The sequence below is a fragment of the Hyperoodon ampullatus genome (assembly GCF_949752795.1).
Source record: "Hyperoodon ampullatus genome assembly, chromosome: 3".
Taxonomy (NCBI): domain Eukaryota; kingdom Metazoa; phylum Chordata; class Mammalia; order Artiodactyla; family Ziphiidae; genus Hyperoodon; species Hyperoodon ampullatus.
In genome coordinates, this window is record NC_136916.1 from 5,037,112 (window position 1) to 5,325,469 (window position 288,358).

Sequence of the window (288,358 nt, forward strand, 5' to 3'; positions counted from 1 at the left end):
AATTAATGTTGTATTAGGAATGCTTTTCCTTGTTTTGGCATAAATTTCCCGATGATTGCAATAGGCAGAATAATCGCTACCTTCTCCTCTACTATGTCCATATCCCAATCCTGGACCCTGTGAATGTGTCGCCTTATGTGGCAAAAGGGACTTTGCAAATGTGGTTAGGTTAGGCATCTTGAGATGGGGAGATTGTCCTGGAATATCCTGGATTATCCAGATGGGTCTGATATAATTACCATAGTCCTTTAAGGGAAAGAAGGAGGTGGGAGAATCTGAGGAGATATGACCTTGGAAGCAGAGATCAGAGTGAGCCAGGGGACCAAGAACAAGGAATTTGGGCTACCTCTAAAAGACAAGGAAAAGGCAAGGAAACAGATTCTCTTCTAGAACCTTCTACCAATCCATTTTGGATGTCTGACCTCAGAATTGAAGATAATAAACATACGTTGTTTTCAAGCCACTCAGTGTGTGGTCATTTGTCACAGTTATGATCCGGATCTAACACAATCATCATTTAAAATTGTTGCCTGCTGTTGTCACAGTGGACCATAGCTTCCCAAATCATTTCCTTGTTTTGAAAGAGCAAGCATTCGGAAACAGCAATGACGTCAGTGTAGCCAGATCTGCATGAGGAGGTTTGGTCTGTGCAGACAGAGTGGTCTGTCCACTGCCACCATTTCTTCTCTCTGAGGGATGCTTAATAGTGAAGAGGACTACAGAGCATCTGGCCCCATTGCCATCAGAAACACTTCACTGCAGTCTCGGGTAGCATAACTCAGGTAATGTGCAGTTGGACAGTCATGGGCCCTGAGTACAGAAACCATATTTTCTGAACCCAAAGTTGAAAGACAGACTATTGAAAGCTGGGCTTGTAGGAAACTTGGAACCTGTGGCTCTCAGATGTATGGCTCAGTGAGTGATGGTTTATGGTCTCTTTAGTTGGTGGATAATAACGTAAGCATTGCAGAGGGCAGAGCTCCTTCTTTTGTGCCTTCTTAATTAATTACCATGAGACAACGCCAAACAATTTCTCGTTGAAACACTGGACGTTTCCATTTTGTCTTTCGAAGTTGGCCTGAGTTCCAACAGATGGAAGGGCAACAGGGCAACAGCATTTGCAATGGATGACCATGGAGAGAGACATAAACAGAAGCAGAGGACAGTGATCAAGTTCCCAACCGTGGAAAGCACAAAGCTTCCTAGAATTCAACATTTATAGGGGTAAAAAAATTTCATGAGGCAAATGCTCCATTAAAGTCCATAAACTTATGGGCGGATAGGGTAGGTTAGGCCACATGAGCTATAAACTGTGATGGTGGTGTACACTGTCCGATTAAACTTGGTCCATCTGACATAGGTGGTGGTCTAGATCATTGTTAGTAGGCAGCACGGTGGAAGTGGAAATTAGGGAAAATGGCAATTCATTCACATGAATGACTTAATTAGTATTATTTGCACAAAGAGCCATTTTCAAACGCTTGTTTTCTTTTTTTCATTTTCTGAGTTCTTTTGCACTGGGAATCAGAATCACTATTTTCTGTCAGTTGAAGCTCCATTTTCCATCCAAATCATCATCCCTACCATTGTGCATGGCAAAGTCCTGAGTTCCCCCAACATTTGCCCTGCATCATCACCCAAGGGCTGAGGTTCCTGACACTTTATTTTCGTGATTCCGTGCTCTGCCCAGCACTTCTTCCATTCCCTGCACCGAATGTTCTGCCCAGTGAAACTTGTGCTAAGAGGCTTTGACTTGCTTTCCACACGCCCGGGTGGATGGGGATGTCAAGGGACATTGAGACTAAAGGACAGGAGAGGGCCCAGTAAACATGTTCTCTGAAGTTCAGGAGTTCGCCCAGGGCATGGCAGTGGGAGCAGCCAGCCCCAGAATAGGCAGTAAGAGGACGTGTGGTCTGTAGAGAAGTGGAAAGCCAAACTGGCTCAAAGGGGTTTGGCTTTCTGTTATCACCATGGAAGAGCAATTGTAAACAGCGCCATTGGCAAAATAGCCCTCTCCCCCGAAGTCTCTTATTGGTCTAAGTTCTAAACAATTGCTGTCGTTTACTGGTGAGTTTTGATGATATGTATGTATGCTTCAAATAAGAAAATATTAGCGTCTTCCTTTCCAATAAGCATTGGATTCTACATAGAAGTGAATTTGGAGAACACTCAGTTTTGTAATCGCCCCAGGCACACGTGGGCTCAACTATGCGTTTGTTTTCAGAGTAAGTTTGTCGTCATTCAGAAGTTTGGGGGCTCATCTGTGGCGTAATTTATGTGTCCAAACCCTATGATATAACATATTCCTGTGTTTAAACAATGAATTAAAATAAAGAATGATAGTACAGTGATTATAAAGACAAAGACAAAGAAGTTGAATGCTTCAATCTGTCATTCTGTGTGACCACTTGGGGATTTAATTTTGTTTAAAATTTCTTGACTGTGGGCACATTAGAAAGCTGTTAGGGGACTTCCCTGGTGGTGCAGTGGTTAAGAATCTGCCTGCCATTGCAGGGGACACGGGTTCGAGCTCTGGTCTGGGAAGATCCCCCATGCTGTGGAGCAACTAAGCCCATGCGCCACGACTGCTGAGCCCGCGTGCCACAACTACTGAAGCCCGTGCGCCTAGAGCCTGTGCTCTGCAACAAGAGAAGCGAATACAATGAGAAGCCCATGCACCGCAGTGAAGAGTAGCCCCTGCTCGCTGCATCTAGAGAAAGCCCGCACGCAGCATCAAAGACCCAATGCAGCCAAAAATAAATAAATAAATAAATTTACTTAAACAACAACAGAAAGCTGTTAGAATCTATCCCAAAGAAACAAATATATGGACAGTATTCCAATGTCTGGAATTCATTGTGAAAAATATTTTAATTTATTTTTGTTATTTTAATTTTTTCTGGCTTTATTGATATGTAATTTATGTATATCACTGTATGAGTTTAAGGTGTACAATGTGTTGATTCGGTATATTTACATAGGCAAAATGATTAACCTTAGGGTTAGCTAACACGTCCATCACATCACACAATTACCATTTATTTTTTGTGGTGAGAACACTTAAGATCTACTCTCTTAGCAATTTACAAGTATATATTGGGATGGCCAAAAAGTTCGTTCGGGTTTTTCAGTAAGATGTAATGGAAAAACCCGAATGTACTTTTTGGCTAGCCCAATAATATAGTATTATTGACCATAACCACCATGCTGTACATTAGATCCTCAGAACTTATTCATTATAACTGGAAATTTGTACCCTTTGACTAACATCTCTCTATAAAAAGGATTTTTAAAGTCTCTGTCAAACTTACTGTCTTTAAGACTTTTCCTAACTATTTGTGTATCTGTTGATTTATGTGAAATAAAATTTTTGCAATTAAAATCAATAAAATGTGCTTTGATCACCTATAAGCATAGATAGGTTGACAAACCTAACTAGGCTATCTACTGCATGAATACGCAAAAAGATTAGTTTTTTAAATTGAAGTATAGTTGTTGTATAATATTATACAAGTTACAGGCGTACAATATAGTGATTCACAATTATTAGAGTTTATAATCCACTTATAGTTACTATAACATATTGGCTATATCCCCTGTACTGTACAATATATCCTTATAGCTTGTTTTATACATAATAGTTTATACTTCTTAATCCCCGACCCCTATACTGCCCCTCCCCCGTTCCTTCTCCCCACTGGTAACCACTAGTTTGTTCTCTATACCTGTGAGTCTGCTTCTTTTTTGTTATATTCACTAGTTTGTTGTATTTTTTAGATTCCACATATAAGTGATATCATACAGTATTTGTCTTTCTGTGTCTGACTTAATTCACTTAGCATAATACCCTCTAGGTCCATTCATGTTGCTGCAAATGGCAAAATCTTGTTCCTTTTTATGGCTGAGGTGTATACATATACCATATATGTATACACCACATTTTCTTTATCCATTCTTCTGTTGATGGACACTTAGGTTGCTTCCATATCTCTGGCAAGTATAATGCTGCTATAAACATCGGGGTGCATGTATTAGTGTTTTTGATTAGAGTTTTTGTTCCTTTTGGATATATACCTTGGAGTGGAATTGCTGGGTCATATGTAGTTCTATTTTTGGTTTTTTTGAGAAACCTCCATACTGTTTTCCATAGCTTCTGCACCAATTTACATTTCCACCAACAGTGTACAAGGGGTCCCTTTTCAACACATCCTTGCCAACATTTGTTATTTGTGTTCTTTTTGATGATAGCCCTTCTGACAGGTGTGAGGTGATATCTCGTGGTTTTGATTTGCATTTCCCTGATGATTAGTGATGCTGAGCATATTTTCATGTGCCTGTTGGCCATCTGCATTTCCTCTTTGGGAAAATGTCTATTCAGTTCTGCCTATTTTTTAATTGGGTTGTTTGTTTTTCTGATGTTGAGTTGTATGAGCTGTTTATATATGTTGGATATTAACCCCTTATTGGTCATGTTATTTGCAAATATTTTCTCCCATTCAGTAGGTTGTCTTTTGGTTTTGTCGATGGTTTCCTTTGCTGTGCAAAAGTTTTTTAAAGTTTGATCAGGTCCCATTTGTTTATTTTTGCTTTTATTTCCTTTGCTTTAGGAGACAGGTCCAAAAATATAGTGCTATGATTTATGTCATGAATTTTATGGTTTCCAGTCTTACATTTAGGTGTTTAATTTCTTTTGAGTTTATTTTTCTATATGGTGTTAGAAAACATTCTAAGTTCATTCTTTTACATGTAGCTGTCCAGTTTTCCCAGCACCACTTATTGAAGAGACTGTCTTTTTTGCATTTTATATTCTTGCCTCCTTTGTCATAGATTAATTGACCCTAAGTGCGAGGGTTTATTTCTGGGCTCTCTATTCTGTTCCATTGATCTATGTGTCTGTTTTTGTGCCAGTACCATACTGGTTTGATTACTGTAGCTTTGTAGTATAGTCTGAAGTTAGGGAGCTAATTCCTCCAGCTCTGTTCTTCTTTCTCAATATTGTTTTGACTATTAGAGGTCTTTTATGTTTTTATACAAATTAAAAAATTTTTATTCTAGTTCTGTGGGAAATGCCCTGGTATTTTGATAGGTATTGCATTGAATCTGTAGATTGCTTTGGAAATTATGGACACTTTAACAAAATTAGTTCTTTCAATCCAAGAGCATGGTATATCTTTCCATCTGTTCTTCAATTTCTTTCATCAGTGTCTTATAGTTTTCAGAGTACAGGTCTTTTACCTCCTTAGGTAGGTTTATTCCCAAGTATTTTATTCTTTTTAATGTGATGGTAAAAGAGATTCTTTCTGTAATTTCTCTTTCTGATAGTTCATTGCTAGGGTATAGAAATGCAACATATTTATGTGTATTAATTTTGTATCCTTCAACTTTATGGAATTCATTGATGAGCTCTAGTAGTTTTCTGGTGGTGTCTTTAGGATTTTCTATGTATAGTGTCATGTAATCTACAAACAGTGACAGCTTTATTTCTCCCTTTCCAATTTGGATTCCTTTTATTTCTTTTTCTTCTCTGATTTTGTGGCTAGGACTTTCAATACTATGTTGAATAAAAGTGGTGAGAGTGGACATCTTTGTCTTGTTCCTGACCTTGGAGGGAATGCTTTCAGCTTTTCACCATTGAGTATGATGTCAGCTGTGGTTTGTCGTACATGACCGTTATTTTGTTGAGATAGTTTCCCTCTATGCCCACTTTCTGGAGAGTTTTTTTTTTTTTTATCATAAATGGATGTTGAATTTTGGCAAAAGCTTTTTCTGCATCTATTGAGAAGATCATGTGGTTTTTATTCTTCAATTTGTTAATATGGTGTCACTGATTGATTTGCGGATATTGAAAAATCCTTGCATCCCTGGGATGAATCCCACTTGATCTTGATTGTGGTGTATGATCCTTTTAATGTATTGCTGGATTTGGTTTGCTGATATTTTGTTGAGGATTTTTGCATCTTATTCATCAGTGATATTGGCCTGTAATTTTCTTTTTCTGTGGTATCTTTGTCTGGTTTTGGTATCAAGGTGATGGTGGCCTCATACAGTGAGTTTGGAACTGTTCCTTCCTCTGCAGTTTTTTGGAATAGTTTCAGAAGGATAGGTGATAACTCTTCTCTCAGTGTTTGGTAGAATTCACCTCTGAAGCTATCTGGTCCTGGTGTTTTGTTTGTTGGGAGTTTTAAAATTACTGATTCAATTTCAGTACTTGTAATTGGCCTGTTCATATTTTCTATTTCTCCCTGGTTCAGTCTTGGCACATTATACCTTTCTAAGCATTTGTTCATTTCTTCTAGGTTGTCCATTTTATTGGCTTATAGCTGTTCATAGTAGTCTCTTACTATCCTTTGTATTTCTGTGGTGTTGGTTGTAACTTCTCTGTTTTCATTTCTGATTTTATTGATTCAGGGCCTCTCCCTTTTTACTTGATGAATCTGGATAAAGGTTTATCAATTTTATTTATCTTTTCAAAGAACCAGCTTTTAGTTTCATTGATCTTTTCTATTATTCTTTTAGTCTCTATTTCATTTATTTCTGCTGTGATTTAGAAAAAAACCAGTTTTGATGAAGTCATTTAGACTTTAAAATAGAAACCGAGGCCTTCCCTGGTGGTGCAGTGGTTAAGAATATGCCTACCAATGCAGGGGACACAGGTTCAAGCCCTGGTCCTGGAGGATTGCACATGCCGCTGAGCAACTAAGCTTGTGCACTGCAACTACTGAGCCCGCACATCTAGAGCCCATGCTCTGCAACAAGAGAAGCCACTGCAGTGAGAAGCCTACTCAATGCAATTCACTGCAATGAAAAGTAGCCCCCACTCGCTGCAACTCGAGAGAGCCCATGTGCAGCAACAAAGACCCAATGCAGCCCAAAATAAAATAAATAAATAAATTTATTTAAAAAATAAAATAGAAAACGTAATGTTATTTGTTATTTATTATGCAGGTTGAACAGTATGTGCATATCAGTTTTCCTGTGTTTTTCAAGATAAAAGTATAAATCCAATTTAAAAGTATTAATCCTTTACTTTTCCCTTTTTTGTATTATTGTATTTACTTAAATTTGTATTAGCAATGTTCTTCTGGTTTGAGCATATATAGAGAGTTAAAGAAGTTTTTCACTGTTTTTTCCCCTCTGGCTATTATTATTATTTGTTTCTTTACAAGGATATTATTAAAAATAATTTCACCATGTTGGGGATGTATTGAAAAATTATGCTGTTAGTGTCAAATATGCTAGTTATGCTTCTGCTACAAGACGCAGCATCTGAAATTCTAGTGACAAAGGGATGAGAGGAAGAACAGTATTATAAGAAAGAGAAAGTAGGAGAGGACAAATCATCACTCTCTTATTTCCAGAGCCCCCATTTTGATGAGAGGTTGCATGCCTGTGTGAATATAAGAGGTTTCCTTGTAGGACCAGTATGATTTGAAAGGCAAGGAGATGGCCGCCCCTTCCTCCCACTTGTTGGGCACCCCATGGCATTCCTCAGGTTGGAAAGAAAGCTTTTAAGTCCACATGTAGAGATATAAGGCCTAAAAATACAGATACCATTTATTCCTTCAACAAATAGTTTGACTACCTATTATGTGCTAATGTTCTCATCACTGAGATCCAATAATGAACCAAACAAAGCCCCGCCCTTCTAGAACTTATATTCTTGTAGGAGAGATAGACAATGTAAAAACTAAACGAGAAATAATGTAGTAAGTTAAAATGGGATAGGCTTCATAAAGAAAAATAGAGTAGGGAAGAGGATAGGAAGTGTGGGCAAGAATATATATTTTTTCAACACCTTTTAGTGAAGCATAATTTATATACAGTAAAATGAAAAAATTTTCAGTGAACAGCCTGAGAATTTTATATACATATATATTTGACCACTGTAAATATATATGTATACACATATATACGACATCCATCAAATCAAGCTATAGAACAGTTCCACTATCCTAGAAAATTCTCGTGTGCCCCTTTCTAGTCAGAGCGCACTTGCCCGGATGCTACTACTATTCTGATTTCTAAGAGTATGGATTAGTATTGATTAATCTTGAACTCCATGTAAATGAAATCTTACAGTATGTACTTTTTAAAATGCCTGGCTTATTTCAATCATAATAGATAATGCTTTGGGGATTTATTCATTTTCTAACGTATGTGCCTTGGTTGTTCTTTTTACTGCTGAGTAGTATTCCATTGTGTGAATATACCATAATTGGTTTATACATTCTCTTGTTAATGGACAATTGAATTGTTTCCAGTTTTGATTTATTATGAATAAAGCCTTAATGAGCATTTTTTGACAAGTCCTTCAGTGACACATATAGTTGTTTCTCTTGAATATATACCAAAGTGTAAAATTCCTGGGTCATGGGGTAGCTCTATGTTTAACTTTCTAGAAATTGCAAAGTAAATTTTTTGAAGAGATTGTGCCATTTTAAATTCTCATCAACCATATTATTCCACCCTTCCCTACCAAATCTGCTGGGATCACATTGACTTCCAAGGTTAATTAAGGGAGAACTGACCTCTTAATGATACTGAGGCTTCCATTCCATGAAACTTGTATGTTTCTTCATTTATTAAGTCTTCTTTAATTTATTTAGGCAATATTTTGTAGTTTTGAGGTCTTACACATATTTTATTAAATTGATTCAAAAGTATTTAATGTAATTTGATGCTATTATAAATGGTAACTTTTAAAAGTTAAATTTTCTGATTGTTTGTTGCAGGTATATAGAGATATAACTGATTTTTGTGTGTTGACCCTGTATCCCACAATCATGTCAAACTCAATTGGTTCTAACAATTTGTTGATTTCTTTGAATTTCTCTGTACAAAACCATGTTATCTGTAAATAACAGTTTTAATTCTTTATTTCCAATTGTTATGCCTTTTATCTCTGTTTTGTGCCTTAATGCAGTTGCTAGACCCATGAGTACAATACAGAATAGCAGTGGTAAGAGTGGACATCATTGTTTTCCCAGCCTTGGAGTAAAGCATTCATATAGTCAATTATTAAGAATAATAGTAGCAGAGAGGCTGCCTAAAATCATAATAAGGTCACAGAAACCCCAAAACCCACCACCAGATGCAGTCCTGCCCACTAGAAAGACAAGATCCAGCCTCATCCACCAGAACAAAGGCACCAGTCCCCTCCACCAGGAAGCCTAAACAACCCACTGAACCAACCTTAGCCACTGGGGGCAGACACCAAAAACAACGGGAACTACGAACCTGAAGCCTGTGAAAAGGAGACCCCAAACACAGTAAGATAAGCAAAACGAAAAGACAGAAAAACACGCAGCAGATGAAGGAGCAAGGTAAAAACCCACCAGACCTAACAAATGAAGAGGAAATAGGCAGACTACCTGAAAAAGAGTTCAGAATAATGATAGTAAAGATGATCCAAAAACTTGGAAATAGAATGGAGAAAATACAAGAAACGTTTAACAAGGAACTAGAAGAACTAAAGAGCAAACAAACAATGATGAACCACACAATAAATGAAATTAAAAATACTCTAGAAGGAATCAATAGCAGAGTTACTGAGGCAGAAGAATGGAGAAGTTACCTGGAAGATAAAACAGTGGAAATAACTAACAGAGCAGAATAAAGAAAAAAGAATGAAAAGAATTGAGGACAGTTTCAGAGACCTCTGGGACAGCATTTAAACACACCACCATTTGAATTATAGGGGTCCCAGAAAAGAAGAGAAAAAGAAAGGGACTGAGAAAATATTTGAAGAGCTTATAGCTGAAAACTTTTCTAATATGGGAAAGGAAATAGTCAAGTCTAGGAAGTACAGAGAGTCCCATACAGGATAAATCCAAGGAGAAACACATATTAATCAAACTACCAAAAATTAAATACAAAGAAAACATATTAAAAGCAGCAAGGGAAAAACAACAAATAACACACAAGGGAATCCCATTAGGTTAACAGCTGATCTTTCAGCAGAAACTCTGCAAGCCAGAACGGAGTGGCAGGACATACTTAAAGTGATGAAAGGGAAAAACCTACAACCAAGATTACCCTACCCAGCAAGGATCTCATTCAGATTCGACAGAGAAATTAAAACCTTTACAGACAAGCAAAAGCTAAGAGAATGCAGTACCACCAAACCAGCTTTACAACAAATGCTAAAGGATCTTCTCTAGGCAGGAAACACAAGAGAAGGAAAACACCTACAATAACAAACTCAAAACAATTCAGAAAATGGTAATAGGAACATACATATTGATAATTACCTTACATGTAAATGGATTAATGCTCCAACCAAAAGACATAGACTGGCTGAATGGATCCCAAAACAAGACCCATATATATGCTGTCTACAAGAGACCCACTTCAGACCTAGGGACACATACAGACTGAAAGTGAGGGGATGGAAAAAGATATTCCATGCAAATGGAAATCAAAAGAAATCTGGAGTAGCAATTCTCATATCATACAAAATAGATTTTAAAATAAAGACTATCACAAGAGACAAAGAAGGACACTACATAATGATCAAGGGATCAATCCAAGAAGATATAACAATTGTAAATATTTATGCACCCAACATAGGAGCACCTCAATACATGAGGCAAATGCTGACAGCCATAAAAGAGGAAACTGACAGTAACACAATCATAGTAGGGGACTTTAACACCCCACTTTCACCAATGGACAGATGATCCAAAGTGAAAATAAATAAGGAAACACAAGCTTTAAATGATACATTAAACAAGATGGACTTAATTGATATTTTCAGGACATTCCATCCAAAAACAGCAGATTACAGTTTCTTCTCAAGTGCTGATGGAACATTCTCCAGGATAGATCATATCTTGGGTCACAAATCAAGCCTTGATAAATTTAAGAAAATTGAAATCGTAGCAAGTATCTTTTTTGACCACAACGCTATGAGACTAGATATCAATTACAGGAAAAAATTGGTAAAAAAGAGAAGCACATGGCTAAACAATACACTACTAAATAACCAAGAGATCACTGAAGAAATCAAAGAGGAAATCAAAAAATACCTAGAAACAAATGATGATGAAAACACGATGACCCAAAACCTATGGGATGCAGCAAAAGTAGTTCTAAGAGGGAAGTTTATAGCAATACAATCCTACCTCAAGAAACAAGAAACATCTCAAATAAACAACCTAAGCTTACACCTAAAGAAATTAGAGAAAGAAGACCAAAAAACCTCCAAAGTTAGCAGAAGGAAAGAAATCACAAAGATCAGATCAGAAATAAATGAAAAAGAAATAAAGCAAACAATAGCAAAGATCAATAAAACTAAAAGCTTGTTCTTTGAGAAGATAAACAAAATTGATAAACCATTAGCCAGACTCATCAAGAAAAAAAGGGTGAACACTCAAATCAATACAATTAGAAATGAAAAAGGAGAAGTAACAACTGACACTGCAGAAATAGAAAGGATCATGAGAGATTACTACAAGCAACAATATGCCAATAAAATGGACAACCTGAAAGGAATGGACAAATTCTTAGAAAAGCACAACCTTCTGAGACTGAACCAGGAAGAAATAGAAAATATAAACAGACCAATCACAAGCACTGAAATTGAGACTGTGATTAAAAATCTTCCAGCAAACAAAAGCCCAGGACCAGATGGCTTCACAGGCAAATTCTATCAAACATTTAGAGAAGAGCTAACGCGTATCCTCAAACTCTTCCAAAATATAGCAAAGGGAGGAACACTCCGAAACTCATTCTGCGAGGCCACCATCACCCTGATACCAAAACCAGAGTAAGATGTCACAAAGAAAGAAAACTACAGTCCAATATCACTGATGAACAGAGATGCAAAAATCCTCAACACAATACTAGCAAACAGAATCCAACAGCACATTAAAAGGATAATACAGCGTGAACAAGTGGGGTTTATCCCAGGAATGCAAGGATTCTTCAATATACGCAAATCAATCAATGTGATAAGCCATATTAACAAATTGAAGGAGAAAAACCATATGATCACCTCAATAGATGCAGAAAAAGCTTTTGACAAAATTCAACACTCATTTATGATAAAAGCCCTCCAGAAAGTAGGCATAGAGGGAACTTACCTCAACATAGTAAAGGCCATATATGACAAACCCACAGTCAACATCGTTCCCAGTGTTGAAAAACTGAAACCATTTCCACTAAGATCAGGAACAAGACAAGGTTGTCCACTCTCACTACTATTATTAAACATAGTTTTGGAAGTTTTAGCCACAGCATTCAGAGAAGAGAAAGAAATAAAAAGAATACAAATTAGAAAAGAAGTAAAACTGTCACTGTTTGCAGATGACATGGTACTATACATAGAGAATCCTAAAGATGCTACCAGAAAACTACTAGAGCTAATCAATGAATTTGTTAAAGTAGCAGGATACAAAATTAATGCACAGAAATGTCTTGCATTCCTATACACTAAAGATGAAAATTCTGAAAGAGAAATTAAGGAAACACTCCCATTTACCACTGCAACAAAAAGAATAAAATACCTAGGAATAAACCTACCAAAGGAGACAAAAGACCTGTATGCAGAAAACTATAAGACACTGATGAAAGAAATTAAAGATGATACAAACAGATGGAGAGATATAGCATGTTCTTGGATTGGAAGAATCAACATTATGAAAATGACTATACTACCCAAAGCAATCTACAGAATCGATGCAATCCCTGTCAAACTACCAATGGCATTTTTCGCAGAACTAGAGCAAAAACTTTCACAATTTGTATGGAAACACAAAAGACTCCAAGTAGCCAAAACAATCTTGAGAAAGAAAAACGGAGCTGGAGGAATCAGGCTCCCAGACCTCAGACTATACTACAAAGCTACAGTAATCAAGACAGTATGTTACTGGCACAAAAACAGAAATATAGATCAATGGAACAGGATAGAAAGCCCAGAGATAAACCCACGCACATATGGTCACCTTATTTTTGATAAAGGAGGTAAAAATATACAATGGAGAAAAGACAGCCTCTTCAATAAGTAGTGCTGGGAAAACTGGACAGCTACATGTAAATGAATAATATTAGAACACTCCCTAACACCATACACAAAAATGAACTCAAAATGGATTAAAGACCTAAATGTAAGGCCAGACATTCTAAAACTCTTAGAGGAAAACATAGGCAGAACACTCCATGACATCAATCACAGCAAGATCCTTTTTGACCCACCTCGTAGAGAAATGGAAATAAAAACAAAAATAAAGAAATGGGACCTAATGAAACTTAAAAGCTTGTGCACAGAAAAGGAAACCATAAATAAGACGAAAAGGCAACCCTCAGAATGGGAGAAAATATTTGCAAATGAAGCAACTGACAAAGGATTAATCTCCAAATTATACAAGCAGCTCATGCAGCTCAACATCAAAAAAACAAACAACCCAATCCAAAAATGGGCAGAAGACATAAATAGACATTTCTCCAAAGAAGATACACAGCGTGCCAACAAACATATGAAAGGATGCTCTACATCACTAATCATTAGAGAAATGCAAATCAAAAGTACAATGAGGTATCACCTCACACCAATCAGAATGACCATCATCAAAAAGTCTACAAACAGTTAATGCTGGAGAGGGTGTGGAGAAAAGGGAACCCTCTTGTACTGTTGGTGGGAATGTAAATGGATACAGCCACTATGGAGAACAATATGTAGATTCCTTAAAAAAGTAAAAATAGAACTACCATACGACCCAGCAATCCCACTACTGGGCATATATGCTGAGAAAACCATAATTCAAAAAGAGTCATGTACCACAATGTTCATTGCAGCTGTATTTACAATAGCCAGGACATGGAAGCAACATAAGTGTCCATCGACAGATGAATGGATAAAGAAGATGTGGCTCATATATACAATGGAATATTACTCAGCCTTAAGAAGAAATGAAATTGAGTATTTGTAGAGAGGTGGATGGACCTAGAGTCTGTCATACAGAGTGAAGTAAGTCAGAAAGAGAAAAACAAATACTGTATGCTAACACATATGTATGGAATCTAAAAATAAAAAAAGGTTCTGAAGAACCTAGGGGCAAGAGAGGAATAAAGACGCAGAGGTAGAGAATGGACTTGAGGCCATGGGGAGGGGGAAGGGTAAGCTGGGATGAAGTGAGAGAGTGGAGTGGACATATATACACTACCAAATGTAAAACAGATAGCTAATGGGAAGCAGCCGCATAGCACAGGGAGATCAGCTTGGTGCTTTGTGACCACCTAGAGGGGTGGGATAGGGAGGGTGGGAGGGAGATGCAAGAGGGAGGAGATATGGGGATATATGTATATGTATAGCTGATTCACTTTGTTGTAAAGCAGAAACTAACACAATGTTGAAAAGCAATTATACTCCAATAAAGATATTAAAAGAAATAAAATAATAATAGTAGCTATGAGTTTTTAATAAGACACGTTTTTATCACATTGAGAAAATTCCCTTCTCTTACGGGGTTGCTGGTGGTTTTTATCTATGACCTTGCTATTTTTTTTTTTTGTGGTACGCGGGCCTCTCACTGTTGTGGCCTCTCCCGTTGAGGAGCACAGGCTCTGGATGCGCAGGCTCAGCGGCCATAGCTCACGGGCCTAGCCGCTCCGCGGCATGTGGTATCTTCCCAGATCGGGGCACGAACCCATGTCCCCTGCATCAGCAGGCGGACTCTCAACCACTGCACCACCAGGGAAGCCTGACCTTGCTATTTTTATCTATGATCCAGTATTGACTTTTATCAAGGCCTTTTTCTTTATATACTGAATTAATTGCATATTTTTGCTCCATAAATCTGTTAATGTAGTGAATTACACATTTATTTGCTTTTTGAATGTTAAGCCAATTTTGAATCCTGGAATAAACCTCATTTGTTATTGTAGTACTATCGTTTTTATGTATTGCTAAATTTGATTTGCTTATATTTTATTAAGGATTTTCGTGTTTACATTTACAAGGAATATTAGTCTGTAGTTTTCTTGTTATGTCATTTTTAGGTTTTGGTATCAGTGTTATAGTGAGTATATAATATGAATTGGGAAATATTCTTTCTTCCATGTGAACTGAAAGAAATTTTGTATTATTATAATTACCTCTTCCTAAAAGTTCAGTAGCATTCACCAGTGAATTCTGGGCCTGGTATTTTCTTTCCAGGAAGGTTTTTTAATTAGGCATTCATTTTCTTTAACAGATGTATTACTCTTTAATTTCTATTTCTTCTTGTGCTACTTTTACAAAGTTGTATTTTTGAAGGAATTTGCTCATTTCTAGGGAATTTCTCAAATTTATAGAGAAAAAGTTTTTCATAATGTCCTTTTATGTCAAAGATCCAGAGTGATGTCCTTGTGTTCATTCCTGATATTTTTCTTTCTAGGGTTTATAAATTTTACTAATCTTTCAAAGGGCCAACTTTTGCTTCATTGATTTTCTCTATAATTTTTTTTTTTGTATTTTAGGAGTTTCTTCTTTTATCTACTGTTTCCTCCTACAGTGTTTTTGGTTTTATTTTCCTGTTCTGTTTTCTAGCTTTTTCAGGTGGAAGCTTCCTAGATCATTGACTTTGAATATTTCATTTCTAATAAACACATTTAAGTTATGTAACTTTTTTCCACACACTAATTTTGTTCCATCCTATGGATTTTGATATGTCATATTTTTATTATTATCTAGTCTGAAACATTTTCTAATTTCCACTGTGATTTCTTCTTTGATCCACGGCTTATTAAAAAGTATGCTGCGCCATTTAAAAATATTCAGGGGATTTTCTAGTTACTTTATTATTATTATTATTATTATTATTATTGAGTTCTGGTTTAATTTATTGGAATCAGAGAACATAGTCTTATAATTTCAGTCTTCTGAAACTTATCAGGAAACTCCTTTGAAAAAGCATATTATCTATTTTGTTTACTGTTCTCATGCACTTACAAAGAATGCGTATTCTCCAGTTTTTGGATGCAGTATTCTGTTGACTAGCTTGAGTTAGTTAATAGTGTTGTTCAAACCTTCTACATCCTTGCTTGTTTTTTCATCTGTTTATTCTATCAATTACTAGGATGTGTGTTAAAATACTCAACTATGTTTATAAATGTTTGTGTTTCTTCTTTTACTTCTATCATTTTTCACCATGTTATTATGTACATGTAGACTTAGGATAGTTTTGTCTTTCTGATGAATCAATCTATTTATCATAATGAAATATCCTCTTGATCTGTGTCTTGAAGTTTACTTTTTCTGATATTAATATAGGCACAATAGCTTTCTTATGATTGGTGTATGCAAGGAATTTTTTCCCATCCTTTTACTATGGACCTATCTTATGTTTAAATTGTATCTGTTGTAGTCAGCAATGACTGGACTTTGTTATTTATCTAGTTTAACTATTTCTTACTTTCATTAGAACATTTAGTCCATTTACATTTAACTACTGATATAGTTATGCCATCTTCTTACTTGTTTTCTATTTATCCCACTTGCCCTTTGTTCCTTTTTTCCCCTGTCTTCTTTTAGATTAATCTAGTAGTTTCTAGTATTACATTTTATATCTTCTATTGGCTTTTAGCGATACCTCTTTGAATTATTTTAGGGGTTACACAGACGTTATAAAATGCAAGCTTTACAAACTGAACATATCAAAATCCATCTGGAATACCACTTACTAGACAATGTAAGAAACCTTTGCAAACTATAATTTAACTTACTCCCCTTTGTGACTTTTATGGAATTATTGTCGTATATTTGATTTTGCACATGTTAAAAATCCCACACTACCTTATAGTTATGGTTGTTTTAAAGACGTTAAAGAAAAAATTTTGAAGCATTAAAAATAATTTTACATCTTTACTTACATATTTACCTTTTCTGATGCTCTTCATTCCTTCTAGGCTTTTATTCAGGATCATTTCTCTTCAACCCAAAGGACTTCTTTTGTATTTCTTATAGTGCAGGTGATGAATTCTCTCAGACTTTGTTTGCTTGAAAATTTGCTTATTTTGGCTACAGTCTTGAAGGACCTTTTCACTGAGTCTAACAATCTAAGTTGACAGTTTTCTTTTTCTTTTGGCATGTTAAAATGTCATTCCTTTGTCTTCTAGTTTTCATTGTTTTTGAATAGAAGTTGTTTTCTGAAATATAAAGTATCCTTTTAATCTGGATATTATTAAAGTTTTCTCTCTAAGTTTGGTTTTCTCTCTAGTATGGTTTTCAGCAGTTTGGCTATTATATGCATAGGTGTAATGTTCTTTCTTTGTCAAACAATTTTTGTTTGGGGATCTGAGATTCTTGAATCTATAGGTTGATGTCTTCCTTCACTTTTGAAAAACTCTCTGCTATTATCTCTTCACATGTAGCTCTGCCTTGTAATTTTCTCTGTTCTCTTCCTGGGACTCAAGTTACATATCATTCCATAATTCTCTAAAGATCTGTTCGTGTTTTCACTTTTTTTCCCCGTTGTGCTTTAGATTAGATAATTTCCATTGACCTGTTCAAGAACATTTATTCTTTCTTTTGCTGTATCAAGTTTGTTATTAAGCCTTCCCAGTGAATTTTTCATTTTAGATATTATATTTTTTGTTATAGGATTTCTATCTGACTCCTTTTTAAGGCTTTTCATCTTATAATGGAAATTTCCTCTCATTTTGTGCACCACTCCTTTAAAGTTCTTTAGCATATTCGTGATAGTTCTCTTAAAATCCTTGTCTCTAATTCTAACATCTGGGTCATCTGGGGACCTGCTTCTAGTGATCATTTTTTTTCTGTTGATTTAAAGTCATGTTTTCCAGCTTCCCTTCATATCTGTAACTTTCAATTGCATATCATTATGTGACAAAAGAGCATTAGAGATTGAAGTAGAGAATAATTTTTTTCCAGAAAAGCCTTACCCTTTAGGGTTAGAGGTTGATTTCTTTTCTCAGCAGTAAGTGAGCAGGGTCAGGATTGCATTGCTGCTTTACTTACTTTCAGTTTATTTCTGGTGCCAGTTGTTTTGAGAATGAGATCAGAACTTTAGAATCTATTAACAGACTGCTCTCTGCCTTCCAGCCGCATTTTCATCTTCCCCAAGGTGCTGTTTACTCAGCATTATTGCTGAGGCAGGCAGGGACAGCTAGTTCTGTATCTGGAGATCCTCTAAATTCTGTTCCACTAGACCAGCCAATGTAATCCTAGCTTCACTCACCTCTCGACTACCCCTGTATCTCTACCACGAGTCTGAGGATGAGTGTTTCTTCAGTTCTTTTTTCATACTATATTGTTTACAAATTTATAAAGTCTGATATTTGCATTTCATGTTTTGTTCTGACTTAAAACCAGCTAGAAAACAAACTTACAGTTACCAGGGAATAAGGGGGGGAGGGATAAATTGGGAGGTTGGGATTGACATACACACAGCTATAGATATAAAATAGATAACTTATAAGAACCTACTGTATAGCACAGGGAACTCTACTCAGTGCTCTATAATGGCCTATATGGGAAAAGAATCTAAAAAACGAGTGGATATATATATGTGTATGTATAACTGATTCACTTTGCTGTACACCTGAAACTAACACAACATTGCAAATCAACTATACTGCAATAAAAAATTTTAAAAAAAGAGTACTTGCATAGTGAGGATGTTTAGAAAATGCTCACACCACCACCTGTGTTATTGGATGCATAATTGTATTAACAAAAGAAGCTTACCTGGCTACTTTCTAATCATATTTTGAAGTGGTATTAAAGAGATATCTACACATTTTGGGGGTGTGTGTGTATGAGGGTGTCTCTGTATGAGATTAGCTTTTGAGTCATTGGACACAGTGAAGCAGATTGCCCTCCCCGATGCAGGTGACCAGCGCAGGTGAGCATCTGCCAATCCACTGAGGGCCTAAACAGAGCAAGAGGCAGAGGAAGGTTGGAATCACCATCCCTCTGCCTGACTGCTTAAGCTGAGAGTGGAGGGTCTTCTCCTCCCTTGGACGGGGAACTACATCTTCAGCTCTTCTGGTTCTCAGGTCTTTGGACTTGGACTGACCTATAGCACCAGCTTTCCTGAGTTTCCAGCTTGCAGATGGCCGACTGTGGGACTTACCATCTTCCATAATCACGTGAGCCATTTCCTCATAAGAAAATCTATCTATATACGTACATATCTTTATCTATCTATCTCCCTACCTATATCTATCTATCTATCTATCTACCTACCTACATCTATCTATCTATCTATCTATCTATCTATGTCTTATTGGTTCTCTTTCTCTGGATAACCCTGACTAATGCATGGTAATTACGTGTATTAGTACTAATACATGGTAACCAATAACTGGTAATGAGAAGGTCCTAGAGTTACCATAGTGGAAGTGACCGAGGTAAGATGCCTGAAAAAATCAATAGAGAAGAGGTGTTCAAGGCAAATGAGAGGGAAGAGAATGGTCCAGGTGCAGCAGCGAGGGGCAAAGAGGACAGTTAGCCCGTCTGTACGTCCAGTGGGTCAAGAGTGAGCGGCTGAATCACAGTGGCCACCACCTGGAAGAGCTGGAGAAGATGCAGCGTCCTCGGGGGGAAGGCAGGTTTGGGGTTCGGAGCAAGAATGGACTAGAGTCAGTTCTCCTCTATCACTTGTTCTGAAATGGGAATTTGTTCAGCACAGTTGACATATTCGGGAACCATTTGAGTCTAAGGTGAATGTTGCATTTGCTTAGATGCAATTTCATCTGTGAGCAATTCTAAGTGAAACTCAGAATTGCTCGCCAGGCTGACTGGAGCACCTCAGGCAGACACGAAGTACACACCCTCCAGCCTCCACCAGGGCCTCGGTTTCCCACGTGTGTTAGGATCCGCCCTCACATTAGGTGTTACAAATTCCCTCTGGTTTCAGCGGGCCCTTCTCCCACTGCCTCACGAGCACCGACAAGCTGCAGCCCGTCGACATCCACTTCCACAGGCACCTGGAAGTCTTGTTCAAGGTAAAATGCCACGTTCATTGGAACGTAGATGTCTTTCTTCACCATTTCACAGGTGTCAAGTTTTGCTACTGTTTTTCTTCGATTCCTGTGTTTTTCTAATATGTCACTGACAAAGTTCTTGAATGTTTTGCCCCCATGCTGTTTTCCCCATAAGCTGTGTGGTTTTTATAGGGCAGTTGTTTTGGTTTGTTTGTTTGTTTTTTATTTATTTTTGGCTGCGTCGGGTCTTCGTTGTGGTGCGCAGGCTTCTCACTGCGGTGGCCTCTTCCCGTTGTGGAGCACGGTCTCTAGGTGCGTGGGCTTCAGTAGTTGTGGCACGTGGGCTCAGTAGTTGTGGCTCACGGGCTCTAGAGCACAGGCTCAGTAGTTGTGGTGCACGGGCTCAGTTGCTCCGCGGCATGTGGGATCTTCCCAGACCAGGGCTCGAACCTGTGTCCCCTTCATTGGCAGGTGGGCTCCCAGCTACTGCCCTGCCAGGGAAGCCCTATAGGGTGGTTTTAAATAGCACAGTGATTTTTGTTGCATTACTGCAGTCCTGTGTTTAGAGATAGGCTGCCGTTGAGTGGATTTTGCTGATGAATGGACCGTACGCTCCAAAGAACATCGTGGAAGGGTTTTGAGGAGATAAGGACGTGCAGAAGGAGAGAACAGTAAAGGGATTATGAGAATGCAGGGTGTAAAGTGTGACCTGGGAGTCTGGAGCTGCTTGGGGATTAAACAAGAGACAAAGGGTACAGTGGGATTAGCGCTCCAGCCTGTGAGCCAGGCTGTGAGTGCTGAAGTTGGCAGGGGGGTGGGGGAGGTCGGGGGCGGGGGTGACTTTCTGGGCCCCTGTTCTTTCTGCCAAAGAAGTAAGGAAGTGAGGAGGTGAGGGGGTCGGGGCGGGTGGGATCTCTCTGGGCACAAGGGGCTCCCTGAGAGGATCAGTACTTGAGTTTGAGAAAGTTCAAGGTACAAATGAGATAATACTCGTTATTATATCTGTTCGAATAGAAGGAGGGGATTTAAAAGTAGGAAAAGTCAAGGCCTGAAAACTTGGGTGGAGTGGAGAAACTTATTCCGGTGCAAGAGGGAGAACGTAACAAAAAGAGGAGGTTGGAGACACACATAAAGAAAAATGATTTCACAGCCTTCCCGGTTTTGCCTCAGTTTATTTTCAGTGTCTGAGCGGGAATTGTGATGAGGACTTGGTATCATTTCTGTCAAAACTGTCAGGTACTTTATGAAATGGCTTGAGAAGGGAGAATCACTTTTTGAATAGAAAACATTCCTATTTTATTTAAAAAATAAAGTTAATGTTCTTCCAATAGAAAAGGGGGTGAAGTGCTGAAAGTAAAAGAAGAAAAAAAAATCTCATTCTCCACCAAGGAGTAGAAGCATGTCTAATATTTTAGCGTATTTTCCTTTGAATATTTTCAATATTCCATCTTTAATGTGAGTGGACCCCAAACTAAAAGCATGTACTAAAAGCAATAGTGCATATTCTAATTCTAATTATTTTTAATACACTGCTTTCTGATTTTAAAAACATTCATCTCAACATAAAAGTCATGACATATAGAAAAGTATGACAGAAAATTGAGTGCTAAGAACTCCATCACTCAGAGGTTTATGTATTTTCTGGAAGGTTATTTTACTTACAGTTTAATTTCACAATATACCATGCATGGCATGGTTATCCCAGGTCTATTTATAAGTTCTACATCCGTGATTTTCAAACTGTAGTCAGTGGGCCACCTGCATGCACAACTCCTGTGAGCTTGCTGAAATGCTGATTCTTGGGCCAGGATCCAGGACCACTGGATTAGTTGGGATCTCCAGGGGGTGGGCCCAGGAGTTAGCATTTTACAGCCTCTTCAGCTGTTCCTTACAGTAAAGTTTGGAAATATGATCTAGGTGGGGGACAATATAAAGGGAAACTTGGGTATAAATATCTGGTTGTTAGCCTCTTCCAGTTAAAACTGAACCACTGGAGTTATATTCAAGAGTGATAACACCAAAGTTTGTTAAGCTATGATGTGCCAGGTATTTGACATATGAAACCCCAATTTTCCCAGGACTCTGAGTACAAATTGAATCCCATTAAAGATCTTATTTCATGAATTTGTGCCCTTACCAGCCTAACAGAGTTCAGCCCTTCTCCGACCTTCCCAATCAGGTCTGGAAGCCCGTGTTGTGTGTCCTCCGTGCCCTGGAAGCACTCACTCATTGATGGTGCTTTAGTAATTCCACTGCTATTTCTCTAATTTACTATTTCTCTTGCCTGGCCAGTTTCACTGGTACCTGCATGCCTTAGGATTCTGCAGAGAAACAGAACAGGATAGGATGTATGCACGTGTGTATCAAAAGAGATTTATTATTATAAGGCCTTGGCTCTCCCGATTAGGGAGCTGGCAAGTCCCAAGATCTATACGGTGAGTCAGCGAGCTGGATGCCCAGGGGAGCTAATGGCGTAGCTCCAGTCTGAGACCGAAGGTCTGAGAACCAGGAGAACCGATGGTGTGTTTCTAGTCTAAAGGCTGGCAGACCCGAGACCCAGCAAGAGCTGATGTTTCAGTTTGACCCAAAGGCAGAAAAAAGCTGATGTCTTTGTTTTAGTAAGGAGGAATTCTCTCTTCCTTGGGAGAGGATCAGCCTTTTTGTTCTATTTCAGGCCTTCGACTGATTGGAGGAGGCCCACCCACGCTAGAGAGAACAATCTGCTTTTCTCAGCCTACTAATTAATTTTATTATTTAAAATTTTTTTTATTTTATATTGAAGTATAGTTGATTAACAATGTTGTGTCCGTTTCAGGTGTACAACACAGTGATTCAGTTTTACGTATACAAGTATCTATTTTTCAGATTCTTTTCCTATTTAGGTTATTACAGAATATCAAGAGAGTTTCCTTTGCTATACAGTAGGTCCTTGTTGGTTGTCTATATATCAATCCCAAACTCCCAATCTATCCCTCCCCCACCCCCTTCCCACAGTAACCATAAGTTCATTCTCTATGTCTGTGAGTCTGTTTCTGTTTTGTAAATAAGTTCATTTGTATCTTTTCTTTTTGATTCCACATATAAGCAGTATCATATGGTGTTTTCTTTGTCTGACTTACTTCACTTAGTATGATAATCTCCAGGTCCATCCATGTTGCTGCAAATGGCATTACTTCATTCTTTTTAATGTGAACCTACCAATTTAAATGTTCATCTCATCAAAAACATCCTCACAGAAACATCCAGAATGATGTTTGACCAAATATGTGGGCACCACGTGGCCCAGTCAAGTTGACACATAATTAACCATCAGGCTTTGTCTTTCTTATTCAATCCAGATGGTGCATGTGGTATTATATGAATAAGTTAAATAGTTTTTGTATTACAGCCTAATTATTAGAGATCACATATTGTTATGTACTAAAATGCTAATTCAGGGTTTTAAAATAAAACTACACTTTCACAAGCTAAATTTAAATATCAATACAATAATTCAGTCTAATATGAAAGGAGAGGCATTGCAGTTGGGAATATATTCTGATTCTTAAATTATTTTACTTTTTTTTTAATGGAAAACATTATCTTTGCCTATTCTTTTATTATTTGCTTGTGTTATTTCATTTATATGGGTTTCTTGAAAATAGCATATTCATTCATTTTTGTTAACAAATATTTACAGAGGTCTTTCCTATATGTAGTCACTGTAAGCACTGGAGGAACTCCTGTGACAGGCATGGAATTGCAGACCAATTGGGAAACACATATTAAACAAATCATTACATAAGTAACTTCTAGTAACGCTTGTGGTCTGAAAGAAAAATGCAGGATGTGACATATAATGGGGCCTCTGTCCTAGAAATGAGGGTTTATTAAGTTGTGGAAATTTCCTCAAGCTGAGGCCATAAAGGATGATCTAGAGTTAGCTTCATATCGGATGGAAATAAAGCTATTTCAGCAGAGGAAACAGAACGTGCAAAGCTTCTGAGGTAAGAAAGAGCTCAGAGCATTTGGACTAAGAGAAATCTAAGGTGGTGAAAGCCAAGAGGAGTCCATGTAGACTCATGCAGGCTTTGTTGAGGGTTTGGGATGTTTTCTTTCTTTCTTTTTTATTTAAATTAATTTTTATTGGAGTACAGTTGCTTTACAATGTTGTGTAAGTTTCTGCTGTAAAGCAAAGTGAATCAAGTTATATATATACATATATCCAATCTTTTTTAGATTTCCTTCCCATTTAGGTCACCACAGATCGTTGATCAGGGTTCCCTGGGCTAAACAGCAGGTTCTCCTTAGTTATCTATTTTATATATGGTAATGTGTATATGTCAATCCTAATCTCCCAATTTATCCCCCCACCTTTCCCCCCTTGTTAACCATAAGTTTGTTCTCTATATCTGTGACTCTATTGCTGCTTTGCCAATAAGTTCATCTGTAACATTGTCCTAGATTCCACATATAAGTGATATTATATATTTGCTTTTCTCTTGCTGACCTACTTTATTCTGTATGACAATCTCTAGGTCCATCCACGTCTCTGCAAATGGCACTATTTCATTCCTTTTTATGGCTGAGTAATATTCCATCGTATATATGTACCACCTCTTTTTTATCCATTCCTCCGTCGATGGACACTTAGGTTGCTTCCATGTCCTGGCTACTATAAATAGTGCTGCTTGGGATGTTTTCTTAAAACACATGGGAAGCCTCTAAAGGGTTTTAGGCAGATGCTGTGATTGGATGTGCAGTTGAGAAGATCACTCTGGATGCTCCCTGGAGGTTGGACTAGGGAGAGGGGGAGTGGCAGGAAGGAGATGCTTTGGGAGCCATGGAAGAAGGGAAGGTAGGATGACGGCTGGACGCAGGGCGGTGGTGCTGACGGGCAGCAGTGGATACTTTCAAGGGAGTCTGAAGACACAAACTTGACAGACTTGGATGTGGATGAAGGAGAAGGAGGAATCAAAAATGGCTGCCCATTTTCTAGGATCACTATCGGAGTGGATGATTTTGCCCTTTATTGGAGAGGGCCCACTGGAGGGATAGCAACTTAAGGGGGAAGATTTTGAGCTCGCTCCCGACTTCGGGTGTCAGCGGGATCGCCAAGTGTAGTAACATCAAATAGACAGTTTGGAGGGAGGGAGGAGGGTCTAGGCTACTGGTGTAGAAATGCTTTGGTTTTGACCCGATCTGGGCAGACGAATTTTCTAGAATGAAAAATACTGCTTGCAGACCTCCACTTACTTTTCTGCCCAGCTGAGTCTATGGTGATTCCAGTCTCCAAATGGAGTTTGGAAGAGAGGAACCGCTGGCACTGGAGTAGGGGTTGCAGTAGAGGTGAAGAAAGGCCAAGAGTGTTCTGAGTGTATCAAAAGGGCACTCAGGCAGAAGAGTAGCAGCTGCCCACTGCCCTCCGCAGAGCAGAGCTTCAATCATCAAACCTGGCAAATGATCCTAAGGCAGAAATAAAGAATCTTTCCTTATTCCATTCAGTAGGTCAGGCTCCTTTGGTTGCAATTCCATTGGACGTATATTAAGTAGAAATTATCTCCAGTACTAGATTTCTCTGGTGGTTTTGGTTTTTATTTTCTTCTGTTTTTGTGTGGCATATTTTAAGGGGAGTTTGGAAAGCTAGGTCAGAGGTGGCTAGATAGACATCATTTTGAACCAGTAGTCAAAGTTCTTCTTTTCTTTTTTTTTAATTTTGATTTTTAAAAAATTTTATTGATGTATAGTTGATGTACAGTGTTCTATTAATTTTTGCTGTACAGCAAAGTGACTCAGTTATACATACATATTTTTTCATATTCTTTTCCATTATGGTTTATCACAGGATACTGAATATAGTTCCCTGTGCTATACAGTAGGACTTTGTTGTTTATCTACCTTATTTTCTGATTAAACAAAATAATTTCGTATTTAGTTGATTCTGTATAACGGTATCACCACTGTCTTGTTTGGGGCATATTCTTTTTTTTTTAATTGAATAAAAGATTCAATTAAATTTTATAGTGCTTTGCAATTTTCAAAAGTTTCATACACATGATTTCATATAATCCCATAATAACTCTTTTTTCCCCCTATACCTATATTGCCACTCCCAGTTTCCCTCTCCCCACTGGCAACCACTGGTTTGTTCTCTATATCTATGAGTCTGCCTCTTACTTGTTTTATTCACTAGTTCGTTGTATTTTTTTAGATTCCACATATAAGCAATATCATACAGTATTTTTCTTTCTCTGCCTGACTTATTTCATTTAGCATAATGCCCTCCAAGCCCATCCATGTTGCTGCAAATGGCAAAATTTCATTCCTTTTTATGACTGAGTAGTATTCCATTGTGTACGTGTATATGTATGTGCGTGTATATATATGCCACAACTTCTTTATCCATTCATCTGTTGATGGACATTTAGGTTTCTTCCACACCTTGGCAATTGTAAATTATGCCACTATGAAAACTGGAGTGCATGTACTTTTTCAAATTAGGGCATATTCTTTTGAATCTAATCAGAAATATATGAAAATGATACTATGTTTTAAGTAATTTCCCCATATTTTTAAAGACAGAAAATGAAAGGTAATACTTAGAACTCAACAAACTCTTCAGTTTTTAAAATTTCTAGTTTAATGGATCAATGTTTAGCATGAATAAGATGTTCCGTTTTATCCCATTGGATAATTTAGAACCCAGAATAAAAAGTATAATAGTAAAATAATGGACTATTGCGTTTTCTTCAAATCAGGGAATTTGGTATTATGTTTAGGTCTTGGTATTTATAGAGCAGCAAAAGAATTCTATCTCTACCTAAGGAATAATTATTATTGTTATTATTACTATCATTATTATTATTTTATTTTTAAAAAATAATTTGTTTTATTTACATTTGGCTGTATCGGGTCTTAGTTACGGCACACAGGATCTTCGTTGAGTCATGCGAACTCTCTGTTGTGGTGCGTGGGCTTCTCTCTAGTTGTGGTGTGCAGATTTTCTCTTCTCTGGTTGTGGCGAGTGGGCTTCAGGGCACATGGGCTCTGTAGTTTGTGGCACGCAGACTCTAGTTGATGTGCGCGAGCTCAGTAGTTGTGGCACACAGGCTTAGTTGCCTTGCGTCATGTGGGACCTTAGTTCCCTGACCAGGGATGGAACCTGCGTCCCCTGCATTGTAAGGAGGATTCTTTACCACTGGACCACCAGGGAAGTCCCTATTACTATTATTATTATTTAGGCACTTTTTCTTTCCTACATATCAAGAGTACTGAGTGTAGCTTTCAACCTAATTCATAATTAGTGTCTAATTCAGTTGGTTGGGAGATTGCAAAAGATGGCATAGGCTGAAATGAATCAGGGTTTCCTGAACAAAAACATAGCAGACATAGTACTTCATTCATTTTTCTTGTTTCCCTGTACTCTTTGTTTTAAAACTCTTTCTTTTTTTTTTTTTTTTTTTTGCGGTACGCGGGCCTCTTGACTGTTGTGGCCTCTCCCGTTGCGGAGCACAGGCTCCGGACGCGCAGGCTCAGCGGCCATGGCTCACGGGCCCAGTCGCTCCGTGGCATGTGGGACATTCCCGGACCGGGGCACGAACCCGTGTCCCCTGCATCGGCAGGCGGGCTCTGAACCACTGCGCCACCAGGGAAGCCCTGTTTTAAAACTCTTGAAAAATATATATAATTATACCATGTAAAGTATTTTGGGGCATCAACAGAACATAAGCACTAGTTGGTGAAACATCAAGTTAAGTCTTCGTACAAACATAAAGCCATCTTTTATAGTTTTAATCTTTCTCTCTCTCTCTTTCTTTTCTTTCTTTCTTTCTTCCTTTTTTCTTCCCTTCCTCCCTTCTTTCCTTCCTTCCTTTCTTCCTTCTTTCCTTTCTCTTCCCTCCCTCCCTCCCTCCCTCCCTCCCTTCCTTCCTATTAACTGTTAGGCACAGAGCATTTTGCCTAAATGTATGGAGAGTATGTAGCTGTCTACAGCATGATGTTGGCTTTAAAGGACTTAACTTCTTATCTTAAAGAACAGATGTATGTGCACCTAATAAAACAGGGTGAACTAAGAGGTGGAGTGAGCTGGATGTGCATTAAATGGGGAAGGAGCCACGCCCTGCATTCTAAATGGAAAAACTGGGTTCATGGTTTTGTCAGGGCCGGGAGCAGGAAAACTGGCCAGATGGAAAGGGCTCTTTAAAATCACCTGAGTGACTGGATCAAGGGATTTGCTAACAAAATTCCCAATTTGGCACTAAAAAATGAGGATTATTTTTTTTTATAAATGTATTTATTTTTTTAAATTTATTTTTGGCTGCATTGGGTCTTCGTTGCTGCGCATGGGCTTTCTCTAGCTGCGGAGAGCGGGGGCTGCTCTTCATTGTGGAGCACGGTCTCTAGGCACACGGGCTTCAGTAGTTGGGTTGCGTGGGCTCAGTAGTTGTGGCTTGCGGGCTCTAGAGCGCAGGCTCAGTAGTTGTGGCGCATGGGCTTAGTTGCTCCACGGCATGTGGGATCGTCCCAGACCAGGGATTGAACTGTGTCCCCTGCATTGGCAGGCGGATTCTTAACCACTGTGCCACCAGGGAAGTCCCCAAAATGAGGATTTTTATGACTGAAAAATTTTATGAGTAAAATCAGAAGCCATTAAAAGCAACATTTAGGCCCAAATGACTTAACTCAGGGCCAGAATGCCTTTGTGGATCACAGTTGCTCATGTGCATTGTACTCAGAGGTGAATCTGGAGCCAGCACAGACGGAGGCCCAGTTGTTTCTTCTATAAAACCAGTTCCTCTAAGTGAACCAGCTGCTGTGCTCTGAGCCTCCTAACATTTTGAGCTGTTTTCAAGTGTAGCTGCGAGTAGGGAGAATTCAGTCTTGGCAGTGGTTCACTCAGCACTGTTAGGGATTCAAGGTAAAAATGTTGTCTGGGCAAACAAGCTTGGGAAACACTGAGTAAAACAAAGTTAAGCAAGGTTTTCTACGGCAGAGCCTCTCTAAGATTTTAACACCCTTATTCGGACTGTGAACTTGCAACAATATTTCCCAAGTTTATTTGTCCAGTGAACCCTTTTTCCTAGAGCATCTTCTAAGAGTTGTGTTCCACAAAATATGCTTTGGGAAACATTTCATTGGACTAATCTTTGACTATAGACTATAGCTGGGGTAACCATATAATTTACAATATTATCCAAAGTGGGAGTCTTTGAGAATAGGCAGGGAGTTATTGGTAATTATGTTTGACAGCAAGCATAAACTGGGACTGCCTTGGGCAAACCAGGATGTACGATCCTCCTGGATCATAGCTAATAGGGTATGTTGCAGTGGCAAATATTACCCTCTGGACATTGCATCATAAAAGCAACAGAACATAAATAGGTTGGGTCAGTTCACATCCTCTGAGAAGCAGGTCTCAGGGTGAGCTTAGATATGCCAGAGATTTATTGGGTGACCCTCCAGGAAAAGATGAAGAGGGAGGGAGGGAGGAGGAGGGAAGAGCTTCAGGCTGTGATTCAGGTCTGATCCCTGTGAAAGGACAGAGGAAGAAAGGGAAGGAGGGAGGGGGAAGGATTGGGTAGGAAGAGCCTCCGATTGTAACACAGTACTGAGAAGGACTTGATCACACGGATGGGTCCCAAAGCAAAAGGTGCGTGTTGAAGAACCCCACCTCGGGCAGGAATGGGCTAGCTCTGGTGCCCTTGCTGTGGGAACCAGACAGGGGAAGCTTGGCTTCAGTAAAGATACCATGCCAGGTCCCAAGGGTGGTAGCTAGATGCTCCCTTCAGTAGGTTCTCTGGAAGGGGATATGAAAGGCTCATCTCTGTGGCCACCACCTAGGTTAACTTTCCAAACATCAAATATTGAATTACCATTATAACTATTTCAGCTCTATCATTTTGTCCAAGGACGATATCCAAGGACCTTGGCCCTTGGCCCAGGTCCCCACAGCCCTGTAGAAGAGGCTGACATTTCTTCATAATTGGGAAATCCCTTAGCTATTGAAAGACCCCTATCCCAAATGGGCCTTCATTGGAGAAGCTTCTAGATGATTCCAGAAGATGCAATTCATCAGGAGAAATACATTTATGAGTAAGTAGGTGGGGGGATTCCATCCTGGGCTTATTTGCAGTCTTGTTTCCAATGAAATGCTATTACAGTAGATGTGCTGTATCGCAAGGGCAGCAGCACTGTCATCGCTCCGTGGTTTATGGGTACGCGGATGACTCCTGTTCTTGGTAAATTCCAGCAGACAGAGGAGAGAATTTCAGCAACTTTGAATTCAAGCCTCAAACCTTTTCTGGCCCTGACTTGGCTGTTGAAACATGGCTCTTGGAGAGTTCCGTGCACTCTCTGAGACAACATGAGTGTATTATCAGAAGTGATGGCCTGCACAATAGATTTCTCTGTTCTCCTCTGTGGCTCCTTCTAGGTGGAGATGGATTTTGACCCAGCAGACCAAAATGGACCATTTGTCTATGACTGTATTTCAAAAACCCAAATGATCAATTGTGATTATGCCTCTGTGATGGTTAATTCTATGTATCAACTTAGCTGGCCACAGTACCCAGATGTTTGGTCAAACTCCAGTCAGTTTGTTGCTGGGAAGGTGTTTTTAGCCATGAGTAACATTTAACTCAGTAGTCTTCAAGTAAAGCTGATGACCCTCCAGAATGTGGGTGGGCCTCATCTAATCAGTTGAAGGCCTTAAGAGAAAAAAGACAGAGGTTTCCTGGTGAAGAGGAAATTCTGCCTCCGGACTGCCTTTGGACTAAAGCTGCAATGTCACCTTTTCCCTGGGTTTTCAGCCTGCTGGTCTACCTACCCTATGAGATTTGGCATTACCAGCCCCATGAGCCAATCCCTTAGAATAAATCTCTGTCCTTGTGTCTCTCTCACTTCTTCTTTCCCTCTCCCTCTCTCTCTCCCTCTCTCTCTCTCTCTCTCTCTCTCTCTCTCTCTCTCTCTCTCACACACACACACACACACACACACGCACACACGCACACACACACAGACTATTGGTCCTGTTTCTCTGGAGAACCCTGCTCATTACAGCCTCTTAATGGAGAAGAGCCATGATATGCTTCATCCGAAATGGTGACTCATTCAAGTAGTTGGTATTTTACTTTGAAAAGCACTCTCTGCTCTCCCACCTGGTGTATCATCCTGATGATGAGGGAAACAGTAAATAATAACGTTGGCAGTGGGAGAGATCCTACTCAGAGTACCCTCGTGGAGTCCTTACTACGTGCCCGGTGTTGTTCTAGGCACTGCCCATGTATTAACACTTCGAGTTCACATTTAACAACCCTGTGAAGCGAGCGTGACTGTTCCCATTGTACACATGAGAAAACCGAGGCACAGAGAGGTTATGCAGCTTGTTCAAGGGCCACAGCTGGGAGGTGGCAGAGCCAGAGTGCCGATCGGGGGTCCTGCTCACGAGCCCGTGCTCTGACCCACTGCAGGCTGTGCTTCTCGGGAGGCACTGCACACGACACGGAAACCCTGCTACTGCGGCTGCCGGTCTCCTCCGCTCAGCTTGGTCTCTTGGTCCGCACCCGTCGAGGAGCCCCAGGCCTATTCGCTCCTCCCCGCTTCCCCAGGGGCCCAGGACAGAAGCAGCACCACACACCTGCCCTGTCCATCTCTACCTCTCCCCGCCCCTCCCAGAAAGCGGTGCTTCTGTAGTGATGAATAGATGTCACTGTGCTTCTTCCAAACCCATAGAACGTGAAACACCACCAGTGACCCCTAATGTAAACTGTAGACCTCGGGCGAGGGGTCAGTGTGGGTTCGTCGATTGTAACCAGCGCACCACTCCGGTGGGGTCTGTTGATGATGCGGGAGGGACCGGGCGTAACATGGGAGCTCTCTGTGGCTTCTCACTTTCGCTGTGAACCTAAAACTGCTCTAAAAATCAAGTCTTTAAAAAAAAGACATATTGAAGCCCTAACCTCAGAACGTGGCCTTATTTGGAAATGGACTTACTGCAAATCAGTTAAGATGAGTTCATACTCTGGTAAGATGGACCCCTAAACCAATATGACTGGTGTCCTTGTAAGAGAGGAGAACACCTGTAAATAGAAGCATGTATAGAGGGAGGGTGGCGTGAAGACACACAGAAGTCGGCCATGTGCCTGGAGGGATGCAGCTACCCGCCAAGGAACACAAAGGACTGCCAGCAAACACCGGAAGCTGGAAGAGGCAAGGAAGAATGCTCCCTTAGAGCTGTCAGAGAACATGGCCCAACCCATGCCTTGATTTCAGACTTCTAGCCTCCGGACTATGAGACGATAAACTTTCTTTTAAGCCAAGAAAAAAGAAAAAAATAAAAAGAGAGAGAGAAGAAAGGAATGCTATACTTTGATTTCTAAACCTCAGGTTCTGGAACTTTCTGGGGGGACCTCCAAATTTGTTCAGCTCTTTCTGGACCCTCTGAATGGACCTTAAAGATGGACGATAGCAACTGCTTCTTCACGGAATTAATGAGGCCAACTCCCAAGGGATGGGATGCTCAGAGATTGTTTGAAAGGGATCCAGGCTCTGCAACATGAGAGAGAAATGCATTTTATTTTATTTTACTTTATTTTATTTTTGGTTTGTACATAAATACTGTTTTATTTTTTATGTTTTTTATTTTTATTTTATATCTGAGTATAGTTGATTAACAATGTTGTCTTAGTTTCAGGTGTACAGCAAAGTGATTGTCATACTGAGTGAAGTGAGCCAGACAGAGAAAGACAAATAACATATGCTATCACTTATATGGGGAATATAAAAAAAAAAAGATACAAATGAACTTATTTACAAAACAGAAACAGACTCACAGATTTAAAGAACGAACTTTTGGTTACCAGGCCTGCAGGGGGTGGGGGGGAAGGGATGGGGGAGGGATAGATCGGGAGTTTAGGACTGACATGTATACATGGCTATATTTACAATAGATAACCAACAAGGACCTACTGTAGAGCACAGGGAACTCCACTCAATATTCTGTAATAACCTAAATGGGAAAAGGACTTGAAAAGGAATAGTTGCATGAGAAATGTATCTATGAGAAATGAGAAATATCATCTCTTCAGGTATCTGAATCTTCCTGTGCCTATGAATGTCTCAGAATGTTTTAAAATGAATTAAATACATAGGATTACAAAGGACACCAATAATATTTTTACCAAACTATTAAATATGGTTACCAAACTGTTGAACAATAAATTGCAATTTAATAATATAGGTGCTTTGTTATTAACATCATACCTCACATGATTTAGCAGTGAATCTCATAGTAGAATTTCAAGGTAGTAACGAGGTTAAGTGATCTTTTGGAATCTCTGAGAACTGTTGTGATATGAAAATAGATGATATTGCAACTGGTCACAGAGTCCCCAGTATGCTAATACTATTGTCGATTGTTGCCCACATTTATACTTGATGAAAATATTAGATTTTGGTTAAAAGATAGTGAAAATAAAGATGCAAGGGGTTTTTGTTTGTTTTTTTGTTTGTTTGTTTGTTTTTGCGGTACGCAGGCCTCTCAATGTTGTGGCCTCTCCCGTTGCAGAGCACAGGCTCCGGACGCGCAGGCTCAGCGGCCATGGCTCACGGGCCCAGCCGCTCCGCGGCATGTGGGATCTTCCCGGACCGGGGCACAAACCCGCGTCCCCTGCATTGGCAGGCGGACTCTCAGCCACTGCGCCACCAGGGAAGCCCAAGATGCAGTTTTTTTCCATGCAAGTTTCCATGTTCAGAACTATTGTTTTAAAAGTTTCCAGATACTTCTTATCTAGGTAGAGACCAAAAATTCACCTTTGCTGGTGACTTTTATCCTTTATTCTTGGAAGGGCTGGTTGGGTGAACTCTGCCTACTCAGACACACAGGGGCTTAGTTGCTCCGCAGAAAGGATCATCCAGTACATTTTGTTGCTTGACAAAGTCTCTACTCTAGAACTGGTTAGGTATTGGGGGGCAAAGGGGTGGAGAGAGAGGGACAGCCTTACCCAGGACTCAGGGAACTTCCAGGAAGCAAAGAAACTCCAAACTCTTCCGTTCTGGTTTTAAATGTGATGTGGTGAAGAGTACAGAATCTGAGCCAGACTTTTAGGTTCAAACCCCGCTTCTTCTAGTTCCTAGCTGTGCTACCTTACTTCTCTGTGTCTCCATGCTTTCATTGGAAAAATGGGGCAAAAATTAATATTTACTTCACAGCATCTCTGTGAGGGTTAAATGAACAAAGTGTTCAAACCCTCAAGAGAACAGACCCCAACTATTCATTATTATTATTGCTTCTATTAAAGGTCAATATGTCAGAACCTCTTTGAGGATTGACGGGGTGCTGACTGATGTCTGCTTGGCTTGCAAGGGTACCAAAGATTTCCAAGATGGAGCTCACATCAGGGAGAGGATGTCTGGAGTCACGGATTCCCCATGGCTCCTTGGGTACGGTGGGCTGGTTCCAGCACGACCTCTGGATGAGGCTACAAATCTCTTGCTTCTTCTGCTTGCCCGGGTGGGCTTGGGTCACAGTGGCAGAGAACATGAATGGAAATAAAATCACCACATTCATAAGAGCCCCGTGTTGAAGTACCATCAAGGGAAAGGGGTCTCTCTCATTGAAAGAAAACTTATGGATCTGGATCACCCGTGGAACCATTTAGACAGTGATCATGGCACGTGACCTTTGAAAAACTCTGGTAGCAACAAAAGCAATGGTGATGAAGTAAGGACTGATCAGATGGATAATTCCCTCTGCCTGCTATTTGAAAGCCAGACTGGACGTTTTATTGCAGTAAGATTTTACGGAAAAAAGCCCAAATGAACTTTTTGGCCAACCCAACGGAATGAAGAAACTTCCAGAATTCTTCCACAGTTCCAGGCAAGTGGGTATTTGAGTGATGAATTTGAAAATTACAGAGGTATAACCTTATCTGTGTCTGAAGGTAGCAAGATAATCATGCTACCAAAAATATTCTTTTGATGGATATTATAATTAATTCCAATTCTATGAGTGTATATAGACTTGGAAGTGATACCCAGATTGGGAAATAAAGGAGGGATCAAATCTAAGGTTTAAAATATGCTTGAACTTGTTTTACAAATAGTTTTCTATTAGCCACTGAAATACTGCAAACCATTTTCTAGTCCTTTGCAGCAGTACCAATAATCCAAAATTAATTCCATTTCTCCCCTGCAACTTCCAGAAACAGATGCAGAAATTCAAACCATAATAGATGCTTTCCAAAGTGTCAGTGAGTCATATCAGAAGGGCAAGAATCAGGAGAGGTAGGCTGAACAAATGCGTAGTCACTCATCTGATGGACTGTGCATCTGATCACGTTGAAGTTTGTCCTCCAAAGGGCATTCTTGTTTTCAAATTTATTCTAAAGCACATGGAAAAAAGCTATCTCTTTTTGACTAGTCTGTAAATTGCCAGCATCTTTTATGGCACTTGTATGTCTATGCTGGTTAGCTGGTGATCAATGACTTCACCTGTGCATTTCCCCCAACAGGCTGTGTCCTCTTGCCCCACCAAGATTAAGAGGATGACATCACATTGTAGAAAGGATGGGTATGTGGAGAAGAAAGAGACAGGTCTTGTTTACTCTGCACCCCACTTCGTGGCCATATGATCTGGGAAAGTTACTTACCCTCACTGGGTAAACAATGCTGTAGCTACTCAAAGCAGGAACTAGATCAGATAATCTTAGGGTCCTTCCAAAAAAGGCTATTTCTGTACAGCTCTTAAAATTTTATACTGTATATCTGGGTATAATTATTGTCTTTTAAATTTTCTTCTGGATTTTGCATATTATGCAGTGAGCATTTATTGCTAATTAAAACTATTAAAAAGAATTTGCAGTTAGTATTTTCGTTTTCCCAGTTAAAAAATCGTTGAAATGTTATCATTAAACACTTAAGAAATTTTGCTGACATAACTCTGGTTTCTGTATGTTATTTTTAAATTGTACTGGAAGCGTGATCTTCATCTTAAATCTTTAGCAACACTGTCAACCTGACTCTCTGGGATAGAAAAGAGGAAATTGTCTCTGGTGTTGCAAAGGCGACCAAAATTCTCGTTTTGAGTTAACACTGTGAGAATAAGCTGAGGGTTCCCACATTCCTTGTTGGTTGTGAGACCACGGGCCGTCCTCTTATTCTCTCTTTATTGCCATCTGTAAAATAAAAGTTGCTGTACAAATTAAATAATGACCATAATACATTATAGATAGCATCACTCTGTAAAAAGTAGATGTTTACTAGCATTTTGTAAGTTAACTGTGCTAACAGAAGGAAATTCTGCTCTTCAGTATTTTTTGTTTGTTTAAAAATATTTTTGTCATTTTTCACTTACAGTGTCTGACAATGAATTGCCAAACATAAGCTATTATTTAATATGTAAAAAGTTTTAAGTTGTCTTAAACTCATATCTCAATAACACCATGTGTTTGTTTTGTTTTTATATAATTATAAATAATTTTTATTTATCTTATAATAGCAGGACATAAACGTTTTCTAAGATAATTGAAAACACTTAATGAACATATGATTGACTGTCATATTCCATTGGATAGATAGGCCATTATTTACTTAACCAGCTCCATTGTTGAATATCCTGTTTCCCAGTTGTTACTACTATAAATATTGATGAATATCTTTTTTTATTGAGGCATAGTTGACATTATAACATTATATTAATTTCAGATATACAACCTAATGATTCAACGTTCATATTGATATATACTGTGAAATGATTACCACAGCAAGTCTAGTTAACATCTACCACCACACGTAGTTACAAATTGTTTTTTCTTGTGATGAGAACTTTTAATATCCTCTCTTAGCAACTTTAAAATATGCAATACAGTATCATTAACTATAGTCACCATGCTGTACATTACATCCCCATCACTTACTTATTTTATAACTGGAGGTTTATACCTTTTAACTGTAAGCTCAGTTTTTTTGTTTGTTTATTTTTTTAGATTCTACATATAAGTAGGATTTTATGGTATTTGTCTTTTTCTGTCTGACTTATTTCACTTAGCATAATGCCCTCAAGATCCATCCATGTTGCCCACAAATGGCAAGATTTCCTTCTTTTTTATGGCTGAATAATATTCCACTACATACATATATATGTAGTGGAATACATACATACACATACATACATATACATGCCATATTTTCTTTTGTTTGTTTTTTTTGTTTTTTTGGGTTTTTTTGATGTGTTAATTTTTTTAACATCTTTATTGAAGTATAATTTCTTTACATTGTTGTGTTAGTTGCTGCTGTATGACAAAGTGAATCAGCTATACGTCTGCATATGTCCCCAAATCCCCTCCCTCTTGTGTCTCCCTCCCACCGTCCCTATCCCACCCCTCTAGGTGGTCACAAAGCACCGAGTTGATCTCCCTGTGCTATGCAGCTGCTTCCCACTAGCTATCTATTTTACATTTGGTAGTGTATATATGTCCATGCTGCTCTCTCACTTCATCTCAGCTTACCCTTCCCCCTCCCCATGTCCTCAAGTCCATTCTCTACATCTGTGTCTTTATTCCTGTCCTGCCCCTAGGTTCTTCAGGACCTTTTTTTTTTTTTTCCATATATATGTGTTAGCATAGGGTATTTGTTTTTCTCTTTCTGACTTACTTTACTCTGTATGACAGACTCTAGGTCTATCCACCTCATTACAAATAACTCAATTTCATTTCTTTTTATGGCTGAATAATATTCCATTGTATATATGTGCCACATCTTCTTTATCCATTCATCTGTCAATGGACACTTAGGTTGCTTCCATCTCTTGGCTATTGTAAATAGTGCTGCAATGAACATGGGGATGCATATATGTCTTCATGAGTTAGTGTTTTTTGTTTTCTTTGGATAAATACCCAGAAGTGGAATTGCTGGATCATATGGTAGTTCTCTTTTTAATTTTTCGAGGAACCTCCATATTGTTTTCCGTAGTGCCTGCCCCCAATTTACATTCCCACCAAGAGTGCACAAAGGTTTCCTTTTCTCCACATCATCTCTGACACTTGTTATTTCTAGTCTTTTTTTTTTATAATAACCATTCTAACAAGTGTGAGGTGATAGTTTAATGTGGTTTTGATTTGTATTTCCCTGATGATTTGTGGTGTTGAGCATCTTTTCATGTATCTGTTGGCCGTTTGTCTTCTTTGGGAAAATGTCTATTCAGATCCTCTACCCATTTTTAATCGATTGTGGGGATTTTTTGCTATTAAGTTGTATGAGTTCCTTGTATATTTTGGATATTAGCCCCTTATCAGCTATATGATTTACAAATATTTTCTCCCATTCAGCTATATGATTTACAAATATTTTCTCCCATTTTTCATTTTGCTGGTCGTTTCCTTTGCTGTGCAGAAGCTTCTTGTTTTGATGTAGTCCCAATTGTTTACTTTTGCTTTGATGCTTTTGCTTTTTGCGTCTGATTCAAAGAAGTCATTGCCAAGACCATCTATCTATCTATGTATCTGTCATCTATATTCTATCTGTCAATAGATGAGCATATTCATCTAACTCTCTCACAGCTGGGCCTGCACCTGAGGTAATGTATTTGGTACCATTTCCCAGAGATTCCCAGTCTCCAGCTCTGGTAACTCACTTACTAACTTTGGCTGCCTTCATCCTCTGTATCAGTTTTCTCCCTCACCTGTCTGTGTTCCTTATACCACCTAGCAAACTGCTTTCCCTCCAATCCTTGGCTCAGGGTCTTCTGTGGAAACCTAAACTAAGATATCCTATACCTGCTTCCTTTTATTTTTCAGGCTGGCATGAGAAACCTTGGGAAGCAACTGTTTCTGTTTAGTATCACTTAGATGTCTGGGATTCCACCACACGGCCGGAGTTTAACAGTGTCCAGGAAAATCTTTCAGCTCAATTCTAGTGTGTCCACCCCTACTTCATCCTGTCAGAGCTGGTATCAGCCTTGTTGTTGCTTAGATTGTTAGCTTTTTATTTCCTCCCTCCAGCAAGCCACTTGCTTCCACAGAAGTTGTTCACATAAGTAGTTTTCTCACCAGTCCAGGCATATATCTCTTCATTGTCACTGGGGACAGAGAGTCTGTCTCGGTCACCCATGTATTACTCAAAACTAACTTGAAACAATAGCCACTTATAATTTCTCACGATGCTATGGGTTCTCTGTGCTCTGTTGGGATGCTCTTCTCTCCACTTGGTCTTGGCTGCATTCAGCTGGGAGCTCTGCTGGCTTCTTTCACATCTGGTGCCTCAGCTGGCCTGGAATGTCTGGGGCTGGCTGGCCTCTCTCTCTCTCTCCATCTGGTCCCTCATCATGGTTGTAGTCTAGCCCAAGCTTCTTTATATGGTAGCTGGCTTCCAAGAAGGTGAAAGTAGAAGCTACAAGATCTCTTAAAGCCGTGACTCAGAAGTCCCCGTGAAGTGAAGTCCCATCACTTCCATTGTTTTCTCTTGGTCAAAGGAAGCCATTAGGCCAGCCCAGACTCAAGGGGGAGGGAAATAAGAGTCCACCTCTCGATGGAAGGAATGGCATGCAGGTGCACAGATGGGAGGAATTGTTGGCGCCCGTCTTAGGACATGATGTACATGGCACTTTTTTCACTTTCAGGGTGATACCATGAAACTGTGGTCAACATCATGTTTCACCTCCTGTACCAGTGATTTAGCCTCACTTGGCCAGAGATTTTCATCCCATTTTCATTGGTTCTCCCATCTACCAATGCCAGTCCTTTCTAAATAATATGCCTCTTTACACATATTCCACAAGGCACAGCAGAACCAACAGCAGAGGTATCTCTCATGTGACAGTGTTGGTAGTACCCTTGGTAACACTTGCAATAGTACCTTTTGTCCTGAAGAGTCAAATTAATTATTTGAAAACAAAACTTTGCAAACATCTCTTCCAAATCTCTCCAAGTACCTGGAAAAACTGGCATGGCTCTTCAAGTGTTCTTGTCATATACTCCTCTTCTTGTTATTTTATAAGAGGCACGTGTAACAGGAAGTCTGAGTTGGCTATTTGCAATATTAGCCTCCTTTTCCTAGAATTGTAATGGGTGAGAAATCTAAGAAACTTACAGTTGTACTTTTGGAGCTGCCACTTGAAGGTTGTTGACCTCGTCCTTGGGGAGCCCTGTCAAGCAATTCTGTCTCATTATCTTGCAGAGTTTCTCCCAATGGAAAAGGACCCCCGCCCCTCAGAGAGTACTCGAATTAAAAACAAGCATGAGACTAGTCTTTGGGTGAAAAGCTTTTCTTCCTCTTATTATCCTCCTTCTTTTTCTTATTTTTTTCTGGTTCTATTAAAACATTGCCCTAGAGCCAAGAGAAATTTTGGACAGTGTTGTAGAAATGAAAAAGTCACAGTTTCTGTATCTTTAGTATTAAATGAAATGAAAGTATTTACAGTTTGCCCTCTTCTCAGCAGGGAAATCATTACTCAGATGACTGAAAGCTATGTCCTTTCACCTCATTTTACAGATATTTTGAAGCCTCTTTCTGCTTCTCTAAGGAACAGTTCAAGGAGCAAAGGAATTTGCATATTTAATTTGTCATGTTATAACTGTAAAATAGAAGCATCTGAGGAGGTTTTCACCCTCACATTGCTATTATTTCATCCCACATGACTTGCGCAGCTAGAACAAAACAAGTCTCATCTGCTGGATGGGGCAGATGCTGGGAAAATTCCAATTAGGGGCAGAATACAGTATTCTGAGGGGATGGCAGCCCAGTGGCAGGCAAACTCTTAGTTAGGGGGTCTGGCAGAAGTGTCTGAGTGCCCCAGAAGGCTCGCTGGCCCAGTGAGGGAGAGCCCTGACACAATAAATTTTGGAGCCCTAATTGTGGACCCTTAGACTTAGGGAAGTCTATCACAGCTAGTAAGGCCTCCAGCCACTTCTCAGGGGTTTAAGAGGGAGATTAGAATTTTCTAAGCAGTTGATTGGGAACAGCAAGGCAGGACCTTAGTCCAAAAAGAGCTAAGATTTTAGGCAGGTTTTCTAACTGGGAAATGATGTGAAGACCATTGATCAGACATGGAACACAGACATTCTTTTTTTGTTTAGCTTTTTATTTTATACTGGAGTATAGCCGATGAACAATGTTGTGATAATTTCAGGTGCACAGCAAAGGGACTCAGCCAGCCATATACATGTATCCATTCTCCCCCAAACTCCCCTCCCATCCCGGGCTGTATGACATCCCTTATATGCAGAATCTAAAAAGAAATGATACAAATGAACTTATTTACAAAACAGAAACAGACTCACAGACTGAGAGAAGGAGCTTAAGGTTACCGGGGGGAAGGATGTGCGGGGGAAGGGATAGTTAGGGGGTGTGGGATCGACGTGTGCACGCTGCCGTACTTAAAATGGATAACGAACAAGGTCCTACTGTAGAGCACAGGGGACTCTGCTCAGTGTTATGTGGAACACAGACATTAGAATGCTGTCACTGGTTGGGCTACAGCGCTTCAGATTCCGTCTACGTAAAGTGCCTGCCGTGGTCACTTTGCTTCAGCCACGGGACGATTAAGACTTCAGAGGTTAGAAGCTAAGCAAGCCTCACCCTCTCACGTTGTATTATCTCTTGCACCAACTGTGACAAGGTAGATGGGAAATTAGGGATTGTTTTAATCCAATGTGATTTTACAAATCAAAGCCTTTCTTGTGATCCGTATATCCCAAAATTCTAGGTGGGGTTTTGTCTCCAGAGAAAAAATGTTTTAATGGTTTAGGTACAGAAATTCCTTTGGAGAGTCTTTGACAATGAGAGGTAGTAAATGACAGTAATGGAGAGAGGATGACAGTGATGGGGTTGGATTGTGGAGAGGGCTTGAGGGTATGGAAGAGCAGATGAGGAGGGAAAGAACTTCACAGACTTCAGAGTTGCAGTGAAGGCTGGGATAGATGTGGACCGCTGCATTATCCATGTCCCATATTTGCTAGGCGGTATCCATCATTTCCCAACTTAACTATTTATTTATTTAATTCAAGTATAGTTGATTTACAACGTTGTGTTAATTACTGTTGTACAGCAAAATGATTCAGTTTTATATATATTTTTTATATATATATTCTTTTTTTAAATATCCTTTTCCATTGTGGTTTATCATAGGATATTGAGTATAGTTCCCTGTGCTATGCAGTAGGACCTTGTTGTTTATCCATTCTCTGTATACTAGTTTATAACTGCTAAGCCCAACCTCCTACTCCGTCCCTCCCTCCCCGCTCCCCCATGGCAACCACCAGTCTGTTCTCTATGTCCGTGATTCTGTTTCTGTTTCATAGATACATTCATTTGTGTCATATTTTAGATTCCACATACGAGTGATATCATATGGTACCAAATTAAGTATTATTCACTGAATGCAGGTACTTAGAGTTTTGTTACCTTAGACTTAGTGGAGAAGACAAGAATTAAATGAGTTGTACAATCTGATTTTTCACTGAGATAAATTTTAGAATTTGATAGACTGCTACAGGGAAAATTGTTTCTTTTGATATCATTTTTAAAAATTTCCTCTCAGGTGAGGAAAATGAGGTTGTGATTTCTCTGCAGTTTCATCTTTTCTGTCCTCAACTCTGTAATCACTTCAAGTCAACGAGTGTATATTAGGCATCTCTTATATGGTAAATTTTTTTTTTTTTTTTTTTTGCGGTACATGGGCCTCTCACTGCTGTGGCCTCTCCCGTTGTGGAGCGCAGGCTCTGGACGCCCAGGCTCAGTGGCCACGGCTCACAGGCCCAGCCACTCCGCAGCATGTGGGATCCTCCCGGACCGGGGCACGAACCCGTGTCCCCTGCATCGGCAGGCGGACTCTCAACCACTGCGCCACCGGGGAAGCCCTATGCTAAATATTTTTAGCAACGCCCAGTAAATTAATGAGTTAGCCCTTGATAAGTCCCATCCACTGAGGATTTACTTTGTCATACACCAAGCTTGTTGCTTTATGAACACGTCTCATTTAATCCTCATAATAATCCTTTGACGTATTGCTGTGCAACAAATAATCCGAGAACTTGGCAGCTTGAAACGACCATTTTATTATGCCAACAGATTCTGGGTCAAGAATTTAGACAGAGCACGGAGGGAATGGCTTGTCTGTGATTCATGAAGTCTCAGGTCTCAGCAGTGACAACATGAAATCTGGGGCTGGAATCACCTGGAAGTGTCCTTGCTTACATATCTGGTAGTTGATGCTAGCTGTTGGCTGGGGCACCTACACTTGGCCTTGCTGTGTGGCCTGGGTTTCCTCAGAGCATGGTTGTCTCAGGACCTCCAAAAGTGAATGCCCTGGCTAACAAGGAGGAAACTGCATTCACTTTCATGAATAGCCTCCAGTGCCATTCATCACTATTTGAAATGCAACCTGTTGATTGCCAGTGAACTGCAGGTCTGCCCTGTATTCACAGAGAGGGTGCGTAGACCCCACCTCTTGAAGAGAGGGGGTCAAAGAACTTTCAAACATGTTTGTGAACAGCTACAGGCACAGTTTTTATTCATGTACAATAGTGTCATCAGGCTTAGGCTTGAGGTATAGGGTCTCCTTATAAAAATCAAGTCCATACATGGATGAGACTCCTCAAGTACAATTTCTCAGGTATGGCTCTTCAAGACTGGTTCCTCTTTATCTTAAGACCTGAGGACCAAAGAAACAAACTACCCAGGCCTTCCCTGGAGGTCCAGTGGTTAGGACTCTGCGCTTCCACTTCACGGGGCACAGGCTCCATCCCTGGTGGGGGAACTGAGATCCTGCAAGCTGTGTGGCATGGCCAGAAAGAAAATGGAACAGACTACCCTACACACCCACCACGTACCATCACTCAGTGGTGGGGCAGCATAGGGTAACTGCTCTATACATTTTGCTTCAAAAACAGAGAGAATGGGAAGCACACAGCAGTCGCTGGCCCATAGCAATTCTGAAATCCAGTTAGGCCTGGGCTGCCATGCCCCTGATTAGAGCTCAGTTCTACTCGAGGAATTTTTCTCTGTGCTTCTTGACTTTTTCCTCTGAGCTCTTGGCTCCATCTTTTGAGTCATTCTTCCCTTTCTGTAATAATTGCCCCATGCTTATAACTAAGTAAACTCCTCATCCTGCTTCCTGTTCACAGGGGTTTGGGGTTTCAGTTTCAAGGCCTGTCTTCATTTTGTACTGTTTCCGTCTCCCTCACAAGCTGACTTTTTTTTTTTTTTTTTTTTGTGGTACGCGGGCCTCTCACTGTTGCGGCCTCTCCCGTTGCGGAGCACAGGCTCCGGACGCGCAAGCTCAGCGGCCATGGCTCACGGGCCCAGCCGCTCCACGGCATGTGGGATCCTCCCGGACCGGGGCACAAACCCGCGCCCCCTGCATCGGCAGGCAGACTCTCAACCACTGCACCACCAGGGAAGCCCACATGTTTTTATCAATATAATTTCCTTAAAACTTTGTGGGTTTTCTCTGAATCTTATTAGGCTTCACTACATTTGACAAAAGCTACAACCACAGATATCTTTAAAGCAAGCCCTTCTTTACCTTAAGGAACCTGAGAGGCTGCTGAGTGACAAGGTTCTTAAGATTACTGAAAGTCCTTTAGGAGTGAGGGTCTATGATATGTTCCTTTCAGGTCCTTAGGAGTCCTTTTGTATGTCTGAAAGATTCCATGTGGCACAGCCTTAAATCTCCTGCAGGCCTGAACAAATGATCTTATACACTTCCCCCTTTAGGTTTGATCTTTGCCCTAGAAATACTCTTAACTTGGCCATCATTTGCCATTTGGAGATGCCAGCAACGTGAGACATTTACTTTTGAGTCCAGCAACTTTCAGCGCCTCAAATTTTGCTTGATGCTAAGCAGTTTGCCTTTTAGCTCATCTCTCTCCTCTTGCATTTTCTCACAGGCAGCAAGAAGAAGCCAGGTAGCCTTGTTAATATTCTGCAAAAAATATATGCTTAGCTGAATCATCAGATTCCTTAGGTATAGTTCCAATTTTTCACATTACCACATATGACAGTTTGGCCAAACTTTGTACCACTAGGTAACAAGATTCTGCTTTCCTCTAGCTTCTTACACCATTCTCTTTGCTTTTTTTCAAATCCTCACCAACGGTCTCCTCTAGCCTTGTCAGGCTTCCACTAACAGTCTCCTTGAGATCCATTCAGCTGCTTCCAAAGAGTGGTCTCAAAGCCAGTGTCTCATGCTTTAGGGTTATGGTATAGTAGCATTCTACTTCTAGGAACCAAATATCTCTTCTAGTTATTATTGCTGCATAGTAAATTGCTCTGCAAATGAGCAGCTTAAAGCAACTGTTTTATTATGCTCATGTGTTCTGTGGCTTAGGAAGTTGGGTAAGGCCAACAGAAATGGCTTGTCTCTGCTCCATGATGGCTGGATCAGTGAGCAGGCAGTGACTTGACAGTTGAGGGCAGGAATCATTTGATCATCTGGAGGTATCTTCACTCACAGTCCAGCAATTGATACTGACTGTTGGCTAAGACCTCAGCTGGGACCTCCTACTGAAACATGTAAAATATGGCCTCTTTATGTCTCTTGGACTTCATCATAGCACGGTGGCCTCAGAGTAGCTGACTTCTTGGATGATAGCTCAAGGCTCCAAAAGTGAGTATCTCAGTGAACAAAACAGAAACTGCATTACTTGGTTGGCCTAATCTTAACAATTACCCAGTATCTTTTTCTCCTGTATTCTGTTGGTTACAAACAAGTCACAAACGTACCCAGTTTCAAGAGGAGAGTACGTTGACTGTGCCTCTGAATTGGAGGGTTGTCAAAGAATTTATGGACACATTTAAAAACTGTAATGAGTATTATCATCTTATTTTACAAATGACATTAAGTCGCTGAACCCCAATTCAGTTGACTCTGAAGGTAAACCTTTTGATCATTAAGGTAGATTGCTTCTAAATATTCTACAGTGTAAACACTAATCACAGAAGGGAGATAATTTGGGGCTAAAAGATACAGTTCTGGAGCTGAACTTGAGAAGAAGTGTGAAACAAGAATTTTCTGTATTAATAAAAAATAAGAAAACCAGTTGTTGTTGTTATAAAATGAAGTGCTCATAGCAGTAGTCATTAACAAGTTGATTTTCTCAATATTAACCCAGGCTGGGAAGTATGTTAGACCAGAAAGAAAGGGCAGCAAGAGTTATTTTCTGTGTGCTTTGGAAAGCGGAGAGGGGGAAAGGCTTGAAGGTGGGGAGGAAAGGGTAGGGCTTGCCCAGAAATACATTGTACAGATTCGCACAAGTGCAGGATACACCGAAGGCAGGATGGGAGATAGGGCTGGACAGATAAGATGGTGGCGTGGCGTGAAGGACTTTGAATGCCATGCTTAGGAACTTGAACTTTAATCCGTAGGTAGCACCATCTAAGGTGTCCGAGCAGGAAAGTAATATGATGTGATCTGTGTTTAAGAGAGGCAATTTCAAGGTGCTGGTGAGATTGCAGGCAAATAACCAGAGGATATTACGGATGATGCTACTGTACTTCAGATATATTTTTCTAAAGAGACATGAATCTTTTGTCCTAGGTATCCCCTCCTAAAAAAAAGACTCGAACTCTCCAAACTGCATTCTATAACTGAAGTAGTTATTTATAAGTTTATATCCTTATTTACTCTATGAAGATTTTGATATGGTTTGTAGGCAATATAGGATGTGAGAGTAATAAAAAAAAGATCAAGGTCAGAGAAAATACAGGCACCTTAGTAAGATAAGACAAGCTGGAGACTGTTTCGGAGCAGTGCAAGACATTTGGTTTCCCACATCTTGATTAATAATCAGAGCTTTGCTAATTAGCTTCCATAATGTCAGAAATGTTGACTAGATCGGGGCACTAGGTGGGCTCCGAGCATCCAGGAAGCCAAAGCAAAAAGGAAAACACACAGTACTACAAAACTTATATCATCCATGAGATACAATCCAGATCACCCGTGTCATTTCCTAAGGAGAAACAGAGCAACTGGTATCATGTGAATTTGAAGGCAGTTATCACACACGTAGAAGTCAAAGGAGATAGTTATTTGATTCTCATTTTAGTAATAGAAGGAGGACAATTGTGTAGATTTTCATGAGAAGTCCTCCACTGAGAATAGCAGAAACAGCACCATGATTCAAGCAGCATGAAGACAACGAGGCAAATGAAGTCCAAAGTCAGGGATTAGAGAGCTAGTAAACCTGTCGGTCATGGCTGGTCCTTCTCAGGGTCCGGTGAGAGGTCAGCAGAGACAAGGAGAGGTCTCATTCTCATTCTGCACAGTAAGACTGTATGCAAACTGGTGAACCACTCATTTTAAAACATTTTAGTGGGTATTTCCTGTGAGTTTGTAAGTCTTTTGTTATGCAACATTTAATTTATAACAAGTAAGAAATTAAAGGACCTGCTGATTTATTGATTGACTAGTAGCATAGAACCCTATCAGTGATGGTACCCTAGTTGAAAATTTGACTTTATAGTAGAAATCATTCCGAGGTCCATGGAAAGAGGCAGTATGCTTACAAAACCAAGGGCGTTTCTGTGCCTGTTCTGTGAATCTTTGCCAGCAGGATAGCTTTCATTAGTATTCATGCCTTATTGCTTTTGTCTTTACTTTTTTCAATAAACATCTTATTTTTGAAAAATAGTTATTCAAGGCAAATGTCCAGGGGTAATTTTCAGGGAAACATGTTTAAAACAAGACCTTTGATGGCCCTGAGCTGAGTGGTAATGATTATGAAGCAGGTGGCACTTTGAGTCTCTTGATAGACAGATTTCTCTCATCAAAAAAACAGCCTGTATCATCAGCATCCAACCCAAACTTCATCCACTCTTTCCATTTGTAGCAAGGGCAATTTGGTGCCTAAATTTATGGCTTGCATTAAAAGCTTAGGAATCTGAGATCCATAATTTGAAGTATACTACATCACTGTTAATATCTTTTTTTTCAAAGACTTCAAAGGAATGCTTTTTTTTCCCCCTGTAATTTTTCCAGTACATAAAGTGCTTTGGGTTTGAGGTAGGAGAATTCAATTCTATAGGTAGGAGAATTCAATTCTATAGTGTATTTCCTAGATTCCTACCTGCCATGTGCAGGAAGCCACAGACAGCAAAGCTGAGATAACAAAGGCTTAGTTCAGGAAATGGATAGTCCAGTAGGAGCTGTGACAAGGACACGAAGAATCACAAATCAAGGAGTGTACCAATGACAGTGGACCGTGGAGGCGTGGAGGTGGTTGCTTGCGTTCTAGGAAGATCCCACCCGATTGGCGTGGGGAGAATCAGGAAAAGCTTTCTAAAGGTGGTGAGACGTTTGGTATATAGAAACTTGAGGAAAATTAGCTTATCACACTTGTCAACACACAAAAAATGGGTATCTAATACTTAGGAAACATCTTCAGCTCTACTACAAACTTAACACCCAACCAAATTTTGGGTGAATAGCAGAAGAAATATTTCCTTGGTAGAGTTACGGAAGCCCATAACTGGAATGTCCCTTTGAAGTGCTGTCGGGAAGAAAATGTCTGATTCCTCTTTCTGGATCAACTCACGACTTTGCCTGGAAGAGAGTTCAGTTGGAGTCATTGTATTTGCACCTCCAGCTGTGTAGCAGCTCAGGAAAGGCACTGCCAGGTAGTCATCTTTAAATAGCAGGTCAGCGCTGCAGTGTTTAAAGTCGGGAAGACTGTTGCAGTGCATCTCTCGGCATCCACCTTTCTATTCCCCCCTCACTTCCCAGTACTTCCAGTCATGGTAGCTTTCAGGTGTTTCTTGATCATCTGCAATTCAAGTAACGATTATGCTAGGAATGACCCTACTTCGATTGAATTTTCAGGGGAAGATGAACTCACAGTCCAAGATAGTGTGATCTTTTATTTCAAATATGTCATCCAGTTGAGGCAATTGCTAAGGGAAGCTTTACCGATTTCTTGAGAAACAGCTTGTAAAGAAAGCTTTAGCTCATAGATCCAAAGTAATGGAAAGATGACAGAAAAGAGAGTATGGTGCACATAAAAATGATTAAGAACACTTGCTGGTCTTCATTTTAACAAGTCATTGACAGGATATTCATAACCTTAACACTTTAAAAAGAAGGCTTAGCATGAGAGGAATAGCTTCTGTATAAGATCCATCTGTTGGAATAATAGGAAAAACCCAAAGGAAAACCTGAAATCTTAAGCTGTAAGATAAACAAATCTGGACAAGTCCCTAGTCTGTGTTAAGATTCCTTATTGGTTCGAAGGGAAGCTAAAATGGTCAGAAAAGTATCATGTGATGGGAAAAGGAAGGTTGAACAGGAAGCCAGGAGACTCTTTTTTCCATTCATTTCCTTTGCCACTCTTTGAGTTCAAGTTTTCTCATTTGTAAAACTGAAATCATCTAGTGCCATAAATCTCACAAATCTCTCCCAAGGCTTTTGTTGGAATAAAATGAGATAAAAAATGCAGGAGCTTCTTGGAGAAGGGTGAAGAATAAGCTAATAATAATCATTACCATTTATATGCAGAATGCTTCACATATACCAGACATAGGCTTTCAATGTATTATCTTAGCCCCAGAACAATCTTGAGGCAGGTCACTATTCTATCGACTAGGACACTGAGATTAAGAAATACTAATAATTTGCATATGATCATGGCAATAGTAAATGGTCAAGCCAAAATTCTCTGACCCAATTGCTAACCAATTATATATCTGGTTTAGAACTGGAAGCATCTAATAATGGGCTACTTTGTTCAATTCTATTTACAAGGTGTGCCAATTTTCTTATCTTTCTTTTTCATTCTAAATCATATTTCTTCATTTTATACCAGTTCCTTTCCTCAGCACCACTGAACTTTATCTTGGTCCAAACACTCCCCACTCTCCACTCTGATAATTCTTAAACATCTTTCCAGTCTCAATTCAAACACATCACCATGAGGATGTGATACTGCACTTACCACTGTATTCCTAGCGTTAGCACAAAGCTGGTCCCCTAGTAGGTACATAAATATCCATTCAATAAAAGATTGAATGAAGGAAACAGACACAGAGAAATGAATTGAGTGGATCAGTGCCATGTGGCACAGCGGACATCCAGACACCCAAATCTACTGTTCTTCCTTCTTTCCCACTGGGTAACTTTATTTCCTGTCCAAAATAATGGATTTTGAAGCTGAATACTTTAATTATCATCCATTAATTAAAACCTCAGGGATTCCCTAAATTAGCCATGCACTGTAAAAATAGAATGATAGGGCTTCCCTGGTGGCGCAGTGGTTGAGAGTCCGCCTGTCGATGCAGGGGACACGGGTTTGTGCCCCGGTACGGGAAGGTCCCACATGCCGTGGCTGGGCCCATGAGCCATGGCCACTGAGCCTGCGTGTCCGGAGCCTGTGCTCCGCAACGGGAGAGGCCACAACAGTGAGAGGCCCGCGTACCGCAAAAAAAAAAAAAAAAATTGAATGATAATATTATTTTGGTTAAGAAAAAAATCAGTGTACAGGAACATGGAGAGAGCTAAAACAAGATTTGGGACCAATTAATGAGATGAAAATGAGAAGCTAGAAGCAATATGCACATATTAGAGAGAAGGCTCAAGGCTACTTCATATTAATTTTTGCAGCCTATGGGATACTTCGTGTCAACCCAGTTTGAAGAATATAAAATTCTTCCTCCTACTTAATTGTGCAATGTTCAATTTCAGCTTCTCCCTGGCAGGACACAGTGCTGTGAAAATAAACTGAAAGGTGAAAAAAAATGCAAGAGTGAAAATTACCATGTAAAGAGAAATTTTAATAAATTACGTTTAGGTGAGCTTGTAATGCAGAGGCAGAATAAACAATTTAAGTGAAAAGAGATATTTTTGTCTGTTAAGAAATGGGATAATTTCAAAAAGTGATGTCACCATGCCATAGCGTTGATAGATGGTATTCTCCATAGCAGTGGGACAATCCATTTCCTCCTTTGCCTCTTTAGTATAAAGCAATCACTGTGCCACCTAGTGTTTATTGAAATCATTGACAAATGATATATACCAGCATGAAAAGAAGTGTGTCACAACACTTACTGTATGATTTATTCTTTCAACTTAGAGCCCATTTTCAAGTGGCTTGGTAACCTGGAAAGTTAATCTAACATGCTCATTGTAGATGGACTGGTTCAGATGAACTCGGAATGAAAAAAAAAATGATGATGTGTGTTTTTTTAATTCTTCATCGTGGAAAATTTCAAACATACACAAAAATACAGAGAATTATACAGGAAACCCCAAGTTTCATCACTCACTTTGAACAGTTATCAACTCAAGGCCAGTCATGGCCCATTTATACTTTTCTCCCTCAGTAGATGATTTTGAGGCAAGTTCATTTAAAAAAAAAATTTATTGGAGTATAGTTGATTTATAGTGTTGTGTTAGTTTTAGGTGTACAGCAAAGTGATTCAGTTATACATATACATGTATCTATTTTTTTCATATTCTTTTCCATTATAGGTTATTACAAGATATTGAGGAGAGTTCCCTGTGCTATACAGTAGGTCCTTGTTGGTTATCTATTTTATATATAGTAGTGTGTGTACATTAATCCCAAGCTCCTAATTTATCCCTCCCACCCATGTTTCCCCTTTGGTAACCATAAGTTTGTTTTCAAAATCTCTGAGTCTGTTTCTGTTTTGTAAATCAGTTCATTTATATCATTTTAAAAATTAGATTTCACATATGAGTGATATCATATGACATTTGTCTTTCTCTGTCTGACTTACTTCACTTAGTATGATAATCTCTAGGTCCATCCATATTGCTACAAATGGCATTATTTCCTTCTTTTTTATGGCTGAATAATATTCCATTGTATATATGTACCACATCTTCTTTATCCATTCCTCTGTTGATGGATATTTAGGTTGCTTCCATGTCTTGGCTATTGTAAATAGTGCTGCAATGAACATTGGGATGCAGGTATCTTTTTTAAAAAAATTAAAAATTTTTTTTTGGGCTGCATTGGGTCTTCGTTCCTACGCACGGTCTTTTCTCTAGTTGCAGACAGTGGGGGCTACTCTTCGTTGCGGTGCGCAGACTTCTCATTGCAGTGGCTTCTCTTGTTGTGGAGCACGGGCTCTAGGCACTTCAGTAGTTGTGGCATGCGGGCTCAGTAGTTGTGGCACACGGACTTAGTTGCACCGCAGCATGTGGGATCTTCCTGGACCAAGGATCAAACCCATGTCCCCTGCATTGGCAGGCAGATTCCTTTTTTTAAAAAATTTTTATTTATTTATTTATTTATTTTTACAAAATTGTGCTAGTTTTATTTACATTGACCTAAATGCCTTCAATAGACCAATATTCTTTAATACACACATTATCTTAAAATTATCTTGCATATAATACAATCTAGTAGAGTTATGTTACTTGCGGCATAACTGTAAGAGTATTATTAATTAAAGCCATTATAGGTGTTGTGATCCAATACTGAGACACAGTTTAAAATTGTATAACGAATGTCTTCTTTCAATACTGTCAGTGGCTGTATCATTAAGGATCTGGCAGGCGGATTCTTAACCACTGCACCACCATGGAAGTCCCTCATGTATCTTTTTGAATTGTGGTTTTCTCCAGATATATGCCCAGGAGTGGGATCACTGGATCATATGGCAACTCTATTTTTAGTTTTTTAAGGAACCTCCATATTGTCCTCTATAGTGGTTGAACCAATTTACATTCCCACCAACAGTGTAGGAGGGTTCCCTCTTCTCCACACCCTCTTCAGCATTTATTGTTTGTAGACTGTTTTGATGACGGCCATTCTGACTGCTGTGAGGTGATACCAAACAACCCAATTAAGAAATGGACAGAACATCTAAATAGACATTTCTCCAAAGAAGTGATACAGGTGGCCAAAAAGCACACGAAATGATGCTCAGCGTCACTAATTATCGGAGAAATGTAAATCAAAACTACAACGAGCAAGTTCATTTTTTACTGAAGCAAATCTTACGATATTCTTGATATTCTTTGATCCAAAAATATGTTAATATGCATCCCTAAAGCATAAGGAGCCTTTTAAAATACAAGCAGAACATCATTAGTAAGTCTAAAAATATTAACAGTAATTTCTTAATAGTATCAACTATTCAATTAATGTTCGAATTTGTCTGAGTCATAATTTTTGTACAGTGAGTTTGTATGAATCAAGACCCAATTAAGGTCCATACATTGCAACTTGTTGATATATTTTTAAAGTATTTTTTATCCATAGATTCCTGCTCTCTCCTCCTCTCTCTTTAATTGATTATAATTGATTTCTTAAGGAAACTTGTGTATTTGTCTGCTAAACTTCCCATATTCTGAAATTTTCTAATTGCATCCCAGTAGTATATGGTTTAACATCTTTCTCTTTCTTGCATTTCCTGTAAACTGACTAGTGAGATTTAGAGCTTTGATCCTTCAGGTTCAAGGTTTTGATGGTAATACTTCATGAGTGGCTTTGTGTGCTTCCATCAAAAGGCAGCTTGTCTGGTTGGCCCTCTATGATATCAATAATCATTGATCATTACCTAGAACAATGATCAGTAATTGGTGATCATTGCCTAGATCTAGATTCCTTAACTCATTAAGGTTTGCAAATGTGGGGGTATTCTAATTTTATCACTCTCTTCATTTCTTATCTAAAATACTTTCAAATTTCCCCTCTTTGATGATTGTCCTGAGACAACTACTTGGCTTCATTTTACCCTCATCAGTTTTCAAAATAACTAATTGATTCTTCCCAAATGTGACTGCCTTCCAAATGTGACCAGTGAGATTTTTTTTTTAGTCTCACTACTGACAAATAGATTGAAACATGTCTGACATGTTTCAATTCATTGCAGTTAATATTTCTTTGATGCTCAAATTGTTCCCTTTTTGGCCAGTTAAAGACTCTTCAGTGTTGTTGACATGATGTTTTAGGCTCATCTTGTACATTTTTTGCCCTAGACCTGCAGTCAGCCATTTATCCAAGGGGCCCTGGTTTCTTTTAGTACAAAATAGTATTTATAGGCTATAACCTGGACTCTAGGGATGCTCTCTGCTACCTTATTGCTCTTAAGCCCTTTTAATGGACAGAACTATGACAAATATGTGCATATGTTTATATTTTAAATTTTTACTAATTGTATACAGTAGTGCATTTCCAATCAAAATTTTAGATTATAGAGTTTTAACTTAATTCCTTGATTTTATATATTTTTTCTCATGCTGAAAATCTTGCATCCTAACAACATTCATAGAATTACTTATTAGATTTCTCCTATAGAATATAAAATAGCTGCAGAATATCAATACCAATATTATTACTAACAATAGTCTAAAATTTATTTTGTTTGTTTTTAGGGTATATACCACGAGGGGTGTAGCACCAGATTGCCATATTTTAAAGTCACTTGAAATACTTCTTCTTTCTATGCTTTTGCCATCAACTGGATGAACAGTTAGGTTTCATTTCATTTTGCTTGGATTTACAGGGATTGCTTTTTAAAGAAAGTTTTGAATTGTAAGTATTTACAGTTGTTCTGTATCATATGACAGTTATAATCTACACAGTCTTCCTTGGCTGTCACTTAGTGTTAGTTTTTTTTTTTTTTTTTTGCGTGTGCCTCTCACTGTTGTGGCCTCTCCCGATGCGGGGCACAGGCTCCTGACATGCAGGCTCAGCGGCCACGGCTCATGGACCCAGCCGCTCCACGGCATGTGGGATCTTCCCGGACTGGGGCACGAACCCGCATCCCCTGCATCGGCAGGCGGACTCTCAACCACTGCGCCACCAGGGAAGCCCTGTTAGTTTTACATATAAATATATATTCAGTGCTCACAGCCAGTCATTATGCCAATTCTTCTTCAGTCATTTGGTTGTCAGAGTCATTTTCTAGTGGATTCTTCAGGAAGGGCCCATGAGAACCACATTCTTGAGTTCTTGCATGTTCATAATAGTTTGTATATGACTTTAAACTTGAATGTCTGTCTTACTGGATATAAAATCCTTGGCCACATTTTCTTAGCTTTTGTAATATAAATGTTACTCCATCATCCTGTGGCATAAAATGTTGCTATTGAGAAGTTTAATGTCACTTTATAAACTTTCCCTAATGAGGGGCTTGGTCATTTTGCTTTGATGTCCAAAGGGTCTCTTTTCCCTTTTATTTAAGTTTGATAGATATACTAAAATATGTCTCATTTTGGCCACTCTGGATTGATTTTCCAGGGTCCTCACATGCCCTTTAAATATATAGATTCAGATCTTCTTTATATCAGAAACATTTTCCTGAATAATCTATTACTTTCTCTCCAGTCCTTTTTATCTTTTCCTTTATTTCATTTCTATTTTTAATTTTCTTCCTATTCTAGCTTCTCTTTTCTTATGATGTTGATTTGTCCTTGTGCTCTTCTTACTTTTGTTCATTTCTGAGATTATTTTTTTGTTTTCCTTCTAATTCTTAACCTCCCTCAGCCCACTTTTCAAACTTTTCTTTTGTCCAATCATCTCATTTTCTAATCCTGACTTATGGCATTCTTCCATAGCGTCTATCATTTTCTCAAATTCTCTTGGCTCATTTGGAAATATTAGGTTCAGGTATTTATTGTTTTATGGTCATGTCTTTATGGCATGATTTCATTGTCTATAGGAATAGTTCTCTGTCCATTATTAACTTTCTTTCTTCTTAAAATAATATCACGTGGATTCAACCGCAATCACTGCTGTAGATCACGTTTGTTCTGTGCTCTTCCAGGGGAGGGTGTCTGGAAGATCTTTCCTAGATCGAACGCTCTAGGGCTCCATTTTCTCTTGTCATTTGGTGTGTTCGGCTCTTTCTGAGCTATGCTGCCTCCTACCTTAGTCCGGCTCTTTTCTTCCCTTTTCCCTTAGCGTCCCTGATGTGTTCCGTTTACATGCAACGCCCAGCAGTTTCTCTTCCATCTGGGGATTTATCCTGTAGTCGCTTTAGGAAAGTGATGCTGAGTATTTGAGGGCAGAAATATCCATACCTGTCGTATCTTTACTGTGAATGTTAGCTTTTAGAATTACAAAGCCTTCTTTATCTTTTTAAACGCCTTGTGATCCGAGCTATTTGAGAGTTGACAGGGCATCTGGAGCCTTCCTGCAAAGCCCCTTCATGGTTTTGGCTGCCCTTATCCGATGGACCTGAAGAGCTTCCCATGCTGAGAGGGGCCTCTTCCTTTCGGGAGTGGGTACCTGATGGCAATCGGTTTCTGGGCTGTTGGTTGGAAGCCCCTTGTCTCTCTGCTTCCTTCTGTAGTTGTCAGCACCCATCTTGTTGCTGTTACTGTTTTGACCCCTCCTGCTTATGGAAATACCTTGTCACTTTGGTTGCAGACGTTGTCTGCGGGTTTTCGTTTCGCTGTCTCAATTGTTCTGCCTGTTTTTGTTGGGGGTGATTCAGGGAAATTGAAAAACTGTGATTGCCGCCACTGCTGTCTTTCTGCCTCTGGGTAATTTGGGAGCAAATGTGCTGCTGTAGATATTTTAAAACGTGTAAAACCCGAGGTGAGATTTTTCTTGTTTTTCTTTGTAATGGCTTTGTTCCTTTTTCTCCCTTAAACATATTAGATAATAGACATCATACTGTTTGAAAATACTATGAAAATCATTGATTGGGATTTGGAAAATATCAAGGATCTCAGGAGAAAATGCTGTTTTGTCTGTGTTTGTAATATTATGGAATAAATTATTCCAATCCCCTTCAAAATAAATACTGAGAATTACGACCTTTTTTCCTAAGCTAAGCCTCTCAGAAATTCAAGCTCACCAAATGTATGAATAATAAGCCAAGAAACACAGACTGGAGGAATGAAAAGGAAGTGAACTTCCACATCTTAAAGATCTGCCTGTTGTTATTCTGTTGCTGTGTAGTGTGGGACTACCAACATCTTCTATCACTTATTTTTTATTCAAAGTGACTAATGGCAACTTCTAATTTCTTATCACATGGTATAACAATCAACTTATGTAATTGATTTCTTTTTTAAAAAAATTTCTTTGTCTGAAAAGGATCTGATTCATTTCAGGAAGTAAGTACAGTATGCAACACACAGTATTTCAGACAGAAACAGACTCACAGACTTAGAGAACGAATTTAAGATTACCAGGGAGGATGGATGGGGGGAGGGATAGTTAGGGAGTTTGGGATTGACACGTACCCACGGCTATACTTAAAATAGATAACCAACAGGGGACTTCCTGGGCGGTCCAGTAGTTAATACTTTGCCTCCCAATGCAGGGGGTGTGGGTTCGATCCCTGGTCGGGGAGCTAAGATCCCATATGCCTCGTGGCCAAAAACCCAAAAACATAAAACAGAAGCAATATTGTAACAAACTCAATAAAGATTTATAAAAAAAAAAAAGGTCCATATTAAAATAGATAACCAACAGGGACCTACTGTATAACACAGGGAACTCTGCTCAGTATTCTGTAACAACCTAATTGTGAAAAGAATTTGAAAAAGAATAGAAACATATATATGTATACCTGAATCACTTTGCTGTACACGTGAAACTAACACAGCACTGTTAATCAACTATACTCCAATACAAAATAAAAAGTTAAAAAGAATCATTTCAGTTAACAACCTCTCTTGTGTATACAGCTAGTGCCAAAGTCTCTTTGACTTGTCAAAGGTTCCTTAATTTCTAAACCAAGAAGACTCCTTAAGGGTTTTATTTCCAATTAAAATTCCATTTCTCGCTAAAATACATGAGCAAATGGTCCCCCTCCCTCAGAACACTTCGCCAGCATTCTTTCCTGAAAAGAAACTACTGATTTTTTTTCCTTTTTATATATCAATCTTATATTTATTAGTGGTTTACTCCTTGCAAGGCACTATACCAGATACATTTCAGATATTTTTATACATTTCCTATTCTCTCAACTATGCAATATAAGTATTACTATCTCCATTTTACAGATGAGACACGTGGGGTTCAAAGACTTGCAGTGTTTTGTTTGAGGTCATAGAACTAGTAAGTTGGTGAATAAGTTTGAATTCAGTTCTGACTTCCAAATCAGGGCACTTGACATTGCAGCAAGTTGCCTCATTTCATTTAGCCTTTCTTTACTTCCCTATTCCCTCCCTTCCTCCCCCCTCTTTCTGTCTGTCTCTCTTTTTCCCTCCCTCTTCCTCCCTCCAATCCTCCCCTCTTTCCTTCTTGCCACATTTACTCTAAGTCTGGCGCTGTTCCAGGTGCTGGGAAAACAGCAGGGAATACCCCATCCCTGCCCTCGTGAAGCTTACATTTGAGTTTGGCTTGTGTTTAGAGACAAATAAGCAAATTTGTATATGTCTGTGTGTTCAGTGTATCACATGATGACCAGTTGAGCACTCTCCTTTAGCACTCGCCTACCACGCCCCATCCTCGAAAAAAGACAGCAGGATGTGAGAAGTAGAGAGTGCTTTGCAGTAGAAGGTGGCTGCTTTGTGTGAAGTTCACGTAACTCCACGTAGCATGAGACCCCACACATATACTATTTACAGCAATTTAAACGCCTCTCCCCCAGCTTCTCTTGCAGACATATCTTTACACAAGTGAAAAATCATTTGTCATTCATATCATTCTTTTCTCTGAAAGTTCTAAGTGCTTTTAATGAACACGTAGCAATATTATTTATGTTATCTTCTGTTCAATGCTCCCTAAATATTGCCTAGGCAGCCTGTTGATAAGACAAAGTTGACTGCTTACCACAGTTAGGGGCAACAGCATCTCAACAGAGTTTTTATAGGGTCTCAAGGGAGGGAGGGAAGACGGATTTTATTAAGAATTTGAAGCTTGGTTTAAGGTGGGGCTCTCAAAGCAGAGGCTTGATAAGGATCTTGATGTAACAGTTTAGGATTGGTGGGAACAGTGAAGCAAGAAATCTGAGGCAAGGAATTTAAAGAGTCTCTGGGAAGCAGAAGTAAATGGTGATGCTTCCTAGGGAAGCCTTGATGGGTCTTCCCAGAGTTTCCTGTAATGATCAATCAAGTCATATCTGGGCAAAAGTGTCCTGGCATAGTAACATTATGCGAATAAAGTTATAAAGACCAGTGGGTAGTGAAGTCATGTTAAGGCAGACCCTCTGATTATATATGTTAAATACATAAAATCCGGGTTAAAAATCTTTATGTGATTCCCACACATCATCATATGGATAGTCTTTTTTAATTGTTGAAAAGATGGATTTGAAAATTATATGAAATGTCCCTATTAGAAATGGTAGTCAGTTTCAAATTTGTTTCCTCTATTTTCTGTTCTGAAATTTCAGTGGTGTTTTGACATCCATTCTTTTCATCATCTCGCCCCACCGTCTAAAATAGGGCAAGAATTTTGTTTCTGACCCATCTTAAATCTGTACGGATAAATTCCATGGCAGTCCAGTGGTTAGGACTCAGTGCTTTCACTGCCGAGGGCCCAGGTTCAATCCCTGGTCAGGGGGCGGTGGGGATCTAAAATCCCACAAGCTGTGCAGGGCAGCCAAACAAATAGAAGAATCTGTACAGATAGGTTACGTGGAAATATATCATTTGATTTGGCAACATTGGCTCTGGTTCCAACAGGGGAGATTCTAGGCCAAATGATTTTTCTTTGCAACTTTGTCATTTGGTACTTGTTCATGAGGTCTTTACTTCTCATCCCCCCCACCCCTTTTTTAAACATGGCCACAGTTTTATACACTGTTTCCTATAGATGTGGTCCTTTTATGATGGCAGCAGTGGTTAGACTGGGGGTGAGGAGGAGGGATGGAAAAGACTTGGTTGGCAAGTTCCCCAAAATACTTTTAAGACGCTCTGGCCAATTTGGAGAAGTGGGTCAGAATTCATGTGGTAGACTGGCTCATTCATCATCTTTGATACATTTCAGCTACAGCACAGCTGTCAGGACAAGGAAGTTATAAATCTACATGTTAGCATTCACATTTTAATTAATACTAATGGGCAAAGCTGTCTCTAGGGGCAGATGGTGAGTTGTATAATTATTTCATTTTATGTTACAGTGTAATAATAATAGGAATAAAGTGCACAATAAAAGTAAAAAAAAAAAAAGAATGAAGTCTGAGAAGCAGATAATAAAGGTAGGGTGTGAAAGTATTATTTCTGAATCAATCCAGGTTGACTGCCAACAGTATTACCCTGTGTTGATATTGTCCAGATTTTGCTCTTTAGAATGGCCTTACCGTGGTTTGGGTTTGGGATTTTCTAATGTCTAAACGACCAGACGTCTCTACCTTTCCGTTAGAAAAGACAAGAGAACAAACTCAGACCCATCAAATTGCTCAGGCAAGATTTTAGAACTTTTACTCTCATCCCTGACATCCATCAGTTTAATTGTAGCCCCAGACAGTTTCTTTTGGGCATTGAGCTAAGACAGTGCCCAGAAGCTGTGATTTCTAAATGGTCCTTGGGTTCAAAGTCATGTTGACTCAGCAGCAGTGAGCTATGCAGGCATTAATTCATCCTGCACTTTTACATGTAAAAAGGCAGCCTAAATGCTGACCTCCCTAAAATCCCCAAGACAAGTCCCTATTTAGGTAATGAACAATCCCTGCAGATTTCAGGAGAAGCAAAAACAGAGCACACCCAGGACTGTCTTATTTCAGTTGTGTTTAATGTGCAATATTATACACTGCTGGGCAGTGGAGACAAAAGCTTTATTTAACTTCTCTTTTTGGCTGTTCACCACCAGAACAAGTCAAAGTGAAGCCTGATGAGGTGACTCTCCAGGGAATTTCAAAATGTTCATCTCCTCTAGGTCCCATCTTTCCCCAGAGGCAGCCTCACTGATGAGTTGAGTAACTTGTAGCTACCTATAGGGTGTGAACAGACTGTCCCAGCCAGGTCCCATTTGGTTTAATTTATCTTTCTTTCCAGGATCTACTTAAAGTCTCTTCCCTTCCTTCCAGGTCTAAAAGTTTACTGTTAATAAGCCACTGTCTCCCTAACAAATTCCCGTGTCTGATTTTGGCTTCCTGTTAGATGGTGAGCTAGGATGGGTTGTTGGCTTTCTCTCTTCAAATCAACCTTAGGGAAACTAGAAGTGAGAAGAAGTCATGGATTTGAGACACTAACAAAAAATGGCATGAACCTTCTGGGGAGAGTGAATGAATGGTGTGGCGACTCCTGCACGTGGATGGGGTCAAGGTGGAGGGTGAGTTGGAGGGAACAGGGTTAGTTTGAGGAGGACACTTCAGAAGCAGTAAGAGGACAGGCTGGAGAAGAGCTCTTATGTTCTGTTCTTGCGTCTTCCTCACATGACCCTGGGTCAATGGTTGATGGATCCTTCATCAGAGAAATCAACTGTGAGCACCCAGGTCTCTAGTGCCAGGGCCTTTGGAGTGATATCAGGGCAGAGCGAAATCCTTACAGAAGTGAGGAATTTATAAAAATAGACAAGGAGTGCCAGACGCAATGTGCAACTGTCTTCACTTCTGTGCTTCTAAACCCCCAGGGCTAGTAGATTACAGCTGAGGGAGATGAATTATCACACTGCCTATTTTTAAAAGGAGTTTAAAGACGCATCCCTGACCAGCACAGATGCCTCATAAAGTGCCAAGTAGGATGTATACAATAAAAAGCAAACAAAAACAAAGCCCCTCACACCTAGATGCTAGAGTCAACTTAAGACCACCAAAGACAAAGCAAATTATAACAGTTTCTAGAGATAAACAGAAGATCGCCTCCAAAGAAACAAAAGGCACACTCCTCAATAGCAGCCCTGGGTACAAGAAAACGATGGCTTAATATTTCAACGTATTGAAGAGAAATGAACGTTGAACCAAGAATTTTATATTCAGCTGTTTTGGCATTTAAACTTGAGGGTATAAATAAAAATTTAAGTACTTCTCCCAAGGAGGTTGTTTGTGTAACAGCAGTTCAGGTCTAGTAGGGCAATTTCATGGCTTCTGGGGGCCCAGGCTCCTTCCATCATGTTGGTGAGAGACCCCTAAGGTGCTGGCCTCAACTGTTTGATCCTTGATGGCTACTCCAGCCATCACCATTATATCCATATTTCAGCTGTCAGAAATGGAGAAGGGAAAGCCATGCCATTTCCTTTCCTTTTTAAAGTTACAGCTAAAAGATGAACACATCGGGCTTCCCTGGTGGCGCAGTGGTTGAGAGTCCGCCTGCCAATGCAGGGGACACGGGTTCGTGCCCCGGTCTGGGAAGATCCCACATGCCGCGGAGCGGCTGGGCCCGTGAGCCATGGCCGTTGAGCCTGTGCATCCGGAGCCTGTGCTCCGCAAGGGGAGAGGCCAAAACAGTGAGAGGCCCGCGTAACAAAAAAAAAAAAGATGAACACATCACTTCCACTCATATTCCATTGACTGGAACTTAGTCACGAGGTCATATCTAGTGGCCAGAGAGGCTGGGAAAGGCAGTCTTAATTCTGGCTGTATGTGAGTCCAGCCCAAAATTCAGAGGTTTTGGAACAAAATGGAAAAGGGGAAAAAGGAAAATAATTTTTTTTGCCACCATTATATATCCCAGCCAAAAATACTCCTTTTAAGGTGGGGAAAAGACAAGAATGTCTACTAGCACCACTACTGTTTGACATAGTTCTTCTAGCGAATGCTATTAAAAAAGAAAAGGAAGTGGTAAAGAAAGAGATGAAACTTTCATTACTATAGGTGATATAATTTACCTAGAAAAAAACAACAGAGTCAATATATAAGCTACTAGAACAGTTAAGGGATTTTAGGATGGTTGCTGGATACGTCAATTTACAAAAATCAGTGATTTTTAAATCCTTGTGTTAACGGTCTAGAAAAATACAATAAAAAATAAGATGTGATTCTTAATTCCAATATAATTTAAAGATACTTAGGTTTTAATAAAGAATACACAAAACCTTTTTGAGAAAAAATTTTAACTGAATAAAAGGCAGAAATAAATCTAAATAAACTTTTAATGTCAATGGATATTAATATTATAAAGATGTCCTCCCAAATTAATTCTATAATTCTTCCCCAATTAATCTATATTTTCAAGGAACCTCAAATCAAATTCTTGGTTGAATTTGTTATAAAATTTATGTGAAAGATTAAGGGTCCATGAATGGCTAAATTAGTCTTTAGAAAAGAGAGAAAAGAGGGGCTTCTCATCTGACCAGATATTGACATACTGTGAAACCACAGTAATTTTTTAAAATTCAAAGTTTTAGAAGGCGATATTGGCATAAGAACAAGCAAATAGATTGTTGGAATAGAATAGACAATTCAGTGACTTAATATATGATAAAGATGTTGCTAGAAATTAGTGAAAGGCTGCATCTTAGATGACATTGGGAAAACAGACTCCCCATATAAAGAAAAATGAAAATGAAACCTTCTAATACCACATGCAAGGGTGGGACTCCATCTGGATTAAAGACCTGAATGTGAAAAGTATGCATTAAAATGTAATAGAAGATAATGTACGAGAATATCTTCTTTTTTTTTTTTTTTCTTTTTTGCGGCACGCGGGCCTCTCACTGTCATGGCCTCTCCCGTTGCGGAGCACAGGCTCCGGACGTGCAGGCTCAGTGGCCATGGCTCACGGGCCCAGCCGCTCCGCGGCATGTGGGATCTTCCCGGACTGGGGCACGAACCCGTGTCCCCTGCATCGGCAGGCAGACTCTCAACCACTGCGCCACCAGGGAAGCCCAGAATATCTTCTTTTAAAAAAAATTTTATTTTATTGAAGTATAGTTGCTTTACAATGTTGTGTTAATTTCTACTGTACAGCAAAGTGATTCAGTTATACATATATATATATATATATATACATTCTTTCTCATATTCTTTTCCATTATGGTTTATCACAGGATACTGAATATAGTTCCCTGTGCTGTACAGTAGGACCTTGTTGTTAATCCATTCTATGTATCGTAGTTTGCATCTGCATCTGGGAGGGATGTTGGATGAGGGTGGGAAGGATAAACAAAGGGAATCGATAGATGAAAGGAAAGAGGGGCCCGGCAGAGACCCCTACTGAAGCGTTTCTTTTGTTTTCTTCATGAAAACATTAGAATGGATCGGTCCCTCAAGGGTCCTGGCCCTGAAGGAACAGGGCACAGAACGTTTCAGCGAGGATGGGCGGGAGAGACGTTGTTTTGACACAGGTGGAAGGGGGAAGGGACCACCTGAAGAGGAACCTGCTACTGATGAGAATCTCAAAGGTGAGAGAGTCGGATGCCAAGGAGAGCACCATCTGTCTTCCTAGTTCTGTCTGCTCTTCCATAAGGAAAGTGCATAACATTTGGATTAAAAAAAGAAAATCCAAGGCCATGTACCAAGCCACATGGGGACATTTTTCTCTTTGAGAAAAAGAAGCTCAAGCGGGGTACACGGTGCGGACACCCAGGCTCACTTCACCGGGGAGTTTCTGACTCCACAATTAATTGGCTCCACCTGGACTGATTTCCTCAGGTGTAATTTGTCTCCATGAGAGGCCAACCTTTAAAATCTCACAGTGCATCAAATACGGCAGAAAAAATGAAGGGGAAAAAAAGTCATCCAAATTTTAAAATCATCTGTTAAATAGTGGTAAATGGTACAATACTTGTGTAATGTTTTATCTGCTTCTTCAGATTCCTCAGAAATGCTTTGTGTTTATACTTCAAAACTATTTTAAATCTTGTCTCTTAAAAACCTCCCTAAACCCTAAGATGTTATGTTTTTAGAAAGCTCTAATTTATTTCTTCCTAAAGCTGTGTTTTTCTTTCTGGTTTTGCTATTGAGAATGATTGCAAATTCTAAGTCACAAACAAATGGGATAAAGTAACATGATAAAAACATTTGGAGCATGGCTGCAATAGAAAGTAAATTTAAAAACACAATGGTTGGGCTTCCCTGGTGGCGCAGTGGTTGAGAGTCCACCTTCCGATGCGGGGGACACAGGTTCGTGCCCCGGCCTGGGAGGATCCCACATGCCGCAGAGCGGCTGGGCCCGTGAGCCATGGCCGCTGAGCCTGTGCATCCAGAGCCTGTGCTCCACAACGGGAGAGGCCACAGCAGTGAGAGGCCCGCGTACCGCAAAAAAAACAAACAAACAAAAACAAAACAAAAAAACCCCACAATGGTTCTATAGGATGCATCTTATATAAAGCCTTAGAAATACTAAAATCGATATTATTCCATTTACTATGAATAAAGATAGGATGGATGCTCTGTCTTGAATTCAGAAAAAGATACATCTTTTAAGTGAAAGTTTCAAGGGAAGAGTTGGTATTCAAGGTAGAATTTGAAAAATGGGTAGATTTTAGGTGGAGAAAAGGGCACAAGGCAGAGGGAACCATTTGAACAAAAGAGGAGGAATGATAAAAGAGGAGACATGTTTGGGAAATGGTGAGCAGTCCCGTTTTTAGGTTATAACGTGGGTTGTAACAAGAAACACCAATAAAAATACATACTAAGTGCTTGGCACTGTTCTAAATGCTTAATGTATATTAACTCATTTCATCTGTACACAACCCTAAGAGGAGACTTTTCAGGTGAAGACACTGAGGCTTGGAGAGAGGTGATCTGAGATCACCCAGGTAGTAAGTGACAAGCCCAGGATGCTGAACCCTGGTGTCCAGGTCCTGATAGTAACAGTGGAGTGTAGTTTGGGTGTTGACAGTAGAGTTTCATCTCAATTGGGAGGCACTTGAGAAATACTGAAGATTCGATTTTGGAACAGAAGTATGGGATGACCTACGTACAACAGGTTTAAAGAAAAATATTTGAGTAGTGGCATATAGGATAGACCAGAAGTGGAGCTAAGTGAAGTCAAGGAGCCTCGTCTTCTTTTTTTATTTTTAATTGAAGTATAGCTGATTTACAATGTGTTAGTTATGGCTATACAGCAAAGTGATTCAGTTTGAATCACATACATATATATATATTCTTTTTTTAAAGTATTCTTTTCCATTATGGTTTATCATAAGATATTGAATAGAGTTCCCTGTGCTATCCAGTAGGACCTTGTTGTTTATCCATTCTGTATATAATAGTTTGCATCTGCTCATACCACACTCCCACTCCATCCCTCCCTCTCCCCCTCCCCCTTAGCAATCACCAGTCTGTTCTCTATGTCTGTGATTTTGTTTCTGTTTCATTTGTGTCATATTTTAGATTCCACATATAAGTGATACCGTATGATATTCGTCTTTTACTTCACTTAGGATGATAATCTCTAGGTCCATCCATGTTGCTGCAAATGGCATCATTTCATTCTTTTTTATGGCTGAGTAGTATTCCATCGCATATATGTACCACATCTTCTTTATCCATTTCTCTGTCGATGGACATTTATGTTGTTTCCATGTGTTGGCTATTGTAAACAGTGCTGCATTGAACATATTTGGGGTGCATGTATCCTTTCAAACCATGGTTTTCTCCAGATATATGCCCAGGAGTGGGATTGCTGGATCATATGATAACTCTATTTTTAGTTTTCTGAGGAACCTCCGTACTGTTTTCTACAGTGACTGCACCAACTTACATTCCCACCAACAGTGTAGCAGTCATGGAACCTCTTCTGATGTTGTACTGGGGGAAGAGGGTGACAGTGGAATGGGGTTGAAGAGGTGGGAAGGGAGGGGAAGACATTGAAGATGAATCTGGGAAATCAAGGCTGAGCGGCCTGCCAGTGGCTTGACCTTGTCCTCACAGGGAAGAAGGAGGCCACGAGGAAGATGTGGTCTGAGGGGAGGAGAAGCAGATAAACTTGCAAGAAATCAAAGTGGAGCTATCCAGCAGGCTTCCAGAAAGAGGACTTTTCTCCTATTTAATAATGGGAGCGGACAACGCCCATCAAATTTAGGAGTTCGTTAAGGAGGAATGGAGCTAATCCATGTGTGCGCAAGTTCCCTGAGGACCACAGTCCAGGGGAAAGGACCGAGGACTGAACGTTAGGAGAAAAATGCCTGACTTCTGCAATGTTATTGACCTTTCTTCCGCCCCCAAAACCTGAGACACAAAACATGCTCATGTCACTTAACAGAGCCTTCAACTGATTGTCCTGAGACTCACGTTGGGTTTAGGATAAGGTAGCATAACCAGGGCTATCGTGAAGGCCACTCTTGGATGTTGATAATGAAACCCTCTTGTTTCTGTATGAGAATCATTCCTTTTCTGCTTCGTTCTGCGCAGTCCTCAGGTGTGGTTGGGTGTGGATTCAACGGTGCGTTCGTTTCTTCCAGTGGTGGTTCTTTCTCGTTTCTTCCAGTGGTGGTTCTTTCTCGTTTCTTCCAGTGGTGGTTCTTTCTCGTTTCTTCCAGTGGTGGGAGCCTTTATTTCCTACTTTCTGGCTTTCCTGTTCCTGAAGGAATGCTGCTGATACTGGTGCCACCACTTCTAAAACAGATCTTGTCTCATTTCCTCAGTAAAAATGACATTTTTGTCTAGCTTGCCAGTGGCCTCAGAAGAAAATATTTTGCTCTGTGTGTTTGCTGCTCTAGTGAATTCCACAGATCTGCTCTTTTCATATTCAAGAAGTCACTTCATTTTGTAAAAACTCAAGATAGTGTGAAATTTATTTATACTTGGAAGACATCATAAGAATGCATATTTTGCAGGTGAACTCTTAATCTGTGTTTTATATATGTCCTCTCATGTCATTCATTCTGCAAACATTTGCTGTCACCTACTTAAGTCACAGTGTGGTTCTCAGTGCCGGGGACAGAGGGTGAACAAGGCAGGTAACACTCGTGCCCTCAGGGAGCTTGGCCTTCCAAACAGAAAAACTATGGGCTTTATATATTTCCTTAAATGAAAAGCACTATTAAAAAGGATATAAGAAAAATCAGAAATTTTAAATTTCTTAAATATCTAGAAACATAAAAATCAGTGAAATAAGGTTAATTGGTCATTCCTGGAAAAAAAAGTGTGTGAGAACTATCATTTACTATTGTGTTTGGTTTAAATTAATTCATGTCAGTCCAATATCTGTATTGAAACATTATAAATTCTGAAAGTGTGTTTTATTAAAAATTAGCTGATCTGGGAATTCCCTGGTGGTCCAATGGTTAGGACTTGGTGCTCTCACTGCCCGGGCCCAGGTTCAAACCCTGGTAGGGGAACTAAGATCCCACAAGCCACATGGCCAAAAAAAAAAAAAAAAAAAAAAAATTAGCTGATGAGGCATTTCCCTTCCCTCAGGGGTGTATTGTGTGGTCTCGTTTCATAGCAGAGGAATCTTTCCTACCTGTGTTGGATGGTATTCATCTGTTCAGCTCTGCTTAAACTTGATGACTGACTATAAAAAGGTGTATTCTTAAAATGGCAACTCATCCTTCATCTGTCATTTTAGATTTTGCAGTCTCTTGTATTAAATTTTACTTCTCTAGCCCTCCTTGCTTTCAATTAAATACCTAGACATATTTTGGAGGCACTGGCCTATATCTCTATCCCTGTATCACTGACAAGTTCTTCTGTTAGACCGACTTAAAAAAAAAACTCAGAGTAAAAATCTTTTAATTTTTAAGGTATTTTCACTGAAAATATAAGCTCCAGTCATGCCCTAATGTTTTTGTATGCATTTAACCTCTTTTCTGGAACAGATTTAAAATAATTAGGGCAAAATCAGTACTTCCAAGGTGGAATGTAATCAGTAACTGCAGCAGCATGCAGCTGATTTCAGGAAGGAGCATGGAAAAATAAGGCCTTCCAACTTCATGGCACATGGGGTAATATCTAATGAGCACCCACAGAGACAGCAGAGATTCCTGGGTCCACAGCTGCTAATAACTTGCTTTGGGACTAGGGAAAAATCATTTCACTTCCCACTGGCTGGGCTTCTGTAGCTGAATTAGGCTGCTATTTGGATAAAGCAGAAAAGAGAATCCCGGCTCTGCTGGCGGGGTTCCAGTAACCCAGACACAAAGCATGGTATTGGCTCCAATGACCTGAGTAACTCCTTCAAACTTTTATTTTATGTGCACGTTGGAAATTTAACTGAGCAGACCAAAGTGGTCAAAGGAAACTGTTAAAGGGAAACAAAAGTGCCTGAGGAAGAAAAACAGTGAAGTTAATTGACTGAGAGGGTCAGAGTTAGTACCGCAAGCTCCTCGGAGAAACCACAAAAAGAAGACCAAGTCGTCTCGGCCCCATAATTTTAGTTATAATATAAATTTGATTAAATTTATATTTTAATTACATATCCATAAATGTTATTGAAAAGTCTTCATAGAGTTAATAAAGTGATAAAATAGCTTGTAAAACGTCAGTGATGTGGAACATGTAAGGTCCATGATCAAAGTTAGTGAAATATAAGTGTATCCTTTCTCTAACCCAGATAATCAACCTCTCAGCATCAGGTGCCTTTGAACACAGGTGGAAAATGGGACTCATTCAAATATGCAAAACATCATTAAAGGAACATTTTCCAAGGGAAAATTAATTAAGGTGGGTAAATGTATGGCTATCTCCTAATTTAAAGGTGAAATTACCATTGGCACATCATGTAGACTCTAAAAGAATAAGAATTCTACTTTACAACGTCCGTGAGTTGGAACAGTACAGTGGTCCATGTATTTGGTCTGGAGCCATGCTAAGTCATTCCATGAATGTAAGAGAATAAGAAAATGTTCTCTTAAACGATGGTGACTTAGAGGTGAAATATGAATATTAAGCAGGGGCCTTCCCTACCAGTGAATACTATTTCCATGTCCATATATAACAGAATGGAAAAGACAATGACTAAAAAAAGAAAGAGTCTGTAATGAAGCGTTTTATTCATCAAGGATTTTCTTTGTTATCAGAAGTTATCAGAATGGTTTTGACTTAGAAAGTCCAGTGCTGTTCTTGTGACTAGATCACACGACCAAAAATGCTTCCAAATGGTAATTTTTCATCCCCTACTCTAGTAGAGTACAGAAGAATAAATACTTAATTTCTGTGCTATTTTCTAATCATACTAATGCTATTTGCTAATCCCTAAATGACTACCTTTGATTTTTCCATAGAGACGTCCAATTTTTCATACATAGCTTTTGGAACAATTAGGTCTCCTGTGTGAGTGTTGGCTTTTACTGAATTGTGCTTTCCTAGGACCTCAGGATTGCTTTTTTAAAACATTGCTAGTGATCCAAGAAACCTATTTTCCCTGCAGAAAGAAATGGTGAGATGTACTGGACTGTGAATAATTTACAGTATGTTTTTAGGAAAGAAAAGTAAATATTTTATATATTTTACGGTAAATAAAACATGTATTTAGAAGAACAGCATAAATACTTGATAGGTTCCTGGGTTTCTTACTTTGGAAGACCTTTGCACAGGATGAGTTATATATTTAGATCCACAATAGTTCATGTATTTGCTTCTAATAAATATCTAACCTGGAGCGGTTTGTAAGTTACTGTGGCTTCTGTGTTTCACTAGTTCCTCTAGGTGAATAGATTTTTCTTTTCCAAGGAGCTTTGCTTTCCACGCCACATTCAGTTTTTCCTTTCCCCTTTTGGTACTGGAGAAAGGAGCAAGAAGATATTTGATGTAGAGATTGGGTTAGTGAAAGGGCTGGTGGGAGCAAAGCATGGAGAACAACGAGCAGATATTAAGCAGGTGATGGTTAACGAGATAAAGAAGCTATTACAGGTCATTGTTCCCTAGTATGTAAAACTGAGGGCTATTCTCGAAGTACTAAAGAATTGCTTTCAATTTTCAGAATGATTAGCTCAGACTGGACCACCTGCACCTTGTCTATCAATGTTCAGAAATGGAAAGGGTCCAGGTCTCTTGTTTAATGTTTAATATTTATTTTGTACTTATTTTTTTTTTTTTTTTTTTTTTTTTTTTTTTTTTTGTGGTACGCGGGCCTCTCACTGTTGTGGCCTCTCCCGTTGCGGAGCACAGGCTCCGGATGCGCAGGCTCAGCAGCCATGGCTCACGGGCCCAGCCGCTCCGCGGCATATGGGATCCTCCCAGACCGGGGCACGAACCCGTATCCCCTGCATCGGCAGGCGGACTCTCAACCACTGCGCCACCAGGGAGGCCCTATTTTGTACTTATTAAAAGTTAAATTGTGGGGCTTGCCTGGTGGCGCAGTGGTTGAGAGTCCACCTGCCGATGCAGGGAACACGGGTTCGTGCCCTGATCCAGGAAGATCCCACATGCCGCGGAGCGGCTGGGCCCGTGAGCCATGGCCGCTGAGCCTGCGCGTCTGGAGCCTGTGCTCCGCAACGGGAGAGGCCACAACAGTGAGAGGCCCACGTACCACAAAAAAAAAAAAAAAGGGTCTCTTCGTGAGGCTGTAGTAAAAATGCAGCTATGGAGCTGCCTCTGACCGTGTTCCCTGTTCCCTGGAACAGAGTCCTCTGGCAATAAAAGAGAAGGAAGTTTGCATGCAAATGGGGAGGATTTTAGGCAGAGACAATAAAGCATGTCCAGAAGCAAGAGAAAACAAGCCGTGTTAGCCCAATGGCAGGAGGCTAAGTGTGGCAGGAGTATAAGAAGGTAAGAGGAAGCTGGGCTGGTGAGCGTGTTCCATCCCAAAGCAATAAGGGTGGGTGTTAACGCGAGGCCACCTGAAGTGAGAGGAGGGCTTGTAGGAGTTGGGGGGGCACGTGTTTCGTGATGTGCCAGGCGGTGCTTTCGGTTGCCGGCATGCGTCATTGACATGGGCAGGAGTGGAAGCATTTTTATCGGCTCGTTCTGGAAATATCAGGAGGACTAGAGAACAGAGCTTGGAAAATGGACATCAACCAATGGAGACCAGGAAGCAGGGACAGTCTTGCCAGGGCTTTGCAATCGATACCACTCCTCGTGGATGCCACTGCCACCATGCTGAGTAATTTCCCAGCTGTCCCTGCAGCTTGGTATGACTTCCTCAATATGTCTTGAAGGTGAGTGTGTGATGGGCCAGACCTGGATCACAGGCCCATAAGAGGCTCCTGCAATAATCTAGTTAAAGAGAGGTGGTGGTGACCAGGGTCACAGAAGTGGCAGGTGGCGGCCTGGATGGAGAGAGAAGACTGGATTCAAGAAATGTTCATAATGTAGAACTGAAATGGTCTATTGATCAGGGACATGTGTGGTGGTGGTGGTGAGAAAGAAGAAGTGTGAAGGATGACACTCGGTTTCTGGCTTGGGCAACTTGCTGGCTGATGGTCCCCTCCACTTAGAGAACCCAGGAGGAGCAATAGAGTCCATATTAGCTTCGTTTACCCTACTTTCCGATGAAGAAAGTCAGAGAGGTTAAGTAGCCTGCTGAGAATCACCCCCAGCGAGTGGCAGAACCAGGATACACACCAGGTTGGTTTGAATAAAAACCTCCTGCTGCTATTCACAATAGCCAGGACATGGAAGCAACCTAAATGTCCATCGACAGAGGAATGGATAAAGAAGATGTGGTGTGTACACACACACACACACACACACACACACACACACACACACACACACAGTGGAATATTACTCAGCCATAAAAAAGAATGAAATAATGCCATTTGCAGCAACATGGATGGACCTACAGATTGTCATACTGAGTGAAGGAAGTCAGACAAAGAAAGACAAATATCATAAGATACTGCTTCTATGTAGAATCTAAAAAAAGGGTACAGGGCTTCCCTGGTGGCGCAGTGGTTGAGAGTCCGCCTGCCGATGCAGGGGATACGGGTTCGTGCCCTGGTCCGGGAAGATCCCACATGCCGTGGAGCGGCTGGGCCCGTGAGCCATGGCCACTGAGCCTGTGCGTCCGGAGCCTGTGCTCCGCAACAGGAGAGGCCACAACAGTGAGAGGCCCATGTACTGCAAAAAATAAAAATAAAAAAAAATAAAATAAAAAAAAATTAAAAAAAATAAAAAAAGGGTACAAGCAAACGTATCTACAAAACAAAAATAGAATTACAGATGTAGAAAACAAACTTATGGTTACCAGCAGGGAAAGGAGGGGGAGGGATAAATTGGAGGTTGGGATTGACATATACACACTGCTATATATAGAATAGATAACTAATAAGGACCTACTGTATAGCACAGGGAGCTCTACTCAATACTCTGTAATGGCCTATATGAGAAAAGAATCTAAAAAAGAGTGGGTATAACTATATGTATAACGGAGTCATTTTGTTGTGCACCTGAAACTAACACAGCATTGTAAATCACCTATAATCCAATAAAAATGTTAAAAAAAACCCTCATGCTCTTTCTCTTATAGCAGAGTGCTCTGAGTATCAGAATAGGAGGATCAGGGAGTGATCTATTAAAATGTTAGTTCTTTATTTACATATTGTCATCTTCTCCAAAGAAGTATTTCCAATTGAAATTTTTAACGGGAAGAAGTGTTTTCATAGGAAAATAACTTGTTGAAAATTTCAGTCTGTGGCCAGTACATTTCTCTAGGCTTTCATTATACTTTATTCTGCATTGTTTAGTACCTAAATCTTCTCCTTATATTTTGTACTTGTATTACTACTGTTATTCTGCCCAGCATTTCTAAAGACCACTGGAATTTTTAGCAGTAGTTGGGTTAGCTACAGAAAAATGTCTAGATACTCTAGAATTACATGCATTTATTTATTTATTTTATTATTTCTTTTTTTGCGGTATGCGGGCCTCTCACTGTTGTGGCCTCTCCCATTGCGGAGCACAGGCTCTGGACGCACAGTCTCAGCGGCCATGGCTCACGGGCCCAACCGCTCTGCGGCATGTGGGATCTTCCCGGACCAGGGCACGAACCCGTGTCCCCTGCATCGGCAGGCGGACTCTCAACCACTGCACCACCAGGGAAGTCCTACATGCATTTATTTAACAAATATTTATTTTGTACCTTCTGTGTGTTCTAGGCACCTGGAATGCAGGAATAGGGCAAAATAGGCAACGTCTGTGCCTTTATGAAGCTTCTCTTGTAATTAGGAGAGATTGACAATATACAAATAAATATATTATGTATTTGGTGGTGATGAGTACTGTGGAAAACATAAAGCAAACGAAGGAGGTAAGAAGTGCTGGTCATCTGGACCTGAGGGGTAGTTCTTATTTTATTAAGGTAATGTTTGATCAGACTAAAGGAAGAGGGAGTCAGCCATGGGCATATCTGAAGGAACAGTTTTTCTGGCAGAGGGAATAGAATTACCAGTGCAAAGGCTCTGTGGCCAAATCATTTCATCGTGTTTCACAAGTGTATCGTGTGTACAGATGGTCCCAGGCTTACAATGGTTTGGTTAAGATTTTTTGACTATACAGTGGTGCAAAACCTTCGAATTCTGAACTTTGGTCTTTTTCCCAGGCTAGTGACACATGGTAGATATTCTCTCATGACGCTGGGCAGTGCGCCCAGTCAGCCACACGATCACGACAACCATTCTGGACCCAGACAACCATTCTGTTTTTCACTTTCAGTACAGTATTCAATAAATTACATGAGATAGTCTACACTTTATTGTAAAAGAGGCTGTGGGCTAGATGATGCTGCCCAACTGTAGGCTGACCCACATGTTCCGAGCATGTGTAAGGTGGGTGAGGCTAAGCTGTGGTGTTTGGTAGGTTAGGGGTATTGGATGCATTTTTGACAGGATGTTTTCAACTTAGGATGCGTTTATCTGGGATGTGACCCTCGTGTAAGTGGGGGAAGAGCTGTGTCCCCTTCCTCACGCTGCAGCAGAAGAAGGCTACAAAGGAGACAGGAAGGAAGTTAGTTGAAGTTTATGCCTGATTCCAAAATATTTCTAAATATTTTCCCTCAATTTTGAGTTATAAGACCATGTTCTAGAGACACATCTGGGAGAAAGATGCCCTTAGGATTCTGACGTGCCAGTGAAAATGAAAGTTGACTCACTTGTGCCAGTACAGCTAGAAACTTTCTACTACATCTAAAATCTACGTGAATGTAGACGGGGATCAAACTGGTGATATAAATGAGTAGTAAGGAATAGCATTCTGCTTAATTGCTACTGACTGTAAAATCAGACTTATTTAAAAATTTTCTCTTCTCTAGTTTTAGAGATAGCTATAAAATCAATCCTAATGTTGAGTGCTAATTATCAAAATAGAACAATAGATAACTTGCAATAGATACTGTTTTTTAAACTATCAACGAAAGTGTTCAGTATTTTTACATGGTTCCATTTGGGTTCAAAGTTTTTAACTTTTTTTTTTAGTGTGTTGAGCAGTCAGTTGACATGTCAAGAACCTGCACAGGATCACAGATGCACTTCACTCAGCAAATATTTATTGAGACCTTGTCTCATTCCTGATTAGAGAGAAATTGTTTTTATTAAACAATTAATAAACCATGAGGTTGCCTTTTGATTCGTTTATTTTTTCTATCATTTTCCTAGAAGCTGCTGTCAAATCCTGTTTTACTAAGGATTTTTTTAAAATCTCAGAAATGTTGCTAAATTTTATTAAATGCCTCATTTTCCTTGGCTAAGATGATTGTGGCTTTCCTGCAATAATCACATAATATGATAAATAAAATTAGATTTTCCTCGTGGTGAACTATCTTTCCATCATGAGAATAAATGCCAGTACTTTTTTTTTTTTTTTAAAAACAAACTTCATATATGTATTTGTTTTTAAAAGACTTTTTTTTTTAAAGCTCTTTTAGGTTGAGAGCAAAGTTGAGAAGAAGGTACAGAGATTTCCCACATACCCCCTGCCTCTCCCATTATCAAAATCCCCCACCAGATGGTATATTTGTTACAATTGATGAACCTATATTGACACCATTATCACTCAAAGTCCAGAGTTTACATTAAGGTTCACGCTTGGTGTTGTACATTCTATGGGTTTAGACAAATGGGTAATGACATGTATCCATCATTATAGTATCACACAGTATTTTCACTGCCCGAAAAATCCTCTGTGCCCTGCCTATTCATCCTCCCCTCCCCACTAATTCCTGGCAGCCAGTGATCTTTTAAATGTCTTTATAGCTTTGCCTTTTCCAGAATGTCATAGAGTTGGAATCATACAGTGCTAATGGTTCTTTTAATGTAGTTCTTGAGATTTATGGTATGTTGCCTTGTTCATTCATTTTAATTGCTGAATGAGTAACTGGCAAAATATTTATCATTCTCCTCCTGAAGGGCAATTAGGCAGTTTCTTCTTTCTTACTTGGTATAAAATTCTAGGTTGGAAATAATTTCGGCTCAGAATTTTGAAGCTGTTAGTCCGTTGCCTTCTAGCTTCCTTGGCGGCTGCTGAAAGTATAATACCAAACACATAGCATGTGTATGATATGCCTGGCATTCTCCTAACGTCTTTGCATAATATAGCTCATTTAAGCATTATAAAAATAGGCTGATGTAGATACTATTATTATTATTATTACTATTTAAATTAATTTATTTTTATTTTTGGCTGTGTTGGGTCTTTGTTGCTGCATGCTGGCTTTCTCTAGTTGCGGCAAACCGGGGCTACTCTTCATTGCAGTGCGCGGGCTTCTCACTGCGGTGGCTTCTATTGTTGCAGAGCACGGGCTCTAGGTGCACGGGCTCAGTAGTTGCGGCTCGTGGGCTCTAGAGCGCAGGCTTAGTAGTTGTGGTGCGCGGGCTTCTCACTGCGGTGGCTTCTATTGTTGCAGAGCACGGGCTCTAGGTGCACGGGCTCAGTAGTTGCGGCTCACAGGCTCAGCAGTTGTGGCTCGCGGGCTCTAGAGCGCAGGCTTAATAGTTGTGGTGCACGGGCTTAGTTGCTCTGCGGCATGTGGAATCTTCCCGGACCAGGGCTCAAACCCATGTCCCCTGCATTGGCAGGGGGATTCTTAACCACTGCACCACCAGGGAAGTCCTGATACTATTATCCCCGTTTGAAATAAGGGGAAATTGAGGCACAGAAAGACTAAGTGTCTTGCCCCAAATTCTGTAGCCGATGAGTAGGACCCAGGTAGTTCACCTTGAAAGTTGTTTCTTAACCACTGGATTTCATCACTTCGCATCATGGGTTAATTCCTGATCCTTGGATATGACATGGTTTGTTATCTGGCACCCACTGCTGAGATTTCCATATTTGTGCAGGTGTGAACTTAGTTGCTCTGTATGTTTCCTGTTTCCTTCATGGGTCGTCTGACGCCAGGGTATGTGGTCCTATTCCTGGGTCGTCTCTGACGCCAGGGTATGTGGTCCTATTCCTGCCGGAACCCACCTACTGCTCACTTCCATGCAACCCGAGAGGGAGCTTACAGCTCAGGAGACGACACTTGACAGACAGACGCAAGCTGATGAATAAATGCCGCCCCTGCCTGGCCTTCCAATGGACCATTCTCAGGTGCATCTCAGATGGTTCCTTAGAGAGTGCCTGCCGGGATTAAGGGCCAGATTCCCGTAGAATGGACCAACCAAATCATGGTTTCTCTTTCCACATCCCTTAGTACTGCTTCTGGGGTCACTTCTCAAATAAGCTTCTTACTTGTGAGCCTTTGCCTCGGTCTTTCCTTCAGGTTGGCAAGGTGGTGGGCAGGTCAAGAGTTGGCATCAAAAGTGGCCCTAGAAAACATGAACCACTTACCAGTCAGACAGTAGCAGGGACCCATTGCTGGTGGTAGGTGGAGTGGGGAGCACCCTTGACATCACAGTTACCCAGACACTCACTGCAATGACTTGGAGCAAAGCGCAGGTGAAGATGAAACTTTCACTTGAGAGACAGGTAAGGCCTTTGAATAGTATGTGGCATGAATCACAGATAGGCTGGTTTGGGTTAATGCTTTAAGAGCTAACTATCAACTCAGTGCAGGCTTTGAAAACTGGAGCACCTCATGGCAGGACTGAAAGAAGATATCATCACATGCACCCCTATGTTCATAGCAGCAATAGCCAAGACATGGAAACAGCCTAAACGTCCATCAACAGATGAATGGATAAAGAAGATGTGATACATATATACAATGGAATACTACTCAGCCATAAAAAAGAATGAAATAACGCCATTTGCAGCAACATGTATGCAACTGGAGATTATCATACTAAGTGAAGTAAGTCAGAAAGAGAAAGACAAATACCCTATGATATCACTTATATGTGGAATCTCAAATATGACACACATGAATCTATCTATGAAACAGAAACAGACTCACAGACATAGAGAGCAGACTTGTGGTTGCCAAGGGGTGAGGGGTGGGGGAGGGATGGACTGGGAGTGTGGGATGAGCAGATGCAAACTAGTGTCTATAGGATGGATAAACAGCAAGGTCCTACTGTAGAGCACAGGGGACTATATTCCATAGCCTGGGATAAACCATGATGGAAAAGAATATTTTAAAAATGTATATGTATGTATAACTGAGTCACTTTCTGAACAGCAAAATTAACACAACATTGTAAATCAACTCTACTTTAATAAAAAATAAAATAAAAGAAGGTGTCATCACTTGTGGCTGCAGAACATGTTGGCCCAGGATTGAATTGTGTGGGTGGCCGAGCTACAAAGAGACTTGTATCTACAGCCTTGACAGGCTTCCTGTGCAAATGCCAAGATCATGATAGGACGGGAGTAGGATGTGGAGACCTGAGAATCTGGAACCCCCAGTTCCCCTGAACTCTCTGGGCTGGCAGAAGCAGCCCTCCACCCCTGCCCTGCCACCCCCGTAAGAGAGAGGAGCTTCACCTTGCCTAGATACAGGCGAAGACCTCGAGAGAGGCAGATACCTCTCATTCTGAGGTTCTTCCTCCTTAAGCTCTGCCCTTGCCTCCATCAGTGCCTCCAGACTACTAGCCAGGGTCGAGGCACAGCATGGCTTAAGCAAGAAAATGCAACAGGAGGAAAGAGCATACCTATCAAACAAATTGCAGTACCTACTGGCAGAAGCCAAGGGAGCACATTTGGGAGTGGATCTTGAAGATGCTGGAGCAGATAAGGCAGAATATACAATGGAAGAAGGGAGAATTTATTAATAAGGGAGCACTCTCCTGTGATGTGAAGTCTGGTGGGGTCTGGGTACCACTGCAGGGCACCTGTCACTCATTCTGTGCAATCTGAAAGTGCACTGTGCAACAGGGGCTGATGGAGAAACGCCAGCCCTCCTCCAGGTGGACAATTCAGTTAGTCCACATCTGTGGGTTCATGTATTGAAAATTGATCTGTATGAGGGACTTGAACATCCGCAGATTTTGGTGTCTGTGGGAGTCCTGGAACCAATCCTTCTTGGATACTGAGGGACGACTATACTGAGACATGCTTAGAGGTTCATCAGAAAATCCCTGGCATGATCCCTACATCTACAAGGGTTCCCAGTTCAGTGACGTACTTTTTTTTTTTTTTTTTTTTACAGAAAAAAATTTTTTTTTGTGGTAAAAGTCACATAATATAAAGCATACTATATTAACCATATTTAACTGTCCAGTTCAGTGGCACTAAGTACATTCACATTGTTGTGCAGCTCTCACCATCATCCATCTCCCAAATTTTTCACCTTCCTAAACTGCAACTCTGTCCCCGTTAAACACTAACTCCCCATTCCCCCTCCCCACCCCACGGAGTAAGTCAGAAAGAGAAAAACAAATCTCATGTATTCATGCATATATGTGGAATCTAGAAAAATGGTACAGATGAACTTATTTGCAAAGCAGAAATAGAGATACAGATGTAGAGAAAAAACATATGGACACCAAGGGGGGAAAGGGTGGGTGGGATAAATTGGGAGACTGGGATTGACATATATACACTACTATGTATAAAATAGGTAACTAATGAGAACCTACTGTATAGCACAGGGAAAAAAACAGAAGGTACAGTCTGTTTGTAGGACATATATTAAGTTAACCTTAAAAATGCATTCCAATATACATTAAGTACAGGTGAATACTATTTGATTCCACTTATACGAGGCACCTAGAATAGTCAAATTCATGGAGTCAGTGATGTACTTTTACACTGGCTCTCTCACCTCTGCTTTACTTTCCCCAGATTCTCCCTCCTGATCCCAGGGATTTATTTATTTTATTTTTTTATGAATACTTTTTTTTTTGAAATTTATTTTATTTATTTTTTTATACAGCAGGTTCTTATTAGTTATCCATTTTATACATATTAGTGTATATATGTCAATCCCAATCTCCCAATTCATCCCACCACCACCACCACCCCCCGCCACTTTCCCCCCTTGGTGTCCATACGTTTGTTCTCTACATCTGGAATACAAATTGGAAAAGAAGAAGTAAAACTGTCACTGTTTGCAGATGACATGATGATACTATACATAGAGAATCCTAAAGATGCCTCCAGAAAATTACTAGAGCTATGAATTTGGCAAAGTTGTAGGATACAAAATTAATGCACAGAAATCTCTTGCATTCCTATACACTAACAACGAAAGATCAGAAAGAGAAATTAAGGAAACAATCCCATTCACCACTGCAACAAAAAGAATAAAATACCTAGGAATAAACCTACCTAAGGAGGTAAAAGACCTGGACTCAGAAAACTATAAGATACTGATGAAAGAAATCAAAGATGACACAAACAGATGGAGAGATATACCATGTTCTTGGATTGGAAGAATCAATATTGTGAAAATGACTATACTACCCAAAGCAATCTACAGATTCAATGCAATCCCTATCAAATTACCTGCGGCATTTTTACAGAAATAGAACAAAAAATCTTAAAATTTGTATAGAGACACAAAAGACCCTGAATAGCCAAAGCAGTCTTGAGGGAAAAAAATAGAGCTGGAGGAATCAGACTCCCTGACTTCAGACTATACTACAAAGGTACAGTAATTAAGACAATATGGTACTGGCACAAAAACAGAAATATAGATCGATGGAACAGGATAGAAAGCCCAGAGATAAACCCACGCACCTGTGGTCAACTAATCTATGACAAAGGAGGCAAGGATATACAATGGAGAAAAGACAGTCTCTTCAATAAGTGGTGCTGGGAAAACTGGACAGCTACATGTAAAAGAATGAAATTAGAACACTCCCTAACACCATACACAAAAATAAACTCAAAATGGATTAGAGGCCTAAATGTAAGACTGGACACTATCAAACTCTTAGAGGAAAACATAGGCAGAACACTCTTTGACATAAATCACAGCAAGATCTTTTTTGATCCACTTCCTAGAGTAATGGAAATAAAAAGAAAAATAAACAAATGGGATCTAATGAAACTTAAAAGCTTTTGCAAAGCAAAGGAAACTACAAATAAAAAGACAACCCTCAGAATGGGAGAAAATATTTGCAAACGCATCAACAGACAAAGGATTAATCTTCAAAATATATAAACAGCTCATGCAGCTCAATATTAAAAAAGCAAACAACCCAATCAAAAAATGGGCAGAAGACCTAAATAGACATTTCTCCATAGAAGACATACAGATGGCTGAGAAGCACATGAAAAGCTGCTCAACATTACTAATTATTAGAGAAATTCAAATCAAAACTACCATGAGGTATCACCTCACAGTGGTCAGAATGGGCATCATCAGAAAATCTACAAACAACAAATGCTGGAGAGGGTGTAGAGAAAAGGGAACCCTCTTGCACTGTTGGTGGGAATGTGGATTGATACAGCCACTATGGAAAACAGTATGGAGGTTCCTTAAAAAACTAAAAATAGAATTACCATACAACCCAGCAATCCCACTACTGGGCATATACCCAGAGAAAATCATAATTCAAAAAGACACATGTACTCCAGTGTTCATTGCAGCACTATTTACAATAGCCAGGTCATGGAAGCAACCTAAATGCCCATTGACAGACAAATGGATAAAGAAGATGTGGTACATATATACAATGGAATATTACTCATCCATAAAAAGGAACAAAATTGGGTCTTTTGTAGAGATGTGGATGGATCTAGAGACTGTCATACAGAGTGAAGCAAGTTAGAAAGAGAAAAACAAATATCGTATATTAACGCATATATGTGGAACCTAGAAAAATGGTACAGATGAACCAGTTTGCAGGGCAGGAATAGAGACACAGATGTATAGAACAAACATTTGGATTTATTGTTAAACAAACTAGCTGCACAAAAGCTGCTGTCTCACCTTTGCTTTTGGAGATTAAGAAGAAAGACCTGGGTTAAGATAACCTATTATTTGGAGAATAGGTTCCTTTGCTTGATCTACCAATTTTCTCCATTTTGGGTTATATTTCACATTCTTTAGGTTTACTCTGCTTTGTTTCCCCAGCATCTCGACTTGGATGCTTAACTCATTGGTTTTCCTTTTTTTTTTTTTTTTAAACTTTTTAATATGTGCATTTAAGGCTGTACATTTTCCTGCTTTCACTACAGCCCACAATTTGGTATGTTGTCTTTCATTATTGGTTTTGTCTAAATATTTTGAAAATTTATTTAAGATGATTCTTTGACCTATGAATTATTTGAAAGCATTTTTAAGTGTGAGGATAGTTTTATTTGTCTTTCTGTTATTGGTTTCTGATTTTCCTGATTTGCGATCAAAGAGAGAATAAGATCTCTGTAATACCCATTCTTCAGGATTTGTCTCGATGTGTTTGGTGGAGTAGAATATGGCCCGTTTTCAGAGGTATTCTGGATTAGCTTGAGAAGACTGTGTTTTTTCAAATTGTGTTGTTCAATCCATTTTTTTTCTAATTTTTTGTCTCCTTTAGAGAAAGGTGTGTTGAATGTATCAAATTTGTTTTGCATAGTTTGAGGTTATGTTGCTGTTTGTTCTTTATAAATTCAGGATTTTTATTTTTACCTAGAGAGTTATGCCTTTTATTCTGAAACGATTTTCTTTTTTTCTAATAGTACTTTCTGTCTCCGTGTCTGTTTTGTCTGATATTTTTAAGCTTTCTTTTGGTTAGTATTTCTTTTGTATATCATTTTACATACTGTTATTTTCATCTTTTCTGTGCCATTTTGTTTATTTTTACCTAATCTGTGAGTTTCTTTTAACTGGTAAGTTTTGTTTATTATATTTATTTTAATAACTGATATGTTTGAATTTATTTATACCATCTTATTTTGTGCTTTATTTATTTTATTTTATTTTTTTTTTGCGGTATGTGGGCCTCTCACTGTCGTGGCCTCTCCCGTTGCGGAGCACAGGCTCCGGACGCGCAGGCTCAACGGCCATGGCTCACGGGCCCAGCCACTCCGCGGCATGTGGGATCTTCCCAGACCGGGGCACGAACCCGTGTCCCCTGCATCGGCAGGCGGACTCTCAACCACTGCGCCACCAGGGAAGCCTGTGCTTTATTTTTGACTTCTAGTTACTTTTTCTTCCACTCCTTTTCTGTCCTCTGTTGAATGGGATGATTTTTCTCTATTCTCTGTTCTCCCCCACTAGTTAAGAATTATCATATTTTTACTTTATAATGGATGTCTTTTTTTTTCCAGCTTTATTGAGGTATAATTGACAAATAGAGTTGTAATATATTTAAAGTGTACAACATGATGATTTTTAATATATTTTACATTGTGAAAGGATTCCCACAATTGAATTAATTAACACCTCATGTACTACAGTGGATGTCGTAACATTTAAAAAATGCATATTTGACTTAACAATGTATAACAGTAGTTACTAATTCTACTGACCTTCTAAATGGTTTAATTCTGGTAGCTCCTGTTCTTTCTTGTTATTACTGTCTATTGTTTTCATTCAATCTCATTTTGTAGTTCCTTTCACAGATGAGTCATCATTATTTTGTTTTATATAGTCACTGTTGGTTTGCCATTTTGCTTCTTCACCATTATTCTTCATCGCACTCCTTTCTTCTGGGGTCAATTTCTTCTTTTCTGGAATATACCATTTACAGTGTTTTGTTTTGTTTTTTTCCCAACAAAGGTCTGTGGGTGGTAAATTTTTTCAGTCTTTTAAAACACTTTTAAGTTTATCCTCATATTTGCATGATAATTTAGGCAGATATAGAATCTACGAATGACAGTATTTCCCCTGGCACTTTGAAGATTCAGTTAACTTTAGGTATTTATTTTTGCTGATAGGAATATGCTGTAATCTAATTACCATTTCTTTGTAAGTTACATGTCTTTTCTCTTTGATTGCTTCTAAGACTTTTTCTTTGGGGTTCTGAAGTTTTATTACAGTGTATCTAGATTTGGTTGTATTTTTAGTCATCCTGGATGGGGGCTGCTTGCCAGGGGAACCAACCATGTGATTGGAGGTCTGGAACTTTCAGTCCTACCTCCGACCTTGGAAGGGGAGAGGTGATAGAGGTTGAATCAATCACCAATGGCCAATCATTTGATCAGTATCACCTATGTAATAAAGCCTCCATAAAACCCCAAAAGGATGGGGTTTGAAGAGATTCCGAGTTGGTGAATGTGTCGAGGTTTGCGGCAGAGGGATGCACTCAGATTGCAGGGAAGCTCCGTGCCCCTTCCCACATACCTTACCTTATGCATCTCTTCCATCTGGCTGTTCCTGAGTTATATCCTTTTATAATAAACTGGCAATCTAGTAAGTAAAATGTTCCTCTGAGTTCTGTGATCTGCTCTGGCAAATTAATCAAACCTCAGGAGGGGGTTGTTGGAGCCTCTGATCCATAGCCAGTTGGTTAGAAGCACAAGGGACAACCTGGACTTGCTATTGGTGTCTGAGGTGGGCAGTTTTGTAGGCAGTCTTAACCTGTGGGATCTGATGCTGTCTCCTGGTAGACAGTGTCAGAATTGAGTTAACTGCTTGGCAGTGTGGGAAAAAGAACCACTCACACATGTTGGAGTTGGTGTCAGAATTGGATAGAGTCTAATTCCTCTCCCATTGAATATATGCTAGACTTAGGAACTTGTATGTCCAATAGAATCCAGCAGAAGTAATGTTCTGACACTTCTGAGACTAGATCCTAAGAAACTTGCAGCTTCTGCCAGGCCTCTTAGAACATCTTTGATGGGAACTGTTGGCCACTAAGTAAGAAATCTGGCTGCCCTGAGATCAGTGTGCTAGAGAGACTAAGTATGTGGGTAATCCAGGTGACAGCCTCAGCTGAACTCATCCTTTGAATTATTCCCAGCAAAGGGCAGGACAAGTGAGTGAAGCCACATTGAACCCTTCAGACCACATTTGACACCATGTGAAATATTCGTATCACCCAGCTGAGAACTGTCTGAATTCCTGAGCCACAAAATCTTTAGGTATAATAAAATGTTATTGGTGTAAACCACTAGGTGTTGGGATGGTTTGCAGCGCAGAAGTAGGTAACAGCAATGTGGGTCTTCTTTTTTTTTTTTTTTTTTTTTTGCGGTACGCGGGCCTCTCACTGTTGTGGTCTCTCCCGTTGCGGAGCACAGGCTCCGGATGCGCAGGCTCAGCGGCCATGGCTCAGGGGCCCAGCCGCTCCGTGGCATATGGGATCCTCCCAGACCGGGGCACGAACCCGTATCCCCTGCATCGGCAGGCGGACTCTCAACCACTGCGCCACCAGGGAGGCCCAATGTGGGTCTTCTTAAGCTTTTCTAAGGTCTTTTAATTTCTGTTTCAAGGTTTCCAACTCTTCATCTTTCAGTGGATAATTATATCAGAATGGTATTCCGGATCATCGATTCTCTCTTTAGCCATGTATAATCTTGTCACTTGACCCATCTGCTGATTATTTTGATATCACTGACTATACCATTGACGCTTGAACAACTCAGGGGTTAATCTAAGTATAACTTATGGTCGGCCCTCTGTATTGGAGGTCTCTCCAGATCCTTGGATTCAACCAACCATGGATTGTGTAGGACTGTAGTATTTACAATTGACAAATATCCATGTTTAACTGGATCTGTGCAGTTGAAACCTCTGTTGTTCAAAGGTCAACTGCATTTTTCCCCTCATAGTTCTCCTGGTTCTTTAGATAAAAGTTTGCTTCATTTATCATCACTCTTTTCTCAGTGTCTTGATTCACCCTTTCATGTCCTTCATGATGTTAAACTTGCTTATTTTATGTTCTCTTTCTGATTATTGTTTAATAATCTTTCCATTAGTTTTATCTACTGAGACATATTCATGGTGAATTCCTCAAGTGTTTTGTAATTTTTAATTTTATGCTCATTCTTAGTGAGATTCCTTTTCTTTGAGATTTTTATGGAACTAGAATAGTTAGCACTTTCCTGCCATGTTAGCACCATTAGCCAGGGACCAAGCTTTATCTTAATTTTAGGACCACTTAGGATGGGTAACATTTGGGTAAACCCAAAGGAAGCAATGGTTTTAGATTGAAATTCTTTCACCCAGATCTCAAGCAGAGACAAACAATTGCATTGTGCAGGTGTGGGGGTCTTTGTTTTTCTAGTTCACATATTTAGTTTTTAACAACAAAAAAAGCTTAAAAAAAGCAGGAATTCTAATTCCAACTCTGTCTCTCTGGGAACCCAGTCAGCCTCTTTCATTCCCTGCTTAGAAGTCAAAAGCAAACTTCTAGGTTACCAGGATGATAATGTATTACAGGTGAGCTGCTTCCAGTGCGAGCATACACTTCCTGCTCTTTTTTTTCCAGTATGTTCCTCATTTCTGGTAACTGGGGCTTTCCCTTTCTTTATTGAGAACTTAGCTATGCATTCCATTTTTATCATTAGATTTTATAAAACATTTCTAAGTGTTTGTAACAGATTCAAGTATTGCTTGAATAGGTATTCTTTGTATCTTTAGCTAAAACGTCTGAGTTTCTTTTTCCCTCCTTCTTTGGAAAATATTTACATATATATTCTCTTTTTAATCTTTTTTTTTGTGTGCGAAACCATGATTATCTCACCCTGAAAGGCAATGAAAGTAATGCACTTTTACTACATCCTTTACTCTTCTTGTTTTATATTTTCCACAATCTGCCATGAACTGGAATTTTCCTTCCCAGATTTATAATATATTTATTATATTTCTGTAGCAATTTTTAAAGAAACTGTAACAGTTTTATTGTGGAATTCTATTATTTAGGCTCAATTCTATTTTTAAAATGATCTGTTGCTTATCTGAGTTCTTTCTGATTACAACTTCTTCATTGTGAACTTCTTATTTTGATTAATTTTATGATTTGATTGTAGCTCAAGTTGATTTTTTTCCAGGATACATATAGAAATAGTATATATTCTGAGTTCTTAAATATTTGAAAATTGCATGTGCTTTTATATATAAAACTACCTTAGTTGGGTATGGAATTTTGGGGTCACATCTTTTCTGCTCAAAAACACAGTAAATATTGTTTGTTCTTTTGAGTCTAATGTTGTTGAGGGGAAGTCAGAAACAAGATTAATTTTTACCTGTTTCTTCTGTCAGGATGGTTTTAGAATTTTTTCTTTGTTTTTAAATAATCTCTGCAAGAGGATACATCATAAAGTTAATTGTTCTCTATTAAATTTCTCTGGATCCTCATGAGTTCACATAATGAGTTCAGACAATGAGAACACAAAACATCTGCATATTTAGATATTTCCTTATTTTGATAAAGTTTTCTTCTATTATATCCTTAAATGTTTTAATACTTCATTTTTATGCTTTTAAAAAACAACCCCTAATCTCTACATGATATATATCTAATATCTGTCTTTGATACATATGTTTTCCTAATCAGTATATTTTCCTTGCCCCTTTCCTTTGTGTTTTCTGCAATTTTCATCAGCCTAATTTCTGTGACACTGATTCAGATTTTTGCCACCTAAATTCTCTTCCTCAGTCTTCTAAAGGTAGTTCTAAATTCTGCAGTGGATTTTTGTGTTTTGTTTTTTACCGTCATCAGCTCACTTTCCTTCCTATTGCCTTGCTATCTTGTCTTTCAGTTTTTCTTCTTTGGGTTCTTCTTTCATAGTGTTTATATTATATTTCGTTTCCTGGGGAGTACAAAGTGATCCTTGCTTAAATTTTCTGCTGTTTCCTGCAGTAAGTCTTGTTCCAACATATATTCCTCATTTGCTTTTCTATTGGTTACATTTCTTTGCATTTGTCAAATATTTTGCAGAACTTTTGCATAATTTTTTTTCTGCTTACTCATCTTTGAAATAAGTTAAGACTGTTTCTTTCTGCTACTTGCCAGAAATATTATGAATGGAAAATCTTTGGCAGTTCTCCCTTTTTATTTGCCTACTTGTTGAAATTGAGTTTTGCATTAAGGACTTGCTATTGGATATTTTTGTTTCATTATTTATCTGCTTATAGTTTAGGTTGTATGGAATGAAGAGGTGGGGAAGAGAAGTTGAGGAGAGAAATATGGCAGGCTTGGGTATATTATCTAAGCACACACAACACCCACCCTCCAATTTTGTTGAAACAACTAGAGTTCTACCCAGTCTTGCAAACTCTGGAATTAGGCAGGATAGTCTGGGACAGGCTAATTCGGTATAAAAATCAATGTATCAAGGGCCATTTGTTTATTGAATAGGTGCTCATTTTTCTTTAGTAAATTGACTTTAATTGTTAGCTGGAAAATTCTTTAGCAGCACCTCTCTTCAAGATTAGCAGTATCTCTAGGTCATCATTCCTAAATGGAATGGCTAGAAAGCTGTATTCAGTGAAAAGCAGAAATATTGGTCACCATGTTTCTTTTAACATGGTAGCCCTGGCCATTCCCACTGATGGCTACTCATCTTTGTTGGGTTCTACTCCCAGCCTTTGCTCTTCCAAACTGAGTGTTAGTTGGACCTTCAAAAACTTTTCCATTTCTTTTCCACAAATCTAAGTCATAAATAGGGGAGATGAGTCTTGAACTTGGTATTCTCGTCCAATTAGTTCATCTTTAGTAGGCATTCTGGGGGCTTGTGGAACGGGATTGTAGCCATTTTATAGTTTCAGGATAAATGCAGAGTTTCCATCTCTCTTTTTTGGTCCTTTATGATCTTTTAAGTGGACTTCAGGGAAAGGAGATTTAGACGTTAAGATGTTTTATATATTAATGTCTATTTTATACTGTGCATAATAACTTTATTTTTTTGCTTTGTAATTTTAGTTATACTACCAATTGTTTTATATATATATATATATATATATCCCAAATGGAATTTGTGTATCATCCTAGGTGTTCTTATCTTTAAAGTGACTTTATACATGGAATTTCTTCAATTTTTAAAATATTCAATTAGTAACGGGAAAAATCTGTAACAAAACATATTTGAAAATGTAGCTCCCCCCCACAAGGTTGTTGATTCCTTGAAGTTATTTCTACTTTTATTTATATCCTCTGATTTACTGAAAATATGTAGCCTTGGTTACGCTATCCTTATGAATTTCCTCCCCCCCAAGGAGTAGTTTAATATTTATGAATGTGCCATTGTCCTGCAGTCCTCACAAATCTCTAACATTACTAAAACCAATCAAGCAGCCTGAAGACATCAGAAACCATTCTTTCTAAACAGGGAGATGAAAATGTCACCCAAATGAATGAAAAATTCTTTGGTGCATCAGTTTTCTCTGTTTCTCACAGTACTCCTTCCTTTCCCTGTATTGAAAGTTTCCACTTGTGTATTCTAGTAGATATAGTAGACACTTGATATTTGGGATTTTTCATGAATCCTCCAATCCATGCATTTGAAAATATTTAAAACCTTATAGCCAAAAATGAGAAACCCCAACTTCCAGGAAGATTTTCAATGACCTGGACATTTTTTATATATCAAAACTTCCCAATATTTTTTTTTGTAAGTTATTTGATGAAAGTAAAGGCACTCCTGATGACAAATAAAAAAATAACAAAGGCAAAATGAGAGGCAGATGCTGGGAAAGCTGGGAGAGGTAGGTTCACACACCAGGTGGGGCTTCTGCACACCAGCCTGAGTTTCTGAGGGTTCAGATATTTGGGGCTGCTGGTCAAACCTATGAATGTTAAGTGACCAAATGCACATTTTCCCAGTATTGGTTCTGTGGCTGATAATATTTAAAGAATTCTGTTTTTGTCAGGTTCTTTGATCTCTCAAGGATAAGCAAGATAATTCATATTTTACCAACCCACGTCTTCAATTACAAACCTTGTGGTAAAGATCCCTACTGTCAAATTTTAACACTGGGTTCAGAATTCCCATTGCAAATTTACACTTGGTTTTCCAATTAAAATGGGCTTTTGCGAGTCTCCTGCTGATAGCCATTGGCTTGATAAAAAGTAACTTCATTTGCAGAAAGGGTGTTTAGGGAGCCCAGTGCAAGGTTGACTCTTCTGCTGTTGCCTTGAGCCCAGTTGTGCTGAAATATTAAACTTTAGTAAATTAGGTGAAATTGCAGCTTCCTGGCTGATACAATAATGCCCTTTACTTTTTTTCTGGAAACCATCTTCAGCGTGAGTTGTCTGCACAATTCTTCAGCTCTAAGAGAAAGAAAATTCAGACTATTTTCCAAATCCAGACACCTTTTCCATTTTCAAGATAATTGTGCCCTATCCTACTTATCTAATAGTGCTTAAACTTTCAAACACATAGAATTGGATTACTTTATTATTTTAGCACCAGCTGAAGATAGCACTACTTTATCATACCCATCCTCAGATAAGCAGCTGGATCCCTAAAAATGTCAGTCTTAAGTAAAAGTAGCAACTTTTCCTTTATCGATTAATACATATTTTAATAGGAATAGTGAGCTATGGAAGGAAATCCTACTTCTAGTCACATTTATTTTCAGGGTTTTTTTCTTTTTCTCTTTAAGAAGAGCATTAATTCTGAGGCGTTTTATTCATTGACCAAACGTTTATTGATCAACTGCTATGTGCAAAGTTCTGGTGCGTTTTCACCCAAGTATTTTAAACTGGAGTAAATGCAGAATTAGTAGAAAGGAACTAGGCAGCCTCGCATTTCTCTTCTTGATATATGCTGTGATTTCTTCTGAGATGAAATCACTGGCGACAGCTTTATTGAGCTGTCTGGGCTGCTGGCTTCTCAAAGGCTCTCACGTTGGTTTTTCAGGTTAAGACCTTATGCTTCTAGGAGAGTTCAGTTGAAATATATTTTTGTTACTGAGGACACTAAAACCTTTGAAAGGACCTTTATCAAGGTCTTGGCAAGGTGGTAGAGTCCAAGGGTTGCTTTTGGAAAAATATATACAAAAGCAGATGGAATAGTCCAGTGAGCCCCCATATAACCACCGTGGAGTTTAGGGTTTATGGATGTTCCTCCAGGGTTCAGAGTCAGGGGCAAAACCCAGGGAGGTTGCACAGTGGGCCCTGGGGCCACGCGCAGACAGAATAGCTTAGGGCCGAAAGAGGAGAGGCCCACGCCCGGATAAATAACTGGGAAGCCAGACTATATCACGCTGTCATGGGATCACTCTCCTCTAGTATAATACATGAGATACTAACTAATCAATGAGAAGCTAACCAATATGATCCAGCCCAATATGAATTAGATCAGGGGTCTGACAACTTGTTCTGGAAAGGGCCAGAGAGTCAACATTTCCGGCTCTCTGGGCCGTCTGATCTTTGGGACCACGACTCAATTCTGTCCTTGCAGCGCAAAAGCGGCCCTAGATCAATAAATACAGCCACACGCGGCCATTGATAACACAGAGGAATGGGGCAGGCAGTTGGTCGAAGGAAGCTCTTCACAGAAACGGGCAGGGGACGCGGTAGTTTGCCCGACCCTTAGGGATGGCCTGGCCCCCCGGAAATCCATTCGCCGTCCCTCTGAATCTGCCTTCAAGCAAGGGGAGGTGCTTGGAAGTCCCTAGCAGCCTCTGCGCGTGGGACGATCCAGCAGAGCGACTACTCCGTTTTCAAAGTTTTGGAAGTGGGCCCTTCCCTTCTTCTTCTTCCGCCTCTCCGAGCCCTCGCTCTCCTCCGCAGGGGCGCAGAGCCAGGTGTGGTCCGCCTGGGCGGGCTGCGTGGGCTTTGGGGAAGAGCGCGCGGCCGCCCAGGGGCAGGTGAGGGCGCAGGAAAGTTGGAGCCCAAGCAGCACGGCGTCCAGCTCCCGAGCCCCAACCTTCAGGTGACCCCGCGCGGTGGCGGCGGCGGTGGCGACGACCAGAGCCCGCAGCAGCGCCGAGCGCCTCCGGGAGGAGAGGAGGCGAGCTGGGCCCCTCGCCACCGCCAGCCGGGCTGCCACAGCGATCCGGGGCTGGGCGGGAGCCGGGGGAGAGAGCCGGGTCGCGGCGGCTACCTCTGCCCGCCGAGAGCGGGCGAGCCGGGCCGGGGGCGCGCGCCGCCGCAGCCCCTCCCCGCCGCAGCCCCTCCCCGCCGCCTTGAACGCTGGAGGTGTGCGTGGCTGCGGCGGCGGCGGCGGCGGCGGGAGCCGCGAGTCGGGGCCGCTCGGGCTGCGCTTCGCCGGGGCAGCGGCGGCGGCGGCGGCGGCGGCTGCGCCCGTGGCTCAGGATGCGGCCGGGAGGCGCGCTGCTCGCCCTGCTCGCCAGCCTCCTGCTGCTGCTGCTGCTGCGCCTGCTCTGGTGCTCGACCGACGCGCCCGCCCGCCCCAGGTAACCCACCGCCGCGCGCCTCGTGGGGGCCCCGGCCGACCCCTCCCCCCGTTCCTCTCGGGCGCGCGGACTTTCGGCCGCTGTGAGGACGAGCCGATGGGCAGCGGCGGCCTGAGGGTGGGGTGGGATGGGGGCGTCCGCGAGGCAGGCTGGGTGAGTGGCGGGTATCGGAGGGGCGACGCTAGCCGCGGCCGGGCACCGGCTGGGGCGCCGGGGGACCGGTCAGGGCGGCGAGGGAGCTGCGGCGCCGGACCTGCCGTCGGGTTCCCCGTCGGTCACCCGGGCTCTCCTCGCGGGTCCGCGCTTTCCCTTTCTTCCCGCCCCGAGCCTCTTCGCAAACTCCGGGGTTTGGGAGCTGCGCCGGGAGCCAGGGCGCGCGAGGATGTCCCGGCCGCTGGGCTGCGAGCGCGAGGCCGAGCCTGCCAGCCAACTGCTCCCCAACTTAGTTTGCTTCCCGGCTGTGCAGGTTCTTGGCGGAGGAAAGCAGGGAGGCCATCCACGGCACCCGCGCCGCGCCGAGGACGCCCGGGAGCCCGGCGACCCGGCCCCTGCGCACCACTAACAGGTACCCGCGGCGCCGGGCGGCCGGAGGGAGGGGGCTCCGCGGCCGCGGCTCGGGGATGGGGCGCGGCTGCACCGCGGGGCTCGCTTCGAGGTGTCTGGTTGGGACCACACGATTGAGTGGATTTGAGAGAGAGAGAGAGAGACAGAGAGAGAGAGAGACAGAGAGAGAGAGGATATGTGTGCCTACGCGCGCGTGTAACTCTCACACTCCCTCAGCCTTCGCCTGTAAAGCCTGTCCCTCGATGTGGATGTTCTTCGAACCAAGGGAGATACGAAAGCAGCTGCACTTTGAAAAAAATGGGTGCTGAGTCCCCCTCGCGATAATGGTGTGCTGAAAACCTCGAGGAGCAGCTCAGCCTGTCTCTCGAGAGGTTTGGTTGGTTTGCTTTGTGTCTTTATGCTTTCAAGTGCACCGGTGTAAGATTCACGTTTGGGAGCGTGGAATTCTGTGCTCAGTGTTGAGAATGTTTTTGTCCTTACTGAATGGAGACAATTTTTTTCTTTGTTACTCCTAGGAGTATTTATCCATGTGCAATAATTATTTGGGTTTTATCTTTTCTTTTTAACCTGTCGTAAAAAAATCCATTCTTAGTGCAGAAAGTTAGATGACATGAGAAATGGATTTAAAAATATTCACTCGGAGTCCCACCACCCAGAGATCATATTAAGGTTTTGGTTTATATTCTTCCAGGAGTTTTTCCCATGTACATGTATTTATGAAATATACTTAAGATTGTACATTGTATTTTGTTCTGCCTTTTTTCCCTAAAAATCAGACATAAGTGTTATTACAATGTTTTTTTGCAAAACATTGCTTTTAATTGTTGCATAATTCATCGTATGAATGCGCCATAATCTATATAACTTTTTATTTTTGGACACTTAGATTGTTTCCTGTTTTGTTTTGTTTGCTATTAATAATTCTATGAAGTACATCCTTGTATGTAAATCTTTATCTGCATTTTCAGTTCTCCGAGGTGGATTGATAGAAGTTGAATGATTAGATCAAAGAGTATGTACATTTTAGGTACTCAATACATTTGGCCAGTTGCTTCCTGGATGGGTTGAACCATTTTACATTTTCACCAGCAGGATCTACTGCTTTGAGCCTCAACCTTGCTACTATTTTTGCTTCTTTTAATAAATTTATTTATCTTATTTATTTATTTTTTGCTGCATTGGGTCTTCGTTGCTGCACGCGGGCTTTCTCTAGTTGCGGTGAGCAGGGGCTACTCTTCGTTGCAGTGCGCAGGCTTCTCATTGCGTGGCTTCTCCCGTTGCAGAGCACGGGCTCTAGGTGCACGGGCTTCAGTAGTTGTGGCTCACGGGCTCTAGAGCGCAGGCTCAGTAGTTGTGGCGCACGGGCTTATTTGCTCTGCGGCGTGTGGGATCTTCCCGGACCAGGGCTCGAACCCGTGTCCCCTGCATTGACAGGTGGATTCTTAACCACTGCACCACCAGGGAAGTCCCTGTTTTTCCCATTTTGTACACTGTCTCTTTTCCTCTGTGTCTTGTGAATCCCTTTTCCCCTGTGTATCTTTCTGTGTATTCTTGGATCTTGGACCATCTTAATTTTCTGACTGCATGACTTAAGGCTCTGGTGTAGTTCCTGCATGACCATCAGAAGGGTTTGGGGGATCCCAGAAGGAATCTTGAAGTGCAGCACGACATTGCCTTCTGCAGCCTCCTACTGGAATCTCACAGCGTATCAGGGGCACTGAGAGATCCTTGGGTAACAAAGCTTTAGAGAAAAATATTAGCCTGTACTTTTACTTTATGCAGGGTTGTGTATTATAGGTAGTAGTTTTCCAGTGAATTGGGGAGCATTGTATCTTTTTCCAAGTCCTGGTACTGTTATACATTCTGGTGTTGTCCCTAGGGAAGACTTAGAAAGAATGTACTAATTAAATTATCTGGTCATAGGCCTTTTTGGAGGTAATTTTTGGATGAATTTTTCAGCTTCTTTTGGCGTACTTCTTTCTACTTGGCATACTTCTTGAGCTAATACAGGTAATTCATATTTTTTTCGGAATGCAGTCCATTTTATTAAGGTTTTAAATTTTGTACCATTCTGTTGTATTTTTCAAAGCTTGTCTTTTTTTTTTTTTTTTTTTTTTTTTTTGTGGTACGCGGGCCTCTCACTGTTGTGGCCTCTCCCGTTGCAGAGCACAGGCTCCGGATGCGCAGGCTCAGCGGCCATGGCTCACGGGCCCAGCCGCTCCGCGGCATACGGGATCCTCCCGGACCGGGGCACGAACCCGTATCCCCTGCATCGGCAGGCGGACTCTCAACCACTGCGCCACCAGGGAGGCCCCAAAGCTTGTCTTTTGATCTACTTTATATTCCCTTTATCATTTATGATGGATAATTTATGTGGCAGGGGTACAAATTTTAATCCCTACTACTCGGTTGTGTAGAGAAATTATAATTTTGATTTTTCTGTAGCTGGTCTGTTCTTCTTCCCAGAGCCCCAGCTGTAGGTAGAAGATATAAGTAATAGTATAATCATAATACTAAAAACAATAAGGATAGACAGCATTTACTGAATGCTTATTGTGGACACTGATCTAAGTCCTTTACATTTATTAGCTCGCTTAATCTTCAAAAAATACTAAGAGAAACTATTAAGATCCTCACTTTATAGGTGAGGAAACAGGCACAGGCCGATGGAGTCAACTGCCCAAAGTCACAGAGTTGACAAACTGTGGACCCAGGAGTCAGACCTAGGCCATATGGATCCAGAATCCCACACTCTTAATCTCCCTCCTGTGTAGTCTTTCACAGGTGCTGGGCAAGATAGAGCGTGTGTGTGTGTGTGTGTGTCCAGGTTAAAGCTTAGTCAGATGTGCCAACTTAAGCAACTCTTTCTGGTATGTTTATTCTCTCTGGGAGCAAATGCTCACTCTTTCAGATTGTTTCCACCATCTTTTCTGACTTTCAGATGATACCCAGATCTAAGGGGGAGAGAGGCTGAGGTGCGGTGCTAGAGTTAAGAAATGGGGTTCATGATCCTGGTGTCCTTTGACCCTCTACCCTCCAAGGGGATGTTGTCCATTTCCCATCTGCTGGATGGGTACCCTGATGATAGCCAGCGATGAAAGCTGCAGTTTGTGGCTCCGTCTTCTCCCTCAGGCCTTCCACCTGCTGGTACTCTCCACTGTCTTGGTCTCACCTGAGCTCCCATTAATGCTACATTTCAGGGATCCGGTGAAGATTCTCTTTCAGTTCCATCCTGAGCTGTCCTCTGCAACATTTGCTACAATGCTACCTCACCCAGCTCTAGCTGGCTAGTTCCAGCCAGTCTGCCCACTATTTTGGGGCCCTATCTAAACATACACGGACCAAGGCTGGTTCAGGAAACTTAAGTATCAGGACCTCCCTCTGTTTGCCCCACAAAGTGGATGTGACCCTGTGTTAAGTTAGTTTCGCGGTGGAAGACTGCCCAAGAAGTGATCTTTTTCCAGAGTCCTAACTGGGGGAGGAGACAAAGCCCCATCTACCCCTGTTGTTACCCTCACCTTTCTCCAAGCCAAAGCTCTCTCTTTCCTTTCTTTCTTCTCTTTCCATCTTTGCTCTAGGCTGAAAATGTGCAGACTTCCCCTGCATCATAGTTTCTTTTTTTTTGTCCTGACTCAAACCTGAACCTTAAGGGTACATTGTGGGGACTGGGAGTAAAAAAAAAAATTGGGAAAGCTCCAGGAGCTGAGTCTTGCAGGTAAGGTAGTTAATGTGCTAAAGAGGCATAATGGGAGGAATTTAGAGAATCTTTTCTTGGGGCTGTAGCACATCCTATTTCACTTGTCCAAAGCTGAATATTACCTTATTCTTTCTCTTTGCATTCTTTTAGGAAAAAGTCTTTATCTCTTTATACTCCTCCAAAGAATGCTTCAAAATAACTAGGGAAAAGTCATGTCAAAGTCAGAAAGACAAAAGACAAAAATATACAAACAATTCTCAAAATATGACCCCATCACAATGGATTGTTTCTCTTTCTAGTAAACTTTGTCAATATGCATCATTGGTTTGTTTGTTTTTCAAACAAACAGCTCTTGGATTTATTTCTCACTTCTGATGTATTTCCGTGTTCTATTTCCTTTATGTGTTGTTTTTGGTGGGTTTTTTTTGTTTTTTTTTTCTTTGTGTTTTTTTAATCTTAAAATATCATTCCTTTTTTTCCAACTTAATGTTTTGAAGTGAATGCTTCATTTATCAATTTTTCCCTTTTTCTTTGTAACAACAATATTTACTACTATGCATTTTCCGTTGAATGCAGCTTTGTACCTGTTCTGTAAATTTGGATACATAGTGTTTTGGTTTTTAAAAATATATTCTAAATTATTTATAATTACATTAGAACATTTTAATTTTACGTCCATAGTTCTTTAGGAAAGTAGTCTCCCCCACTCCCAGAGTAGCAGTTTTAACTTCCTTCAAGAACTTTCCTTTGCATTCACAGCTTGTCTGTTTGGTGCAAGAGGCCTAGCTTTCAGCCTGTCTTTTAGGAGGGTACTTTTAAATTTCCAAGTGGTTGGAATTTTTTTTTCTTAAATATTAATTTAATATGTGTTCTTAAATAATATTAATTTCATTTTTGATTATAAAAGACACCAAATAGGGCTTCCCTGGCTTTCACTGGCCCGTCTGGGAGGACTGGACTACAAGTCCACCAGAGTTGTGGGAATCCCACTTCCACTTCTCTGCTTTCCTAGAGAGGTTCACCTGCTATTTCCATTAATGACCTTTCTTTCCATTCCCTGTGACCCTTTCTCCCTGCAGTAGAACTTGATTTGTCCCTCTTGAGAACTGGGGTTCAGTAAAGGGCAGACATCAAAAGTCAGTCATGTTATATCCCAACTCATATTATTGTAGGGAGCATTACTGCAGAGATTTTATTGTATGTTTTTAGATGAACACACCGAAAAGGAAAACCACCTGTCATTTCAATGTTGAAAAAAATGCTAGTATTCATATTTTCAGTAATTTTATATGCACATATCTAGTAATTTTGCTATGCATATTTTGGTATGGATTAGTAACGTTTTTTTTAACAACATCTGAGCTTTTCTTCATGTCATTAGTATTCTTCTGCAACATAATTTTTAGAGCATGGTGTTTGAACGTATGCACGTACTGTAATTTATTTATTCTTCCCTTTGGTCACTTCAGTTGTTTATTATTTTTGATTTTGATGTGTACTCTAATATGAACAAATTTATAGCCTTACACACAATCTTTTTTTTTTTATTTATTTATTTATTTATTTATTTTTTTTTTTGGTGGTACGTGGGCCTCTCACTGTTGTGGCCTCTCCCGTTGTGGAGCACAGGCTCCAGACGCGCAGGCTCAGCGGCCATGGCTCACGGGCCCAGCCGCTCCGCGGCATGTGGGATCTTCCCGGACGGGAGCACGAACCCGTGTCCCCTGCATCGGCAGGCGGACTCTCAACCACTGCGCCACCAGGGAAGCCCCACAGTCTTAATTATTCAGATAAATTCCTAGAAGTGGAGGGGCTTGATCAAAGAATATGTGAAAATGTTGCTATGACTTGTCCAACAACAATAGTTGTTCCAATTTATTCTTTTGTAAGCAGTATATGAGAGTGACCATTGTCTCAAATTCTTGCTAGTTCTGTGCATTAGAGTTTCTTTTCACTTTTTGAAATTTCATACTCAAGAATAGTATTTCACTGTTGTCTTAATATGTATTTATTTGTTTACCATTGTGTTTAGTTTTTAAGATGTTTGTTGACCATTTACATCTTCTTTTAAATATTTTATTATTAAAAAAAAATTTTAATTGAAGTATAGTTGATTTATAAAGTTGTGCCAATCTCTGCTGTTCAGCAAAGTGACTCAGTTTTACACATACAGATATTCTTTTTTTAATATCTTTTCCATTATGGTTTATCCCACTAGATTGGATATATTGATAGTTCCCTGTGCTATACAGTAGGACCCTGTTGTTTATCCATTCTAAATGTAATAGTTTGCATCTAGCAACCCCAAATTCTCAGCTCATCCCTCTCCCCACCCCCACCCATGGCAACCACAAGTCTGTTCTTTATGTCTATGATTCTGTTTCTGTTTCATAGATAGGTTCATTTGTGCCATATTTTAGATTCCACGTATACGTGATATCATATGGTATTTATCTTTCTCTTTCTGATTTACTTCATTTAGTATGAGAATCTCTAGCTGCATCCATGTTGCTGCAAATGGCATTATTTTGTTCTTTTTTATGGCTGAGTAGTATTCCATTGTATACATGTACTGCATCTTCTTTATCCATTCATCTGTCGATGGACATTTAGGTTGCTTCTGTGTCTTAGCTATTATGAATAGTGCTGCCATGAACATAGGGGTGCATGTATTTTTTTGAATTATAATTTTGTCTGGGTATATGCCCAGGAGTGGGATCGCTGGATCATATGGTAAATCTATTTTTAGTTTTCTGAAGAACATACTGTTCTTCATAGTGGCTGCACCAACTTACTTACATTCCCACCAACAGTGTAAGAGGGTTCCCTTTTCTCCACACCCTCTTCATCTTCTTTTTTTAAATTGGCTCTTCATAGCCTTGTCTATTTTACTATAAAGATATTCTAGTTACTTGTTGATTTACAAGAGGTTTATAAGTGTCAGAAGTATCAAACTTTTATTTATCATGCATTTAAATTGGCTTTCTAATATAGTTAACATTTAATTATGTCTGTGGTTATTTAATCTGTAGAAGTTTTCAACTTTGCTATATTCATGTCACTTATATCTACTTTTTATTGTCAATTCTGCTTTTTTTTTTGCGGTATGCGGGCCTCTCACTGTTGTGGCCTCTCCCGTTGTGGAGCACAGGCTCCGGACGCGCAGGCTCAGCGGCCATGGCACACGGGCCTAGCCGCTCCGCGGCATGTGGGATCTTCCCGGACTGGGGCACGAACCCGTGTCCCCTGCATCGGCAGGCGGACTCTCAACCACTGCGCCACCAGGGAAGCCCTCAATTCTGCTTTTGAATTGATTAATTTATTGATAATTTATTGATATGTTTAGTACCCTGACATAAGTGGACATCTCGCATTTTAAAATATTTAAATCTTTCCTCCTTCTAGAACTTCTTTTAGCACATTGCAGAAGGGGTGTGCTTTTTATTAAGTTACTATTATTCTATTATATACTTTCTCCTTTGAAAATTACTTTTTTTAAAATTTGAATGAAACGATTGCTTACAAATCTAAAAATACCATTTAGATTCTCTTTTCAGTGTTTGACATTTGTCTCTAAATGATCCTCTCCTCATTTCCTTAGTTCTTTGTTTCCATTCCTTTCTTGGTCAGTTGGCATGTCTTCTTTCTTCTAATAGTTTTAGCTTTGGAATGTGGATAGTAGTGTTTCCATGAGTAGTGAATTATTGCATCACAACTCCACTTTTTAAAAATTTTCATCTTAAAACTTTTGTAAGATATTCGTCTATTTTCTGGCTGTTAGGACTCTGAGAGAGAAATAAAGGTAATATTATTTCTTCAAAAGTAACCTATTTGATTGTTTTACTGGATCCTGTCAGGATTTTTTCTTAAACTGAAAAGTTTAAAAATTCACAGTGCTATGTCTTTGCAGCTACTTCTTTTGATTAATTTTGACTATAAGCATTTTTAATCCACTGACCAGGTTATTTTTAAATTTAAAAAATTGTGTACTATACCTTTGATTATTCGATGTGTTCCACAGAGTCTGCTTTTATTTTGAGAAGACAGTCTTCACGTTCTATCTTCCGTCACTATACCTCTTACCCACCACCATCCTGGTCCCATGTAAACAACTTCACTTCTCTTTCTGAGTCTGCTTTTCTCTTTGTCCTTTTCCTCTGCTCTCTGGTATGGCTTCTCAAATGTGTCCTCTACATTCCTGAATTATTTTTCTCTTCGTGTCAATTCTGTTTTGCCCTGTCTAAAACAGTATATTTATTACATTTTTAGATGTTACAGTTTTTTCCTTCTTTCAGCCTGCTTCTTATCAGCTCAGTTTATATCTTAGAAAGCATCTAAGTCACGTTTTAAACCCCACCTTCCATTTCTTCATATTTTCTTCTATATTCTTGAGAACATGAAGCAAATGCTTTCTAAAGGTTTCTTCTGTTTCTTATAGTAAATGTTTTTCTGAAGTATGATTTTTCTCTGCATCTTAAGAATAATGTTCTATCCCTAAGTTAGATAATCTTTTAATAAGTTTTATAACTTGGGAGGCTTTTTTACATATGTTAATTTACTTATTGCATGCAATAGAACTGATGAGGTAGGTATTATTCTAATTCTTTTTTTTTTTTACTGAACTATAGTTGATTTATAATATTGTGTTAGTTTCAGGTATATAGTAAAGTGATTCAGATATATATATATATATATATATATATATATATCGTTTAAGATTCTTTTCCATTATAGGTTATTACAAGGTATTGAATATAGTTCCCTGTGTTATACATTAAATCCTTGTTGTTTATCTATTTTATATATAGTGGTGTGTATCTGTTAATGCCATACTCCTAATTTATCCTTCCTGGGGGGCTTGTTTTTTAATTTATATATCCCCACATGAGGAGTCCTTTCTCTGGCCTTGTACTCATCAGAAAGAGTGCCTTAGAACCCCTAGTGGCTCCCACCAAGGGCTGAAAGATTCCCCTCCTTAGAGCGTCCACCAGATGAGAGGCTGAACCATTTAGCCCTTAAACAAATGTCTGATTTTAAAAAATTTTGAATTGAACAACAAATCTGGCAAAATACAGGTACCATAAATTTTACTTATTTGACTTTTTAAATACTGTACCTTAAAGCTATCTCTTGCTCCCCTGTCTTGACCTCATGACTGTCAGAAAGTGCGTATATTCCTGAGTGATCCTAATCAACCTGGACTTCTGTGGCTGCCAGGGATGGTGGGGGACATATGTCACCGGAAATCCAGAAATGGCTGGGCTCCTGGGGCTCTCCCCATATCTGCCACCCCCTTCACATCCCAGGGTGTGTGAGATGGCTGATTTCCTTTCTATCGCCTTCCATTCCCTCAGTGCTGCTTTATAAATGATATGATATGATATGGAAATGACATGATATGGTAATGATACAGTATAGTATGATATGATATAGTGTGGAATGATGTGATATGGTAATGATATGATATGGTATGGTAATGATATAATATATGGTATAGGATGATATGATATGCTATGATATGATGGTGGTATAATCTCAAGAGGCTGTAGAAAGACAGCAGTGCATAAGCACTGGTACAGCAGCACCCAAACCAGCTCCTGCTGCCTCAGGAAGCAGGTCCTTCCTGTGTGGGAGCAGCCACCTGATTTTCTGGTTGGGGCAGGCTCTCCACGCTCAGGTAAATAAAGATAGGCAGTGGGAGGAAGATCAAAACCACTCTAATTTTTTTTCTCCCTAGACCTGCTCTGTTTCAGGGGTGAAAATTTACATCAGCTGCTGGTAATTTCTCCATGTGATGCCCTCTTGCTAATACTTTTCCTCTCCCAACCTGACACATTTCTAAGGCAGCTATCTGTTGCCATCAGAATGTGTGGTTGTCATTTTGTGTAGACGTGTGGACTTCCGTAATAATGTAAATAGTCTGGAAGAGGGAGAATCAGGCCTCGTTGCCTCGCTACTGTCACACTGGGATCATAACTGTGAGCTTCAGAAAATTCAAGATGAGCGTGAGCTAGAGGTTGTAAAAAAAGGCTGTAGAGCTACACGTAACTCTGGAACAGCTGCTGTTCACCCTTGTACCCCTTTCCTCTGCACCCCGCCCTCCAAGTAGATGAAGGCTATTAAATTTTACTTTTGAGAATTGGTATCTTTACTTCTTTGCTTTTAGAAGTAATGGTACTCTGTGTGTCCTGATTTTGAAAATTCAGTATGCTTTAAAGTTGCTTGGAGTCTGGTTGCTGGGTTCATTTGAAATGAGGCTTTACATCTTGCATTCTGCCTCCTTCCCTACTTCCAATCCTATGTGTTAATTGCAGCTCTTCTTTTAAAGGTATACAGGGGGTTCTCCTCCATTTCTGCACTTCTGGTGTTCCCTGTTTGAAAATGGATGTATGGTGCTTCCCAGATTGACGTTTTTTCAGTCCCTCCGTTCCCTGGTGCCTGTGTCATGTCTTTGGCTGCTCTGGTCTGTTGTAAGCTGCAGGGCACAATTGTCCAGGGGGAGGCAACCCAGAGAGAGGGCTTCAGAACACAGCCTTTAGTCCCTGCCAGGCTTCTGTGGGCACATCGACATGTGGACAGCAAAGCCAGGATGAACCTGCAAGACATGAAGAAATGTTCTGCTCTTTCCTTTGCTTTGTAGGGTAAGTGGACAGGGGATCAGGAGTTCAGGAAGAAATGGTGTGTGATTGGCCCAACTCTCACTTCAGAGGTGGTTGGAGATGGAATTTAATTTTCTGTTTCATATCACTCCATTGCCTGCTTGACAGGGCCTCTCTTCACCAAGAGCCAGGGTGTTTCTTTTTATGACTTCAGAGCTGACATTAAGCAGTCAGCAGACAATACTGTTTGCACCCAGCGCAGTTCCATTGCAATGTAAATCAAGGTGGCCTTAGCGCTGTCTGGACTTGTGTATTAATTCACTGTTCCCTTCATAGACATATTCCTTGAACCAGCAGGCATTAGGATGAAACAACAGAAACAAAGCCTGACTGCCTGGGGAAGGAATAAAGTTTTTTTTTTTTTTCAGGAGTTACAGAGAAGCACAAACATTTTGAAGGATTAGGTGCTAACAGAGGAAATATTGAGAGGTGAGGCTAGGACACAGCAGAAGGGATGTGACGAGAAGAAAAGGAAATAAATATATCTCCTCATCTGCCAGGAGAAGTTACTCTTTTTTGAGCCACTAATAGAAGCTGCTCTGTGGTTTCAGGGTGCAAAGGTTCTGCGACCTCTCATTTGGGGGCCGAAAAAGAGGCTCTTTAAAGAGCAATTGATGCTTTGAGTAAACTTTAGGGAAGTGTTCTTGCATCCTGGTGTCTTGTTTCATGTCTCCTTTTGCCATTAAGAAGATGGTTATGGCTTTAGTATACTTATCTGTACTCAGTAAGAGAGTTAGCTTATCCAGGGCAGTTAAATCTATCTTGTCTGTACTTTCAGATTTAAAAAGCTTTATTTTGTTCCAGTAAGTACTATGAATACATGCTGTAGATAATCAGTAATTTCTTGGGAACAGTCATATCCATGGGCATATTATTTCTAAAGATAATTTTATAGGGTATAACCTGAGCTTTTGAAATTATTGAAAAATAATTCCCATTATCTTGTTAGTTACAGTTGTTAGTTCTAAAAACACTAGAATTCTCTAACACATAATTTTTAAACTGTGGTATTCCAAAAAACTAAAGTTGTAGGTTGTAAAGACCATTAATTTTGAAATTGATTAAAATCTCTCACTGGTTCCTGGAATCTTGGTTGGATTCACGTGGTACCCTCATGTGCTGTCTCGGAAGGATATACTCAATATTCCATATATTCTTTTTGAGATTATACCTCATTATTTCCTTACTCTGTGGGATAAAATGTGTGATCCAAAATTTTGTGTCTGGAGTGTATTTTTTTATAGCATATGTGCTACTTTGTTATTTCAGGGGAACATCCGTATTTTGCATGTTTATATCTGTCACCATAGCTTTACAATTTGCACATTAAGTTTGTGGGCACATTTTTGTGTTTCTGATTTGGGAGTTTATCCAATACTCCTTGTTTATTTTGGGGCTGCAAAATACTCACGTTTTCCATGTCTGGGGAATTTTATTCATGAGATAGATTGAAGTTCGGTGAGGTCTGTGTCTTGTCTGTTTCTTTCACCAGAGTTATCTGGAACCCCCAGTGTGTTAGGATTTGAGTCCTCTTGCCTTGTGTCAGTAGTGGTACTAGGTTTTTGAAGGTACACGTTACCATGTTGCATTGCAAGAGAGCCATTTAACGAGCTTCCCTTGGTAAAATACCAATGTTAGCAAAACCCGATTTATAATTGTGTGGTTGTGTGTGATTATATCAAATAAAATTTTGTAATTGGAGGGTGGATTAAAACTGGAGGGTTGAAAACTCATATCTGCAATCATTTCTTAAAGGGAGAACATATTGATACATTAACAAAGAATTTGAATAAGTAGACGGGAACTTTTATGATACTTGTACTCTTAGGAGAATTTTTTTATAATAAAAAAATTAGAGATTAGTGATCATTTATCTCTGCAGTCCATCGTAGAACTGCTGCTTCTGTGGGGTTTTGAGAACTTTGAAAATTCACAGAGCATTGGAAACTTTTCATAGAAATGTAACTTTAGGTAAATAATGATTTTAAAAAATGCATGGCCAAAGCAGAGATTTAGTGTTCCTCATATTTATGCTGGACTTCTGATGGAAGATCCTTTTAAACCAAGATGCATATTCTAAGCTAGAAGGTCGCCACATAAAAACTGATTGTATAGTGTATTAAATACTCATGTATGTGAACTATGGGCTGGTTTCTTAGTAAAGCTCTAGCAATCTGAAAAAAAGTGTAGATTTTACAGAATTTTGAACACTATAGGATTTCCTCCATTTTTCTCAAGAGTGGTGAGAATAAGACATGTATCACGTTTAAAAGATTGTTTTATATCATCTTTACTATAAAAACAATAAAAATCAGTAGAGGGCTGGTGTTTGGGGGTAGTTTCAAGTGTGGAACTTTCAGGGTTTTTTTTATAAATGTAATTAATTTTGTAAGTTAATTTAGAAATCTATGAATTTTATTCAGTGTAACAAATTCTTTAAAATGAAACTTATTTAAATTAATTAACAAGTTTAGAGGCAGGACTTGCAGATGGTGGAGTGAGGGTAGTGTCTACATGCCCCTGGATCTCTACATGCAAAAAAATGAATTTAAACTCTTACCTGACACACAAAATTAACTCAGCATGGCTCATAGCCTTAAGAGCAAAAACCATAAAGCTTCTAGAAGAAAACACAGAAAATTTTCCTGGCCTCGGATTTGGTAGAGTTCTTAGATACAACACCAGAGGTGTAATCAATAGAGGAAAAAATTGATAAATTATATTTTATCAAATTAAAAGCTTTTGTGCTTCCACATACACCGCTAAGAATATTAAAAAGATAACCCACAGATTGGGAGAAAATATTTGTAAATTGTATATCCAATAAAAGATTTGTATGCAGACTATATCAAGAGCTCTCACAAGAAGACAACTCAATTTAAAAATGGGCAGAAGGGGCTTCCCTGGTGGCGCAGTGGTTGAGAGTCCGCCTGCCGATACAGGGGACACGGGTTCGTGCCCTGGTCCGGGAAGATCCCACATGCCGTGCGGAGCGGCTGGGCCCGTGAGCCATGGCCGCTGAGCCTGCGCATCCGGAGCCTGTGCTCCGCGGCGGGAGAGGCCACAACCGTGAGAGGCCTGCGTACCGGGAAGAAAAAAAAAAAGGGCAGAAGATTTGAATAGACATTTCACCAAAGAAGATACACAGATGATAGAAATGGCCAATAAGCATATTAAAAAAATGTTGAACATCATTAGTCATTAGGGAAATACAGATCAAAACCACAGTGAGGTTTCCACTTCACACCTTTTGTGATGGCTCTTCTAGTAGTTCCACCATGAGTGGGGCAGCTCCCTCCTGAAGCTCATGACAGTAGTCCTTGTTATGACCCAAGAAAGGTTTATTACACAAAGTGGGATGTCCCGAGGTGGGGGAGGGGAGGATGGCTCTCCAGGAAAAATTCAGGAACAGAGAGAGAGAGGGAGAGAATAGGGAGCACACAGGAGTTGTGTAGACGCCTTGTGAGTCCACAGATAATCCTAAGACCATGAAGCAATTTACATTTGAGGAATTATTACAAGAGTGACTAAAAATCAGTATCCCTCTGGCTCCAGGAGTTGTAATTTCTCATTTTTTCTTATTATGGAAACCATGAGCTTTGCCATCCTGACTCCTGTAACAATCGCTCATTCAAATTGCCATAATCAGTGGAGCCAGAGCTGACCTCCTATTGAAGAATGTTGGTGCTGGGAACAAAGTTAAGGTCTTTCTTTCCTCATAGAAAGATGCACACAGTGACAGGGAATGTTGAGCCTGTGTTTTACAGTTGAAAATACGTAAACGTGTGTCTGTTATACCACAGAGTATGATGAGACCCACTGTTGTAGTTTAAAAGAAGGCACCAAGACATCTGTTTCCTACAAAGGGGGACCTGTAGTTAGCTAACCTTTAAAATGGTCGTATCGGGGACAGGGGAGGGCAGCGGTCTTTGGCAGACAGCTTTCTTAAGGCGTATAGAATAGTCTGTTCAGGGGGGAAGGTCCCTCACTTTCAGTAGATCCCATTTTTTTATTTGCCTTCATCTGGGCTCCAGGTTTGAGAAAGGATGGCAGAATGGGCAGGTGTTATTATGTGGGAGAGGGAATTCTCCTTGGGTTTAATAGATCTGTAGGTGAGTAGTGTTCTCTCTTATGGCTAGAATGAGGAGAAGAGGGACCCTTGTTATATTTTGGTAGGATGTCATAAGACTTAAAAGTCAAGAGTTCCAGGTAACTGTGGCAGAGGGCAAAAGAGATTTATTTGGGAGACCACTGTCCATTTTGTAATATCATGAGGGTGTCTTTGAATAGGTCATATATCTCTTTATTAGGACTCTTTATTAGGACTGCTGCCTGTAGACAATAGGAAGAATGGAATTCCCAGTGATGCCTGTTTTAAGACTCATGACTACACTGAGTGAGTAGCGTGTACCCCAATCAGAGTGGATAATATCTGGGCACCTAAAGGGAACTAACAGAGTTTTGGTGAGACCTGCAGTAGTGGTGTCAGCGGTAGCATACTGGGAAGGATAAACCCAAAGTAGGCCCACATAAGTACTAATCACTGTGAGGCCATAGTGACTTATGCCCACAAACTGGGGCAACAGCTCAGTACAATCAATTTGCTAATGAATGAAGGGACATTTGCTCCTTGGTATAATCCTCATTGGCCATGATGCCAGGACAGAACAGGCCACAGAAATCGCATTGGGAGGCTAAAGTTTTGGTTACAGCCAGTGGCATTGGGATACCATGGTGTTTGATACCATGTTTAAGAATCCAAGGTCCACAATGACTGGGCCCTTAGAGCCAAGGAAATGGGAGTGCTATATGAGTTTACTTAATAAATGTGAGCAAGTTGGTCAGCTATGGCATTAAAGTGAGCCTTTTCCGTGGGACCTTTAGAATGAGCTGAGTCATGGGAGACTTTAATATAGTGTATTAAAGCAATAGTATATTCCCAGTGTGGAAGGCCCCATAGGGAACAATCCTGAATATGAAATCTAGTTTGTGCTTGTTGGTTAGACCAAACAGTGGACCCATTAGCTACCACCAAGGAGTCTGTAAAAATATGGACAATGCAGATACATTTATTGAGGGACTCCTTCAGTGCCCACGTGACTGACCTTGTGGCCCACCCTTTATCTACCATGTCTTGGCAGTGGGATGGAAAGAAGTAACTCCCCTGTGGATTCACATGGGATGGTGGTGCTCTTGTCTCTAAAATAAATGGGATTCCCTTTCTCCTGGACTCAGGGGACCTTGCAAGTGTCCTATGGGGCCGGGTGAGGGGCCATCTTTCTTGGGCAAGGAGACTCCAGAAAGCATGAGAATTAGTGTGTAGAGTTTCCACAGTAAAGAAACCACCAGATGCCACTGGTGGCATTGTTAGCTCGGTGGCTTTTGGGGTGGCCTCCAGAGCCTGTCATTGGGGTGATCTCCATTCAGATTGACCTGATTTTCTTGTGATTGCCTAAATAGATCTTAATGAAATGAGTAGATGGGATGTATGTTGCTTCCAGAAGCCAAATAGGCAAGTAGATATTGGGCTTGAGAGGCCGGGAAGTAGGGTTATTGACTGGAGATGGTTTGGAGCAGCCTTCTGGGGACCAAACGATGCCCCCAAATTAAACTGAGGTGGTAGAGTCTTGGATCTTTTGGGGTGCGGTGACCCAACTGTGGTTAGTCAAAATCTGGACCACAGTTTGAATGTCTTGTGCAATAACTTCATGAGTTTCTGGCCTCGGTAGAATATTGGCAGTCAAAGGCCATAGCTGGTGTTTGAGAACAGAGCAAACCCATGAAGGTCCTGTCTGCATACATGGTGGGGATATATATATATTTTTTATTTTTAAAATTTTATTATTATTATTATTTTTTGGCTATGCCCTGCAGCATGTAGGATCTTACTTCCCCGACTAGGGATCGAACCTGTGCCCCTTGCAGTGGAAGCGTGGAGTCTTAACCACTGGACCACCAGGCAAGTCCCCCATGGTGGGGATATTGATGTAGCCCACAGGTAACTGAGTGAGGGTATATCGGGGCACCTCATAGATAGATGCAAATTGCGACCGACCGTAAACCTGGAGAAATGGGGACAGAATAAACTATATTGGTGAGATCAGTAACTCCGGGGATCTACCTCACAGAGGGTATCCTACCACCCCCGCCGATGATGTTTATAAGCTTTCTTGTCTAAGGAGTCTTACTCTCAATTGTCAGGATTTGAGTTTTCACCCTGGGGCTTCTCTTTAGTGGCAGAATTAATTTGTGAATTTTCCTTTTTAGGGTTTAATAAGGATGTGACATGTTGAAATGCTACAGCCTTAAGAAGGCTTCATAATCTTTGTTTGTCGATGACCTTTAAGAATGCATTAGGTTTTTGTTTTTTGTTTTTTGGGTCTTTAGGAGGTGAGAAGATAAAGCTGGTTAACATTTGAATTTTAGCTCCTGGATGCCAAGGGCGAGTCCCTCTGTGCCCCTGAAGATCAGGATCTTTATGGCAAAATCAGGGGCAGGAACAGCTGCAGATGTACTTGGTGTTCTGAGTGTTCTAATTAACCATTTCCCGTCGGGGAATGAGCCTCAGAGGGCCACAGGGGGATAGCTCTGCATCCCAGCTCACCTGGGGACCCCCCACTGGCTCACTGGGACAGTGGTGGTGGTGGAATCAGCGAGCACCATCACACTTGTGCTGGAGGCGACAGACGCAGGTGGGAGATGCGACTTGGAGACAGCTGGCACTAGCCAGTGAACAGTGGAAGTGCAAGTGCTACGACTTTGAAAAAGAGTTTGAGGGGGACCTTTGAGATGGCAGAGGAGTAAGACGTGGAGATCACCTTCCTCCCCACAAATACATCAGAAATACATCTACATGTGGAACAGCTCCTACAGAACACCTACTGAACGCTGGCAGAAGACCTCAGACCTCCCAAAAGGCAAGAAACTCCCCACGTACCTGGCTGTGTGGCTGAGAGGGTCTTGGTGCTCTGGCCGGGTGTCAGGCCTGAGCCTCCAAGGTGGGAGAGCCGAGTTCAGGACATTGGTCCACCAGCGACCTCCCAGCCCCATGTAATATCAGTTGGCGAGAGCTCTCCCAGAGATCTCCGTCTCAACGCTAAGACCCAGCTCCACCCAATGGCCAGCAAGCTCCAGTGCTGGACACCCCATGCCAAACAACTAGGAAGACAGGAATACAACCCCACCCACTGGCAGAGAGGATGCCTAAAATCATAATAAGTTCACAGGCATGCCAAAACTCACCACCGGACACAGTCCTGCCCACCAGAAGGACAAGATCCAGCCTCATCCACGAGAACACAGACACCAGTCCCCTCCACCAGGAAGCCTACACAAAGTGAACCAATCTTACCCACTGGGGGCAGACACCAAAAACAACAGGAACTATGAACCTGCAGCCTGCGAAAAGGGGACCCCAAACACAGTAAGTTAAGCAAAATGAGAAGACAGAGAAATACACAGCGGATGAAGGAGCAAGGTAAAAACCCACCAGACCAAACAAATGAAGAGGAAGTAGGCAGTCTACCTGAAAAAGAATTCAGAGTAATTATAGTAAAGATGATGCAAAATCTTGGAAGTAGAATGGAGAAAATATAAGAAACGTTTAACAAGGACCTAGAAGAACTAAAGAGCAAACAAACAATGATGAACCACACAATGAATGAAATTAAAAATTCTCTAGGAGGAATCAATAGCAGAATAACTGAGGCAGAAGAACGGATAAGTGACCTGGAAGATAAAATAGTGGAAATAACTACTGCAGAGCAGAATAAAGAAAAATGAATGAAAAGAATTGAGTACAGTCTCAGAGACCTCTGGGACAACATTAAATGCACCACCATTCAAATTGTAGGGGTCCCAGAAGAAGAGAAAAAGAAAGGGACTGAGAAAATATTTGAAGAGATTATAGTTGAAAACTTCGCTAATATGGGAAAGGAAATAGTTAATCAAGTCCAGGAAGCGCAGAGTGTCCCATACAGGATAAATCCAAGGAGAAACATGCCAAGACACATATTAATCAAACTATCAAAAATTAAATACAAAGAAAAAATATTAAAAGCAGCAAGGGAAAAACAACAACATACAAGGGAATCCCCATAAGGTTAACAGCTGATCTTTCAGCAGAAACTCTGCAAGCCAGAAGTGGGTGGCAGGACATACTTAAAGTGATGAAAGGGAAAAACCTACAACCAAGATTACTCTACCCAGCAAGGATCTCATTCAGATTCGACAGAGAAATTAAAACCTTTACAGACAAGCAAAAGCTAAGAGAATTCAGCAGTACCAAACCAGCTCTACAACAAATGCCAAAGGAACTTCTCTAGGCAGGAAACCCAAGAGAGGGAAAAGACCTGCAATAAGAAACCTAAAACAATTAAGAAAGTGGTAATAGGAACATATATATCAATAATTACCTTAAATGTAAGTGGATTAAATGCTCCAACCAAAAGACATAGACTGGCTGAGTGGATCCCAAAACAAGACCCATATATATGCTGTCTACAAGAGACCCACTTCAGACCTAGGGACATATACAGACTGAAAGTGAGGGGATGGAAAAAGATATTCCATGCAAATGGAAATCAAAAGAAATCTGGAGTAGCAATTCTCATATCAGACAGAATAGACTTTAAAATAAAGACTATTACAAGAGACAAAGAAGGACACTACATAATGATCAAGGGATCAATCTAAGGAGAAGGTATAACAATTGTAAATATTTATGCACCCAACATAGGAGCACCTCAATACATGAGGCAAACGCTAACAGCCATAAAAGGGGAAATTGACAGTAACACAATCATAGTAGGGGACTTTAACACCCCACTTTCACCAATGGACAGACCATCCAAAGTGAAAATAAATAAGGAAACACAAGCTTTAAATGATACATTAAACAAGATGGACTTAATTGAAATTTTTAGGACATTCCATCCAAAAACAGCAGATTACACTTTCTTCTCAAGTGCTCATGGAACATTCTCCAGGATAGATCATATATTGGGTCACAAATCAAGCCTTGGTAAATTTAAGAAAATTGAAATCGTATCAAGAATATTTTCCGGTGGTGGTGGTGGTAGTGGGGTGGTGTGATGAATTGGGAGATTGGGATTGACATGTATACACTAATATGTATAAAATGGATGAGTAATAAGAACCTGTTGTATACAAAAATAAATAAAATTAAAAAAAAAAATATTTTCCGACCACAATGCTATGAGACTAGATATCAATTACAGGAAGTAATCTGTTAAAAATACAAACACATGGAGGCTAAACAATACACTACTAAATAACTAAGAGATCACTGAAGAAATCAAAGAGGAAATCAAAATATACCTAGAAACAAATGACAATGAAAACAGTACGACCCAAAACCTATGGGATGCAGCAAAAACAGTTCTAAGAGGGAAGTTTATAGCAATACAATCCTACCTCAACAAACAAGAAACAAGTCAAATAAACAACCTAACCTTACACCTAAAGCAATTCGAGAAAGAAGAACAAAAAACCCACAAAGTTAGCAGAATGAAAGAAATCATAAAGATCAGAAATAAATGAAGGAAACTAGCAAAGATCAATAAAACTAAAAGCTGGTTCTTTGAGAAGATAAACAAAATTGGTAAACTATTAGCCAGACTCATCAAGAAAAAAAGGGAGAAGACTCAAAACAGAATTAGAAATGAAAAAGGAAAAGTAACAACTGACACTGCAGAAATACAAAGGATCACGAGTGCTACATTTAGCTTTTTAATTAATTAATTTATTTATTGGCTGTGTTGGGTCTTCGTTGCTGCATGTAGGCTTTCTCTAGTTGTGGCGAGTGGGGGCTACTCTTCGAGCAGGAGCTACTCTTCATTGCGATGCGTGGCTTCTCTTGTTGCGGAGCATGGGCTCTAGACGTGCGGGCTTCAGTAGTTGTGGCTCACAGGTTCTAGAGTGCAGGCTCAGTAGTTGTGGCACATGGGCTTAGTCACTCCAAGGCATGTGGGTTCTTCCTGGACCAGGGCTCGAACCCGTGTCCCCTGCATTGGCAGGCGGATTCTTAACCAGGGAAGTCCCAAGCTTTCTTGAGGCACCAGGAGGCCTTTTGGGGCCCGGAGTTAGGTCAGGTTGGTTAGGTGATCTCTCCCTTAGAGGCTGAGCCTGGCTTGGCATCCCGGAAGTAGTTCATTGCTCTCCATATTTGCTACCACTGAGGGAAGACTGATCTCCAGAGGGCCGAAGGAGAGAGTTGGTGGATTCAGTATACGGTTGCCAAACTGATTTTCCGAAAAGAGTGAGGCATAGAGATCTTTTCATCTTGAGCCAATTTGTAAAGCTATATTAAAGTATAATTGACATGTATTAAACTGCATACGTTTGAAGTATTACAAGTTAGTACGTTTTCACCTAGGTATGAACCTCGAAACCATCCTCAGAGTTCTGATAATGCCCATGTTTACCTCATGGCCTGTTATTATCTCTCCTTGCCCTTCCCACCTCTTCCCTTAGAATAGATACGTTTGCATTTTCTTGAATTTATCTGATTGGAATCATAAACTGTTTACTGGGTTTTTCTTCTGGTTTCCTTTGTTTCATAATTATTTGAGATTCATAAGTGATATGAACGAATAGCTCATCTCTTTATTTTTTGATGAGTAACATTCTTATCTGGATGTACCACTGTTAGTTTACCCGTTCATCTTTTTATGGACGTTTAGGTTATTTCTAGGTTTTCACTCTTGAAAATAAAGCTGCTACCAAAAAAAAAAAAATATATATATATATATATATATGTATATATATATATATATATATATCAACAATATTTAAACCTCTCTCACCTCCTCGCTTCCAAGATGATCAAGAAAAAAAGGAATAATGGTCATGCCGGAAAGGGCCGCGGCCACGTGCAGCCTGTTCGCTGCACCAGCTGTGCTGGATGCATGCCCAGGGATAAGGCCATTAAGAAGTCCATCATTCGGAACATCGTAGAGGCCGCAGCGGTCAGAGACATTTCCGAAGCGAGCGTTTTCGACGCCTATGTGCTTCCCAAGTTGTATGTGAAACTGCATTACTGCGTGAGTTGTTCCATTCACAGCAACGTAGTCAGGAGTCGTTCTCAGGAAGCCCGGAAGGACCGAACACCTCCACCCTGATTTAGACCTGCGGGTACTGCCCCATGACCTCCGCCAAAGCCCATGTAAGGAGCTAAGTCCTTGAAGACTGAAGAAATACTGTCCCTGGGAAGACAATAAAGTGGAAATTATACTTTAAAAAAAAAAAAAAAAGGTAGGTACTGTCTACCTTTTTTTTTTTAATTTTTCAGATCTTTTATTTGTTATGTAAAATTCACATTTTAAAACTGTGGATAGAGGAATTACAACCACAATTCCTTGGCACCATGGTAGCATTACTGTGGTAGTACGCCTAGATGAGGGAATGGCATGTGAAGTTCACGAAGTACAAATTGACAGTTCTGTAATATAAACTCCAAAATTAGTAAAATGATTTTTAGATGAAAGTCAAAACAAAATGGAGCAACTTGTATTACTGTCATAAAAGCCTGCCTACAAAAAGCCCAAATCAATGGTGATGACGAGTTTTGAGTGGCAAAGCATTTAAAGGGGGACTAAAAATCATGGTTTATTTGTTGAATGAAACCAGCCTTGGAATTTAAGAAAATCACATTTTAAAGTTTAAGTACAGTTATAAAAAACAGTGTTTGAAAAATTTCATTTTTGCTTATTCTCATTTTCAGCAATCATAAAAATGTGAATCCAATCCCATCAGTATAAAATAGTTCCAAGAATATAATTCATGTCTCCAATATTCCTATCAGAGCATTAAGGACCACCTATAAATCAGTATGTCAGTTCTAACCGAAAACTGGATTAGGGAGAAGATAAATCTGAAAGTAAAATAATGGTTTCATACTTTGGCAGTTGAGAAAATTAAATAATTTTAAACCTCAATGGAAGAATGTACTGTGAGGAAACAATCCTAACAACAGCAACAAAAAATCAATATTTTTTTTTCACTTTTGCAGTTCAATTTATTTGCTGTTTTACAACTTATATTTCCAAAGGCTTTACAATGTCATATTTTCTTATTTTTTGATACAGTGCTTTAATAGTTCAATCAAGAGAGGTATCATATGATGCAATATTTAGCTCTTCCTTGAAGCTGGAACTCAGCAATTTGTTTCCTCTGGAGCTGCTGGGTATTGCCTAAACTTTATAACATCTGCCTCGAATCTCTGTTACTTTGCAGCAGAACTTGGTTTTTGATCTCTCACAGTTACATTCCAGTGATTTGTGAGAGGCTCTCCTGGACTCCAGTCCCTCTGGCTTGGGCATAGCGTGTTTTCTTTGGAGGCTGACACCAGTGCCTTCACAGCCATCCTGTCGTTTCAGCTGGTAAACCACAGGGATGACGCGCTCATATTCACCACCAGCTTGTAATAACTTGTACTTCTTTCTGGTGGGCCAGACCATCAGCTGGGGAGGAACAGAGCAGTCAGGTGGCATCCTCATGATCCTTCCAGCCTTCCGATAAGACCTTCCTTTGGAAGATGTCAGAGGGCCCTGTGGACTCACTTCTTCAAGGAGGTAGTCTACCTCATCCATTTCATCTTCAACTTCCAACTCAAGAGTCTTCTGAATCCTCAGCCACCCCATCAAGAACATCAGCGACACCAACTCCTGCCAGGTCAGTATTCCACAGAACCAAGTCATTCGGAAGTCAGAGCTGAAAACGGATGCCGGGGAAGAGTGCTGAAGACCCCAGTGGGTGGTGGAGCGCCCCCATCTGGCTTCACTTTTTGGACAAATTCTCCCCGCCTCCAAGGGCAAAAGGATATGATGAGTTTTCTGAAAAGTTCTCACTATTCGAGACTGGCCTGATTTGAAGAGCAGATTCCAGTGCCAGCAGTGACATAAGTGTCTCTGTTTACCCACAGTCCTACAAATGCTGAACTAATTTACGCTGACCGATCTTCACAGGTGTGCTGTGCCACCTCAGCTTTCATCTGCTTCTCTACTTTCTCCTGACGGTGAACCTTGAACCTTCCCTCTGAAGTGCTGTTAACTAAGCCCCATGAGGGCCCCTTGGAGCCCCTTCCTCCCTGACAGTGTCAGCTCTCAGTTCCGCTCCCTCTTTTCCTCCTGTGTGAGTTCCTCTCCTAAGTGCAAGCCTTTCCCCAACTTCTGTTCTCGGCCATCTTTCCTCTCGAGGTCCCGTGCACATCCACGATTTCAGCTGTCTTCCTCTGGAGGAAGCAGTGCAGTCAAACAGAAGGTAACTGTCAGGTCGGAGATGAACGTTCCGGGTTGAAGCCCAGCTTCCCGACTTCCTCCTTGGCTGCCTGGGTCAGGTCTGGCATCCTCTGTGCCTCAACTTCCACATCATTAAAGTGGGTTGTACTGTCTAAAAAAAAACAAATTAAGTACTTTTTTTTTTAAATTTTATCTTTGCCTGTGTTGGGTCTTCGTTGCTGCGTGCAGGCTTTCTCTAGTTGCAGTGAGCAGGGGCTGCTCTTCGTTGCAATGCACGGGCTTCTCATTGCGGTGGCTTCTCTTGTTGTGGAGCACGGGCTCTAGGCACGCAGGCTCAGTAGTTGTGGCACATGGGCTCAGTAGTTGTGGCACGTGGGCTCTAGAGCACAGGCTCAGTAGTTGTGGTGCATGGGCTTAGTTGCTCCACAGCATGTGGGATCTTCCCAGACCAGGGCTCGAACCCGTGTCCCCTGCCTTGGCAGGTGGATTCTTAACCACTGCGCCACCAGGGAAGCCCCCACCCCTTTTTTTGCAGAAGGACTCACACTTATGGGTTCAAATACAGTACCTAACATTTGCTAAACATGCACTTCACACTAATTGGTCACATTTCCACAGGTAGTCTATCCACAGAAAAGGACCCATCTCTTGCCAGATGGCAGGGTGGGAGGTAGCAGAGGGCCTGGGTAGCAGAGCCCGCCATTCATCACTTGGTCATGCAGGATTCATGGAGCCGGGTTGGTGGGCAGCCCTTGGCCGGCCCTTTGGGGACAAGGGCTCAGAGACATCCCGTTTACTTGACTCCTGTACAGGACTGTGGGTAGAGGTGGGCCTCGGGTAGGTAGCCAGGGCTAGGCTGATGGATGCACGTGCCGCCAGAGCTCCTGAAGGTGGGGTCATGGGAGGTGGTGTTCCCTGTGCCTTGGGTCATAGGAAGGAAATGGAGGCCTCTTCAGGGGGGTGGCTGGTCCCTGGCTGGGCAGGTGGGAAGGACTCCCCAGACATGGCCCAGACATTACAACACAGCCGCAAGCCCCTGTCGCAGGCCTGGGATGGCAACACAGACAAAAACACCAACACCCCAGGGCAGGCAGGGTTCCTTTCCCGACGGAAACATGGAAACAGAGCAGGAGTTACAGTATTCTTTCCCCACAAGATTCCTCAGAGAGGAATAGGCCAGAATGTCACTCAAGAGGTAGTTTTTTTTTTTCTTTTTCATGGAAATTTGAGTCAACAACATTATGACCTATTATAAGACATTTCAGAGAAACAAAAAGTTTAACTTTTTTTTTTTGAGATTAAATAGGCAAGTTTTATTGTCAAATGTAACAATTCTTCAACAACTCAGTAGTATTGTAGTATTACTGCCTATCTTAAAGTCTTTCAGAGCTTTGGGCAGACAGCATCTTAAGGCAGCCAAGTATAAAGAACTATTTTTCTGATCTTAAGCGCCAGTTATCACCAATTTTCACACAAAATGGTTTTCTTTTTTAATTTTTTATTTCTCCTACTGCATTTAAAGGGCCATTGCTGGTCAGTGAAGAGGGAATGTTTGGCTCTCCATTCAAAGTGTTAATCAAAGTGATGTAAAGTCGGGCTTCCCTGGTGGCGCAGTGGTTGAGAGTCCACCTGCCAATGCAGGGGACACGGGTTCGTGCCCCGGTCCGGGAGGATCCCACATGCCGCGGAGCGGCTGGGCCCGTGAGCCATGGCCACTGAGCCTGCGCATCCGGAGCCTGTGCTCCACAAGGGGAGAGGCCACAACAGTGAGAGGCCCGCGTACCGCCAAAAAAAGAAACAAAAAAAGTGATGTAAAGTAAATAAAAATAGCAGCCACATAAATCTGCATGGCATTACATCCAAGCTAAGGACAATATGAGTAAATTAAAGAAACGTGCAGTCAGTTAATCAAATCCTGTTTCCTCTTTGGAGTTACACGAGGCAGCAGTACTATCTAGCTAGTGTCTAATATTGCACTTTTGGAGCATAAACAAAGCTAAACACACAGTGCTAAACACTGACAGCATCAGTACCTGTTCTCACCACATCAGTGTCTACCTCTCAGTCTAGCATGCTGACTATAACCCTATGCTTTTAAAAGTTTTCATTATTTGACAGTTAAGGCATTAGAGAAAAAGTTTTAAGGCTATCTTAATATATACAAGCATTCACTTTAGTTAGTATATTGCTTTCTCGAATACACTGTTCAAATATCTCATTTTTGTGACATTAAAAACTATGGAATTCCTTATTAAAGTCCAAACCATCAATAATGGGAATAGTACAATATAAAACAATACATATAAAGCCACAGTATTCAATTACAATTCAAACTAGAAATTACTAACTACACGTAGCTGCTTCATTTTTGGTTTTACATTTTGGCCCCTAGTTCATTCCTATTTACAAGTGATGCCTACTGAGAAAAAACCCAACTTCTTAACTATGTACGTTTTGTGGTGGATGTGCCATTTCTTCTCACTTTTTTTTTTCTATTAAAAAAAACAGAAAATAACAGCTGTTTTTGAGGATGGGGAAAAATATAAACCCTTGTGCACCCTTGCTAGGATTATAAAATGCAGCAACCACTCTGGGAAACATGTGGCGGATCCTCAAAAAATGGAAACTAGAACTACCATATGGCCAAGTCATCCAAATTCTAGGTACATACCCAATGGAAAGCAAAGACTTGCTGAGATATTTGCAAACTCTGTTCACAGCAGCACTATTTCCAACAGTGGAGAGGTGGAAGCAGCACAGATGTTGATCTTCAGATGAATGGGTAAACGAAACACGGTGGAAACCCACAATGGAATGTTATTTACCCTTTAAAGGGAACGCCTGTCGCATGGAACAACATGGATGAAACTTGAGGACAGTATGCCAGTGAAATAAACCATCCGCATACAAAAAGTGCTTTAGAATTCCACACACGTGGTATGTAAAGTGGTAAAAATATATATAGAATATCAGAGTAAAATGGTGAATACTAGTGGCTAGAGAGAGAGAAATAATAAAGACTTGTTTTTTAAAGGATGTGGAGATCAGTTTTGTAAGATGGAAAAAGTTCTGCAGATCTATAGCATAACAACAAGAATATATTGGACACTACTGACCAGTACAGCAAAAACTGGTTATATAGTACATATTATGACTATTTTCAACTACAAAATTTTTGTAAAATGTAGTTTTTAAAATAATTTATTTGTTTATTTATTTTTGGCTGCATTGGGTCCTCGTTGTGGGCTTTCTCTAGTTGTGGCGAGCGGGGACTGTTCGTTGCGGTGCGTGGTCTTACTGCAGTGGCTTCTCTTGTTGCGGAACGTGGGCTCTAGGCACACGGGCTTCAGTAGTTGTGGCACGTGGGCTCAGTAGTTGTGGCGAGCGGGCTTCTCATTGTGGTGGCTTCTCTTGTTGCGGAATGGGTGCCAAGATAGAAAGGGCTTTTCCAGAAAGTCTCAAAAGACAGTGGGAGGATGAACCTCTAAATGTGCATATTATTGGAAATCTGCCTTTTAGTGTATCAACTCCACTGATTATCAAATTGGCTTGAAAATGTTTCTCATAGAAATGGACCTTTTGCTTATGGCAGAACTCAGATGACTTTGACTTTGCAAAAGGAAGTGGCAGAGAAACTTACAGCCAGTATAGGAAGCAAGCAGCGTAGTCGCCTTTCCATCATGGCCCAGTACCTCTGCGAAGTTCAGCACATCTTCACAGTTCCAGGTCAGGCTTTCGTCCCCAAAGCAGAGGTGGACTCGGGGTGGTGCATTTCACCCCCCTGACCCGGCCCAGGATAGAGTAGCCATTCAGGCTGGTGGAGAAAGCCATTCAGAATGCCTTTCAGTTCTGAAGGAAATACTGCCATCGAGGGCTTGGAATGTTACTCCCTGAAGCTCGGCAATTAGAAAGCACTGGGAAACTGTTACAGTTGGCAGATGTGGACCCTACTGTTCAACCCACCCAGCTCTCTGTCTTACATTTTAAGAGCCTCTGTGATGTATACTGAAAAATGTGTAATGAAGACCCACAGCTCTTTGCTTACAATTTCAGAAAAGAACTCAAGCAAAAATCAGAAAAAAGGGTATGACAAGGAGAGTTACAGACTGTAGCTGCTACTTCAGGGGCTGGCACCCTACTGGATGTTGATTTTCACAATGTTGAACTTCTCATACGTGTGCTTACCAGGTGTGACTTATTCCCCTTTTACAGCTTTGTAAAGAGAATAAATATCATGAAATTAAAAAAAAAAAAAAGAAAGAAAGGACCTCCCTGGTGATGCAGTGGTTAAGAATCTGCCTGCCAATGCAGGGGACACAGGTTCAAGCCCTGGTCTGGGAAGATCCCACATGTCGCAGAGCAACTAAGCCCGTGCACCACAACTACTGAGCCTGCGCTCTAGAGCCTGTGAGCCAGAACTACTGAGCCCGCATGCCACAACTACTGAAGCCTGTGCGCCTAGAGCCCGTGCTCCGCAACAAGAGAAGCCACCGCAGTGAGAAGCCCGTGCACCGCATCGAAGAGTAGTCCCTGCTTGCTGCAACTAGAGTAAGCCCATGTGCAGCAGCAAAGACCCAATGCAGCCCAAAAAAATTAATAAATTAAAAAAAAACAGCAAAAACCAGTGGCTCTCCATTTTCCTCAAAGGCGAGGCCAAAGCCCTGACATTGCCCATGAAGCCCTCCCAGCCCCACCCCCACTGCCCCCTGATCTGTTTCCTTCCTCAAAAAAAAAAACCTTTTAAATTTATTTATTTATTTTTGGCTGCATTGGGTCTTCATTGCTGCGTGTGGGCTTTCTCTAGTTGAGGCAAGCGGAGGCTACTCTTTGTTGTGGTGCGCAGGCTTCTCATTGCAGTGGCTTCTCTTGTGGAGCACAGGCTCTAGGCGTGCGGGCTTCAATAGTTGTGGCTCACGGGCTCTAGAGCACAGGCTCAGTAGTGTGGCACGCAGGCTTAGTTGCTCCGCAGCATGTGGGATCTTCCCGGACCAGGGATCGAACCTGTGTTCCCTGCATTGGCAGGCAGATTCTTGACCACTGCGCCACCAGGGAAGTCCCATAAATTAGTTTTTAAAAGTTGATTTTTCTGAACTTCACTGACCTTCATGGCTGTGGATTATCCTGAAATCCATAAAAGTCCTGGCAGCATTTCCTCTAAGCTCAGAACACAGTGGTGAGGTAATAACAACCGTACCTTTGCTACTTTTGCAACAGTACTCTGGAATTGAGCATAATAGGGGGAGGAGGTGGTAGGGGAATCACCTCTTCTGCCTTCTTAGTTTGCAGAGTAAAGTGGAAAATCCCGGGCTCAAATCCAGGACAGTCTGACTAGATCCCACTTCAACCACTGAACTCCAATAATTTGTTTACACGTCTTATTTAAGTCCATGTAAGTCAGTTGAGAATCATGTAGTACCTTTGTCCTACTGGCGCAGCCCAGCGCAGCGTAACGCCAGGTGAGGAGTTGTACCCGCACAGCCCAGCACCTTCCAGCGTTCTCAGGACCAGGCGCTCGCTGCTGCCCTTGCTCTGGATGCCGAGCAAAACACAGCCACCCCTGCCTTCTACACACTTCTCATCTTTCCCATTGGAGGAGGTCGCCTGTAGATCCAGGCTGGGCCTTACAGGCTGCCCGGTTGGAGAGTCAGTTGTGGGTTGAGCCCCACCTCACCTCTTTCCTGCTGTCAGCTGGAGTAGGTAAACAGCAGATGGTCATCAGAGCAGCTAAAGCCTCAGTTTCAGAAATTTTTTTTTTTTTTTTTTTTTTTTTTGTGGTACACGGGCCTCTCACTGTTGTGGCCTCTCCCATTGTGGAGCACAGGCTCCGGACGCACAGGCTCAGCGGCCATGGCTCACGGGCCCAGCCGCTCCGCGGCACGTGGGATCCTCCCAGACTGGGGCACAAACCTGTGTCCCCTGCATCGGCAGGTGGACTCTCAACCCCTGCGCCACCAGGGAAGCCCAAAGAGAAAATTTCTGATGGAGCTCATCCTCCAGTAGCTTCCTGAAAAAGGATGCATAAAGTGTTCCAGTGAAGGACCTTTTCCAGGACACTCAACAATGACAGTTGCCAAGTCCTGTAGTAGGTTCTGGGTGAGGAAGCCTTGACTCATGGGACATAACAGCATTGCCGGATGCCTGATACATTTAAGAAACCTGACTGCATAAGAAGCACTCTACATGGGCACAGGATGTTACCTGGAATCAGAGAACTAAATGATCCTGACTTTTCTTGATTTTAAATGGTAAAAAGTCTAACTACTTTTTGTAACAGTACTCTGTACTAATGATGGTTAGCTATTTATTTTTATTTGTATTATTAATATTCACAACTTATTTCCTAATTAAATATTTAAAAGTTCTAGTGCCAATTCTGGTGTTAAAACTTTTAAAATCTCTATAAGTCTGGTTTTGAGACAATTGATAGTAATTGACTTTCTTTGTTAGAACCAATTGCCGAGTAATAAAATTCACTTTTCAAAACAAAACAAAAAAAATCAAGAGGTTTAAATCTTGGTGATAACGCAATTGTCTGTAGAAGCAACTATATGCCAATAAAATGGACAACCTGGAAGAAATGGACAAATTCTTAGAAAAGCACAACCTTCCGAGACTGAACCAGGAAGAAATAGAAAATATAAACAGACCAACCACAAGCACTCAAATTGAGACTGTGATTAACAATCTGCCAGCAAACAAAAGCCCAGGACCAGATGGCTTCACAGGCGAATTCTATCAAACATTTAGAGAAGAGCTAACACCTATCCTTCTCAAACTCTTCCAAAATATAGCAGAGGGAGGAACACTCCCAAACTCATTCTGTGAGGCCACCATCACCCTGACACCAAAACCAGACAAAGATATCACAAAGAAAGAAAACTACAGGCCAGTATCACTGATGAACATAGATGCAAAAATCCTCAACAAGATACTAGCACATAGAATCCAACAGCACATTAAAAGGATCATACACCATGATCAAGTGGGGTTTATCCCAGGAATGCAAGGATTCTTCAATATACGCAAATCAATCAATGTGATAAGCCATATTAACAAATTGAAGGAGAAAAACCATATGATCATCTCAATAGAATGCAGAAAAAGCTTTTGACAAAATTCAACACACATTTATGATAAAAGCCCTCCAGAAAGTAGGCATAGAGGGAACTTACCTCAACATAATAAAGCCCATATATGACAAACCCACAGCCAACATCGTTCTCAATGGTGAAAAACTGAAACCATTTCCTCTAAGATCAGGAGCAAGACAAGGTTGCCCACTCTCACCACTATTATTCAACATAGTTTTGGAAGTTTTAGTCACAGCAGTCAGAGATGAAAAAGAAACAAAAGAAATCCAGATCGGAAAGAAGAAGTAAAGCTGTCACTGTTTGCAGATGACATGACACTATACATAGAGAATCCTAAAGATGCTACCAGAAAACTACTAGAGCTAATGAATGAATTTGGTAGAGTAGCAGGATACAAAATTAATGCACAGAAATCTCTGGCATTCCTGTACACTAGTGATGAAAAATCTGAAAGAGAAATTAAGGAAACACTCCCATTTACCATTGCAGCAAAAAGAATAAAATACCTAGGAATAGACCTACCTAAGGAGACAAAAGACCTGTATGCAGAAAACTATAAGACACTGATGAAAGAAATTAAAGATGGTACAAACAGATGGTATACCATGTTCTTGGATTGGAAGAATCAACATTGTGAAAACGACTATACTACCCAAAGCAATCTACAGATTCAATGCAATCCCTATCAAACTACCAATGGCATTTTTCACAGAACTAGAGCAAAAAATTTCACAATTTGTATGGAAATACAAATGACCCCAAATAGCCAAAGCAATCTTGAGAAAGAAAAATAGAGCTGGAGGAATCAGGTTTTCAGACTATCCTACAAAGCTACAGTAAGCAAGACAGTATGCTACTGGCACAAAAACAGAAATATAGATCAATGGAACAGGATAGAAAGCCCAGAGATAAAACAAATACTGTACACTAACATATATATAGAATCTAAAAAAAAAAAAAAAAAAGTTCTGAAGAACCTAGGGGCAGGACAGGAATAAAGATGCAGATGTAGAGAATGGACTTGAGGACACAAGGAGGGGGAAGGGTAAGCTGGGGCGAAGTGAGAGAGTGGCATGGACATATATACACTACCAAATGTAAAATAGTTATTGGGAAGCAGCCGCATAGCACAGGGAGAGCAGCTTGGTGCTTTGTGACCACCTAGAGGGGTGGGATAGGGAGGGTGGGAGGGAGACGCAAGAGGGAGGAGATATGGGGACATATGTATATGTATAGCTGATTCACTTTGTTATAAAGCAGAAGCTAACATACCATTGTAAAGCAATTATACTCCAATAAAGATGTTAAAAAAAAAAGTTTGACAGTTTCTTAGAAAGTTAAACATAAACTTGTCATATGACCCAGGAGTTCGACTCCTATGTATTTACCCAAGATCAATAAAAACATAGGTTCACACAAATGACTTGTATGTCATTGTTTATAGCAACATTATTTATAATATCCAAACAATGGAAACAATCCACATGTCCATCAACTGGTGAAAAGATAAACAAAACAGTGTATCTGTACATGAAATACTATTCAGCAATAAGAAGGAATGAAATATGAATATAATATAATATGCTACAACACAGATGAACCTCAAAAACATTATGCTAAGTGGAAGAAGCCATACACCAAATAACATATGAAACAGACACAAGTAGATCAGTGGTTACCTGGGGTGGGAAGTGGGGTAGAAATTAGCTACAAGGAATCTTTTGGGGGTGATGGATACATTCTAAAACCAGGATGTGGTGATGGTTGTGTAAATCTATACAGTTACTAAATATCATTAAATTGTGCACTTGAGCTTTTTATGTTCAGGAAACTTTGTGAGAACATACATGTTTTCATCCACGGTGTTTTGCGCTATGTGTAAGCTTTATGTAGTGTGTGTGTCTACCTGGGTGGAAGCTGACGCATGTAAATAATGCTGTACTGTACTGGCATGTGCAGAGGATTTCAGTATTTCTGAAGGGCACCAAGTTTAAAAAGTCTTCTTAGGTAATCTATGTAGTTACCCACAACATTGAGAAACAGACAGATGTGCAAAGTTCCCCCTTAGTGGTGGGTGTGTGTGTGGGAGGTACAAACTAGTGGGTATAAAATAGGCTACAAGGATGTGTTGTACAGCACAGGGAATAGAGCCAATATTTTGTAATAACTGTAAATGGAGTGTAACCTTTAAAAATTGAATAAAAAGTAAATTAATTAACAACAAAAAACTCTGAAGTTCCCCCATTAGCATTCAGATTTCCTATACTTTTTTCATGTTTTCTAAATAGTTTGTCAGGTTTGAAATGCTGTTTATTTAAGATAGAGAATAATCACCCAGATGTGAGTATGTATGATGTGTAGGTTGTTGTATTAAGCTCCACAAAATCAAGGAGGATTTTTTTAAAATTATAGAACAGCAATTATTGGGCTGCTCCCAGGTGCTGGTCTTAGCAGCTTTATCTGTACGACTTCATTGAGTTCTCACAGGGACACTCTTCTGTAGGACTCTTGCTATTCTTGTACAGAAGGAGACACTGAGACCAGAGGGCTTAGTCACTTGTCCCAGGCCACATAGCCAAGAGGGGCAGCTGATGGACCTCGGAGTCTGTGCTCCAGATGGAGAAACAGGGTCTGGTCACACTGCGTCCCATATTGAATGCAGGGTGATCTTTCCAGACATTTAGGGGACCGTGGGAAGAAATGTCAGGGAGTGGTCATGAACTACTGAGACATGTGGGGACGAAGGGCCTTGGGGACATGTGGGGATGAGAGCCTGGGAGGCAGGGGACCAGCCCAGAGGGGACCATTGAATCCCTCCAGACCACAAAGGCAGAGTAATAAACAAGGATGCAGAGTAGACCAGGCATGGAGAGTGCGGCTTTAACAGCTAGCCGGAGGCCCATGTCTCTGTGCTCCAGGATGCTAATCCAGGGCCCAGGATGCTAATCCAGACCCCACGATGCTAATCCAGGCCCCACAATAGTAATCCAGGCCCCACAATGGTAATCCAGGGCCCACGATGCTAATCCAGGGCGCACGATGCTAATCCAGGGCGCACGATGCTAATCCAGGGCCCACGATGCTAATCTAGGGCCCACGATGCTAGTTCAGACCCCACAATGCTAATCCAGGTCCCAGGGTGCTAATCCAGGCCCCAGTGTGCTAATCCAGACCACTCTTGAAAGGAACCCTCCCTCCCCCAAGAGCTTGTTCAGCGTGGAGTCCTCACCTTCTCTCTGGATGGGAGATTAGAGCCAGCTCAGTCTGTGTGGGTGAGCAAAGAGTCTGTGCCGACCTCAGGGACTGAGGCTGTCTGCCAGTGGCCACCTCCAGAAAGGAGCCCTCTCAGCTTACAAGGAAAACCACAAACCAGGTCATAGAAAGTACACTGAGACTCCTTGATTTACTTTACCCAAGTGGGAACTAACCAACGCAGATAGCTTACTTCTCCTCAGGTTTATTTAATATGAGAGAGAGAGAGAGAGAGAGAGAGAGAGAGAGAGAGAGAGAGAGAGAGAGAGAGAGAGAGAGTGTGTGTGTGTGTGTGTGTGTGTGTGTGTGTGTGTGTGTGTGTGTGTCTGCCCTGCAGTCATAGGCACAGATCTTCCCTTTGTTCCTACCCAGTACTTCATGTTTATGAGATTGTACTGTACATTGAGGAAGATCCAAGGAACACACACACCCACCACCCTCACCACAAATTTCATTAATAGCAAGTCTCCTAAGAATGAATTTGTATCCAAACGATTCTCTCCTGACTCAGTCACAAAAATATTTCAAAGAATATTTTGAATATTTGAAAATATTCTTCCTAGCAGTACTGCTTCTGGCACCCTGTTGAAGGTTCTTAATGGCTTCATTCATCCATCCAGCAGATATTCAGGCTGTAGGAAACTTCTGCTCTTATCTCAGAGCTGGATGGATATGCAGGTGGTAGCTAATTTGATTTGGATGAAAACAGCCTGCTTTCCTTAGGGAACAGTTGCTAAGTCCAGCTCAGCGTTTGTGGCAAAGCACATCCATCCTCTAATTCCAGGTGTTTTCTGAGGCTCCACTTTGGTCAACCAGGGGTCCCGGATCTGTGACCGCCCTGAATAAGCATCAGTCACTGCTCTCAAGTAGTCCTCAGCCAAGGGGGAGCGGCAGCCACCTGTGATGCCCATCCAGTGTAAGTGCTGTCATGGAAACATGTTCAGGGCAGTGTGGCAGCCCAGGGACGGTTGGACAGGTGAGGGTGCCAGCGTGGAGTCTTGAAGCCTAAGTAGAAATCCCATGAGCAGGCCAAAGGGGAAGAAGACATTCATGACATGTGTGAAGGCTTGGGGGTGTATGCACAAGATGTCTTGGTGAAGCTGAAGCTCTTTTAGGGAGGCTGGCCCGCGGGGGTATGAGCGGAGAAGTGGTGGGCAGATGGTAGAAGGCTGGTGTCTGCTTGCCTGCGGGCAGCATACCGTCCGTCCTTAACCGTTAACTCCTCCCTCCTGGTGGGGCTTTCAGTCTCTGCAGAACAGCTCGGAGATATCGTTAAGTGTATCCCTTGACGGGGAACCAGGACCCTGCCCCAAGGCTGCACTGTTGTTTCTTGGCTGCTCCTCCCTTGTCCCTGCATCCCCTCCCATGCCTGATGAGAAACTGTTTGAACCTGCTCCTTGGAGCTCAGGGAAGATCATGAAGACTGAATGAAGCCTATTTTCTGTAATCAAAGAAATGGGGGACACAGAAAGGCTTTTGTGCCCAGGAACCCCACAGGGTCCTGCTCGGTATCAGGAGGACCACAGCCCCGGCCCCCTGCCCTGTCTCCCAGAGACACCAGAGGCGGTTACCTGGTTGAGCAGGTGGCTGCACTGTGGGGACCTTGCCTGGCGCCAGGGGCCCAGCATCTGTGTGGTTGGGGTCTATTGTGAACATCCCCCCAGCGCCGTGCACGCGATGGAGTGAAAGGGGAAGGAACTGAGAAACAGGCAGGAGACCGTCAGGGCCTGACCTGAAACCCACGTGATGGGAGTGGATGGGAGTTTAAGGAGAAACATGAGAAGTCTGGATCCTCAGGTGTTGGTGATTGGCTAGAATTGAGGGGGCGAAAGGAACCTGGGCAAGGTCACGGGTGTGTGCGGTTATGGACCGTATTAGTCTGCTGTGGCTGATGGAACAAGTACCACAGACTGAGTGGCTTAAACAATGGACATTTATTTTCTCATTCTTTTTTTAATTGAATTTGGTTCTGGAGGCTAGAAACCTGAGATCAGACTTGGCAGAGTTGTTTTGCTCTGAGGGTTGTGAGGGAAGGGTCTGTTCCAGGTCTCTCTCCTTGGCTTTAGGTGCCCATCTTCCCTGTGTGCCAGTTTCCTCTTCTTGGAGAGACACTGGTCCTGCTGGATTAGGGTCCACCTGACTGGCCTCAGTTTCACTTAATTACCGCTTCAAAGGCTGATCTCCAAGTAAGGTAACATTCTGAGGTGCTAGTCAAGTCTTCAGCATATGAATTTGGGGGTGTGGGGACACAATTCAGCCCATAACACGAAGACGTAGACAAAGCTGTGAGCAGTGTAAAGTGTAAAGTTGTTCATTCTGAGGAATCATATAACAGGGTTTGCCTGTACTTCCAGTGACCTGAATGGGTGTGTGTTATTTGTGAGGTGGGAGGGCCTCTTCCAGGGAAAGAATCCCCTGACCTAAATGAAGGCAGCAGGTCTTTTTTTTTTTTTCCAATATTTTTTTTAATTGGAGTACAGTTGATTTACAATGTTGTTAATTACTGCTGTACAGCAAGGTGATTCAGTTATACATATATATATATGTTCTTTTAATATTCTTTCCTATTATGATTTATCATAGGACACTGAATATAGTTCCCTGTGCTGTACAGTAGGACCTTGTTGTTTATCCATTCTCTATATAATAGCTCACATCTGCTAATCCCAACCTCCCACTCCATCCCTCCCCCAACCCCCTCCCCCTTGGCAACCACAGGTCTGTGCTCTATGTCTGTGAGTCTTATTTCTGTTTCATAGATAGGTTCATTTGGGTCATATTTTAGATTCCACATGTAAGTGATATCATATGGTATTTGTCTTTCTCTTTCTGACATATTTCACTTAGTATGATAACCTCTAGTTGCATCCATGTTGCTGCAAATGGCGTTATTTCACTCTTTTTTATGTCTGAGTACTATTCCATTGTATGTATGTACCACATCTTCTTTATCCGTTAATCTGTTGATGGACATTTAGGTTGTTTCCATGTCTTGGCTGTTGTGAACAGTACTGCTATGAACATAGGGATGCGTGTATCTTTTTGAATTACAGTTTGTCTGGATGTATGCCCAGGAGTGGGACTGCTGGATCATAGAGGCAGCAGGCCTTAACATAGTTCTGGAAATTTAGATTTTCTCAAGGTGAGTGCAATTCCTCTGGCTTCTCATAGCTGATGTCTGGGAGAGACTAGCTGAGGGTCAGTGGGTTTCAGCAGGATATTTCAGGAGTGGTTATGGTCTAGTGGTTGGAGCTCTAGATGGGGTGTGTGTGTGATAGATTATTTTGAACCAAAAGGAATAAAACTGCTTAAGAGGCAGGGTGGAGTCAGACGAACCCAAATTCTCATCTCTCCTCAGCCCATCTCTCTTAGTCAGCTCAGGCTTCCATAACAAAGTACCATGGACTAGATGGCGTAAATGACAGAAATTTCTTTCTCAAGAGTTCAGGAGGCTGAAGTCCAAGATCAGGGGCCATGTTCCCAAGGGCTCCACCCTGATGACTTCATCGCCTCCCAAAGGCCCCACCTCCAAAGAACGTCGCGCTGGGGGTTTGGGCTTCAGCATATGAATTGGGGGAGAGAACACAAACATTCAGTAGTAACACAATCCTAAATGTGTGACTTTAGACTTTTACCTGCCTTGTCACTGACACCCTACATCTGTCTCTCAAGGTGGTTGGAAGGTTAAATGAGATAATGTGATGCACTCAGATAATGCATTTATTCTTCCACATTTCATCAGAGCCTGGCATAGAGGAAATAAATATTCAATCAGTGAGTCTCGGTTTGTATCACGGTAGAATCACAAAGCCAATTCTTCCCCATTATTGTTTGTCTGTGGTGTTCCAGATTATTAATGCCATGTGCTCTAATAAGAATTGAACTTTACCTTATAATTTAGAAACACCTAAATCCTGGGTGTAATTAAATTATATAGTTTGAGAGCCTCTGTGCCCTATTTTTAAGTCAATTTTTATTGTTTTCTAAGTTGCGTATTAAATAGAAAACCAAAGGGATACTATTAAATAATTTTTTCTAGAAAAAAGTATATATGTGGTTTAGACTATTGTTAGTGCCTGGCACCTATTAAGTGCTATTTATGTAAGTATTATCTATCAACACTAAAAGACATGATGAAAATTAGCAATTCTCTGCCCCATTTTCCCCACACCCTGTGGCAATAACTTCCAATCCATTAGCTATTTTTCTTATATTTACCTCCATATTTCTTCATAAGGTGCTTCAACTTCTGCTTCTTGATTTTTAAAATTTAATGAATTTTTAAAGTTTTTAAAGTGTCATTTCATAATTGAACTTTTACACTTAATTATTTCTTTGAAGTCTATATATGGCAGAAATAGATTTAATCCTCTTATTCTCCATGTGCCTCGCCAGAAGACAGACAGATGGACACACACACCTCTTTTTTTTAAGATTTATTTATTATTTTATTTTTTGGCTGTGTCGGATCTTAGTTGCAGCACGTGGGATCTTCGTTGAGGCTTGTGGGATCTTTCATTGCGATGTGTGGGTTTCTCTCTAATTGTGGCGCGTGGGCTCTAGAGCGCGTGGGCTCTGTAGTTCATGTTAGGCAAGCTCTCTAGTTGAGGTGCACAAGCTCAGGAGTTGTGGCACGTGGGCTTAGTTGCCCCGCAGCATGTGGGATCTTAGTTCCCCGACCAGGGATGGAACTCGTGTCCCCTGCGTTGTAAGGTGGATTCTTTACTGCTGGACCACCAGGCAAGTCCCCACACACACCTCTTCACACCTCATTCCCCCACTTCCATAGTAGAGTTGAATCCGTTTTTAAGTTAATTCTGTATTCAGTTTACATTATCATGAGTTTGTAAACATAAAGCTGAGCTTTATTCTGGACTGTGATTCCATTTCCTTTTTGTTCCCCCGTGCGTGTTTTAAGTCTTTATTTATTTATTTATTTTTTGCGGTACGCGGGCCTCTCACTGTTGTGGCCTCTCCCGTTGTGGAGCACAGGCTCCGGACGCACAGGCTCAGCGGCCATGGCTCACGGGCCCAGCCGCTCTGCGGCATGTGGGATCCTCCCGGACCAGGGCACGAACCCGTGTCCCCTTCATCGGCAGGCGGACTCTCAACCACTGCGCCACCAGGGAAGCCCCTGGATAATTTTTTAATAATTGGCACATAGCAGGTACTCAGTTAATACCTGTGATTTTGACATCACTTTACTTAACTGAAGAGGCCTAGTAGAATCTATATGGTGTTGCTCTGAAGATAATTTCAAGCTAAGATGTAGTAAGATTATTGCTTATGGAAATCAGGACCCATCATGGGTGCCTGAATGTGCGTGGAACAGTGGTCTATTTTCGGGGTGCAAAGAGATGGGAGAAGTGAGCCCCATTCCTGGACATGTCATCTTGTTTTCAGGATGCTGTCTGCTGTTGTATTCTTATCACAGTGGTAGCAGAAGAGAAAGTGAGAGTGTTGACAAAGCTAACAACAACCAAAAAGAGACAAGAAAATAAACCACTGATGTGTCGAGAAGATTATACACTCATTTAAAAAGTGTATTTGGGGGGCTTCCCTGGTGGCACAGTGGTTAAGAATCCGCCTGCCAATGCAGGGGACATGGGTTCGAGCCCTGGTCCGGGAAGATCCCACATGCCGCGGAGCAACTGAGCCTGCGAGCCACAACTACTGAGCCCGCGTGCCACAACTACTGAAGCCTGCGCGCCTAGAGCCTGTGCTCCGCAACAAGAGAAGCCACCGCAATGAGAAGCCCACGCACCACAATGAAGAGTAGCCCACCGATCACCACAACTAGAGAAAGCTGGCACACAGCAACAAAGACCCAATGCAGCCAAAAATAAATAAATAATTTATTTAAGAAGAAAAAAGTGTATTTGGAGAGGTACAAACTACCAGTTACTAAATAAATAAATTACAGTGTTGTAATGTACAGCACAGGGAATATATTCAAGATTTAATAATAAAAAAAGGTTTTTTTGGTGGTGAGCACAGCATAGCATACAGAAGTAGAAATATAGTGTGGTACAAGTGAAACATATCATGTTATGAGCCAGTAGTACTTCAGTTAAGAAAAAGGAGGAAATTAAGGTACAGTGAGGTCAGATGGGTGGATCCTAACCTAGTAAGACCCTTATAAGAGGAGAGATTAGGGCACACACATTTGGGTACTCAGAGAAGGGACCATGTGAAGAGAGAGAGAGAGAAGATGGCCTTCTACAAGCCAAGGAGAGAGGCCCCCGAATGAAACCAGCCCTGCCCACACCTTGGTCTTGGACTTCTAGCCTCCAGAACGACGAAGAAATAAACTTTTGTTGTTTAATTAAGCCAAAAAAATTCTATTTACACTATACTGTAGTTTATTACATGTGCAATAGCATTGTCTAAAAAGCAATGTACCTGCCTTAATTTAAAAATACTTTATTGCTAAAAAATAAAAATACATGAAAAGTGCTTTTGGAGCACCCGTACTGTATCACACACCCCACTAGGCATGCAGGGAACCAAACAGTGATGGGGTCTCTGGCCTCATGGAGCTGACAGTCTGCTTGGGGGAGGGAAACATTAATCACAGAATCCCAGCAATATTAAGTTATACGAAGGAGAAGAAAATAGGAGGCTCTGAAGACGTAACAAGGGGACCCACTCTGGAGGATTCCAGAAGGTTTCACTGAGGAGGTGATTGGGATTTTGAGAACAGGAAGGAGCATTTGTAAATACAGTAAATTTCACAAGCTTCCACTTACCTGTTTTACATGGTTGGATGTTGTGGGATGGCTTCTGCTTCTGGTGTGGTCTCAGTATTTTTAATTACCTGCTAATTTGCCTGCATAATATGTCAGGCACATATTTTTTGTTATCAAACACCCTCTGAGTGTCTGGTTGGCTCTGATGCTGCCAATGAATGGCAACAATATTCTATTAACAATTGCTCCCATGCACATTTATTTTCTGTTGGGTCGGAAGAGATTTTCATCACTTTCCAGTTGGCTCTATTCAATGTGAAATTACAATTGTCTATCATCCTGTCTGGTCCATATTGTTAAACAATTTCTGTGTTTTCTCTCATTCCCTTCTCTGTCTCTTAGCATGATTAATCTTGTCCCATATTTGTTTTATTTTTTGGGGGGAAACTTATAGCCAAATTTAGTGGATTTAAGTGGTGTCGAATCCCTGAAACCCAGGCATTTCTGATCATTTTCAAGTCCCCTTGGCTGTAAAGACATAGATATAGCACTGCCATTAAAGTAGGAGAAGATAGGGCTTCCCTGGTGTTGCAGTGGTTGAGAGTCTGCCTGCCGATGCAGGGGATCACGGGTTCGTGCCCCGGTCTGGGAGGATCCCACATGCCACGGAGTGGCTGGGCCCGTGAGCCGTGGCCGCTGAGCCTGCGCGTCCGGAGCCTGTGCTCCGCAGCGGGAGAGGCCACAGCAGTGAGAGGGCCGCGTACTGGAAAAACAAACAAACAAACAAAAAAGTAGAAGATAAACTGTTGTCCCTGAGAGTCAGTAAAATAGTTTTTTTTACAGTCCTGAATCTAAGTGTTTAGAATGCGTATTACCTGATTAATCAATGTGTTGCAAGATGTAAGGACCTCGATGTATTTCCCTGTTCTGCCTCAGTTAAGAAATTAAGAAAAAGGAGGAAATTAAGGTACAATGAGGTCAGATGGGTGGATTCTAACCTAATAAGACCCTTATAAGAGGAGAGATTGTGGGGGGGGCGGCAGGAAGGAGGAACAGCATTATCTTTGTGATTCACAGTAATTGCCTCTGACTGGCTAAATTCTGTCCCATAAAACAACTCTTAATTGCTACTTGTGGGGAGTTTCTTTAGGGAAAATGATAACCCAGAGCATACTTGCAATATTTTGGAGATTAAAAATGATATTTCCTAAAAGTTTAGAGTGGATGACCCTTTCAAATATGAACTTTCTCCCAAAGGTTTTTTTTTTCCCCCATTTATTTTATTTTTAATACCAAGTTTCTTCTCTTGTGGCATGATTTGAGACTGTTTCTGTTGGCTTAAAGACTGTTGTTCTCTTGATTAATATCATTGTTAGGTGCTCTTACTTTCTGTAAATAGATTTAAGATGGAAATGATCGATGTGCATGAAATTATAAATTCTGAAATATTAAAATTAATAAAATATCTAATAGATTCTGAAAAAGAATGTATAAACCAAACATTTGCCGAGTCTTTATATTTCTCCACTTGTTTCCTTTTTACTTTAGGGGCTGGATACCCAAAAAAGGAAATAAAATTCAACTTAAGACTTGTTCTAACTTTGTATGCATCCTTTAAATTCTTGGATCTTGCTTATTCAGGTCTAGTTAATTGGACAGTTTATATACATGATTTTTTGTGCATACCAGTTAGAAGCACAGATGAATTAAACTACATACTATATAATTTTTATCCTATTAGGGATCGTTGGAAGTTGGGTTCCCTGGCAAATAGACTCTGGGATGGAGCTTTATGTATAGGAAATTTATTAGGAAGTGCTCCCAGGAACGATGCCAGTGAGGGTGTGAGGGAAGCAGGGTTGGCAGCGGCAGAGCTTAACCCTTTAATGCTCCTGCAACAAAGGTCTTGGCCACAGGGAGTGGGAAGCTGGAGTGTCTTCTCTGAGTTGGGCTGAACTGAGGTGAGGTAAGGGGCCAGGCATTGATCAGTCATTGGATGCAGCCCACACCTTTGAGAAGGCAGCTTCTTCACCCGAGGATGGTTCCTAGGGAAGGATCCATGTGGGCATCAGCAGAGTCCCAGCAGCTGGAGGGATGCATGTCCCAGTTCTGAAGGAGGGGTCTGGATGCTACAGCATCCTCTAGGCATGTGAGCACTAATTTCATAGCATTTGAATATTTAAGCATTTATTTTTTTAACATCTTTATTGGAGTATAATTGCTTTACAATGGTGTGTTAGTTTCTGCTTTATAACAAAGTGAATCAGCTACATGTATACACATATCCCCGTATCTCCTCCACCTTGCGTCTCCCTCCCACCCTCCCTTTCCCTGAATATTTAAGCATTTAAATTGGTTCCAAGAAGTATTCATCAGTCTCTGTTCCTGGGGTGACCTTCAATAGAGGGTTTTGGGGGATGATCCCAAGTGATTCAGGTAGTCACATGACTTCATTCAAGTAGTCACATGCTACCTCTTTACAAAGCATTTCAGAGTCCTCGGTCTTTGAGATGATAATTCTTAAAGAATGATCTATCTCACGGTTATCACTTTATAACCTCATCTTTATCTGTTTGGAAAACATACGTGTCTATTTAAGGCTTGCCAGGTGGAAAAACTCTTTAAAAATAAAATGCTGATGATATAGATGCAAATGAGAAAAATTGGGAGGCATCTTGTCAAGTAGTGTGACTGCTGATCTCAGGTTCAGAGAAGGCGCATGGAAAGTTAATGTTAGGGTGTGTAACAAAGATGTGTGCAAAAGAGTGGCGCGTAAGAATGTTGTGGAAGAGGCTGAAAAATAGAATGAACCTCTGATGTTTTTAAGCAAAAAACAAACAAAAAAACGGATATGCTTGTTGCTTGGGGCAAATTTGGGTATTGTTCCTTGAAGTTGGGGAAATCGAACTGCTCCATTTCTATTTTGTTTCCAACTTCCCTTTCAAGAACAGTGATCTCCGAAAAGGAAACATCTGGCACAGTAAAGAGATTGGAAACCCAAGACAGGTGAAGAGCGACTCAGAGATCACCTTGTCACTTCAAGTAAATTCTGTTGTCCAGATGGAGACAATTTATCCGGCAGGAACTAAGTGTTCCTTGTCCATGTAATTGTGTACCCACTGCTGGTCATCTTCAAGGGATTTCAGACAAGAGGTGATAGAAAACTAAGAATGGAACAAATGTTATTTTGATATTTGAAGAGAGCATAAAGATATATTTTGGAAACCATAAATTGGTGAACTTGACTCACATTACCCCAAGCAATTAGAAGGGAAATGGTAGGAAATCCCCTGGCGGTCCAGTGGTTAGGACACAGTTAGGACGCAGTGTTCTCACTTCAGGGGGCCCAGATTCAATCCCTGTTCCAGGAACTAAGATCCCACAGGCCATGAGGTATGGCAAAAAAAAAAAAAAGGAAACAGTAATAGAAGGCTGCATCGTTTACTGGAAACAAGACATGTCCAGTTAACCTCCTTTATTTTATTTTATTATTATTATTTTTTTGTGGTACGCAGGCCTCTCACTGTTGTGGCCTCTCCCGTTGTGGAGCACAGGCTCCGGACACGCAGGCTCAGCGGCCACGGCTCACGGGCCCAGCTGCTCCGCGGCATGTGGGATCTTCCCGGACCGGGGCACGAACCCGTGTCCCCTGCATCGGCAGGCGGACTCTCAACCACTGCGCCACCAGGGAAGCCCCAACCTCCTTTCTTGTTTTGGAGGAAAGCAGATGTGTAGGAATATAAGCCCAGGCGCTGTAGGCAGAAGTCCTGGCTCTGAATCATCATTTTGTCCCAATTAACTGAATGAGTGTGGTTATGGGTTATGTCACATAATCTCTCAGAACTTCAGTTTCTTCCTATGTACATTATAACTCTCTTGGAATCGTATGGGCGCATAGAGGTCAACCTTAGGCTGGTCCGCAAGGAAGCACAGCTCAGCATGCAAAAAAGAAATTAAAATTGCCTTCTTATTTTCCTTTTTTCTTAAAATACATAAAAAGGGATCCAATTCAGAACCCTCAGCCATGCTGTTCATGTCCCGTTTACTCTGCTCAGTTTTTTGTCCCTCAGCCGCTCGAGACTCAGACTTGACAGGTGCTGGGAGAGCTCCCTCGCTCACACCTAGACCACGTGGGTTTTCTCCCCCTTTTCAGTGCTCCCTCTCCTCGCCTACTCACTCAGACCTCTATTCTTTATTATTTCTGGCTGACAACCAATTTCTCCAAGTCTTTCCCTTCCGAAGCCTTTCAGATCTATCTCCCTCTGTTAATTCTCTGTCAGTCTCTGACTCTGATGTATGAAGAGCCCAGGACCGGTCTGGCTGAGACAGCCCCTCCTTAGGAGACAGATGGGGTAGGGGACACATGGGGGATTGGGGAAAGCCATTAGGGCAGCCTGGCGGAGGGAGGGGGTCAGTGATCAATTTCACTCTTTCAGTGAGTTTTTAGTATATGCCAGGCAGGTGCTTGGTGCTGGAGATATAGCGGGGGGGCGACAGACGAAAGCTCTGCCCTCTTGGGCAGATACGTAGTGATAAGTAGTTTGCAAAAACAGAAAGTCGATGCTAGAGATGAGAGTAGGAAAAGTCACTTGGAGGGGCTGACATTTGAGTTAAGACCTGAAGGACAAGAAATAATGTTCCAGGCAGGGGGACAGCGAGTGACCAGACCCTGAGCTTGGCGTGTTTGAGAAGCAGAAAGAATGGAGCATGGGGAGGGAGGGAGGGATTTATCAGAGCAACCTGGTAGGTCAGGTCACGTTGTAGGACACAGGCTGTGGTGACAGTTTTGAGTTTTTTTTCTAATAAGTGAAATCACTGAAGGGCTTGAGCGAGAGAATGACACAATATGATTTACATCTTTGAAAGCTTCCCCTGGCGGCTGCATAGGGAGTGGATGGCAGTGGAGCAAGGTGGAAGCCCAAGGACCATTCGGGGAGGCCCTGGCTCCAGTCCAGACAAGAGAAAGTGTGCCTGGAGCCTGAGTGATAGGAGTCGAGATAAAGAGAAGTTGATAGATTTGAGGCAGAGCTGCTAACAGGCTGGATGGGGGAAATGAGCAAAGGGGAGAAATCAAGGATGATCCGTTTGGGGCTTGAGAAGTTCATTGCCATCCACTGAGATGGGGAAGCCTGGAACGGGAAAAGGAAGTCAAGGGTTATGTTTTGGATATGCTACATTAGACAAGACTATTAGACGTCCAGGAGGAACTGTCAGCCAGGCATTTGGAGCGTATAAATGAGTCTGGAGCTCAAGGGGGAGGTCAGAGCTGCACGTATAAATTTGGGTGTCATCACCAGAGAGACGGGATTCGAAGCCAAGAAACGGGATGAGCTCACTTAGCATTAGAAATAGCTGGAGACGAGGAGATGAACTGGCAGCAGCCAGTTCTAGGGCACGCCGGTCTTTGGAGGTTTGCAAGAGAGTCGAAGCAAGCGTAAGGAAACCGGGAGAGTATGATGTCATGAGTCTGATAAGAGGAGGGTTTTCAGGACAGAGGGTGTTCAGTTGGGTCACGTGTTGCTGAAAAATCAAGTAAGATGGAAAGAGATGTGTCCATTGAGTTTGGAGCATGGAAGATGTTTAAAAGCTTGAGGCAAGCAGTTTTAGCCAGATTTGAGTGGTCTGATGAGTGAATAAATTGTTGAGGCAGGGGAAGCAGTAATCTTAGAGAATTCTTTTGAGAATTCTTGTCTCCAAGGGAGGTAGAAAAATGAGTTGGGAGGTGGAGAAAGACCATGCAGTCAAGGGAGGAGGACCTCTGAATTCTTGGAAGAAGGATCCACAGGAGGCCCTGGTTACACAAAAGAAAGAGATGGGTGGGTCAGCGATTTTCTTAAGAAGGCGCTAAGGGCTGGGGACCCAGAGCCGGTGGGGGGCTACCGGGTTTGATGGGAGCAGGGACTTTGTTTCTGTTGTGACTCATGGTAACCTGAAGAGGATGGGCAGTGTTAAGGACTGATCTGTGTCTTCACCAAAATTCATATGCTGGAGCCCTAACCCCTCAATTTGACTGTGTTTGGAGACAGGGTCTCTAGGGGGGGTAGTTAAGATTAAATGAGGTCATAAGCTTGGAGCCCTCATCCAATAGGACAGACGCCCTTATAAAAGGTGGAAGAGATGCCAGAGGGCTCTCTCTCCACGTGTGCGTACAGGAAGAAGTCCACGTGAGGGCACAGTGAGAAGGTGACCAACTGCAAGCCAGGAAGAGAGGTCTCATCAGAGACCAATCCCAGTGGCCCCTTGATTTTTCGCCTCCCGGACTGTGAGAAAAGAAATGTCTGTTGTTTAAGCCACCCAGTCTGTGGTGCTGAGTAGGCTAATGGAAGCCCAGAAGGCGAGGGGTTTTAGATATAGTGGAAGATGTACGAAGGTGTTGCCCTTTGTGGGTTTCTGTTTCTGCAGTGGAGTAGGAAGTAAGGCTATGAGGCGGGAGGGTAGGGGTTAGGGAGTGTGGGAGGTTGGTACAGAGGGAAGAAAGGAAGTAATGACTCTGAGAGAGGAGAGTGACGTTTATTAGGGAAACATAGTAGGCTTGCCAAACTTCAGTGCCAACTTGAAGTTTGCAGAGCTGAATTTATTTTATTTTCACTTTATCATTTTTTTATGGAAATGAAATTCACATGCCGTAAAATAATCACGTAAAACACTTAAAAATGTACAATTGAGGGCCTTCTGGTACATTCAACACGTTGTGCAACCATCGGCGCTATGTAATTTCAGGACATTTCCATTTGCCTCAGAAGAAAACTCTGTAGCCATTAATCAGGCCCTGTCCCTCCAGTCCTTGCCAGCAGCTAATTTGCATTTTGGTTCAGTGGATTACCTATTCTGGAGAGTCCCTGTCCTTGAAATCATATAACATGTAGCCTTTTGTGCCTGACTTTTTAAAATTTAGCATAGTTTTCCTCTTTCTTTTATTTTATTTTATTTTATTTATTTAATTTATTTATTTATTATTATTATTTTTTTGTGGTTCGCGGGCCTCTCACTGATGTGGCCTCTCCCGTTGCGGAGCACAGGCTCTGGACGCGCAGGCTCAGCTGCCATGGCTCACAGGCCCAGCCGCTCGCGGCATGTGGGATCCTCCCGGACCGGGGCACGAACCCGTGTCCCCTGCATCGGCAGGCGGACTCTCAACCACTGCGCCACCACGGAAGCCCCTATTTTTAAAATTTTGTATTTTGTATTGGAGTATAGTTGATTAACATTGTTGTGTTAGTTTCAGGTGTACAGCAGAGTATCCATGTACAGTTCGTATACATATATGTATTCTCTTTCAAATTCTTTTTCCCATTTAGGTTATTGCAGAGTAATGAGCAGAGTTCCAAGTGAAGTCATTCAGCAGAGTTCGGTGATTTTTCTCCAGTGGTATTTGGCTGGTCCAGGGATGGCCCAGATGGCAGAGAGTTGGGTGCATCCAGGGCTCCACATTTGCCGGGCAAGGGCGACAGAGAGAGAGAGTGTTTTTGAGGGTGTGAGCTGGGGAAGGAGGGAAATGAAGACAGGAGTTTGTATTGGAGGGACATCGCAATGAGATGAATCACTGCAGAGAGAAATACTGGAGGAAGTGAGCTGGACAAGTAGAATGTATTAAGTTAACAGCAGTCAATTTGATTTATTATGCGAAACTGGTGGTTAAGACCCTTCACAACGTTACAGTAGCCAGGTCATGGGAGCAACCTAAATGCCCATCGACAGAGGAATGGTTAAAGAAGATGTGGCACATATATACAATGGGATATTACTCAGCCATAAAAAGGAACGAAATTGGGTCATTTGTAGAGACATGCATGGACCTAGAGACTGTCATACAGAGTGAAATAAGTCAGAAAGAGAAAAACAAATACCGTATATTAATGCATATATGTGGAACCTAGAAAATGATACAGATGAACCGGTTTTCAGGGCAGAAATAGAGACACAGACTTAGAGAACAAACGTATGGACACCAAACGGGGAAAGCGGTGGTGGTGGTGGTGGTGTGATGAACTGGAAGGTTGGGATTAACATGTATACACTGATGTGTATAAAATGGATGACTAATAAGAACCTGCTGTATAAAAAAATAAAATAAAATTTTAAAAAAATGGATCCTTCACAGCATTATTCCAAGGATTAAATGCAAATACTTGGTAAGCTGTAAAGTGAATTATTAGGCTGGTAAAGTAATATCATAGATATATCTTGATTTCCTTAAGGTACTCCGCTATAGCTGTCACTCACAAGCTGGATTGATGAGTGACTAATTGCATTGTTGCAAAAACATTTTTGATTCTGCTTGTTTTTCGCTCTGGGCCAACTCCCTTGGCAAAATGGTCAGTACTTCCATCTCAGACAACCCTTAAGTAAGAAGTTTCAGGTGGGACATTGGATACGTAAGGCTTTTTGGTGTTTTCCAGAAGCCAGAAATGACTAGATGGAAAAGATATCAAAGAATCATAATATTAATCTCAGGAATCTTAAGCGAAAAGTTGCAGGAACTCCGAAGAAATACCTGCAGACGGTACCTTTTATACTTAGAATTGCTCAGGCGGAATGAGCATGTGATAAGACTTGTAAATTCCAAATTACATTCAGTTGTATGTAATAAAGAGATTTAAGACGTTGAGAAAATATGTATTAGTACTGGGAAAGAAATAGAAGAGTTGAAAAAAATGATAATAAGTAGTTGAATCAGATGGAAGCGTTCATTGCCTAAGGAAAACCCCACAGCTATAAGAAAAATAATCATTCTGAATATCATATTTCTTGAATTAACAAATGCACTCATGTTTTGAGAGAATTGAAAAAAGAATGTTAGGTAATAAAATGCTAGCACTGTGTGTGCATGTATCTCAGCTTTTTCTGGATTCTCTTAATCAGGCAGACCTCATTTTATTGAGCCTCACAGATACTGCATTTATTACAAGTTAAAGGTTTGTGGCAACTCTGCGTCCAGCAAGTCTGTTAGTGCCATTTTTCCAACAGCATCCACTGATCACTTCATGTCTCTGTGTCCATTTTGGTAATTCTCGCAATATTTCAAACTTTTTTCACTAATATTGTGTCTGTTATGGTGATCTGTGATCAGTGATCTTTACTGTTACTACTGTGACTCGCTAAAGGCTCAGATGATGGTTAGCATTTTTTCACAATAAAGTATTCTTTAGTTAAGGTGTGTACATTGCCTTTTTAGACATAATGCTATTGCACACTTAATGGACTACAGTATAGTGTCAACATAACTTTTATATGCACTGGGAAGCCAAAAAATTCGTGTGACTTGCTTTATTGTGATATTCATTTTATTCGGTGGTCTTAAACCAAACTCACAGTGTCTCTGACGTGTGCCTGTATTCATATGCACTTAATTCCTGTAAAATTCTTGTAGATAATGTTCCCGAAAGGTCTGTATATCAGAAAAATGCAGGTTCGGACCAAAGGAGGATACCTCGACGCAGCCGTTTTGATGTCACAGTGCTTGGATTTCCTAGGCTCAAATTAAGGATTCATAGCAAATTGGTCTTCACTCAGGGTCATCCCTGTGCATGAACTTCTTAGGTCACACCTTAGCCCCCCCATGTGGCCTGACACTTACGCAGGAACGGGGGGGTTGCATGGTGTGGCTTGAAGAGCCCATTTCTCTCCAAAACTTGGGGCCTGCTTCAGATGCCGAATCCCTATCTTAGGGCCTCTGCTTGGATGATTCACCCCCTCTGAATCCCAGTTTTGAGTTCCTGGGGCCGGCTTGGCCAGTGGTCAGTCTGTGGGGTGTGGGTGAGGCTCTGAGCAGCCAGAGCGGTGGCTGGGAGAGGGCAAGTGTTGTCCAGGGCAATAGAAGCCAAATCTTGGTGATGTGAGGGCGGTCACAGTGACTGCCCACCATGTCCAGGCGAGATCCCCAAGGTGAAAACAGGGAAAGGCAAATCTGTCCAGTGGGAATTGGGTGGGAAGTTGAGAACTGGGTAGCTGTAGGTACCCCTGGGGGAGTAAGAGGGTCCACAGCACCTCCAGAGGCTCAGTGATTCAGTCCTCAGTCTAGACCAGAAGGGGGCTGTCTTTGCCACCAGGGTTGGGGATGAGGGCAGAAATACATTCCTTAAAGACTTCTTAAAAATTTTTTTTTAATTGAAGTTGATTTACAATGTTGTGTTAATTACTCCTGTACAGCGAAGTGGTTCAATTATACACATATATATATTCTTTTTTTTAAAATACTCTTTTGCCTTATGGTTTATCACAGGATACTGAATATAGTTCTCTGTGCTCTACAGTAGGACCTTGTTGTTGATCCATCTTCTATATACTCGCTTACGTCTGCTGACGCCATCCTCCCACTCCATCCCTCCCCGATTAAAGATTTTTTTTTTAACACAGGTATGTTCATTGTGAAGTGTGGTCCATTAAAAACTCATTAGAACTCATTACCATGTATGATCCTACTCACAAACTCTAGTTTTCCAGATGAGTAGCAGATGGGACTAGGAATTAGCCGAGCGAGAAGGACTATCCTGCAGGGGGAAGGTGTGTAAGGGGGGACATGAGATGTTGCAGGAAAGCAGCCCCGTGACAAAAAGAGACACACAGCGTGAGCCCTGCTAAGTTGCAGAAAATCCAGAACCAGACCCCGTAGCTCTGACTTAACAGGATTCGGATTATTCCAAATCTCCAGTAAAATAACAGCAGGACATTTTATCAGCTGGGAAATTGTGAATATGCCGATATGAGATTAATACACTGTAATGTAATCAAGAGTTCAATTTTGTTGAGTATTGCTCCTGAGTTTCGTGAAATGAGACTTGATCGACTGCACTGCTCAGAACCCAACACCTCATTTGAGTAATTGTATTTCCTCTTTTCAAGGATTATTACATTGTGCTGTTTCCTTGTTGAATTTCATCTGTTATATTGCTCCATTTTGAGATGGATCGGTCTCCTAGGACACTCTCATAACCCTTCCTAAGTATGATTTACCTAAACACAGTAAATTTGGTGAGCCAGTTCTCTGACACTTTTATCCATTATTAATGAGAGCATTTTGACATCATTTTAACTGCAGTAAAATCTCAGTTAAAGAGAATGAACAGAGACTGGGTTCTTCTGGTTAATTAAATCTTATAATTATCTGGGGGGTAATCTGAAGATCCTTTTGGTTCTCATTCTTCCTGTTGACTTTTATTTTCCTAGAATTTTATTTTACTTTTCAGTCTGATCAGCTCTGGAATCTCTTTTTCCCTGGATAAGTTATAATCTTCAAGTATCTCAGGTTCATTGATCATTTATTCATTCATCCATTTGCTCAGATTTATTAGGGAGCTACTAATAGGTAAGGAAGACACAATCACGTCAAAGGCAGACATAGAAATGTGTCACAGGGAATCAAGGGAAAATTCTGGAGGTTGCTTTATGAACAAATTCTAGTTTATAGTTTTTTTTATGAGAACAAAGGGAGCTTTAGAAGATCAAATAAAAAGTATAAATAGTGAGTCAGCACATGAAGTGGAGATTCCAACATTCTTTTTTTGCTTATGTTGCTTTTAATGGCATTTGAGATTAAAGGTCAAATAGAATTCAACACAGTAACCCTTGTAAAGCTTGATAATCTATATTTGAAGATTCTAACTATTCATCTCTTCAGCCAGAACTTCACTTCTCAACAAGATGTCTGTCTTTATTGCACTTTTCATGTCTGTTTACCTCAAATCCTAACCAGCAAAATGGGTACTTTAATTTTTTAATTAATTTTTATTGGAGTATTGTTGCTTTACAGTGTTGTGTTAGTTTCTGCTGTACAGCAAAGTGAATCAGCTAAATGTATACATATATCCCGTCTTTTTTGGATTTCCTTCCCATTTAGGTCACAGAGCATTGAGTAGAGTTCTCTGTGCTATACAGTAGGTTCTCATTAGTTATCTATTTTATACACAGTAGTGTATAAATGTCAATCCCAATCTCCCAATTCATCTCACCCCCTCCTTCCCCCCTTGGTATCCATAAGTTTGTTCTCTACAGCTGTGTCTCTATTTCTGCTTTGCAAATAAGTTCATCCGTACTATGTTTCTATATTCCACATAGAAGCATTAATATACAGTATTTTTCTCCTTCTGACTTACTTCACTCTGTATGATGGTCTCTAGGTCCATCCATGTCTTTACAAATGACCCAATTTCATTCCTTTTTATGGCTGAGTAATATTCCATTGTATATATGTGCCACATCTTCTTTATCCATTCCTCTGTTGATGGACACTTCGGTTGCTTCCATGTCCTGGCTATTGTAAATAGTGTTGCAGTGAACATTGGGGTGCATGTATCTTTCTGAATTACAGTTTTCTCTGGGTATATGCTCAGTAGTGGGATTGCTGGGTCATATGGTAGTTCTATTTTTAGTTTTCTAAGGAACCTTCATACTGTTCTCCATAGTGGCTGCACCAATGTACATTCCCACCAACAGTGCAGGAGACTCCCTTAGTATATAGTTTTTTCGTCATTGCCTTACACAACGTGGGTCACAGAAAAAAATCTTTATTGACAGCAAGATTCCGGTGAGCTTTGTGTTGACTGAATGAAGCCGTTCCCCTCTTTACATTTCAGAATTTCAAAAATCATCATTATTCTGTGATAAGGCCTGCCTCGTTTCACATTTATAAAATTGCCACAGTGAGATGACATTCCACTTGCTATTTTTGTTTTATTATGACATACTCTTCTCATAATTTTATTTCATATTTCAGGTGCCGCCAAATGTTTGGACATGATTTCTGAAAGATTTTTTGCACTGATTTTCATTCTGATGACACTAACCTGAATTCCACAAGTAAGCCCAAACAGCCTTTGTAAGATCCACCAGTTTTGATTAGATCAGTCAATTAAGATTTTGCTCGCTGATCAGATGTGTTCAGCAACTAGCCTTTGGAGTATTTCTGTTTTGGTAGCATATATTTCCCTGGAGTCTCCACACTGACTGGGCAGCTTCTCCATACTGGAGTCCAGTCTTGGCATCAGTTTTCATTGCTTCAAATTTTCCTTGCTCTGCTGCTCAGAAACCATTGTACCACCCTAGTAAACTTTGTTCATTTTGTTATTTTAAAGAAGATTCCATTCAGTTTTCTACATGAGGTCCCCAGCGTTTGACCCTAATGTTACCAAACCAAACTTGGGTCTCCTCACCAGCCATGCAGCAAAGCCAATCCACTGAGACTGGGTTGTGGTGAAGGAAAATACAGCGTTTATTGCAGGGCCCAGCAAGGAGAACGGGCAGATAATGCTTAAAAGACCTGAGCTCCCTGATGGCTTTCAGGGAATAGTTTTTAAAGGCAATGTTTGGGGGAGGGCTGCAGGGTGCATGACTCTCTTCTGATTGGTTGGTGGTGAGGTAACAGGGTGATGTTTCCAAAATCTCAGTCATCGACCTTCTGGCTCTAGCCAGTCTGGGGTCTAGTGCTTGTGGTCAGCATGTAGTCACCATCCTCCACCTGGGTGGGGGAGAGTTTCCTGAAGAAGCCCACAAAGATATGCATCAGATTATTATGCATATCCCTGGAGGAGGAATTAGGACTCTGTTTTATCACTGAACTCTTGTCATGACTTTTCTTGTTCAACTGCTCTTCCTTTGTTTCTGTGTTCGCTCACTTTCCTAATTAGTCACTGCCTGTGCCTGCTTTTTGGAACTCAGGGAAGACCTAGGAGACTAAAGTCTTTTTCTACAAACTAATAATGGGGAGGAGGAGCAAGGTAGGGCTTTTGTACCCAGGAGGGCCCTGCAGGGTCCTGCTTGGTTTCACTAATGCTTTCCTGAAACTGAGTATGAAATATGAATATATTAAAATGAGCTATGAACTTACAGGTTATAAGAAGGTTTTTGCTCTTTGATGGCTAAACTTGTAACAGTGGTTATGGTTCTAATATTTAAGTATTTTTAAATTCTCGAGTGCTGTCTCACACAGCACCAGAGAGTCAGTACGGAATGTAAATAAAAATTATTTTCTCATTAAAGGTCTTATCTCAGAATTCACTTCTCCCAGTTTTATTGAAGAGATATTTAGTTGCCAGAGGAATTTCCTCATTTGTTTTTTGGTTGGGACAAGGAACTTCGTGACCGGGGTTGCATAGCTGATATGGACACTTAAATGTGGATTTTACGGGCATTTTAGAGATGTTTCCAACACATGTCCGTTGGCCTTTTTTTCAGAAGGCATTGCATCCTCCAACTACATCCAGTTGGCTTGAATAATGCCCGTTGGAGCGGTGTGTTTGACGGGCTGGTTAAGCCTGAGTGAAGGTGTTAGGGATGGTGGGTGTGTGTTCTCTGTAGCAGAGCTCCCGGGAGGATGAACGCTGGGTCCGACTCAGGAAAGCAATTATGTTAAATATTCTCAGTACCGTACGTCTCCTCTTACAATATTTCCTTGGTTGAGCTCTTCCTCTGAAAAAGAAAAAAACCCTTCTTCCTTAGTGACATGGTAACTTAGCTCATTTTACTCTTGTGGTTCTGTCAAGTGTTTCATTGCTTCTCCCCACTCATGCTTCGGGCCATAGGACAGGCCCACATTTCTTGGAAGTCTTACTCTAGACTATTACGAAAAATCTATCAGAGCAGATGAACTTGATCCAGGAGGCTTATCATGCTTTGTCAAAGTGTGATCCTCAGTCCGGCAGGGTGGGCGTCACCTGGGAGCTGGTTAGAAATGCAGACTATCAGGCCCCATCCCAGAGCGGCATTTTAGTAAATTTCCTGGGTGACTCATGGGCACGTTGCAGTTTGAGAAGCACTGCTTCAAAAGGCATTCCGTGATCTTGATGGCCACCTTGAGGACTCCTGCTGAGCACTGCCTAAGTGGGCTCTCTGTTCCAGTCACCGTGCTGAGCGTTCTTCATGCATTATCAGTTACAAACTTTGCATCAGATCTGTCAAAGAGATAGTATCACCCCCATTCTGCACACAAAGCTGAAAGCATAGAGGGGCTAAATAATTTTTAAGGGGCCAAGCATCGAGTGTGTAGCAGAGTAGGCATCTGAGCTGTGATGTTCGCCACCAAAGTTTGTCCTCTTTATCAGGTAGTGTTTATTCAATTTGCAAATGCTTCCAGCACGCTCATTCAGAGTGTTAAAAGATAATTTTAATTAAAAGGTAAAATCGTGGCTCTCATACAGATATGAAAATGAACACTTTTAAAATTTTTATTTAACTCATCACTGAGGAAGCGGGTAAGGGGTGACAGCCCGTTCAAAGGAACAAGATGCATTTATAGGTCAGGAATGTTGAGATGAACATGGCAAGGGAGAAAAAGATTTTCCCACTGTGGGGAAGGGTTGTCTCTCCACTGGACGTAACCCCTTTGCATGCCCGTAGACAAGAATCGTCTTATGTTGCTATCACTTAACTTCAATACATAGGATTGCAAGGTAGCTCTGTTAAAGGACAGGCAGGCAAGGCAGATTTTATGCAGTACTACTGCAATGGGTGTAGGGACTCCTGCAGTGGAGTTCTGCTGTAGGGGAGAGAGATGGGACTCAACTCTGAATCCAACAAGGAAATGTGGGAATTTACAGCCAAGGAGCCAGTGGGGGTCAGTGGAGGGAATGTCAAGGGGAAAGGGATGATTCTCGCCAAACCAGCCTGCTGGGAATCTTGCCAAAGGCAGACCAGGGTGATTGGATATGGCCTGGGGGATGGTGGAGGATGAGGAATTGGGTCAGATAGCAAGGGTGATCCCACCTGGAGGATGGGGGATTCTGGATGAGCTGACTTAGCAGGGTTCTTGTTAAAACTGGTCTCTTAAGGACATGCCCACAAATGGGTCCTAGTTGAAGAAGACCTCAGAGGAACTTGACTAGAGTTTGGTCAAGGAGAGACCATTTGTCAGTTCCTGTAGACTCAGAATCAGGTAACCTGGAGTGGCGAGTGCTGTAGACAATGAACAGCTCTCCACTGAAGAACAAATGTTTCCCTATAAGGGGAGGTGGAATAGCACAGTGCCTAAGAACACAGACACGTAGTGTCTGGGTTCAAAACTTTACTCCAGTTCTAACAGAGTGACCTTACGTATGTTCTTTAATCTTCCAGTGTCTTATTTCTCTCATCTATAAAATGGGCACAGTCCCTACCTTGTATATTCATTGTGAGGAGTATATGACACATGAATCAAGTTGATGGCAATACATAGCGCCTGATGACCGTCCAGCGGATGTTGCTGTTATCATCTTCTTGCTTAACCAGGAAAGCATAGCAGAATTTTTGCATCAAGGAATCTGGATATTAGTATCAAAAATATTCTCAGTTTATCCAAGTTTTGCAAATGCAAAGCACATTAAAGAAAGGCCAGAATAATCTTGGCTGTATCAAGTAAGAAAATATTGTTGGAGGTGGGTTTTAAAAGACTTGGAAACACTGTACTGAGAGCAGTTCCATCCTGTCTACACTTTTGAGTTGATCTCAAGGCCCCAAGGATCTCACACTTAAGGACCAGTGAAAAGAAGCACGAATGGTCCAGTGCTGGTCACTTGTTTTCTTCCATTTGTTCTCCGTCTGCTCCTACTTTAGTTTACCTCTACTTTGACCCTCCTCTTGCCATCTGAAGTTTAAATCAGTCTCCGTGGGCCTCCCTGGTGGCGCAGCGGTTGGGAGTCCGCCTGCCGATGCAGGGGACACGGGTTCGTGCCCCAGTCCGGGAAGATCCCACATGCCGTGGAGCGGCTGGACCCGTGAGCCATGGCCGCTGGGCCTGCACGTCCAGAGCCTGTGCTCCACAACGGGAGAGGCCACAACAGTGAGAGGCCCGCGTACCGCAAAAAGAAAAAAAAAAATCATTCTCCATATCAGACTTGTCCTTCTGGTAACCCTTACTTCAACCTGCTTAGGTAAGGTGGTGCTCCCTGTGTGCCTCGGAGGACTTATACCTAAACCAGATCCACCTGTTCCCCTTGGGCAAGCTGTGGAGTGGAGGAGACTGCAAGTTAGATGGAGTGAAAGTCTTTTAGGTTCAGTACTCTTGATCCTTCTTTTAACTTTATAGTGGTAGGCAGTGGTACTGTTAATGGGAAGTTGTGTGCTTCAATGGATACATTGGCATTGTTCAGATCACACACCTCTGAGTTAGCTGATACTGATCCTCCTGGGAACAGTTTTACAGCTCTGCAAGATGTAGTTAGCTCAGAGCAACACAAAATAATTCTTATCTCTCAATATGCAAATTACATCCTATCTGGTAGCAGTCCAATGGACTTCCTTCTATTTGCACATTCATTTCAGTACTGATCTATAAGTCTGTGTGTTCTGTGGCTTCTGCTTTGAACTAGTTCCCTTATGGGGAATAAAAGAAAATCTTTAATGCATGTTCGTTTCATATCTGTATGATATTTATGATTGTCCTTTTTTTTTTTTTTTGCGGTACGTGGGCCTCTAAGTGTTGTTGCCTCTCCCATTGTGGAGCACAGGCTCCGGATGCGCAGGCCCAGTGGCCATGGCTCACGGGCCCAGCCGCTCCGCGGCATGTGAGATCCTCCCGGACCGGGGCACGAACCCGTGTCCCCTGCATCGGCAGGCGGACTCTCAACCACTTCACCACCAGGGAAGCCGAATGATTGTCCATTTTTGAAAACTATCAACAGTGGTGGAGGAACCAGAATACCGTAGGGTAACTGATTTAGTAAGAGAGTTAGTTAATTAATCATTGTCAAAGGTAACCAAAGACAGGTAAAAGTCAAGGTGAAAAACCAAGTTAGCAGAGATTATTTGTAGAAATTTCTGCAAGTTAAGGTGGCTGCGGTGTTCATGTATAAGGAAGTGAAATTCTAATGTAGCCATTTTCAAAGCAGTTCTTAATATTTTGAATTAAATGATATCCACCAAAACACAGATTCATGGTTTCTTGAAAGTAACGTGATGGTGGGAAATAGCCAGCATCCATTCTGCAGACTCAGCATGGTAAGCGTGTGCTTCCTGGTCTGTCCTCTGCACCAGACTCTTTGCTCCAAGGCGACAGGGACACGGTTTTGTCCCCGCCCTTTCTCCAGTAGCCATAGTTCTCTGTGGCACAGATGCCTGGTGAGTGACTGAACAAAGAGGTTGGCCAGGGTCTTCCCCTCACCTCTGTGGACACCAAGACTTGATTTCGTCAGTTCTTGGGTCTGATTTCAAAGGCAGACTTGTGTTCACCACACTCATAAACCAGAATATTAATTTGTCAGTTAAAAAGAGTAATCAACTCTCCCGGTAGGCTGGGATGCTTGCCTTTCTCCCTCGGGGAACTTGCATGGCATGGGGTGCACATGATAATTAGGTGTTTGCTTGATGAGCTTGAAGTGAGCACAGTTGACCCCTGTCCCCTCTGTCCTAGAGCTGGCAGGCCAGTTGTCACACCAGTGGACAGGGGGGTTTCTGCTGATGGTCAGGACGCACTCCTGGCTCATCAGCATCTCTTCCCAGGAATGGGGAAGGGGTGTGCAAGGTACGTAGATAGAACAATTCCTATTCTTTGGACTTTCCATTTTTAGGCTGTGTTCCCCATCTGTTAAAAATTGTTTCTTCAGAGAGAATAAAGTTGATTCTGTTTTAAGCTTTTGATTTAGATTCACAACTCAGTTTTTGCCCCCTTTCTGGCCACTGTAAATACAATTTGGATGTCCCAAGAACTTGGGACTTCCCTGGTGGTCCAGTGGTTAAGAATCCACCTTCCAGTGCAGTGGACATGGGTTCAATCCCTGGTCAGGGAACTGAGATCCCACATGCCACAGGGCTACTGAGCCCGTGAGCCACAACTAGAGAGGAGCCCATGCACCGCAACAAAGAGCCCGCGGGCCACAACTAAGACCCAACACAGTCAAAAATAAATAAATTAATTTTAAAAAAAGAATTTGGATGTTCTTGACACTCCTCAGTCACTTACATGCAAATTATTCTTTGGGATGTTTTATTTGTCCAGGGACTGAATGCATATTGCATTAATTAAAAGTCATTAACTCTGTGTTTTAGTGGACCTTGTGGATACCGACTAAATAATGATGACATTACTTTGTAGGGACTGAATCACTTGTTCTGGTTAAGAGATATTCTTTGCATTTTCAGAGCCTTATTAGTTTTCAGTACCCATTGTAGTCTCTAAGCTTCTTGCTATATTGTGAAATCTTGCCAGTTGGTTTTCAACTCAAGTCTGACTTATGAAGATAGAATTTCAGATCAGCCACATAGATAACAATGATAGCAGAAATGCTTATTTTTTGTGTATCTTTCCCCTAATCTTATTAAAGATTTTTTTCCCCTGTGACATACTGAAGTGATGAAAACGTGCTTGAAGGCTTGGTTGCCGGTACCAAAAAAATAAATCCTATAATTAAATAATAAAAGCAATCAAAATCCATAATCTAAGACTCACAAGGAATGGAAAAAGGAATTTGTACCATTTAATGGTTAGCAAACTGTCAGTAAAAGATGAGACTGGAATTACGGTCAAGGGCCAGGTCCTGGATGGCTCTGTGTGTCCCTCTGAGGCTGAGGGGGGGACACGGAAGGGAAATGACACGATCAAATGTGTATGCAGGACCACCCACCTCAGGGACCATGAGGATGGAGCAGAAGGGAAAGGGCCTAGCGTACTGGACACCATGAATTTATCAAGGCACCAACCCACCGACCTGAGTGATTTTGTTCCCAGCAGTCCTCAGGGGGCAGGTATAGGAATGCATTAGGCCAGAGGCTGTATTGCTCCATTATGGCAGATTTGCAAGGTGGATGTGAGAGAATGTTGAAGGAGCAGGAACTTGGGCATGCTTGTGAGATGCTTCCCATGCTACAAATGAGCAGACAAGCAATCTTGTCTAGTGACGTGCAAGCAGAGATTGTGATCTTGTAATGGAGCAATTAAAGAGACATTGGCAGGGCATTTAGAGCCATCTCAGCTCTCTGGTCTGGGATGCCTCAAGCACTAACTTGGTTCATCAGGTTCTAGCAGATCTCCAGGAGGATGGCCACCGTCCCTCCATGACTTGTCCTGGGGGGCTCTCTCCACTATATATTTGGCAGATTGTAGGTAGGCTGATTCTTTTCTCTTCTTTGGCTAATTCTGGTAAGAAGTTCTTTAAAATGGCTTTCACCAGCAAATTGAAATTAAAAAAAAAAACTATCAGTTGATGGAAAGATAATTATTATCTTTATAATAGATAATTATCTATTATCTTATTTTGAACCCATGAGAGTCTGGCCCCAGAGATTTTGGTTCTTAGAGGGTTTTTTTGTCTCCCAGACCCAACTGCTCAGACCGCCAAATTGAGTTAGTTTGTGGGGGGCAGGGGTCCCTCTCCGTTCATATCCTAGACTTCTACCTACATGTGAGATCCCTGGCAGCAGCAGGCTCTGATGTGCTTTCTCTGCTGCTTCCTTTACCATTTCAAGTTCTCCCTGAATATCCAGTCCTTTTGGATGGGCCATTCCAACTTGGTCCCCAGTCATCCGTCCTCGGGTTATAAATCAGCCCACATGACTTGTAGCCATCTCATCTTCTGCCAGCGTACTTGTGACCCCAGGTCTTTGGATTTCCTACTTTCATCTCTTTGTATTTCTCTCTGTCCCCTTTGCCTTGTCTGAGAGATGTCCCCAAATCAGAAGTTGAGGAGGATTTATTCTAATGTCTTCATCTGTGGTGGATGCCATCTTCTCAAATAGGATCATGACCTCTCTCAACTCAGACCTGGAAAGGTTTCCTCTTTTCCTGTCTCAAGAGCAAGTAACTCCCCTGTGGTTCTCCTCATGAGCTCAGATCTAAGGAATGTCTAATTCTCACTTATTCCCACAATGGAGAGGACTGATGGTCTAGCCCTCTCCCTGGAAGGTCTAATGCCTTCCCCTTCTCCACGGGTCCTGGCATCTCTTATGGTGTCAGGTCTTCAAGCATCTTAAAACATGGAGGTTATATTGTTAATTTGTATTTCTGTCACTTTGAATAACAAACATTGTTGAAAACAGCATGAGCTAGGAGTCTTGTCTAAGAGGCAGTGAAAGGGGCTCTATTGGCCAGGTGCCTAATGTAGACAAACATTTGAAGTTTATGGGTTCCACAGGTCAGTACTTTAGCGTTTTCCTAGGAAGATTTTAATGACATTAGATGAAAAGGAAGAAAACTAGGAAGATCCTTTGAATGAAAAGGGGGCAGGAGAGAAAGAGAGAACTCAAGGGGCTCCCCTTTCTGTTCCTTTTACTGTGAAATGACTTCTGTGGGTGGGAGAAGTATTACCATACCATCCCCTATTGTAATGACAACAACTGAGGAAACAACACAGAATGCATTTAGGAGAACAAGAACACAACATTTATTTAGTAACTTTCGTGTATCAGCTGTTTTTATACCCATCCCTTGTAATCCCTTGTCTTGGTCCATTCAGGCTGCTAGACCTGGACCGGGTGGCTTATAAATACCAGAAATTAATTTCTCACAGTTCTGGAGGCTAGAGGCCCAAGATCATAGCATGTACAGGTCTGGTGTCTGGAGAGCCCACTTTCCCATAGACAGCCATCCTCTCATTGTAACCTCACAAGGCAGAAGGGGACCAGGAAGCCCTCTTGGGCCGATTTTATAAGGGCACTAATCCCATTCATGGTCACCCCCTCCTCATGACTTCATCACCTCCCAAAGCCACAACTCCTAATACCATCACCTTGGGGGCAAGGGTTTCAACATATGAATTTTGGGGGGACACAAACATTTAATCTGCAGCATCCCTATAAACCACCTTATTGAGTAAAGATTTAAAAAGGAAACTCTTGGATTTAAAGGCCAAGGTCAGAGAGTGGAGCCCAGATTCAAGGCTGGCCCTGCTGGCTGGCACCTAAGGCCCCTTTTGTCCCTCTGGCTTCATTCTTCATTCTTTCACCTCCACTTGCCCACAGGTACCCTCATGTGCTTTCCATGGGCCTTCTGTGATTTCAGTTGGGCAAAGCTGTTTGGACTTTTTATTAACAAGGATACTCTCCGATTTAAGGAAAGTGCTCTGACACCGAACCCTGGGTGCCTGTTTGTCACAGTTTCACAAATTCAGTCTTGCGAAGCCATCAGAATTCAAAGCACTGCTGGCTCAGTAATTCACTTCATTAACGGCGCTGCCTGAATAAAATACACAGCAAATTAGAAATAAACAAATCCTTGGAAAGTGCGGTAATACATTCAGAAAGCACAGAAGGTGAGGCACGTAGACGGAAGGAGGAAGGCAGTGGGGAGGGGGAGAAAATCGTATCAGGATAAAGAGGGAGGGGCTTCCTGGTGGCGCAGTGGTTAAGAACCCGCCTGCCAATGCAGGGAACACGGGTTCGAGCCCTGGTCCGGGAAGATCCCGCATGCCACGGAGCAACTAAGCCCGTGCGCCACAACTACTGAGCCTGCGCTCTAGAGCCCGCGAGCCACAACTACTGAGCCTACGTGCCACAGCTACTGACGCCGTCGTGCCTAGAGCCCGTGCTCCGCAACAAGAGAAGCCACGGCAGTGAGAAGCCCACTCACTGCAACGAAGAGTAGCCCCCGTTCACCGCAACTAGAGAAAACCTGTGCACAGTAACAAAGACTCAATGCAGCCAACAAAAAAAGATAAAGAGGGATTTTGTGAGCCCATATGTATTTTGTGCAGTCTTTTTGGACCATACTTCTGCAGGATTAATTATGAATCTCTCTTGTTTATATCTTTATCTTGATATCTCCTGCTACCTCACCTCCCATATCCAACTTATTATGAAGTCCTGTCAGTTTTACCTCCAGAATAGATCTCAAATCTGTCAGCCTCTCTTCCTGCCAGTGGGCAAGTGGATGTGGGCTCTGGTCCACTCTCGGATCCTGATCGCCTCTTTCTCTGGGCACAGCGGATGATTGCCTTTTTCTGACAACCACTGTGCAGTCAGGTCGGGCATGCAGCTAGTTCTGGCCAGGCTGAAGCATCCAGATACAGAGTAAAACCTTCCAGCACTTTCTTCTCCTGCCACAGCAATTATGGAAGTGGGTTGTTGAAAGGAAGGTGCCCCAAGCGTGCAGTACGCAGTATTCCTAGGTCGCAGGGAGCACGGCCTCCCTAGAGAGCTACCCAGTGTCTAGTGGGCATTTCATGAATAAGAAACAGACCTGTGTGATGCAGAGCAACTGCCATTGGGTGATGTCTCTGAGCGCGTCATAGTCTGTTCCATCCTGGCTGGCAAAGCACGTTGCCGTCCTCTCTCTCTTGGAGCCCTGCAGAAGCCTCCTAACTTTCCCACCTTTTCTGTAGTCCTGCTTCCTCTCGTTTCATTTCTCAGTCAACCACTTAAAACACAGATGAGGCCAGGCCCATCCATCACTCCTCGCCCCTAACCTATTGCTCCCTGTGTCCTTAGGGTTCATTCTAAACCTGGTTCACCAGGCCTGTGTGCTCTGGCCCCTACTTTCTGCTCCAGACACCCTTGAGCCCCACCGGCCTCCTTTCAGCTCCTCAAACATTCTGGGGCCTTGGCACCTGCTTTCCCCTCTATCTGGAATGTTCCCCCCTCTTCCCAAAGTAACACCCTTGGATCACCCTGGGGATCTCCACCCAAATGACACTTTCTCAGAGGCCCCCCGCCCCCAGGATGCAGGCATCTCCCCACTGCACTCCTCCATGGCACCCACTGCTGTCTTCAGGATCCTAATAGCCACAGATCAGAATTCGGTATTCATTCCTGTGGTGGTTTGTTTGATATACATCGTTCTCTTTAACCAGACTGCAAGTTCCACTAGGGAAAGGGACTGTGTGCTGTGTTATCCAGCTCCGCATCCTAAGTCTCCTGTGCCCGGCTCCCAGCACATATTAGATCCTCAGCAAATACCTTCAGGGTGATTAAATAGATGCTCTACCAGGAAGTTGGAGTTGTGTGCATGTTTCTGAAGTGTAGGGAAAGTGATGGTTGATATTTTTTTGAGCATTTACTGCGGTAGGCGTGGTACCGGGTGCTTTTCATTGTTTCCTCTATCGTGTGTATATACATGACAATAGCACTATGGGGTAAGGACTAGAGATGCAGAAACAGGCCTCAATCAGTCCAGTAGCACACATGTGTCCGCAGGGCTCGCTAGGCAGCCCGACTCCATGACCCATCTCCTTAACTTGCTTTGTGATTTGGTTTTGTTCCAACTCCAGTTTTTCCAAGTTCATAAAACAATAGCAACAGACCCTTATATCACAGCTACTGTCATAATCAAAGGCCAGATTTATCTTGCCTTCTTTTGGGAGAGAATTACTGATCTCCTGTGTCTGCATGCTTCCTAGCCAGAGACATCTTTTAAAAATAAAGCCTGCTTACACACACAATGATTAAAACTATTCAATAACTTGTTCGTTGTACATACTAACCTCAAAATATGAGAACCTGAAAATACAGTCCCCCATGGAGTGTTCTTTTCTGTTTGACTTTATCATGTCAACTTTTTTCTTTTTTAATTTAGACCCTTTGTTGTAGGTGAAAATATCAATTTCCTTTTCCACAGAGAAATCCGATAAAGGGATGAAAATCAGACCTCAGTTGGGCCCACTTTATCAATTAAATCTGCTTTTTGTTAACCGTATCTCATAAGCTCTCCTTTTAAATCAATCTATTTTTTAATCTCTTTCACAAAACAGCACATATCTGAACGAGAAGTTCCTCCTGCCGACAGAGAGATGCCAGAATCTGCAAGCCGGCTTGGAGACTTTATCTAACAAAACGAGAAAGTAAGTTCTACTCTTTGCATTTAATGTAATTTTTTTAAATGGAACTTTATTTATTTATTTATGGCTGCACTGGGTCTTCCTTGCTGTGTGGGCTTTCTTTAGCTGTGGTGAGTGGGGGCTACTCTTCATTTTGGTGCGAGGGCTTCTCATTGTGGTGACTTCTCTTGTTGCGGAGCACGGGCTCTAGGCGTGCGGGCTTCAGTAGTTGTGGCTCGCGGGCTCTAGAGTGTAGGCTCAGTAGTTGTGGCGCACGGGCTTAGTTGCTCTGCGGCATGTGGGATCTTCCTGGACCAGGGCTCGAACCTATGTCCCCTGCATTGGCAGGCGGATTCTTAACCACTGCGCCACCAGGGAAGCCCTCATTTAACTTTAAAATAGGTGTTTTGTAAGTGTCAAAAAATGTTTCACGGCGTCTTTGAAATCATTTGGAAAATAAGACTGTTCGCGAGAAACCACATATCAGACAATAACGCATATATGTGGAATCTAGAAGAATGGTATAGATGATCTTATTTGCAAAGCAGCAATAGAGACACAGATGTAGAGAACAAATGTATGGATACCAAGGGGGAAAGGGAGTGGTGGTGGGAGGAATTGGGAGACTGGGATTGACACATATACACTATTGATACTGTGTATAATGTAGACAACTGATGGGAACATACTGTAGAGCACAGGGAACTCTACCTAATGCACTGTGGTGACCTAAATGGGAGGGAAATCCAAATGGGGGGGGATATCTGTGTGTGTCTGGCTGATTCATTTTGTTGTTCAGTGGAGGCCAGCACAACAGTGTAAAGCAACCACACTCCAATAAAAATTTTTAAAAAAAGATTTCACACGGAGGCATGACCTTGGGCTTGGAGAAGCTCCGTCAGGTGAGGGGGATGGTGAGGGGCCGAACAGTGCAGACCAGGGTCCGACCCTGGCACTGGGGACTCTATGTATCTGTCCCCGAATCCACATTCACTAGACACTCTGTGTAGTTTTACCAGCTCAGCTTTTCTAGGCCCTGACTCTTTTTGAGAACCCCATGGCATTCCAGACCCTAATCTAGAGAAACGCACACCTGTATCGAGCTGCTTACGTACAGTCCCATGAAGGTTAACAGGTTGACCCCCCAGCCCCGCCCCCGGCCCCAGTCCCCGCTGTGGTTCCCTCCCAGCTTCCCACACCTGCTGACAAGCCTGTACTTCAGAGAGTCTCCAGCACCGTCTTCTCTGAACTGGGGAAAAAGAGTTCGAAAAGCTCCAAGCTGCATGCGAGGAAGAGCTACTCGTGGCCTGAGGGTCCGATGGTAGAGGCGCTGCCTTGGCTGTCCCTGGAAGGGGGGATGGCGGGGCCTGGGCTGGCACCTGTAAATCTCCCTGGAAGGGACCCGTCAGAGTTGCAGGTCGCTGCGCGCTTGCCTGACCGAGTTGGAAAGTTGTGTGGGGTGAGAAGGAGAGCAGGTGCCTCATGGCAGTCGAGACCCAGCGGCCTTTCCTTCTCTTTTTCTTCCTAATAATCAGTCTCTCTCCTCTGTCTTCCTCTCCTCTCCTCTCTCTCTCTCTCTCTCTCTCTCTCTCTCACACACACACACACACACACACACACACACACACACACACACACACACGTGCGCACACACATCTCTTCCTCTTTTGATGTTAAAAACAGTTTATGGGAGGAAGCAGTTAAAGCTGCCTATAATCCATGTACTTCCATCCCTGGAGGGTGACCCGGGGGCGGGGGGTGGAAACTGCGGTAGGCAGCCTGGTCTAATCTCCTTTCAACTAGACCTCGGGTAATAGACTAAGAATACTTGCCTAGAGGAAGGGACCATTGTCCACTGAAATGTCCCAGCATCTGCTCCCTGCCTGCGGAATTACTTATATTGAATGGAACCCAGGATCCGTGAGTCCGGTCTCCCTGCAGAGCAGCCCATGGGCTGTCCAGCTCTCTAGGTGTACAGGGAAATGTTTCCTAGTTTAAACGTTCCTGCTGTGTAAGGAAGGAACCCAGGGACCTCACTTAGAGACCTCACCTACTCTTCTGGGCCGGAGGTGCACGTCCTGTGCAGGAAGCCAGGACCGAGGAGGCCACCTGGGGCGTCCCAGGTGCCTCTGCTTTGTCTGAGCCTCCCGACAGCCTGGATCCTTGAAGTTAGTGGGAAAGCCTGCTACCCAGTAAGATTTCTGATTTGAGTGAATCTGGTTTGACAGTCCAACCCTGTATGTTCCTGTATGTTAGCTCAGTTTATTACAATGGATAGTCCTCTGGAAATGTTTGTTTTCTTTTCCTTAAATTCCAACTGATGGGCCTAAGCGTCCTAGGGCAATCCACTGTGCTGCGTACTTGCATTTGCTGCACGTGACCCACTCATCTCCCTTCACCACGGTTTGGTCTGTGTCCCGCTTTGCCCTGGGAGGCCGACCTACAGAGACTTCATCCATAGGCTCCTGGCTCCTTTGTCAACTGGTTTTCTTTGCATTTGACTCAGAGGACAGCACTAGAAATGGATCAGGAACGGGGAGGAATGAAAAGAAGCTTTTCTCTTGTGATGTTGCTGCAGGCGAATTACATCCTTGACCGAAGGAAGGTGTTACATCCTTAATGAAGGTCATGACTTTTGTTAAGTGTCTCTCTCTCTCCTTTTTCACTTCATTCCCTCCACTGGACTCTTCAGCCTAGGGGTGAGCTCTTAATGGTCCCCTGATACTGTGTTTGGATTTTCCTACATCCAGCCCAGGACTTTGGGGAAAGTGCCTTCTTTAAGCTTTTCTTAAATGACTCAGTTTGAGCAGGCCACTGTTTTTGCCAGGACCCTGCCTTATGGTAGATGGGCCAGAACTAACAGGTGCAAACGCTTCTTTTCTTGCACAATAAATACGTTGAATTTTGAGGTGGACGTAAAGCAGCTCATGCATTATAGATGGCACCGCACGTCTGTTTTGATCATACCGGAGCCATTGTTTTGCTTGTTGTTTGCTGGGCTCTTTCTGAAACTTTTCCTGAGGGACTCAAATTCCAGATGTCTTGCGGCATGCCTCATGAGAGTAGGACTTGGAAAAATTGGTCCTTGCTCCGCATTCCCTGTGACAAGCCTGTTGTATCCCTTGCCCGACATGTGAGTCAGTGTGTGAAAGCTTCAACTGACTCTCTTCTCCTCTCTCTCTCTGATACGAACTGTCTTTGTTCCGCAAAGTGACAAAAGTGCTTAACGTAACCATGACCCATAGCTGTACTTTGGAGCAAAGCACTTGAGTCATCGTGGTGGAAGGTTCTTTAATCATGGAAGGTGATGTTGTTTTTCAAGGCAGAGAATTTTACAACTCTTTTATGGGCATCCACAAACATGGTTAACTGCAGCATGCTAATGAGATTGCCTGGGCATATGTTCTCATGTTTGCTCTCTCACTTTTTTCCTATTGTTTTGGATTTGGCGCTAAGACCTTTTCTCGGCTGTTCTTTCGAGGGATGCCTTTTCATGACCTGCACAGTTTTCAGCCAGCTCGTGTAATTAGCCTGCTCTGTTATTCTATTCGGCAAAGGTCTAGAGAAAGTAGGCATGAATTACCCATTGTTATGAAAGTGTTACTTTGCACTCAGGAGACTAATTTGTTCAGTTGTATTGTCTATTGTCCGGAACCGTGCGTTCTGCGACCCTGCTGTTACAGACGTACAGGGGACAATCAGGAAAGCTATTCGGTGCGTGGTGATAAAAGGCAATTTCATTTTCTTAGAAATAATGATTTAGCTCTGTTTTTTTTTTTTTTTGCCTCGGTGCGGCATGTGGGATCTTAATTCCCCGACCAGGGATCAAACTGGCGCCCCCTGCAGTGGAAGCGTGGAGTCTTAACCACTGGACTGCCAGGGAAGTCCCTAGCTCTGTTTTTTTCATGGTCTGTTAAAGAGTTAGAATTTTCTCTTTCCTCAGCCAATTTGTCCATTTCAGATGCTAAAATAGAATTTAGGAAGAGGGCACTAGAGTGGGAGGGAAACAGGGCTGTGTCTCCCACTGGTCTTGACTACATTTTTCAATAAAAGGAAGTTAAACAGTTGCCATTGGGAAGACCATCGGGATGGGGTACCATGTATCACAATTCTTTATTTTCTGTTTAAGACTATGAGCTCCAAGACTATGAGTTTGTGGTTCTGTCCATGGTGCCTGTCACAGGGCTCAGCACATAGTAGTTGCTCAGTAAGTATTTGTGGGATTAAACTAATGAATGAATAAATATACCTCTTAGATCCTCAAAGCATTTCCGCTACCATCTCTAATTTGTAGCTCGTAAAAAATTATCCATAAACTTCAGCTCCTTTTTGAAACCTGTCTTTCACTTCTCTGGCTCTGGCTCTTACTTTGAATCTGAAGTTTTCTGTTTTTTCCTATCTCGTTCCTTCTCCCTGAATGTTTCTCTGGGTTTCTCCATCCCAGACCTTTTTTACCAGGTGTCTCCCAGATAAAATATTATCATGAACTAAAATGCTACCTAGCCAGGGCTTCCCTGGTAGCGCAGTGGTTAAGAATCCACCTGCCAATGCAGGGGACACAGATTCTTGGTCCAGGAAGATCCCACATGCCGCAGAGCAACTAAGCCCTTGTGGCGCAACTACTGAGCTCACGTGCCACAACTACTGAAGCCCGCGAGCCACAAGTACGGAGCCCACATGCCACAACTACTGAAGCCCGCGCGCCTAGAGCCCATGCTCTGCAACAAGAGAAGCCACCGCAATGAGAAGCCCGTGCACTGCAATGTACAGTAGCCCCCACTCACCGCAACTATCGAAAGCCCGCGCGCAGCAATGAACAGTAGCTCACCGCAACTAGAGAAAGCCTGCGTGCAGTAACGAAGACCCAACGCTGACATAAATAAATAAATAAATTTATTTTAAAAACATCTTTAGCATACTACCTAGCCATCTTATCACGGCTAGTTTGCATTTTTCAGTATGGCAAAGATTATTTGTAATCTTTTGTGCTATGTGTATATCATTTTAAAATGTTGACCGTATGAATATCCAAGTTGTCCATCTTAGTTCACATTGTTTCAGACCAATGAGCTGGTTTTTCAAGAGCAGATACTTCAGAGGGGCTGATCCAGGAAATGAACTCATCCCTCCCCATCTTAGGTTTTGCTGCCTCTGTTCCTGTGCCTTGTTCTTCCTGTGTTCCTCTTGCATTTTCCCAGATGATCCTGGACCCCAAGAAATTGTACATCTATATTTCTTCAGTTTCCACCACCTGGTCAGGGTGGATGAACTACTCCAACAAAATCTCTGCAAACGCAGTGTCATAACACAGTCTTGTATTCTCTCTATGCAGCATTCAGTATAGATATTCCTTCCTGGTCAGGCAACTGTCCTCTGAGTACTGACTCAGGGATTCTGGCTCTTTCCATCCTATGATGCAGGCATCTTCAACAGGTGATCCCAGGGTTGCTGCTGAAGGAGAGGGTGCTATGGAGAAAGCACACCCAGCTTGGAGGGGACACACATCACTCCCGTTCACGTTCCACTGGCTGGAACTAGCCTACCTAGATGTTTCGGGTCATGTGACTGGGCTTGGCCAATAGAATGTGAGTGGAGCTGGTGTGTGCTTGGCGTGGGGGAAGTAGTGCCTGGCTGGGATGCTGCTTACAGCAACAGCTATGCTATGGAAACAGAGCGCCAATCAGTGACGTCAACCAGATATTTCTGCGCCATATGTATTAAATAGCTCTGCCATTCTCATCATTCTGTTGACTCTAGGCCCTTCAGGTCTTCTTTAAAGGTGGAAGGAAACATTTTTCTTAAACAACAGCAATCTCTTATATCTTCTGAACACTTGAGTAGTTTAAATAGTACTTCTAGTGAAAGGAGATATTTAGAGCTCTTCTTAGGCACAGAGTGTAAGCCACTGCCCTGTAACTTCCTGCACAATCACCAGGGCATGAAAAAGTTGCTTGTGTTCCGATAGCTTTTCTTGGTAAGATTCAGATTCTCAGAATTAAGGTTTGGAACACAGGCTTGCACAGGCTAGGTGTGGCTTGAACCATACACTGCTTGGTGAGTGCGTATGTTTGATGAGCTACTTCATGCCGTACCATTTAAAATTACTGAGAACAAGAGAATTTTCTGAAAGGATCATCTTAATGGGCCATCCTAAAGATGTCTGTTTGAAGGCTCTGTTTTGCAGGATGAAAGGCAACGTGAATTGAAGGCTGGCCCCAAGCGTTCTTCCTGTTTATTATCTCAGAGAGCACAGCATGACCTGAATTGCAGCTTGAAAAGAAGAAGTATACATTATGGCAGATCAGGCTTCAAAAAACCTGACTCTGAACATATCACTTGACAGCCTGTTAACAAAGCAAGTATTCCTAAGTTTTCACTTGTCTGTCAGGAAAAACGGTTTGTGGTCACATAACGGGATTTTCTTGGCATACAGTGATATATGACTCGTTCACCTAGCTTTAAGTCTATGGTGCTTTCTTTGCTTCTTAAAGAGATACCCACAGTTTTGTCTGTCTTTTCATCTCTGACCCTTTAACTTGCCTTTTGTGGTCAGCTTTTAAGGACGAGCCCTTAAAATCTAGCCCTACTTCCTTCCCTTGGTCTTGAGGTCAGAAAGAAGACGTTAACACAAAACAGCCATTCATACCAACTTGGTATGTTCTTAATATCTTGTGATATATCTCTTGGTAACCAAAGGAGTGGCTGTGTTTGCTCGTATAAACTTTTAAGTTGGGGTGAGCTAACATCGAGACTATGATAGAAATCTCTGAAAAGTTTTTTTTTTGCAGTTGTGTCAAGTCTATCCAAAGGTGGTTTAGCCATCATTCTGTGCCTCAAAGAATACATAAGAAATAAACCATCATACAATTTAAGAGCTTGAAGGAATAGTCTCTTAAATTCTTCTAATCTGTATACTTTTTTATGTATAAGTTTTGTTTTTCTAAAAACTCTAATTTCCTCAATTTAACGATGAAAGTGGGATTATGCCTTGTTCAGAGTCAGGCAACCCGTTAAAGAAAAGGTAGGAAATAAAATATTTTGTGTGTGGTTGTTGATGCTAGAAGGTAACTAGAGGAATTCTAGTCTGAATTCCTTAGTTAATACGTGGCAAGAGTTGCTTAGTATCATTTGTTACCGTGCTGAAGATTGGAATCGTGAATTATTTGATTATAAGTGTTTGTCGGTGGAAACAAAACCGAATTTTCCCTCAGAGGAAAACTGAAACACTGACTTTCTCGTTATACTGCAATCTTGATTATGTATTCACATTAGGCATTATTTCCAATTTTAGAAGTGGGATGGAGAAAGAGAGCAAATCTGTCATTGATACTTCTGCTCACCACTTTCAAATACATTAAAGGTATCGTCTCTTTACTATCTGTGGTAGCCAGACTTCCAAGATGGCACCCAATGATCATTTCCTCCTGGTATTTACTTGCTTTTCCCCTGCCTCACTGAATAGGGCTGCCCTGTGTAACCAATACGATATCGTAGAAATAACGATGTCGTATTTCAAGGCCAGGTCATAAAAGGATATGATAGCTCTGCTGTGCCTGCTCTTGGATTGCTTGCTCTGGGGGAAGCCAGTTACCATGTCATGGGCACACTGAGAGGTCCACATGGCAAGGAACTAAGATCTCCCACCAACAGCAGCCCCGCCTTTTCAGCCATGTCAGTGAAGCTCCTTGGAAGTAGATACTTCAGCCCCGACCAACATCTTGACTTTACATCCTAATGAGCTGCTGGGCCAGAACTCTCCTGCTAAGCTACTCATGAATTCCTGACCTACAGAAACTGTGCAGTAATAGTTTATTGTTGTAAAACAACTAAGCCACTAATTTTTTTCATAATTTTTCACATAACCACGGATAACTAATTGACTACTCAATTCACAATCTTTACGTTATTATATTTTTATCATAATGACAATTATTATGATTACCAAAATTATCAATAGTGGTAATAACAACTACCGTTTTTGTGGACCTACTGTATGCAAGATAATTTAAGTATATCTACAGTCTTTGCAGTATTTCTTCAGAATAGCTTTTGTTATTCTAATTCCACAAGTGAAAGAGATGAAGTCGGAGGGTTAAATGGCTTGCAGAACATCAGACAGTTAGAAAAGGCAGAGCCGGGGCTTGGATGAAATTCTGACTGTTTTATTCTCACTACTGTATGGTTCCAACCTAAATGAGAACAGAATTACAAGTCACAAATACAGGAAGAGAAAGGCATTTGACTTTAAAATGCGAAGCTACTGAAAAGCAATCTTCCTCCAACATACCATATACTTTCCTCACATTTTGTTGCTTATTTTACTTAAGCATCCATAATGTAAATATACACAGGTAGCTTTATCTTGTACAGCAACCACTGTACCCTGATTGTAACTCGGGGACCAGTATGGCTTTTCTTGGTAAGATCACGGCGGATGGCTAATTATTGTCATAGTTCAAAACTAATATCTGAAACCTTTGGGTGTTTTTATGTTCTAATCATATATTAATTTTCAGTTTCAGAAACACACAGCAACTTCTCTGTGTCCAGAACTATGAAGGGCACAGAGACAGTTATTCTCAACCTGGAGGTGTGTATCATACTCCCTGGGAGCTTTTTCAAAGGATGCGTGGTTGAGAACAGGTTGAGAACTCTTGCTTAAGGAACACAATGATAAAGAAATTATTTCTACTCTTTAGCAGCTTGCAGTATATTAAGAAAATCAGGGACTTCCCTGGCGGGCCAGTGGTTAAGACGCGGCACTTCCACTGCAGGGGCCGTGGGTTTGATCCCCGATCAGGGAGCTAAGATCCTGCATGCCACGCAGTACGGCCAAAAAATAGAAGGAAAAAAAAAAAAAAAACCAAACACCACCAACAAAAAAGTCAGATAGTTACAATACTTTAGTTTCTCCTTCTCGATCTTTGTAGATTCCTCCTCATCTCCCCTCACTTTTGACACTGGAGCGTTCCAGCACTCAGTCTTCAGACCTCATTTCTTTTCATCCTCAGACCTCAGGGACCTCATTTAGTCTCATGGATTTAAATACCATCTACATACTGATGATTCCCAAGTTTGTATTTCCTCCCTAGACCTCTTTCCAGGTTTGTATTACCTCTGCCCAGTGATCACCTCCCTGGGGTACTCATAAGGAATCTCAAACCTTATAAATCTCACAGGATCTCCTGGATCCACCCACTGGAACTTTGTACTTCAGCACTGTTCTCCATTTCAGTTAATGGCAAGTCTATTCTTCCAGTGCTCAGATCTAAATGCTTGGAGTTATCCTTGACGCCTTTCTTTTTATCCATCCCATTGCCTGTCATTAAATCTCACTGGCCACCTTGAAGTCATACCCAGAAGCTGATAATTTCTTACTCTATCACTTCCACCCTGGACCACGCCATCTTTATTCCACTCCTGGATTGTGGCCAACATCTCTAAATAGCTCTTCTGGCTTTCACCCCTGCTCTCCTAGAGACTCTTCTTAATGAAGTAGACAGTGGGAACCTTTCTAAATGTAAGTCAGATCAGGTCACTTTTCTGTTCTAATGTTTTCACATTTCACTCAAGATAAAAGACAAAATTCTTAAAGCAGCCTACTACAAGGTCCTTAGAGCACTTCTCAAATATACATGTAATATATTTGCCAGTAACAGCACAAAGGAGCTGTTATGGGTGGGAGCGGAGTTGCATCAGGCTAAGGAAATGACTCCAAATGGTAAAGTAATAATTATAACAATGTGTCGTTGGGTTTATAACATTAATAGATGTAATACTGTATAACAAAGATTCCACAAAAAGAAGAAAAAGAGGAGAGAGCGATACAAGAGTACTATTTTTATATAGTAGAGCAATTAAGCTAGTATAAACTGAAAGCTGATTCTGATAAGATGTGTATGGTAAACCCTAGAGCAACCACTAAAAATATAGTTAAAATTATTAAAGATGTCAAAATGCTACATTAGAAAAATTCACTTAAGGCATAGGAAAGCTGTAAAGGAGGAATAGGGGAACAAAAAATACATGAGACATAAAAAAAAAAGTAAAATGGCAGAGGTAAATCTAACTGTATCAGTAATAACATTAAATATGAGTGGATTAAACCATGCAATCAAATGGCAGAGATTGTCAGACTGGATTAAAAAGCACGATCGGGCTTCCCTGGTGGCACAGTGGTTGAGAGTCTGCCTGCCGTTGCAGGGGACACGGGTTCGTGCCCCGGTCCGGGAAGATCCCACATGCCGCAGAGCGGCTAGGCCTGTGAGCCATGGCCGCTGAGCCTGTGCATCCGGAGCCTGTGCTCCACAATGGGAGAGGCCACAACAGTGAGAGGCCCGCATACTGCAAAAAAAAAAAAAAAAAAAAAAAGCATGATCAAACTATGCTATCTACAGAAGACACATTTTTGGATTTGAATACACACATAGATTGCAAGTAAAAGGATGGAAAAATGTATATCTTGGCAAACAGCAACCACAAGAAAGCTTGAGTGGATATATTGATATTAAAAAAATAAACTTTTAAAACAAAAAGTGTTAGTAGAAATAAAGCAGATCTTATCATCATAAAAGGGTCAATCCAGCAGGAAGATATAACAGTTATAAACACATATACATCTAATAACAGAGTACCAAAGTACACAAAGGAAAAACTGACAAAGGGAATAAATAATTCAGCAATAATTAGAGATTTTAAATACTCTGTTTTCAGTAGTGGATACAATACCGGACAGAAGATCAACAAGGAAATAATAGAATTGAACAACACTATAAACCAGCTAGACTTAACAGGCATCTATAGAGTACACACCCATCAACAGAATATACATTCTTCTCAAGTGCACACAAAACATTGTCCAGGGTAAATCATATGCTAGATTATAAAACAAACCTCAATAAATTTAAAGAATAGAACTAATACAAAGTATGTTATGTGACCACATTTTAATGAAATTTAAGATGAATATTCAGGAAAAATAATTGAGAAACTCAAAAATCTGTAGAAATTAAACAACATACTCTTAACTGTGCAGTGGATCCAAGAAGCAATAGGAAGGGAAGCCAGAAAATACTTCGAGATGGATGAAAATGAAGACACAATAGGCCAACGTTTATGGGATATGCAGGAGGTGATAGCTAAAGTGTACAAGACGTCTTTCTGAGGTGGTAAAAATGTTCCAAAATTGACTGTAGTGATGGTTGCACATATCTGCGAATACTCTTAAAACCCACTGACTTCTCTGCTTTAAATGGGTGAGCTGTATGGCATACTAATTATACCTCAGTGAAGCTGTTAAAAACTTTAACAGGTCTGCAGATCTTTTGAGGATTTTATTTTAAGACAGAGCCTGATTCTGTAGGTGTGAGGCAGGGCCCGAGAATCTGCATTTCTAATAATCTTTCTATGTGATGCCAGTACTGCCAGTCTGAGATCCACACTTTGAGTAGCAAGGCCGCTACCATCAGATTTCCTGTGACCTTTCTGACCTCACCTCCTGCCACCTTCATGAGTGGATTCCTGAGTGACTCGTTTGTGATTTCCAACCAACCTGACCATCTTGCTGCTCCTCAGACATACCGTGCCTGCCTCTACCTCTGGCCTTCGCACTTGTCCTTCCCTTTGCATAGAATGTTCTTCTCGTTCCCAAACCCCCATATGTGAATCACTTGCTTAATCCCTTTCTTCAAGTCTCTGCCCAACTCTTACCCCCAGGGAGGTCTTCCCTGACCACCCCACTTAGATTGCAGCCCTATTTCACATACTTTCTTTCCCTCTTTTCCTGCTTTATTTTTCTTCACAGTACTAAGTACGTTATACTTCAGCATGATTTTAATTTATGTATTATTTGATGTACAGTTTCTTAGGGCTGCCATAACAAATTACCATAGACTAGGTGGCTTAAACAACAAACATTTATTGACTCACAGTTCTAGAAGTCTAAAACTGAGGTGTCAGCAGGTTTGGTTTCTCTGAAACCAAAGCCAAGTCTCTCTCCTTGCCTTCTTGCTGTATGTATGAAGCATACATACATGGTCTTTTCCGTATGTATGGTCTTTTCTGTATGTAGGCCAGCCTTCTGGTATCTCTCTGTAAATAAAAACTTCCTTTTCTTATAAGAATACCAGTAGATTGGATTCGGGCCACCCAAATGGTTTCATTTCAATTTAATCCCCTATTTAAAGGCCTTATTTCCAAATATAGTCATATTCTGAGGTACTGGGGATTAGGGTTTCAACATATGAGTCTGGGGGAACACAGTTCAGCCCATACATTGGGTTTGTTTTCCATAATCCCCTATTACAATATAAATTTCATGAGAATGTGGATTTTTTTAAAATTTATTTTGTTCACTATTTTTATTATTGGTCTCTAGAGCAATATCTTGCACATAACAGATGCCCAGTAAGTACTTACTGAGTAAATACATGAAAACAAAAGGTAAGTGCTATAGAGATATTTAGTGGATTTTTTTTTTTTTTTTTTCACGGTACATGGGCCTCTCACTGTTGTGGCCTCTCCCATTGCAGAGCACAGGCTCCAGACGTGCAGGCTCAGCGGCCATGGCTCACGGGCCCAGCCGCTCCGTGGCATGTGGGATCTTCCCGGACCAGGGCACGAACCCACGTCCCCTGCATCGGCAGGTTGACTCTCAACCACTGCGCCACCAGGGAAGCCCTTAGTGGATTTAGGGTGGTGCAAAGGACATGGGAGAAAGAGATCAACTCTGCTTATGTGAGTCAGAAGAATTTAAAAGGCAAAAGGTTCATAGCCATTCATATATGGTTTAAAAATCTTACCAGGTGTAATATCCATGCTAGCTTTTTCACTCTTGTAACTCACTCTAACTATATAATGTTATTCTTTAAGAGATGGAGAAACACTCAATTTATTGGTTCTTTCTGATTCCTTGCAATATATAGGATCCTAGTTCTAAAAATTGATAGTATAAGATCACTAAACTGTTACTTTCAACTCTGGATATCCTCTTATATGTGAAGATTTCTTTCCATAAACTTGAAAAGTGGGTCATCTTTCTTTCATCTTCAGAAATCATACAGCATTAGTGTTGTGAGGGAAAACGCGAGAATCTTAAATAGCAGCCTCAGTCCTTGTTTATTCATTCTTTCCTTCCTGGTGATGTATTTGCATGTTGCAGATATTTGTGAAGGGGATACTTTAAAAAATATATCTTTATTGGAGTATAATTGCTTTACAATGTTGTGTTAGTTTCTGCTTTATAACAAAGTGAATCAGCTATACGTATACATATATCTCCATATCCCCTCCCTCTTGCATCTCCCTCCCACCCTCCCTATCCCACCCCTCTAGGTGGTCACAAAGCACCGAGCTGATCTCCCTGTGCTATGCTGCTGCTTCCCACTAGCTAGCTATTTTACATTTGGTAGTGTATATGTGTCCATGCTACTCTCTCACTTCATCCCAGCTTACCCTTACCCGCTGTGTCCTCAAGTCTGTTCTCTACATCTGCGTCTTTATTCCTGCCCTGCCACTAGGTTCATCAGTACTGTTTTTTTTTTTTTTTTAGATTCCATATATATGTGTTAGCATACGGTATTTGTTTTTCTCTTTCTGACTTACTTCACTCTGTATGACAGACTCTAGGTCCATCCACCTCACTACACGTAACTCAATTTCGTTTCTTTTTATGGCTGAGTAATATTCCATTGTATATATGTACCACATCTTCTTTATCCATTCATCTGTTGATGGACATTTAGGTTGCTTCTTAAAATGATATTTTTTGTGGGACTGTGAGGTACTGCTTGACTTTGGCATTATATCAAATTAGTCCAGTGAAGTAAATTGTTACCCCAAAATAATTCTGATAAATAGCACCATGAATAGCTTTCCACTTATGCTATGTATTCCTATTTCATCTTCCAGATCTACTCTCTCTACCTTTTTCATTCTTGCTGTGCGCTCCAGGAGGCTGATTTCCTTGTGCTACCTTAGTTGGATTCTCATAACTTTTGGCTTCTGGTTAGGGTCACTTTCTGGAAGTCATTGGTATGAGAGTAAAAAATGGGAAGAGAGAAAGTTTGGGGTATTTATTCCCCTGGATCCCTCTCTGTGGGAGTGGTTTACGGACGACTTCATCCTCTACCAAAGGCCACCTCTCCAGTCCTGTGACCTTCTTCTACACCTCTAGCTATAGCTCTTTCTGGCTAGTGTATGGACTTAGGGTGGTAACAGCTTTCCTACTCTACCCCTATTGTAGCCTTAGTGTGCTTCACCAATCCGTGTAGGCTTTCCTTTACCATGTCCCACCCCTTTGTAAATAGACACCCCTTTCCCTCTTGGTTGGCTAAAGTTAGTCATTGCTTGCCGTATTTCCTAGCACGTGTCTTAAACATACAATTACTGTCTAAACCCCAAAAGTTAATGATCCAGGACAGAGAAAGTGTTCTTTAAAAAAAAAAAATCAATATCTGACTTTTTCAAATGTGGCAATTTGGAGATTTCAGTGGCGCTGTGAAGAAGAACATTGGCATCTTTAAGAATTCATTCCTAAAGCTGTTTTGGAATACTTAACTTGTCTGAGGGACACTAAAAGGTATGCAGAGAATAAAAAGTTTGAATCCCTTTCTCCTATACCAAGTGACAATAATCACAGCATTCTAATTAGAAGTTACCATCACGCAGAGTTAAAAACGATGTAAATTGAATTATCCTGCTTTTAGTGGTTGAAATGTCAGTATGTCAGTACCATGTGTAGCTCAATTCAGTCTGCTTGCTACATATTTCTCTTTTTTAGCTGTCACACATTCATCAGCCATTCCTTTAGCATTTGCCTTATGTATTGAGGTCCTCCTGTGTTGGGTGCATAAATATTTATAATTGTTATATCTTCTTCTTGGATTGATCCCTTGATCATTATGTAGTGTCCTTCTTTGTCTCTTGTAATAGTCTTTATTTTAAAGTCTATTCTGTCTGATATGAGAACTGCTACTCCAGATTTCTTTTGATTTCCATTTGCATGGAATATCTTTTTCCAACCCCTCACTTTCAGTCTGTATGTGTCCCTGGGTCTGAAGTGGGTCTCTTGTAGACAGCATATATACGGGTCTTGTTTTGGGATCCATTCAGCCAGTCTATGTCATTTGGTTGAAGCATTTAATCCATTTACATTTAAGGTAATTGTCAATATGTATGTTCCTATTACCATTTTCTTAATTGTTTTGGGTTTGTTTTTGTAGGTCTTTTCCTTCTCTTGTGTTTCCTGCCTAGAAAAATTCCTTTAGCATTTGTTGTAAAGCTGGTTTGGTGGTGCTGAACTCTCTCAGGTTTTGCTTGTCTGTAAAGGTTTTAATTTCTCCATCGAATCTGAATGAGATCCTTGCTGGGTAGAGTAATCTTGGTTGTAGGTTTTTCTCCTTCATCACTTTAAATATGTCCTGCCACTGTCTTCTGGCTTGCAGAGTTTCTACTGAAAGATCATCTGTTAACCTTATGGGGATTCCCTTGTATGTTATTTGTTGCTTTTCCCTTGCTGTTTTTAATATTTTTTCTTTGTATTTAATTTTTGATAGTTTGATTAATATGTGTCTTGGCGTGTTTCTCCTTGGATTTATCCTGTATGGGATTCTCTGCACTTTGTGACCTGAGTGACTATTTCCTTTCCCATATTAGGGAAGTTTTCAACTATAATCTCTTCAAATATTTTCTCAGATCAGCCATTCCTTTAAAAAGTATTGCCCAGTGGAAATAATTGGCTGTACTGACTGAAAATCTTATACTGCTGTATTGACGTGCAGAATTTATTTTCATGTAGACCTGAGCTCTTCAGGGGTTTTATAGAAACTAATTACAGAAGACTGTTTGATCTACACAGGATACCACTTAGAAGCCTACTGACTTAATATTATTGGGGTGTCTCCACCCATTTCAGTAGACAAAAGGATTGGCTTTCACCATGAAGAGATGTTATAGGAAACTAAATCAGTACCTCAGCTGTTTACATAGGACTGATAAATGAATATCTTCAAGATAAGGTCTAGGCATCTAATAAGTACCCAATAAACATTTAATGGTTAAGTTAACTAACCATAAATTGTGCCTTTTGAAAAGTCCTATTTATATCTTATTCGAAATAAAACTAGTCACAACATGTGGGTCTTCATCTCCAAAGAGACGTCTCTACAAAAACATTTTATTATTATTCTTTATTGAGGTATAGTTGATTTAAAATATTATGTTCATTTCAGGTGTACAATGTAGTGGTTCACAATTTTTAAAGGTTATGCTCCATTTATAGTTATTATAAAAGAGTGGCTATATTCCCTGTGCTGTACAATATATTTTCATAGCTTATTTATTTTATACACAGTAGTTTGTGCCTCTTAATTCTCTCCCCCTGTCTTGTTTTCCCCCTTCCCTCTCCTCACTGGTAGCTACTAGTGTGTTCTCTATAGCTGTGAGTCTGTTTCTTTTTTGTTTCTTTTATTTTTTTTAATTTTTTTTAGATTCCACCTGTAAGTGATATCATACAGTATTTGTCTTAGAAAAATATTTAAAATTTTAATATTATATTTACCTAGTATCATTTTTGTGTTATTTATAATCTGTATCTCATTTTGAGTATTATTAATAATGACTGAAATAGACATTATTTATTCTTTTGAAAATAACTTGCTTCATTATTTAGTATGATTTATTGTATGTCTTGGTACCAGAAAATACTTCTGATGGGATTGATTTTCAGTTTCATTCTGAAAATAGATGAGATGCAGCATGATATATTGGAAAGAGAGCCAGAGTGTGAATGAAAAGATGTGAGTTTAATTCTTAGTTCATCTGCTTGCAGTACAACATTGAGCAAGCTTTTTATCTTCTCAGAACTCTTAGTTTTGTCATCCATAAAAATGGGGGTGATATCATACGGGTAGCTGCCTCTCACAATTTTGGGGTGAAGACCATACTTTGCAATTGAAAACCAACTGTAACTGTAATTTGCAGCAAGTATGATGTGATTTAGAGCATTTTACTCAATAGGAAAATTCTATAGAGGCACATTTGTTTCACAAATTGGCCCACACTCGTAGCATCCATGTGATTTTTCCTTCTCTAGCCATGCTTCCACCTTACAAATCATGATGGTGCTGTGGTAGTCTTAATTATCTCAAAAAGCTGGTTGGTGATTTATTGTTCAGTAGAAAAGGACCAGCATATAGGGAAAAAAACATCTCTTTAACATTCCTTATTCTTTAGTCTTCCCCTTTATAATACCAGAGGATAATGCTTCATTTCTAGACATAAAAAAAGATTCTTTGAACACAGCAACTCCAGGAGGTAAGTAGCTTGAGTATTGTCTTCTGATTATAAAATGGCCGGGAGTATTTCTCCTTTTAAAATATTGATACATATGTCTGCTGTAATGTGTTTGAGTTGGTTTTAAGTATCAGGGACTATAAAGTCAAAAGCCCTTCTCTGCAGCTAACTTCCTAGTAAAATCAGATACATTATGATTGGCATCTTTCAATATTAAGTTACATTGGAGCCAGCTACAATTTATTGGGAGACATATGTCATGAAAACAAAACGTTTTTAAGACTATACATACTTTACAATGAACTTTTTTTCTAACTGGCAGTGGATGATCATTTTAATGTTCTAGACAGCTTGATATAATGGGAAGGATGATTGTCAAAATGACACAAACTCTGCTTTTCAAGTAAGCCAAAGTTAAAGTATAATATACAGAATAGTGCTTAAAACCTTTGGAGAAATAAAGTCACCTGTAATTTCCCAAGCTTGTAGTTGCTCCTTGGATCTAGTATGATAGTTTTGTTTCACGGAGGCTTAGGACCCCTCTGAATCAGTTTTCTTGATGAGTCAGGTGTGGCAGCAAAGTCTTATTACCTGGCCTTCTCGGCCAGCCTCCATAAGGCTCAAACTGGGGGAAGACTGGAAAGTTCTGAGCCAGTCTCACAGGTTGTGGAACAGGGCTGGAGAAGGATAGGGGTAGTGGTGCGCTCACATTTAACAACTAGCTTGGGGAGAAAGCCCTGACTTATCACATTTGCTGCTTCCAGTGATGTAAATACTCCCACCTTGGCTAATTTCAAGCTACCAGTGGTTTAACAACCTGCTCACAATGTTGCTGGACATTTACCAGGCAGTTCTTCCAAGCTTGTATGAGCCAGCTCTAGCACAATAATGAGAAAGAAAGTATGGAGCTAGGAAGAGAGGTTCCCCACACCCATCCTGCGGCAGCAAAGAGAGTTGAGAAAAGAGCTTACTCTCAAGTCCAAGAGTTGGCCAAAATGAGATAGGGATTTACTGTGTTTTTTGCTTTTAAAAGTTGCACAGGTAAGATCTCTCACAACGTAACCCCTTTCCTCTATTTTCTGTGTGAAATCTCAGCAAATTCTGCATTGATCACGATTGAGGGAGTTCAAAGTCAAAGGTGGAGGCAGTCATGGGTTAATCATTGCAAAAAGGGTAAAAGTGTAACCAGGTACACGTGCACACTCATTTTATTTCATGCTAAGAAATTGGGGGGCTTCCCTGGTGGCTCAGTGGTTAAGAATCCGCCTGCCAATGCAGAGGACACAGGTTTGAGCCCTGCTCTGGGAAGATCCCACATGCCGCGGAGCAACTAAGACCGTGTGCCACAACTACTGAGCCTACGCTCTAGAGCCCATGAACCACAACTACTGAGCCCGTGTGCCACAACTACTGAGCCCGCGTGCCACAACTACTGAGCCTGTGCTCTAGAGCCCACGAGCCACAACTACTGAGCCCGTGTGCCACAACTACTGAAGCCCGCACGCCTAAAGCCCATGCTCCACAACAAGAGAAGCCACCGCAATGAGAAGCCCGCGCACCACAATGAAGAGTAGCCCCCGCTCGCCGCAACTAGAGGAAGCCTGTGTGCAGCAGCAAAGACCCAGGGCAGCCAAAAATAAATAAATAAATAAATATATTAAAAGAAAAGAAAAGAAACTGGGAAAGTAGGAAGGATGGGTTGGGGTAATGGACTGGCTGAAGTGACTGACTAGCTACTGAGCTCTCATCTGAGGCTCTTCAGGCAACATGCTGAAGAAGGGGTGGGTGGTGTGTGAACAGGTCAAGGGAGTGCAGGTCAGCACTGGGGAGTGTTACTGAGTAGAAGCCATAATCCGTGGAGTAAGGAAATACTGCTTTGAACTTACAGTAGTTTATGACCTTATTACATTTTGTATTTATAATTAAATGACTCACGTATTTCCTGGGTTAACAAGAATAATCAGCTTGACCTGGGATTGTGTTCGTCTAGAAATGCTCAGCCATCGAGGCCCTGTGGGGAAAGGCATAGTCTAGAAGGGCAGCCAGTGTGTGAACACGGAATGAAATTCAATGTGAGAAAAAGGCTGTTATAGGAGTACTGGTCTAAGGACCCTGAGAACACATAGGAAGTAGCAACTTCTCAGTTCTTTAAAAAGCACATTCATTTAAATATATGGTAGGTTCAGCGTGACTAGAATTTTGAATTTTAGATATTTGGTCCTCAACAATGGCCAATGGATAATGCTCATTATCGTATTTATATCCCCATGGAAAATACAATTTTTTAGCCCAATATGAACATTTTTAAAGTGTTTTTTTTTTTTTTTTGAGGTACGCAGGCCTCTCACTGCTGTGGCCTCTCCCGTTGCGGAGCACAGGCTCCGGATGCGCAGGCTCAGCGGCCATGGCTCACGGGCCCAGCCACTCCACGGCATGTGGGATATCCCCGGACCAGGGCACGAACCCGTGTCCCCTGCATTGGCAGGAGGACTCTCAACCACTGCGCCACCAGGGAAGCCCTTTAAAAGTTTTTTAAGGGGTAAATGATGTACAATATACTGTAACTTAAGCGTGCAATGTGAGGAGTCTTGGCATATGCGTGTACCATTACTCCAGTCAGGATTAGGAAGACATCCGTCACCCACCAAAGGTTTCTCAGGCTTTTCTGTCATCCGTTCCTCTCTACCACTGCTGCCCGTCTTGTGCCAGCCCCCATTTCCAGGCAACCCCTCACGGGCTCTCTGTCCCTGTAGGCTAGTTTTCATTTTCTGGAATGGAATCTATGTTGTGTACTCGTTTTTTTGTCTATATTTTTTCATCCAGTGTACTTTGAGATTGACCTCTGTTTTTGCAGGTATCAGTGGTTCATTTCTTTTCGTCACCAAATAAAAGCAACACTATTCCTCTGTAAGTAGATACCACCATCTGTTCATCCATTCACCTCTTATGGATGTTCACATGATAGTTATTTGGGGCTGTTACAAATAAAGCTGCCATACAAGTCTTTTTGCAGATGTAAGTTTGCATTTCTCTTGGAATACCTGGCAATGGAACAGCTGGGTTGCATGGAGTATATGTAGGTTTACCCTTTGAAGAAATTACCCAGTGGTTTTCAGAAGTAGCTGTAGATTTGACATTCTCACCAGTAGTGTATGAGAGTTGCACTTACTCTGCTCTTTGCCAAACTGAGTGTGGTCTGGCTCTTCAGTTTGAGCCATTCTAGTGGATGCATAGTAGTATATAATTGTGATTTTAGTTTGCAGTTCCCTAGTAGCTAATGTTGTTGAGCATCTTTTCATGGGTTGATTTGCGACCTGTTTATCATCTGTGGTGAAGTGTCTGTTCAAAGCTTTGGCCCAACTTTTAACTGGGCTGTTTGCCTTATTGAACTTTGAGTTCTTTACATATTCTGGATAGCATTCCTGGTACTGCAGATTTGCTGGTATGAATTCCTTTAGCCTTTTTATACCTGAAAAAGTCCTTATTTTACCTTCATTTTTTGAAAGGTTTGCTCACTCTCGAATCCTAGATCGACAGTCCTGCCAAATCCTGTACTGTATTTTAATGACATTGTTCCACTGCCTCTGACTTGCATTGTTTCTGACAAGTGTGCTGTAATTCTTATCTTTATCTCTGTGTACACAATGTGTCTTTTTCCTCTTTTACTTTTAAGATTTTCTCTTTATCACTGGTTTAAAGAATTTTTTTTTATTATGTGCCTTGGTGTAGTTTTCTTCATGTTTCCTGTGCTTTGGGTTTGTTGAGCCTCTTGGATCTGTCGGTTTATAGTTTTCCTTGAATTTGGAAAATTTGCCACCATAATTTTTTCAAAATTATTTTGGTTTCTTCTCTCTTTCTAGGACCATAATTTCTCATTTAGGCCCCTTGAGGTTGTCTCACAGCTGAATGATTCTCTGCAGCTTATTCATTCAACCTTTTTCCCCCCTTATGTTTCATTTTTAAGTTTCTATTGCTGTGTCTTCAAATTCACTAATCTTATTTTCTTAGCTATACATCCTGAGAAATTTAATTTCTTTTTAATTTAATAAATGAAATTTAAACAAAACTTTAGACTCTGACACATTTGGTTTTTATGATAGGATAATAATTTCTCATTTACTGTACTTTTCATGATATATTTTATTTTGATGACTTAAGATACAGTTGCAGTTCTCATTGGTTTAATTAGATATTTGTATTTCGCCCTTCCCTTTCCACTTCTCTTTAGTTGAGCTTTGTGAGACAAGAACTCTTTTATAACTTTAAAAATTTTTTGATTGAAATGTAGTTGATTTACAATGTTGTGTTAGTTTCAGGTTTACAGCAAAGTGATTCAGGTATATACATATACATATACAACATACATATACTTTTTCAGATTCTTTTACATTATAGATATTACAAGATGTTGAATATAATTCCCTGTGTTTTATCTATTTTATATAAAGTAGTGTGTATCTATTAATCACAAACTCCTAATTTATCTCTCCCCGCCCTGCCCTTTGGTAACCATAAATTTGTTTTCTGTGTCTGTGAGTCTGTTTCTGTGTTATAAGTTGATTTGTATCATTCTTTTAGATTTCACATATAAGTGATATCATATGATATTCATCTTTATCTGACTTAGTCTGATAATCTCTAGGTCCATCCATGTTGCTGCAAATGATGTTATTTCATTCTCTTTTGTGGCTGAGTAATATTCCATTGTGTGTGTGTGTGTGTGTGTGTGTGTATATATATACATACATACATACATATATATATCTCACATCTTTTTTATCCATTCATCTGTTGATGGACGCTTAGGTTGCTTCCATGTCTTGGCTATTGTGAATAGTGCTGCAGTGAACATTGGGGTGCATGTATGTTTTCAGATTAGCATTTTTGTCTTTTCTGGATATATGCCCAGGAGTGGGATTGCTGGATCATAGGGTAACTCTATTTTTAGTTTTTTGAGGAACCTCCGTACTGTTTTCCATAGTGGCTGCACCAACTTACATCCCCACTAACAGTGTAGGAGGGTTCCCTTTCCTCCACACCCTCTCCAGCATTTGTTATTTGTAGACTTTTTAATCATGGCCATTCTGACTGGTGTGAGGGGATACCTCATTGTAGTCTTGATTTGCATTTCTCTAATAATTAGTGATGTTGAGTATCTTTTCATGTACCTATTGGCCATCTGTATGTCTTCTTGGGAGAAATGTCTATTTAGTTCTGCCCATTTTTCGATTGGGTTATTTGGTTTTTTGTTGTTGAGTTGTATGAGCTGTTTGTATATTTTGGAAATTAAGCCCTTGTCAGTTGCATCATTTGCAAATATTTTTTACCATTCCATAGGTTGTCTTAGGTTCGTTTTGTTTATGGTTTCCTTTGCTGTGCAAAAGCTTGTAAGTTTGATTAGGTCCTGTTTGTTTATTTTTGCTTTTATTTCTCTTGCCTTGGGAGACTGACCTAAGAAAACCTTGGTATGATTTATGTCAGAGAATGTTTTCCCTATGTTCTTTTCTAGGGGTTTTACGGGGTCAAGTACTATGTTTAAGTCTTTAAGCCATTTTAAGTTTACTTTTGTGTATGGTGAAAGGGTGTGTTCTAATTTCATTCATTTACATGAGGCTGTCCAACTTTCCCAGCACCCCTTGCTGAAGAGACTGTCTTTTTCCCATTGTATATTCTTGCCTCCTTTGTCGAAGATTAATTGACTGTAGGTGTGTGGGTTTATTTCTCGGCTCTCTATTCTGTTCCATTGAGCCATATGTCTGTTTTTATGCCAATACCATGCTGTTTTTATTACTGTAGCTTTGTAGTATTGTATGAAGTCTGGGAGGGTTATGCTTCTTGCTTTGTTCTTTTTCCTCAGGATTGCTTTGGTAATTCTGGATCTTTTATGATTCCATATAAATTTTAGGATTATTTGTTCTAGTTCTGTGAAAAATGTGAGATGACAATTCTTTTGTTACTTTGTATGATGGACCCTGGTACACACATTGCTCTGTTGGTTGTCCTGTTTCCAATGTGATCAAATGACTAAAAACCACACCTTGGTGGTAGATAAGACTTCTCCGAGAAGGCAGGAGAGGATAGTCACAATGTCACATCTCTCTCTTGAAGAGCCAGAAATTGAGAGAGCCTTGAGTAGGCTGCTGAATGTGCATGTCTTTTTTCTTTTTTTTAGCTTAATGCTGTTTTGTGGAAGGTCTTTAGATTAACTCTCACCATGTGGAGGCAGGTGATCCTCACTCCAGCTGGGAAGTGCCACATCTAGACAAAGCTTTGGGGCTAGAGTATAGATCTCTTGAGTCCCTTGGTGACAAGACTTGGGACCCGTGTGAGTGAGGTAAAATGGTTGAGGTTGGAAATCTGTATGCAAGTCAAACTATTTTTAATCTCTCCTGTGGTAGCTCTTTGCTTTGTTCTCCTTTAGTATTTTGCAAAGTCTTTCAAGATTTTCAGCTTTTCTTATCTGGTCCAATGGGAACCAAGAGAAGATATTTTCGATTAATCTTGGTGGCAACACTGACAGGCGAGATACCCAAAAGGTAGGTAAATTTCAAGGGCAAAGGAGTTGATTGGTTGACTACCTTCCCCACCTATAATAAATACCTCCTTTTAGAGACAGACTTTGGAGCATCTGCATTATACTGCATGGGGGTGGAGAAGGTCCTTTTCTGACAAGATTCTTTACTCCTTCCCCAAACACTCATCAACATATACTCTATATTTTTATTACAAAGCCTTGATCTCAAATAGCTGGCAACTAATGACTATGCTATTAACTGAAAGGAAATTTAAGGGTTTTTTCACTCAAAAGGATATATGCATTTTAATTGATAACCATTAAATATACTAGAGGCTATTTTGTGATTTAAGGGAGTTATTACTTAATGATGAAATTTCAGGTAGAGGGAGGTCTACCAGGGACTGGGATCCGGCCAAACTGTACCACTATGCCTGTAGATTTTTATGCCAATGTACATCTCTTTTAACCTGGCCCAATCTGGTTTTTTAATGTACTGTTCAGAATTAAAGTTTAAGATGATTATTTTGTGGAAATGTTATCCATATACCCCAAGGTAAATCCATCAACTTAGAGTCTGAAAAAGATGGTAAACTATATATTTATGGTAAGTGTCTATAAAAATATATTTATTTGTTAATGAGAAGCTAAGGTGAACTAGCCATAAGGTATGCATGTGAATTAGTGTGCTGTCGTGGTTGGTTTGTAATACTAAACTTGACTTATGAATGTGAAAATTACATATTCCTAAATCAACATAATAATTCTTTGTGAATTGCATGCTCCTAGAAGTTTTGAAATGGGTGTGGTGTTTACTTATTTCCACATCACCTTATTTCAGAAAAGATTTAGAGGGCTAAAATGAGTAGATTATAAGTGTCCTTTAGAAGACTTATATATTCATTTAGCAATAAGTGAGATCTTTATTTTCTAATTTCATTGACATTTGACTTTTAGGTATTCAGAGGATGAATATCTTCAGATTATCACAAATATCCAGAGCTGTCCATGGAAGCGACAAGCAGAAGAACATGAGAAGTTTAGGTAAAAAATTTCTTCATAAATAATATGAGATTTAAAAATGTTTTGTACATTTGCTTTGTCGCTAAAATAAGCAATGCGTTGTTAAAAAGAAACGTAGAAGGGGCCAAGCGACCATCAGGAACTTTTCGTTCTGAGATCCTCTCATGAGACACAAGGCCCTGTGTCCCCAGCTCTTAGACAGAAATTTGTAATTATGTTGCTGAAATTAATTACAGAAATCCCAACTTCAAAAAGAAAGTTTTTGTTGTACTCTTTATCATATTTTAGAGGATGTTGCTGCTTCTTTGTACCATTTGTATTTGACATTTATTTGTAAATAACATGTAGCAGTGTAAAGGAATTTTGGAAAATATAGAAAGAAAAAAAAAATCACCTATGGTCCCAACACTCTAGAACAAAAACTATGTTCCTTTCTGCATATTCCCTTCCCGTTTTTCTCATTAGCTTTTTAATCTCAGTACCATTCAGGAGCATGAGATGCTCCAGGTAACAACCCAGGGGGGCGCCATCAACCTGACAAGACCAGGTTATCAGTGGATGATTACAGAGCTGTCTTGTGCTTGAATACCTTGGAGCCCACCCAGACAGAAATAAATTGTGTCAAAACAGTACCCTGCGGGGTATGCCTGGATAGTTCTCTGGCACTGCTTCCTCCCATTATCTGCTCGTAGGGTGCAGCCAGGCCAGGTATCTCTTTGCATGCCTGGGCTACCTTGCTCTGCTTTTCTTTGCCACATTCTGATTCTTTGCATCAACACAGGTTTTGTCTTGTGCCAGGCTATTACAATTCGGTAATATGTTTTTATCTTTACTGGTTCCTGTTTTCAAAATTTACGTTAAGCATCAACTCTTCTAAAAACCTTATTAAAGAGACTTGGCCTTCCCCTGAGATTCTCTAACCCTGCTCAGTTCTGTTTGCTGTGGGAAGCCAGCTCTTCTGCACGCAGGGTCCTTCAGTCAGTACATGCTGGAGTCATTGGACCAGCTCTCTTTGATTCTGGTGCCACTGGAGATGGGTTGTGGGCACTCCCATTGGGTAAGAGAGAAACTTCATGATTGGGTTAAAGCTGAAAATGAACACTGGGTAGACACATGGCTGTCACGACCTCCTGTAGGATTCCATTGTCTTTCCTAACTGGGGGTTTAGAGTGTGGGATTCCTGTGTAACTATTTCATCTCCAGGACGTATTATGCTAGATCGTCCACTAAAGACTGAACTTGTCCCCTCAAAAGTCATAAGTTAAAAATCTGATCACCAACAGGATGGTATTCGAAGGTGGGGCCTTTGGGAGGTAGGAGGTGATTGGGTTATGAGGGGGAGCCCTCATGAATGGGATTCACGACCTTATAAAAGAGACTGCGTACTGCTGTCTCGCCTCTTCCGTCATGTGAGGACACAGCAAGAAGACAGCTGTCTAAGAACCCAGAAGTGGATTCTCACCAGACACCGAATCTGCCAGCACCTTGGTCTTAGACTCCCAGCCCCCAGAACTGTGAAAATAAATTGTTGTCTATAAGCCACCTGGTTTACAGCATTCTGTGATAGCAGCTCAGATGGACTTAGACACAATCCTACCAAAGACTAGATGTGAGAGATTCTCTTGACAGGAAGACCTGATAGAAAGTTGCAAGGGCAGTTGTAACCTAAGCAGTCACCGGGTCAATGAGTAGCAGAAGAGTCTGGTTTCGAGAGACCTTTCTACAAGTGAAGAGTAGGCAAAAAAAGAAAGAGAGAGCTATGGATGTATTGAACTATTGAGGATCAATCCCAGATAATTAGCTGGAGAAGGACTAGATGAGTAGTGACACCGACAATTGAAGTCAGGATAAAGGAGCTTCCACTTCTGGAGGTAAAGTTGATTCAGGGCAAACCTCCTGAGAATAATACAAACAAAACGAAGTATGTGAAACACTTCTTTTGAGGGCAATGGAGAGCTACCAAGGCAGGGGGAATTTCCAGGACTAAGATCCAGAAGAAGAGAGGAGCTGAAGGAGAAGAGACGCCTTTGGAGCTGCTTTCCCTCACAAGGAACTTGCTGGATGCAAAAGCAGAAGCATAGAGGAGAGGTAGAGACATAGAGCAGGGCTTCCAGCATACCCTAGAAGAGACCCGTTCTCTAAAAGACTGAAGCCCAATTGAAGTCATTTCCATCCTCCCTTGGATTTAGGTCTGCCCTTAGCCTAGATGCCTGATAAAAACAAAATAATCCTGGGGCATCATTTAATCCATTGAGGGTCCCGAATAGACCAAAAAGGTAGAGGAAGGGCAAACGTGCTTCCTCTGCTTGAGCTGGGACATTGATCTTCTCCCTGGCCATCAGCCTTTGGACTCCTACTGGGACTTACACCATTGGCTCCCTTGGTTCCCAGGCTTCGGGTTTAGACTAGAACTACACCACTGGTTTCCTGAGCCTCCAGCTTGCAGACTGTCTATCGTGGGACTTACCAGCCTCTGTAATCATGTGAGCCAGTCCCTCATAACAAACGTTCTTTCTGCATATCTAAATTAAAAAAAATAATCCTCTCTGGAAGAAGGTAACTCCTTCTGAGCCTTGAATGATCTCTGCAAGTTTTTACACACAACGTCTAGCTCAGTTAAAAAGAGAATTCTTTTTAAAGGTTTTTTTCCTTCTTTCCCTCTTGTGTGTGTGTGTGTGTGTGTGTGTATGTATGTGTGCACATGCACACACTAAAAATCAGGAGTCTCTTTGAATCCAAAGCCGTCTGAAAGTCACTGGTGCAAATGATAATGGATAGATGCTGTATAGATGGCTGGTATGCGGATTGGCCATTTTTCCCTTAGAACCATCTCAGTATAACAAGTGCATCCATAACTGTGATGATTACCCCAAGGTAATCATCGGTCCCTTCAGGGCCAATTTAAGTAAACATCTGGGACCGTAACACTTATTGTTTGTTGTCTTTGAAGAGATCAGTCATGGTGACACTTATTTATTTACTTGAATATGTATTATATTGGTACATTCTTTTTATGGGCATATTTGTGAACTAAATTATATAAACCCTCATCAGAAATCTGTGCAATTAAATCATAATAAACCATTCACTTTCCTCAGTTTTTACAGATATAGCTGGCCAAATCTGGGGAGTTTCTGGCTTATTTATAAAGCTGGCATTATAGAAATGTCCCCTATTATTATAGATGTCAAGTAACTAAATAGTATTCTATTTTATTTTATTTATTTATAGCAATTTATACCAAATTGAAAAAAAGTGAAAGGTGGTAATATTCTTTTAGCAGGAATAACAAAAGTGACATTAAATTCTGAAAAATATGAGCAAGTGAATATATTCTAAATCCAGCTGTAGCCTGATTGTTGAAACTCCCAAAAGTTGACACCTAGGGGCTATTTGAAGATTATGGGACTTTGTGGTCACAGGATCTCAAAATCAGAGAGCTTTTAAAAGCTTTCCTTAGATAAATATGCTACTTGCTAGCATAGGGCATACATTTTATTTATCAATAAATATTTGTTTCGGGATTACTCTGTCAAAGCACAGTAGGCTTAACCTGTTACGCAGGCTTAAAGTAGAACCTCAAACACAAAGTAGAACCACAAACACAAACCTCAGGCACAAAATAGAACCTCAGTAAATATGTATTAAATAAATGGATGCATGAAAACCAACAAGGGAATGTAGGGTTTTCTTACTGATTTCAAAGAAATTGAAACAGTTTGGAGAGGCAAGAAATAAAAGTGTGAATATTTATGATTTAGTGTAAAAATGAGTGACGTGTACAAATACCGTAGTATATCAATGCTCGGTCTCTGTGGGGTGTAATTTCTTGAAACGTTTTGTGGAAAGAGTCAGGGCTTGAGCTGTAGCTCTGGGGACACGTGGAAAGAGAGGGAGAGACCAGGAGCGATGGGACCAGGAATAAACATGAGTAAGTTTCAAGACCAGCTTCACTGTTGCAGTGAACTTGTATTAGAGGGTGCTTGGGATGCAGGGGATACTTACAGGTAGATGGGGTCGGCCTGATGATGCACAGGACTCTGATTATCAGAGTAAAATCCTTCCACAGGCTTTCTGTAGGTACCAGGAACCCAATAGGGATATTGCCAGCAAGGGAATTACATGATGAATCTATTATTTTAGGGAATGCATTCAGTCAGCAGAGTCTTAGGAGGCAGTGAATAAACTGAAGGAAACCAGAGCCGTCAGGGGCTGGTGGTAGAAAGATGACTCCAACATGATGAAGATCTAAAACATCACTGGTAGCTATAGAAATAACAAGGAAAGGACACTTGGCTGTGAGCTCCTTGAGGACATGGTTTATTTTTTTTAATCTTTGTATCTCCTGTGACCATCACATAGATGGTACCTAATAAACAGCTGTAGTAAACATGACTGAAAAAGGGGCAGGACTTGGTTGCTTATTGATTCCTAGTTTTCTAATTGAAGGAGAAAGAAAAATAGAGTCAAAGACCCATGAGAAAATGTGGGTCTGGTCGATTGGGGTAATAGTGGTGCTAGTGACAAGCAGAAAGATTTCAAGGGGAAATTGGTTTTGAGAAGATAAGCCTGTTTGGGGCAGGCTGTGTTTGAGATGACTTTGGGACAACCAGGTGCAGAAGATGTTTCCTTGGTCTGGGATAAACATGTAAGTGTTGAGAGAAAATGGGCTCTCCCAGAAAAGAAAGTTTAAAAGCTAGATTATGTAAGAAATATGGCCCTGGAAAAGCCTATCTTCTCAGCAGTCTTAATTTTTTTTCCATTTAACAATGTTTGTCCTATTTTCATAGATTCTTAACCTTTTAGTCATTCAGTAATTTAATTGTGAGTCTGAGAACTTGTACCTGGGGTCTGAGTCCCTAACTTCCCTCAACCTTTACCTGGAAACATCTGAGATCTATATTGGTGGTTCCATGAAGCCCTTGAAATTGTATGCGACACTTTGCACATGTTTCTGGGAAAAAGATCCCTAACTTTCATCAGACTCTCAAGGAGCCTGGGAGCCCCAGAGTGGATAAAATATTTCTAAGAACTCTTCCAGACCTGAGGCTCTGTTTGCTTTGGGGTTTGATTGTTTGTTTCACCTTCCATGTTAAGCATGATTATCGTTAGGTTTAGGTGTGGCTATAGCTCAGATTTATCCGTACTTGTAATTCTAAATTAATTAATTAAATTAATTCTAGACTTCAGTTATGAATTGTTATTTCTGTGAGATCCTAAAGAGGGATTTGAGTAAGAGCTGAAAATTTTCTACCACCTTTTTTCTCCCTTGGTGTATAATTTCATTTACGTATAACTGTACAAAGTTAAGAATGTCAAGCTGTCTGCCTTCTGCTTTTAAAATCATTAATTAGTTTTCCTATTACAATTATTTTCCCCAAGCACGAGTTGGTACACGTATACTAATTTGTGGAAAATCTAACCTGGATTTCAGTTTAAGAAATTATAGATGGTCCCCCATTTGCAATAGTTCGACTTAACAATTTTTTTTAATTTTATAATGGTGAAGAAACAATATGCATTCATTAGAGACTGTACTTCACATTTTGAATTTTGATCTTTTCTGTAGTGTCTGAGGACAGAGGGAACAAAAAGTGTCCACCGAACTGAGAAGGTATCTTGAGATTGAAGAATGAGGCAGGCAGCACCATATAATCGGTGGATCCGTTTATTATATGGTAACTTACATACAGGGTAGGATCAGGCAGATGTTGATCCAGAGCATATGCAGCTGTACTCTGCATCTCCGAGGGGCAGTTGGGACAATTTTATAGTTAACCTAGGGTACGGGGGTATGTGTTTACAGACGGCAAGTGCATTCCTAGGTCAAGATTTATGATGGGGAGCTAGTCTCATGGGTGCCAGGAATATGTCCGCGAAGGTCTTTATCACTGTTTGGAGACTAACACAGCATAGAAACCACCTGGACCTAATGATGATTAAACAACATCTGTGAACTACAAAGCCCTTGACAACAAAGAAGAGATTTACCCCCAGTACAGTCCTAGGTAAGGTCATTGGAAGGACAGGAGGAACCAAACAGGCCTGGATGGCATCAGTATGCTAACAGCCATGCACCAGGATAGCAATACATACCTGATATTATTTCGTGATGCTGGGCAGCTCCCAGGCAGCCTGGTGGTCACGAGTGTGAATAACCCATGCGCTGACAACCATTCTGGACCCAGACAACCATTCTGCTTTTCATCTTCAGTACAGCATTCAATAAATTACAGGAGATATTCAACACTTTATTATAAAAGAGGCTTTGTGATAGATGATTTTGCCCAGCTGTAGGCTGATCTAAGTGTTCTGAGCACGTGTAAGGTAGGCAAGGCTAAGCTGTGATGTTCAGTAGTTTAGGTGTATTAAATGCATTTTCGACTTAGGATATTTTACACTTCTGTTGGGTTTACTGGTGTAATCTCCTTGTAAATGGAGGAAGGTCTGTATTGGTTTCCACGCTGTCTCCCTGTCATGTTTAGAGATGGGTAGGTAATCATTTGCTTGAGCAGGACACTTGGATATTTGAGAATAATGGTACCGAGTCCAAGCTTGTACTTCTCGCCATACAACAGGCCAGTAAATTGAGAGATGAGTTGTTGGAGCAAGGATGATCGCCTTTATCTGGAAAGCCAGCAGACTGAGAGGATGCTGGACTAGTGTCCCAAAGAACCATCTTGCCCAGGTTTGGACGCTAGTTCCTGTTATTGCTGCAAATATTTTCTGGTTCCTGCCAGACTCGGGAGGGGATGTGTTAATTCCTTTTTTCCTGCAGCCACTCACAGGTGGGCCTGGTCAGGATGTTTCCTGTGAGGGAAACAAAGGTATTTTAGCTTAAGCTGCAGGCATGCGAGGCAGGGTTCCTAGAGATGGACCATACTTTTACATCCCTTGAGTGATGCTCTAGCAAAAGCAATAGAGCAATAGAATACAAAGGTTGAAGTAAAAGAAACAGATCCAGTATGGAATCAAATGTGCTTTTCCCTATTACAATAACATCGAAATACTTAAATTAAACGTGTTATGAAAAGCTCCCGACTCCTCTTCCTCATCTGCCTCTACTTTGCCCTTGAAAACTCTTTTGTGAAGCTCTGGAAACTTTTGGTAAGCAGGTTTTATCCCAGAAGAAGATCTTTTTTTTTTTCTTTTTTTTTTTTTGCAGTACGCGGGCCTCTCACTGTTGTGGCCTCTCCCGTTGCGGAGCACAGGCTCCAAACGTGCAGGCCCAGCAGCCATGGCTCAAGGGCCCAGCCGCTCCGCGGCATGTGGGATCTTCCCAGACCAGGGCATGAACCCGTGTCCCCTGCATTGGCAGGTGGACTCTCAACCACTGTGCCACCAGGGAAACCCCTAGCAGAAGATCTTTGAGCTTCAATAATCAGTCTTAGATTCCCTCGGTAACTTGCATGGTTATTACTGCATTAGCTTTCATGAATTGTTTTCTAACTTAAAAGAACTGTGTTCATTTGTGTAACCAATTATAGAAAGCTAACCAGGTATACAAGCAACAGAGCTTAATTTTTATTTTACTTTCACTTTTTTTTTTTCCAGAAATAGTCACACGATTATTTTGTTTTGGGTTTCTTTTGGAACCTCTAATACCATTGGATTTCTTGAGACATCCCTATGTTTCACAGACGTGAGTTTGAATACAAAAATGACTGAGCATTATCAGTATTTACTGAAAACATAGTGGCAGAAAATGGTGCTATTGTATAAAGGCCCATGTTTATTTTAAGGCTCATGCAAATGAGCTGCATTTCAAACTACTTGTAAAACAGGTATTTTTGTACCCGATTACTTTGTTACAGATAACTATTACATGGTAGCGGTTTTAATAAATCTCAAATTATCCCCTCAGGTTTGGTTCGATTAAAATTTCTTGAGGGCTTCCCTGGTGGTGCAGTGGTTGAGAGTCCGCCTGCCGATGCAGGGGACACAGGTTCGTGCCCCGGTCCGGGAAGATCCCACATGCCGCGGAGCGGCTAGGCCCGTGAGCCACGGCTGCTGAGCCTGTGCATCCAGAGCCTGTGCTCCGCTATGGGAGAGGCCACAACAGTGAGAGGCCCGCGTACCGCAAAAAAAAAAAAAAAAAAAAAAAATTTCTTGAAAGTAACTTTGTCTTTCTTTGTGTTGGATATAAAAGAAAAGATTCCATTGCTGTCTTAGTAGATTCCTTGATATTTCTAAAATAACAGCCAGTGTGTTGCTTTCATTTTTATTTGAGCTCCTTGGACAAAATACAGTGTTAAACAAAAGAAACTTACAGACTACATATCACATACGTTAATTTTTTTACTATGTGACACTTACCTGTTTGATGATTTAGCTATGTGAAAGGATATAAATTCTGCAAATAAGTAGATGGATAAGTTACTCAGTATTTTTCAAGAAATCATAAAACTGAGCAACCAAACTTAGTTTGACCAACGAAGTTTTCAATTATTTTCTAAAATATGTCTCCAAAAACAATAGCTATGGTTTGATTTTGGATAGCATGTGGTGAGCTTACTCCCTTTTTTTTTTTTTTCTTTCAGTCAACACTTAACATTTTTTTTTTTTTTAACTTTTTTTTTTTTTTTTTTTAGTTTCTGCTTTATAACAAAGTGAATCAGTCATACATATACATCTGTTCCCACATCCCCTCCCTCATGCATCTCCCTCCCTCCCACCCTCCCCATCCCACCCCTCCAGGCGGTCACAAAGCACCGAGCTGATCTCCCTGTGCTCTGCGGCTGCTTCCCACTATCTATCTACCTTACGTTTGGTAGTGTATATATGTCCATGCCTCTCTTTCCCTTTGTCACAGCTTACCCTTCCCCTTCCCCATATCCTCAAGTCCATTCTCAAGTAGGTCTGTGTCTTTATTCCCGTTTTACCCCTAGGTTCTTCATGGCATTTTTTTTTTTAATTCCATATATATGTGTTAGCATACGGTATTTGTCTTTCTCTTTCTGACTTACTTCACTCTGTATGACAGACTCTAGGTCTATCCACCTCATTACAAATAGCTCAGTTTCGTTTCTTTTTATGGCTGAGTAATATTCCATTGTATATATGTGCCACATCTTCTTTATCCATTCATCCGATGATGGACACTTAGGTTGTTTCCAGCTCCGGGCTATTGTGAATAGAGCTGCAATGAACATTTTGGTACATGTCTCTTTTTGAATTATGGTTTTCTCAGGGTATATGCCTAGTAGTGGGATTGCTGGGTCATATGGTAGTTCTATTTTTAGTTTTTTAAGGAACCTCCATACTGTTCTCCATAGCGGCTGTACCAATTCACATTCCCACCAGCAGTGCAAGAGTGTTCCCTTTTCTCCACACCCTCTCCAGCATTTATTGTTTCTAGATTTCTTGCTGATGGCCATTCTGACTGGTGTGAGATGATATCTCATTGTAGTTTTGATTTGCATTTCTCTAATGATTAATGATGTTGAGCATTCTTTCATGTGTTTGTTGGCAGTCTGTATATCTTCTTTGGAGAAATGCCTATTTAAGTCTTCTGCCCATTTTTGGATTGGGTTGTTTGTTTTTTTGCTATTGAGCTGCATGAGCTGTTTATAAATTTTGGAGATTAATCCTTTGTCAGTTGCTTCATTTGCAAATATTTTCTCCCATTCTGAGGGTTGTCTTTTGGTCTTGTTTATGGTTTCCTTTGCTGTGCAAAAGCTTTGAAGTTTCATTAGGTCCCATTTGTTTATCTTTGTTTTTATTTCCATTTCTCTAGGAGGTGGGTCCAAAAGGATCTTGCTGTGATTTATGTCATAAAGTGTTCTACCTATGTTTTCCTCTAAGAGTTTGATAGTTTCTGGCCTTACATTTAGGTCTTTAATCCATTTTGAGCTTATTTTTGTGTATGGTGTTAGGGAATGATCTAATCTCATACTTTTACATGTCCCTGTCCAGTTTTCCCAGCACCACTTATTGAAGAGGCTGTCCTTTCTCCACTGTACATTCCTGCCTCCTTTATCAAAGATAAGTTGGCCATATGTGCGTGGGTTTATCTCTGGGCTTTCTATCCTGATCCACTGATCTATCTTTCTGTTTTTATGCCAGTACCACACTGTCTTAATTACTGTAGCTTTGTAGTATAGTCTGAAGTCAGGCAGCCTGATTCCTCCAGCTCCGTTTTTCGTTCTCAAGATTGCTTTGGCTATTCGGGGTCTTTTGTTTTTCCAAACAAATTTTGAAATTTTTTGTTCTACTTCTGTGAAAAATGCCAGTGGTAGTTTGATAGGGATTGCATTGAATCTGTAGATTGCTTTGGGTAGTAGAGTCATTTTCACAATATTGATTCTTCCAATCCAGGAGCATGGTATATCTCTCCATCTATTTGTATCATCTTTAATTTCTTTCATCAGTGTCTTATAATTTTCTGCATACAGGTCTTTTGTCTCCTTAGGTAGGTTTATTCCTAGATATTTTATTCTTTTTGTTGCAATGGTAAATGGGAGTGTTTTCTTGATTTCATTTTCAGATTTTTCATCATTAGTGTATAGGAATGCCAGAGATTTCTGTGCATTAATTTTGTATCCTGCTACTTTACCAAATTCATTGATTAGCTCTAGTAGTTTTTCGGTAGCATCTTTAGGATTCTCTATGTATAGTATCATGTCATCTGCAAACAGTGACAGCTTTACTTCTTCTTTTCCAATTTGGATTCCTTTTATTTCCTTTTCTTCTCTGATTGCTGTGGCTAAAACTTCCAAAACTATGTTGAATAAGAGTGGTGAGAGTGGGCAGCCTTGTCTTGTTCCTGATCTTAGTGGAAATGGTTTCAGTTTTTCACCGTGGAGGACAATGTTGGCTGTGGGTTTGTCATATATGGCCTTTATTATGTTGAGGAAAGTTCCCTCTATGCCTACTTTCTGCAGGGTTTTTATCATAAATGGGTGTTGAATTTTGTCGAAAGCTTTCTCTGCATCTATTGAGATGATCATATGGTTTTTCTCCTTCAACTTGTTAATATGGTGTATCACATTGATTGATTTGCGTATATTGAAGAATCCTTGCATTCCTGGAATAAACCCCACTTGATCATGGTGTATGATCCTTTTAATGTGCTGTTGGATTCTGTTTGCTAGTATTTTGTTGAGGATTTTTGCATCTATGTTCATCAGTGATATTGGCCTGTAGTTTTCTTTCTTTGTGACATCCTTGCCTGGTTTTGGTATCAAACACTTAACATTATTAAGTCCAGACATTTTGTCTTATAGCCTAGATTTCTTGGAGAAAAGCACAAGTCATCTCTATCAGGGAATTCTTTTTTTTTTTTTTTTTTGCTGTACGCAGGCCTCTCACTGTTGTGGCCTCCCCCATTGCGGAGCACAGGCTCCGGACGCACAGGCCCAGCGGCCATGGCTCACGGGCCCAGCCTCTCCGTGGCATGTGGGATCTTCCCAGACCGGGGCACGAACCTGTATCCCCTGCATTGGCAGGCGGACTCTCTCAACCACTGCCCCACCAGGGAAGCCCCAGGGGCTTCTTTTGATTATACAAAACCATGTTCATTTTTCTGAACCTCTGTTCTCTTCCTCCTCATACCCTTTAAATTGCTGCTTATGATTCATGCAGGGTGACTCTGATGACAGCTCAAAGCAATACATATTTTTTAAAAATTTAAGAATATGTTTGCACTTTGTGATAGGTGTTTTGGGTCAGTTGTCAGATTGAAAAAGCTTCTTTCCCTCGTTTCCTGTGCCTCGAGACCATTTTTCAGTGTTAATATTCTGTCATATCATTTTCTATTTGTCATGCCGTACGGCCTGCCTGTGCATGTAGAAAAGCAACAAAAACCACACCATGTCATTACACCTGCTGTATTTAATCATAGAAACTGGCTCTGTACATTTAGGGACTAGTTCCTGTCTTAGTCTTCAGAATCTAAACTTCGCCATAAAAATGCATCAAACCACATGGGATTCACTGATCTTCTAAATTTTATTTCAAAAACGTATCTCCCACATTGTACTCGGTATTAACCACATTGCTTTATGCTCCTAGTTCGGGGAAGTCTTCTTCTAGACCACCCTGCCTTTCGAGCCCCCTGCTCCTTGTTAACGTTGCTTGGGGTATCTTCACTGGTACATTACATTGTTTAAACACTGGTACGTTACATTGTTTAAACACTGGTGCAGTGTCCCTGTATAAGTAGAGATCTCTCTCCAGTGTTTCAACATGATCTCCTTCACTTCTGAGTTAACATTTCAGTGGAGTTCCTGTCCTTTGCCTTGACAGTCATAGTCTTTCATATTTTATTTACCTTGGTTTACTTATATTCTACTCAAATAGATGAGCTGATCTTTCATAAACATCAAAATATCAGTGTACACATATAAGGGAAAAACTCAGTCATCTGAGATGCGGATGGAATTTGGTCTTTATTCGTTCTCTTCCGTAACCTGAAACTTGTGTGAATCCCATATTGAACAGGGGATCACATACCCTCTTGGATTTTCCTATGGCTGCCGGGTTATGAAGCAGAACTTTGAGTGGGTTGAGATAAAGCTAAAATTGTGAAATGAGTGAAACTGTCCATTTATTGTACATTTCAAAACGTATTGAACATCCAGCTCTGGATCAGGTGCCTGGGCTTCCTTCCACCCCGCCTGTTTGATCTCTGTAAATTATCCCAGTTCCTTCCTCATTTCTCTCTTTCTTCTCAATGCGATGCCTCAGGGTCCAGAGACACAATGGGATGTCAAGTTTCCATGTTCCCAAATGTTTTCTCCCTCATCCTTCCTCAAAACTCCACTTTCTCTGTGCCAGACCACCCCTGCCATGGGACGTACTAATTCATGTTACGATGTGAATGATGAATGGGTAGCGTTTTTGAATGCCATGCCTTCCCATTCTGTATCTAGCTGGATTCGTTAAGGACAGTCACCAATGTCTGACTTTCTAATTCCAAATGTCTAGGCCGTTCTGCCTTCCTAATTTTGTGAGAGAGCCAAGAACTGGAAAGTAAGACTCTGTGTTATTAGTGTCATGAATTAACCTGAATCAGGGATGACTGTCAATTCTCCCATCCTATCTTTCAGTGTGATGCCAACCTGATAATCCCACAAACTAATAACAGATCCACTCTGGGTTGCTGGAATTTCTCCCAGTGGTCTGGGAGGCTAGTTCAATCTCACGGGTGGTTCTGTTTTAATTTAGGTATAGGCATATTGCTAAAAGAGGTAGTGTCTATTTGAAGCCCTTAATTCTTCTGATCTGTTGGGGCTGAAACAGAATGTTTTCATGCCTTTTGAATCCCTGTGAACCACTGGAATTCTTAGATCATTGTATTCTTTTTTTTTTTTTTTTTTTTTGCAGTATGTGAGCCTCTCACTGTTGTGGCCTCTCCCGTTGTGGAGCACAGGCTCCGGACGCGCAGGCTCAGTGACCATGGCTCACGGGCCCAGCCGCTCCGCGGCATGTGGGATCTTCCCGGACCAGGGCACGAACCCGTGTCCCTTGCATCGGCAGGCGGACTCTCAACCACTGCGCCACCAGGGAAGCACTAGATCATTGTATTCTTAAAGGCAGTCTATTTTTTGGACTTCCCTGGTGGTCCAGTGGTTGACTCCACGCTTCCAGTGCAGGGGGTGTGGGTTGGATCCCTGGTCGGGGAACTAAGATCCCACATGCCGCATGCAGCCAAGAAATAAAAAAGGAAAAAACAACAACAAAACCAGTCTATGTTTTTAGTGTGAAACACATATTCATCGTGAGCCAGTTGATTCTAAAATCACGGTATTTTGACGTGCCATCTTGATTTGAGTTTTCATTTCACTTCTTACCCAAAGACCCTTCTCCACTGCATAATCGAACCCTGGAAAGAGTTGTCTATACTCACGCTGTCTTCCACCCACATCTTTAATGACAACATTTCACCTTTGTCAGCAGTGACCCCGCATGCTAAATCCAAAAGGCATTTTCCCTTCCCGTTTTGTTTGAGCTCTCACCTCTTATCAGGATCTGGAAATGATAAACCATTCCTCGCTCCTTGAAAGATTCTCAACCTGGGTTTCTGTGTTGCTCCATTTGTTCTTTTAGCTCCTTCCTCCTCATCCCCATATCCATTCATCCTCGAGTCCTGTTTGTATTTTAGAAACGTCTCTCTAGAATATGGGAATCTTTGCTGGTGCATAGGAGACACGCCATGACGGACTATGGTCGGGGGGACTCTGTTTGCTTCATCACTATTTCTCCTTAGGATTACTGCAGTGACCTTCACGATGGTCATCATCCATCATGCTGGTGCCCTTCTCCTCCGTTCTCTATACAATAGCTGGATGGCTTTTTCACAAAATTTTATTGGAGTATGGTTGATATACAATGTTGTGTTAGTTTTGGATGTACAGCAAAATGATTCAGTTATACATATGTTCATTCTTTTTCAGATTCTTTACCCACATAGGTTATTACAGAATATTGAGTAGAGCTCCCTGTGCTATACAGTAGGTCCTTGTTGGTTATCTATTTTATATATAGTAGTGTGTGTATGTTAGTCCCAAGCTCCTAATTTATCCCTCCCCACCACCTTTCCCCTTTGGTAACTGTATGTTTGTTTTTGAAATCTGTGAGTCTGTTTTGTAAATAAGTTCATTTGAATCATTTTTTAAAACTTAGATTCCACATGTGAGTGATATCATATGGTATTTGTCTTTCTCTTTCTGACTTACTTCACTTAGTATGATAATGTCTTGGTCCATCCACGTGGCTGCAAATGGCATGATTTCGTTCTTTTTTATGGCCGAGTAGTATTCCATTGTACATATGTACCACGTCTTCTTTGGATGGGTTTTTTTTAATGGAAATTGGGTGATGATGGGTGGTCACAACTCACTTCCACCAAGCCTATCCCTGCCCCAACCTGTTTGGAATCTGCTGGGTGTTGTTGTTGTACTGAGGGGCCACGGGGGGGGTGCATTCAAAACTGAGACTTAAACTCCCTTAAGGCCCTATATTTCCTGGCCACTACCTACTTTTCCGGCCCCACCTCACACCACACTCCGCCTGGCTCCTTTTGCTCCATTGCGTTGGTCTTCTTTCTCTTCAAATGTCTGATACTTGCTTCAGCCCCAGAGGCCTGACAGCTCTATCCCTTCTACCCCCCATGCCCCTGTTCATGGGCACCAACCTTTCAGATCCCACGTCCATCATCTCTTGTTCAGGAAGGCCTTCCCTGAACACCCTGATGAAGCCATTGCTGCTGTCCTGTGATGAGATTCTCCTTCAGAACACTGATCACAAGTATGGATTGGAATTTTGTGTGTGGGATTAATTTATAGCACTGGTTACCTGTGATCCATGTATTCTATAGAGTGCAAAATATTGATGGGAAAACATTTTCATCAGGAAGAACCAAGAATCTTTCTAGATGCTTCTAAAATGAGCCAGGGCTCAGTATAGGAACCAGGAGTTGGAAAGTATACTCAGGTTTCTGGGCTCAGAGCATAGGCTCAGCTTCACATTGGCTTCATGTGTCTTATTTGATTGACCTTTTGTTTGTTTTCCATAGTCATTGATTTTATGTTATATTTGATCTCCCTGTGAATGCTGAGTTCCCACTAGGGACCATTTTACCTTGGACAAGAGGCACCTGGGCAGTTGGTTATTTGTAGCATCGTTATCATTCTTATTAGGTTAAGTCACTTCTTTATCAGTTTGATAAAGATGAGTAATACCTTCTTTCATGAGTTTTTATGAATTTTCAATACATAGAATGTTCAGTACAGAGCCTGTTATATGTTAAAGTCTCAATACTTGATCACTATTATTATTCTCAGTTTAATATCATTTTCCTAGCTTACAATGGGTATTTTACTGAAACTAGTAGGTTGCGGTCTTCCTGTGCATCATCTGCAGTAGAAAAGGACTTACCTTTATAGGAACTGTCTGTGGCTTGTCCCTCCCTTTCAAGATGGCCGGTCAAATCGTGCTTGGCAACACGCTTCAGAGGTCCAACAAGGAATGACTTTGAGTTGCCTGAAAATTAACCAGCCTAATTCTAGGCAGTGCACAGAGTTCTACATCCCGTTCTTTCCCCAGATTACGTAGCCCCTCAATGGGGACAAAACCCTAACCGTAACCCTAACCCTAATCCTACCCTGGCAAGTTCAGGGTAAGATGCCTTTTCTATTGGGCAAAGCCTGAGGGCAGAGATGAAAAGTCAGGATGTGGAGGGAAACCAGAGGCCAAAAGCAAGAAAATAAGCGCCCAGGTCCCGGAGGCCAGGCAGAAACAGAAGCTGAGCTTGGGGCTGTAGCCAAAAAAGCAGAAGATGGTGAATTCCTCAGTGAGCCATGGGGGCTGACCTGGAAGAGTGCCTGAGAGGTGAGCAGCTGTGGTGGCTGCTGGGAGCACTTGCGGCCCATTTGTCCACGTGAGTCAGGCTCAGAAATGGTCATGATCAGAACCGGCCTCCTACCTGCCCCTGCATCTGTGCAGGACGGCGACTCCCATCCTTAGCACAGAAGGAGCCCTTTGCCAGACACATGCATCGCTTGTCACTGAAGCACACGATTGGGACTTGGTTTGGTCAGTTTAAAGGTCATGAAATAATGGGACCTTTTATAAAAGAAAGTAGTGTCAACACAAAATATATGGGGAACAGTTTCCTGAGGAAATGCTTCACAGACCAGCACGCTGGTGCAATTACGCGTGAGATCGATTCAACCTTGTAATGATAAAACTCTGTCTTCATAGGGTTCAGACTGTTACTTCAGGATCTTAAATACACTGCCAGACGGTGTCTTCAAAAAAAAAAAAAAAGAAAAGTTTCTTACTCCTTTTTTCCCCCCTCCAAAATATCTAACTAAATAGAAGTAGAAACGAGTGACTTCTTTGCATTTTCTTCACACATTGAGTAATAATGACTCTGACCTGGAGGGTTTTTTTGTTTTTTCTTTTTTGGTCTGCAAAGTAAAATATATTCCAAAATCTTAACATTCCTCCTAACAGCTGATTCTGTATTTTTAGAACTTGTGTTTTCCACACTTATATAATTGGCTGTTGACTTTAATGGAACAATTTTTGAAAGTCAGGAGCCAGTCCCGCGATGGGGCCCTGGGAGAGACTTGGGCAAGTTCATTTGGTCATAGCTTTGTGCTCATTCAGAGCGGCCTCTGGACCAGCCAGACGACTGAGTCTCTCTCCTGTTTTCCGAGGCTTCGCAACCCTCCTTCTTCACAATCTAACTTCTCATTCCACTGCTGCCTGCCGTGTGGTCTCATTTTCTCCTTATGAGACCTGGGATGAGTGAAAACGATGACAGGTTACTACAGTACCGCAGGGTGCAAAGGCCATGCCCCCATCTTGCTTTTGTTGAAGCTGCTGCCTGTGTCGGGGAAGGCATCGCCCCCTCCCAGTGGCCCCAACCGGAAACCTGTGTTTTACCCTTGACATCCCTTCAGTGCCCATTTGCCGTTCATCACCAAACGTTCATGGTTTCACATCCTAAGCATGTTGCGAAGCCATCTCCTTCTCTCTCTCCTCCACCAAAACTTGGGGCTGCATTACCGGGATGGTTAATTTTCTGTGTCCCCTTGACTAGGCTGTAGTGCCCAGTTATGTAATCACATGTGAGTCTAGGCATTGCCGTGAGGGCGTGGCTTACATCTACCCTCAGTTGACTTGAAGTAAAGGTGATGACCCTTGACAATGTGTGTGGGCCTCCTCCAATCAGCTGAGGTCCTTCAGGGCAAAAAGTGCGGTTTCCCAGAAAAGAAGAGATTCTGCTTCAAGACTGCAGCATCACCTCCTGCCGAGTTGCCAGCCTGCCCGCCTGCCCTGCAGATTTTAGACCTGCCAGCTCCCCTGACTGTGTGGGCCAATTCGCTAAAATAAATCTAGATAGATAGATAGATAGATAGACAGACAGACAGACATCAGTATTGATAGACTGTTGGTTCTGTTTCTCTGGAGAGCCCTAACTGCTAGAGCTGCTCTAATTATCTCTTAACTGTTACCTAGTTATTAACTGGTGTTCTTGTTATCTGTTGCTGCTTAATAAACTGCCCCAAAACCTGATGATTTGGGACTTCCCTGGCAGTCCAGTGGGTAAGACTCTGTGCTTCCACTGCAGGGGGGCACGGGTTTGATCCCTGGTCAGGGAACTAAGATCCCACACGCACGGCCAAAAAAAAAAAAACAACTTGATGACATAGGCAATGATTTCATATTCTCTCACAGTTCCACTGGCTGATTGGGCTTAACTGGGGGACTCTTCATCAGGGGCTTTCATATGGTTTGTAGTCCGGTGGGCGGCTGGGCTGGACCTCCACGATGGCTCCTTCTCACGGCTGGCAGTTGACATTGGCTTTTGTAGGAGCTCATGTCGGGCGGCCAGCTACAACACCTGCAAGGGAACCTCTGCGTGTGACTTGTGCTTCTTACAGCATGGTGGCTGGATTCCCTATCCAGAGATGGAATGTTCCAGGAGACTCAAGCAGAAGCCCCAAGACTTTTATGACCCAGAATGCCACTTGTGCTGTGTTGTCTCGGTCACAAGGGTCACAAAGTTTAGCGCAGATTCAAGAGAAGGAGCTTTCGAGTTTACTTCTTGATGTGAGGAACACCTCGCGTGCATGGGGAGAGAAGGAAGAGGTAGCGGTTGTCTTTGGAGACCATCTCCAACACTGGGTCACTGCTGTATCCTCCCAACTGATGGCACCAGCTTATTCAACGCCCCCGCCCCCCGCCATCTGTCCTCCCCACTGAAGTCAGGGGACACACCCTAAGATCTCATTGTAACGTTCCGTAACTAGACCTTCCCTGACTCATCCTTTCCCACAGGAGGAAGCTGAGTTGTTCCCCCTGTCTTGCTTCTAAGACTTGTCATGGTGCAGTTCTGCAGCGTTGCCCACCTAGGACACCACTCACTGGGCCAAACAGAGTTCCTTTCAACACGTTGCATGTTCCACGTTCTTTCTCCTCCCAGCCTTCACACTCCCTGTTTTCTGTTTCTCAGTGTCTTCCTCCCTCTCTTTCTCTTGCCTTACCTGGCTCCCTTTATTCACCTTTTGGTTTTCAGCTTAAACTTTGCTTCTTCTAGGGGCGCTGAGTCCTGACGCCCCAGGTTCAAATGGAACAGCTTCCCCTGGGCTCCTGTCCGCAGGGTCGGCCCAGATCTTGGTTTTGCATGAATATGGGCTTGGACTCAGTTAGACTTGCTTTCACTTTGCTTTATTACTGAATCAGCAAAATGTAAACACCAGGTTAGGGATTCAAGTGAGCGGGTTGTCCCACTCAGAGCAGCACCTCAAGTTCTTGTAGTTTATACAACCCTTGGGCAGTGAGTAAGCTCACACCACAAACTGTGGGCTCCCTACCTTACACTGACAGCGTGCCAATCTCAAAGGTTCACACTACTGTCACAAATGGAGGTTCCATTGGGCTACAGTCTCACCCTTCCAGGATCCTTTTCTTACGCATCACTGGTACGTGGCAGGCCTGGCATCAGTGGTACGCGGCAAGCCTGGTATCAGTGGTACACGGTAAGCCTGGCATCACTGGTACGCGGTAGGCCTGGCTTGGCCTATCCCAGCTCCTGACCCTCCTGACTCTTTTCTCTGTTATATCCCTGGTACTGAGAACAGTACTAAGAGCTTGATTTGCTGAATAAATATCCATGCAAATGAATGAATCTTCAGTTTACCCTAAACACTGTTCCATGTCACTAAACTTGATTCCTGACTCTACCCTCTTGGTGTTGGCTGTTCATATCTGTCCTCTTTAGTGTCAGACCCTGCCATTGTCTTAGCAGGTCTGTTTTGGTTCCCAGCCCTAAGCAGCCTGTTGCCTGGGCAGAAATTTTGACCTTGGCCTTGACTCCATGGACCCCAGTTCCCAACCCTCAGTGCTTTAACCTGTATCCAGCTGGGTTTGCCCTTGAGGAAGGAATTTGGATGCTGTTTCACTCTTTTTTGCGTAGTTGTGGAAATTCAGCAAGTTTAAAAATATTTAATCACAGTTTACAAAACATATTGAGTTGTATATTCCCATGAAGGTCATGGAATTTATCTACATGTCTTGTGACAGTGGCTGTGTGGGCTGTGTCGGTGGCTTTATTCCCTCTGTGTGTCTCTGTTATGGTTTATTTGTGTATAATAAGGTGACATTTAGAGAGAGAATAAGGCACACAGACATTAAGACTTAGGTTCAGGGCTTCCCTGGTGGCGCAGTGGTTGAGAGTCCGCCTGCCGATGCAGGGAACACGGGTTCGTGCCCCGGTCCGGGAGGATCCCACATGCCGCGGAGCGGCTGGGCCCATGAGCCATGGCCGCTGAGCCTGCGCGTCCGGAGCCTGTGCTCCGCAACGGGAGAGGCCACAACGGTGAGAGGCCCGCGTACCGCAAAAAAAAAAAAAAAGACTTAGGTTCAAATCTCAGTCACCAGTTACCAGCTGTGTGACTTCAGGCAAGTAGCTTAGCCTCTCTGTGTCTCAGCTCCCACATCTGAAAAATAAGAATAAAAAGTTGTGATGAAAATAGTGTTCGCCTCCTGGCACCTTGATGAAGATTTTATAAGTTACTATGTCAAGCGCTTCAAAGAATGTCTGGGGCAGAAATAGAGTCACAGCTGTAGGAAACAATTTTATGGTTACCGGGGGGATGGGGGAAGGGATAAACTGGGAGACTGGGATTGACATATACACGCTACTATACATAAAATAGATAAGCAACAAGGACCTACTGTATAGCACAGGGAAATCTACTCAGTAGTCTGTAATGGCCTATATGGGAAAGATCTAAAAAAGAGGGGATACAGGTATATGTGTAACTGATTCACTTTGCTGTACACCTGAAACTAACACACCATTGTAAGTCAACTATACTCCAATAAAAATTTAAAAAATAGAAGGCCCCTCCCCCAAAAAAGAATGTCTGGGACATAGTGGGCACCATGCGCGTATTTACTATCATTTACGCATGAATATTCTTGAGCCACAAACTCACGTTTTGCTTTTTATGTTCCTGTCTGGGCCTCTATCTTGGGGCTCATTCTGACCCCTTTTCTGTCGAATGTGCTGGCTGTGTGAACGCAGGCTTCTGCGTGATCGTGTGAGTGTTCACACTGCTCTCTGGATCCTTTCGGGTCTTGGTGTTCTGGCTGTGGGCACGTGACTGTCTCTCGCTTTCTGTCTCCTCTCCTCTGCTTTCCCCGGATTTCACATGTATGTTTCTGTCTCTTTTCTTTTCCTTCTTGGTCTCATGCTCTGTCCACGTCTTTCTCTTTTTCCCTTGGTTTTTTGTGGCTTTAGCTTCCTCTTTCTCATTAACCTGGCTCCCTCTCTTCTGCAATTACCTGTCATAGGAAAACTGAAAATTGAAAACTGTTGTCTGCATTGATTAAGTAGCTTTCCATTCTTTTTCAGGAATTTAGAAGCTTAGGAATACGATAGTTTCCTTGCTCTCCAGAGGGGGCATTACACTGTCCTTTGCTTATACAACCTTCTGAGGACAGACTTTCCTTGCAATTCAGTGACACTTAATACACAAAAGATCCCCCTATTGAACAGAGGTAAGCCACTATTCATCACCTTATTGCTTTGCCGGAAGGCTTCTTCCAGTTTCTACTTCTGTGCTGCTCCAAGTTCCAGATGACGGCAGGGCAGAGTCTCTTTTATTCCTTGAGCTGTTCCCAGGGTCTAGCACGGCGCCTGAAACACAGGATGCTCTCGATTGTGAAACGAGTGAATTCCACCGGGGAGTGTTGAGGGTTAGGGAGAGACCGACACGAGCATCGTGTGACGGAGTCATGGTTCTGTCTCCCGGCAGCCTTACTTTAATCTCTTCACTTTGTTCTTTCACCTACTCGGTAGATCTAGGTAGGTCTCACATCTCCCCCACCCCAGCGTTTGCACCCTCACATCGCTTGCTCTCTGTGGGCCCTTTCAGTCTTTAACTAGGTGAACTCTAACAGCAGTGGGCCTTCCTCCCTCTGGTCTCCTTCCCTTACTGTCCAGTGACTTGCCCCAAACGTGGGTTCCTTCATTCACTGAACACATACTTATCCTGTGAGCCCTATGTGCTGGGCATGTACTAACACCTTCTTGGAACCTTCCCTTGCCCCTCAGGCTAGTTCAAGTGCCCTTCCTCTGTGCGCTCAGCACAGCCTCTTCTGATGTCTATCTGTGTCACGTTGAAATTATACTGAAGTACCAGTCACATTTGGTGTCTGTCTCTCCTGACGTAAGTAAACTCCCAGAGGGCAGGGTCCATCCATGCTTTCCTCATATTTGCGTTGAAGAATTTATAAGTTGTAGTCCTCATGACCTTGAACTATGGCCATTACTCAGTGGGTGTTGGGTAACTACGGGCTGAATCATTCCATGCGTTGGTCCTGGTTTGGTGTCTCGAAGTTACACAAATCCAATTCCTCCCAAGTCCGTACAGTGTTTGAAGACAGCTGTTGAATGCCTCTGAATCTCTTCTTCTCCCATCTGGACAGTATGAGTTCCGGACAGGCCCTGGTTTCTCCAGGTGCCTCTGGAAGCAGAGTTTCTACACCAGACCCAAGCACAGTGAGTGTGGCTTGAGCATCAGAGAGGAGAAGGCATCTCTCCCCTCTCCTCCCAGGTCACTATTCTTTTACTTATATTGTTCAGTTCACAGTGGGATTTTTTAGTGAGCCAGTGCTCACTGCTGAGTTATACCAAGTCCATTTAAAACCTGGGAATCTTACTCCTTAAATGGCTTATGACTTATTCTCAACTTCCACCACCAAATTATTCTTCCTCTCCTCCCTTCCCCCGGCCCTTACACCACAGAGCTGCACACACAGGCCCACATGCAAACACACGAACTCACCCAGAGTCCAGTATGGTCGCTGGGGTGTGATGACTGTGTGTACAGAGGCTGGGCTGGGGTCTTGTACGGGACGCGACATCAACACCTACACGACAGAAAAGGCCCTTTGAGTCCATTGCACCCTCTTGCGTTTTGTAAGTGTGCTTTCAATTTTGAACTTGTAGATTCTATAAACATCTTTTGGGCAGTGAGATAGGGTGGCTCGAACAAGCACATGTTACTGGTTAAGATCATAAACAGCACAAAGGCAGAGACGGTGCTTATTTCATTCACCAGTGCGTAGATGGCACAGTGCTCAGTGCCTGCCTACATGCTAAATAAATATGTATGAATGAATGAATGGGTGAGCGAAGGCATGTGTGATATGTGACCGGCTTACCTTTGACAAGCCTGAGTTGTCCTCAGTTGGAAGGTGAGTATCAATGGAACCTATTTTGTAAGGTTATGGTATCCCCTAACTGAGACAATATATGTAAAATATTTAGCACAGAGCGAGAAGGCACTAAATATTTGAGATTGTTATGATTGGTCCATCAATAAATTATATAATGTGGGGGAGGGATAGAAGAAAGGCAGAAAAGGGAGCATCCACACAAGAGAGGTGACTGGTGCATTGCTTGGCCCAGGTATGCTGTGATCTTGGTGACAGAAGAGAAATGTGGCCACGTTAGAAAACACAGGAGTCCTTTGAATGTGTGCGGGTGCTTATGTTTTAAAGCCCCTTTTCCTAGGAGCCTCATTAGAATCTTAGGGAATGGACGCCAGAAGAAAGGCAGCTCTTTATTAATTCTTGGAAAGTGCCTTTAGCCTTTGCCTCACCCTGGCTGCTCCAGACTCATTAGGGAGTCTCAGGAGTTTGATAAACAGAAGAGAGGCCTGTGAGCCCTGGGCTGGGACACTTAGGTGGTTAGTATTCAGAGTGTCCTGTAGGGTCTTGTGCACTGCAAGCCTTAAACCGTCCTTAACATTTCATGGAAATCCAGGAAGCATCCCGCTTAGAACTGAAGAAGAATTTTGACCTGGGACTTGAAATGAATCAGAAAGAAAAGAAACAAAACAAAAACAAAAAAGCAAAGATAAAAACCAAGGAAGCACTCAGCACCTAGGGTGGCAAAGAAAAACGAATTTCTACAGTCTGAACAAAAATCTCTCTCACAAGTATTTCATTAGACCAACTGTGATGCAGAGATGACTTTGGACATTTTCAGATTCTGTCTTTATAGATCAAGGCGAAAAGTATTAAGCCAGATTCTCCCAGGACCAACCTACTTTTTTTTTTTTTTTAATAGATCTTTATTGGAGTAGAATTGCTTCACAATACTGTGTTAGTTTCTGTTGCACAACAAAATGAATCAGCCATATGCACACACACGTCCCCATATCCCCTCCCTCTTGAGCCTCCCTCCCACCCTCCCTATCCCACCCCTCTAGGTGGTCACAAAGCACCGAGCCGGTCTCCTTGTGCTATGCGGCTGCTTCCCACCAGCCAGGTATTTTACGTTCGGTAGTGTATATATGTCCATGCCACTCCCACTTGACTCCCACCTACTTCTTGAGAGTTTAAGCACTTTTGAAAGAATGTGAACTCTTTCCAGTTCTGGAAATCAATGCAGTACAGAGAGTCCCTATTCTTTTCTGGGAGCGGCGGGTGGAAGGGACTAGATTTCCTTTTGGAACTGGATTGCGTAGAGGAAGTTGCTGAAGGTGTGACACAGCAAGGGTTAGAGCATCATTAAACCAGGGGTTTCTTCTCCATTAAATCCGAGGACACATTGTCTGGACCACTTGACAACCTTGATCCCATCCATCGGGAATCGTGTAACCCTCCATGTAAAATAAGAGCCTTGAATGTCTCAGTTATATAGAGGGTTTGGAATATTCACATGTAAAATTTTTTGCAGCCTTTGAGGTATGTCTGGACAAGCTGTCAGTGGGGTGCTACCAGCATTATTTTGGGAACTGCTATGTTGTTTGGTGCCACTATGGAAAGCATCCCAAAGGAAGAAGCTCAAATGACAGCATTACCCACACAAGAGACTCTAGTGTAAACTGCAAAGAAGTGAATGTCAAAAGACATAAGCTGGAGTCACGAACAACCTGGGCACCTTGGTTCTAACCCATAAACTCTCTCAACTCCAGTTTTCTCATCTCTAAAACGGGAATGGGGGCTTCCCTGGTGGCGCAGTGACTAAGAATCCACCTGCCCATGCAGGGGAAAATGGGTTCGAGCCCCGGTCCGGGAAGATCCCACATGCCACGGAGCAACTGAGCCCGTGCGCCACAACTGCTGAGCCTGCACTCTAGAGCACGTGAGCCACAACTGCTGAGCCCACGAGCCACAACTACTGAAGCCTGTGTGACGAGAAGCCTGAGCACTGCAATGTAGAGTAGCCCCCCACTCACCACAACTAGAGAAAGCCCTCGCACAGCAACAAAGACCCAACGCAGCCAAAAATAAATGAATAAGACTACTTACTACTTTAAAAAATAAATAAATAAAATGGGAATAATTATATTTTCTATCTCCCCGGTTGTTGTGGGCATCAGATGTCATAATAGGTGTGAAAATGCTCTGGAGAGTACAGTGCTTTACCAGGGTGAGGTTTGTGAATGCTGATCTGGTTGGATATTTACTATACATTGGAAAGGGTGAGCTTTTTGACTCCATCTATCGATTCAAATGCTAATCCTTCCTGAAACATCCTCACAGACACCCCCAAAAATAGTTTCACCAGCTCTCTGGGCATTGACTTGGCTCAGTTGACAGGTGAAATTCACTATCACATCTAGTGAATACCAAGTGTCCTTCATTTCTTAATGTCTCTTGCTCTTTTTACACAAGAAGGGGGAAATTGCCATGCCCATTATTGTGAGCACATCTAGTTGACTTTGGAGTCACCAAGGATTAGAATTGACTCTCTTTTTAGGGATGATGGGAAATGGAATAATAGAAATAAAATTCCATTTTGTTTTGTTTGTTCTAAGCATCTCAGCTCTATACTAACGCTGGCTATTTATGGGGATCTTTACCATGCAGATGAACTGGGAAATGACAAAGAGCATAAATTTATAATTCTGCCACTAACTATAAAGGCTTAAAATGTCCCATTAGTCAGTGACCCAACATAGGCTGCAGAAATGACATTTTGGATAATTATTCCGATTTTTTCCTGGGATGTTATTAGGAATGATTAGGTATTTAACATTGATTTTTGATAGTGATTTTTTTAAAAGTGCAGGGGTGGGGGTGGCTAAATCAATTCTGGTACATTCAGACAGTGCAACACTACTCTAGCAATAAAAAGGGATAAATTACTGACATACATGGCAACATACGTGAATTGCAAAAACATTTATGCCAAGTGCAAGAAGCCTTACACAAAAGCATGTATACAATATGATTCTTTTTTAAATTAATTTTTAAAAACATTTTTATTGGAGTATAGCTGATTTACAATGTTGCGTTAATATGATTTATATAGATTTATATTTATTTATATAGATTTATGTATATGTTTATATAGATTCTGGAACAGGCAATACTAATGTTTGGTAAAAAATAATCACAAAAGTGGTTGCCTTGAGGTGGGGGAGGGCTGGAGGTGGACTGGGAAATAATTTGAGGGAATTATCTAGTGGGGTTGGTAATATTCTATACCTTGACAGGGCATTGGGTTACAGGGGTATATGCACGTCTCAAAACTCATTGAATGCACTTGGGATTTTATTGTATGTAAATTCTACCCCAAAATGCAAAATAATGATAAACATGCTGATGTATTTAGGGGTGAGGTGTACTGGTACCTGTAATTTATGTTGAATTGCAGTAACTATAACAACAAAAATGGATTGATGGATTAATACACAACAAGGCAAATAGAGTAAAAAATTACTTGTAGAGTTAGCTGGTCATTATTCAAATGCTCAGTGTCCAATTCTGTCAACTTTCCTGAGGGTTTGAAATTTTTATAATATAATAATTGAAAATAATTTCAGAAAAAAACAATTTTTATAAAACATTTTGGCCACACTGCACAGCTTGCAGGATCTCAGTTCCCCGCCCAGGGACTGAACCTGGGGCTACAGCAGTGAAAGCGCCGAATCCGACCCACTAGACCACCAGGGAACTCCCAGAAAAAAAACTATTTAAAAACCGAAATAGACATTTCTCCACAGAAGATATACAGACTGCCAACAAACACATGAAAGGATGCTCAACATCTTTACTCATTAGAGAAATGCAAATCAAAACTACAATGAGATATCATCTCACACCAGTCAGAATGGCCATCATCAAAAAATCTAGAAACAATAAATGCTGGAGAGGGTGTGGAGAAAAGGGAACACTCTTGCACTGCTGGTGGGAATGTGAATTGGTACAGCCACTATGGCGAACGGTATGGAGGTTCCTTAAAAAACTACAAATAGAACTACCATATGACCCAGCAATCCCACTACTGGGCATATACCCTGAGAAAACCATAATTCAAAAAGAGACATGTACCAAAATGTTCATAGCAGCCCTATTTACAATAGCCCGGAGATGGAAACAACCTAAGTGTCCATCATCGGATGAATGGGTAAAGAAGATGTGGCACATATATACAATGGAATATTACTCAGCCATAAAAAGAAATGAAATTGAGCTATTTGTAATGAAGTGGATGGACCTAGAGTCTGTCATACAGAGTGAAGTAAGTCAGAAAGAGAAAGACAAATACTGTATGCTGACACATATATATGGAATTTAAGAAAAAAAATGTCATGAAGAACATAGGGGTAAGACAGGAATAAAGACACAGACCTACTAGAGAATGGACTTGAGGATATGGGGAGGGGGAAGGGTAAGCTGTGACAAAGTGAAAGAGCGGCATGGACATATATACACTACCAAACGTAAGGTAGATAGCTAGTGGGAAGCAGCCGCATAGCACAGGGAGATCAGCTCGGTGCTTTGTGACCACCTGGAGGGGTGGGATAGGGAGGGTGGGAGGGAGACGCAAAAGGGAGGGGATATGGGAACATATGTATATGTATAACTGATTAAATTTGTTATAAAGCAAAAAAAAAAAAATAAATAAATAAATAAATAAATAAAAAATCAGAGCAGGGGAAAAAAAAAACCCACAAAGGGTACTTTGCTTAGTGTTTTTTTTTTTTTTAATAATTGCATTTAAATTTATTTATTTATTTATTTTTGGCTGCATTGGATCTTCGTTGCTCGCACGGGCTTTCTCTTGTTGCGGCAAGCAGGGGCTGCTCTTTGTTGCGGTGTGCGGGCTTCTCATTGCGGTGGCTTCTCTTGTTGTGGAGCACGGGCTCTAGGTGCGCGGGCTTCAGTAGTTGTGGCACGCGGGCTCAGTAGCTGTGGCTTGCGGGCTCTAGAGTGCAGGCTCATTAGTTGTGGCGCACAGGCTTAGTTGCTCTGTGGCATGTGGCATTTTTCCTGGACCAGGGCTTGAACCCGTGTCCCCTGCATTGGCAGCCAGATTCTAAACCCCTGCACCACCAGGGAAGCCCTGCTTAGTGGGGTTTTTTTGTGATGCAATATTCTTTCAAGCACCAAATATCCTTAGAGAAATTAAGCTACTTGTAAAAGGTAAATGAGAATCTATTCCATTGCCTTCCTCAACATGCTGCATAGAAGAGACATTTAAAATTATAAACACATAAGGATTTCTGAGTTTGCAGTATGTCACATGAATGGTTATAAAATTAAATTTATAATTACAAATACTTAGTATCATATTTTTGACTACACATCATTTCATTTTCAATTTTTTCTTTTGTTGGTCTGGTCTCCATGAGCTATTAGAAATGGTAGGTTCTGAAATACAAAGAGAAATAATAAGCAGGTGATAGAATTCAAGTCAGAATATACTATTTTAATAATATCAGCTAACTGATATGCGCTAATTTGAAATTCTTGATTTTTAGGGTACAAATAATATCACAGCACTGACTTTTCATACCCTGAGAATTACTGGCATTCACGAAGACTGGAATATAATTCAAAATGACTGTGACGGATTAAAGCATTGTATTCTTTCAAAAGAACCAAATTCCGTAGGAACATGTATAAAGGTATACCCTTCAGGACCAAAAACCAGTAAAAAAAAAATATGCGATGGGAAAGGGCCAGTTAGGAATTCAGGGTATCAGTACTGACCACAGTCAGCTCTGTCTGCTGCATAGTCACTGTTCCTTGTGCTGTGGTGGGATCCAACTTTAATATATATATATATATATTTATTTATTTATTTTATTTATTTTTTTTTTTGCGGTACGCGGGCCTCTCACTGTTGTGGCCTCTCCCGTTGCGGAGCACAGGCTCTGGACGCACAGGCCCAGCGGCCATGGCTCACGGGCCCAGCCGCTCTGCGGCATGTGGGATCTTCCCGGACCGGGGCACGACCCTGTGTCCCCTGCATCGGCAGGCGGACTCTCAACCACTGCGCCACCAGGGAAGCCCTAATATATATTTTTAAGTAAAATGGAGAAATCAGTAAAGGTTTAAAAGATGAACAAGGTGACATTAATGAAAAAGCTGGTCTTATGGAGAAAATCTGAGAGAAGAGGAAATTCTCTAAATGCTTCAAAATTGAAAAGGTTCAAGTTGTGCTTGATGATTACCATTTTCAATTACGTGAAGTGTTTTTTTATGGAGAGATTCTATGAAAAACTAACCAGGGAGGTGGATTTAAGTGAAGAGAGTTCAAGTGTGCAAATCAAAGAGTCTCTTGACTTCAAGGTTGATTAAACTGTGGAATAATTATCAAGAGACGCTATGGAGTCTACATCCCCAGAGAATTACATAAGCAAAATATAAATTCTGAGTGGTTCTGGATTCACCTGCCAGAGGTTGGGGGCAAATTCCAACAACCCCTGGAAGGACCTTTCTGGGTCTGCATTCTGACAATAAGGTTTCACTCCATAGGAATAGTTTCGAAATATAGCTCAGTACTAAATTACATTTTTCTGGGCTTTCTGTAAAGAATGGCAACTTTAAATTCACGTCATTTAAAAATTCAGTCTAGGGGCTTCCCTGGTGGCGCAGTGGTTGAGAGTGCGCCTGCCGATGCGGGGGACGCGGGTTCGTGCCCCGGTCCGGGGGGATCCCGCATGCCGCGGAGCGGCTGGGCCCGTGAGCCATGGCCGCTGGGCCTGCGCGTCCAGAGCCTGTGCTCCGCAACGGGAGAGGCCACAGCAGTGAGAGGCCCGGGTACCGAAAAAAAAAAAAAATTCAGTCTATTAAAGTACAGCAGTGTAGTTGTCGTTTAGCAGTACTGTATTGCATACTTGAAATTTGCTAAGAGGGTAAATCTCAAGTATTCTTACTATAAAAAAAAGAAGAGGGCTTCCCTGGTGGCGCAGTGCTTGAGAGTCTGCCTGCCGATGCAGGGGACACAGGTTCGTGCCCCGGTCCGGGAGGATCCCACATGCCGCGGAGCGGCTGGGCCCCTGAGCCATGGCCGCTGGACCTGCACGTCCAGAGCCTGTGCTCCGCAACGGGAGAGGCCACAACAGTGAGAGGCCCGCGTACCACAAAAAAAAAAAGATTAAAAGGTAACTATGTGACATGATGGACATGTTGATTAGCTTGTTTATGGTGATGATTGCACAGTATGTATGCATATTAAAGCATGAACATAAACAATTTGTATTTGTGAATATTTTTTTTTTTGCCCGCACCGCGAGGCTTGTGGGATCTTAGTTCCCCGACCAGGGATCGAACCCCAGACCCCCTGTTAGGAAGCACAGAGTCCTAACCACTAGACCGCGAGGGAATTCCCCATACGTATTTGTGAATTATACCTCAGTGAAGCTCAAAAAAAAGCACTGTATTGAATGATGCTTCTTTTCGTTGAACTTGTCTCATAATAAATGATTACATATTGCTTTGGTGATGATTTGTGACACTGGTCTTAATTTAGTTTCTGTACTGTTTAATAAAATAATTAGAAGGTATTCTGTCGTTTTCTCTTTGTTGTTACAACATTATCATGAGAAAGAAGTCTTTGTATTTAAACCGTTATATAATCAGTATTTCCTATGGGTGACTCGGTCCCTACCTGCGTGTAAGTACGTTGATGTTCTTTGCTATTTAATCCTACCACAGCACTCTTGCACCATCCAGGGACAGTTAGAATGGAATGAGATAAAAATGTCATCTTTGCGAATGAGGTATCTTCTCTCTGAAAGTCAGTATGGCAAAATCCTCTTCTGCGTTTTCCATCGTCGTCTCTATTTTGGGTTTCTTAATCTTATTCCTTGATTCACTTTTATCCTTTTCCTTCGCAGAGTGGAACTTGCTTCGTGTTGTGATGCCGTTCAAAACTTCGTTGTTTCTCAAAATAACACTCCCGTCGGGACGAACATGAGTTACGAGGTGGAAAGTAAAAGCAAAATCCAAATCAGAGGGAACATTTTTGATATGTTGCCAGTGGTGAGTGAGAATTTCTTGTGGTTTGTGTCACCATTTAAGGTGAATGTTGGCTCAGATTAGGATATAAGAATGGAGCAGTTAATTCATTAAAATGCCACACTCTGTTGTGTAAGATACGCATGGCAGTCCATTTTCAGAAGGCAGTTTTGAATACTTGTGGCTCTGCGGGGAATGGTATTTATATCTTAAGTGATAAGCTCTTCCAGCCCTTGAGTCTTCATGACTCATCCTTGAATGAGATGAGGTACTTGGGCTTTCTGCATAGTAATTACCAGGGCTTGGGAAAATGACCATTTTTCACCTCCAGTAAGACTCCTCCAGTTGTCAGTTTCAGTGACTAAATCAGTTCCTTCACAATGAACTGTAGGTTTATGTGGCTAATCTTTGGGAAGTAAATACATAAGAATTTGCGGTCCGTAAAGGTAACCTCCACAAGACAGGGATTTTTATCTACTGTGTTCTTATGTATCCCAAGCTCCTAGGACATTCCCCAGTGCACAGATGCATTCATTACATATTCGTTATTTAAACTAATGAGTAATGATGCTGTATCGTTACACTATAAATCCAAATTTGGGGGGAATTTTTCTACTGAAAATATCCCACTGCTGATGAACTACACTCTCAGGCATCTTTTTTTTTTTTTTTTTTTTTTTTGGCGGTAAGCGGGGCTCTCACTGTTGTGGCCTCTCCCGTTGCGGAGCACAGGCTCCAGATGCGCAAGCTCAGCGACCATGGCTCACGGGCCTAGCCACTCCATGGCATGTGGGATCTTCCTGGACCGGGGCACGAACCCGTGTCCCCTGCATCGGCAGGCGGACTCTCAACCACTGCGCCACCAGGGAAGCCCTCAGGCATCTTTTTATGATTTGATGAAAAGCAATTAGGCCAAGTCAGTGGTCAAAATGGGATCGCTTTATATATGCAGTTTACCAACTGTAGAATTTTCAGTTCTTACAATTAATTCCATTTTGCTGGACCTTTGACTTGTTTCAACTATTTTATTGTCATGTAAGTTCCACTTTTTTTTAATATTACAATTCAAAGGAAGTATAATTTTCTGGGAATGAATGAAAAATCAATACACAATGTTAGAGAAAAAAAATATTGCACATTTTCCGGAAGGGAACGGGGACCAAAATAATAACTCATACGGCATTCTGAAAGTCCCCTCGTGAGGCACTGAAATTACCAATAGCTGAAAAGATAGCAACTAAAGAATATTTATATCCCTTATCAGGGAAGACCTTGGGGAGTTCCACAGAGAACAACTAACTCTTTCACCTTTGCCATTTTTGCTCGTGTTTTCCTTGCTTTAGGCTGGTCAGAACAGAGGAGCTGCAGGTACTTTTTTGCTTCTGATTGGCACCTTGAAAAGAATAACTTAGCATAGGCTTGATAATTCTGGATGCAGTTAACAACAGCATCCATTTTCCAAATTAATACTGACTTTTTAAAACTAGGGGGAGGAAATTCTGAAGTTAATACAGTAACAGCTGCAAAGCGAGGTCACTTTTCTGTGTTTCTTCAACATCCCCTTCCACAGACACAGCATCCGAGGTTGCTTCCCACACCCCAACCCTGCTTTGTTCCGTGGGGCACACAGCAAGGAGATCGCAATAGATGCTTTGGATGAAATGTTGTGAAGTCACTTACTCCAAAGCTTTGCTAAGTTACTTGAAAGGAAAACAACAAAGCTGGTTTTCAACCAGAGTTAGCAACAAGCAGGCAGTTGAGTCGCCCAGATTTGCGTTTTCTTAGGAGCCTTATTGTAAGGAACGTTGAAATTGTCATTTATTTGAACGCTTACTGAACGTAAGATACCAAAGCATGTGGATGTTTTCCTCCCAGTTCACCAAGAAGCCAGAGAAATACGTTCATTACTTTGAGTGCTTAATTGGAGATATGTTCCCCTCAGTAATCTTTTCTATTGTACCATAAAGAGCCTATTTGCATTCTGCCCTGTCTGTAAAATTCAGAATTTACTGTGGTATCGGTTAGTAAACACGGTCTGGAAACATCTTGCGCTAGAAGTTCAGTGATTTGAAGTAGCCCAGGGCCTGTGGGAACCATTCATGAAAGAGCCAGGCACTCTGCTGGGCGTCACATCTGTGCAGGGAAATAAGGCACATCCTTCAGTTAACCTTTCATCCCTAGAATGACAGACAGCACCTGTATAATGTGTTGTGATTAAGACCATGGACTCTGAACCAGCCTGCCTGGGTTTGAATCCCAGCTCTGCTGCTTTCTAGCCCTTCCTTAAACTCATGCCTCCATTTTCCCATCTGTAAAATGCCCTCAAGGTTGTTGGATGGATTCCATGTGTTAACAAGTTATGACTTGGGAAAGTGCTTCTCGCACCAGAAACACAACATGATTTTTCATTTTTATGGACAAACGCAGACATGCTGAAAGAGAGTTCTCATCACTCGTTTGGCATCTCCCAGTGCAGATTCAGGAGCACACGGGAGTCAGGGTGATTCAGGATCTGTTGGGCAGCTCAGAACCACACTGGTCCTGGGGCATTGCCAGTGGGGCTGGTACACTGGGCAGGAGGGTTGCCCTGATTCCTAGTAGTATAAATATCCCCATCGTGGCGATTGTAATTTACCAGTGGTTTCACAATCGGCTGACAAAATTCCTGAATATTTACCGGTTGGTGCCCGTAAGCTGGTACAGCTGGGTTCCAACATGGCACTGGGGGTTGCACCCAGGTGGCCATTGGGCCAGTCGTCACCCATCGAAAAGCAGTGGTCCTCTAGGCGAGGTCTGCAGTAGAAGACGGGGGAAAATGAAAAGTAATAAACATGCTCTCTGCCCCTGAGGACCTACACTCACATGCTGGAGACAAAGCAGGTGAATCAGGACCTCATCATCGAGGAACTCTGAGCGGACACCCTTGCTGCTGGTTAAGGTCACATCCTTACCTCCGGAAAAGTGACCAGCAAAGGCAAAGTACACTGTCAAATTGAAAAGTTACGTTTCAGACCGCGGAGGATTTGGTAAAAGTGGGAAGTCTTTTGGGGTCTGCCAGTTGGGTCCTTGGAGGAAACAAAAATGATTCCGGCCTTAGAAATGAATTTGAAACAAATCTGCACAGAGTTACTGGGCGTCCCTGAAGCACCCTGGCTGATCATTTACAGAGATCGCAGGCATAAATCTCCTGTCATCACTGAGCCGGAAGGTCTAACTATTTAAGAAGCACAGAGAACTTTCACTAAATTATCTATTAATTTTCTGGCCAAGAATAGAGAGTTTAATGCTACTTTGGAATTGCTTTCTTTTCTATTTTTGGCTGGAAATGGTCCTGTTGGTCGGAAAGGCCCATGTGGGATTTTGCCATCCTCAATTTATTTACTTAATTATGTGATGTAAAATACGTTAAAGTACATTTTAAGAACAAGTGTATTATATTTTGTATTATTACATTATGTTTGTCTGTGATATGCTATATATTCCTCTCAAGAGAAATGAAACAGGTTTACAGGATTTTTTTATGATGTCATACGTTGATTAACACGCTGTGGTATTGCTTCTTGTTCTTTTTCTTTCCTTAGCATGTGTGAAGATTAAGCTACTTGAATTACGCTGATGATGTTTATGGCTCTAAAACTAAAGCTATTTTGTGGTGGTTTTTCCCTTTCTCCTGATAGACTCAGCCTTTTGTGGGGTGCCCTTACAATCAGTGTGCCGTGGTTGGAAATGGGGGGATTCTGAATCAGTCTCTCTGCGGAGCCGACATCGATAAATCCGACTTTGTTTTTAGGTGAGCTCTGTCAGATTGGTTTCTTTGACATCCAAGATCAGCTGGATATTTTAAATGAATAGGCTAAAGATACTCTGTGTAAATTTTGGCCTTTGAACTCTGCTGCTTAAGCCTGCAATTTATCTAGTGTGTTTCCAAAAGTGTTAAATGGATCATGAGTTCCTCTGAATGTTGCTGTGGTCACTTAACTTTCCAGAAACCCTGCATGAGATCATAGTCAACAAGGGTCTTCACTGCAGGACTTGTCAGAGCCTTCAGTATATTAAGGATACTTTTTTTTTTTTTTTTTAAACAGAGCATTTCAAGAACACTTTGTTCTCAGGTAATACTTGTGAAAATGCTGACTTAGATGTTGTATAGCCACACAACATTGATGTTTATTTAGGTTTCTGGCCTGAAATTTTTAAAAAATGTGCAGCTTCTAAATTCTGATCTTTTAAAATGTTTATATCTCAATACAAGCTAGCTTGCCAAAACAGAAACAAAAGCGGTTCCTCTGTGTGTCTGAACTAATAAGACAAGCCACAGAGCATCTCCACTTTCAGAATATGATGGAAAGAGGATTCATCCCTGTGAAGGTGGATTTCAATTGAAATGCACCTTTTTATAAAGTCGGTTGAAATCCGTTTCTTCCTATTTCAGGTGCACCGATTGCGTACATCAGAGGAGATCCTTTGATCTTTATTGATTTAATGCTGCCCATTTTAGCACATGAAAAAGAAACACGACTCTGAATCAGTAGCTCCCCCTCACTTTAATTTTATGCTGAAGATAATAACAGAACAACAGACCTGGCAGCCCAACAATTATTGAATGTGTTCGTCATGATGAATGTGAAAATGGCCAATACCTGCATGATTTAGCCATTTTGTTAAAGTACTCAGTATGGAAAAACCGTAAGGAAGATAAATAATTCTTCTTGTAATAGACTTTTTTATAGACTGAAAATACCCAAAACATCTGGGGTGAATATTATGCCTAAACATCCATTTTACTTTATAGCAGATATAAGAAATACAAGTTTAGGTTTAACAAGCAGGGAAAAAACCCAAAAAATCAAAAAACCCAACAGCTACTTAATTTATAACTCTAAAGTAAATGCGTATATTTCTAGATTCTGCATTTGTTGATGCCAGCTATTTTTCTGAATATAGAGTTCCTTTTGAAGTTAGCCTTCCAAACTGAAAGGTCAAATTGGGGCTGTACATGGTTGGTGTCATTAAAATTTATTTAGTTTTTAAGCCTATCTCTATTTTGGTTGTACATGTTTCATAGTTTATAAAACCATCTAGAAGCTGATTATCATTTTTTTTTTTTTTTCATTTCAGAAGATTGGGAGCTGTCAGTTAAGTGTGTAAGGAGCAAAAATAGGCGATGAGTGGCTTTACTGTACTGTGTATATACAATACCCAATATTTCCCCTAGGGGTCTCCAATGATACCATATTGGAAATCATCTTTGAGTCTTCAAAAGAATATGAGACTGGGCTTCCCTGGTGGCGCAGTGGTTGGAAGTCCGCCTGCCGATGCAGGGGACGTGGGTTCGTGCCCCAGTCCGGGAGGATCCCGCATGCCACGGAGCGGCTGGGCCCGTGAGCCATGGCCGCTGAGCCTGCGCGTCCAGAGCCTGTGCTCTGCAATGGGAGAGGCCACAACAGTGAGAGGCTCGCATACGGCAAAAAAAGTAAAAATAAAAGAGAATATGAGACTGTTCTAGAAAGTAGATTTGTTACAGGAAGCCCACTAATGAAGACATTTCTGTGGCCTATTATCTAAATTAATATTTATTTTTCCCAAGGTGCCATATTTGTTTTCTGACGTATCTTTTTTTATCATTGAGAGAAGTACGTGTTTCATTTATTCATATATTTCATAGAGCATGGAATAGAATATTTCAACCTCATCTTACAGAACACATCAAGTTTAAACAGCCTTCCTCAGAGATGCTCCCTTTGTATGTATAGCTTTAAAGAAATGGTCTACTTGAAATTCTGCAAATGATACTTTCTCTTTTCTGTGTGACAAGAATATACTTACTCAAAATTACAATTCTTAATTTGTTTTCCAATTTAAAAGCAAAATAGTACTCAAAAGAGGATGAGAACATCAATATGAAAACGTCATTATAAGAACATTAAGGTTTTATTTATTTATTTATTTATTTTTATTTATTTTTTTTTTTGCGGTACGCGGGCCTCTCACTGTTGGGGCCTCTCCCGTTGCGGAGCACAGGCTCCGGACGCGCAGGCTCAGCGGCCATGACTCACGGGCCAAGCCGCTCCGCGGCATGTGGGATCTTCCCGGACCGGGGCAGGAACCCGTGTCCCCTGCATCGCAGGCGGACGTTCAACCACTGCGCCATCAGGGAAGCCCAAGGTTTTATTTATTAAACAGCTTAATTTGGTGGAAAAACAGTCCATATGGGAATCAGGAAATTTTGATTTTTTTTTTATATAGCCTTTGCTTCTGGCAGACACTATAACCTTAGTCGCAGTGCCTCAATTTTAAAAAATCTGTAAATTGGTGATCATACCTCTGAGGGAATCTAATTAATATAAATAATAATTTTTTTTTTTTTTTTTTTTTTTTTTTTTTTTTTTTTTGCGGTACGCGGGCCTCTCACCGCCGTGGCCTCTCCCGTTGCGGAGCACAGGCTCCGGACGCGCAGGCTCAGCGGCCATGGCTCACGGGCCCATCCGCTCCGCGGCATGAGGGATCCTCCCGGACCGGGGCACGAACCCGCGTCCCCTGCATCGGCAGGCAGACTCCCAACCACTGCGCCACCAGGGAAGCCCCAATAAATAATAATTTTAATAAAAGGATCATGATCTCTTCAAAAGCTAGGCAAGGTGTAACTGTCATTTCTAGTTTTGTTACTTATAAAGATCTTACATAATACTGAAAGCATTTATCAAATTCATTTATTTTATCCAATATTGAAATGCCAGCTAAGAGTTCAGTACTTATTAAATGTTTTTCGATGGAAATCAGATGAATTCTGAGAATCCTCTTAACAACAATAATTTTCTCCGATAAAATGAGAATGATCACATGTATATGTGTGGATGTATGTGGATGTACTTTTTTTTTTCACAAGTTATATTTTGAGAATAGTTTTCCTTCCACATTTCAGGTGTAACCTCCCCCCAACCACAGGAAATTTTACCAATGATGTTGGCACTAAAACCAACCTGGTGACTCTAAATCCCAGTATCATAAGACTAAGGTAAGTACCTCAAATTACATAACTGTTCAAGAACATTTTTCTCATTATTTAACCTGTTTCTTAGTCTGAGCACTAATCTTGTTGCTGAGGCTGACTTCTAATACAGCTGGAATGGCTTTTTAGGAAAATATATAAGAATATATTGGTAATTTAGGTTGTGGCTCATAAGAGGTATGTCCAGTTGTACTTCTAATGTCATAAGCTGAATGTTGCTAATCCAATGAGAACTTTTTAAACAATACTGAAGTTCCTCTTTTAGATTTCCTTTAAGAATTTTAGTGTTACTCCTGTCTTGATAGCGCTTTCTTGAAAAAACTTAGTCTATTTAGAAGCTTCAGAGAGTAACCCTTAGGAGAACCTGGCAAAATCAGGTTTTCACTTCGGGCAGTTTATTACTAAAAAATAATTCCTGTATTTTATTTTCCACAATGTAACTACTACAAAATGTTGGCTGTTTAATGAAAATCCCATATATAGTTTTATTCAACTATTTTCATCCGAAGTGACTAATAATTGTTATTAGTAGAATACACCCCTCAAATAGTTCTAGTATGGCTTAAGAGAATATAAAATATTGTACCTGTCTCCCCAATGCTTATTTTCTAAACACACACAGTCGTGCACACCAGTATATTTACTGAGGTATTATTTAAATTAAACACACAGAGCTATCACAATCCATGGAGGAAATTTAAGATGCGTGTGTGTGTGTGTGTGTGTGTGTGTGTATGCATATAGATATTTTAGGCTTTCTAAAGGAAACTGTTATTTTATAATAACATGTATATACAAATGTACAGCTCAATGAATTTTTTTAATGTATAGATATTTTAAGAGTGTGTTATGTTCAAGAAAACATTTCAGCATTATACATTTGGAAGGTAATTCATCATTAAAAAGCAACCTTCGGAAAAAATTACTGAGTTGGAAGATAAAATAATATAAAAAATGTATGTCCAGTAAGGGTATTGGCCCCTAAGAAGGTAGAAATGAAAGCCTAGATATGCCAAGAAAGAGAAATGAAGACCTCACCCCTGATATTTACAAGATGCTTACTTAACACAAGTTTTCTCTGAGTCTGCAGTTTGTCTCTTTTATATACAGTGATAGAAATGGGTCTGTTTCTTGGCTAATGGTGAATTCAGCCTCATGTTACCAAAACTGCTCCTTTGATGATTACTGTTAAAATCATGATGTTTTAAAACTTTGGCAGATATGGGAACTTAAAGGAAAAGAAAGCACTATTTCTGGAGGACGCTGCAGCCTATGGAGATGCATTCCTCCTTCTGCCGGCCTTTTCCTTCAGGGCCAACACTGCGCCCTCTTTTAAGGTGTACTACACACTGAAGGAGTCTAAAGCAAGACAAAGGGTTTTATTTTTCCATCCCAAGTACCTGAAAAACCTTGCCCTCTTCTGGAGGACTAAAGGTGTGACCGAGTATCGCTTGTCCTCCGGCTTGATGATCACAAGTGTGGCAGTTGAACTGTGCGAGAACGTGAAACTCTATGGGTTCTGGCCCTTCTCTAAAACTGGAGAGAACACACCTGTCAGCCATCACTACTATGACAACAAGTTACCTAAGCGCGGTTTCCATGAGATGCCCAAGGAGTATAGACAAATTCTCCAGCTTCATGTGAAAGGAATCCTCAGATTACAATTTAGCAGATGTGAAATAGCCTAAACCAGATGTCTCTAAATGGGAATCATGTTCACACAATGCAGTAGGTGAGTGTCAGTGCTCCAAACACCGAAAGAGGGGGTTGTACGGTGTCGTAGGAAGAGTCCTGAAATTTGGTTGGATCAAAGCTCTGGCACTAGGTTTGCAATCTCAGCAACTCATTTCATTGTTCTGATCTTCAGTTCTCTTCCTGTAAAATGGGGACCATGATCTCTAACTCATATTAGGAGAATCTGATAATCTGTGAAAACTTTCCGCAAGTATTTAGCATGAGGTAGGGACTCCATAAATATCCCCTCGTTGATATTTTTAATAGCCGTTTTCACCTTCACCAGACACAATAAAAAGGCAGGCTGTCTTGAAGACTCTTTCTGAAGAGAACAGCTGAACTGCCAGTATCCACTGGAATTCTTTCTCTGACAGGAGCCTCTATTATCCGTAATATCGTTCCCACCTTTCTTCCTGTCTTAAAGAGGGCATATAAGAAAACTGTAATTAAACAAGAAACCGGTGGTTATGTGGGAATGAACGCCTTACGCCTCTAATTACATTCACTTGTGTCTTGAGCTGTGCTGGTGTCGTGGTTGGATTTAGGCCAATCCTTTTCCTCCTTTATCTACATTTAAAAATCACTCTTTAATATATGTATTAACTTCCTATCTCACTCTTAAGCCTTTTCCTCTCCCACTGACAGGATTTACTTCAAGGACAGGAAATAGTTATAATTCTACTTACCTGTTGTCTTGTCTGTGGCAGTCACTCATACAATTTACTTTGCTAAGGTTGTTGAACAGCTGCTTCATGCTAGACCCTTTCCCAGGCTCTGCGAGAGGGATATGAAAATGACTAAGTCCTGGGGACTTCCCTGGCGGTCCAGTGGTTAAGACTCCGTGCTGCCACTGCAGTGGGCCACGGGTTCGATCCCTGCTCGGGGACCTAAGATCCCACAAACCGTGCGGCGCAGACAAAAAGAAAAAAAAAAAAGACTAACTCGTGCAGGAAGAAACAGATGTGCGTGTTGTGAACAATGAAAGGGTGTGCTCAGTGTTCTCACAAAAGCTACAGGGAACAGAGGCAGGAATCACTCAGTCGATTTCAGTGGAGTCTGTTTCAGAGAAGAGCTGGTTTCTGAATTAAGCCTAGAAAGGGAGTAAGGCTTTACCAAATGAAGAAGATTCTAGGTAGAGGGAATATGATGGGGAGAAGGCTGTCCCCTTGATTCTTTTTTGTTGTTGTTGGCTGCGTTGGGTCTTTGTTGCTGTGCGCACGCTTTCTCTAGTTGCGGCGAGCGGGGGGCAGCTCTTCATTGCGGTGCGTGGGCTTCTCATTGTGGTGCTTCTCTTGTTGTGGAGCACGGGCTCTAGGCGCGTGGGCTTCAGTAGTTGTGGCACGTGGACTCAGTAGTTGTGGCTCGCGGGCTTTAGAGTGCAGGCTCAGTAGTTGTGGCGCACGGGCTTAGTTGCTCCGCGGCGTGCGGGATCTTCTCGGACCGGGGATGGAACCTGTGTCTCCTGCATTGGCAGGCGGATTCTTAACCACTGTGCTGCCAGGGAAGCCCTGTCCACTTGATTCTGATTCATGAAAATGAAGCTGTTTGAAGGTAAATCATGGTCTTTGCCCCAAAATCTGCCCTGTGAGGGTAGGATATAGCACATGGCGGTGGTGGCTTAGGCCCACATCTGTGAAATGGGAATAATACCAAGCTGATTGATTTCATAGGAAAGTTGTAAGAACTAAAGCACAGAGAAACTTAATTCTCATAAGGAAAAGTGTACATTTACATGAGAAATAAGACATCAATATAAAATAAATCTTAAGGAGACATTGAATATTAGCATTTCGCAAAACTTCCTTACATCCTGATGATACATGTTAATAGAGGTCATAAGTGCATCCATTGCATAAGTTATTTGACTTAAATAAGTAATTACGTGCACACTTTTGTGCTCGTCTTTGTACCAGCACGAGAAGAGCAGAAACAGGAGCAGAACAGACTGAGCAGCATGACAAATTAATGACAAATGTAATTCTGAATTCTTACCTTAGCCAGATTATTGTTTTATTCAGGGTTCACTTGTAAGAACACTCTGCTGTAAATTGCTTATTTTGATAAAGTACATCTTTAATTCGATTGTAGTTGCCACTTGTGATGCCATTCTTAATTTACATTTTCATTTGTTCTTCTTTAGCAAATGAAACCTATTACCGCCATAAATTGATTTCAAAATTCATATGTAGATATTTTCTAAAAGGAACGTGCTTTTAGTTACATAAAGTCTAATTCATTTTTCTTTCTTTTTGTAGTGACGAATAAATGACTGTTTTCTACTGCTTCTAATGGGTTTAATTAATTTCTGAAAATCTGCTATCAGGCTTGGTAATGTTTCTATCATGTTACTAGCAATGATTATGAAAAATAGATCGGAACACTCTAATATTTTATAGTTTAGTAAAACGTTTCCCTCAAAATGTTTTCTGCTGGGTCGAGGCATAAACTTTGCTTTTTAATGACATGGGAAATACATGATTGATGAGAAAAATAATAGAATATAGTGAAATAAATCATTAGATATACAATATGGAGACTTAATAAGTTATTTAATAAAAATAACGTATGATTAGGACATTTAGAGCCTACTTAAGTTTTTCCCATATAACTTCCCATTTTAACCTTGGATATTTTGTCTAGAGTATCAAAACATCAGTAAAATTTTCAGTGTCACTGATAAGGATTTCGGAAATATTCAAAATGGTGTGAGAGCAAGGAACATTGTCCTAATGATACCCGTGTTCCGGTTAAATGTCAGTAGAAAAACTTTTAAGTTGTGGAGAACATTTGTAGATCTTTTCCCATGGACACAACCAAAGTTGGTTTCCTGTTTAACATTTGTATTAATGTTTGTGTTGCCAGCCTCAAAGCATGTTGATGTTTTTACAGCTGTCCCAGCTAGGTTCACATTAGCCAAAAGCCTAGGTCACAAAGAACACGTGCGCTCTTTCTGTCTCTTTCCTGAGTTGAAATCACAAGAGCTTGCGGTTACCTGCCATTGCGTGAAACTCTCCTTCACCATCTGTAGTGTCCTCAGCGTTTCTTTATTGTGGAGAAATAAAGGGAGTGGGAGGATGGAGTTCATGTGACAGTATCAAAGTTCATGTTCTATTATATTTTAGAAAGTAAAAAAAACATTCTGTTTTGGAACAGAAGAACATTATAGGTGCATCACAATGGAACACGTGGAAGGTCATCCTCCACCAGAGAGGAAATGTTATAATGTAACCTATCAGCTATGTAAATTGGAAATAGTAAGTCACAGTTCTTTAGATCCAAACAAAAAGAGAAACTCTGAACTCCATCCTGTAGATTTAGAGATTAACCACGTCTGACCATGACAGTCAAGAAATCCCTAGGTGTAATGAGCACTGGTTAAATCTTGTCACGTGGATGGATTTGATCTTCTGCTTTTCAGCTTCAAGTACATGTATAGGCATGGAAAACAGGAAGTTTGAATACTGGTGCTAGCCAGTTCTAAACTCTTAGTTAGGACTCCAGCTCGTAATACCACCCGCCACCAGTTTCTAAGGGAAATACTGGCTTGCTTGATTCCATTTTCTACTTGTTGTTTAGAATCAATGGGGCAATGTAAGTGAATAACAAGAGTCCAAAATAGTTTCTATTGAAATCCAAGGGTAAGGCAGAAATATTTATTTAAGCATATAATAATGCTGTATGGCCCTGGGAAGGGCTCCATGAATAATTGCGTGGAGTTAAGTTTTATACACCATAATAGTCCTTGAAGTCTCTGGTGCTTTTTCCTCCTAAAGAAAGGCAAATGCAAATAGATCATGACTTTCACGAAGGAAGATTTCCTTCTGCATGTAAATTCCAACCCGGTGAATATGCAGGCACTCAGCCAGGTAATCAGCCAAGGACATTTTTTTGAGGACTTACTATGTATAGAATACTGAAGTAAGCCATAAATCAGATCTGTTTGGGACAAGATTTTTCCTTGCTTACAAAAAAATTTACCAGTTAAATGCTATATCATGTCAAGCACCCTAAATCATTCCATGAATTTCCAAAAGCTTTGGGAAAATTGGAAAGCTTTGTGGATAACAGGTCTGCTCACATTCTAAACAGCTAAGTATGATGCAATATGTAGTATAGTTATGACATTAAAAGCATTTTATGTATATAACATGACACGGAAACACATTGTTTTGCTAATAAACATTGAAGGAATTGCAGGAATTCACAGGAAATATCTGAAGCACTTGACCTAATAAGACTATTTCTTTCTTTATTCTTGGTTTTTAAAAATCCCTTTAGAGCTCCTGGGTGAGTTCAAGGTTTCCTACTTGCATGTGGCTTCAGAAGGCTGAATCCATAGTGAACAGTCACCATTACCCTCCTGAAGATGGATGGCCAGGGATATTTTTCTTGCCCATCTCATCTGGGTCACCACCCTTCCAAGAGCATTCTTCCTTTTACCAAAAAAAGTGTGGTATATGATAGAGATGCATCACTTCATTTTATATAATGGAAAAAAGATCAACTCTTTAGCAGATAGTATTGCAACACTGGCTCATAATAGAGAAAAAAACAAATTCCTACATTGCACCATAGAACAAGTTGGACTCCAGGTAGATTAAAGAGGGATTAAAAGATGACTGCAAAGCTAATAGAACAAAATGTAGGTAAGGGGCTGTACCCCTTAAACATAACCCCCAAATAATGTGTTAATCAGGTTGAGAAATGATGGCTATGGCTACATTAAAATGAAGAATTTTCTAATCAGTGAACAACACCTTAAAGCTAATAGAGAGTGACAGACTAGAATAGCTTTTAGCAACGGGTAAAATTAATGACATTACTATAGAAACATTCCCGGGAGCTGCAAATCAACAAATGAAAGACAGGAAACTCAGTATAAAAATGAGCAAAGAATAAGAATGTGATCTACAAAGAAAAAAGCTGAGTAGCTAATAAGAATAGAAAGTGATGCTCAAACTTGCTAATAGCTGAGAAATGATAATTAAAATGAGATATATTATATTGCCAAGAATTCATAAGATTGTTAATTCCAAATGCCAATAGAAGTATAAACTGATTCAACCATTTTGGAAAGCAGTCTCGAAGTACTGAGTTAGTAGAAATTAATTATTTGGCCTATGGCCCAGCAATCCCACCTTCAAGACCTATGTCCCAGAGAACTTCCTTTGTAGGTCCACAAGGAGACAAGATTTAAGATATTTATTTCATTATTGTTCGTGGTAGCAGGAAGTTGGTTACACAGGTACCCATCTCTAAGGGAGTCAATGAGGTACCTTTGATAAACACATAGTATGGAATATATCAGTTAGAAGCAACTTACTGGATGTGTATAGAGCTAGGATAAGTCCTTAAAATACAGCAGAAAGGGGAAAATAAGAGCTATAGCACAATGCCATTGAAATATACGTTAAAGCATATATATATATACTTACATATATGCATGCATACATGTGTACATACATATTAAAGGGCATATATTAAATACTAGAAGAGTGCCAATTTAGGAGGGCGTAATGGGAGTGGGTTTAGAGATAAAGGAATAAGTAAAGGGATAAAGTGAATAAATAATTCAAGAAAAGGATCTTGCAGGGACCATAGCTACTAAGTATGCCATAAATGAAGAGCCTGGTTAACAACTCACAATCTGAAGCAAAATTAAAGTCAGGAGAGAATGAATAACATATGTTAATTTAAAAAGAGTAAAAGTTCTAAACTAACATCAAAACGGATTTCCTGTTTTGTTCCAAGAAAGAGAGGACAGACATCCTTTGGTAGAAAAATAATAGTGCTAAGGAGGTAGGTTTTACAGAAGGGGAGACACGGTACAAAGGAATAGGAGAAGAAAATACATACATGGAAGTGAACGTTTGTATGGTGCCAAGTATGAGGCACCATACTTTATGCTGAGTACTTTACATATGATATCATGTTTAACAAGGCAAGCCTTTGACACAAATATTCTTATCCTCACATAACAAATAAATATACAAGATGAGACTCAAATAGGTAAGTAACTTTTGTACAGTTACATTCTAAGAGTAGCGCCACATTCAGTCTCGTATGTCTGACTCTAAAGCCCTGTGTTCACTCATAAAGCCATCTTCACAATCAAGATGATATACACAATGATAATCCCAAAATGTTTTCTTATGCTTTTTTTTTTACTCAGCATAGTAATGCTAAGACTCACTCATGTTGTTTGTGCGTCAATAGTTTATTCCCCTATTTACTGATTTCTGTCTATTATACGGATGTACCACGATTGGTTTATCCATTCACCCATTGAGATACATTTTAGTTGTCTCCAGTTTTTGGCTGTTACAAATACAGCTATCATGGGCATTCATGCACAAGTCTTTGTGTGGACGTATATTTTCATTTCTTTGGGGCCAATATCTAGGGTTGGAACTGCTGGGTCACATGGTCTGTGCATGTCTAATACTTTTTAAAACTACCAAACTATTTTCCAAAGTTGTTGTAACATTTCATGTTTCTATCAGTGGTCTATACCAGTTGTAGTTACCTCACATCTTTGGTAAAATTTTGTATGGTCAATCTTTATTAATTTTAGACATTATGTTGGGTGTATAGTTGTTTCTGATGATTTTAATTTGAATTCCCCTTATGATTATCTTCTCAGATGTTTATTTGCCTTCTATGTGTCTTCTTTGGCGAAGTGTCTATTCAAATATTTTGACTATTTTTGATTGGATTGCTTTATTATGGAGTTATAAGAGAATTTTTATAAATTACCGATACAGATCTTTTGTTAGATATATGTTTTGCAACTATTTTCTCTCAGTTTGAGATTTGCCTTTTCATTTTTTTAATAGTGTCTTTTGAACAACAAAAGTTTTTAATTTCACTGAAGTCTAATTTGTGGATCTTTTAATTTTATAGTTTGTACCTTTTGTTTCAAATTTAAGAAATCTTTGACAAACCCAAGGTCACTAAGATCCTCTCCTGTGCTTTCTTAGAAGGTTTTACATTTAGTCTTATGAGCCACTTTGAGTTAATTTTCTGTATGTGTTTATGGTGTGAAGTAAGGGTCATTGGATTTCATTTTTATACTTGGCTTAAGGTAATTAATATGAGACTTATTTTTGTTTTTAACATGGGAGTTTAATGCTGTAAATTTTCCTCCAAAAGCTGCTTTCCACAAATTTTGATATGTTATATTTTGTTCTTCATGCAGTTCAGAATACTTGGACTTTTGTTTCTTGTTTGTACCAAAAGTTATCTAGAAGTATATTATGTAGTCTCAAATATTTCTGAATTGTTCCAGATATATTACTGTAGATTATTTTAAATTAATTTCAGTGTGGCCAGTGAACATACTTTGTATGATTTTAATCCATTTAACTTTATTGAGACTTTTATTTTTATGGACTAGAACATGGTCTTTCTTGGTAAATTTGCTGTGTGCACTTGAAAAGCATGTGTATTCTGATGTCTTCTTGAAAATGTCAGATATACTTACGACTGTTTGTGTCTTTTTGTACCAATTCTGTCATCTGTGTAATTCTTGAATCTGTTTCTACTGATAGATTTTTCTCCTCAGTATGAGTTGTATTTTTCTGCTTCTTCAAACATCTGGTGGTTTTTTTTAATTGAATGCCAGATATTGTAAATTTTACTTTGGTGTGTGTTAAATATTTTGTGGTCCTGTAAATATCTTAAGATTTGTTCTGGGAAGAAATTGAGTTACCTGTAAACAGTTTGTCCCTTTTAGAGGCTTACTTTTAGTCTTTGTTAGTTGGAATCAATAGCAGCGCTATCCTAGAGCAAATTTTTTCTCACTCTGAGGCAATACCCTTATGAACACCCTACTCAGTGTTCTATGAATTACAAGGTTTTCCTTTATGTTTGGTGGGGACATGAATTATTCCTGGCCTTTTTAACTTTCAGGAATTTTTCCTTCTCTTTTCTGGTGATTCTTTTCCCAGGTTCAGGTAGTTTCCTCACTTAAATGTGCTTGTCATTCCTCAGCTGAAGACCAGAGAACACCCTGCAGAGATTTCTCTGCATGAAGCGTTCTCCACTCTGTATCTACCTTGGCATCCCGAGACTCCTAGATCTATAACCTCTATTCTCAGAGACCACTGGACTCTGCCTGAGTTTCCCTCCCTGTGCTGTGGCCTGGAAACCATTTGGCAGTAAGTTAGGGCAATTGTAGGACTCAACTCATTTGCATCCGCTTTTCTCAGGGATCACCATCCTGAGTTGCCTAATGTCCAAGTGTCTGAAAACCATTGTTTCACTCATGTTGTCTGCTTTTTTTTTTTTTTTAAGTTGTTTCAGGTAGGAAGCTAAATCCAGTACCTGTTACTCCATCTTATCTAGGAGGAGTAATTCGATATGATTTTATTTCTATAATGTTTGCCACCTGTCTTTTCTTGGAGTTGCTGGAAATATCTTTGAGGATTTCCCTTTGCCCATCTGAAATTTAGGCCTGCTTTTTAAAACCCAGTATTCTATAATAGACTACCAGATGTCATCAGTGAGATCTCTTAGAACTAATTTTATTATGTGAATGTAATTAACATATTTAATTTAGGGCTTACTATACACTTGGCACCTATACAAGAACTTGGCTTACGTTATCTTATTAAAACCTAAGTCTGTGAGGTAGATTATATTATCTCCATTTGATATATAAGAAAATGGGCTAAGAGTGGCTAAGAAACTTGCCCAATGTTATATAGTATACAGGTGTCAGAGCCAATTTTCAAATTTAGGTTGTATACCCAAAGCTTGTATGTTTAATCAATATTTTAACCTCTCTTTAGCTTTATTATCGTTGATGTTGTTTTGTTTGGGGAAATAAGATTATCTAAAATTTTTAGATTTTAGAATTTTACCTTCATTACATTGGGTCATTTTTAATTGTCTTATTCTTCTCAATAAATTCTAAATTTTAACTTTTCTAAATTAAGGAATTATGATTCAAGCTTACACTATAAATTTTTATATATTCTACTATATTCATTTTAAAGTTTATTGAGAAGTATCCAGTATGTTAAATTCCCCTGAGTTCTTTTTGAAATGAGCATTTAATGTGATAAATTAATTTATTTTATCAGCCTGATTCTCTTTTATTTGTTTTGAGATATGTGTATGTACCTGTGTTGTGAAATCCAATAAAGTACCAACGGCATTATTATTCTATTCCTTGTCTTTGGGGGCCTCAAGAAGATTCAGAATCCTTACCTCAGCTATGAAAATGTGTTCGTTGGAGGCTAAGATCACAGTTTTATGTGATATGGAAATGTGAGCAATCAGAAATTAAGGCTGTTAAAGATTTGCTGAAGTTAATTGTTAGCAAAGTTAATAGCAGGTATTCAGTGTGCAAGGCAAGCAGCACCTCAAACCTGATACCATTTATTGAAAGCTAGTATTGCACCAAGCACCATGAATAAAATTTTACCTATATTTTGAATTCTTGCAAGATTGCAATGGAGCTATAAGTCTGATTTCCACAGATGAGAAAATGACTCAGGAAGATCAGAGTGCTTTCAGCTGAAAATATCAAAAGCCTCATCAAACTGGCTTAAACTTTATAGAATTCTTGGCCACAGATGTAGAAGTCCAGAGACAGGGCAACCTGAGAACTTTGGTTCTGGCTTCATTTCCCTGCAAGAGCTTTAGTCCAGCTTACCTCTGTGTGTTGACATCATCTTAAGACTAGTTGTTGAACAAAAGCAGCACATGCGGGCCTCATACATGTGCATCTGTACATCTGTACATATCCAGAGAAGAGGGGAGAGTTACTTCTGGACACTGTCCCAGAAGATAGAGGAAGATCTTTCCCCAAAACCTCAGCAATCTCATTGGTTCAGATTGGTCACATGTACATTCCTGAACAAAATCATTGGCAGAGGGAATAAACGGGATTTGGGGTTAACCTTTATAATTAGTCCTGTCCCTGGGAAGCATGAGCTTCAAGGGGGACAGGTGTGTACCTGAGTACATTCAGGGTTTTGTTGGGAAGGAGGAAGAAAAGATTTTGGATGGACATCTAACCATATTTGCTACAAGCAATTTTCTCTGTGTCACTTACCTACTAAGTGATTGAACTAGAGTATGAACCCAAGTAGTTGTGACTCCAAATTCTGTGATCTTTCTCTCAAGCCCTAGAGACTTTTAGTATGCCATTCGGCTGATCATAGAGAAAATACACTGTGTGTGACATTAAAAAAATATATATTTTTTGTATAATCAGTTACTAGGGATTGAATGCATTCACTTCAGAAGCAATTCTTACGTTAATGACTCCTTTTCCATTTTCGTTTTGGGCACTGATCCCTCTTCTCTATTCATCAGAATGTAATATGGAGGCTCCTGTTCTTTTATTTGTTTTACTTGTAAGACAATGACTTGATTAATTTTCATCAAATATGTGAAATGAAATGTTTCATGTGTGAAGTCTTAGAAATAGCTATTAAGACTTTTTACCGTAGAGTACACTTTCTGTGCTTACTGATATTTGGGTAAATAGAGTGATATTTTAACAGCTTTGTCTAAAGAGCCCAAACCTGATGCTTTCCCAGAACGATATTTACCCATTAATTATTTCCCCAAGTTGCTCTTCTAAGAATCATGAAATTCCCTATATGGTAGTTATGGTCATAGAGTCTAGTTATAAACATCTCTGAAGAGAAAGCTTTCTTCCACTTAGCATCTGAGGCAATGAACTAAGGCAATAGTTCATGGAAAGTTTATTCTTAATAATGGTATGTCCTGGTTTGCCCAGATAGTCCCAGTTTATCCCCCTTTATTCTCAGAAGTGTCCAGTTTGAATGGTAACATAGTACCAGGTTCTTGGAAATTAGAATTTCTTACACAGGATTCAGTGGGGCTGTAAACCATATACGTTAGTCCAGAGTTTAAAGTTCGGGTTTTAAAATCTTAGAGATGGAATGTTTCCACCTCTCTGGAATATTATTCCAGTGACAGAAAGGGTGATGCACATGTTCTGGAACAGACATTAGAGGGGGTTATGTAACATGGTGAATGTACTTAGTGCCACTTACATGTACAATTTAAAATAATCAAAGAGTTAAATTTTAAATGAACATTCTATCATAAGCAATTTAGTATATGTAAGAAAAAACACGGGCTTCCCTGGTGGCGCAGTGGTTGAGGGTCCGCCTGCCGATGCAGGGGATGCGTGTTCGTGCCCCGGTCCGGGAAGATCCCACATGCCACGGAGCGGCTGGGCCCGTGAGCCATGGCTGCTGAGCCTGCGCGTCCGGAGCCTGTGCTCCGCAATGGGAGAGTCCACAGCAGTGAGAGGCCCGCGTACCGCAAAAAAAAAAAAAAAAAAAAAAAAAAAGAAAAAACACATATTAAAAATGGCCTTGGGGAGGAGGGAAGGAATGCTCCAGGGCTGCTTCTGGCACTGGGGCAGCTCATCACCTGAGATTCAAGAGAGCCATGGTACCTGGTCCCACTGGAGTGTAAAGTTCACGAGAATTGCTTGGCTTTTGAATGCTTCTTGTCTCCACGGGGAATGGATTTTGTTTCCTGAATGTGTAGCTCGCTCTCTAGACAAGGACATAATTAGAAGGTTACGCCGTCATTTGCAATATACTCCCTGAGTCCATTCTAGTACCAGCTTTCTTTTGGGGCTGTGAGTATATTTAATCTCCTTTTCCTGTGCTAAGAAATGTGGATAGAGGTACCTGTCCCATCATAAATTAATGGAATGCCATTAATGGAATACCTTCTATATTAATTTGCTCAGTGTCTTAAAGGCAGAGAACCTATCCTTTTCACTTTTTAACATACTTAACTCTCGTCAGTTTGTCAAAATATTTCTAGGTGAAATGAAAGGTAGACATTGAAGTTGCTCCATGACGGTAAGGAAAATGATCCATTGTAAAAAAAAAAAAAAGCACCGGTCTTCAATATAATGCTGGTATCAGCTTACTCAAGAGGAGGTGCTGATACTTATTTTTTCCCCACTACCTTTTGACACAGTGATAGCAGTAAGTGGCTTCATTGACAGTAAATGCCCAAAACAGTTATGAACATTTCGACTGTATCTAGGAAAACTTAAGGAAACATTTCTTTGCTTCCTGTGTTTGTCTGTCTCTTCTGTTTTTGTTTTTGAGAAACTGCTCAAAATTCCACAGTTTCGAAGTAAATTTTAATGTCGGATACATTTCCAATCCATTCAGTCTCGTTTCATGAGGATCTTTGGATGTATGTAGTTGTTTTATAATTAAACAGAGCTCTTCAATGATAGCCTGCTTTTTAACGTTTGCAGTTATAAAAGTTGGGTGTCATTGAGCACTGATGATTTTTTTAATAAGGATAGCATCAGCATATTTTATTATCATAGTGGATGTCATGGAGGTAGGTCCTCAGTTCCTTCCAGCTGGCCTAAACCAAAATGCGTGATCAAGCATGAGCAGAAAATAACTTTTAAGATTTGTGTCATTACTACCTTTATTGAGTTATTATTCCATTGAGTTCTTTGACATTGTTACCAGTATTATTCTCATTTTACAGATGAGAACACTGAGGTTTCAAAACAGCAAGTAACTTGAACTAGATTATACAGCTGAGAAGCAGAAGACTAGAGAATTTTTAAAAACTTTTTATTTGAAATATTTCAATTTACAGAAAGTTAGCAGATATAGTATAATGAGTACCCCAGTGACCCTTCACGTGGAATCACCTATTGATCTAAGGGTAAAGTGTAGATCTCATGATCCTTTGCCCTAAGTCAGCCTGTATTTTCTAAGAACAAGCACAATTTAATTAGTAATGGACTTCAGGAAACAAATTTCCTTCTTAACTAATATGCTAGATGGTCTCCCCAGTCTAGATGAAGAACAAGACTGTTATTTACATATACAACCACTGAGTCTGTGCACGGATTTTGTTCCTGAGAATAACGTTTTCTAGTTTTGTTTTCTAGTTTTTGCTGTCCTTTGGCATATTTATAGTCAAACAGCGAGTGCTGTTGTGAGTTGTCAGTAAACGCAGTCTAAAAACCGTTCACAAAGTTCTTATTATTATCATTCATTTTGAGTGGCTTTTTAACAGCCTTTATGGCCTTTGGATGCAAATGAGGAGACAGAGTAAGAGATGGGAATCCTCACCTTTCCTCTCCCACAGTTTTATGCAGTAAAGTTACTGCTGTGAATCCAAACAGAATCCTTGAGTCTTCAAACATCTCCAGCTCCTATATGCCTTCAGAAAACGTTATCGTGGTTCATTCTGTCACAGGCTTTCTGAGGATGATGACGAAAGACTGGAAGGTTTTATGTTTCCCCCATCGGCACTCCCTTTCCAGAAAGGTGTGCCTGCTTTAAATATTTCCTTGAGCAGGGAACTCTGACAGCTCTTAAGGCATGTATTCTGGGATGTTTTCCTTCTGCTCCATAGCATATGTTGGAACTAGTGAATTGTGACCCTTGTGACTTCATACAATGTCCTGAGTCAGCCACACACTTACTGCATTTTGTGATCTCTTGACATTGGCACCACTGCAAAGGCAACTCCCCACAGAATTCATCACAAGTGATAAATTTGGCTTTTATTTCAAGATCCTCAGTTGATACACAATAAAAGTGCCTGTATGATATCAGATGCTTGGAAGTGTGACCTGTCAATCTCTGAGATACATGGGATTGCAAAGCACCTTTTGTTTAATAGTGCAGAGTGTGAAATGGCATTTCTTTTTTTAATATTTTACTGAAGTATAGTTGATTTACAATGTTGTGTTAATTTCTGCTGTCAGCAAAGTGATTCAGTTTTATATATATATATATATATTCTTTTCCATTATACTTTATTACAGGATATTGAATATAGTTCCGTGTGCTATACAGTAGGACCTTGTTGTTTATCCATCCTATAGACACTAGTTTGCATGTACTAACCCCAAACTCCCAATCCATCCCTCCCCCACCCCTCCCCCTTGGCAACCACAAGTCTGTTCTCTGTGTCTGTGAGTCTGTTTCTGTTTTATAGATAAGTTCAGTTGTGTTGTATTTTAGAGTCCACATATAAGTGATATCATATGGTATTTGTCTTTCTCTTTGTGACTTACTTTGCTTAGTATGATAATCTTTGCTGCATGAAATGGCATTTCTGACACTAAACATAACGTCAGTCTTTCCTCAGACACACTTCATACAAGGTAGATTCCTGAGGAGACAGTGATCTGACATAGTTTTCATATATGTAAGATCTCAAAGCTTACAACTGTCGCATTCTTTGAGTTTCCAGTGTTTCTACTCTATATCAGATCCACTGAAGTTATGAACATGACTCCCTCCCCATAACTGGCAATCTGCCAGGTCTCAGCAGAGGTCTCGGGGATGCATGCTTTTAGGGGTTTGCTGTCCTCACTCTAAAGTTCTTTACTTTATTCCCCCCCAAATCAGCAAACCAGGGAAGAGTATTTTGTCCAAGACAAGAAGAAACAAACAAACCAAAAAAAAAGGGACATTTTAGAAGCAAGATAGCACTTGGAATAATTTTAGATACAGCTAATTATTTCTTCAAGTTGCCTTTAAAACTTTTGGAAGTAATTGACTCTAAGCTGTAAATATATATATATATTTTTCTTCAATATTAAATGATCTAAGAGCTAAAATTAGTCCAAACTTGAGGAAATGAAGAATTCGAACTAAAATAAGAGAGCATATTGTTTTTTTACTGTTAACTTTGTCTTAAGGTGAGACATGTGATACTGTTTCATGCCAAATAACCATGCGTAGTTCAACTCCTGGGACTTCATGTTAAGGACACTCTTTTAGAAAGCTGTCTTTGATGGTCCAATACCATTTTCCTCCATTTCCTATCAGCTGACTTCTGAAATGTGTTGAGATTTTGGTTCTCAAATGTGATTGATAGAAAACAAGTTTTTTAAACGTAGCATTGTTTATATGAGAATTAGTGTCCCTTTCATTAATTTGCCAGAAACTAGTAGAATGTCTGTTATGGGCTGCTTATAGGGATAGAAATATAGGACAGTTTGTTCTTTAGAAATTCAGATTCTAGGAGAAGGACTAGCTTGTTAAAGAATTACAACATAATGCAGTGAAACACTCAGAGAGCTCTAGAAACACAGGAGAGATGCCCTAACTATTGCCTGGTTGCTGGCTGGTAGATGAAGGTCTAAAATCCATGTAAAGGCACATGCCCAGGTATAGGCAGAGGTTATAGACTCTTGCCAACCTTAATTTTATTGCTTTAATACTTATTAGCGGCACAGGCGTTATTTGTCTTTTCAAAATGAATTGATTTTAATCCTACCCCTTAAAGAGAGTCTCTGGTATAGGTTTCACTTTCTTAAATTATTTTTTCTCCTCTCCCTTTATGACCCTCAGTTTCCTCATCAAAATAAAAGTCAGGACCACCACGTATGGCTTTGGAGGCTGTTTGCACAACTCCAAGAGGCACCATTTACATGGACCAACGTGTGAGTGGCGCCCCCTGGAGTTTGCAGCTGTTATTAATAGTACTTACCCACAGCGCTGTGGGGAGGGTTTTTGTTTTTTTTTTTACCAAGGTGGAATCCAACTTTTAAAAATTGAAGTATTGTTGATTTACAATATTAGTTTCAGGTGTATAACAGTGATTCAGTATTTTTACAAATTATACTCCATTAAGTTATCACAAGATAATGGCTATAATTCTCTGTGCTGTACAATATATCCTTATTGCTTATCTATTTTATATGTAGTAGTTTGTATAAATCTTTTTTTTAATAGCTTGCTTAATCCCCTACCCCTATCTTTTTTTTTTCAGAGACCAGACACCATCTTTATTATACTCTAGGATGTATGTCCAAATTTATCAAACTGCAAACTTTCAGTATGTACAGTATACGTATGCTAAGCACACCTCAATAAACTGGAACAAAATACTGTTGCCCTCCAGGAAAACATTCACAGAGTTCTAAATGGACAAAACTGTGGCTTCAGAATCACTATTACTGAGACATTAAGTATTCGTTTAATAATAAATCTCCACTCTGAGTTGGCCTTTACGTTCCCCTCATTTTGGTTGATCAAATACAAGAAAAGAATCTCTAACTGTATTTATTTGACTTATGAGAAATGGGAGGCTTGAGAACCTGGGGGTATTCTGAAAAGTTGTACGACCAGCAAATAGGGAACCAGGCCCTGTCGATTAACCCCTCAGTTCCAAATCCTGTGGCCTTTCTCTGGTGCCTCTGCTTCTCGGGACAGACTCTAAACTTCTCCTGTGAGTTTGGCATGTCAATTGTGACTTTAATCCTGGTTCTCAATCCTTGTGTGGGATGCTCAGCAGGCCTGAGATTGCAGTAATCCCAGCCCTCGCTCCTTCAGATACTTTAACATTAAAGGGGGACTTTCTCAAGGATGCCTCCTTCCTGTCCCTCTCCACATTCCCAAAGCTTCTTTTTGTTATTACAGGAGGCTTCAGAATTAATCCTCCCCCATCTCAGCTGGGCGCGGGGGCAGCATTCCTTCCTTTTGCAGGAGCCCCAGGTGAACCCACATGTCGCACCCAGTTCTGGAGGAATCTGAGAAAGGAGGATCCTCCAGGGATAAATGAAGGAGCTTCACTCCAACTTTCACCAGCTAAGGTCTAGTATTTTGCTTCAGAAAATGTTGCCAAGAATAGGAAATGCCATTCTGATGTGGAAAATCAGTCTCCCATCACTTACGCCAGCCCTGGTTTCTGTGTGCTGGGCACGAAACACTGTACAGAGATCTCCTTCAGGGACTGAGCGTCAGGGTAGGCACTGGGCTCCCTTCCTGGGAGGATGAAGGGGAGGTTATGCCTTGCAAGGTGGGGGGAGGGGAGCTCAGCAGTGGGACAGGAGCGTCGCCACTCATGTCCCTGTCACACCTGCCAGAGGAAATAGCGTCTGGGTTTCTTCTGAAGCCTTAGCAAGTAACAAGTCAAGGGAGTTGTTTGAAGTCAAAGCAAATATAAAATGAGGCAGAGTCTGACGTGAGGATCCTTTTGTTTCAGGGCTCCTGTGTGAAATGCATGGCATTTTAATAGAATTTGATTGTCCTACAGGACTAGGACAGTCTATCTGTTATCTATTTTATACGTAGTAGTTTGTATACATCTTTTTTTTAATAGCTTGCTTAATCCCCTACCCCTATCTTTTCCCTCTCCTCTTCCCTCTCCCCACTGGTAACCACTAGTTTGTTTTCTATATCTGTGGGTCTGTTTCTGTTTTACTGTATATATTCATTTGTTTTATTTTTTAGATTTCAGGTATAAGTGGTATCATACAGTATTTGTCTTTCTCTGTCTGACTTAGTTCACCAGGTATAATATTCTCTAGGTCCATCCATGTTGCTGCAAATGGCAGAATTTCATTCTTTTTTACAGCTGAGTCATATTCTATTGTATCTATACAACACATCTTCCTTATCCATTCATCTGCTGATGGACACTTGGGTTGCTTCCGTATCTTGAATCTTGTAAATAGTGATGCTGTAAACGTTGGGGTGCATGTATCTTTTTGAAGATTAGTGTTTTGATTTTTTCCTGATACCTACCCAGAAGTGGAATTGCTGGATCATATGTTAGCTCTGTTTTCAGTTTTCTGAGGAGCCTCCACACTGTTTCATGGTGGCTGCACCAATTTACATTCCCACCAACAGTGCACAGAGGATCCCTTTTCTCCACACCCTCTCCAGCCTTTGTTATTTGTGGTCTTTTTGATGGTAGCCATGCTGACAGGTATGAGGTGATATCTCATTGTGGTTTTGATTTGCATTTCTCTAGTGACATGGAGTATCTTCTCATGTGCCTGTTGGCCATCTGTATGTCTTCTTTGGAAAAATGTCTATTCAGGTCTTCTGCCCATTTTTTGTTTGGGTTATTTGTGGGGTTTTTTTGATACTGAGTTGTATGAGCTCTTTATATATTTTGGATATTAACCCCTTGTCGGTCATATCATTTGCAAATATTTTCTCCCATTCCAGAGGTTGTCTGTTTGTTTTGTTGATGGCTTCCTTTGCTGTGCAAAAGCTTTTAAGTTAAATTGGATCCCATTTGTTTATTTTTGCTTTTACTTATTTTGCCTTAGGAGATGTATCCAAAAATATCACTGTGATTTACGTCAAAGATTAAATGATCTATGTAAAGTGGTAAGCAAAGTGGAGAGCACATAAGGATTCAATATGTGTAGCCATTGCTGCTATCATTATTATATTATTATTATTTCACATACATTCTTTTTATATCCTTTAAAAATGTGAAACGGAGATGTGTCAGTGAAGAAATCCTGAAAGCTGATGATATGCAAACATAATTTCTAATGAGATAAAGCCAATATTATGTATTTAAAGAGATGTCACTGCAATTATATTTTCATTGCAATTAATCATGACAACATTGTAAAGTGTCTTATACCTTTTTTGTGGTATATAAATGATTGTCTTCTATTTTTTATTTCCAAGTGGAGGAATTTTAGTAGGTACCCTGAGCTTCTCCTACATTATTTTTGTTACAGTATAATTGACCCTATAATAGCTGCTTCTCATAGGTTTTAGAAATCTATACTTGAATTAAGTTATTTTTCAAAATAAATGAATAGTAACTGGCCTCAAAGACATATTAGGATGACTGAGTTTTTACAATATTAATGTTTTGTAAGAGACAAAATGCATTGCTGCTTGCTTTTAAAATATAAATCTGATGTTAAAATATTTCAGTAACTATGCTTTGTGCTTAAATCCTTGCAGAGCTGTGAAAATGCATTTGCTTCATTATTGATCATTTCCTTACAACTCTGTACCTATTATTGATATTTTAGTATCTGTGTTTCATAATAATAAAGATATGCTGGACACGTTTTTGTGCTTTCATTGATGTAAATTCTAAAACAGCATATTTGTCTAATGAATTTCTCCAGGTATTTAATTTCAGGGACTATTGCTAGGTAGAATATACTTACTCTCTTGCCATTTACATTTCAGGAAATTTCTGACATGAAGCACATTTGCTTTTATCAGAAAATTATAAGAAAAAGTTAAATGAATTGGGAATATTAAATACTGATTTAGGGTAAGGATAAGCAAGTACAATCAACAAACCTCAAGATGTGTAATGGTTTAAAAAATACTGAAGTTTTTTTCTAATTTTTTGTAAAGTCAATAGTAGGTATTCCTTCCTACACTGTTGGTAGGAATATAAATTGGTATCGTCCCTACGGAAAACAGTATGGAGGTTCTTCAAAAAGCTATAACTAGAGTTTCCATATGATCCTTCAGTCCCACTCCTGGGCATATACCCTGAGAAAACCGTAATTCAGAAAGACGTGCACCCTATGTTCATTGCAGCACTATTCACAATAGCCAAGACATGGAAACAACCTAAATGTCCATCAACAGATGACTGGGTGAATATGGATAAAGAAGATGTGGGGGCTTCCCTGGTGGCGCAGTGGTTGAGAGTCCGCTTGCCGATGCAGGGGACATGGGTTCGTGCCCCGGTCCGGGAAGATCCCACATGCTGCGGAGCAGCTGGGCCTGTGAGCCATGGCCGCTGAGCCTGCGCATCCGGAGCCTGTGCTCCGCATTGGGAGAGGCTACAACAGTGAGAGGCCTGCGTACAGCAAAAAAAAAAAAAAAAAAAAAGAAGATGTGGTACATATATACAATGGAATACTACTCAGCCATAAAATAAGAATGAAATAATGCCATTTGAAGCAACATGGATGGGCCTAGAGATTATCATACTAAGTGAAGTAAGTCAGAAAGAGAAAGACAAATGTCATATGATATCACTTATAGGTGGAATCTAAAATATGACACAAATGAACTTATCTATGAAACAGAAGCAGACTCACGGACATAGAGATCAGACTTGTGGTTGCCAAGGGGGAGGTGGGGTTGAGGGAGGGACTGGGAGTTTGGGATGAGCAGATGCCAACTAGTATATATAGGATGGATAAACAACAAGGTCCTACTATACAGCACAGGGAACCATATTCAATATCCTGTGATAAACCACAATGGAAAAGAATATGAAAGTGAATGTATATATGTGTATAACCGAATCACTTTGCCGTACAGCAGAAATTAACACAACCTTGTAAATCATCTATACTTTAATAAAATAAATTCTACAAAAATAGTAGGTGTTCCTGATTGGTAGGAAACTCACCTGCAAGTGGTAATTCTAAGACTCTGACTCACTGCATTTTGTGTTTTGCTGTCTTCAACACATGATATCTAAATTTGTCCATCTACATATATTCAGCAAAAAAGAAACAAACATGGAGAAGTACAGTTTTGAGTATTTTTTATGGGCCAGATATAAATATGGTGCCCAGCACTTCTGCTCACATATCATCTGATGGTGACCTGGTCATACCTAACTGCACAGAAGGATAAGAAATGTCATCCTTGGGCTTCTCTGGTGGCGCAGTGGTTGAGAGTCCGCCTGCCGATGCAGGGGACATGGGTTCGTGCCCCAGTCCGGGAGGATCCCACATGCCACGGAGCGGCTGGGCCCGTGAGCCATGGCCACTGGGCCTGTGCGTCTGGGGCCTGTGCTCCGCAATGGGAGAGGCCACAGCAGTGAGAGGCCCGCGTACCACAAAAAAAAAAAAAAAAAGAAATGTCATCCTTGTTTTTAGGAAGGAGAGAGGTTGAGGTGAGCAGCAGAAAGTCCCTAAAAATCAGTCATCTTTTGGGCACACTTTTTTCCACATATGGAACACACTCTGTCCCCAAAGAGGACAACCCAAAGTATCATATATAGTGGGTACTGTGGAATTCCTCTTTGGTGGATGTATTGCTTTTTTTTTTATTTTTATTTTTTTATTTATATGGTTGCACCGGGTCTTAGTTACGGCAGGCGGGCTCCTTAGTTGCAGCTCGCCAGCTCCTGAATTGTGGCACCTGGTCTCCCTAGTTATGGCATGCAAAGTCTTAGTTATGGCATGCAAAGTCTTAGTTGCGGCATGCATGTGGGATCTAGTTCCCTCACCAGGGATCGAACCCTGGCCCCCTGCATTGGGAGCATGGAGTCTTATCCACTGCGCCACCAGGGAAGTCCCAGATGTATTGCTTTTGTAGTCCACTTCCTACTTGTGTAAATTGAGATGAAGGACAATTTTAAGGAATGAGCAATCAAGGGCATTCTTTTATTCTGGGCTCATAATATTTCTCTGGCACTGTGATTCCTTCAACAACTTAAGAAGCCTCTGATTTGTTTTTACTTCCAGTCCGTGTTTTGTGTTAGGAACCAAACCCACCTTCTTTCCTCGATGTAATCATTAAGACTAATTTGTTCGCTTCCTCTGTTGCCTCTTTCTCTCAACTTTTTGGGGTTACCTGATGGCCATGAGAAGCAGATGTAGCAGGCTGGAAAGACTTGTTAGGCTGAACCAAATATTTGGCAAAGCTGATACTGCATCAGCTGGGAAAGCAGACCACATACCTGCTGAAGCCCTAGCTCCAAGGCAAGAATTAGGAAAACAATATTAGGAGTGTTGGTTGTTGTCACTTATGTTTAGCAAAGGATTACAAGAAAGAGAGAAGCTCCCGTGAGAACTGGTTGGTTTGAGACACAGATGGAAGGGAATAGAGTGAGATCATAAAATCTGGTGACTCGAAAGATGGGAAAGCCCCTGCTTTTGGACCCTATGCAAGCAGTGATAAGGCCCAAACATTTTTTCTACAATTGCCACTAGCCAAACATCATGATTTTAAAGTATTGAATGCTGCTGCTAACTTCTCAGTTTTAGGTGAAACTTGTCACACTCATAAATATAACTTGTAATCCCCAGTTTATTTAGTGATTGTATAAATAGCATAAGCATATAATGAAATCTAATGTAATCTTCATTAGATGATATTCAACGGCCCTTATTATAATAGTAATCTAAATTCGGTAAGTGATGAAAATGTATTATCTTCATCTACGCACACACACACACACACACACACACACACACAAGATCCCAATGGCCCATTAGCTATACCACTGAGAAAGAATATTCTGGGTTACTAGGAAAGTATGTTAGCATAAACTAAACTGTGTTTTCTACCAATTTACTACTGTTTTCCTCTAGTAACATACTTTAAAACCTCTCCAGTATTTGTCTTTACTGCAAGTGTATTCCCATTTCACTCATAGGGAAAGTGACAGTAACAATGGCCATCATTTATTGAATGTAATTGAGCTGACGTTTTACTTGAATCACTGAATGCTCACAATTCCCTCATATATAGCTACTATTATTTCTATAGTGGATGTGGTTATTTGGATTTTATTGGCAGGAAATTCACATTAAATCTAAAACAAAAGAGGGAAAATGACTGCAATGTACGGTCTCCCTCAAGAGCGATTTGGAGGCACGTGAGAGTTAAAGCAAGCAGTGGAAAGCCGTTGGATACCCGGACAGCCATTTCTTCAGTCTTTGCTCCCTGGTTCTGAGTGACACTGACTTTATCTTCCTCTCCCTGGCTCCTAGTTTCCTTTCTCTTTGCTGTCTTTCTCCGCTTCCCCTTGCATGCGCTACCCCATCATTCTCTGGGTCCAGCCTAAAGCAGAGACATGTTGACTGGTGCTGCATCTGAATGATAACTTCTAGAGTGGAAATCTGATGGTCCGGGTTTCGGTCAACTATCCACTCCAGGCATTAGCCCCAAACATGACCACTGATGCCCCAGTTTCAGGAGGGGCCTAGAAGCGGGGAGGGGTGTGCTCTGGAGAAGAGTGCTGTCCGGGGCTAAGCAGACACCATAAAATATGTGCACTACAGGGCTTCCCTGGTGGCGCAGTGGTTGAGAGTCCGCCTGCCGATGCAGGGGACGCGGGTTCGTGCCCCAGTCCGGGAAGATCCCACATGCCGCGAAGCGGCTGGGCCCGTGAGCCATGGCCGCTGAGCCTGCGCGTCCGGAGCCTGTGCTCCGCAACGGGAAAGGCCACAACAGTGAAAGGCCCGCATACCGCAAAAAAAGTGCACTGCAACAACATTCTTAAAATAAGGAAACTGAGATGCCGAGAAGGTAATGATGTAGCCAGAGCTGCTAATAAGAGGAGAAGCCAGCAGGATTTCAACTCAGGTCCTTGTACATCCAAAGCTCATATTGTTACATTTTGCTACTCAGCTTACTGTGTAGAGTGTGAATCAGCAGTTCTTTGAATCACTGTCTTCTGCTTTCACTGTCTTTGTTCAGGTGTATATAAATCCTTAATGAATAGATCGTCCATTATGGTCATAATAATAATTATTAGAGATCTTAATCATTTTTCAAGGACCTGGTCTTCTCCTTTAGGATTTCTCCAACACTAATACATGCTGAAGATATAAAGTAACACTTTCAAGTCTTTCTAGTCATTTATTTTCCCATTAAGTTCAGTTTATTTCCCAGAAATTCAGTGCCAGAAATGTTTAATTCATCAGTAGGCAGAAATCTGAGACCCCTCGAGTAGATGATGTGGTGCCACATGAGGTGACACTTTTATTCTGGGGGCTGGTTGTTGATTATCTTTGGACCCTTGTCATTCTCTTTTACCACCAACATGAAGGAATGCACTTTGAACCATCTGGTTTCCTAGTTAGGATACTTCTGTTCTGCAAGGGAAAGTCAAGGTGAACAGAGGGTGACATGTTTGCTGTCATCAGCAAACAAAGATTTTATGATTCTGGGAACACAAAAGTAAGAAGGGGAATACCAGGTAAAGGATTGGGTTCAAAAACGTTTCCACTTTTAATCTAACGAGGAGAGAAGTGATTCTGCTCCATGGTGCTTAAACCTGTCTAGATGGAAACAGGCTGTCCTATAAAATCAGCATGAATTCATATATACAGTGGCTTTTTGGTATGGATTTACTAGCCTGTAGGGCTCTCTAGGGACTGCACTGTCATCTCCAACACCGGATTCAATCAGACCCACGAAGGAGAGGTGAAACAATGTTTCAGGCCACGCGGGTCTTCACCTCAATCTTACCATCAAGAGATTTTCTTCAATATGTTACTTGACTTCATTCACTAAGTGCATAACAAATATTTGAGGGGTGAAGGAAGGGAGCACAGTCATATCTTCTTCAAGGATGATTATTTTTTAACTGAGAATAGCTATTGGGACAGACGTTTCATAATCACCACCATCTCCTCATGCACTGTGGCTAAATCAGATTGGCTCTTTTCCTGAAATAAAGTATTAGCAGAACTGCAGGTGCTGAAATGGCAATTTGATGTCAGCTTCAATTTTCTGCAGTTTAAAAGAGGTGAGAGTAGGGCTTCCCTGGTGGCACAGTGGTTAAGAATCCGCCTGCTAGTGCAGGGGACATGGGTTCGAGCCCTGGTCCAGGAAGATCCCACATGCCGCGGAGCAACTAAGCCCGTGCGCCACAACTACTGAGCCTGCGCTCTAGAGCCCATGAGCCACAACTACTGAGCCCGAGAACCACAACTACTGAGCCCACGTGCCACAACTACTGAAGCCCGTGTGCCTAGAGCCTGTGCTCCGCAACAAGAGAAGCCACCACAGTGAGAAACCCGCGCACCACAACGAAGAGTAGCCCCTGCTCGTCGCAGCTACAGAGAGCCTGCGTGCAGCAACGAAGACCCAATGTAGCCAAAAAAAAATGAATAAAATAAAATAAATTTGAAAACAATTAAGAGCAATATACTTTAAAAAAAAGGAGGGTGAGAGTAGTTGGCAGTCTACAGAACGCAGGGTGTCCAGTCTAATGCAGAATGCTGACAGCTGTTTGGAAATGGATCTGCTCTAATCGATGATTCTTTCTTGTACACAGAATGCTACTAACAAGCTCCAAACTCAGATTGTCTAACAATTGGCACAGCTACTTCTTAGATTTTTGCCATATTGGGACTCATTAAGAATTAAACCATACTCTCCAGATTGCAAACTGGTGATTTGGGGTAGTAGAAATTTGCAGCTTCTGATTTTCAATTTCATCTTCTGATCCGAAGATGTTTTGCTTTGCTCTGGGCTCAGTACTCCTTTGTGGTTCACAGGAAAATGACATTCTCACCTCCAAGAAGTGGGGACAATTTTACACTCTCAAATAAACGTGCAGTGGTGGAGATTTCTTCCATTCACTTGCTTTGGCTTTTGCTTATAAAGCCTCCAGGATTCATAAATTGCAGCTCATGTGATTTTTACTGTAGACAATTAAGAAAATTCTAGCCTGGATCTCTCTTATGAAATGGGTATTCTGTGTTACAAATGATTTACTGGGAACTAAAAAATATTTATTGATTCATAATTTCATGATGTGATGCAAGTGATGGGGGAAAATGAAAGAATACGTGTTTCTTTTTAAATAAAATAGCCCTCAATAAAAAGTTAGTTTTCTTTCCCTCCTTTCTCAGGCTGGACATTAATTCTATGATGCTCCTGTCATTCTGAAATACAGTCGTTCAAAATAAATCTTTCTTTCCGTGCATATATGTGTGTTTGAATGTATGTAAGCCACCTTCTTTGTTTTTAACTGATTCTGAATGTTACTGGCAAATCGGTAATAGTACATGCTGCAAAGCGCCCTTTGACCAGGGTAAGTGATATTGCCACCAGATTATAAAAACGAATAATCACTTCTTACCCTTTAATTCTTTCTAGGAAGCCTTCAGGGTGGCAGCTCTTAATAGTTAAAAGAACAACTTTGGGCTTCCCTGGTGGCGCAGTGGTTGAGAGTTCTCCTGCCGATGCAGGGGACACGGGTTCATGCCCCGGTCCGGGAAGATCCCACATGCTGCGGAGCGGCTGGGCCCATGAGCCATAGCCGCTGAGCCTGCGCGTCCGGAGCCTGTACTCCGCAACGGGAGAGGCCACAACAGTGAGAGGCCCACGTATAACAACAACAAAAAAAAAGAACAACTTTTATATTTTGGATTAAAAAGGAAAAACTAACTCTACACCACAACAATACTGACCCAATATTTTTTGAAAGGACTGTTGAGAGGGCAGATAATTTAGACTTGCCCAGTGTGTGCAGCAGCAATCTGTTCTTGCAGACTGTATTTTGCGCCTACCACGGAAGTATGGGCATGCCTCGTTCAATTGCGCTTCACTTTATTATGCTTCGCATAATGGATTTGCATTTTCTACAAATTGAAGGTTTGTGGCAACCCTCCATGAGAAAGTCTGTCGGCGCCATTTTTCCAACAGCACTTGCTCGCTTTGAGTCTCTGTGTCACATTTGGGTAATTCTCAAAATATTTCAAACTTTTCCATTATTATTCTATTTGTGATGGTGATCTGTGACCAGTGATCTTTGATGTCACTGTTGCAAAAAGATTACAACTCACTGAAGACTCAGGGGGTGGTTAGCATTTTTTAGCAATACTGTGTTTTTAAATTAAGGTATGTCCTTTTTTTTAAAGACATAATGCTGTTACACACTTAATAGACTACAGGAGAATATAAACGTAACTTTTCTGTGCGCTGGGAAAGCAAACAATTCCTGTTACTCACTTTCTTGTGATATTTGCTTTATTGAGTGGTCTGGAACCAAACCCTCGATGTCTCTGAGGTCCGCCTGTACAAGAAAAAGTTGAATTAGGTTTATTCAAACTAGAAATATTTATCAAGTACCTTCTGTAGTCTGCATCAACTATATATACATCTAACTTGAACTCAACACAGTTTATTGTGTTGAGGTACATATCTTCTCCTCCTAGTTTGCTGAGAGTTTTTTCTGGTGAAAGGATGTTGAAATTTGTCAGTTTTTTTCTGCAGCTAATTAGATGATCATATGATTTTTATCTTTCAGTCTGTTAATAAAGTGTATCACATGAATGGATTTGCATATATTGAACTATCCTTGCATCTGAGGGATAAAACCCACTTAATCATAGTATGTGATCCTTTTAACGTACTACTGAATTCAGTTTGCTAGCATTTTGTTGAGGATTTTTGCATCTATGTTCATCATCAGGGGTTTTGGCCTATAGTCTTCTTTTCTTGGAGTGTCTTTGTCTGGCTCTGGTTTCAGAGTAATAATGGCCTTATAAAATGTATTGGGAAGTGTTCCCTCTTCTTCAGTTTTTGGAAGCGCTTGAGAAGGGTTGGTGTTAATTATTCTTTAACTGTTTGGTGGAATACACCAGTGAAGCCATCTGGTTGTGGGCTTTTCTTTGTTAGGAAGTTTTTGATTACCTTTATCAATTATTCAAGGTTTCAATATTCAAGTCTATTCAAGGTTTCTATTTCTTCATGATTCAGGCTTGGAAGGTTGTATGTTTCTAGAAATTTATTTCTTCTATGTTATTCAGTTTATTGGTATATAATTGTAATAATCTCTTAGAATCCTTTTTATTTCTGTGACATCAGTTATAATGTCTCTTCTCTTTCTTTCTTGATTAAGCTCATGAGAGTTTATCTATTTTATTGGTCTTTTGGAAGAACTGGCTTTGGGATACATTCAACCTATTATCATGTATTTTTTTTCTATATCACTTTGCTATCTTAATTCCTTTTTATGCTCTTTTGTCTTTGATTTTGTTTCCAATTTCTTAAAACTAGCATTACATTTCCTTAGTTTAATTTTTTTCTATAATTGTGGAGGTATTTGTGTAGGAAAGTGGTAACTCAGCAGGTCTGGCCGCTTAATCTCTGCACATTCCCAAGAAAGATCTGTCTTCAGGACTGGCCCTTGGCTGGCTGCTGGGAGATGAACTCTGAGCCTTTAGAATATTCTACCTAATCAGAATGTTTTTGCATATCTGGAGCCTTAGGCTATGCAATACAGTTCAATCAGTTTATTCTAACAGTGTGATTTTTTTGTGAATGCCTGTCTTTGCTCTGGGAGGTTGGAGTCTGAATAGCTGAGGTCAGTCATGCAGCCACTATGTGCCTGTGTTTCTGACCTTGAATAAAGCCCTGGACACCAAAGTTCAAGTGAGCGTCCCTGGTTGACAGCACTTTGCATGTGTTGTCACACATCAGTGCTGGGAGAATTAAGCGCATCTGTGTTACTCTACAGGGAGAGGACACCTGAAAGCTTTCACCTGGTTTCTCCTGGACATCAACCCATGCACCTTTTCCCTTTGCTGATATATATTTTTTAAATAAATAAATACATTTATTTATTTATTTTTGGCTGCGTTGGGTCTTTGTTGCTGCGCACAGGTTCTTCTAGTTGTGGCGAGTGCGGGCTACTCTTCATTGCGGTGCACAGGCTTCTCTTTGTTGCTGAGCATGGGCTCTAGGCACGAGGGCTTCAGTAGTTGTGGCACATAGGCTCAGTAGTTGTGGCTCGCGGGCTCTAGAGCGCAGGCTCCATAGTTGTAGTGCACGGGCTTAGTAGCTCCACAGCATGTGGGATCTTCCCGGACCAGGGCTCGAACCTGTGTCCCCTGCATTGGCAGGCTGGTTCTTAACCACTGTGCCACCAGGGATGTCCCCCCTTTGCTGATATTAATCCCTATTTTTTCCTGCAATAACTGTGATATGATAGTTTTTTTGAGTCCCTCTAGTGAATCATCAAGCCTGAGAGTAGTCTTCTGGTTCCACTGAATACAGTTTTCACTGTGTTCCGGAGGTTTTAGAATGCAGTGACCTTCCTTTCATTGCTTTCCCTATCATTCATGATTTTGTTTTGATTGTTTTCTTCTGTCCAAGATATATTTAGAAGTAAATCTCCTATTTTCTGAGTCACAGAGGCATATTTCAATTTTTTATCTCATTTTACTGGATGATGACCAGAAAACGTGGTCTTTAAAATTTCAGCTTTTGAAAATGTTAGGTTTTTTCTCTTTGTAAAAAGTATATTCATAATCAAACATAATTTCTTTACTATTATATGAAAATAGTATATTATTGCTTTATACTTTGGATACTCTATTTTGCCACTGTTTTGCCCCATGCACCAGAAAGATGATAATTTTTGAATACTTTTAACTTTACTTAACCCTCTCCTGTCCTCAACTCCTAGGTTTTGTTGAATTTCTAACTTTTTAGTATCAGGCTGTCATTAGCATGTTGCTCACAGTTTGTGGAAGAAGGAAACTCTGTGCTGTATATGGATCAGCTCTATCAGAGGCAGCTTGAATTATCTCTATAGCTGTTGAGAAAAGAACTGGTTGCAGGGTGGGTGAGGCTAGCTTTCTGAAAAACAGGAGAACATGCAGTGTGATGGATTCATTATCACAAGGCCGGAAAGTTCACATCCTGAGTGGTAGGTTGTTTTTCCCAAGTCTGATGAGTTAACTTACAGCTGAAGGGAAGGAAATCAATTTCCTATAACAATGTTTTCAGGCTTTGTGGTTAAACCATTATATTTACAAGCCTGCTTGTCAAATACTTATATTTCTCAAGGAGTCTTGTTTTTTCTCTTAATTATCAGTAAATTTCAGGACAGCATCTCTTCCTGAGTCAGTTTAATCTCAAAGACCATGAACCCTTCTAGGTAGTTTCCAGCACTGTTGGTTTGTTTATTTGTTTGTTTAGAGTCTCTGGTAGTCACCAGGATGTAAATATTTTTCATCATTCTCCTTCTTGTCTTCCTAAGAAAAGCAATATCAACACAGCCCATGAAGACTTATGTCATCAAAGACCACTTTCCTCTCAAGGCTTCTTAGCATTTAAAATTATAACTTAGATTTCTATAATTAAGGTCAGTCAAATAAATGAAGCCTCTAATTTCTAATCTTCATATTCTACCACTCTTCATTTAGATTTAATGATTTATAAATTTCAAGGTTCATTACTGATCACCATTTTCTCTTTTTATCTTTCTGATCTCTATTCTGAACATTTGGTTGTGTGGCTAAAAGTTGTTTCTTGAATATTGTCCTTGGATGAGGTTCATGGAATATATTTTTAGAATCCTTGCATATTCATAAATAATTTATTTTCCTTGATAGGTGAATGGTATCTTAAATGGACATGTTTCTTGGATTTCAGGGGTGTTCTTTTTCCCAAAAGTCTGTGGTCATCTCCCATGTTCATTCTACAGACAAACTAATGCAAGTCTGGGGTGTGTGTGTGTGTGTGTGTCTGTCTGTCTGTCTGTCTGAGAGAGAGAGAGAATTACTATATTTCCTGTCTAAAATCTTGTAAAAATTTGTTTTTAGTTTTAGACTGCAGGGATTTTGACAAGATACGCATAGGGATGCCTCCAGAATGCTCAGCTGTTGAATTCTAGACTCAGATAATGTGGTAGGTAGAAAAAAGGCCTCTCAAAGATGTCTTAATCCCCAGAACCTGTGACCGATGTTATCACATCAGAATTAAAGTGGTAGATGGAATTAAGGTTGCTAATCAGTTGACCTTGAGTTGGGTAGATTATCCTGGATTGTCTGGGTGGTCCCAATGTAACTGCAGCAGCTCTCCTAAGTGAATGAGGGCGGCAAGAGGGTCAGAGTCAGACAAAGACTGCAGACATTAGTACGCTGCTTTGAAGATGGAGGAAGGGGGCCGTGAGCCAAGGAACGTAGGCAGCCCCTAGATGCTGGAAAAGGCAAGGGCACGGCGGATTTTCCCCAAATGCCCCCCAAAGGTTTTCGAGCCTGCGACTCCTTGATTTTAGCCTAGTGGGACACATTTTGGACTTCTGATTTCCAGAACTGTAACCTATTCATGTTGCATTTAGCCACTGAACTTGTGATCATTTGTTTCAGCAGCAACAGGAAACTAATACAGTTGATCTCTCATCAAGAGGAAAAAAATCCTGCCTAAGCTTTTTCCTGTTGGGCTGGTCATAGGTTTTGTTTATATCCTCCAGGTCTGCTGGAGGCTAACAGGCTCTGGAGAAACAGCTGGAAACTGCAATTAGGAGGGGAGGACACCAGGAAAGCACTTAAGTGCCAGCTTGCTAAACTTACCATTTACCTTTTCAACCTTGTGTCCTGCCATCTCAAGCACAATACCTTCGCCTTAGGCTTCATTTCTCTAGTAAAGCTGGGCTACTTACTGTTCTTTTGTGTCCTTTGTTTGAATTTGAATGTTCTATTAGGTTATAAATGTAGAGGTTGCAGACAGAAGAGAAAGAGAGAGAGAGAAAAGAACTAGATCTGAGAAACAAACAAAGCCATGGTCAGGTATAGTTTTTGTTGTCTGGGAGGTAACACTAGTAGAACTATGGGTCAGAGAGCGTGACGTTCCCTGAACTCTACAGACTAAGGGGTCCTCTACCTGCAATAAATACATAAGTTAGTGAGAATAATTAACATGACCTATAGTACAACGGAGATGAGGCTCAAGAAAAGAACTGACTGGATAGGGAGAAAGCCAAGCCTGAGACTTCCAGTCGGGGAATTAAAAGGCAACAGATCAAATTAAGTAATCCGTCACACCATTTAGAATTTAGACTTTGCTTGCTAATTAGAAGCCTTGCTCTATTTGGCAATAATTACTCATGACTGGAAAATTTACAGGTGCAGTAGTGCTCATGTAATGGAGGAAATGGGCTCTCACTTAGGAAATGCAGTTCTCTAGCCAAAGTGTGTATCACCACGGGGAGAAATAAGATAGAAGACAGAGGAGTATGTTCCATGATATCAGACTGAAGGAAAACAGGCATTTAAGACATGTAAGTAATGTAACATCAGATGTTCAGGAAAGAATGCAGTATGTATTGGGGACGTTTTGTTTGGAGGAGAGAGGATGGTGTATTGCATAAAAGGAGAGAAGGCCACCAGAGATGGGCCAGGACTGGCTGAGCTGGGGAGGGGTCCTGTCTGAGTCTGAGAAAGGGTTAAGGGCTAGTTAGAGCCCCTGGGCCTGATCCAGCCTGCTTGTGGTTATAAATAAAGTTTTATTGGAACACAGCACGTTCATCCATTTAGGTATCGTCTGCGGATGCTTTTGTGCTCCAGTGACAGTTGAATAGTGGCCACAAAGACTGTACGGCCCAGAAAGGTGAAAATATAATTTGGCCCTTTACAGAAGAAGTTTGCTGATCCCTTGGTTAGAGGAAGCTCTCAATGGAAATAATGGACATGGCCGTGAGGTCCATCCTGAGTTGTAACTTGTAACAGTTAAATTGCCCAACTTGGCAAAGGATGTACTTTAAAAAAAATAAAATGGAGTGTATTCAACGTTATCCCATGAACAGCCCTGGTGTGCTGTCTGTGGGAAAGGAAGAGGTAGTTCTGGTCACCAAGCAGATTTCGTGTTTCCCGGGTAACCCTGAGAGTGAGTGGCATGAGAGATAAGACCCACGTCTATCACAAACATCAGTTGGAAAAGATGAAATTGAAACCTGCTGGCCTAGAGAAACCTGTGTTAAGAGATTAGGGGTTTTAAAAAATGTTTTAAAGATGTCAGTGATGAAGAGACCCTGCATCTTTCTCCTTCAGCAGCGCAGCCTGGAATAAGACTCTACCAGCGCCCATCCCCATCCCCATCCAGCCTCTTTCAGCTCTTACGGCGTGGTGGGGGTGGGGGGATGAGGGGGAGTACGTCCTGAAATTGCCTTTTTGACAGTCTCTTTCCCTAGCAGTCCATCCAAAGTTCAGCATCAGGTTTTCCTTTAAGCCAGTAGAAAATGCCTCATGTGATTTCAGCAGTCCCTTGGATCCTGAAAATGTTTTACCCTTTTTTTTTTTTTTTTTTTTTTTGCGGTACGCGGGCCTCTCACTGTCATGACCTCTGCCGTTGCAGAGCACAGGCTCAGCGGCCATGGCTCACGGGCCCAGCCACTCCGCGGCACGTGGGATCTTCCCGGACCGGGGCACGAACCCGTGTCCCCTGCATCGGCAGGCAGACTCTCAACCACTGTGCCACCAGGGAAACCCTGTTCTGCCCTTTCTGTTGGAAGTTTTGGGTGGGGAGGATGGTAGGGAGTTTAGGGGTAGGGGGAAGTATAGGATAAGAGATTTAAAGAAAACGTAGTGTTGAGTGGAGCAAACATTTTCGAGTGGATTGCTTTCAGCCAGAGTCTCTGTGTGACTTCATGGTGGAACCTTCCCAGTTTGGGTGGTAGGGAGAAAAAGATAAGAAAAACAGTACATGAGACACCTGAAAAGTAGAATATCACGATGTTTCCCAAGGCACAGTGGGTAGGTGCTGAAGGCAGAGACCAGGGAGAGAGATTTGGAGCACTTTATACAATAATATTATTGTATAATATTATATATTATACAATATATAATAATTGTATAAAGTGCTGGCCTATTGCTCAGGGCAAAGAGAAACTTTATGTCAAAATATGTCATGTATCTACAATGCAGACCCTCTGCTTTACATGACTTAGAAAGATACTTGAGTACGTATCTTCATCTACTTCAGCACTGTTTGTTTTTCATGAAAGTATATTCTAAGTGCCTTGAAGGCTAGGGGTGCCACCTTGTCTCACATTAAGTGCGTCTCTTCTGGTGTTTGCATGGCACTCAGTGAATTAGTTAATTGCCATTAATCACAGGAGCCTCACAAAAAATGATCATTTAACCAGAGCGAGTAATGCTTGTCCAGGTGGTTAATATAGAGAAAACTTTTTATTCCTTGAGCGAGGGGGAGATTAGTATTTCATCTGTAAGAACTGGAGTATTTTTTGGTGTCTACCTCCGTAAAGGTATTGTTCCAAATTTTCCCTTAAATTTATAGCCTAAGAAAGCGAAAAGTAAGAATTCCGTCTATATATATATATTCTGAGTTCATGTTAACAGTATTTTAAGTGACCTTGTAGGGCAGGGTCTTTGTTTTGTTCACTGGGTATGCCCCCTGCACTTAAAATATTGCCTAGCACACAATAGGGACTAAGTATTTTTTGAATTTTACTCATGGATTTTTTTCTTGTGATCATCTTTCTATAGCTTTAAATTTTTGAGTCAAATATTTTGATTTTCGAACATCTTCCTATGAACATCTTCCTACAACCACAGAGAACTGTTTACTGGATATTAATATGCATATCAAATTTCAGATACTACTAAAACAAGATTGGAGTAGACTATATTTTGGGGGGGGTTGCTAAATAGAGCATTTATTCTTTTTTTTTCTTTTTTTACATCTTTACTGGAATATAATTGCTTCACAATGTTGTGTTAGAAAAGACAACTGAAGGAACTGGCAAAGGATTAATCTCCAAAATATACAAGCAGCTCATGCAGCTCAATATCAAAAACACAAACAACCCAATCCAAAAATGGGTGGAGGACCTAAATAGACATTTCTCCAAAGAAGATATACAGATTGCCAACAAACACATGAAAGGATGCTCAACATCACTAATCATTAGCGAAATGTAAATCAAAACTACAGTGAGGTATCACCTCACACCAGTCAGAATGGCCATCATCAAAAAATCTACAAACAATAAATGCTGGAGAGGGTGTGGAGAAAAGGGAACACTCTTGCACTGTTGGTGGGAATGTAAATTGGGGTTGACTTTTCTTGTTTATGGTTTCCTTTGCCGTGCAAAAGCTTTTAAGTTTCATTAGGTCCCATTTGTTTAGTTTTGTTTTTATTTTCATTACTCTAGGAGGTGGGTCAAAAGGGACTCTATATGTCTCAATGAAGCTTTCATTTGCTTGCTTTATGTTTCATCTTATTTTTATTCATTTTCTTATATCAATTCTAATATATCTTTTCTAGTGTTTATTTTCATAGGAGAGCCCATGGAGTTTGGGTAGTTATTGCTTATTTAGGGAACAACAATCAACAACAACTACAACATACAACATATTCCTTAATTTACACAAAAATCTGGTGTAAAGAGAAAGTAAGTAACATATCTGAGGGCATTTATATAACTCTTGGAGATGAGGTCCTAAAAAATAATTTTCTCAGGCTTCCAAGGAATCATCACTATACCTCATGTTTTTCTCTTTAACAGGAAAAAGTATATAAAAGTGGGATCTATCACAAGGTTAGTATTTTAGAAGTATTGTGATCCCATCTGTTTGGTTAGAGAGAAATAGGACCACCTTTCACATTTTAAAAGTCCTTTTGAAAGGACTTGAAGTAAGTGCAAGAACGTTAGTGGACTTCCTAACTTTGATCTACTACACGTAATAGACATTTTAGGGTTCTGTAAGAGGAATGACGTGTTCCAAGGCCAGGCATGCAGAAGCAAAAAAATTATTTCACAGTCATATATAGTGCCAGTTTACCTCCAAATCTGAGATACCCATCAACCTGAGATTTTCATATTTACCGTTCAAGATAGCTGGAAGGAACAAGAATCAACAAAAAGATGGAGATAAATATGGAATGAATGTCTTACATTTAGACCAATGAATGGTTAAGACTTCAGATTTGAAAGTAACCAAACCTAATGTAACCGAAAGTGGGGTCTGGCTGTTCCTGCTCAAAAGCCAATAAAGAGGCAAGGTTGGTGGAGAGGAAAGGTTGCTTTATTTTGGATGCGGGCCAGCCGACCCCCCACCCTGATCCCCCCACCCCGACAATTAGGGGGCAAGAGCTTCTCTAGGCGGAGGGAGGGGGCTGCATGCAGAAACAGCACGGTCAGCTCTGCCAGTCTTCTTGACATTGGACATCGGTGGTCTGACCAGCGTCATCTTGATTGTTTCAGGTACAGTTAATCTTCAGTTCCAGGGTTGGTTTGTTTCCATTTCTTTGCAACCAGTTCTCAGAATTGTGGCAGCTTAGGTCATGGCTACAGTCTGGTCATCATGGAGTTCACTTCCACCTGGTGAGGGTTTCGGTATCTGTAAGACAGCTCACAGGGTATGGCTCAGATTAGTATCTATAGCCCTTGAGAAGGAACTAAAAGGCCTTGACTATGCTTGATGACTAAACTGTTAACTATTTGGTCTCCTTTGACTGTTTTCCTTTGTTTCTGCATTTTCTCACTCTCCGATTAAACTTATTCTTTGGCTAAAGTTTTTCCACAGACAAAAGGCAGGCAGAGGACATAGGGGGCAGGGGTCATAGGGTCCTGCTCTGTTTCACTAAGGCTAATAGGATTTATTTATTTCTTCTTTTCCATGATGGTTTATTACAGGATATTGAATATAGTTCCCTGTGCTCTACAATAGGACTTTGTTGTTTATCCATTCTATGTATAATAATTGACTAGTAAGATTTAAACGCTAAATTGGAGAACATAGGATGAATTTTAAAGAACAGAATAAAAATTCTCATTTCCTTTAATAAGTTGTATAATGCTTACATTTCTAAATAAAAGTTTACATTGTTATTTTACTTGGAGTTTTTCTGATTGATCATCCCCAACTGAACTCTTTTTGGGGTATCAAAATAAAGTGGGAATTTGAGTCCTAGATAAGCCCAAGATACTGGGCTTTCTCCATTTGCAAAATAAAGAGTTCAAAAGAATTGTAAAGATCATCTCATTCAACCTTTGAAATTCATTTCATTTGTAAATCAAATGGAGCTCAAGTTTAAGGGAGCAATTAGAGGGTCTGGACGAGAGGCAGGAAATAGCTGTTTTGACTGAGCCAGTTTCTTTCTGAATAATGCTCTCCGCTGGATTTAATCTTCTGGCAATGTAGTTTATTATGCAGTAGGCTTTAAGGCTTTCTCAAAATATTGAATATTTTTATGGAGTTCTTCATATGCTAACTATAGATTGTATATCATGGTAACATCGTTTTATTTCTTAGGTTAAAATGAAACTCTTCTTGAAGAAAGAAAAATTCATCCTATTGATTCTTTTTTACTCCTGCCTGAAGCCCTGCACCATCATAGTAAAACACGCCTGCTTCATTTTTTAATATCAGGAGTGTTTTGCTATAAAATGCCTTTAATTATCCAAGTAATAGAGCAGCAGCGGGTTCTGACTGGAAATGAGGCTGCCCAGCTTTCTCACGTGCATTTGATAGGAAAGAATTGCCCACTCTCCCCATCACCTCAGCTAAATGGATTTTATCTCATTTCTGGGATGCGTTATATACCACAATCACATGGAACTTGAAAGGGACATAAAAGTTTGCCCGCACTGGCAAATCTCTCTGTCCTTGGTTATTTAAGTCTCTCTTCCTCATTAATTTCCTTCTGTGAGTTTTCACTCTTCAGGGGATCATAAATCAGAGTCTTTTCTTTCTGATTTACTAATCATCAATAGTAATAAGATATTACGGGGTGTGGAACCTTGTCATGTTGGGGATTTTCTGTATATCGTCACCTCAGTGAGCCCACTGGGGTGTTCTTCTCTGTTTTGCAGAGGGGGAAGCTGCCCCTTGGTGAGGTTCAGTGACCTCCACGTCAGTGCCAGCGATGGATGGCAGAGCCAGGACCAGTGTTGAGTTTTTAAGATGTCAAATTCCTGCAACGATCATTGATGTTAAACACTATAGATGCTGGTCTGAATCTTTTTTTTTTTTTTTTTTTTTTGAGGTACACGGGCCTCTCACTATTGTGGCCTCTCCCGTTGCGGAGCACAGGCTCCGGACGCGCAGGCTCAGCGGCCATGGCATGTGGGATCTTCCCAGACCGGGGCACGAACCCGTGTCCCCTGCATCGGCAGGCGGACTCTCAACCACTGCGCCACCAGGGAAGCCCTGGTCTGAATCTTTAACTTTCTAGTAGCCTTTCCTCCAAAGGAGCACTGCTGTCTCGTACAAGAGGGTTCTATTTCATCTCTCAGTTGTAATCCAAGAACCAGAAGTCTTCATCCTAGAGATCCTCCAGAAGATCCTAAATTCTTTAAATCACAGGAAAGCTGTCCAGAGAGAGCCACCAAGCCACCTGAGAGATGAGTCTGATGTTGAAAAATAGCAGCATGATTTCCTGTATTGAAACGACCACATTAGCAAACCAGGTACAAAGCTAAGAAAGCCACTAGCACCATGGTTTACCATTGGAGATGGAGGCTCTTGACCAGTTGTCTGATTTCCATTCTCCTGCTTCAAGAGTCTGCATTTCTCCCAATGCAGGGGTGGACTGTTTCCTCTTCGGGAAGCCAGCCAGCGTCTGCCATCATGCCGTGCCCTTTTGTGCTATATAGCCCCATTCAAGGGACTCCCTGTTTCCTACCACTAGATTGTCTCTTTTCTTTAGAGGTATCTAATACCTTAATTGTTGTGATACATGCACACTTTGCCAATGATGAACTCTGCATTTTTCAAAAAAGATGTGTCACCATTGTAAATTCCCTGCCCTACTCTGTTGTTTCTCACATGTAGTATGGGTAATAACTGTCAGCTGATTGGTGATTTATCTAAGATTTTCCAGCTCCTAGTGTCAGGCACAGACATAAGAAAAGTTTTAGAGATTGAGAGGGAGATAATCATTCTGACATCAGCTCTGCAGTCAACGAAAGTGAGGTCAAGAGAATCCAGTTCAAACAGCTTTCTTCTTCTACAAGAATCATTTGTTGACTCATCCATGAGTATTCTTATCACAAAGGATCCATCCATTGGAGATGACTGTCCTTGATATTTTTAACCTGGGGGAGCACATCTCACAGAATTAATGTCTTGACATTAATTTCTAGGAAATATCAGCTCTGAGCCTGGGTACATCCCAGACTCTGCACAACAAAAGATGAGTAAAAATGAAAGAAGCAATTGAGGAGAGGGTTCCTTGAATAATCCATGTCATAAATCATCCTGCGAAACACCAACTGAACTTCTTCGAGACCTGAATGCTCTGAAGATGACCTCTACACAATTAGATATTTCTACCCCCTAGAGTCCTCTATTAAAGCAGAAAGAATGGAAAAGAAACCACATGAAGATGAAAATCTGGCTAGTTCACCAGAGAGAGAAAAACCAACATTTTTTTATCTGATTATCCTTTTTGAAAATCTTGAGCAGAATTTCTTTTCGAAATGATCATTCCCTTCTGATAAAATCCATTTCCAGGAACCACAGTATATGATACATCAAGATCATGACATTCAAGAGTCCCTAAAATTTCCATGAAATTCAGAGATGAACTTTTTTTTTTTAACCCTCAGATTACAGTCACAGAATTTACACTGCCCTTTCAGGGGAAGAAGAACAGTGAGGAATCACACCTATTAAGTAAGGCCTCCGTGAGGCTGGCCGTGTGCTAAATGCTTTCATCTGCCTTTGTGTTTAAGGTGCAGAACGAGGCTTGAAGCAGCAGAAGCAGGAAACATAACCGGAGTGCAACATGCCTGCGTGAGTTTCCAGCTTTATGGCAAGGTACAGGGTATAATCTTAAACTGGAGAACAATCTTTCATATTCTTCCCCTCTCCAAAATACAATTTCTAGTTAGACAACTAATGGTCCTGAAAATGTCTCATCAAAGAAGCTGCACAGGGGCTTCCCTTCCCTTCCCTTCCCTGGTGGCGCAGTGGTTGGGAGTCCGCCTGCCGATGCAGGGGACACGGGTTCGTGTCCCGGTCCGGGAAGATCCCACATGCCGCGGAGCGGCTGGGCCCGTGAGCCATGGCCGCTGAGCCTGCGCGTCCGGAGCCTGTGCTCCGCAGCGGGAGAGGCCACAACAGTGAGAGGCCCGCATACCAAAAAAAAAATAAATAAATAAGCTGCACAACACGTTTCAAACGTAGAGTTGTTTTCCCTTTCTTTTTCCCAGGTAATAAACAGTTGACATTTAGGAAATGCCATTCTAAAGTTACGAAGCACATAGCGCTTGTATTGTAAGGTGCCAGTCACGTCCATCAATATGCCTCATCGAACAGATTTTCATTTATTAGCGTGGTGGTACATTTTTAGAGAGGGACATGAAGGCCTGGCTCACAGAGGGTGACGTAGCATTCAGACTAAAATGTTTATAGGAAGGGGAACTACTTTTTTTTTTTTTTTTCGCGGTACGCGGGCCTCTCACTGTTGTGGCCTCTCCCGTTGCGGAGCACAGGCTCCGGACGCACAGGCTCAGCAGCCATGGCTCACGGGCCCAGCTGCTCCGCGGCATGTGGGATCTTCCCGGACCGGGGCACGAACCCGTGTCCCCTGCATCGGCAGGCGGACCCTCAACCACTGCGCCACCAGGGAAGCCCAGGAAGGGGAGCTACTTTTTAATGCTTTAGCCTGCCTTTCTTTCTGCCTCTTGTATATTGCACAATTGTGAATGATGGTGTGAATTGTGTTTGCTCAGCTCAACACAAGAATCTTGGCAGTAGCTTTAGCAAAGAAGAAAATGTAAAATGGATGTTAATTGCTCCTGTAGTTAGTCTGGGTGTTAGTGGCAAGCAGCAGAATGTAATTCTGGCTTTCTTCAACATAAAGGGAACTTATTGGCATGACAGAGGGGCTGGAGGACCAAGCTTGGAAAAAAAAGCCGAGAATCCCAGAAGCGTGAGGAAACTAGACAGCAGGAACCATGCAAGAGGTCACACTGGAGTCTCGTCCACCAGCATCAGTAATGAGGCTGTGCCTATGAACTCCAGCCATCCCTCTGCTTTCCTAACCCTCACTGAGACCCTGAAGACCAAGGGGAGTCTTGGTTCCCTGACTGCTTTGCGGTAGAAAGAGGAAAGACCTGCTCCTGTAGACTTCAGGAGAAAGATTTCCATACTATGGGAGATTTCCTAAAAGGGAGGATAGGGACTTCCCTGGCGGTCCAGTGGTTAAGACTCCGTGCTTTCCCTGCAGGGGGCGAGGGTTCAATCCCTTGTCGGGGAACTAAGATCCCGCATGCCAAGGGGCACGGCCAAAAAATAAAATGAAAAGTTTGGAAAAAAGGGAGGATCGGGTGGTAGAAGAAGGGTCCTGTGACCGTTGGACAACCGTTTGGATGGCGTGAGTCCCCGACGTTCAAGGACAAGCTGACCTAAAATGGAGACTATAGGGCTTCCCTGGTGGCGCAGTGGTTAAGAATCCTCCTGCCAATGCAGGGGACACGGGTTCGAGCCCTGGTCCGGGAAGATCCCACATGCCATGGAGCAACTAAGCCCGTGCGCCACAACTACTGAGCCTGCACTCTAGAGCCCACGGACCAAAACTACTGAGCCCAGGTGCCACAACTACTGAAGCCCATGCGCCTAGAGCCTGTGCTCCGCAACAAGAGAAGCCACCGCAGTGAGAAGCCCGCGTACCACAACAAAGAGTAGACCCTGCTCGCCACAACTAGAGAAAGCCCCCGTGCAGCAGCGAAGACCCAAAGCAGCCAAAAATAAATAAATAAATAAATTTACAAAAAATAAAATAAAATGGAGACTATAATGTATGCTTACATTCCATCTTATCTCTTTTCCTCTGCCAATGGCTACCACCCTTATGACCAATTAGAAAGAAAAAAAAAGAATCAGCTATTATCCAGCTCAAAGTCTCCCTTTTACAGCTCACGTGAGGCTCTGAGAGAGGGTGACTTGCCCAGCGTCACCCCTAGAAAGTGGCAGTGCTGGGATTTAAACCCATGTCCTTCGAGGCCACCAACAGTGCCTTCATCAGTTGGTCATGGCGATCAAAAGTCACAACCATCCAATGTTACGTTGCAATTTTAGTGTCGAAAACATGAAACATTTTCATGAGCTCACTTAAATGGTACTTTTTGCTTCCCAAAATCTCTAGTATCATTTCGGAGAGAGTAAGGATACCTGAGTTTATTTATTTATTTGTTTATTTGCCAACTCCACGGTCTCAAACAAGCTACTTTATCTTTCTGAACAGCTGTTCTTCTATCTGTAGAAAATGCAAATATACCCATCCTTAAGACATTGTTGTATAAAATAATTGTGATAACACATAAGGAAGGCATTCTGTGTACTTTAAAAAACGGCATGGGACTAAAAATATTTTAAAATACAATTTAATGGGTTACATTAATTAACGATAAAATAAAAATAATTTTAAAAAACCTGACTCACACAGTTACCTTGTAACCAACAGGTAGGGCCACAATTCCTGTCTCCATCTGTAGTTTACTAGCCCAGGGATATTCATTGCTTTGACTAAAATGCTGTGTATTGAGGTAGGAAAGTCAGAAAAATGAGGAATTCTAGAACCCAAGTCTTCTGATTCAGAATACAGTGTTTTTCCTCCTTGATAATAGTAACAGTTGGTTTTAAGGGCTTTTTATTATGTATAATAAACTAACTCAACTAACATCTCTAATTCTCAGACCACCCAAGTAAACTATAATTGCCTATTGTGCAGTTGGACCCTGAGGCCCAGAGATGTTATATTACGTTGCTGGAAGTTATCCCAGCTGGTGGTGGAACTGGGATTTAAACCAGCGTCTTGCTTTCTCCAAAACCTCATTCTGTGATGTCCCACTGCCTTTTCTAACATCCACTTCCCCACGCTGGCAGCACTATATTTAAAAGACAAGAGGAAATGTCAGCTGTGCTATTTTGTCATGAAAACAATAACACCATCATTTATTGAGCGGTGTATGTGCTAAAGTCGTATCCGTATTATCTCGTTTAACTTTCACAGTATACTCTGAGAAAACTACAGCTTAGACAAGTTTAAGAACTTGACGGAGACCTTGCAGATGGCAAAGCCAGGCTGCAAACTCCTTTGTGACTCCAAGGCCCATGATCTGAATGACTCACTGAGGCCAGATTCTGCAGAAAGCCCAGAATTGCAACAGAACAAATTAACTGCTGGGCTTTAATTTGCCAAACCCCTCTTATGGGGGGTAATTTGATCAGAAGCAAAGGCCTTGTCTCTCTTAAGAGAAGTGAAATCCATAAACTGGAGAGGCATGAGAATGAAGTTTTCAGTTTTTCTACATCAGCCAAATTCATCTTCATCCAGAGCATTTTAATGCACTCTTTGTCCATGTATTGGAATGACTGAAGTTTTCAGAGATACTTACCCCCATCTTAAAAATTCCCTCACACCATATATGAAAATAAACTCAAAATGGCTTAAAGACCTAAATGTAAAACCTGAAACCATAAAACTCCTAGAAGAGAATATAGGCAGAACACCCTTTGACATAAATCATAGTAATATTTTCTTGGATCAGTCTCCTAAGGCAAAAGAAATAGAAGCAAAAATAAACAAACAGGACCTAATTAAACTAAAGAGCTTTTGCACAGCAAAGGAAACCATCAACAAAACAAAAAGACAACCTACAAAATGGGAGCAAATATTTGCAAATGATGCAATTGACAAGGGGATAATATCCAAAATATACAAACAGCTCATACAACTCAGTATCAAAAAAACCCAAACAACCCAATCAAAAAAACGGGCAGAAGACTTGAATAGACATTTTTCCAAAGAAGACATACAGATGGCTAACAGGCACATGAAAAGATGCTCAACATTGCTAATTGTTAGAGAAATGCAAATCAAAACTACAATGATGTATCACCTCACACTGGTCGGAGTGGCCATCATCAAGAAGAACACAGATAAATGCTGGAGAGGGTGTGGAGAAAAGGGAACCCTCATATACTGTTGGTGGGAATGTAAATTAGTGCAGCCACTATGGAGAACAGTATGGAGGTGCCTCAAAAAACTGAAAACAGAGCTACCATAAGACCCAGCAATTTCACTCCTGAGTATACCTCCAGAAAAAATGAAAACACGAATTCAGAAAGATACATGCACCCCAGTGTTCAGAGCAGCATTATTTACAATAGCCAAGACATGGAAGCAATGCAAGTGCCCATCAACAGACAATTGGATTAAGAAGATGCGGTATATTTACACAATGGAATATTACTCTGCCATAAAAAATGAAATAATGCCATTTGCAGCAGTGTGGATGGACTCAGGGAACATTATGCTTAGTGTAATAAGTCAGAGATAGACAAATATATGATATCACATATGTGGAACCTAAAAGTAATACAACTGAATGTATATGCAAAACAGGCTCACAGACATAGAAGACAAACCTAGGTTTACCAAAGGGAAGAGGGAAGGGTGGAGGGACAAATTCGGGGCATGGGATTAACAGATACGAACTACTAGGACAGATAAAGTAGATAAGCAACAAGGACATAATGTATAGCACAGAGAATTATACCCATTATTTTGTAATTACATGTAATGGAGTATAATCTGCAAAAATACTGAATCACTTTGCTGTACACCTAAAACTAACACAATATTGTAAATCAACGATGCTTCAATAAAAAAAAAAAAAATTCCCTCAGAGAAGAAGGCAATCAATAGAGGCGGTCTCAAAACTCCTGACCACCAGAGGGCGGTGGACCCCATAGATCCTTGCTACTCTGCAGAGTCCTGGACCAGCTGCAGCATCACCTGGGAGCGGGTTAGAAATTCGGTATCTCAGGCCCTGCTCCTGATGGATTGAATCAGAACCTTTATTTCAACAAGATTTCCTGATGCTTCGTGTGCAGGTTAAAGTATGAGAAGCGCTCTCCCAAACTGCAGCTTGGTCAGTCAGGAACCAAATGGCCCCAGAAAGTTTCCTGTTCTTAAAATATAACATCTCCATTACTGAGTATTTAATGTGAGCAAGGCACTTTGTGTTAATTGCCTCTAGTTGTCATTCCAGGTGGGTGTTCTTAATCCTCTTTTTCAGCTGGGAAGATTGATATTCAGAGAGATTAAGTAAACTGGTAGAAATTATAAAGCCAAATGGAGGTGCCTGGATTTGAATGCAGGTGTATCTTCCAACTGAGCAATATTCCCGCTGTTCTTGCTGCTTTTTGAAGCACTGTTTTTGAAGAGGTATGTTTTGGGATCCTAAAAAGATAGAAAGGGGTTTGGTTCATTTGACTCTTGCCTTGACTGTGCTTCTCTTTAGCTTAATGTTTCAAGTATAGGGGTTTCTATCTAGCTGGTAGATAAAAGGACTTTAATAAATAATAGAAAAATTCAGAAATAGTCTTGATGGTCATAATAAATTCATCTTTTACTTAGAATAGTTCTGAGTTGTGTCCAATAGATATTAATCCGTCCAATTCCATACAGCTCAGTGTGGCCCTTGGAAAAAGCCCTGTGATTTCTAGACCTACCAGTAGATGTCAGTATGTCTCTGGGCACCACAATGGCCATTTAGGTATTTGCCCTGCTGTTGTCTGTTAGCAGTCAATTGTCTTGAAGAATAGATGGGTTTTGTTGCTGTTGTTGCTTGCTTGGTTTTACATTTTCACGTAGTTGGAGCAGTCTTCTTAGCCTAGTGTCTTCAAAGGCGTTAATGACCCAGAGGCAATTTTCTCTATTCCTCCCTCTCTCTCTCTCTCTCTCTCTCTCTCTCTCTCTCTCTCTCTCTCTCTCACACACACACACACACACACACACCTTTTTTATGGAAAAAGATTCAAATAAAGGATTTTCTCCCAAGGAGATCTTTCTGTGAAGAAGTTGGGAAAAGACGTTTGAAGATACCAAAGCCAGATTTCATCAAGCCTCTGGCTTGTGAACCAAACACACCCCACTCTCTAGGAATTAAGCAACTACCTCCATGTTCACTGCCAAGCCAAAAAGAACTGCCCTTTGAAGAAAACAACTCAGAAATCAGCAGGACAGATGGCTCACTTTGTGTACTTCCATCAGAGTTACCTCGGGTAAGAGCATAGCCTCCTACCAAGGCTTTATTTATTTCTCAAATTATATTTTATTTGCAAATGTTTTCTGGGATCTGTTTTCAGAGCTTTGTTAAATGTGTAAGCAGGCTGAATAATTTATCAGGTTAACAGAAGGCTGAAATTTTAAGTTGACGTGCATTTGATTTTAGAAGCTGGTGTTTGATTTGTGTGGCTTTTTCATGGTCCTGCCAGCAGGGGGTGTGCTAAGAACAATTAGACTCTTCCCAGCTGAGTGCTTTTTCTTGTTTGCTTTCCAGAATGATATGGATCCTTTTTTTGAACCTTTGCTTTAGATTAACCACAAAAAAAATCATTTGACAGGTATCTGAAGAGACTAACTTCACTGACAATGGAGGTTATTTGTGGCTTCTTGGTAAGGAAAAAAATCCTGAGAGAGATTAAATAAGAGTAACGCTTTCTGAGTCATTAGGTGCTAGACAGGTTAGCATACCAGGAAAACACTGTAACATTCAGTCTGGCACCAGGTAATAAGTCAGTGATTCTCTGGATTTTCGATATTCTGTGTGGAACATTTAAGCCCTTCTGAGGCCTGATAAGTAAACAGTTTTAGTTCACTTTGCAAAAAGGATGTAATCAGCTGTTCGTTGGCAAATTTCGAAGTGCTTTAGGGTTATTTCATGACTTCTCTTTTGTGATTTCGCTATTATGTATCAAATTGATGGTGAGAGTCATTCTCTTCGAGAAGTTTGGAAGTGGAGCTAGTCTAGTGTTTCTCAGAACTCATCTATTTACAAGCTAGGTTTTGGGCTTTTGTTGTTGTTCTTAGTATTCTATAGCGGCTGAGAGCGCACACTTTGGATTTGGATTCAAATCCCACCTTCATAATTCACTGGCTGGATGACTTTGTATTACTTAACTTCTGTATAACCTCAGTTTACTCATCTGCGAAATGGGTATGCTAATCCTTGATTTATTGTGAGATCTCCATAATATAACTAGAAAAAAAACATCTTTTCTCTGTCCCCGTCCCCTACTCCAGGGACTAGTTTTAGATGTGTCTGGGGAGGTTGGTCTGCCTAAGATTTGACGTACTCATTTAATCATCATATATTAAGCATGTACTGTGTGTCAGGCATGTGTGTGCTGAGTACTAAAGATATGACGGTGAACAAGACAAAGGGGGGTCCCATCTGTCATGGAGTTTACATTCAAACAGGGGACACAGAAAACTGAACAACAAACACACAAATACAGAATAACATTATAGACAATAATAAGTTTTGTGGAGAAAAATAAGGTAAAGGAACGGAAAGTGAAGAAGAAAGTTAAGTCTCTTTGAGGAGGTGATCTTAAAGGAAAATGTCATTTAAAAACTTGAGCAGGGCCTTCATGTAGCTAAAGAGAGGCCATCAGGAGATGGATGAGTAAGTAATGGGTTTCTTTTCTCAAATGCACACAGAGCCAGGACACCGTCTGAAAAACAAGAGAATGAATGAGGGGCAGACACTGCTCTGTCTAATAATGTAATCGTTTCTCCTCATTGGAGGGTGAGAGGAATCTTTGCAGGTTATGTTACATCTAAGGAAATATTCTTTAACAAGAATTGCTGTGTGGTCCTGGGTGGAGTGACCGCAGTGGTTCAAAACTCCCTTCGAGAGAACCCACTGTGGAATGTAGCTCATTGACTGTCTCCAACTGGTACTTTTTGGGGGTCTACCTCTCCATTCATTCTCAATCAATGCTGCCCTGAGACCATTCCCAGCCAACGACTGAGCATAGCATGTGTGCTAGAATAGGACCATTAGTTGGATGCAAGATTTCTCTAAAGGAAGCCTTTTGCTCAAGACTCCCCATTGGCCTGGCCAAGACTTTTCTTAGAGCAGCACTGTAATCTGCGCCTCTTCCTATCCAATTCTTCCTTCCCTCTCTCCTTTCACAGACGTCAGACCTGTCCTGTGGTCTGAAGCTTCTCCCTCCCTACTTCTCTAGCTCCCTTTGTCCGTCATAGGTATTTCATCCAACAAATCTTTTTTTTACAATGTCTTATTTTATTTATTTATGTATTTATTTAATAACGTTGTGTTCCATGCCGTGTGGCATGTGGGATCTTAATTTCCTGACCAGGGATTGAACCCATGCCCCCTGCGATGGAAGTGCCGAGTCTTAACCACTGGAACACCAGGGAAGTCCCTCATCCAACAGATCTTTTGTATAGCGATTCCTTTTTGGCTTCTACTTCTTAGAAGACCTGAACAGACACATTTGGGACCAGGAGTGGTCAGAGAAAACAGGTGGTAAGATGAATCTGCCGGCCAGGGCTCTGTGAGACAGACACAGAGCTGGGTTTGTTAACAGACGTAAGGACGGAGCCAATGTTCAGATCTAGAACACTTTGACTCTAGAGGTGGCCAAGCCCCTAGAGCAAGAACCCTGAGATGCTTCAGCAGTAATTCGTGCAATTGTCCCCAAGTCCTGCCTCTAAAAGGACCTGCAGTCATTTACTTGAGTGACTATACTCCAGGGGAAGAGGAATAACCAGACTTTTTGAGGGCTTTTCGACACAGGGCGTGCACTGACAATTCCATGGCCTCCTTGCTGGAATGGAGGATTATGGGGTCCAGGAGATGAATATAGTCCTGGATAAAGTCCAGCTCACAGTGGGTCCACTGTGTCTACAAGAATCACCCACTGGTCGTTCTCCCAGCCCCTGAGTGTGCAATGGAAATGGACATACATGACAGTTAGAGTAGTCACATTGCGACTGTGGTGTACGAGGTAACAGCTGTCATGGTTAGGAAAGGCCAGATGGAGACTACCCCTTTCCACCCTCCCAGTCAAGATTAAATCACAAACGATGTCGTATCGCAGGGGGCAGGCGAACATAAGTGCAACCATTTAAAACCAAAAGAATACAATGGTGGTGGTTTCTATCATATCTCCATTTAATTTACCAGTATGAGCCCTGCAGAAACTCGCTGGATCCAGGAAAATGACTAAAGACTACAGCTTACTCAGCTAAGTAGCATCCCCAGTTTCATCTACTGTACTGGATGCTGCATTATCGCTAGAGCAAGTTAATAAGTGCCTCAGGGAAATGGCATGCAGCCTTTGATTTGACCCAAGCATGGTGGGGCTATTTTCTATTCTTATCAGAAACAATTTGCATTCATATGGAATGGACAGGAGCAGTCATTTACAGTTTTGCTTCAGGCTTCTATGCAGTCTCCCACCCTCAGTCATGATGTAATCCAAAGAGATCTGGAGATCCCTAGGACCATCACGTGGATCCACTACATCAGTGCCGCCATGCTGATCGGGCCCGGAAAGGAAGACGTGGCTGGTACACTGGAGACCTTGGTAAGAACTGTGTGCTCCGGAGGGCAGGGGGTAAACCCTGTCAGAGTCAGGGACCTGCCATTTCAGTAAAGCAGTGGGGTCCAGTGGTCAGGGGCAAGCCTGGATATTCCCTCCAAAGTGAAAAGCTGTTACTGCATCTTGCATCTTTTTTCCGGAAGGAGAGGGCACATTACCTGTTAGATTTCCTTGGATCACTGAGACATATTCCACATGGGAATGCTGCTGTGGTCCAAACACCAGGTAACACACAAGGCTGCCGGCTTTGTGGAGCCCACAGTAGGAAGAGACTCTGCAGCAGGTACCACCAGACTGTGGTACAAGAGCCTTGATGCTTTGGCCATAAAATCCAGCCGACTCTCTCGTGTTGGAGGAGGCTGTAGTTTATGGAGAGCCCTGGTGGGAGAACTACTACACAGACCCCTGTGTTCTCAAGGAAGGTCATTGCATCTGCAATGGAGAATTATGTCTTCTCATTATGGACCCTAGAAGAGATGGAAATGGTACATCCAGAGTCGAGCCTGAGCAGGAACAGGAGAGCACAGGCAAGCTGCCGGAGCTGGCAGCCCACACGCCCACGTCACCGTCTGCGCTTGTATTAGTAGGCCTTCCCCTGCTCACCTGTGGCCATTTGGGGGCGAGGTGCCATACAACCAGCAAAAACTTGCACTTGGTGTACAGATGGGTTGGCGCAGTTTGTGGGTCGGGGATGAACTACTTGGTGCTCTATTGCAGCCACATTCAGGGGTGGCCTTGAAAGCTAGTGGGGAGGGCAAAAATCTTCCTAATGAGCAGGGATGCAAGTGATGCACCTGGCATAGGAGGTGAAGCAGCCCGAGATGAGACTATGTAGAGATCCCTGGGCTGAGACCCATAGCGCGGCAGGCTGGCCAAGTTCCTGGAAAGAAAAGGACTGGACTGTTAGACACAAGGAGGGCTGGAGTAGAAGCATATGGACAGGAATATGGGAGATGCACGGTGTAGAGATTTTTGTATCAATTAATGCTGACCAGAACACATCCCAGGACAGAAGAGACACCGAACACCCAAGTAGACAGAATGACTCTGCAACTGACATTAGCCCACCATCATTATCCTCTGTCTTAGAACTGGAACAATAGTCACATAAATGGAGTGGCCACAGTGGCAGACTCAGAGGCTACACATGTGATCAACGGTGTGGACACCCATTTACCAAAGGTAATCTAGCTACTGCTGATTTTGGTTAGTACATCCAGGCCATGTTATAGCTTTGAGGGTCCTCTGCCCTTAAAATGCATGCTTCTCGGTGCAGCTACTATGGAGAACAGTATGGAGGTGCCTTAAAAAACTAAACATAGAGTTTCCATATGATCAAGCAATCCCACTCCTGGACATATATCCAGACAAAACTATAATTCAAAAAGATACATGCATCCCTATGTTCATAGCAGCATTATTTATGATAGCCAAGACATGAAAGCAACCTAAGTGTCCATCGACAGATGAATGGAGAAAGATGTGGTCTATATATACAATGGAATATTACTCAGCCATAAAAATGAATGAAATAATGCCCTCTGCAGCAACATGGATGGACCTAGAGATTATCATGCTAAGTGAAGTAAGTCAAACAGAGAAAGACGAATATCATATGATATCACTTATGTGTAGAATCTAAAAAAATCTAAAGACAAGGACCTACTGTATAGCCCAGGGAACTCTATTCAATATTCTGTAATAATCTAAATGGGAAAAGAATCTGAAGAAGGACGGATATATGTATATGTATAACTGAACCACTTTGCTGTACATCTGAAACTAACACAACATTGTAAATCAACTATAGTCCAATATAAAATAAAAATTAAATTTAAAAAATTAATTTTTTTCATAGACAGTGAACTATTAGGTATGGAATTTGTTAAGTGTCAAAGAAATCTTTGACAACTCATAAAGGGACATTAAAAGCATCCAGTTATCATCTCTTTTCCTCAAGGAGATATTCATTGCTTCAAGTTCAGGAAGGCAATAGCTGAAAGAGAAGATTGGGTCTCTATTACAGAAAGGCTTCAGAAAAAGTTTTGGATATACAATGGTGCATCTCCCCTTCAAGGGTCCTTCTCAAGATGATTTTCCAATTAATGTATGTTAGAACAGTGCTCACTCTCTCATAAAGCAAATTTCCATACACTTGGTGTTATGAACTGAATGTTTGTGTCCCCTCAAAATTCATAGGTTGAAAGCCCTAAACCCCAATGTGAAGGTATTTGAAGGGGCCTTTGGAGGTAATTAGGGTTAGATGAGGTGATAAGGATGGGGTCCTCACAGTGGGGCTAGTGCCCTTATAAGAAGCAACCAGAGGGCTTCCCTGGTGGCGCAGTGGTTGAGAGTCCACCTGCCGATGCAGGGGATGCGGGTTCGTGCCCCAGTCCGGGAGGATCCCGCATGCCACAGAGCATGGACGTATATCCAGACAAAACTATAATTCAAAAAGATACATGCATCCCTATGTTCATAGCAGCATTATTTACGATAGCCAAGACATGGAAGCAACCTAAGTGTCCATCAACAGATGAATGGAGAAAGAAGATGTGGTCTATATATACAATGGAATATTACTCAGCCATAAAAAAGAAAGAATGTATGTTAGCCATACATTCAGCATATGGCCCGTGAGCCATGGCTGCTGGGCCTGCACATCCGGAGCCTGTGCTCCACAATGGGAGAGGCCACAGCAGTGAGAGGCCTGCGTACCGCAAAAAAAAAAAAAAAAGAAGAAGCAACCAGAGAGCTAGCTTTCAATCTCTCTCTCTCTCTCTGCCATATGAGGACAAAGGAAGAAGACGGCCATCTGCAAACCAGGAAGTGGACTCTTACCAGACACCAAATCTACCAGCACCTTGATCTTGGACTTCTCAGCCTCCCCAACTGTGAGACCTAAATGTTTGTTGTTTAAGACACTCAGTCTATGATATTTTGTTATAGCAGCTCAAACTAAGATCCATGGGTTTATTTGGGGGTAAGTCCCCTACATACTAACCTTCAAGTTGTGAACTTTCAGTTGCGAATGTGCTGTGTTCACATGTCCAGTCACGTAAGTTAGTTCATGTGTCTGCCTGTTCACTCGATGCCAGCCCCGGGATGCCAGCTCTTGTACTGTACTACTGTACTTTTCAAGGTACTATACTGTAAGATTAAAAATGTTTTCTTTATTTTTTGTGTTTGTCTTTTATGTATTATTTGTGTGAAAAGTATTATAAACCTATTACAGTACAGTACTACATAGCCAATTGTGCTAGTTGGGTACCTAGGCTAACTTTGTTGGACTTACGAACAAATTGGACTTAAGAACGCATTCTCGGAACAGAACTCGTTTGTATGTAGGGGACTTACTGTGTATTCTCTTGATGTCTATCTCTACACCAATACTACACTATTATATTTTACTATAGCCCTATCTGGTAAGACATGTCTTTCTAATGTGGTGTTTATTTTATCTAAAAGAGTATCTTATTTCTTCTCAACCCTTTGCTTTTCTTTGCACATAATTTATCTGTAGATAGTTTTGGGTTTTCCAAATAAGCAGTTATATTATTTGCAATTAATGACAGTTTTATCTCTTCTTTCTATTGCTATGTTTTTAATTCTTTTTCACTGTAGTACAGTATTGAATAGGAGCAGAGATAGTGGGTGTCCCTGTTTTTCTTGATCTTAAAGGGAATAATTATATTATTTCGCCATTGTTTTTTATGTTTACTTTTGCTTTCTTATAGCTACCTTATATTGAGTTAAGAAATATTCTCTATATTCTTACATTTATTTATTTTATTTATTTATTTTTGGCTACGTTGGGTCTTCATTGCTGCACGCGGGCTTCCTCTAGTTGCAGCGAGCGGCGACTACTCTTGGTTGCGGTGTGCAGGCTTCTCATTGCAGTGGCTTCTCTTGTTGTGGAACACAGGCTCTAGGTGTGCAGGCTTCAGTAGTTGTGGCTCGCGGGCTGTAGAGCACAGGCTCAGTGGTTGCTCTGTGGCATGTGGGATCTTCCCAGACCAGGGATTGAACCCATGTTCCCTGCATTGGCAGGTAGATTCTTCACCACGGGGCCACCAGGGAAGTCCCTCTATATTCTTATTCTTCTAAAAGTTTTTATATTAATTAGGTTTGACTTTTATGAAACTTTTTTCTGTGTCTATTAAGTGAATCATATGGGTTTCTCCTTTCATATGTCAAAATGTTAAATTATGTTAATCAGTTTTAATATTAAAATACTCTTGTATCCCTGAGCTATATATATGCAACATTTATTATTTTTATATGTTTAGAATACATAAGTATTGTTTTTAAATATATTGCTTGATTTGTTTAGTGATAAGGAAGATACATCACTTACATCTCCTGTTTCAAGAAACGTAATTGACTCATGGCCCTACTGTCATCCCTCTGGATTCACCACCACATTTGGGTCAAGGACACATTTCCCCTGGGCTGCTCCCAAACCAGTGACTGAACAGGGTCAAGATTATAGTACTGAGCCATTCCTGTGGGACATGGGACTCTCTAACCAGCCACTGACTTGAGGAACTTCCATAGGCTTTGCTGAAACTTTCTTAAATCAACACTGCAGTCTGAGGCTACTCCTACGATTCCATCCTTCCCTCTCTCCTTTCACTGGTGTCAGACCTATATTGCAGCCTAAAGGCTCACCTATCTCTTCCTATGTCTTCCCATTTATCCATCAAAATACATCTCTTGTACATCTAATTCCATCTTTTGCTGTTCAGAGAACCTCAGCCAACACAAGTTGGTGTGCTGATGTTTTGTGAGGATATTTGCATCTCTATCCATGGAGAAAGTTGACCTGCAGTGTTCATCTCCTACTGGGTCCTTGTCTCATTTGGGGATTAAGGTTATGCTTTCTTCATATAATGAGTTAGAAACGGTTCTCTCATTTTTATAAATTGAAAATGTTTGTGATGATTTGGAATGTGTACATTACATATTTGGTGGAATTCAACTGTTGGGATATCTGTTCTTGATATTTTCTTTTCTTTTTTTTGATGTGGACCATTTTTAAAGTCTTTACTGAATTTGTTACAATATTCCTTCTGTTTTATGTTTTGGTTTTTTGGCTGCGAGGCATGTGGCATCTTAGCTCCCTGACCAGGGATCGAACCTGCACCCCCTGTATTGGAAGGCGAAGTCTTAACCACTGGACTGCCAGGAGAGTCCCCTGTTCTCGATATTTTCTTTTAAGAAAGACTATTCAGGTTTTTTTTATAGTCTTAAGTCAGTTTTGATTGGAACTTTTGATTTCAACCTCTGTGGCAATCTGTATTTTCCAAAGATGTGGCCACAACGTTCGCTCTCATTCCACAGGCTCTTCTGTGATGTCACCTTGCCACTTCCACGTGGAGAGGTACACTCTAATTCTCCACCCTTGAATTTGGGTGGTCTCTGTGGCTGGTTTGACCGATGGAATGCAGTGGAAATTACGCTGTGTTATTTACAGACATAGCCCTTATCAAACCTGGATATTTCTGCTTCCTGCCTCTTAGCAGTGGGTCACACTGTAAGAAGTATAACTATCCTCAGACTACGCTGCGAGAAACCTAAGCCATGGATTATGAGACAATATCTGGGAAGCGAAAGAAGGCAAAGAACGCTGAGGCAAGAGACTTAAGAATGAGGAAGTCATCTTCTATGTCAAGTCCAGTGAAGGCTTCAGATGACCCCAGCCTGAGCTACCACCTGATAGCAATTGCATGAATGATCCCAAGTAAAGGCTCCCCAGCTGAGTCTGGTCAACCCACAGAATCATAAATTGTTGTTCTAAGCTGCTGAGTTTTATAATTGTATGGTTCATAGTATTAATTGATAACTGAATACCTGTCTGCTCCATGAAAACAACTATAATAGCTGGAGCACACACATACATGCATGATCAGACACAAACATGCACACAACTGTGTAATTATTTTGAGAGCAACCAATACAGTCAAGAATGGAGATTAAGGGCTATATTCCTTCAGAGAAGCAGACTCCAAGGTGAAATCCACATTCGCTTGGTTTTTCCCATGAGGGCAGTTTCTAAATGAGGGAGACAGCTCAACATAAAATGGTGTTCTTACTAGGCTAAGTTGACAGAGAAGCATCAAATTGTTGGTCATCTCATAGGCTGTTTATGTTCAGGGTGAGAATCCAGGAAACCCAGCAGAAAATAGTAGCAAGCAAACTAAAAGCTGAGCAGGCTAGAGTGTCTGCCGAAGTGGAAGGGCTTCGATAAATGCATCCAGGCTATAGCTGAGATCCAGAAAGGCCCTATCCTGGGGCTAAGGAACACATTTGAGAGGTGAGGACCAGTACTAAGATAATGGAGTTAAAATAGACAAGACCTAACAAAAACTGTAACTAACCCTTACCAGGATCAAGGTGACCCACTGGTACTCTATTTGCCTGTAAAAAGAAAACTATTCTTCCTTTTTAGAGAATGAAGACATTGCCCAGAGCCTAAACAAGCATTCATTTAAAATGTTCAGCATGCAGTAAAAAAACTGAGGTGTGCTAAAAAAAAAAAAAAGGACCAAATAATCAAAAACCAAAAGAGAAAACAGACACTATAAACAAATTCACACGTGATTCACATATTGACATGAGCAGACAAAGACCTTTAAACAAATATTAAGAAATAATAGGGACTTCCCTAGTGGTCCAGCAGTAAAGAATCTGCCTTCCAACGCAGGGGACTTGGGTTCAATCCTGGGCCTGGGAACTAAAATCCCACATGCCACCAGGCAACTAAGCCCGCGCGCCACAACTACTGAGCCCACGTGCCTCAAATAAGAGCTGCAAACTACAAAGCCCACGCTTTTTTTAAAAGAAATAATTACAGAAATAATTTAATAAATTAATAATTATTAAATAATTATTAAATAATCTAATAAAAAAGAAATAATTTCTTTTTTTAAAAGAAATAATTACAATTAATGTGATAAAATAAAGGAAAATATAGAGAAAATGTCATATTCTGGGGAGACAGAGGCCCGTTATTGAATTCTGATCATCGTCAGGACTACAAACCACGGTCTGAATGCCAAGAACAGAACAGGAACTTTCTCCACCTTAGGTCAGCCTGAGTAGAGCTGAATTGACCTGAAGTGACCTGTGTATCCTCTTTGCAACATTTGGGAAGTAAGATGCATCCAACACCTCGTACACAACATCCCCTGTTTGCCTTAGTTCAGGCTGCTGTAACAGAATACCGTGGACTGGAGGGCTTAAACAACAGAACTTTACTTCTCACAGTTCTGGAGGCTGGAAGTCCAAGATCAAGGCGCCAGCAGATCCGGTGTCCGATGAGAGCCTGCTTCTCTTTGTCGGCTTCTCGTGGTACCCTCCCAGGGCAGAGAGCAGGGCAGAGGGAAAGCAAGTTCTCTGTGTCTGTTTGTTTTTTTTCTTTTTGCAGTACGCGGACCTCTCACTGTTGTGGCCTCTCTTGTTGTGGAGCACAGGCTCCGGACACGCAGGCTCAGCGGCCATGGCTCACGGGCCCAGCCACTCCGCGGCACATGGGATCTTCCCAGACCGGGGCACGAACCCGTGTCCCCTGCATCGGCAGGTGGACTCTCAACTACTGCGCCACCAGGAAAGCCCTACATGGGGTCTTTAAAGAGGTGATTAAGGTACAATGAGGTCATTTGACCTAATCCAATATGACTGGTTTCCTTACAAGAAGAGATTACTAACGGGAGAGGCCTCAGGAGAAACCAACCCTGTCAGCACCTTGATTTTGGACTTCCAGCCTCCAGAGCTATGAGAAAATTAACTTCTGCTACTTAAACCACCCAGTTTGTGGTACTTTGTTATGGCAGCCCCAGCAGATTTATAGAGACCCTTTGTTTAGCTGAAGCCTGGCAGGTTGGGGAGAGAGCCTTCTTTGGGGCACAGGGTCTGCTTCAACCTTGTTTTCTTCAGGAAAAGACCAGGGGAAGCTGGTGTCCTCCCACCCGTCCCCCATCACCACACACAGTTCCTCCTTTAGTCCCACAGCCTTGGAAAGGAGAGTTCCTTTCCCAGCGCCTTTGTCAGAGGCTGGTCATGGGAAGGCGGACCTCACGATAGACACGCTGTAACTCAGTCGGACGTTTGTCTCTGTCACCAGCCACCTAGTCCGTCTATCACGATGGTGAGAAACCTTAGCAGGACTTAATTTTCACATTATTTCCACAGACTGCACCGTCCCCTTGGTAACTTTTTTGAGACTTCACACTCTATGTCATAGTTTTCTTCTCTCCATCCCCTACTTTTTTTTTAATCTCCTTTAATCTGGGATTAATGTTATACATAAAAGAACCAAGCATTCATCTTTACTTCACCATAGGTGGTGAGAACATCATTTCTTTTTATTCGTTTTTCAAAGTGGCAGGTAAGGAAAATGCTAACTGTGTAATTAAAGACAAACATTTAAAAGACTTAAATAGATTTGAATTCCTACAAGGCGGGGCCCTGTGAGGCTTTTCAGAAGGGCTGATTTCTGACAGCCGCAGATAAGGGAGGCAAGCTCATCTTTTTTGTTTCAGGGAGGTGATTTTAGAAAGAGCTATATGGAATTTTTAAGGGACGGGAGCCCACTAGTCTCAAAGTATTTGGGCAGACTTTGTCATCTTGGGTCCTTTTCCCCTGGGAGGAGGGGTGAGTGGGGAGCTATAGCTTCCTTCCTTTCCCTCTTTCTTTCTTCCTTTCTTTTTTTTTTAAATAATGAAGGGTTATATGCTTGAAGAAAACTAATATGGGGCCAGTGTCTTCTCTGGATGATCCTCCTAAGCCAACGGTAGGGTAGAGATGAAGAGACAGGAGTCATAGGACTGGGAGGCTGAGAGGAATGTGGTGAAAATGGCTAAAGAACAAAAAACAAACCTAAAGATCAAATAGAAGAAGTTTCTTCAGGGCCCAAGCCCCGGGATGGATGTTTGCTCTGGCAATGCTGATTATGTAACTTAACACATCAGTATTCAGATATGGGGGTGGAGTGAGGGTGGGGTGCAGGACCACTCAAGGAGTCTCAGCAGGAATATCCTTTCCTATAAGATTATGCTAAGGGTAGGTACTCAGTGCTCTGTGGTGAACTAAATGGGAAGGAAATCCAAAAAAGAGGGGATATATGTATACATAGAGCTGATTGACTTTGCTGTGCAGCAGAAACTAACACAACATTGTAAAGCAACTAGACTCCAATAAAAATTAATTTAAAAAAAAGATTATGCTAAGGGTAGGATGACCAGATAGAAGCTGTTGTTCAAATTAGTACACTTGTGAGTCTGAAAGGGGGCATTATTAATAAGTAAGCATAAACCGTACCATCCTATGCAGACTAGGATGTAAATCACCCTGACTAGGGGTCACTTCCCTGGGCCAATTCTTTCTTTACTCATGTGGTACCCACAGTATCAAAAATGATGAAAATCACAACTAATATTACTTAGCACAGTGTCTGGCATTTAGTTAAACTAAGTGTAAACCATCTTACTTTTCCCTGAGCAACTCTACCAAGAGGTAGATACAAACACTTAAAAATTACAAGGAGGGACTTCCCTGGTGGTCCAGTGGTTAAGACTCTGCGCTTCCATGGCAGGGGGCTCAGGTTCGATCCCTGGTCGGGGAACTAAGATCCCAGGTGCTGTGTGGCTCCCCTCTCAAAAAAACACAAAAAACAAGGAATGCCTACCACATCATTCCTGGAGGAGAGGGAATCCTAGTAATACAGGAAATTGGGACTTAAGTCTAGGAACTTCTTACTCAAAGGAAATTTCCCTCCAGAACATACATTGGGCCATTACAACTCTTGCTTCCAGGCAATACCCTTCCTCTTTCATTTATTTGACTTTATCTCTCTTCCTAAACTCTGCTCACATTGTGTGACCTATAGGAAGGTTTTCACGACCACAGCACTTCATTCTCATTGCTCCAGGTTTGTTTTTTTTTTTTAATGTTGAGCCTTCTTTTTTAATTAATTTATTAAAAAAATTTTTTTTTGTCTGTGTTGGGTCTTCGTTTCTGTGCAAGGGCTTTCTCTAGTTGTGGCAAGCAGGGGCCACTCTTCATCGTGGTACGCGGGCCTCTCACTCTCGTGGCCTCTCTTGTTGCAGAGCACAGGCTCCAGACGCGCCGGCTTAGTAGTTGTGGCTCACGGGCCTAGTTGCTCCGCGGAATGTGGGATCCTCCCAGACCAGGGCTCGAACCCGTGTCCCCTGCATTAGCAGGCAGATTCTCAACCACTGCGCCACCAAGGAAGCCCTGCTCCAGGTTTTGACAGCTGATCAGAGACTAGCCTCATTTTACCACGACTCACATGTGTTAATTTCACCTCCCAATGAACAGGTAAGGATTTTCCTTTATTTTGTGTCTAACATCACTCCCCCAAAGCACAAGTCTTTAAAAATATCTGTAGGTGGATATATAGATTTAGGTATCACATATAGGTATAGATACACAGAAAAGCAGGATAGTTTCCCACGTTGGAACTAAATGAACTTGTCCCATTTCTCTGCATCTTGCTAATGGAAGATGCAGCTGTTATATCCTGGATGTTGCCCTACACTTTAACCCCTGTAGTGGAGTTTGTGCCACGTATATGCTGCACATACCAAAATGCAGTTTTCATTTTAGTCAGTTTCTTTAATTTTAGGAGGTCTATTTGTTAGAACTGAAATCACACATGGACATGGACCCAGCTGGATTCATTTTATGAAAAGACCTATCATCATTTTGTCTACAAATTGTTTTATTATACAACATCTATTTATGAATTTTAAAAATAACTTAATTGAAAAGAAGTGAGGTCTCTCTAAAATGACCAAATTAAGAGCTACGCTTCAAGCATAAAGTTGAACTTCTCAAGTTAACCCAACCTTGATTTTGTGGGAATTTGACCAATAAGACCAAAAAATATTTAACCAAAACATATATTGTCATAAAATTTAGAGAACTGTTTAGATATCAAATAAGCAAGACACCAAAAGAGTTTTCCAAAGATTTATTGAAGCAGAAACAAGTTGGTCAGATACGTGATGGAAAAAAGCAGTTTTAATGGTATTCAAAAATACTTTTTAAAAAGTATTCTAGCACAAGGCGTCTTCGGTAAACTAGATTATGTTGTAAACTTTTTTCTAAATCTTTTACGAGTGTTGGTTCTCAAGAACTAGAGCTTATTCCTATTTCAAATCTATCTTGCACTCCTGAAAAAACTGCAGAAAGGCACTTGAAAGCTGTTTCTTTAAGATACGGATTTCTTTTTTATTCTCACTGGTAGTATTTTGCCGCATGGAGTACGTGCAGTTTTTATTCCAGATCATCGTGATGCTGGGAAGTTTCGTTGATAACCTGTTAAGAAAAACAGAACTCAAATCAAATATAATACTACACACTAATGATTAAATTACCCCATAAAGCATGTCAAAGAAAAATCCTAGGAAAGGCATATAATTTATTGTGAAAGTTGGAAGATCACGTTGGTCCTGCGTGACCAAGAGTCACAGCAAGCAGGGACAGATACATATGTAAGATGCGCTTCACCTGTAGGCAAAATATGTATCCGATAGAATGTTATGACTTAAAAAAATAAACTTAAAAAATACTTTGTTTATGAAGAAGAATGCTGTAATAATCATAGGCAGCAAAGTTTAAAAGCAATTAAAACATATTAAAATGTACAGCAAGTACATTTTATGTGCAAGGGAAGATTTACATGAAGATTACGATACATTTTGACCATTTCTTTCCTGGCATAGAGAGGTAATGAGAAACTACTTGATCATAGGGCATGTCCTTGTATTACATCATGACAGGGTCTAGGAGTGTCCCGGGAAGGCCGTTATGTCCAGGATCAAAACATTCCTGCTACTGAGGCAGTCTAATGAAACTAGTTTAGGAAGTAACTTAAGGAAGCAGTTCTCCTGTTTCAAATCAAGCACCAAAGGAAATCACTAATTTTAGACAAAGGCAGACTACTATCCCACCTTCACATCTAGGAGCCAAACAATTAGATGGCTGTGTGTAGTGCTGGAAGAGGTCGACCTATTCTCTTTTTAGGAGGCATGAGTGAAACTGAAACCTCCCAAATTAGCTAGCTGTATCTGAGATAGACTTAGTGATCTAAAAGTTTATCAATGCCTGTCTGAAATTACTCCCATTTTGATTTAAAGATACCAACCTGTCCATCTCTGGTTTCAACCGTCTTAATCAGAAGTGTCCTTTTTGAATGGGTGTCCACCAGAGGGAGTGAATCCAGATTGGTTTCTGAATAAAGAAAACAGGTCCAAAATGAGTAAAAATGAAAATTTTTTTTTTTTTTTTTTTTTTTTTTTGTGTGTGGTACGCGGGCCTCTCACTGTTGTGGCCTCTCCCGTTGCGGAGCACAGGCTCCGGATGCGCAGGCTCAGCAGCCATGGCTCACGGGCCCAGCCGCTCCGCGGCATATGGGATCCTCCCAGACCGGGGCACGAACCCGTATCCCCTGCATCGGCAGGCGGACTCTCAACCACTGCGCCACCAGGGAGGCCCAAAAATGAAAATTTTAAAAAGACAAGAGACGATTTTGTCCAAAGAATGATGATTTTTTGTTCATGATTGTTTAAAGCACTATTCCCACAATAATTCTAAAGACTATCACCTGTTTTAAAACCCAGGGGCTAACAACACTGTAGCATCCGGATGAGATGGACTACTTCAGTGTATGCTCCAACAGGAGGGAAAAAAAATGGAATTTCACTTTAACTGGACGTAGAAAATGTAAGACAGTCCTTGTTTGAAAATTATGCCTATCTGAGAGACTCTTCTCTTGTATGGCATTTTTCAAGTATCATTTTAAAAATGAGTGCTTTATAAACAGAACGGTTACAAGCTGCTACAATTTTTCATAAGGACTTCCCTGGCGGTCCTGTGGTTAGGACTCTGCACTTCCCCTGCAGGGGGCCCGGGTCTGACCCCTGGTGGGGGAACTAAGATCCCACGGGCCGTGCAGTGCAGCCGAAAAAATAAAATATTTCATAAAGGAGAATCAAATGCTTACCCCTCAGGTTCAGGGAAGAAAAGTTTGGAAGGGGCAGAGAAATCCTAGAAAGAGACAAAGAAAAACAGTAAAACCTTTTCGGAAAACAACAAGGAATACATTGATACACTTATTTTCATCAAATAAGAAGATTTACCATCCAGAGGGGAGGGATTTGCTTCAGAAGCATTTACCTATGATCGGTCTCATTCGTACATTTAAATATTTTACTCCAAGCATTTGCTCCAAGGGGCTGGAGGTGTGACAGAGTGACTCTTGGTTTTCAGAGTCAATCGTAGGTTGAAATCCCAGCTCAGATATTAACTGACTAGGAGAAGGAACTCACATCTCCAGATCTGAACTGAACGTTCCTCATCTGTAAAAAGGGGTAAATCGCTACCTTGAAGCAAGGCTCTGAAGATGAAATGAGGTGACTCATGGAAAGCAAGGGGCCTAATACCTCACACAGGGCAGCGTGGCCTTCACTCCCACGAGCCCCGTTCCCTACCTGCTCTCCTCTCCTTCCAGCAGCTTCCTGTAGGTGGCAATCTCGATGTCGAGAGCCATCTTAACATTCAGCAGATCTTGGTATTCACGCAGGTGACGAGCCATCTCTTCCTTCATGTTCTGAATCTCGTCCTGCAGGCGGCCAATAGTGTCTTGGTAGTTAGCAGCTTCCACGGCAAAGTTCTCTTCCATTTCACGCATCTGGCGTTCCAGAGACTCGTTCTGCAGGGGAGATGAGAAAGGCCGCCGGTGTTATCTCCCAGAAACTAACGAACAAACAGAGCTATCCCCCCAACCACTTCCAGACCATGTGCAATCATTTCCCCTAGCAGCAAATGGGGAACGCTCCCATTTTCAGCGGAAAATACAAGTACCAAGTCCCTTCCTAGTGGAAGCAGTAATATAGGTAAACTAAAACCTTGGGATCTGCAAGTTCTTTTTGAATCTGTCTTGGCGACTCATTGGCTTTGGACTAAAATGCAAATTTTTCTCCCTTTGAGCAACGTTTTCTTCCGATAGCACCCTGAGCTTGGCCACCTGAAATGGGTCCAAGCTGGTGATCGGCCCTCTCTTCTTGCGCTCTGATACTCACGGTGCCTTTGAGGGCATCCACCTCGCAGGTGAGGGACTGCACCTGCCGACGGTACTCGTTCGACTCCTGCTTGGCCTGGCGCAGGGCATCGTTGTTGCGGTTAGCAGCCTCGGAGAGGTCAGCGAACTGTCAGGGAGGAAGCAGAAACCTGGGTCACCCACGTGCCTCGTCCACAAGTCCTCTGAGGTTCTACCTGGCCTGGATAACGGAGCCGGCTTAAAGATGGCAAACAGACAAATACGTAAATAAGGCATGATACCAACCAACTTCTACACTCAAAGCTCAAATCGCAACGTGTTCCAGGACACGCCTCGTTTGTTTTGAAAACCAAAGGAAATGAGGTGGAAGGCCAATGTTGAGATGTCCAAGTAGAACTTCCCTCTGTTTCCCTCGTTTTCGAAGGGTGGAGGTCAAGGACAAGGGGGTAACCTGGAAGTAGGGTGACAGCGGGGCAGTGGCAAGGGCGTCTGCTCTTCTAACGGAGGGGGTGTGAGTCGTGGGGAGGACGCGGCAAGAGACAAAACTCGCGCAGGGGGAAAAGCCAGCTAAACTTGGCAGCAAAAAGCTACTTAGGAATTGCAGACAGGTACAGCGTTTTCCGAAAAGAATGCTTTTCTTCCGTTCTGGCCACGCTTGCTCGTTTCGCACCTTGGACTTGTACCATTCCTCAGCCTCCTGGAGGTTCTTGGCAGCCACGCTCTCGTACTGCTGGCGGACGTCACGCAGGGCAGCCGTGAGGTCGGGCTTGGAAACATCCATATCGATCTGGACGTGCTGTTCTTGAATCTGGGCCTGCAGCTCCTGGATTTCCTGAGGAAAGAAAAGACAGACGGTCAGCCGTGCCGAGTACGGGGGCAGCGTCACCCACAATGGTTCACAGACTGTGATTCCTCTTACCTCATCGTGCAGTTTCTTCAAAAAGGCAATCTCTTCTTGCAAGGATTCCACTTTACGCTCCAGGTCCAGACGTGCCAATGAAGCATTGTCAACATCCTGTTTCGAAGAGAGAAAAGACAGGGCATGAAGGAGGATGCTAAAGTCTGTGGCCTATCCCATGTATTCATTTCAAACGAACTATATGAACTTATGTCTCTTTATTATAAAGAAGGGCACTGACAAATTTTATAACCTTCGAATAAGTTTGTAAATCACCCAGTGCTACAACCTACTGTTTTCTTTTCTTCATTAACAAATTTGAATTGTGGTGCGCTGGGTTGTACTCAAGGTGACCAGTAGACAATTTTAAAATAAATAAATAAGTGTATGCCAACATGGCAGGCTGCAGTCAATCAATTATTATTGAATCCACATTGTATCAGTGAAGTTTCTATTACTTTTTTTAAATCTAGGAAATCAATGCCACAGCATTTTGGGGAGTTAACATCATGGAATAGTAGGATAATGGGAGTTGGTCAGGTTTCACAACTTCGTGTGTACATGAGAACGTGCAGAACAGAAATGAGTGCTCCAGAAGTTTCAGCACATAGTACATAAGCTCTTTCCTCCCGCCCCACTCAACTCTTTTGAAATTTATCCTTGGGATCCCAAGCAAGTCATCTGGCATTCAAGTTACAAGGCTAGATTTATACTCCAATTCAGGATGTGCCCTGGCAAAAACGTAGTTCAGGCAAATAAGGAACAAGAAGTGTAACCCTGAACTGTATTTGCTTTGCTTTTTCTGGTAGATTTTTCTCCTGGAACTCCCCTATCTCATCCCACAAGGGTGTGTCCACATCTTTTTTCACTTAGCACTGTGTCAGTTTGGTTCCTTAGCTTGTTTCAGAATGACTGATCAAAATGCATACAGTGTTAACTGTATGTAAAATTTTTGCTGCTCTCTGTTTCCACCATCTGTAAACTGCTACATCCCAAAGATTTAATTTCCCCTTAAGGGAATGTCATGAGGATTGTTATACCTCTTATCTTGTAAGCAATTATATTTGGAGTACAGTTTATAGCCTTACAGTCTTAAAATATTGACATGCTTCTATCACCTTCATGGAAAAAGGAGTGAGGAATAAGTGATAAAAAAATCAGCCTTGGGGAAAAAATTTCACTTTTGCTTGCTGTTAAACCCTACAAAAGATATACAAGATGATTTACTCTATAAAAAAGTTCAGTGTGTCACATTCTACTTCTTCGAAGAGAATATGAGGGGTTTTACCTCATCCCTAAATAGGGACAATTTATACTAATATTGATTTATATGAGGTTACTACTGGGGGTAGAAAACACTACAGACATGATGATCAGAAACGCCCCATGACTAAAATAAACTACTCATTGCTGTGTTTAATTTGGTAAATGTATTTCTGCTTCAAAATGTTATTCTAGACTGTTTGTCTGAAGGAGCTTTTATAGCGGTCCCAGTAAGTGCTCAGGGGAATGCAGCTATGCTGGCGACTCTTCCTGCTTTGGGATTTCAATTTTAAGTTAAAAATCATTTAAGGCCATCTATCTTTGGAGCAAGAAAACCTTTTACTTAAAACCCCATTCTTCATTTTCAGGTTTATGCTTTATGGAGAGAACATGCTAAAGAATACAAAGGTTCAAAAAAGAAAGGCCTTTCCACATGTGAGGTATGACTGTAGCTTTAAGAACTCTTCATATCACATACTCGGAGTCTGGGCCAGATATTAGATAAGGGATGTTAGCAAATACTTGTGTCCAATTAGAACGGTGCTTGCATCATTACATAGTCCGTAAGAATGCAGCCTGCTGCAAAGCGTCTCTGGGAACACAAAGACTCCTATTCTTTCCGGCCAGAACGGCCCCACTTGCCAGGATGTCTGTATCTACATTCCATAGTGAAGCCTGTAGAAACCATTAATACCTTTCAGCCAAGGGGACAGATGGTTCCTTTTCACCCTTATGAGGTCACAAAATAGTTGTGCATAGGG

General features: G+C 41.1%; 3 protein-coding genes and 1 pseudogene across 4 annotated transcripts in view; 3 read left to right on the forward strand and 1 right to left on the reverse strand.

The window, feature by feature from the left end:
- Positions 1 to 91,976: 91,976 nt before the first annotated feature.
- ST8SIA6 (ST8 alpha-N-acetyl-neuraminide alpha-2,8-sialyltransferase 6) lies at positions 91,977 to 222,691 on the forward strand (the record flags this gene model as incomplete). The annotated part of the gene is made up of 8 exons (XM_079701248.1): positions 91,977 to 92,077; positions 92,544 to 92,642; positions 157,870 to 157,959; positions 182,699 to 182,785; positions 213,874 to 214,018; positions 217,672 to 217,784; positions 220,917 to 221,009; positions 222,223 to 222,691. 8 exons carry the CDS (start codon positions 91,977 to 91,979, stop codon positions 222,689 to 222,691), a joined length of 1,197 nt encoding a protein of 398 aa, XP_079557374.1.
- On the forward strand, positions 113,839 to 114,138 carry LOC307050960 (small ribosomal subunit protein eS26-like; the record flags this gene model as incomplete). The annotated part of the gene is made up of 1 exon (XM_079701249.1): positions 113,839 to 114,138. One exon carries the CDS (start codon positions 113,839 to 113,841, stop codon positions 114,136 to 114,138), a length of 300 nt encoding a protein of 99 aa, XP_079557375.1.
- Positions 119,678 to 121,863, forward strand: LOC307050817 (mitochondrial dimethyladenosine transferase 1-like; annotated as a pseudogene). Its single transcript has 2 exons — positions 119,678 to 120,340; positions 121,735 to 121,863. The product of its transcript is annotated as a mitochondrial dimethyladenosine transferase 1-like (transcript).
- Positions 222,692 to 282,331: 59,640 nt separating the features above from the next.
- VIM (vimentin) overlaps positions 282,332 to 288,358 on the reverse strand; it is a 7,918-nt gene continuing 1,891 nt past the window's right edge. Inside the window, exons 3-9 of the mRNA XM_079700469.1 lie at positions 286,356 to 286,451; positions 286,107 to 286,268; positions 285,459 to 285,584; positions 284,868 to 285,088; positions 284,381 to 284,424; positions 283,523 to 283,608; positions 282,332 to 282,693 (exon numbers count right to left, since the gene is read on the reverse strand). Of these exons, the coding sequence (XP_079556595.1) occupies positions 282,652 to 282,693; positions 283,523 to 283,608; positions 284,381 to 284,424; positions 284,868 to 285,088; positions 285,459 to 285,584; positions 286,107 to 286,268; positions 286,356 to 286,451 (777 nt within the window). The 3' untranslated portion in view covers positions 282,332 to 282,651. The remainder of the gene's footprint in view (positions 282,694 to 283,522; positions 283,609 to 284,380; positions 284,425 to 284,867; positions 285,089 to 285,458; positions 285,585 to 286,106; positions 286,269 to 286,355; positions 286,452 to 288,358) is intronic.